General features: G+C 45.3%; 1 protein-coding gene and 1 long non-coding RNA gene across 7 annotated transcripts; both read right to left on the bottom strand.

Moving 5' to 3' along the window:
* Window positions 1-67599: 67599 nt before the first annotated feature.
* Window positions 67600-167409, bottom strand: S1PR2 (sphingosine-1-phosphate receptor 2). 5 transcript variants are annotated; one of them, XM_068274399.1, is made up of 4 exons: window positions 166815-167409; window positions 104704-104842; window positions 88003-88100; window positions 67600-74023 (listed from the first exon to the last, which is right to left on the bottom strand). In XM_068274399.1, the coding sequence occupies exon 4, from the start codon at window positions 73927-73929 to the stop codon at window positions 72886-72888; it is 1044 nt and encodes a 347-aa protein (XP_068130500.1). In that variant the 5' UTR covers window positions 73930-74023; window positions 88003-88100; window positions 104704-104842; window positions 166815-167409; the 3' UTR covers window positions 67600-72885. The 5 variants fall into 5 exon arrangements, with proteins under 5 accessions (XP_068130500.1, XP_068130501.1, XP_068130503.1 ...); XM_068274400.1 differs by lacking the exon at window positions 166815-167409 and adding an exon at window positions 105903-105977; XM_068274402.1 differs by lacking the exon at window positions 104704-104842.
* A 13486-nt stretch (window positions 167410-180895) lies between these two features.
* LOC137562750 (uncharacterized) lies at window positions 180896-205917 on the bottom strand. 2 transcript variants are annotated; one of them, XR_011030182.1, is made up of 3 exons: window positions 205831-205917; window positions 201659-201956; window positions 180896-181432 (listed from the first exon to the last, which is right to left on the bottom strand). It is a non-coding gene; the product is annotated as an uncharacterized lncRNA (long non-coding RNA). The 2 variants fall into 2 exon arrangements; XR_011030183.1 differs by having other exon boundaries at window positions 205827-205911.
* Window positions 205918-288358: the final 82441 nt, after the last annotated feature.

Genomic DNA, 288358 nt, shown 5'->3' with positions numbered 1-288358 from the left:
TAATCTATACTAGGGGGCATATAACTATCTAATCTATACTGGGGGGCATATACCTATCGAACCTATACTGGAGCCATATACCTAGCTAATTTATACTGGGGCATATACCTAGCTAACCTATACTGGGGCATATACCTAGCTAACCTATACTGGGGCATATACCTAGCTAACCTATACTGGGGCATATACCTAGCTAATCTATACTGGGGCATATACCTATCTAACCTATACTGGGGCATATACCTATCTAACCTATACTGGGGCATTTACCTCGCTAACCTATACTGGAGCCATATACCTAGCTAACCTATACTGGAGGCATATACCTAGCTAATCTATACTGGGGCATATACCTATCTAATCTATACTGGGGCATATACCTATCTAATCTATACTGGGGCATATACCTATCTAATCTATACTGGGGCATATACCTATCTAATCTATACTGGGGCATATACCTATATAACCTATACTGGGGGCAACTATATGGGCTACCTATACTCGGCTGGCTACCTATACTGTGGGCACCTATACCTGTCTCCACATTGGGGCACATTTTACGCCCTCGCCCTGGGTGCAATTTAGCCTAGAAACTGCTAGTATTTGGCTCCACGCACATCATGTTTTGGCCACGCCCACATGCCGCTTTCAGGAATCCCCCCCTTGAAAAACCTGGATTTGCCCCTGAGGGGTAGGTACAGGGAGGGTTACTCAGTCACCAACAGGGGGGGTCTTAGGTTTAGGCACCAATAGGGGGGTCTTAGGTTTAGGCACCAATAGGGGGGTCTTAGGTTTAGGCACCAACAGGGGGGTCTAGGGGTTAGGGGTAGGTACAGGGAGGGTTACTTAGGCACCAACAGGGGGGGTCTTAGGTTTAGGCACCAACAGGGGGGTCTTAGGTTTAGGCACCAACAGGGGGGTCTTAGGTTTAGGCACCAACAGGGGGGTCTTAGGTTTAGGCACCACCAGGGGGGTCTTAGGTGTAGGCACCAACAGGGGGGTCTTAGGTTTAGGCACCAACAGGGGGGTCTTAGGTTTAGGCACCAACAGGGGGGTCTAGGGGTTAGGGATAGGTACAGGGAGGGTTCTGTGTAAGAGTAGGCTTAGGTATAGTTTTAGTAAAATTTTAGTAATAATTACTAATGTTTTACAACACTTATTACGAACGTAGTTATATTTATATCATCGTTATAAAGAATATTTTCAGACTTTATTATAAGAACAAACCGTAAATGAAGGTTATTCACAATAATATAGAATTATAACAATTAAACATATATTATTGTTTTTTTAATAAACGTAATTATAAGTTTAACTTTAGAAACAGGGAAGATTAACGTTTTCACAATTTCCGATTTCATAAACATTATTTAATTATTTATAATTTTGTTAAACATTATTTGTAAACGAAATATAGCACACTATTTTTATAAACCCTATTAATGATTAACCACTTCCCAACTGAGGGGTTTTACCCCCTGACCACCAGAGCAATTTTCACCTTTCAGCGCTCCTTCCATTCATTCGTCTATAATTTTATCATTACTTATCGCAATGAAATGAACTATATCTTGTTTTTTTTCGCCACCAATTAGGCTTTCTTTAGGTGGGACATTATGCCAAGAATAATTTTATTCTAAATGTGTTTTAATGGGAAAATAGGAAAAAATGTGGGAAAAAATTTATTGTTTTTCAGTTTTCGCCCTTTATAGTTTTTAAATAATGCATGCTACTGTAATTAAAACCCATTAAATGTATATGCCTATTTATCCCGGTTATAAAACCGTTTAAATTATGTCCCTATCACAATGTTTGCCGCCAATATTTTAGTTGGAAATAAAGGTGCATTTTTTTCAGTTTTGCGTCCATCCCTAATTATAAGCCCATAGTTTATAAAGTAACAGTGTTATACCCTCTTGACATAAATATTTAAAAAGTTCAGTCCCTAAGGTAACTATTTATGTTTTTTTTTATTGTAAATTTTTTATTTTTTTTTTAATTACAAAAAAAAAAAAATTGGGGAGTGTGGGAGGAGTTAATTTTTTGTGTAAAACAAGTTTATTTGTGTGTAGAAAATGGTTAGGGTGTAGTTTTACTATTTGGCCACAAGATGGCAACATTACTAATTTGTTTCATGCTACCTGCAAGCGTCCTTCCGGACTCTTGCAGGAAGTAGAAAGAGGCTGGGACTTTGTTATTTTTTCACAATGATCGCGCTGCTCAGCCGAGCGGCAGCAGGTCATTGCGGGGCTTAGATCAACGAACGGGAATGGATTTTCCCGTTCGTTGATCTCTGGGCGAGCGGGCGGCGGCGTGTTTACTAGCGGCGGGCGGCGTGTTTACGAGCGGGAACGCGGACAGCGGCGGGAGTGCGCAAAGTACGGATTTCTCCGTCCCTGGGGGTGAAAGGATGGAAAAAGGGGCGGAGAAATCCGTACGCGCGGGGGTAAAGTGGTTAATTATTATTTAGAGTTTACACCCCGCGCCCTTTTTGTCCGGGCGCCCTTTTTTGTACGTACGCGATCACAACACACTTTATCATTACTATTTTGGATTTTAGCACCGACATCTTCCACAGTGCTGTACATAGGAGCTCACAATCAAATCCCTACCATAATTATATGTCCATTGTTATCTAGCATACCTCCCAACTTTTTGAGATTAGAAAGAAGCTCTATTTGGACAAATTATTCTCAAAAGAGGTGTCTGCTTCAATGCACAGCCAGTGTTTTTTTTGCATATCAGACTACAGAGTATTTTTCTCTGAAGGCAAAAAAAAAAAGTATGAAAAGCTGTGGTGTCACAGAGACAATTACAAATGTTTACCTCTGCTCTCTTCAGACACTTCAGTCAGAGACACAGGGCACAATGAAATGTATACCTCATTATTTACCAGCACTTCAGGAACTAACTCTCTCAAACCCAGGTTAAAAAAAACATGTTAATCGATAGTTTTCCTTTAAGGTGCCCACAGCTTGAATGTACCCTGAGTCTATATTGTCTCATCAGTTTCTCACTATAATTCCTGGTGAAAGTTAAAGTACTTTGGAGGATATTGTACAGCAGTACAGCAGAATATTTTGTGACACTCATCAGACGTTCATATATGGACTAGTGATGAGCTTCCTAATTTTTGCAGAATTCCAATTTCTGAGTTTTCCATCAGAAATCAGCTTACCAAAATTGGAAATTGGAAATCTGCAGAATACTGTTTTACCGCAACTCATAATCTTTAGGCCAATCAAAAGACTCAATAATATTAGGCCAAACAGAGCATGTGTTAGATAATTGCAGAAATCGTATTACCACGGAAATGTAAGGTGAATCAGAAGACTCAATAATTATGGGCCAATCAGAGAATGCGGTAGTTTTCCGCAGAAATGGGAATACTGCAGAAATTTTAGGCCAATCAAAAGACTCGGAAATAATAGGCCAATCAGAAAATGCCATAGTGTACCGCGGTTACTGATCGGAAATTTGGATTCCGCGTAAAAAAGTAATTTTTTTTTACTTTTTTTTTTTTTTTTTACAATTAACTAACTTTAAAGAGACTCTGTAACATCAAAAACATCCCCTTGGGGGTACTCACCTCGGGTTGGGGAAGCCTCGGGATCGTAATGAGGCTTCCCACGCCGTCCTCTGTCCCACGGGGGTCTCACTGCAGCCCTCCGAACAGCCGGCGACAGACCCGACTGTCAATTCAATATTTACCTTTGCTGGCTCCAGCGGGGGCGCTGTGGCTGCTTTCGGCTCCGAAGTAGATGGAAATAGCCGATCTCAGTCGGGTCCGCTCTACTGCGCAGGCGCCGGAAACTTGCGCCTGCGCAGTATAGCAGACCCGATGGCGATCGGGTATTTCCGCCTACTTCGGAGCCGACAGCCGTCAGAGCGCCTGCGCAGGAGTCGGGAAGGTAAATAATGACGTCATCTTGTACGGAGGGCCGCAGCGAGACCCCTGAGGGACGGAGGACGGCGTGGAAAGCCTCATTAGGATCCTGAGACTTCCCCCACCCGAGGTGAGTACCCCCCAGGGGACGTTTTGACGTTACAGATTCTCTTTAACCACCTGAGCGGTCTGGACGAGCTCAGCTCGTCCAACACCGCCGGAGGCTGCCGCTCAGGCCCTGCTGGGCCGATTTTAATGAAATAAAAAGCAGCACACGCAGCCGGCACTTTGCCAGCCGCGTGTGCTGCCTGATCGCCGCTGCAGCGCGGCGATCCGCCGCGTGCAGTGGCGAAAGAGGGTCCCCCCAGCCGCCCGAGCCCAGCATAGCCGGAACAAACAGTTCCGGCCAGCGCTAAGGGCTGGATCGGAGGCGGCTGACGTCAGGACGTCGGCTGACGTCCATGACGTCACTCCGCTCGTCGCCATGGCGACGAGGTAAGCGAAACACGGAAGGCCGCTCATTGCGGCCTTCCGTTTTACTTCTGGCCGCCGGAGGCGATCGGAAGAACGCCTCCGGAGCGCCCTCTAGTGGGCTTTCATGCAGCCAACTTTCAGTTGGCTGCATGAAATAGTTTTTTTTTTTATTTAAAAAAAACCCTCCCGCAGCCGTCCTGGCGATTTAATCAGAACGCCAGGGTGGTTAAGGAAGCATCTGAGCAGCAAAAAACAAAAAAAATAGCCTTACTTACCCGGGGCTTTCTCCAGCCCCTGGCAGCCTGTGTGTCCCTCGCTACAGCTCTGGTGTCCCAGGATCCCCACCTCTTCAGAAGCCAACCTCGCCAGGGCAGCATTCACTGAGCTTGCGCTGTCAATCACACTCACACAGTCTGGAGTGTTCTGCGCAGGCATAATGAACATAAATATCTTTACAGATCATATTACAGCAGCACTGTGACGTAGTGGTTAGCGCTCTTGCCTTGTAACGCTGGGTCACCAGTTTGAATCCCAGCCAGGGCAACATCTGCAAGGAGTTTGTATGTTGTGTCTGTGTGGGTTTCCCCTGGGCACTCCCACATTCCAAAAACATACAGATAAGTTAATTGGCCCTAGACTATGATACACACACTACATGATACATATACAGACATATGACTATGGTAGGGATTAGATTGTGAGCCCCTCTGAGGGACAGTTAAGTGATGAGACAATATATACTCTGTACAGCGCTGTGGAAGATGTTGGTGCTATATAATAATAATATTAGATTCTGCCTGAACTCTTGCGGAACAATGAAACACATAATCAGCTGTTTTTCTGCCTGGGGCTGCCTTCGTCCTGGTGGTCTGACTGCAAATGATGGTTCCTTGTGCTGATCTGGGTTATGGTATATGTGAGAATGTGAACAGTGATCAACTAGTGGTTGATTTATACGTGAGAGCATTTCACTTATAATTTAGCAATTCCACTAACTGATCTACCACAGCGTGAAGAGAAGATGAATTACCTGCGCTTCGGTATTCAGAACTTCCTGACTTGTGTGGTGAGGTTTATATGTCATCTAGGTCTAGCTGACTAATAACGAGAAATTGCCATTTATTCTCTGTATGCTAATGTTTTATGTGTCACTGCAGGCATTACCTATTTTTGATGATTTTATAGCTCTTTTGTGGTAGTGTACAAAGACCGGGAGAGACAAAACATGAATGTGACAACTACTGACATAAACAATTATCAGAATCAGAATCAGAATCAATTTTATTTCGCCAAGTAAGTTTGCACCTACAAGGAATTTGTCTTGGCAGTTGCTTAACAAACACAAACACAAACAATACAAGGGCAGACAGTGTGTATATTACAAGTCAAGGACATTATAAGTATAGTGGCAGTAAGCAGTGTGAGAATTGTTCATTTACAGTTCTGTGCTGATTACTATCAAGTCCTAGCAGCTCTAACGTGGTTCAGCATTAAGTATGGCTACCGCTTGAGGAAAAAAGCTGTTCTTGTGTCTAGAGGTTTTGGTAGCGATTGACCGGAATCTTACTCCTGAAGGCATGCGCTGGAAGATGGAGTGAGCTGGGTGAGAGGGGTCATAGGCAATTTTGGTTGCTCTTTTTCTGCACCTGCTAGCGTAAAGATCCTGCAGGGGAGGTAAGTTACAGCCAATTATCCTTTCCGCTGTTCGGATGTTGCGCTGCAGCCTCCCCTTTTCTAATGCTGAGCAGGAGCTGAACCATACAGTCAAAGATTATGTTATGGTGGATTCAATAATTGCAGTGTAGAACTGCACCATTAAATTTTGAGGTAGGCCAAACTTTTTCAGCTGCCGTAGATGGTACATCCTCTGTTGCGCTTTTTTGACAATAGTGACCGTATTGTTATCCCATTTTAGGTTGTGTGAGATCGTGGACCCAAGAAACTTGAATGACTCTACCTGGGTTATTGTGGATCCATTTATGGTTAAGGGGAGGTGCTGGGGGAGAGATCTCCTAAAGTCTATTATCATCTCTATGGTTTTGAGAGCGTTTAGTTCCAAGTTGTTGCTGCTGCACCAGGAGGAAAGCTGTCCCACCACATGCCTGTATGCAGATTCCTTCCCGTTTTGTATGAGACCAACTACTGTTGTGTCATCTGCAAACTTCAGAACCTTAACAGATGGATCTGTGGAGATGCAGTCATTGGTGTACAGTGAGTAGAGCAGTGGGGAAAGCACACAGCCCTGGGGTGCACCAGTATTGACGGCCAGAGAGCTTGATGTGTGTTTACCAAGTCTAACACGCTGTCTCCTATCGGTTAGGAAATCGGTTATCCATTTGCAGATGGATTCAGGTATGTGTAGCTGGGAGAGCTTGTTGTGTAGCAGGGATGGCATTATGGTATTAAATGCAGAGCTGTAATCTATAAATAAAATCCTGGTGTAGGTTCCTGAGGTGTCTAGATGCTGTAGTACATAATGCATACACATGTTCACGGCATCATCTGCGGATCTATTAGGCCTGTAGGCAAATTGCAGAGAGTCCAGCAGGGGATCTGTGATCGATTTCAGATAAGCCATTAACAGTTTTTGAATGCTTTCATGACCAATGATGTCAGGGCAACAGGCCTGTAATCATTTAAACATGTAGGTTTTGAATTTTTTGGGATTGGTACAATAGTTGAGCATTTAAAACAGGCCGGAACAATTGAGAGTTCGAGAGATGCTTTGAATATGTCTGTGAATACAGGAGCTAATTGATCGGCACAGAGTTTCAGGCATTTCGCAGAGATAGAGTCTGGCCCCATTGCTTTCCTAGTGTTTTGTCTTTTGAAGAGTCCATTTACATCTGATTGGCATATTGTTAGAGCATGCACATCTGGGGACAGGTCAATAGATTGTGTCTGGCCTCCTGTGTTGTGTAGTTGCTGAGGCACCGCAGGGGGTGGAGACATTGGCTGGCAGGAAGAGTGTTCAGTTTGCCTGCTGCAGAGATGGAAATTATGCGAATTGACTTGGTGTGTTTGGCTTTTGTTGCTAGTGTCAAACCTGCAATAAAATGTATTCAGTTCATTTGCAAGCTGCAGATTGTGTAGTGAGGGCGGAGATTTCTTCCTGTAGCTGGTAATTTCATGCAGAGATTTCCATATTGTGAATGAGTCAGCGTTTGAACATTGTTTCTCAAGTTTTTTAGAATAATCTTTTTTTGCGTCAGTAATGGCTCTCTGCAGTTTGTATTTCGCAGCTTTGTAGAGGACTTTATCTCCTGTACGATATGCCCTTTCTTTATCGAGGCGCAGCTTCCTAAGATGTGATGTAAACCAGAGTTTATCGTTATTGTACATGGTGCACTTTTTTGTGGGGATGCAGGACTCTTCACAAAAGGTAATATATGATGTCACAGCGGCAGTGTATTCATTTAGGTCACTGGTGGATTCTTTAAATATATTCCAACAAAGCACAAAGTAATACAGACAGTCACCAACTTTCAAATGACTTTAGTCACAATGTTTTAGACATACCAACAAAGTTGTCTTTATGCACAAAATATACAGTACTGTTTTTTTTATTACATATTTATGTTTGGTTACTGTTAAGGCTCATACACACGGGGCACAACTGTTGCCACAAACACGTGGCACGCGCATGTCTGGGCGACAATTGCCCCGTGTGTATGAGGCGCGCACCCCGAACGGTCGGCGGAGACAGCAGTTGCCATGCAATTGAAAAGTTCAATCGCCAGGCAACTTCTGTCTCCGCAACTGTCGCTAGTCCACCACACGTATTGCAAGTGTATGTGCGGACTAGCGACAGCTACCCACAGCCAGAAGGGAGCTTCCAGCGGGGGGATGAAACTTTCGGTGACAGCTTCCACCACGTCTCTGCCTGTATGGCAGAGATGTGTAGACAGCTGTCGCTCAGGCGGAGCTGTTGCCGAGCTGTTGTGCACACGTCTCCTGTGTGCTAGCAACAGCAACAACGGTAGCCCAGGTGTATGAAGCTTTACAGTATAGTACAAATTCATAGCTCCCAACTGTCCCTCTTTGTGAACCCTGTCCCTCTGTCCCTCTTCCTTCCTCATTTGTCCCTGTTTTTAGGACTGATGTACAGATCTATGTAAATATATGCAATTTTCTACAGAAATGTGTTTAGTTGACTTTATTGACTATTATTTATTTCCATCCTTTAGTTTCAAAAACGTTTTATTTGGTAGCAAAAGGTTATCAATCAGTACAGCATAATAATAAGCCATAGTTGACTAAGCAGTAACAGGTTTGCAGTAATTAACAGCATAGTTACATAGGGTATTATAACATTATGTTTGATACAGTGATATGGCATTATAAGGAGTATCCTACCAAATTTCTAGAAATAGCTTTGTTAGAATAAAGGAAGAATAAACTGAAAATTGAAAACTCAAAATTTTAAAATGTAGTGGTCGTCTGCACTGCACCCTTAAAAAAGCGGTATAAAACTCTGACATAATATTCAATAAAAACATGTTTTCCTACTATCTATAACCCATACAGTTATCATATTTGCTTTTGTGCATAAGTATTATTATTCATTTAGAAATGACAAGTTCCCGAAGTACACATTTTTTGCTCTGATAGCTGCAATTGCATTTTATTCTTCACTGGTTTACTCATACTGTAATGTGTCCAGAAATGCTTTCTGAGTGTCTGTCTGTGTTCAGGAGTGTCTGCACAGTCAGAAAATTGTTTACATTCCTCACTTGATACAATTAAATAAACACAAGATAAATTTATCTCCAGTTCGGATGCGTCCAGCTTTCCCTGCAGGGAACTTGTAAGTCCTGTGTTTAACTACTGTAGTTGAACGCTGTTCTAGTAAGGAAAAAAAGAATAGTGGTAGTATATAATATGGTGTAAATAATCTTTTAGAGCAAAGAAGAAATGCTGGGTTTCATACCACTTTAAAAATCAGGAATAGAGTATACATAGAATAACCCAAATCAGATATAGATCCTTTCTAAGCGAAATCAGAAAGTCCCAAGAACGTCCTGTATCCTGACAGATGTGGTCTGGATCCGGGGTATCCAAATCTTTTCCAAATGGTCTGTTCTGTCCAGCAAATTTGTCTTTATATTTTCATTAAGAATTGTTGTATGTATCTTAGAGAGAACACAAGAGTATGACAGTGGCGTCCCTACTATAGAGCGGAGGGGGGCGGGGCGCACCGCGTGTCAGACACCCAGGGGGGTGTCGCCACGACCCCTTACAGCAGCACAGCAGGAGGGAGAAGCAGGGCTAGAAGGAGGGGCTGTGGAGGCAGCGGTGGGGAGGGGGGACATATCCCCCCCCTCCCTCACCTGGGACCCCTCCTTCTGCCTCTCTCTCCCCCTCAAGAATAGCGGCGACAAGTGCGGGGCGGCCGGAGGCGTATGGACAATTACTCACCTGATTTCCGCGTTCCAAGCGGAGACGTGTAACGTCATGACGCTGCGCTCCGCAGCGTCATGACGTTACAGGTCTCCGTCTTCAATGCCGCCCACTGTGCTTCCTGATTAGCGGAAGCACAGTGGACAGCATTGGAGGTGGAGACCTGTAACGTCATGACGCTTGGATCGCGGAGATTAGGTAAGTAATTCTCTGTACACCTCTGACCACCCCGCACTTGTCACCGCTATTCTCCCCCAGGTGAGGGCCCCACACTTGTCGCCGCTATTTTCCCCCAGGTGAGGGACCCCTCCACAGCCCCTCCATCTAGCCCTGCTTCCCACTCCTGGGGCACCTACACTGGGGGCAACTATACTAGCTTACTGGGGGCAACTATACTAGCTTACTGGGGGCAACTACTATACTAGCTTACTGGAGGCAACTACTATACTAGCTTACTGGGGGCAACTATACTGGCTTACTGGGGGCAACTATACTGGCTTACTGGGGGCAACTATACTGGCTTACTGGGGGCAACTATACTAGCTTACTGGGGGCAACTATACTGGCTTACTGGGGGCAACTATACATATTGGGGGCAACTATACTAGCTTACTGGGGGCAACTATACTAGATTACTGGGGGCAACTATACATATTGGGGGCAACTATACTAGCTTACTGGGGCAACTATACTAGCTTACTGGGGCAACTATACTAGATTACTGGGGGCAACTATACTAGCTTACTGGGGGCAACTATACTAGCTTACTGGGGGCAACTATACTAGCTTACTGGGGGCAACTATACTAGCCATACTGGGGGCAACTATACTAGCTTACTGGGGGCAACTATACTAGCTTAATGGGGGCAACTATACTAGCCATACTGGGGGCAACTATACTAGCTTACTGGGGGCAACTATACTAGCTATACTGGGGACAACTATACTTACTGGGGGCAACTATATTAGCTATACTGGGGGCAACTAAACTATACTAGCTATACTGGGGGCAACTATACTGGCTGGGGCAACTATACTAGCTATACTGGCTGGGGCAACTATACTAGCTATACTGGCTGGGCACAACTATACTAGCCATACTGTCTGGGGGCAACTATACTGGCTGGGGGCGACCATACTAGCTATACTGGGGCAACTATACTAACTTCATTGGGGGCAACTATACTAGCTCTTCTTGTGTATAGTTTTGGTGTGTATCGTCTGCCCTACGTTTCCTTCCTAGTAAATATATTCAACTATACTAGCTATACTGGGGGCAACTGTACTAGCTATACTGGGGGCAACTATATTACCTACACTAAGGGCAACTATACTAGCTATATTCGCGTGCCACGGGTTATAGCCACACCCATTTTTTTTTCTGGGGGGGGGGGGGGGTGTCTTTTAATACCCAGCACCGGGTGTCAAATGCCCTAGGTACGCCACTGGAGTATGATAATGTAGGTTGCAACCATTGCGAAGCAATGTAAGTTTTGGTAGCATTCATGGTAAACTGAATGAGCTTATGACTTGCATGGGGTCATTTATCTGTCTGCAATCCTAGAAGACAGACTGTTGGGTCAACTCAAAGGTAATATTCCCATCCATTAAATTGGTATATTTCTTATTTTGAAATGTTAATATGAAGGAAAATGAACCAGGATAGAAAGGACCAGTGTGGTTTGAGTTATAAAACAACATGTTTTTCTTGTGAAATATTTATAGTATGTGTGACTAGGGGTGTGGTTAGGGGTAACAGTAAAAAAGGGCGCAGGAGGCTAGTGGACAAATCGGGCGCCGCCATTCACTCCCATAATAAATATCGTTTAATGGGCGCCCGATAGGAAAAAAGGGCGCCGGAGACAAATAACGTTTTAAAAGCGGCGCCCGGAGACTTAATGTTTTATTACTGCTTCTCATGATTACACATTATTGAATGATTTATACATTTTTTCATATTATTTTTAAACGAAAAACAGTACAATATTTTTTTCAAACATTATTTTTAAACGAAAAACAGTACAATTTTTTTTTTTTAACATTATTTTTAAACGAAAAAACCGCACAATATGTTTTTAAAACTTTATTAATGCTTATCACAGGGGGGTCTTAGGTTTAGGCACCAACAGGGGGGTCTTAGGTTTAGGCACCAACAGGGGGGTCTTAGGTTTAGGCACCAACAGGGGGGTCTTAGGTTTAGGCACCACCAGGGGGGTCTTAGGTTTAGGCACCACCAGGGGGGTCTTAGGTTTAGGCACCAACAGGGGGTCTTAGGTTTAGGCACCAACAGGGGGGTCTTAGGTTCAGGCACCAACAGGGGGTCTTAGGTTTAGGCACCAACAGGGGGGTCTTAGGTTTAGGCACCAACAGGGGGGTCTTAGGTTTAGGCATCAACAGGGGGGTCTAGGGGTTAGGGGTAGGTACAGGGAGGGTCACTTAGTAATTTTTTTTAAACGTTATTATACGTTTCACTATTTGAACGAAAGATTAACGGTTTTACAATTTCCCATTTAATGCACATTATTTAATGATTTATAACTTTATAAAACATTAATTTTAAACGAAATACAGTACAATACATTTTTAAACGTTATCCATGCTTATCATTTAAAACCCCGCGCCCTTTTTTCCCAGCGCCCCTTTTTAACGTACGCGTGGTTAGGGGTGTGGTTTAAGTGTCCCTCTTTCTCATCTCAAAAAGTTGGGAGGTGTGCAAATCGTTATGCATAGTTTAAGACACTGTACAAGCACAATGCAAACAGCCAAAAACATAGTTTATACTATACCGTGTTTCTCCGAAAATAAGATGGTGTCTTATTTTTGCTCCAAAAGATGTACTAGGGCTTATTTTCTGGGGATGTCTTATATTTATATGAACATAGAAGTTCCTGTGCTTTGTGTCTTACTGCCTTCCCCACTGTGCCACCTCTTCCTCTGCTGGATCCACCTCGTATTTACAAAATTGAAAAAAAAAATTCCAAATAAAATATACACACCCAAAAGACAAAGAGAAATGAAAAATCTCAAAAACTAAAACTTTAAAGTGGACCTGAACTCTTGCACAGGACAGAAGGAAAGCATAGAGAAATGCACCCTGTATGTACTGTATTTAGAGAGTTTAGCCTGTCTAATTCCCCCTCATCAGTGACTAAAAGCAATTTGATCACTCAGCTGTGTCAGCTGACTGCCACGGCACAGCAGCTAATTGGTGTACACAGGATGTTAACAATATGCCTGCTTCCATGAAAGCAGGAAGTAGACACACTGCAGATTTATTGTAGGATTTGTATCAGCTGTAACAAATATTTTTTTTTCCTTAAAGCGGGCTTGTCACCATAAAAATCAAATTTCAACAGCAACTGCTCGGAGTGTATTAAGTGATAAAGATGTTAATCCTGGATTCAAAACTTTCAAAACTTTTTCTGCTGTTATGGTTTGGAGTTATCACATACCTTAGGAGCACTGGCCCTTTAATTGCCATTGCCAAACAGTTGCATGCTGGGGGGTCTTTTTTTATCTATAATATATTCCTCCTCTTTCCTTTATTTCCCGCTCCTTCTAACGACATAGGACAGTGCACTTCCTAGTATAGACCTCAGTGGGAGTGTCTGAAGACTCTGGGAGGAGGGCAGGTAATGAATTAACAAGAGGAGAAAAGAGTGAGGGAGGAAATGATGTCAGGAGGTCAAAGGTAGCAAAGATGGAAACTGTCCAGAATAGGATTCTCTGCTTTTCCTTTATAAAATTCACAGGAATCATAGCGTAGACAGTGCAATACATCTGTTATGTAGGTAGAACTAGTATTTATCCACTTATATATGTGTTTTTTATTTCTAGGTTAGCACGGGAGTCACTTGTTTTCTAAAGGTTAGTATATTGTTGCTTATCTTTTAGAGCAGAGAGGAAGTTCTGAGTTCAGGTCCACTTTAATTTGTTAATAACTACTCCGCTATTGAGTGATTCCTCTGCTGGGAAGCTGTTATCACATTTATACTGTAAAATATTTATAGTCAGTAATTGCTGGGAGTGCCCTGAGGACGGGACTCTAGTGTTCAGCGATTGTCAGTGGATTGTATATGGCAGACATCACTGTACAATTATATTGTCATGCCGGTGTCAGTGCATTGCAGGTTGCTGTCCCAAACCCAGATAAAATCAGGTAAAACTTGTCTGACCTGAGGCACTGACCTTCACAAAGTGCTGCTGTTCTTCCCATAGAAACACTTGAGGTGTGAGTTCATCAGTAGAGCAGGCAGAGGTAAGATAATACCCGCTGGACTTGGTTCTCACAGACCTGCTTACCTCTACTTCATCACCATGTCTCCTCAGACTTGTATCACTACTGTGTGGAATGCAATGAGAATAATGTACACCTGCTGTATAGCAACCATAGAACATCCCCATTGGTAAAACACAAATGTTATTATGTACTTGTATTTATATAGCAATGCCAACATCTACAGAACTTTATAGGCTCTGCAGTCATGTCACTAACTGTCCCCCAGAGGAAACTCGGGTTCCTTTATTAGTAATTTTTGGGGAGAACCATTTGTAAAGGAACTTTAACCCCAGATTGAACTTCCTTCCTTTACCACCAGAAATCGTTATCTTTTCCCGAATAGCTCATCAGGGACATCTATATGGTTGATATTGTGGTTAAACCACTCCCACAGTGTGATGTCATGACCATGACCCTGACAGTTTCCTGTCTGTGAACCTCCTTGCATTGTGGGAAATAACGGCTGATTCCAACTGCTAAGCAAGTAATATCTCCCTCTGTGCATAGAGCTCTCGTAAACAAACACAACATACTGTGCTCATAATAATTACTTCTATAGATGCTTTGAATAGTGGTAATCATTAACAAACTGTTCCCCATCCCCTTCTTGCACCTCTGACACTGTAGTTGCCATTGGCAGGTTTTGGTGCATCGTATCAATTGTTATGTAGAGAGCACTTGGGGGGCCCCAATGTAAAACTTGCATCGAGGCCCACAGCTCCTTAGCTACGCCACTGCCCAATTGTTTAGGTATCACAGGAAGCAGGTGTCTACACTAAGCTTATCCACAAAGCTAATCTACCTTTGTCAATGTCAAAAGAAGTTTGGCACATTACAAAGATTTTTTCTTATTAATAAAAGTAAACAAAAAAAGCCAGCAAAGGTTAGGGTGGTGTGTAGGTAAAGATGAGCGGACTGTAAATAAAAAGAAATAAACAAAAACTGGCCCGATCCAATTCACTTTTTTCCCTACGTTTCAAGATATTTTCACATTATAAATAAACAGGGCCGGATTTGTACTCTTTACCGCCCAAGGCCGCTGTCACCAGCCCCCCCCCCCAGTATAGGTAGCCAGATGACCCCTTCCCCCTCCAGTATAGGTAGCAAGATGACTCCTCCCTCCTTTCCCTCCAGTATTAGTAGCCAGATGACCCCTCCCCCCTTCCCTCTAGTATAGGTAGCCAGATGACTCTCCCCTTTCCCTCCAGTATAGGTAGCCAGATGACTCCCTTAATCCCTCCTTTTCTCACTTCTCCCCTTTCAGTATAGGTAGCCAGCTCACCTTCACACCGCAGCATCCATCAGTGTCACTCATTTCTCAGCTTGTCTCCAGTGCAGAAGCTTCCTCTTCCCCCTCTGTCTCCTATGCTGCCCAAGTCCATAGCCGCCCACCCCAATGCAAGCATGCACAGAGAGCAAGGTGGCTGCTGGCAGCAGAGTACCGTGGTCAGGCGCTCACCTGATTTCCCTGCATTGCAGCATTCGCAAGTTTGCAAATGCTGCATACGTTCAGCCTGCTGCTTTGGTGCCCTTGCTCCTGTAGTGCCCTAGGGCATGGCCTAGGTGGCCTTGGCCTAAATCCGGCCCTGTAAATAAAATACCTTTTAACCACCAGCAAGAAAGAGGTATCTCAGAATTATCTTGACGGTACTTTTTGGTACTTTTTCAATTGCAGAACGCTGAAAAGTTATTTTAAACAGAAGATTAAAATCATCTCCTAGGAGAAAAAGTGAATTGAATAAGGACTCCTTTATACCAGATATTTCATTTTTTATTTATGTTAGATTTGCTATCAACAATCAAGATCAGATTTACCACCTACAGTAAAGGGGCTTAAAGTTTTTGCAAGAAGGCCTAGAGAAGCAGCTTGCCTGGATACAGTCATGTGACCACTCTGTCCATTTCTCAGTACACCGCTGTCAGCTGATCAACTAATCAAGAAATTCTCTAACGCTTTCAAAAATGTAAAGCCTCCGAAGAGGAAGCTGGTGTCTTTACGGGTTTTAAATTTAGTGCTGAATGCATTAATGGATTAACTCTGTGAGCCTTGGAGGAAATTCCTCCATGTTATCTATATTGGAAATTGTTAATCTTTGTCAGTATAATCTCAGTTAAGAGAGTCAACACTCTCCAGGCCTCCTCAAATAAAGAACCCTATCTCAGATTTCAAAGTCAACTGAAGCCCCTTAAGGCCCATACCCACTTAGTGAATTTCACAAACAATTTTGCACAATATTTTTCACAACATATTGCACAAAATTGTTTAACAAAAAATGTGTCAAATAATGTTTAATGAAGCACATGCGGTGTTCGTTTTTGAACGACCAACATGTCCAATTAAGTTGTTGAGGATCCTCATTGACTTGCCCAGGTTTTACCGCAATCATGTAAACGACCATTTACACAATTGTTCGTTTCTGATTCGGCCAGATGGATCGGGTAAATGATCATTCGTCAGCGGATATCCCCAATCCATCTGGTCGCATCTGCCGGTGGTTACTGTAATACTTTTGCGGCAGAACACCGAGACCCGGGCTGCAGCTCGAATTTCCGAGTCTCGGTGAGCCGCTGACGTCACTGGAGCGCAGGACGGCGCTCAGCTCCCATTGGATAGACGGAGGACATGCTCTCAGTACGCGCTCCACCGATGTAAACAGTAACCACGTGTGTGTGTGTGTGTTGCGTGTCAGCTGATCAGCTGACACACCGGGCTTTCTATTGGTTGTTTTCGATTCTGTTTGTTTCTGATTGGTTAGTCCTTGTATTTAAGCATGGTGAGCGCCCCCAGTCATCGCCAGTGATAGCATTAGCTGTGGCTTGTTGCTGGGTATGCGCTCTCTTCCTGATTGATTCTTGTTGCCAATTACTGCTTGTATCCTGACCTTGATAACCTCAATTGATTCCTGTTGCCAACTATTGCTCGTATCCTGACCACGCTAACCTCTGATTGATTGCTGTTGCCGACTATTGCTTTGTATCCTGACTACGCTAACCTCTGATTTATCCCTGTAGCCGACTACTGCCTGATACCTGGATTACGCTTGAACGCTGCCTGGACCGACTTTGGCTTTCCTCAACTACGCTATCGCCAGAAAAATATATTTGGACTGCCTTGTCATTCTGGGACTCTGTCACTACAGTCACCTGGTTCATTCATCTGGACTGCCTCACCTTCTAGGCCGCAGGTGACTATAAACATATATACTTGTTAATACTGTGCCCATTGCATTCTTGTTTACAGGTTCTGTTGGTGGATAACTATCTGTCAGTTTGTATGCTACATCCACCTGCAGAGTGTATTGTAGTATTGTGCTAGGTAGGAGTTCTTGCAGGTGTTACGGGCTGGGCTATAGGTCAGTCATATGGGCATACAACCTGACCTATAGTCATTGACCAGACAAGCCTGACAGGTATCGGGAGTTGATCCCTTAAATCCTGCATTCTGTTACTTAGCAGGTGAAGCAGGGCCAAGGGCGTGGCACATTATGGAGCAAGCAGGGCAGAGAACAATGTCCTCAGCTAGAGCTTGGCCAAGTGGATCCTCCAGGCTGATCGACCACCGACGTATCAAGGGGTCGTGGGCACATGCTAGATTCTCACCTAAATTAATACCAAAAAATGCAACAGAGACAAATATTAACCAATAATTTTGCCAATTTTCTATCCCAGTCCTATATGTGTATGCTGCCTGCTGCGGCTTTCCTCCTCTTCTGACTCCTAATAATTAACACTGGATCCCCTGCAAAAGCATCTTCATAGCTTCCGCTAGGGCTTCCTATTGGTCAACCTAGTGGACAAATGGGGAGCTATGAAGAAGCTTTTTCCGGGGCTCCAGTGTTCATTATTGGATGTCAGCAATAAAGTAGAGTAGCGGTGGCTGTCCCAGTGGGTCCGGGGGTTTGGCTTAATCCAGCATGGAATGACGGAGCCAGGATGTAGCAGGGAGTATCGAGTGAGTGGCGGGGAGCTTTGTGGCTTTAGTGGTCAGTGCAACGGAAGCGTCAGATCTCCAGGGGGAGCAAGAAAGTGGCGCATTGGTGCTGAAAGATAGCACCACAGCACAAAACGTTGCCCTGCATGTAGAAGCAACTCTCAGGCAAATTGCTATTACCGTATATTCCGGCGTATAAGACGTCTGGGCGTATAAGACGACCCCCCAACTTTTCCAGTTAAAATATAGAGTTTGGGATAAACTCGCCGTATAAGACTACCCCTCTTCCACGCACACCAAATTAAAATTTAAAAAAATCATATAGTGGTGCTATGTATGAACAGATACTGGTGCTGTACTGTATGTGCTACCCAGTATATAACAGTATATAGGCGATTGGATTGGTCAACTCTCTCCCTCTCCATACCATAAGTGGATTGGTCAGCTCTCCTTGTCTACCTGTTTATCAGAGCGGTATTACTAAACAAAAATGTACCCTATTTGAAAGGTGGAATAAAATTTAACTTTTAATAAGATTACATTAAAACATTAACATATTTTCCTATTTGCTAGCCAATAGGTAAACTGTGAACGCAGCGGACTGGAGGAAACAAAGTTTTGGGTCACATGACCATCCTCCTAGTTCACGCTAATGAATACTGTGAACCCTACACCAAAAACTCGACATGTTTCATTTCCTAAATTGGAAACTTCGTCAGGAGTGCTAATATCCTAGTGATAGAGTGATAAAGTGCTATACACAACAATTACAATATACAATTCACATATTTACAAAAGTTAGCAAAGTAGCAGAGTAACGGCCACCTAACCCGGCAGCCTGCTCGGGTTAGGTGGCCGTTACTCTGCTACTTTGCTAACTTTTGTAAATATGTGAATTGTATATTGTAATTGTTGTGTATAGCACTTTATCACTCTATCACTAGGATATTAGCACTCCTGACGAAGTTTCCAATTTAGGAAATGAAACATGTCGAGTTTTTGGTGTAGGGTTCACAGTATTCATTAGCGCGAACTAGGAGGATGGTCATGTGACCCAAAACTTTGTTTCCTCCAGTCCGCTGCGTTCACAGTTTACCTATTGGCTAGCAAATAGGAAAATATGTTAATGTTTTAATGTAATCTTATTAAAAGTTAAATTTTATTCCACCTTTCAAATAGGGTACATTTTTGTTTAGTAATTCTAAATCAGGTGTGTTCTCTTTTGTATCAGAGAGGTATGGAAGAATAGATTGCGCTGTGCATAAAATACGCCTCTTTCACCCGTCTGGCCCACCCTTGTATCCTAGTTACCTCCTTCTCTGCATCTCAGATCTCGCACATGTGTGCCTGCGCTGCTTCACTACAGTCCTCAGCAGCGAGATCTGAGAGGCGGTATCAGGATAGGGCGTATCACCCGGCATCAATGACACCCGGTGTATAAGACGACCCCTGACTTTTCAGATAATTTTCAAGGGTTAAAAAGTAGTCTTATATGCAGGAATATACTGTATATTGAGTGAGGCTCTTCTTGCTGAGGTTAAGCCCCAATGGAATTTGCAGGTAAATCCTGAGCAATGTCAGGTGATAAGAAGAATGCACACTGCAATTTTCTTATCCCTTAGAATTACATAATTAGAAGACGATAAAGCAGGCACTCCATCCAGTTCTGGTTGCTTGATGTAGTGACCAGGCAGTGTCACTGGGATTCATAGCATAGCAGGATAACAGAGACTGGTGTGCTGATGTATCCTGCTATGCTTAAAATTACATAAGTGATATGAAATTCTGTCTCAGAATTATATACCCTTTTTTTTATAGTTGGATTCTGTATGGCGAGCATTGTACAAACAGCACAGGAGATTTGGGTGCAGCAGACGCCACCATAGGCTGTAATAGGAATCACCATGAATGATTTGGCCGCTATCAAAAGACGGACCACTAATTACCCTAAAAACACTGTAATTCGGCCACCAGCAATAGCTGGAAGCCGAACTACGACTTACTATCCCTGGCGGCCAGGAGGAGAAATAGTAGTTAACGCCACTGGGACTTCTGCAGCAGCAGGGTAAGCCTTTTAACGGCTTTATCCTGTGCCCATATCTCCCGACGGCAGTTTCATAGGTATGTTCTTTATGGTTTATTTTCTAAGAATTGCCTCAGTCTAAAAAAGGTTACACCTCTGAGGGCCAGAAGTTTTCCCTTGCGGCCTAGTTCTAGCTTTTGGAAGAGATAGCTCACTTTACCACCGTGGTCACACATCATAAGCATTTCATACCTGCAAATGGCTCATAGACTTTGTATTCTTCAGGCCAGCTGGCGTTTCTTCTTCTTGGTTGTGATCAAAAGTGGCCAATTAACATACGGTGGCTGTCTACAGTCACTCAGAAGAGCATAATGGCATGAAGAGCAGCCAAGTGCTGAACGTTTATTTATCTAATCAGTGATTGGATGTAGACATGACATGGTATATAACTATGTTATTAATCAAGTATCACATTTAAATAAATGTATTATGAAAGCGTTTGATGGAAAGCTATGATTATAACTACCGGTAACTACCTCTCTGATGGAGAATGCTGCGGTGTGACTCACAAGCTGTTACCTTGGGGGCACTGATAAGTCTATTCATTATAGGTGCCATTCTTGTAACTACTTATTAGCATGGGAGTCAGACATTACAGATGCCAGAGAAGAGCTACTCATCTGGATGTGGGTTGTGAGCAGCCTTGGTGGTCTGGCTACAGGCTGTAGCTCTCTTACACCATACACCAGCAAAGCCCATTCATTTAATACTGTGAGTGGTGCAGTTTGTTGCTTCTTGGAGAAATGAGACTGATTCATGTGATTGCATTTGTTCCCTTTCTTTAACCACTTAATCCTATCTAGACAGATATATTCGTCCAGTTAGGCTGCGCTGCTGCCGCTGCACTGCTGCCGTCCAAGCGTGCGCTACCGCCGCCTTCCGTTAGCCCAGAGATCAATGAATGGGAACTAGGTTCCCATTCATTGATCTAAGTCCCCGTATGAAAGACCGACACCGTCAACAAGACGGCTCCGTCTTTTACAAATCCCCTTCTGCCCCATCCATTCATTACTTCTGTTTTGCGGAGGAACTTTCCGCATGCAGAAGTGAGCTGTGAGGGCATCTTGTGGCCAAATAGTAAAATTACATCTGGAAATAAAAATTTCCAGATAATGACATTTTTTTGTCACCTTTATTTCCAAATAAAATATCGGCGCCATACATTTTGATAGGGACACAATTTAAATGGTGTAATAACAGGAAAAAATGGGAAAATAAAATACATGGGTTTTAATTACGGTAGCATGTATTAATTTAAGGGCTTGTTTCCACTGTTGCGACGCGATTTCGCCGGCATTCCGACCCTTGTAAAAACGCATGCGGATGCGTTTCCGCATGCGTTTTTACCCGCGATTTCGCATGCGATTTCGCATGGCAGGGTGCCATGCGAAATTAACCATGACACTGCCAGGGCAAAATAAAATTGAAAAAGGTGCGCGAAATCGCGGGTAAAAACGCATGTAACAAACGCATGCGTTTTTACTATTAAATACATTAGCGGCGATTCGCATGCATTCCACTCGCAGGCGAATTCGTTGGCTCTTTTGTGCGTTTTTTTACCGCTGAAAAAAACGCACCTCAACAACGCTACAGTGGAAACAGGCCCATCCACTTGCATTACATGTGCGAATCTGCATGCGTTGGACGCATGCAGATTCGCGATAGTGGAAACGAGCCCTCAAACTATAAAGGCCGAAAACTGAGAAATAATGCATTTTTCAATTTTTTTTATCTTCCTGTTAAAATGGATTTATAATAAAATAATTCTTAGCAATATGTACTTTAGTGATAAAGTTATTGGCAAATCAATTTGAGGTGAAAGTTACACGGATGCATAAGGTGCAGAGACGAGCTACAAAATTTATACGTGGGATGGAAGGTCTCGCTTACCAAGAAAGGTTAGATAAACTGGGTTTATTTAGTCTAGAGAAAAGACGCCTTAGAGGGGATCTAATTAACATGTATAAATACATCAGAGGGCAATATAATAGCTTGGCGGATGAGCTTTTTTTCCCTAGGCCTTCTCAAAGGACTAGAGGACAAGATCTGCGCATGGAGGAAAAACGTTTTAGCCATTTATTTAGGAAAGGGTTCTTTACAGTAAGAGTGATTAAGATGTGGAATGCATTGCCACAGGAAGTCGTTATGGCAAACTCTATACCTGCATTTAAAGGGGGCTTAGATGCTTTCCTTGCGTTGAAAGACATCCATGGCTACAATTACTAGGTTATGCCTAATGATGTTGATCCAGGGATTTTATCTGATTGCCATCTGGAGTCAGGAAGGAATTTTTCCCTTTTAGGACTAATTGGACCATGCCTTGTGGGTTTTTTTTTTCGCCTTCCTCTGGATCAACAGGGATATGTGAGGGAGCAGGCTGGTGTTGTACTTTGTTTTCTGGTTGAACTCGATGGACGTATGTCTTTTTTCAACCAAAATAACTATGTAACTATGTAACACTGAAGACTGAAGTGGTTAAAGGTAGAAACAAAAATTGCCTTAGCTTGAATTTCACCTTCAAGACCATGAAGTACTTGCTAACTGGCGTAGGCAGAGAAGGGACCCAATTCTAAACCTTAACGTGGGTGAACTGGTCCAGTACAAAATCACTGCTGTCTATTTTGCTACCTAGTTGTTTTCTGTTACTGCTAGAGTTCCTGGCCCATATGCAATTCACATTTTCACCTGAGTTTTCTCCTAGGTGATATTTTTAAATTTGGCAATAAAATGCCTGTTAAGCCACCAGCAAGCAAGAAAATACTCAAAATAATTTTGATAGTACTTTGTACTTACTTCTCAGGACTTTTTTCAGTTAAAAAGTGCTGGAAAGTTATTTTAAATAGAAGATGAAAAATTATCTCTTAGGAGAATACACAGGAGAAGAGTGGAATTGCATATGGACCCCAGAGTGTGTTTTAAGTGCAGAGGGTTAACAATTGATTCTAGTCATCGGCATCACATCTTCCATATAACATGAATGAAAGTGGAACAAGTCCCATTACCAGGACTTTTTTTTGTTACTTTTCACTCCTGAAAGTCTTCAATTTCAGCTGTGTGGCCATGGAATCCAAAGCACTCCAAGACCACTTTGGATGTGATTGGAGCTGTCTGGAAACCTTCCCCTGCCGCATCCCAGTTTGCTGCCCACATTACTTAGCAGCCATTCCTCCTGTCCAATCAGCGGCAACAAAAGTTGGTGAGTGGTTCAAGCACCACATATTTTCCAAAAAGAGGCTCGGCTCGGCTGGTCTACCTCCAGGTGTCAAAAGAAACCCCACGATGCCATTGCTAGAACTTTGGGGCCTCTGAGACCTCCTTTTTGTACCAGTTAGATAAAATTTTGTAAACTCTCTTGTGAAGCAAAAGAAAAGAAGAGGTTTTACATCAGGGTAAATAGCTTGCTCCAATTTTAATGTGAGAATTTACTGCTAAACACTTCCTCCCAAAGACCACAAAAGGTGAGCTCTGCTGGAAAATCTTTCTCTCTCAAAACATTGTATACTGGTGATATAATTTATTTATTTATATAGAGCCAACATATTACGCAGCGCTGTACAGAGTGCATTGTCTTGCACTAACTGTCCCTCAGAGGGGCTCACAATCTAATCCCTATTATAGTCATATGTCTATGTATGCATTGTGCATGTATCGTAGTCTAGGGCCAATTTTTTGGGGGAAGCCAATTAACTTATCTGTATGGTTTTTGGGAATGTGGGAGGAAACCAGAGTGCCCAGAGGAAACCCACACAGTCACAGGGAGAGCATACAAACTCCTTGCAGATGTTGACCTGGCTGGGATACAAACCGGGGACCCAGTGCCTGCAAGGCGAGAGCGCTAAACACTACGCCACCATGCTGGTTAATGTCCTGCTATGCTCATAATTGTTCAAAATTGGTTAAATCCATTTTAAAATGTTCAGTAGGTGAAAGGAAGAAAACATTATATTGCCCCCAGATAAGCCATTTGCTAGCAGTGAAGGAGACATTGTCAGATATGAGTTTAGGCCTGTTGGACCAACTCAAAGAGAGAACCTCATTGCAGGCCAGTTGGGTAAAGTGGATTGTCAAAAATTGGGGTAAGTGGCTAAGGTGTGAGAATATAAGATTTTGGCCTCATATTATTACAGGACAGGTGTAACTATTAAATGTACTTTTTTTTGTTAGGGTTTGGTTGTAAACTGGAGTTAACCCAAGAAATACCTTTTAAACTAAGTGATGAGATGGATTCCTCAAAGTTTCCTTCCTGTTTACTTCAGTTTGCAACCACTCCACTAGTCAACAAGGCAGCTGAGGCAAAGTCATCCTGAGTTTTGGCTCTGGCAAGTGCAACAAATTCTTTTCTGGGATTTTTATTGTTTAATATGTGCTGGAAAGATATAGGATCCAACGTTTTCATAAATGCAGAGCAGAGAGTTCTTGGGGATGATTGTAACATGTATAACAATCTAGGGAGAACGGCCATCTTTAAGATTGTTGCATTTGAAACAAGAAAACATTAACTTGAGACCAGTTTTGGTAGTTTTCAGCAGAAACAGGAGGTAGTTTAGACTGTAAGGGAAGGAAAGGTCCACTGGAATCGAAATACTCAGATAAAATGAACCCGAGGGGAAAGTTAACTGATGAGATAAACATTCTTCGACTCCTAAAAATGACTTCTGTTGGCTCTGCTCAATGTCAGTCTATTAAGTGTACCAGAGCTAAAATACACAAACTATTGACAATTTTCTATCTCTCCCCTGTCCTCAGAAGTTGTATTCTGCCAGGAAAAGTTTTATGACTGTAATTTGCTTATATGTGATGTTCACTATAGTCCTGACAAGGTACTAACAAGACACAAGCTGCCACTTGCATGCCTGAAAATTAACTCTTTCTGGCAGAAAAGTAAAAAAGAAAACATCCTGGGTAAATGTTTTACACTGTACATACTGTACACGTCTATCTCACCATGTCACGTCGCCTCGAGTTCACTTTAAGAATTCAACCTTGTTTTCCACTTAAAGAGAACCAGAGACGAAGCACCCTTATGTATTTTATTACATTTATCAGTGGGAACATGACAGTAAACACCTACCATGCTTTTAGTTTTATTCTTCTCTGCCTAATCTGTCTGTTATCAGCTGTGATAAGAATCCCCAACTGAGCATTCAGTCTAGGTTTGACCTGGAATCATTACAGCTGAGTCAGTCTTTTGTGCAGTCCTTTGAAGCCCAAGCCTGCCCTCTTATGGCTCAGCTTTCCTGCTTTGCATACTTAGAGCTCTGATGACATGGGAGGTGCTGCTGCTGCAGAGAAAGAAGCTCTGAAACAGACAAGTGTTTCTGTGTGCACTGTGCAGCCAGTCATTATTATTATCTACTGTATGCAGTTTAATTTCTATGAGAGACACTTCCTACAGGCAGCCACACAGCATGCCAGAATAATAAAGTTGAAAGCAGACAGATGAAAGCCTGCTGCAGCCCTGCTTGTCTATAGTCTCAGAGGCTAGACAGCACATCCAGAACACCTCATAACCTGGAAGCAGAAGGGATATGAGCCGGCAGCCATATTGGATTTTTCCTGGAGCAACCAGTTCGACGAAGGCTTTTTATAAGTCGAAAGCTCACTGTTTATCTATCTCTAAGTTAGCCAATAAATGGTATCATCCTGATTCAAAACTTCTTGCTTTTACTCATGGCTAAGACGGTACAACACTTTACTGTTCCTGGAGCAATAATGGATAAAAAACACTCAAAAAGGCACACCAGAGTGTCGAGATTATCAGGTAGAGCATTTATTCTTTACAAGCTATCAACTGATATGTTTATTTTGTGTGAATCGTTCATCTCTGGTTCCCTTTAATAGAATAAGAGGAGGAAAGGCTTGTGAGCTACTAATGTGGGATGGCTACATTGAGAACCTCTGATTTAGAACTTTCTCAAGAGGCTACACCTATAAGATTTATATAGAATGATGGAGACTTTCAGCTGGGCAATATACATGAGCATGTCATAATCAGAGAGTTTATGCTGAATTCCACCAGCTTCTATGCCATGTATGGAGGTGTCATGGCTCATAGCAATACCTAGAAGTCCAATGACCGGGGCATAGAGTAGAAGGGGTAATGGTCATCCCTGGCAGGTCTTCTTTTTTATACTGAATGAACCAAACAGGATGCCATAAACTCTAATCCATACATAGTTACATAGTTATTTTGGTTGAAAAAAGACATACGTCCATCGAGTTCAACCAGTACAAAGTACAACTCCAGCCCGTCCCCCACATACCCCTGTTGATCCAGAGGAAGGCGAAAAAACCCCCACAAGGCATGGTCCAATTAGCCCCAAAAGGGAAAAATTCCTTTCTGACTCCAGAAGGCAATCAGATAAAATCCCTGGATCAACATCATTAGGCATAACCTAGTAATTGTAGCCATGGATGTCTTTCAACGCAAGGAAAGCATCTAAGCCCCCTTTAAATGCAGGTATAGAGTTTGCCATAACGACTTCCTGTGGCAATGCATTCCACATCTTATTCACTCTTACTGTAAAGAACCCTTTCCTAAATAAATGGCTAAAACGTTTTTCCTCCATGCGCAGATCATGTCCTCTAGTCCTTTGAGAAGGCCTAGGGACAAAAAGCTCATCCGCCAAGCTATTATATTGCCCTCTGATGTATTTCTACATGTTAATTAGATCTCCTCTAAGGCGTCTTTTCTCTAGACTAAATAAACCCAGTTTATCTAACCTTTCTTGGTAAGCGAGACCTTCCATCCCACGTATCAATTTTGTAGCTCGTCTCTGCACCTGCTCTAAAACTGCAATATCTTTTTTGTAATGTGGTGCCCAGAACTGAATTCCATATTCCAGATATGGCCTTACTAGAGAGTTAAACAGGGGCAATATTATGCTAGCATCTCGAGTTTTTATTTCCCTTTTAATGCATCCCAAAATTTTGTTCGCTTTAGCTGCAGCGGCTTGGCATTGAGTACGATTATTTAACTTGTTGTCGATGAGTACTCCTAAGTCCTTCTCCAAGTTTGATGTTCCCAACTGTATCCCATTTATTTTGTATGGTGCTAGACCATTGGTACGACCAAAATGCATGACTTTACATTTGTCAACATTGAATTTCATCTGCCATGTATGTGCCCATATAGCCATCCTATCCAGATCCTGTTGCAATATGACACTATCTTCCTGAGAGTTGATGATTCTGCACAATTTTGTATCATCTGCAAAAATAGCAACATTGCTCACTACTGCATCTACTAGGTCATTAATAAATAAATTGAAGAGCACTGGACCCAGTACAGACCCCTGTGGGACCCCACTGCTAACAGTCTCCCATTTTGAGTACGATCCATTGACCACAACTCTTTGTTTTCTGTCCATTAGCCAGTTCCCTATCCATGCACACAAACTCTTCCCCAGTCCTTGCATCCTCAACTTTTGCACCAGACTGTCGAAGACCTTTGCAAAGTCCAAGTATATCACATCTACAGCATTCCCAATATCCATATTAGCATTCACTACCTCATAAAAACTGAGCATGTTAGTCAAACAGGACCTGTCTTTAGTAAACCCATGTTGATGCTGAGAAATAAGATTATTTTCTACTATGAAGTCATGTATAGTATCTCTTAGTAACCCCTCAAATAGTTTGCATACAACTGATGTTAAGCTTACAGGTCTATAATTTCCTGGATCAGATTTTTTTGCCCTTCTTAAATAATGGGAAAACGTGGGCTGTACGCCAATCCACTGGGACTCTGCTAGTTGCAAGAGAGTCACAAAAGATAAGATAAAGGGGCTTAGCTATAACTGAACTTAATTCTCTTAGGACCCGAGGATGCATGCCATCCGGGCCAGGTGCCTTGTCTATTTTTAATTTATTTAGTCTTGCCTTTACTTCTTCCTGCGTTAAGTATTTAATATTACAGTTAGAAGATTGAGACTCTTCTGCCTCTGTAATTTGCAACAGTGCTGTGAAGACAGAAGCAAAGAAAGCATTTAATAACTCTGCCTTACCTTGGTCATCCACCATTGAGTTCCCACCCTCATCCTTTAGGATTCCTATACAGTCAACCTTTCTTTTTTTAGAGTTGATGTACTTGTAAAACTTTTTTGGGTTAGATTTGATATCCCTAGCGATTTGATTTTCAGCTTCGATCTTTGCCAGCCTAATTTCTTTTTTACAATTTTTATTGCACTCCTTATAATTGCTTAGTGCAGCTTAGTGCAGCCTCAGTCCCCTCCTTTTTTAGGACCTAGAAGGCATTCTTTTTCCTCTTCATTTTATCCCTAACCTTTCTATTCATCCATAGAGGCCTTTTTTTATTCCTAGACATTTTGTTTCCATATGGGATATACATACTACAATATTGATTGAGAATACGTTTAAAAGCTTGCCATTTCCCTTCAGTGTCCTTCCCTTGTAGTACATTATCCCAGTTCACCAAACTTAGTGCCTGCCTAATTTGATTGAACTTTGCTTTTCTAAAATTCATAGTTTTAGTGGTCCCGCTGCCCCGTGGCCTATCAGTCACCAGATCAAACGTTATCATGTTGTGATCACTATTTCCCAAATGTTCTTGAACCTGCACATTTGATACATTATCTAGTGTATTAGAAATGATCAGATCCAGTAACGCATTCCCCCTAGTTGGCATAGCGCATACATGTTGCGTGGCATAGCGCCATCATCTTGTGCATGAATTTCAGCCTTGATTCAATCTGCCTAAAGTGAAACTAAACTCCGTACTTCCTCTCTGCTCTAAAAGATTAGCCACAGAATGATAACCTTTATGGAAAAAACGTTTTCATAATAATTTATGGAAATCCTAAAAAACCTGATGTTTTACTTGGTTTCATTTTGCAGCAGGCACTAAAAGGGTTCACCTCAGTGTTTGCTACTGTATATGGATAGCTTCCTCCTGCAGTCTATTCACAGATGCTGATAAGAACTAATTAGATTATGTTAATTTGCCTAAACAAACACAGAACACATGGAAGTATGTAGAATAAAGATTTTTCATTGTGTGCTGTGCAAGAGTTCAGGTCTGTTTTAATGGAGGCTTCCAGAAAGCGCCAGTTAACCTTGTTGAACGGTCCCTCAATGTCAACCGATTCCATCTGATGTCCCTGCACATCAGTTACCGTATTGCACGTGCCGCATTGCGTCAGGCACAGTGCGTGTGAGTCACTCACTGGGCTAACTGCAAGCGCCACAAAATGCTGCCTTACATGCCGTTAGCGTAACAAGTACATGGTGGTGATAATGTTTACAATCTTTTGAATGTTTTATTATGTGTAAAAGATTTTAACAGCATGCCCTGAGTCGTGTTATCTCTGCTATTAGGATTTCCATAATTCCACTGAATTCCTGGCTGTAACATTTAATAGCGGATTATCACAGGGAACACGCTATTCTGTCATCGCGCTCATTTTCTCACTTCTCATCGAGTCAGGGTTTACAGATACGGAGCAGAATTCAGCATGTCTGCCTGAGAGACGGAACAACTACAATCTGTGTGCTACAATTTGTTTAGACTTGATAGTGAGTCAGACTCGGGATCACACACGGCTCTCAGATGGGTCTCCTCCAGGGCTTTGCTGTGTGGGAGGGAGAGACAAAGTCAGGTGAAGGCGGTGTTGACTCAGCGCAGATGGTTTGTGCTGCACCAGCACTTTGTAAAATAATAAAGTTATTTGGCACCAGAACAGAACTTGAGTGGGGAAAGATTATCATTGTATAGATCTTGTTTATCCAGATGCATTAATGTGCTCTGTGTTTGGGTGGTTAATTAGTGTGATCAGAGTGCATTGTTGCTCTCACAGCTCGTCATCTGTTGTAGGCAAGGCCGGATTTATAACGTTGTTGTTGCTCCCTATCTGTGTGCAACAGTGCCCCCCCCCCCTTCATTTCATGTGCACCCCCTCTTAAAGTGAACCCAAGGTAACTGATGAGATGCACAATTATATTTATCCTCCTACTCTTAAAAATGACCCTTTTGAGTATCCCGGGGTAATATTTTATATTTAAACATTTACTAAGTAGGTTGAATGTTTTAATGTCTCTAATCAGTGGCGGCTGTAACGATTGGTGCCAGCACACAGAGAGAATCTGATTATTGGTGATCTGCAGTATCACCAACAATACAGATATATACCTGATTATTGATGATCTGCAGAATCACCGATAATACAAGTATAGCTAACCTCTGGACACCTGAATACGTGTAAGTGTTTGGTGCAACAGAATGAGTAGAATCACCTGAGGAGCAGATGACTCTAACCAAGGAGAGTCAGACTCTACTGCAGTCAAAGGACTCCTAGAGGATGAGTCCCTGACTGGTTTGCAGAGAGGTCCCTCTGAGAGACAGGGGGTCCCTGCAGCTGGACTGATCACCCAGGAGGTGGGTGACAGCCAGAAGGGTCGGCCAGATCGGGTCGGCAACACACGAGCAGATAAGGTACAGAGACAGAAGGCTGATTCGGTAACCAGGGACAGGCAGGGTTGGCAACAGGTAATCAGATGTGCGTAGGTACCGAATCAGAAAGCAGAAGGATAGTCAGGAAAGCAATAGGTCATAACAGATATCAAACAAGGCCTAGTCTTGAGTGTGAGGTCCGTGGTCTCAACACCCTGGAACTAGTCTGAATTATAATTTGTCAAATAGTGATGCGCCCTGGATGGTGTGCTGCACGTCCTGTTAAAAGGGATCCCAACCCCTTAAATTGAATTCTAAAATGTACGAACAACAGACTGCGCTAGATTAGCAATTGATATATAATTTTAATAAATAAAAAATGTTGATGCTTCTCCTGAATATTATCCTAAAATTAATAAAACAAATTATATAAAATAGATTGGCTTGATACATTCACTTATTACAGTGAATGTCTGTCAGGGTTATTGATGATTCCCTCCTATGATTACTATCCTAGTGAGGTATAGCACTGGATACTCGCTAAGGTGAAGAGACAGTGCTCCTATATTAGTTGTTGCAGTTCTGCAGGCTTGTATTAATTCAAGTGTCCAATGCTTTTCAAAGTGTGTTGGTGTGATAATTGATGAATTGAAATGCAGATCTGTTGATGTGAAGATACAGTGCTTGTACAGCAGCTGTTAAGATCATGCAGGTTCACTCTAATTAAAGTGTCCAGTGCTTGAAAGTGTTTTGATGCAGCAATTGATGATCAAATATGCAGGTCTTATACAGTAGCTCTCTAAGGTACTTCTCACCCGTCCTGGTTAGATGCTTGTACTTGAACGCTGTGGTGGGGAGCCGCTCTATCTCACCCGCCCCGGCCGGCGGCAGAGTGAGAGAGACTAGACTAGCGCTGCTGTCGGGCTGGTTTGCCCGGCTCCCTGGAGTTCCGGATTCAGGAGATGTTGTGGGCTAATGGAGGATAGCACTTCCGTGTTGTCCAGTGGAGTCGGCAGCTGCGCAGCTTCAGCACGTCTCCTCTCCCCTTCTGTTGTGACGTCACTAGGGCAACCTCGGCTGACGTTTCGGGAGGAACGCCTCCCTTTCTCAAAGCTAGGTTGCATTAGGGGATCAGAGACTTGCTTATATAGCCTTGCCTCCATAGACTTATCATTCAAATGCATGTAAATCCAAATCTTTGTTTAGTCCATGCGGAATTAGGGATCCAAGATTATAGATCCACATAGTTTCTTTCCTTGCCATTTCTAATAAATAAATAATCTCCACCTCTATTTCTAAGAGAGGTGGAGATTATTTATTAGAAATGGCAAGGAAAGAAACTATGTGGATCTATAATCTTGGATCCCTAATTCTGCATGGACTAAACAAAGATTTGGATTTACATGCATTTGAATGATAAGTCTATGGAGGCAAGGCTATATAAGCAAGTCTCTGATCCCCTAATGAAACCTAGCTTTGAGAAAGGGAGGCATTCCTCCCGAAACGTCAGCCGAGGTTGCCCTAGTGACGTCACAACAGAAGGGGAGAGGAGACGTGCTGAAGCTGCGCAGCTGCCGACTCCACTGGACAACACGGAAGTGCTATCCTCCATTAGCCCACAACATCTCCTGAATCCGGAACTCCAGGGAGCCGGGCAAACCAGCCCGACAGCAGCGCTAGTCTAGTCTCTCTCACTCTGCCGCCGGCCGGGGCGGGTGAGATAGAGCGGCTCCCCACCACAGCGTTCAAGTACAAGCATCTAACCAGGACGGGTGAGAAGTACCTTAGAGAGCTACTGTATAAGACCTGCATATTTGATCATCAATTGCTGCATCAAAACACTTTCAAGCACTGGACACTTTAATTAGAGTGAACCTGCATGATCTTAACAGCTGCTGTACAAGCACTGTATCTTCACATCAACAGATCTGCATTTCAATTCATCAATTATCGCACCAACACACTTTGAAAAGCATTGGACACTTGAATTAATACAAGCCTGCAGAACTGCAACAACTAATATAGGAGCACTGTCTCTTCACCTTAGCGAGTATCCAGTGCTATACCTCACTAGGATAGTAATCATAGGAGGGAATCATCAATAACCCTGACAGACATTCACTGTAATAAGTGAATGTATCAAGCCAATCTATTTTATATAATTTGTTTTATTAATTTTAGGATAATATTCAGGAGAAGCATCAACATTTTTTATTTATTAAAATTATATATCAATTGCTAATCTAGCGCAGTCTGTTGTTCGTACATTTTAGTCTGAATTATAACACAATAGTAACACAGTATCCCTAGTCTTGGGTGTGAGGTCCGTGGTCTCAACCAGAGCCGGGACAAGGTCCTCCAGCACCCAAGTCTGAGACACCAAAGTGCGCCCCTCCATCCCTCCCACCCCAGCCGTCACACACTGATTGCTATTAGACTAAGAGGCGCCACAGGGCCCACAACCTCCCCAACACCTTAATATCTAGTTATCTGGCTTGCAGTCACTGCCATGTATCCCCTTTTCTTATTTCTTTGTGCTTCAAACACAATTAGGAATGACAGCTGAATGAATTCTGCGCCCCCTCCTACACTGCGCCCTGAGGCTGGAGCCTCTCCAGCCTATGCCTCGGCCCGGCCCTGGTCTCAACACCCTGGAACTAGTCTGAAGTATAACACAATAGTAACACAGTAATCTGGCTAAGTATGGATTCCCAGGTCCTCCTGGTTCAACCACACTGAAGGATCTGACTATGGTCTTAGTGCTAACACATAAGCATTCTCAACGCCAGACAACTAGCAACTGACAGGCAAGGAGTATATATATCAAAGCGCTCCTCAGCGCCGCCCAGTTCCCTTCAGCCAATCCAGAATCCAGCTGGGATCAGCTGAATGGCCTGATCAGCTGATTCCCCTTCTGCTGGCATAAAGGTCCTGCCTCCTAGCGCACGCGCGCGTAGCTCTCCATCTGTGTGCACTACTAGGCTCAGACAAACCAGACGCATGCTGCTGTGCGGAAACTGCCGGTCTGAACGTGGAAACAGCCGCCCCGCTGTCAGACCGCGCGGCGGTGTCTCCACAATCCATTACAGCGGCCTATTAAGTGTCCCAGAGTAAGAAAAAGGTCAATAGTTCATGTATTTTGTCTCTCCCTGCCCTCAGAAGTTATATTCAGCCAGGAAAACTTTTATGGCTGCAATTTGCTTATCAGTGATGCATACTACATTCCCGACAAGGTGCTGACAAGACAGAAGCTGTCACTTCCATTCCTAGAATTTAGCTCTTTCAGGCAGCAAAATAAAACAAGTAAACCAGCCTGGTTATGAATATGTTTTGTACTGTAGATACACATGTTTATCGCATGATGTCACATATTGCCTCCGGTGCGCTTTAATGAGAAACTAGTGAAAAAAAACCCAAAATGGATAAAATGGCCTTTTTTATTTATTTATTTTTAAATATTATATTATAGATTATTTAGTCAGTGTTTGTCCACTGGAAAATATTTTCTCTCCCTGATTTACATTCTAAAATGTATCACATGTGGCAACACCTTTAGTCCTGGCAGGTGATGTCTTGATGCCTGTGTCTCTCAAATAACAAACATTCCGTAAAGGGAGATACTGTATGCTTGGCAGTTGGAAACAGGCGTTATTTCCCACACTGCAGCGAGGTTCACAGACAGGTAACTGTCAGGACCATGGTCATGACATCACACTGTGGGAGGGGTTTCACCACAATATTAGCCATACAGACATTCCTGATTATCTGTTTGAGAAAATGAAAAGACTTCTTGTGGGAAAGCGGGCATCAGCTACTGATAAGGATGACGTTCAATCCACAGTTAAAATTCCTCTTTAAGTATGGTGTGTGAAATCCATGAACAGCAGCCTCTATCTTTCATGTACAACTCCCTTGAGCAGCATCCCTCCTCTTCCAATTGATTGAACTGACATCCATCCAGCATCGTTGCATCGTTGCATCCTGCCCTGCCCCCAATTGACCTAGATTTTCCTTCCGGATCTCCAGCCCCTCCCCCCGACCTTTCATTTAAACATGAACAGAGGGGCTATGAAGTTACCCCCACCTCTTTCTACAGATCGCCAAGAAGACCATATATAGCTGGTGGATCTAGCCACCCCTTGATTTGGAATCTTAAAGCGGATCCGAGTTGAAAAAGTAACTATAACAAGTAACTTGTGTATATATCTTATCTAAAGTTTAGATAGTTTTACACAGCATATCTAGCTGCAAACAGCTTTAATAGAATATGATTATTTCTTCTTGTGATACATTGACAGCAGCCATGTTGTTTGTAAACATAACACACTGGCAAGCTTATCTGCATCTTCAGCACCTGTAAAAAAAACTAATCCCCCTCCTCCTCCTCCTCCCCTCTGCCTCTGAAATTTCTGGCTAGTAATACCTCCCCCTCCTCCTGCCCAGACTGAGCTCCCATGAGCCCTTGCTACTGTCTGAAAGTGCCTTGGCTCTCTGAAAACCTGTGGGCGTGGCTTGTTTAGTTTATAGGGAATTAGAGTATTAAAACAAAAACAAAAAAGTATTTGGCTTGAGGAATGCCCTATAAACAATATAAAAGGAACACAATTATGCAATGAGTAAAAGTTCATCTCAGAACCACTTTAAAGAGGAATGATTTTAGACAAAATGGAAACTTAATTGCAAAAGTTAAAGTCTACAAAATCTTTCATTTCCACATGGAAGCAGTTAATCCTACGAACATACAATACTTCTGAACTCAAAAAACGAACAGATCATTTCAAAGACACCTCCTGATATGCCATGGCGGAGTTACAAGGAAATCTGGGGTGGTTGCAAGTCTGATGAGATTTAGTTAGGATACGTGGACTGGTGGTGGGAAGGTAGGGAGAGATGGGATTTTGGGGAAGTATGTATACATTGTATTTCCTGAATACCAACTAGTGAAATAAAACTAGTGTTCCTGAGGCTCTGTTCCCACTTGAGGTGAGAATGGACATTTTTTTGTCCGTTCTCTGCTCATTGCTAAACGTACTGAATGGCTCCTATTTTATATAAAGTTGCTGTTCACACTTGTCGGCTTGCAACTGATCTGTGAGATCCGTTATGGTAAGCGGACCGCACTTCTGTGCAGTCCACGATTATCCCAGGCAGGCAGAGGCATGTGCATGGTCAAGAATGTGGATGTGGTCATGGGTGGAGTCAAATGTAAAAATGCTGTTTAGATTGCCAGCTGTACCCCTTCCCCTCTAAAAATAGCGATATGTGCCCCCTTCTTCCCATTTAGATCGCCAAATGTGTCCCCATTCTCTTGTTCAGATAGCCAGATGTGCCACCTATAGACAGCCAGGTGTGCCCCCTTATAGATAGCCAGGTGTGCCCCCTTATAGATAGCCAGGTGTGCCCCTCTTTAGATAGCCAGACGTGCCCCGCTTTTTCTACTGCCGTTAATGCTTCTGCACTCCTTTGCAGAGGGAGGGAGAGAAGCAAGGGCACTTCGGGCAGCCAGCGAGCCGCCTTTCATACATGTGGAGCTGCAGTGGCTGTGCTGAGCCCCCTTACAGTGCTGCACCCAGGGACATGTGTTCCCCATTGCCCACCCATAGCTACGCCTCTGCAGGCAGGCGCATGTATTCACCATATAGCCTATGGTGGTAACGCATCTGCCTCGGTCTCCAGCCGGACCACAGCAGACCATCAGAGGAGCGGACACTACCCTGTCACTGGCTGCACCTGGTCCGCCGGCAGATGGGAACCGAGCCTTACTGAATAGGATTCATAGTAAACAGTGGTGGTTCACTAACTGGATAAAGTTGCACAGATCAGATTATATCATGTTGCCTGAAAAGGAGAGTTTTTAGATTAGGGTTATTTAGTGAATTCAAAGGTTGGCAAAGGTCAAACACATTTAGGAAAGGGGTCCATTTGAGGCTGATATAGGATATCAATATGACAAGCAGCATTATCGTCACCATAGCTGTGATGTCACCTGTACAGGTCAAACATTCAGGCTCCTTTTATCTCCAGAATCTCTTCTATGATGTCGAGTTTACTCGGATATCTGTGCATGGAAACGCGCTACTAAAGTATTGTGATGACATTTGTATCTTTCTTCTGCCTTGACCTTGAGAAGTTTGACCATAACCGTATTAGCTGAATGAATCACTGCCACGTTATTCCCGGCACACGGGGAAGCAGTACGGACAAGGGTCAGCTCATTAACACGGGGCCAAAGGACAGCGGGTTACTTCATGTCTTAAACAAAACATTGTGACATCCGCCTCTGAATAATTAACTTACATGCCCTGTATGCGTAGCTGCTGGCAGCATTATGGAGAAGCATTAGTCTACAAGTCACTCAGTGTGTAAACAAATAGCAGGCCAATGCATTTTCCTACTTAGTGCATTCCCAGATGGGGCAGCATCTGATATTGGTGGACATGACGCAGAGAATTGTGCAAGTTTATTGACTTTGCTCGTTGCCTTCCTGTTTCTCATGTACAGTTCTAGGACAGAACATAAGTGAGCTCTTCTAAATATAGGCAAAAACATTCATTTAGCACTATCTGGACCAGGCACGTGCACAGGGGGGTGCTCTGGGTGCCCAGGTACCCCCCTTTTTAAAAACTTCAAAAAAGGCCCCTCTCGCGCACAAAATAAGCTCCGCCCCCGGTCGCAATAAGCCCCGCCCACCCGTGGGGAGCTCCGCCCCCGCCTGCAATACTTTCAAGTGAAGAGGTCCAGACAGGAATTCTAGTATGGCATACTGACCTCTCCCTCCACCTAGGACCCATATTGAACTCTACCTCCCCCAGCACCCATAGTGACCTCTCCCTCCACCTAGTACCCAGTGACCACTCCCTCCCCTAGCACTCACAGTGACCTCTTCCTCCACCTAGGACGCATACTGACCTCTCCCTACCCAGTACCCACAGTGACCTCTCCCTTCACCTAGCATCCACAGTGACCTCTCCCTTTACCTAGCACCCACAGTGATCTCTCTCTTACCCAGCACCCACAGTGACCTCTCCCTCCCCCAGCACCCAGAGTGACCTCTCCCTCCACCTAGCACTCACAGTGATCTCTCTCTTAACCAGCACACACAGTGACCTCTCCCTCCACCTAGCACCCACAGTGACCTTTCCCTCCACCTGGGACCCATAGTGACCTATCCCTCCCCAGCACCCAGAGTGACCTCTCCCTCCACCTAGCACCCACAGTGACCTCTCCCTCCACCTAGCACCCACAGTGACCTCTCCCTCCACCTAGCACCCACAGTGACCTCTCCCTCCACCTAGCACCCACAGTGACCTCTCCCTCCATTAGCACCCACAGTGACCTCTCTCTTACCCAGCACCCACAGTGACCTCTCCCTCCATCAAGCACCCACAGTGACCTCTCCCTCTACCTAGCACCCACAGTGACCTCTCCCTCCACCTGGGACCCATAGTGACCTCTCCTTCCCCAGCACCCACAGTGACCTCTCCCTTCCCCAGCACCCACAGTGACCTCTCCCTCCCCCAGCACCCACAGTGACCTCTCCCTCCACATAGCACCCACAGTGATCTCTCCCTCCACCTAGGACCCATAGTGACCTCTCCCTCCATCAGCACCCACAATGACCTCTCCCTCCATCTAGCACCCACAGTGACCTCTCCCTCCCCAGCTCTAGCAGTGATCCTGCCTAACCCAGCACCCACACTGACCTATCCCTCCCCCAGCACCCACAGTGATTTTTCCATCCTCCAGTGGCTACCCTCCTGTCCCCTGCAGCACGCACAGGGATCTCCCATCCCAAAAGCAGCACCTGCAGTGACCTCTCCCGTTGCCAGGGCACACAGTGGCTTCTCCCAACACCCAGCATCCACTTCCTCCTCCAGTAACCACACACACTTCTCCCAGCACCCACAGTGGCCTACCCTTCCCCCAGCACCCACACTGACCTCTACCTCCCTTAGCAGCAACTATTTCATTCATAGCAGCACCCATAGTGACCTCCCACCCCCTGCACCCACAATGACCTCTACCTCCCGAGACCCACAGTGATCTCCCCCAAAGGACCCACAGTGACCTCCCTTTCCTCCAGCACCCATACGGACCTCTACTTTCCACAGCACCCACAGTTACTTCTCCCCCCAGCACCCACAGTGACCTACCCTTCCCCCATCAACCACACTGACCTCGCCCACCCCTAGCAGCAACTATGCCATTCATAGCAGTACCCACAGTGGCCTCCTACCCCCTGCACCCACAGCAATCCCACCAATATTCAGCACCCACATTACACTCAACCAGTAACCCCCACTATAGCAAGCACCCAGTACTTGCACCAAGCACCCTGCACCCAATACTCACATCTGGCCTCAATATGGCACTTAGTACTTGCATTAAACAGCCACATGACACCCAATACCTGCACCCCTTCACCCTATAGCTGGCACCCAGCACTCACACCTACATGGCACAGTACTTGCACCCAGCTCTGACATGTCACTCACTACTCACACCTGCACACAGCCTCCACATGGCACCCACTCACATAACCAGTACTAGCACCCGAAGTACCTGCACTCAGAACCCACGTGACACACAACACCAACCCAGAGCTAGCACCCAGTGCAGGCATGGCACCAAGTATTTGCACCTATGTGATACCCAGTGCCTGCACCCAACACCCACATGTTTCATCTACAGTAGTTCCAGTTGCACTAAGCCTCCACTTGATGCCCAGCACCCACACCAAGCACTCACATATGACATCCAGTACATGCACCCATAACTCACAAGGGACTGAGTACCTGCAATCAACACCTACATGATGGTTGATACACACCCATACTGCCAGAATCCACATGACACCCTGTGCCAGCACCCAGAACCCACATGGCTCCCATCATCTGCATTCAGCAGCATAATATCAATACCCCCCTAGCCAGAAACGAGGAAGGGGGGGCATGCGGGGGAAGGCATTGCCAGGCCCCTTTTTTAAATTTGAGCACCCCCTACTTAAGGACCCTCTGCACGGCCCTGATCTGGACCCTTCTTTCCTGATTTTAGGGTCTAAAAGCTGTACAATTTTTTCATGTGCTTTTAGACCCTCAGGCTTTGTTCACATCTAAAATCGAAATCGCAAACGCAAGCGGTTTGCGATTTTGTGCGCAATTTTCCCCCCATCCTGATGCTCCACTGCGCGCTACGATTTTGTGCAAAGCGCTTTTGTAAGCGCTATTGCAGAGCGATTCCGTTTTTTTCACTTCCTGGCGTCAGTGAACTGTTTGACCCGGAAAAGAATAAATACAATGGGCTTGATTCACAAAGCCATGCTAACTGTTAGCACGCTGGTGAAAAGCCCATGATAAAATAAACTCGCGCGCAAAGTGTTGCGCGTAAACTTTTACGCCCGCAAAGTTTACGCGCGCAACGCCATTAAACCCTATGCGACGCTTCGCGCGCACCGAACTTTACGCGCGTAAAACTTTGCGCGCAAGACTTTGCGCGTGTGTTTTTCCCTCAAAGCGGTGCTCACCTACTTAGTGCAATGCTTATCACGCCCAAAAAGTCTTTAGGCGTGCTAACTAGGTTAGCACTGCTTTGTAAAGCAAACCCAATGTATTTATTCTTAAAAACGCAAATGCAATCACTGCACAAAGCGATTTTCTGAGCATTTTGCGTTTTTCCTATACCTTCCCTTGAGGCAAAATCACTTCAAAATGGGTAGAGGCACCATCGGAATCGGAAACAAAATGCTCAGGTGTGAACTCTCTCATAGAGAGTCATCGCACAAGCATTTTTAGGGCAATTTTGAAAATTGTCTGCGCTTGAAAAAATGCTGAAATGCCCTAGATGTGCACGAGCCCGAAAAGCAGGAAAAAGACATACCACAGAGAGATCTGCAGCAGCCCTTGCAAGGCGTACAGCCAATAGAGGCGCAGGGAAAAATGGTGCATGCTGCTGATGCCGTTAATGTTTTATCTTATAACATTATTTATCGCTACTGTTAAAGCGGTAAATACCGTTATCAAAAACATTTTATTACCAGTTGTTCAATTTTTAGCTTAACCACTTTGTCCTCCTTGAAGCGCTCCCACCGCGGATTCGTTAGCTCAGAAAACCTTAAAATGTATTTGCTCATTTTTCCTGGTTATTACACCATTTAAATTATGTCCCTATCACAATGTTTGGCGCCAATATTTTATTTGGAAATAAAGGTGCATTTTTTCCAGTTTTGCATCCATTCCTAATTACAAGCCCACAGTTTATAAAGTAACAGTGTTATACCCTCTTGACATTAATATTTAAAGGGAAGGTTCAGGCAGTTATAAAAAAAAAAAATCCATATCCACTTACCTGGGGCTTCCTCCAGCCCGTGGCGGGCAGGAGGTGCCCTCGCCACCACTCCAGAGGCTCCCGGTCGTCTCCGGTGGCCGACCCGACCTGGCCAGGCCGGCTGCCAGGTCGGGTTCTTCTGCGCTCCAACAACGGGCTCTTCTGCGTCCCATGCGGGCGCGCTGACGTCATCGGACGTCCTCCGGGCTGTACTGCGCAGGCGCAGAACTACTGCGCCTGCGCAGTATAGCCCGGAGGATGTCCGATGACGTCAGCGCGCCCCCGTGAGGCGTAGATTGGAGCGCAGAAGAGCCCGACCTGGCAGCCGGGCCTGGCCAGGTTGGGTCGGCCACCGGAGACGACTGGGAGCCTCTGGAGCGGCGGCGAGGGCACCTCCTGCCTGCCACGGGCTGGAGGAAGCCCCAGGTAAGTGGATATGGATTTTTTTTTTAAACTGCCTGAACCTTCCCTTTAAAGAGTTCAGTCCCTATATTTATGTATTTTTTTTTATTGTAATTTTTTTTTCTTCTTATTACAAAAAAAAAAAAAAATTGTGTGGGAGGTAATGTGTGGGAGGTAATGAGTTAATTTATAATATAACACTATGTATTTATATATGAAAAATGTTTTTGGGTGTAGTTTTACTTTTTGGCCACAAGATGGCCACAGTAATTTTTTGTTCATGCGACCTGTAAGTACGCTTACAGGAAGTGCAATGAGGTAATTTTCACAATGATTGCGAAGCAGCCGATCATTGCTGGGCGGCTTAGATCAACGAACGGGAACGGTTTTTCCTGTTCATTGATCTCTGAGCAAGCGGGTGGCGGCATTCACGAGCGCGGGAGCGTACGCGCGAGCGGGAGCGCGGACAGCGGCGGAGGTGCGTGTATCTACGCCCCTGGTGGGGAAAGGGTGTTAAAAGGGGCGTAGATATACGCACCTGTGGTGGTAAAGTGTTTAAAGAGGAACTCCAGTGAAAATAATGTAATAAAAAAAGTGCTTCATTTTTACAATAATTATATATAAATGATTTAGTAAGTGTTTGCCCATTGTAAAATATTTTAAATCCCTGATTTACATTCTGACATTTATTACATGGTGACATTTTTACTGTTGGCAGGTGATGTAGCTGCTGCATGCTTTTTTGGCAGTTGGAAACAGCTGTAAACAGCTATTTCCCACACTGTAACAAGGTTCACAGACAGGAAACTGCCAGGAGTACCACGGTCCTCAGAGTTTCTTGTGGGAGAAGTTTCACCACAATATCACTCATACAGCACCCCCTGACGGTATGTTTGTGAAAAGGATTAGATTTCTCATGTAAAAGAGGGTATCAGCTACTGATTGGGATAAAGTTCAATTCTTGGTCAGAGTTTCTCTTTAAAGTCAGAGGGAAAAAAGTCTATATTAAAATGTTCTAAAATTACAGATAATGTATCAACATGTATATAAATGTATTCATTTATTTTTTTTATATACAGGATCTTCTCAAAAAATTAGCATATTGTGATAAAGTTCATTATTTTCTGTAATGTACTGATAAACATTAGACTTTCATATATTTTAGATTCAAATACACACAACTGAAGTAGTTCAAGCCTTTTATTGTTTTAATATTGATGATTTTGGCATACAACTCATGAAAACCCAAAATTCCTATCTCACAAAATTAGCATATTTCATCCGACCAATAAAAGAAAAGTGTTTTTAAAACAAAAAAAAAGTCAAACTTCAAATAATTATGTTCAGTTATGCACTCAATACTTGGTCGGGAATCCTTTTGCATAAATGACTGCTTCAATGCAGCGTGGCATGGAGGCAATCAGCCTGTGGCTCAGGTGTTATGGAGGCCCAGGATGCTTCAGTAGCGGCCTTAAGCTCATCCAGAGTGTTGGTTCTTGCGTCTCTCAACTTTCTCTTCACAATATCCCACAGATTCTCTATGGGGTTCAGGTCAGGAGAGTTGGCAGGCTAATTGAGCACAGTAATACCATGGTCAGTAAATCATTTACCAGTGGTTTTGGCACTGTGAGCAGGTGCCAGGTCGTGCTGAAAAATGAAATCATCATCTCCATAAAGCTTTTCAGCAGATGGAAGCATGAAGTGCTCCAAAATCTCCTGATAGCTAGCTGCATTGACCCTGCCCTTGATAAAACACAGTGGACCAACACCAGCAGCTGACATGGCACCCCAGACCATCACTGACTGTGGGTATTTGACACTGGACTTCAGGCATTTTGGCATTTCCCTCTCCCCAGTCTTCCTCCAGACTCTGGCACCTTGATTTCCAAATGACATGTAAAAGTTGCTTTCATCCGAAAAAAGTACTTTGGACCACTGAACAACAGTCCAGTGCTGCTTTTCTGTAGCCCAAGTCAGGCGCTTCTGCCGCTGTTTCTGGTTCAAAAGTGGGTTCATGCTTGCCTTCCATCTGCTGAAAAGCTTTATGGAGATGAAGATTTCATTTTTCAGCACAACCTGGCACCTGCTCACAGTGCCAAAACCACTGGTAAATGGTTTACTGACCATGGTATTACTGTGCTCAATTAGCATGCCAACTCTCCTTACCTGAACCCCATAGAGAATCTGTGGGATATTTTGAAGAGAAAGTTGAGAGACGCAAGACCCAACACTCTGGATGAGCTTAAGGCCGCTATCGAAGCATCCTGGGCCTCCATAGCACCTGAGCAGTGCCACAGGCTGACTGCCTCCATGCCACGCCGCATTGAAGCAGTCATTTCTGCAAAAGGATTCCCGACCAAGTATTGAGTGCATAACTGAACATAATTATTTGAAGGTTGACTTTCTTTGTTTTAAAAACACTTTTCTTTTATTGGTCGGATGAAATATGCTAATTTTTTGAGATAGGAAATTTGGGTTTTCATGAGCTGTATGCCAAAATCATCAATATTAAAACAATAAAAGGCTTGAACTACTTCAGTTGTGTGTATTTGAATCTAAAATATATGAAAGTCTAATGTTTATCAGTACATTACAGAAAATAATGAACTTTATCACAATATGCTAATTTTTTGAGAAGATCCTGTATATGTTCAGATTGTAAGAAACAATTAAAAAAAAATTACGTGACATCCCCCCTCCCGAGCCTCTTTAACCCCGTGTCCCCCATGTAGTCTGGGATAGCTAGAATGTGGAGCCCTGTGGGGCTTCACACCCTGAGCTATACCAGCCCGCATGGTCCATGGTATGGGGGTGCTCCTGGGGGGGGGGGGTGGCCAAGCCTCCCCCTCTCCCCCAGAGCTCTAGTTCAATCCATGGACAAAGGGCTCGTCTCACCTTTCCTATTACTATTGTCATGTGTATGGTGTGTATGGATGAATATTGTAGCTGCATACGTTAAAAAGGGGCGCTGGGAAAAAAGGGAGCGGGGTTTTAAACGATAAACATGGATAACGTTTAAAAATATAATGTACTATATTTCATTTAAAAATAATGTTTTATAAAGTTATAAATCATTAAATAATGCGCATGAAATCGGCAATTGTGAAAACGTTAATCTTCCGTTTAAAAAGTGAAACGTATAATAACGTTTAAATTTTTTTTGAGTAAGTAACCCTCCCTGTACCTACCCCTAACCTCTAGTCCCCCTGGTGGTGCCTAAACCTAAGACCCCCTGGTGGTGCCTAAACCTAAGACCCCCCTGGTGGTGCCTAAACCTAAGACCCCCCTGGTGGTGCCTAAACCTAAGACCCCCCTGGTGGTGCCTAAACCTAAGACCCCCCTGTGATAAGCATTAATAACGCTTCAAAAAAATATTGTGCGGCTTTTCGTTTAAAAATAATATTAAAAAATTTATAAATAATGTGTAATCATGAGAAGCAGTTATAAAACATTAAAAGTCTCCGGGCGCCGCTTTTAAAATGTTATTTTTCTCCGGCGCCCTTTTTTCCTGTTGGGCGCCCATTAAACGATATTTATTATGGGAGTGAATGGCGGCGCCCGATTTGTCCACTAGCCTCCTGCGCCCTTTTTTACTGTTACCATTGTAGCTACCTGTTGGGATTTGTTTGGAGCACTATCTGCCCTTGGATATAATGTTAGGTTATACGCTCCTAATCTTTTGATAGATTGTATACTTGCATGTTGGATTATACATGCTATAGGCCCAGAGTTTATTTAGCCCCCAAATTATCTGCTTCGTGTTTAAAGAGGAACTTTAACTCAGGATCTAACTTCATCCCAATCAGTAGCTGATTCCCCTTTTTCAATGAGAAATCTTTACATTTTAAATAGATCATCAGGGGGCGTCTGTATGGCTGATATTGTGGTGAAACCCCTCCCACAGTGTGATGTCATCACCAGGTCCAACTGCCAAGTAAGCAATACCTCGCTCTGTGCGTAGAACTATCAGTAACGAATGTTCAGTACAGATCACCAGGCAGAACTAAAGATGTTGCCACAAGTGACAAATATCAGAATGGAAATCAGGGAGAGGGAAGATTTTACAATGGGCAAACACTGACTAGATAATCTATCTCACTAATATTATAAATGCAAAGGTTTGGATGTTTGTTACTTAATCACACAACAATGGCTGAACGGATTTGAATTACATTTGGCACACATAGTACATAACCTGGAATAACATATAGGATACTTTTTATCCCCATAACCAAAAAGTGGGCGGAGACAAATACAAATTTCACTGGGAAAATGTAAACTGCAGCCATTCTTACCCTGTTAATGGTAGGGTTCTCAGACTTGGTCACTGGGTGACTGGGATTTATATGCAGAAAAGTGGGTGGAGCCTAGAAAAGCCAATCAAAATCACCTATTGATTTTCAAGGAGAATATTTACTCTATGCCAGTCTTGCACTCTTAATGGCACAAGCCTCAAACCTGGTACAATTGGTCATTGGGTGACTGAGTTTCAAATTCAGAGAAGGAGGTGGAGCCACAGCCAATCAGATTTGTTTCACTTTAATGCCAATTATTGATGCCAAAGACCGTAAAACTCACAAACTAGGTCATTGAGTAATTGTGCGTTAGGGTTAGAAAAAAGTGGGCGGAGCCAACACCAGCCAAATACATACCCGAGCAATGCTGGGCCATCAGTTAGTAAATTCATATTGTAAAAAATAAGCAATTTTATTCATTGTGGTATTTTAACTACAGTTCCCTTGGATGGGATAGCCAAAGTCCTCTGTAGCGCACTGTGATCAGTATACAAGAAATCTGTGGGCACAAAGAGCCCGATCTGCAATTTTTTAAAAGTTATTTTCTGCTCCCATAAAGCTTTTGCCCTTTTCTAGAGCATTCTAAATTTAGCCATCTTTTGGTCCAGATTCTCACAGTACGGAACTCACAGGCATAAGATGACAACTGCCTTATCCAGCTGTTTTAAAGTTCAGTGTGATAAAACCTTATGTCTTTAGCCAGAGGCAAAACAGCAAACTGATTTTAACATATTAGGAAAGCATTCTATTTGCATTTGTTTCCAATAATAATGTAAGCTGGCATGGGGTGTGGATTTAGTGAATGCTTCTTTCTCTTCTCCAGCATCATAAAATGAACCCTTACCCAGCCAAGTGCGTATGTTTCTTATAGTGACACTAAAGCGACAAAAAACTTTTGATATAATGAATTGTATGTGTAGTACAGATAATTAATAGAACATTAGTAGCAAAGAAAAGAGTCTCATATTTTTATTTTGAGTTGTATCGCTTTTTAAAAAAATTTTTTTAACCATTTCAGCCCGCGGGGATTTTTCACCTTATGCATCGGAGCAATTTTCACCTCCCATTTATTCGCTAATAACTTTATCACTACTTATCACAAATTTATTGATCTATATCTTGTTTTTTCCGCCACCAATTAGGCTTTCTGTGGCTGGTACATTTTGCTAAGAGCCACTTTACCGTAAATGCATTTTAACAGGATTAATAAGAAAAAAATGAAAAAAAAATCATTATTTCTCAGTTTTCGGCCATTATAGATTTAAAATAATCCATGCTACCATAATTAAAGCCTATGTATTTTGTTTGCCCGTATGTCTCGGTTATTATACCATTTACATTTTGTCCCTATAACAATGTATGGCGCCAATATTTTATTTGAAAATAAAGGTGCATTGTTTCCGTTTTGCATCCATCACTATTTACAAGCTTATAATTAAAAAAAAATGTTTGTAGTATACCCCCTTCAAATGCATATTTAAAAAGTTCAGACCCTAGGTAACTATTTATGTCTTTTTTTTTTTTCTAATTGTAATTTTTTTTCCATTAAAAATTTTATTTGGGGAATATTTATATTCATAAACATTTAATTGTTAATGTTGCTATATGTGTAAATTGTCATGTAAAAAATGTGTAGATGTAGTTTTACTATTTGGCCACAAGATGGCCACCTTCATTTCTGGTTTCTCTCCTTGTACTTCTCGCTAAGCGGAAGTACAAGGCAGATGCGGAAATTCTTCCGGGCAGAAGAACTGAAGCCTCACGGGTGAGCGCTTCGGTTTTTCTGCAGGGGAAAGGGATCGGTGATCGAGAACCATGTTCCCTTTCACTGATCCCAGGGCTACCGGGGGACACCACGGGGAGGCGGGGGCGCACCCGCGATCGTGCCTAAGCGCGGGCGTGCATCAGAGCAGCCGCCCGGAGTGAGCTTCACGTTCGGGCGGCAGAAATGGTCAAACACTTATGTCAGAATACTTCTCCTTGACTTTAGCTCGGCTTTCAACACCATCTGTCCGCGCATACTTCAAGAAGACCTAGCTGCACTTGGTGTTCACTCAAGCCTACGCCTGTGGATCACGGACTTTCTCACCAGCAGGTCCCAAGTCATCAGGCTAAGCAACATCCGCTCCCAAGCAGTGACAACGAACACAGGGGCACCTCAAGGCTGTGTGCTGTCTCCGCTACAGTTCTCCCTCTACACGAACAATTGCAGATCAGAGGCAGACTCAGTCAAGGTCATCAAGTTCCCATTCATTGATGTAAGTCCCTGTGTCTATGATCGCCGGCATCAAGGAGATGCATGTGGTCATTGTAAATAACAAAATAACACGTCCACGCATTATTTTCTGTTCACGTACCAATAGTACGCTCAGGGAAATAATTAATGAGGACTTATTGTGGCCAAATAGTAAAATTACACCTACATACATTTTCAAAAATAAAAATTGACACATACAGTATACCATTACAATTAGCCTCTTACCTCCCACACGCTCCCATAATTATAAAATATATATGCAAAAAAAAGACAATAAAAAAAATACATAAATAATTACCTTAGGCACTGAACTTTTTAATATGTATGTTAAGAGGGTATATTAATGTTATTTTTGAAATTATGGGCTTGTAATTAATGATGGACGCAAAACTGAAAAAATGCCTTTATTTCAAAATAAAATCAATTAAAGTTTAACTTTTAATCTACACATATATAAAATCGTGTGTGTGTGTGTGTGTGTGTGTGTGTGTGTGTGTGTGTGTGTGTGTGTGTGTGTGTGTGTGTCCCGCGACCACTCGAACACGGCTTCACCGATTTGAACGAAACTTGGTATACAGATCCCTTACTACCTGAAATGATATGTTCTGGGGGTCTCGCGGGCCCCCTGCACACATGGGCGGAGCTACAAACAGCCAATCAGATTTCACCCATTCAAGTCAATGGAAAAAATGTAAAAGGCTGCAATTCTCACAGTCCCCACACTTGGCACAGTTGCTCACTTGGTGACCGAGGTTACAAATCCAGGAAAAGTGGGCGGAGCATAAAACAGCCAATCAAATTTCAGCCATTCATTTTAAATGAGAAAATGTAAGCTGCAGCCATTCTTAGACTGTTAATCGCAGATTTCTCAAACTTGCCACAGTTGGTCTCTGGGTGAATGCAATTAAGATTCAAGAAAGTGGGTGGAGCCTACAACAGCCAATATGTTGCCATTCTTACACTGTTAATGGCAGAGGCTTCAAACTTGCTAGTCGGTCTTTGGGTGACTGGGGACCAAATTCACTAAAGGGGCAGGGCCACAAACAGCCAATCAGATTTCCTTGGTGGATAAATTGCTTCCATTCACACATTTTTTATGCCAGGAACCTGAAAGCTCACAAACTTGGTCATTGAGTGACTGTGTGTCAAGGTTACAAAAAGTGGGCGGAGCCAAAAACAAATTTCACTAGGAAAATATAAACTGTAGCCATTGTTACACTGTTAATGGCAGGGTTCTCAAACTTTGCACAGATGGTCACTGGGTGAATGAGATTAAGAATTTGGAAGGTAGGTGGAGCCCTCAACAGCCAATAAAAATTCACCTTTCGATTTTCAAAGGGAATATTTAAGCTGCTACCATTCTTATACTGTTAATAGCAGATGCCTCAAACCTGGTACAGTTGGTCACTGGGTGATTAGGGTTCAAATTCAGAAAGGGGGTGGAGCCACAAACAGCCAATCAGATTTGTTTATTTTTCAATCATAATATACAAAGTATTGATACAAAGGACCCCAAAGCTGATAAACTTGATAATTGAGTGACTGTATGTCAAGGTTAGAAAAAGTGTGCGGTGCCAACAACTTAATTTTTTACATCGCAGGGTTCCCAAACTTGACACAATTGGCCACTGGGTGACTGGGATTAATATTCAGAAATGTGGGTGGAGCCTAAAAACAGCCAATCAAAATTCACCTATTGATTTTCAAGGGGGAACATTTGCATTGCTACCATTCTTACACTGTTAATGGCAGAGGTCTCAAACCTGATACAGTCAGGTATTGGGTGACTGGGGTCCAAATTCACTAAAGTGGGTGCAGCCACAAACAGCCAATCAGATTTTTTTAGATTGATTTCAGCCATTCTGTTATTGGCAGGGTTCTCAAACTTGACACAGTTGGCCACTGGGTGACTGGGACTAATATTCAGGAAAGTGGGTGGAGCCTACAGCAGCCAATCAAAATTCACCTGTTGATTTTCAAGGTGAATATTTACATTGCTGCCATTCATACACTCTTAATGGCAGAGGCCTCAAATCTGGTACAGTCAGTCACTGGCAGACTGGGGTTTAAATGCTGAAAAGGGAGTGGGCCAAAAACAGCCAATCAGATTTGTTTAATTTCAATGGTAAAATGCAACTTATTGATGCCAAAGACTCCAAAGCTCATAAACTTGGTCATTGAGTGACTGTATGTCAAGGTTAGAAATAGTGGGCAGAGCCAAAAACAACTAACTTTTTACATGGGAAAATATAAATTGCAGCTTTTCTTACACTGTTAATGGCAGGGTTCTCAAACTTGACACAGTTGGTCACTGGGGGACTAGGATTAATATTCGGAAAAGTAGGTGGAGCCTACAAGAGCCAATCAAAATTCACCTATTGATTATCAAGGGGAATATTGAAACTGCTGTGATTCTTACACTGTTAATGGCAGAGGCCTCATACCTGCTACAGTCGGTCATCAGGTGACTGGGGTTCAAATTCACTAAAGGGGTGGAGCCACAAACAGCAAATCAGCTTTGCTTTTCTGGATAAACTGCTTCCATTCACACAATTTTGATGCCAGGAACCCAAAATCTCACAAACTTGGTCATTGAGTAGTGACTGTGTGTCAAGGTTACAAAAAGGTGGGTGGAGACAAAAACAGATTTTTCTGGGAAATTGTAAACTGCAGCCCTTCTTCACTGTTAATGGCAGGGTTCTCAAACTTTGCACGGTTGGTTACTGGGTGACTGGAATTAATATTCAGAAAAGTGGATGGAGCCTAAAAAAGCCAATCAAAATCACGTGTTGATTTTCAAGGGGAATATTAAAATTGCTGCCATTCTTGCACTGTTAATGGCACAAGCCTCAAACCTGGTACAGTTAGTCATTGGGGTTCAAATTCAGAAAAGGGGACAGAGCTACAAACAGTTTAATTTCTTGGGAAAATACAAATTATTGATGCCAAGGACCCCAAAGCTCACAAACTTGGTCATTGAGTGACTGTATGTCCAGGTTACAAAAAGTAGGAGGAGCCAAAACCAAATTTCACAGGGAGAATGTAGACTGCAGGCCTTCTTACACTGTTAATGGCAGGGTTCCCAAACTTTGCCCAGATAGTCACTGGGTGACTGAGATTAATAATCAGGGAAGTGGGTGGAGCCTATAAAAGCCAATCAAAAGTCACCTGTTGATTTTCAAGGGGAATATTTCAATTGCTACAGTTGGTCATTTGGTGACTGGGGTTCAAATGCTGGAGGGGCAGAGCCACAGAGCCACAAACAGCCAATCTGATTTATTTAATTTCTATGGGAATATACAAATTATTGATGCTAAAGACCCCAAAGCTCACAAACTTGGTCATTGAGTGTTTGTGCGTTAGGGTTAGAAAAAGTGGGCGGAACCAACACCAGTCAAATACATACCCGGGCAACGCCGGGTCATCAGTGGGTGGAGACAAATACAAATTTCACTGGGAAAATGTAAAATGCAGCCATTCTTACACTGTTAATGGCAGGGTTCTTAAACTTTGCACAGTTGGTCACTCAGTGAATGGGATTAATATTCAGAAAAGTGGGTGGAGCCTACAACTGTGTGTAAAGCTTCACCTATTGCTTTTCAAGGGAATATGTAATTGCTACCATTCTTGCACTGTTAATGGCACAGGCCTCAAACCTGGTACAGTTGGTCATTGGGTGACGGGTTCAAATTCAGAAAAGGGGGTGGAGCCACACATAAACCCTCAGATTTTTTCATTTCAATGCAGATAATTGATGCCAAAGACCACAAAGCTCAAAAAATTAGTCATTGAGTAATTGTGTGTTAGGGTTAGAAAAAGTGGGTGGGGCCGACACCAGCCAAATACATACCCGGGCAACGCCAGGCAATCAGCTGGTACATACATAAAATAGTTAACTTCTAAGAGAGTGCTAAAGCTGTACAGTACTAATGACTTACAAATGAATAAGCGACAAAGGGAAAGGGGTACAGTTGTCAGATGAAATGGTCCCTATTAGTCCTGTATCTGTTGCAAATCAATCCCCTGTCTCCTCCTCCATCACCAGCATTACCACAAAAAATCCAACATGTTTTGCCTGCCCTAAGTGGGGACTTTGTCAAGGGTGAACTGTGCAAAGTGCAGTAGAAAAAGATATAGATTTAGTCACACATATTGTAGTGTGTCAGCCATCAAAACAGCTAAAAGCTGTGTTTTGGTGCCCTCTTTCTGGTTTATTAATTTGTCAGTCACCAGTACGGTACATCTTCAGCACTCCCTTAGAAGTACTTTATTTATCCATTTTAAAATTTAAGTTGCAGTTGATTCCTTTTGCATGAGGTTATTTTTGATGTGAATGTCTATTGAGTTAGAGTTGTAGTATTTTCAATCAATAGAATTGCTAAATATAGTGAATTGGTGCCCGATAAGACCAAAAAGAAAAAAAGGATAATATTCGAAACACAGATCCCCACATACAAGAAATATGCATGTGGGTAAATATTACAAATTAATTGTAGTATTTTTAGGAGCTTTAACAAACTCTCAGCTATGGTCAGCTCCAGATTTGCTGAAGAAGTAATTTTTCTGCCACATATGTTTCCTCCAAGAAGCTTTGCTCTGCTAAAGTTCATTTTCCCAAGTAACAACTTGAATTAAGTGTTGAAATAATGAATCAAAAGAAACCCATCTATCTTCTTTGTATTTTACGTTTGGTGTGAATGTAAGCCTGTAAATCTTCTGAAAGTTGATCTGTAGTCCCAGAATAACAGGCAGAGTATGCAGTCTACTTCTGATGTATTTGAAGTTTTCTTCCACTTCCTGGACTCCACAAGTCATTTTTTTACTTCTCACATTTTCTGCTGTGAAAGTTCATGTTTTCCTAATTTTCCCCCTTTTATCCTTAGACTGAGCCTTGTTTTCGCCTAATAGTGGTATTTATTTATTTTATGTGTGAACGTAATTTTCCCCGTTCACATTGCACTTTTTTCTCTACCCTGTTGTCGGCGTAAGCAGTGTTTGTTTCCCAACTCCAGAAGTTCCAAACCAGCATGGCATGGTGACATGAGAGCTCGGGCGCAGCTGGAGGAAAGACAGTGCTTGCCGCCTTACCCCACCACTATGCTTTCAGAAGTCCTATATGCCTTTGCAGTTAAAGTAGACTGGTGTCATACTGGCAGTCGAATTGTTAGACTCTGATGATCCAGTATCTGGTCGACTTGCTATCCAACTGATTGCTGTTACTAGTTGCTAGCTAAATATAATTTTGCCTTCTTAAAACAGAAGTATGGAAGAAAAGGGTCCTAGGACTTTAAAGTTGAATAATTCATTGTATACAGTATATGTCTCTGTATGTTACATTCACTTTAGCACAGTTCTGATCCAGTTCTATATGCCTGAAGAAGAAATTTAACAATTTAAAAGCTTGCAATAAACCATGTACAGTTGAAGGTATTACCGGAATCAAGATTTGTTGGTTTCATGTCTGCATTTTTACTCCTCAACTAACACCGGACCATACTTCACTTGCTTAAAGGAAGGATCAGGCAAAATAGAAAAAATTAGATCTACTTACCTGGGGGTTCCTCCAACTCCTGACAGCCGATATGTCTCTCGCTGCAGCTCCGGTGTCCCCTCCGTTGGAGATGCCGACCTTGCACAGGCGCAGTAGATGCCAACCTGGCGAGGTCGGCATCTCCAAAGGAGAGGACCCAAGGACACCGGAGCTGTGGCAAGGGACATATCCGCTGCCAGGGCCTGGAGGAAGCCCCGGGTAAGTAGATCTCATTTTCTCTATTTTGCCTGATGTTTCCTTTAACAGGAATATGTGTTAGTCTATCAGTATAGCCAGAATGGACATCAGGGGCCAATGGACAACATAAAACTATTTTTTTTTTTAATATTCTTATAAAAAAGCGCACACTTACTGTGGAATTGAAGCCACCTAAAGAAACATAGTTACATACTCACTTACGAAGAGAGAAGGCTCTGTATCCTATACAGCCTTCCCAGTCCTTTCTCCTTCTCCTCTTGCCCTCAGTCAACCACCATCTCCCACTTCCCCATTGATGTTATTTGACCAGCTGGTTGAATGCACCTTCAGGACTCCTCGGAAGGCTTCAGAAGCATTTGCGTCCCAGAGTACTCCATGCATGCCCAGTATGGATGCACCCGTCTTCAGTAGCACTCAGGGATGCAAGTGCTTCCGAAGCTTTCCTGGGACTCCTGAAGAAATAGAACTTCAATGGGGGACAGTGGTGGACCAAGGGAATGGAGAGAGGACCGTGAAAGGTCTATGGCACAGGTGTCAAACTCCAGTCCTTCAGGGTCATATCCATTCCAGTGTTTAGAATGAACTGAGAAATGTGTTCTACTTGATGAACCATGCCTTTCCTGATTCAGTCCCATCAATTAATTTCAGCTGTACCAAAAATGTGTGCATATTTGGGGTATTTGCAATTGTGTACATTTTTACACCAAAGCTTTTTTTTTCATACCATTGGTCTGTGATGATACTGGACATTGGATGTGAAAAACAGCTACAGGCTGCCATTTTTTAACCCTCTAGGGACTGCTGACCGTAAATCCGCACTTGTGGCTGCATAACTGTGATGCGGGCTTTTAGCGCTCGGGACGCAATCGCACGCACTTGAGAGGGGAGCTGTCATATGACAACTGACATCTCCCCTCACTCATCAGAAGTCATGGCAATTGGCTTCTAATCACATGATCACTACGATCGACGACCAATCATAGTGATCACTATAAGCAGCGGCAGTAGGGGGGGCAGAAGAGGACCGGGACTCACCTTCCTGACGTTCCCCTGGTGATCGTCGCTCCCCTCCGCTCTGCCCGGCATCCCTACTCGCTCTTACTCTAATGTCGGATCCCAGCTTGATCATAACATCAAGCTGGAACCCGTAACTTAGCAGCAGTGCAAGCGGGGATGCCGGGCAGAGCAGAGGGGACTAGAGCTGCTCATTGCTGGAGCATGGGAGGTGAGTAATGGCTGCTGGCTATAAGGGAGACACCTTCCTATACAGGGGACACCCATACCTAGCTATCTATACTGGGGATACCGCTGCCTTGCTATCCAAATGTGCGCCCCCCCCCATGCACAAAATGCTCTGGTGCTTAAGGGGGTGGAGGCGCCGGTCCCCAGAAAGTTAAACTGCACACTAAAAGCAAACACAACAACTCACATATAACGTGTGGAGGACTGCGCTTTGAAAAGCACCAAAACTGATCATATTTTGACAAGTATGCCTTAGAGTCTATATCAGTTTGCTGTAAGAGCTGGTTCACACTAGGTCCGGAAACGTATCCGTGGCTGCGTTTTTCAAACCTGATGAAAAACGGAGTCCCGGATACTAATGTTTAAAGTAGCAGCCAGCCTCACCCAAGTAAAAAAAAACGGATCAGGACCACGGATACACGCAGGGGTAGTGAAAGCAATGAGAAAACGCATCTCCAGCTCCACAGGCAAAAAACTGATGTGAAAACGGATAGCCTGAGCTTTATGATTGGCCCAAAAAATCCTCCCACTCCTTCCTAATGATAGAGACGTTTTCTGTCAGGGAAAAACCTGAACAGAAACTGATGCAAAACTGATGCACTTTCATCAGTTTGCAGTACGGTGGGTACTTCCCCTAATCTTCCCCGGATCCGGACTGCAGTGTCCGTCCTTCAACTGTGTCTAGTGTGGACCCAGTCTAACAAGGAAATAATTCCTGTTTTCTCATAGCAGTCAGATGTATTTTTAGAAATGTAAACATACCTCTAGATTTTTGTTTCCTTTAAAACGGTTCCGAGATGAAAAACTAACTACAACAAGTAACTTGTCTATATATATTATCTAAAGTTTAGATGGTTTACACAGCAAATATAGCTGCAAACAGTTTTAATAGAATATGATTATTTATTCCTGTGATACAATGACAGTGGCCATGTTGTTTGTAAACATTACACAGAGGCAGGCTTTCTGTATCTTGAGCCATCAGCCTAATCCCCTCTCCTCCTCCCCTCTGCCTCTGAAATCAATGGCAAGTAACACCTCCTCCTCCCCTCTGCCTCTGAAATCAATGGCTAGTAACACCTCCTCCTCCTCCTGCCCAGACTGAGCTCCCATGAGCCCTTGCTACTGCCAAGGCTCTCTGAAAATCTGTGGGTGTGGCTTTTTTAGTTTATAAGGAATTAGAGTATAAAACAAAAACAAAAAGTATTTGGCTTGAGGAATGCCCTATAAACAATAGGAAAGGAACACAATTATGCAATGTGTAAAAGTTCACCTCGGATCCACTTTAAGGAAACCTCCAGCCTCTTGGAAACAAGCTGCTGTGTCTGCTGGAACTCATTCTTGTGACGGACGTTTTCCACATTATCAGAACCCAAAGAGTCTTCTCCACCTTTGGAGGCTCTATTTCTATAAGTGGCAAGGAGAGCACTTCTGTCTTTCGTGAAGAACCCAACATGAAGCTGAAGTTTCCTAATGAACACGCTTCTCAGGAAGTAAATCCTCCATTAGGCCCGGTTCACATTAGCGGTTGTTTGCCAAACGGACCGGATGACCTGACCGGATCCGGACCGGATCCGGATCGGAACCGTACGGTTCTGATCCGGATCCGATCCGGTCAGGTTGCATCAGGTGGCAATCAGGATGCGATCCGGATCCGTTTGGCAAAATATACGTAAAAAAAAAAAAAAATGTTGGGGTCTGGGAGGTCAGCAGAAGGGGGACCTGTGGAATCAGGCCCTCTGCTGTTTAGCACTCACCTCCACCTCCGACATGCTGCCAACATCTCCGGATCCGGATCCAGCTGTGCTGCTCCACTCCAAAATGCTTGCCCATGTGTCCCCAGCCAATATCGCCGCAAAAATCCGCATAGGAAGTGGGGTAGAACATCCGGATTTCTCAGCCAGTGTGTTGTGCGGCCTCCGGTTCCCATTTGTTTGTATTGGCCGGATGGTGCAGTCCGGCTCCGCCCCGGATACGGCTGCCGGAGGGGCCGGATGAAAAAATAGCGCATGTTGGAACGGAGGCCGGAGTCCGGATCCGGCCCGGATCCGGTTCTGCAGAACGGACCCATGTGAACGGACGCATAGGCTTTAATTGCTATGCCGTGCGTCCGTTCCGTCCGTTCTGCAGGCGGTGCGGCTCCGGCACGGCGATTCCGGAGGGCCACCGCAAGTGTGAACCGGGCCTTAGACTCCAGAAGACACTAAAATAATCTGTTAAAGAGGAACTTCAGCCTAAACAAACATACTGTCATTAGGTTACATTAGTTATGTTAATTAAAATAGATAGGTAATATAATCTCATACCCACCCTGTTTTAAAAGAACAGGCAAATGTTTGTGATTTCATGGGGGCAGCCATCTTTTTGGTTGAAAGGAGGTGACAGGGAGCATGAGAAACAGTTCCAACTGTCCTGTGTGCTGATCACCCCTCCCAGTTGCTAGGCAACGTGAATAACAACATAGGAAATCCCATCATGCTTTGCACAGCATCAGGGGAAAAATGTCCGGGCAGTTTTCCTTGATGGGCGGAGCTTCGCTTCTGTGCAGCTAAAAATAAGGCTTATGTAAGAAAAACAAAGTTCTGATGCTGTGAAACTGTTAAAGAAACACCAAGCCTTTTCAGTGCTGCCGAGTAGACTTTTACTCTGGAGGTTCACTTTAAATAATCTCACAATCTCATAAAACAAGTGTGCCCATTGTGATCTTCACACCCATAACAACTGTAGCCACAAAAACACCTGATCGGAAGGATGGGCTCCTTTATTGGAGGAAGGGAAGGTTAGTAGCTGTGCCCCCTTCACAGCTCTGGGCCCCTTTGCAGGTGCTGCTCCCCTGTAGTTATTCCCCTGATCTGTGCATTAGAAATCTTCCTGAAAGAACCTCTCACATCTGCAAACGCTCTACATGAAACTTTTGATGGAAAAGGCTACTTTTATGAACAACTATCAATAATAGACCCATTTTGGTATAGAAGGTCTCTGCCTCTAATACAGGAGGGCATGGTTCGAATCTCATCTCTTCCTGTTCAGTAAGCCAGCACCTATTCAGTAAGGAGTCCTCAGGCTAGACTCCCTAATACTGCTACTGCCTACTGAGTGCGCCCTGTGGCTGCAGCTCTGGCGCTTTGAGTCCGCCAGGAGAAAAGTGGAATATTAATGTTATTTGTCTTGTCTAGGTGGGCTGCGTGCTAAAGTGGCAGAGAGAAAAACAGCTCAAATTGGCAATGAGAGAAAAAAAGTAAGCTCAAAGTGGTGGAGAGAGAAAATAGAGCTTAACTGCTTGCCAATGCGCATCAGCCGATGCGCATGGCCGCCCCAGGACCGCCTAACGCTGATCGGCGTAAAGTCCTGGGGCTTCAGTTTGCAGGACATCGCATGCTTGGTAGGCTCCGCTCCTTCAGTTTCCCAGTGGCGATCGCCGCTCGGAGACTGGTAGAGAGCTTTTTACTTAGTACAGCGCTGTGATCTGCAGCAGTGCTGTACTGGGGACAGCCGTGTTACACGGCTGTCCCCCTGGGGCACAAGAGAGCAATCTTCTCTCATAGGCTGAAGCCTATGACAGCTGACTGCTATGATTGGCTGGCGGGGGGTGGGAGAGAGGCAGAGGGAGGAAAAAAAAAATTAATTAAAAAAAATATACAATAAATATTTGTAAAAAAAAACAACATAAACAACTGGGGAAGGGGGGGGGGGGGGGGGGGGGGAGGGGGGCGATCAGACCCCACCAACAGAAAGCTCTGTTGGTGGGTAGAAAAAGGGGGTGGGGGAGGGGAATCACTAGTGTGCTGTGTTGTGCGACCCTGCAGCTTGGCCTTAAAGCTGCAGTGGCCTATTTTGAAAGAAATAGCCTAGTCTTAAGGGTCCTCAAGAGGTTAAAGTGGTGGAGAGAGAAAATAGAGTGCTCAAACTGGTCGAGAGAGAAAGAGAACTCAAAGTGGTGGAGAGAGAAAGAGAGCTCAAAGTGGTGGAGAGAGAAAGAGAGCTCAAAGTGGTGGAGAGAGAAAGAGAGCTCAAAGTGGTGGAGAGAGAAAGAGAGCTCAAAGTGGTGGAGAGAGAAAGAGAGCTCAAAGTGGTGGAGAGAGAAAGAGAGCTCAAAGTGGTGGAGAGAGAAAGAGAGCTCAAAGTGGTGGAGAGAGAAAGAGAGCTCACACGCTCAAGATAGAGCACTATAGCCCAGAATTGGGCACTTTGGTTTTAGTTTGCATCGCATAAATGGCAAAAGGAATGGGAGCAGTATAATGATGCCATATGTACACTGACATAAAGAAATGAATAGTACAATTACTCACTGATCTGAAGAGCAATGCATTATGGTAGTAACGCTTACAAAGCTCAATACTTAGAAATACTTCCAGCAAAATTGTACTTGTCATAACTTTTTTGACCTTTTTGTTTTCTGCAAAAATTAAGTAGTTGTGATTTTCTGTGCTTTACGTGGATGCTCTATAACACCTCCACCCCACATGTTCTGTCATAAAACCACATATCTGTCCACGATCTTATGGAGAAAACACCTCTGTATATTGGATTATATGGTTTCGTGAAATGATTAGGCTGTAGGCAGCTTCTGGACTGCCCAGCAGATCTCCAAGCTCACTGTCATGTGACCTCAGTGGCCTATCCACAGTGATATAAGGTAGATGTTCATTAGCGAGACACAAGAATGGCCTCTTCACAAATATAATTTGTAGATAAATAATGCTGGATATGCCACATGGAGAAATCATCTATACCAGTGATGGCTAACCTTGGCACTCCAGCTGTGAGAAAACTACAAATCCCATCATGCCTCTGCCTCCTCGAGTTATGCTTAGAGCTGTCAGAGTATTGCAATGCCTCATGGGACTTGTAGTTCCACCACAGCTGGAGTGCCAAGAATAGCCATCACTGATCTATACCATTAAAAGCCCAACTACAGGTGCACTGGAATATCTTCGGCTTGTATGTGTTTAAGATGCGCCTCCCCCACTGAGTCGCATCTGTGGTACCTTTTTTTGATTGGGCAAATTGTAAGATATCAGTCCGACTCCTGACAAATAATAATACTACACAAAGGCCGTACAAAAAAGCACAATGTTTAATATACATTTTTTTCCAGAGGGTTTAATATACATAGGAAATACTGTAACAAACAAAATTGCACCATGAGAACGATATTACATTTATACAATAAAAACATGTAGTGTACATAAGCGAAGGGTTCAAAACACATTTTTTTGAACATATGTGAACTTTTCTGAAATATATACGTATATTTAAGAGCCCTTGGCACAATCGCTTCAGAAAGTTCCTTTATAATAATGCTGTCTATGTATTGTAACCTATCAGTCAGTACACCATACGGTAAGCCTAAAGTACAAAAAGTTGGGAGAAACAAAAATAAGAGGTGCTGCTCATATCAACCAATCAGATGTTTAGTTTCATTGTAAGTTTTGTAAAAGTAATACCTGTTAATGGCTGATAAAGTTAAATTACGCAAGCTTTCAGGGATCTAGTCTACCTACTTAATTTATTTGGCTAACACGGTACAGAAACATTTTTGCTACTATTGTAAGCCCAGTGATGCAGATAAGGCCCCCCCCCCACACACAATTCCCCCGGGTTAAGGTACATCCGATATGATGAAAACATGGCGGATGCCTTCTGAATAAGCTGTAGTACATTTGTGGGTCATTAGCATGATTAGCAAAGTCGGAGGTTTTAAAAAGTGCTGTTGCTCTTAATCAGCCAGGTTCCTGCACACAGCCACGCCCCCTTACAGAAAATGGCTCAGGCCTTTTCTAATTTTGCAAGTGACGTCCTGTATATATATTTTTTTCTATTCTGTTTTAAAGTGGATCTGAACTCTTCCACAGGACAGAAGGAAAACATAAAGAACCCTGTTTGTATTTAGAATGTTTAGCCCGTCTAATTCCCCCTCGTCTGTGACTTATCACAATTGTAATTTGATCTCTCAGCTGTGTCAGCTGGCTGCCTTGGCAGAGCAGCTAATTTTTAAACACATGATGCTAACCCTATGTCTGCTTCCATGAAAGCAGGAAGTAAACACACTGCAGATTTATTGCAAAAAAATGTTTTCTTTAAAGGTTTTTCTGCAGGTGCTTATCTTTTAGAACAGAAAGGAAGTTCTGAGTTCAGGTCCGTTTTAAAAGTATTTTTTGCCAATTCTGTTCGATGTGTAATTGCTGTGAGGAGGGCTGTGTCTATGGCAGGCTACATCTGTATCTTTAGCAGTTGTCTTTAGGACCCAAACACTCTTGCGCATTGTGAAATGCATGCATTATGTGCATTAAATGCAGGTAACAGTGTGTATTCTACAATGCATTGTAATACAAGGCATATAACACTCCAACAACTATAAACACTCAACCTAATTAGAACAAGAAGTTACTGGGAGTCACGCCAGGATGAAAAAGATCCAGTATGGGTTAAATCCACACCAACGTGTGCAACTTGGAACTCAACCTGGATTAATGGGATAGATTTCCTTGCCTTACTGCAGGAGTGCCATTGACAACTGCACAACGTTTTGGTCCAAAGCCCTTTCTCAGGTGCATTGGAGAAAGTTGTTTGGATCTGAATGCTAAGCAGCTGCTTGGGGTACATAATTGTCCCAAACCGTCACTCGAAGGATCAAGTCCCGATCCCGGCCAGGCGACAGGTCTCATAATTGAACGAGGCTGAAGATTGACACCTGATTGGTTTCTATTGGCAGCACCCCTGCCCTAACTAGTAAGGTTGAACATTCTGATGTCATAAAAAAGGGACATGCATTGAGCAGAGTATGTACCTGAAGAACGACAGCTATTCTTCGTACCATTAAAAGAAATAAACAGTGAATAAATCGGAAATGTTTGTACCGTTCAAAGCATATAAAAGGATCCGTCACAATTCATGTACATGAGATGCATTATAAAAAAAGAGACAAAGAAGAAAGCTCTCAAATGGACACAGTTTAAGCAGTCTGTGGAACTGCCTGTCAAGTTCTTACTGTAAAATGTAGATGAAAAAAGAAAAACAGACAACGGTGGCTAAATACAATCACTTGACTGTAAACATTTGGGCCTATTTAATGAAAACCTGTTACCAACTTTTTATTAGTGAGACTCAGGTCTGAGTTTTAAATTGTGCCCGCCCTTTCTCCTTCCCTAATCTGCTCCCACTGGTCAACTGTTAACAGACTGGCGCCCACTAATTCCCTCACCAGTATCATGTGACTAGTGCCCACTAAATCCATCACTAATATTACCAGGGCTGAATTTATACTTTTTCCTCCCCTGTGCAAGGAAGGTTGTGGCTCCCTCTCCATGTGCAGCCCCTCCCTTGGGCATTGGCTTCCCTTTGTCATGTGTTACTCAACCTTTTTAATCTACCTCTTTCTAATGTAACAACCCCAATTTCATGTGCAACCGCCCAAGGCTAAGGCCTTTGTAGCCTTTCCAAGTATCACGTGACTAACAATGGAGACAATGGGAGAAGCATAGTGAAGGATGATGGGGCAGGCGCAATTTTTTTTACTCCGGTCTGAGAGTCACTCCATAAACAGCTGGACACAGATTCACTTTTTTAAATAAGCTAATGCAGTAACAATAGTCACCACCATATTTCTCCTATCGTCAATCTAGAGTGGCTACAACAACAAAAAGATGACCAGATGATTGCTGATTGATTGGTGTGGATTGTACACTTTAGCTACACACCCCAAGGTCTCCACTAATTTCAGTTGCGTGTAGATCATGTTGGGTTGAAATGTCCACCAGTATCTTATTTTTCAGGTAAAATGGTGTCATTTCTCTGCCTGACTGTTGTTGCCAAGAAGCTTCAATGTCAATGTTGGATTTCTTTTTTACTTTGGAGAAAATGCAACAGAAGGAGTGAGACTGCATGATAACAGGTGAAACAGCTAAGATCCAGACTCCTTCCAATGAAAAGTCAGTTTAATAAACGCACTTATAATGGAGAACAATGGGGGACTCTACTGTCATATTATATAATAATGCAATGCGTATAACCTTGGCTTACATGCCAATTGTACACAGCTTGGAAATGGGCCAATGAAATACACTTCCTGCCAATTCTGATTGGTCCACTTTCAAGCTGTATGCCATTTGCTCACAAGTCAGAATTATCGGTATCTCATTGACCATCTCTGCTCCCTATGAAAGCATCCAGGAGATTGCCCTGATACGCCGTAGTAATGTTTGGGAGACTCATAGCAAGAACTGATGCCTTTGGGATGAAAGACACAAATGGAGAGATGATCGAATGCCCTTGATAGAGCAGTATGTTAGCACAACTTGTGTGTCACATAAATATTGTGAAAAGGATACTTACAAAGGTGTGACCACTACCACTAAGGCAACCACTGTAATGGCAGGTGGGGAGATATTTTGCAGGTCTATAAGAGCTTCATCAGGCTATAACAGGAGCAACAGATAAGTCTGAGCCGCTTTGCCATCTCAGACTTTACTTTATACTCTATACTGGTGCCTCTGTTCAAATTATAACCTAATGATGCCTATGGGAAGCTAATGTAATCCCGTTTACAACCGCAACTTTAGGTGATCTGTATAGCAAGAGTTCACATAGTGAGAACAGGAGTCTAATCATCACATTTTTAATCTTTTAGACTTGTTGATTCCAAACACATTGCAAGACTGTCCCAACCAGTTTATCATCCATTCTAGGTTATCTAAGCAACAGCACTGACAGGTCAATAGTTCCAGAGCAAATGAATAGAGCGGATTTACATCAGTAAATACGGCTTCCTCAATAGAATAACAAAAGTTTGCCTTCTTAAAACAGAACCGCTGCTCTATGGGCAGTGTTTCTGGAGGTGTGGCTAGCTTAGGACAAGGGATGATTTGCGTATTCATCAGTGATGCATTGTGGGAGACATAATATGCTCTCTCCAACCTGAATTACCGCAATTACCTTCTGCTTTAAAGAGAACCTGAGCTGGGGTTCTGACAATGAAATTCCGCATACAGAGGCTGGGTTTGCCTATACTGCCCAGCCTCTGTTGCTATTCAGATCCCCCCTAAGCCCCCCCTGCATTCTGCGATCACTCATAAATCACAGCCGTGCTGTGAGGCTGTGTTTACCTCTGTATTGTCAGTGTCGGCTCTCCCCCCGCCTCCTGCATAGCTTCGGTCCCGCCCGTGTCCCTTCCCTCCAATCAGCGGGGAGGGAAGGGACGCGGGCGGGGACCGGAGCTATGCAGGAGGCGGGGGGAGCAGCAGACTGACAGTACAGAGGTAAACACAGCCCGCTGTGACACACTGCGTGCCGGCAGCGTGGCTGTGATTTATGGGGGTAGCAGAGCGCAGGCGGGGCTTAGGGGGGGGGGGTCTGTATAGCAACAGAGGCTGGGCTGTATAGGCAGACCCAGCCTCTATAGGCGGATTTCATTGTCAGAACCCCACCTCGGGTTCTCTTTTGTGAACTGAAGTAAGGGTCAGTTCACACTTGAAAGAGCAAAGTCTGCATGTGATATCCCGCATGCATTCACTTATTAGCCTCTACTATTTTTCTGGTACTTTTCCTATGAAGGTTTGGGCATATTTTAGTTATTTTTGTGCGCTTTTGTTGTTGAATTTTTGGATTGCGATTTTTCCATGCATACCAAAGAAGTGGATTTGCATGGAAATGTATCTAATTACAGTCATTTCAAAATTGTGCATGATTATTTTTGCACAAAATGTGATTTTTTTTAATGTGATCTTTCTGCATTGACATTGACTTGCATTAAACACGAATCACACCTCACGCACAGAAAAATGCCAACGCTGAAATATCTCAAAAAACGCCAACTGCACACGAAGACATAAAAACAGAGATGCAATTGAAATAAATTAGAAGTGCGATGAATGCGATTTCAGAGAATCACTAACGCATTCAAATAAGTGTGAACAGCCCCTTAGGTCTACGTTCAGTGTAGTATTATAACAGGCGTTCTAATGCCTCTGAGGAAGCGACAGCAGTCATGAAACAGCTGTCAGGCTATCTTGTACCCCCTGCGGTATCTGTGTATACCCACATCGCAATATGAGGCTCTTAAAGGAGCGGTGCCCTTGCCGTTCTCTCTTTTTCTTATCAAATAACCTTGAAAGGAGCACGCCCACCTGTGACCATAGAGGACGGTAGTCTCACCTCCCAGCCGCATCTTGGTGCCGGTAACCCAGCTCTTGTACGCAGCCTGCTGTTTTGTAACGCAGCTTGCTGTACTGCACCACTTATATGACATTTGCAGTGCAGCCGGAGTCTTGCGGTATAACAGCATGCTGTGCAGCATCGTCATACGGCAACAGTGACAGTATACAGTGGCATAATTTTCATTGACTGTATGCCCCGCTGTACTTCACTGTAAGCTACAAGACATGCGTATAACGTGAGGACTGCTTTCCCATTGCTGCTGTTACAGGAAATGCCATGCAGCGGCCACTGTGAACCTAGCATTAGTGCTGGATTAAGATGTAATGGGGGCCTAGGCAAGGTAGTAGATTTGGGACCTTCTTGTGGTCTTATTGTAAAGCTGAAGGAGAGAGAGGTCATAGAAGGTGGCTGGTGGGCCCATTGACACCCACTAGTCCCTAGGCACCTGCCTAGTCTGCCTGGTAGATGATCCTGCGGTGGCTCTTTGCACTGCTGTATAAAGCTGGGTGAGCAGCCAGTCAAGGTTACAACATGCAGCAGCGACGGTCCCCAACAGAAGCGGGCCGACTTGTGATAGCTTTCACTACACAGAAAGCAACAGGAATACAACTGGCTGCAAAGGGCAGAAAATAAAAGTATCTGTATATCACCTGTCCCACTGTAAACAAAAGATACACACGCTGGATTTACGAGCATTCGTGAAAATAAAGAATCTGAGCTATCTTGCTTTGGGCAAGATCAGTCACTGGAAAGATATCTGTGTGCGGTCATAAATTACCAGCAGAAAGACATTTCTGACATGTTTTTTTTTTTGGTTCATATTTTCAGCACACAGTAACGCAACTGCTTCATTTGAAAACACATCACAAATACTGCACAGAAGACAGTCATGTCACAAACACTTAGGGCTTGATTCACTAAACCGTGATAAGACAAATATCACACCCTATCAAAGATATCACACGTTATCAAAGTTAACACACCTTATCAGAGTAGCATAGCGAACACTACGAACCCGCAGGGGCTCAGGGCAGGACGAGTGGAGCTTTGATCCTTGCCAATTAGCAGGCATAAGTTTGTAGCGCTCGCTATGCTACTCTGATAAGGCGTGTTAACTTTGATAACGTGTGATAAGGTGTGAGATTTGTCTTATCACGGATTAGTGAATCAAGCCCTTAAAGTGAACCCCGAGGTGAGAGTGATATGGAGGCTGCCATTTTTTTTCCTCTTAAACAATACTAGTTGCCTGTCAGTCCTGCTGATCTATTTGGCTGCAGTAGTGAACTGAATCACACCAGAAACAAGCATGCAGCTAATCTTGTCAGTTTTGACAATATTGTCAGAAACCCCCGACCTGCTGCATGCTTGTTCGGGGTCTGTGGTTGAAAGTATTAGAGGCAGAGGATCAGCACGATAGCCAGGCAACTGGTATTGCTTAAAACAAAATAAATATGGCAGCCTCCATATTATTCTCACCTCCGGTTCCCTTTAAAGGACTACTGAAGAGAGAAGAATATGGAGGCTGCCATGTTTATTTCCTTTTAAACAATACTAGTTGCCCGCCAGCCCTGCTGGTCTATTTGGCTTCAGTAGTGTCTGAATCACACCAGAAACAAGCATGCAGCTAAGCTTGTCAGATCTGCACAATAATGTCAGAAACACCTGATCTGCATATGCTTTTTCATCATCTATGGCTAAAAGTATTAGAGGCAGAGGGTCAGCAGGATAGCCAGGCAACTGGTATTGTTTAAAAGGAAACAAATATGGCAGCCTCTATATATATTTCTCACTTCAGATGTCATTTAAAGTGACTGAATACACGAGTGGAACAGTCTTGCATTCAGTTTGGTCAGACTGATTAAACCATTAGCCTCATAAGGTAGCCATACATTGTACTATTTTTTTGCCCAATTAAACATTCAAATAGACAAAAGGTCCAATCAATCGTAATTGAAGAGGATTTAGACATTTGCAATCGGTAGTACAATTGTTATTAATCTTTAAAGACTAAACCGCAATGTTGGTTTTTAGTCACTCCTAAAATAATACCAACCCTAATGTCAATCAAAATATCGATCGAAAACAAAATCGAATATTGTATAGCCAGCTTTGGACTATTAGGCTAGTTTCCCAGTGTGCATTGCGTTACCAGAGAAAGTAGGAATGCAACGGAATGGGAAAATCACCCGCTCATTATCAATGAAAAGTATGCTTCACTGGTATTGTTAATGCATTTTGCAGTGCGTTGGGATGCCGCATGCTGTTAGACCGCAACGCATACGGTGCATTGTAAACGTGGCATAGGTGGTGCATTGCAGTGCGGAAAGCTGCGTTACAATACAGCCATTATGGCGCACCTCAACACTCCATTGTGAACCCAGCCATTATACATTGTTTTCATTAGTCCTGTCCAGTGCTGCCTGACTCAAATTCCTGCTTGAATACTCTCTAAATTGAACAAGTCAGAGGAACGCTCTCTAGATTCCCCTCTGGGCGTGTCATCTCCAGTAAGGCGTGGTCAATGAGATGCTTGCATGCACATTTCAGGAAAGTTGGAATTGGAACAACCGAAATGGTCAGGAAGTGCGTTTCATTGGCCCAATAACAAGCTGCATACTATTTGCATGCAAGACAAAATGATTAGGATCCTCCAGAGCATTCCCGTCTCTTCCTCCCCCGCAGCCCCTCCGAGCCCCCCCCCCGCTGCTCTTGGGATCTGCTAAGAGTTTGTGGCCTTGTTCCTCTATGTGCATGGATGAGCGGCTCTGGGTGGCCGTACTTGTGCAGGCGCTGTACAGCCGCATTGCTACACGTGGGCAGAGTGGCCACAATAACATATCTGACAAGATCTTGTTGGGTATATTCCGGGTGGTCTGCATGCAGCAATGGTGGGGGCAAGGAGGACACAGGAAGCTTCTGCAGGATCCAGAGGCTCCCCCTTCTTCCTCTAAAGGACCACTCAGGCAAAATAAACTAAGCAATTAAAAGTCTGGCAGAACCGACAGGTTTGGGACAAGTCAATCTCCACATGGGTTTCCTTGGTTTTCAAAAGTGTTTCATGAACGACAGTTTCAAATAGTAAGATTCCAGCAAGTCTTCCTATTCGCTTGCACACTATTTTGTCAGTTACTTAGCAACTGCCATTCAGGAAATGCTTTTCAAAACCTTGAGAATCCCCCATGAGGTTATGGACTTGTTCAAAACCTGTAGTTTCAGTCAGATTTACCTGCTTACTTTTTTCGCTGGAGTGGTCTTTTAGGAGACTGTTGTCTGTAGCGGGCAGTTTTGATTTACAGGTCCTGTTTGGTGGTGGTGGTAGGGGGGGGGGGGGGGTTGGTCTGAGACAGCACGGCTATATGTGTGAGTCTGACACAAATGCTGGAGTGTCATTTTATCTAGGGTTGGATGGATCATGGCCAGATAAATCACATTCTCAGTACAATTAGCTAGGGCAGCCTTCTAGAGTATGGAGATTCTCTGAGACCCAGAGATGGAGGTGCAGGAGGCCACTAGATGGGCCCTGCAGACCACACTCTGGGCTGTCCAGCATCTCCTGCAGAAGGATTTAATGCTATGAGAGTGTTTCTTGTCTCTCTTTCCCTAGAAACAAGGCCTCAGGGATAGGGTCACATTAGAAATATTCACAATAATTCATGGCAACTGTTGTTTTAAGTCTGTTGACACATGGAATCTTGCAGGTCCACATCCTGCTGGGATGAAAACATTCCCACAGGAAGTCAAAAAGAGCGTGGCTCTGTTTTATGTTTGTCCGCAGAAACCGGGTTTTTTTCCCTCCATAATTATCACAAGACTACGAGGAATATTATCTGGTTACAAAAGGGGAATTGTGTGGAGCTTTGTAGCCTTTAGTAAACTGTCCTCCACGTGAGAAATGAAGAATGCCCAAGATCCACGCCACAGTCTAGCCATTGTGAGAAAGGCTTGCTAACAACGTCTTGTTTGCTCGGCAACTGAAGGTGACCAAATAACTGTTATTGTCAGCAATTCATACAGAATTGTATATGGGGAGAAGGCCATACGATAGTTGCAGTTGCAGAGAAAGGCCAGAAACCCACTAGGAGCGATTTCTAATCCCTAGTGATCTGAAAAAAGCTCTTGCTAAAGCAATGCTATGGGGGATTTTTATAAAATCACGTTGCTTAAGTGGGATCACACCCATAGCATTACATTAGCAAGAGTTTTCAAACGGCAAAGTGCTCAGAAAATTGCTAGTGGGTTTCTGGCCAAAGGCTGGGCATTATGGCCCTCATGTCTCTTTTGTCCTCATTTAATATCTGCTGTTAAGCACCACAGAACCTCCTCTCACATCTATGACATATTAAAGCGGACCCAAACCAAACCTTTTTTTGTAATTAAAAATATTTAGTTGCACCACTCTGACACATACAAAGATAAATAAACACTCCTTCAATCCTATGAGCATTTCAGTACATGCTTTTCAGCCTTCTCTTTTAATAACTAGGGTTATACAGGTGGCAGCCATTAGCAATTCCTCCATTGCCGGACACCTCCTACTCCACCAGTCTGCCGGATTCTGTCCCGGCAATTAGAAAGGAAGGGAGGGGTTCCTCCAATAAATGTAAAATATTTTATATTTGTCATCATGCAGCTGAAAAAAGGCTGCTATTTATTATTATAAATTTAGAAAATAGACTTTATTTCTGAAATCTCGTATTTTTAATTTGGGTCCACTTTAAGGTTTAGAACATGTATTGGCTCATATGGGATTCACTTTTTCTCCTAAGTATTCTCTTAGGTGATCATTTTTCATCCTCTCTTCTTAAAATAATTTTTCAACATTTTGCAATTTAAAAAGTGCCAAAGTAATAGAAAAAGTACTAGTACATTGATTTTTGTGTATTTTCTTGCTTGGAGGGCTTAAAAGGAATTTCATTGACAAGGGACCATATGCAACTAAGCTTTCCTCAAGCTTTTTTTTCTAGGAGATAATTTTTAATTTTCGATTTAGAATAACATTTCAGCACTTTGCAATGGAAAAAAGTATCAAAAAGTAGGTGAAAAAGTATTATCAAGATTATTTTGAGTATTTTTTTGCTTGCTGATGGTGTAAAAGGCATTTTATTGACAAGTTTGAAAATATCATCTAAGAGAAAACTCAGTGGAAAAAGTTAACTGCATATAGGACATTGGCCTCAATTCACTAAGCTTATCTCCTGTCTTTAATAACGTTTCTAGAGTTGTCACCATGGTGATGAGGCATGTAGTATTCAGGAAACATTTTATCTCAGGCAAACCTAAAGTTAACTCTTCTGTCTTTAAGTTAACTCTTCAATCCTTAAAATAACTCCACAGTTAAAGACAGGCTGTTTATTAACTGTGTGTGAAAATAACTACAGAGAAGGTAAATTAACTACAGAAGAGGTAACTTAACTACAGAAGAGGTAACTTAAGGACTGAAGAGATAAAATAACTCTCTCACTGTGTGGAGGTAAGTTTTCTCTTGCCTTATCTCCAGCATGATCTTAGTGAATTGAGGCCATTGCCCCTTATTTAATTCACTATTTTTCCTATGTTTTCTGCTAGGTAATATTGCCTTTTAGTACCAGCAAGCAAGAAAATGTCAATAGTACTTTCCCACCTACATTTTGGCAATTTTTCTATTGCAAAATGCTGACCAGTTATTTTAAAGAGAAGATGAAAAATTGTCTTATAGGAGAAAAAGGTAATTGCATATGGGCCTTAGGCCTACTCTATTCACTTTTCCTCCTAGTTGATTTTTTCACATCACCACAAAAATACTCACAGCAATTGTGACAGTACTTTTTCACCTACTTTTTAGTACTTTTTCGATTGTAGAGTGCTGAAAAGTTGTTCTAAACAGAAGAGGAATTACTATCTTCTGGGGGAAAACTTAGGAGAAAAAATGAGTTGAATAAGGGCCATGTTGTAAATCAGCTTTGGAAACTTGTAGTGAGAGAAATATGTAACTGCCATCGTATTCCCATTCTTACAGTACTGTTTTCTTTGTTGTCCATGCTGGTCTTCTGCTGACCAGGTACTCCAAGTGAAGCCAGACACTCAGGCTGCATATTTGTTGCAGGGGAGTAACTCGGCCAATGCTGAAGCTATATGATGTGCGTGCAAATCTGGCAACTGGTGTTTTTTTTTTAAAAAGGGAATAAAGTCTTCAAATTTTTTTCACTGACAGTTTCTTTATGCTCCGGCCACTGGAAGTCAAAGTAGATGACTACATACAACGTAAGTTTGAGTGCTTTATCACAGTATACACAGTCCTGAATGGTGAGGGATCAGGAGCTACTCATCCCAGTCTAGCAGCCAGACTAGAAGTCAGAGCTTCGTATTTTAGCAGTAGAGAAGGTTCTAAACACATTGGCCTCAATTCACTAAGCTTTATCAAACACTTTATCGAACGTTTGATAATTTACCTCATGGGTAAAATCTGATTTTGAATTCACTAAGGTTAGATATACATTTATCAATGTTTTATCGATAAAACGTTCAATAAATCTAACACCTTAGTGAATTCAAAATTAGATTAGAATTGGTCATCTTATAAGGTTTAGCTATCTACGTACTGAAGTTTGCTCACTACTTTTTAAAGTGAACTTGTAGGGGGTAACTGTACTAAATAGTAAGGCTGCAAACTGTACAACCTAACCACCTCAGCAGCACTGGTTGCTGTCAGTGAGCCTTGGCAAGTCCACATTTTTGGATGAAAATCTGAGTCTAATCTACTAAATCCTTAACCCCCGTCCTATGTGACCACTCCCTGGCCTCTACATTGGTATTGAGGCAAGGCCGTGACATGCCCAGTGGGCAGCAGGTCAAGGGTGAACTACAGGTGAAAGTAGGCGTGGCTGGCGTTCTGAACCAGGAAGTCTAGCAAGATTCAGGAAGCTGCCCTGGCTCACTAGAGCCTCGTCCAAGAAATCAGACAGTGCTGTTGTGGAGACGAGGCGGCATAGTATGCATCCTTACCTCCAGTTCAAAATGACGCAATCCTTCACAGGATCACTTTAAGTGCACTGTTTATTAGCAAATGCTATCACAATTGTGTTATAAATACCAAAAGTGCTTCTTGACAACAATGTAGGTCTGATACTACCCGTTGACTAACTGTTCTTGTTTTAGAGAATAACACGTATTACCACATGCATTTATGTGCCAGAAACATGACTACCTTATTTCTTTTACAAAAATCAGATGGGAAAGTTTGTTATTTTTGTACGTTTTGACATTATCTTTTGGGGCTTCCTCATCCCTTGTAATGCCCCAGAGAACATCAATGCATTCTTGTGTTACATTTTACGCAGCAGAGCAGTCATGATACATCTTTCCTTTTAACATATGCATTTATGTTTGGAGTGTAGGGTCCTTTGATTCCACTGGACATAAAATGCCATAGCTGAATAGTGTACTGCTAAAGAGCTCTGCCTCTGACACAGGAGACCAGATTTTGAACCTCGGCTCTTCCTGTTCAATAACCCAGCACCTATTCAGTGAGGAGACCTTGGGCAAGACCTCCCTAACACTGCTACTGCCTATAGAGCGCACCCTAGTGGCTGCAGCTCTGGCACTGAGTTCGCCATGGAGAAAAGTGTGTCTTGTCTAAAATAATTTCCTTTTTTTGGTCTCTGGAGAAAGTGCCTGTGAAGGCTTCACAATATACTAATATATATATTTTTCACATTAGACTGCTGCCACTCCTAACTGTTTTGTCGTAATTATAAAACTAAATCCAGAGTGTAAATACTTTAAGAGAATTTTTCCCTTTAAAGGAAATGACCTTCAGATCTGGCAAGTAGAAGTATAAGGCCAGCCAGAAATATTAAGAAATGTAACTAGACAATGTGGGTATAGCATCCCGGCCTGCTGTTGTGTGATGGGTACCAGTGCCCAAGCACTACTTTCATTAAAGTCACCTCACCACCAATTTTTCTTCAAAATCCTGACGTATTTCCACCCAGAACTCTTTTCAGCTCTTTGTCATCTTTCTCACACAAAAGTATTGCAGTCCTTGATGATGGGGGAAGTAGGGAAATAGTGTTTTTGGGTACAGCGATCCAGAGAGCTGGAGCTACGTAAATTTAACTTAAACCTGTCAGGAGTTTTGTTTTTCCGGAAGCAGTTCCAGCAACAAAGCACCCTCAAAAACTCCTTCCTCATATCCTTGCTCCTCAGAGTGTAGATGATGGGGTTGAGTGCTGAATTCAAGGTGGCTATGCCAAAAAAGTAGTCAGCTTTATAGAGAATTTCGCAAGATTTCACTTTGCAGGACACATCCATAAGGAGAATGATGAAAGCGGGCAGCCAACAGACAATGAATACTCCAAGTACTATCGTAACTGTTTTCAAGAGGGCAAGAGTCTGTGGCGCTGCTATCTCAGCGTGGCTGGATTTGACAATACAGTATATACGAACGTAGAAAATAACAATGGAAACAAGTATGATGGTGAAGATAGTAACTATAAACAGAATGTACTTTTTCGCGTATAAGGGAAAGACGGTGGAACATTCATCTAAGTTTTCAATGCAGTTCCAGCCAATGATAGGGAGGCCTCCAATCACCATTGAGATAACCCAGCATGCTCCAATGAGCAGGATCATCCTACAGTTTCTGTCACTACTGTAGACTTTGACTTTAGTGATGGCTACATGCCTTTCAATGGCTATGGCCAGCAGGCTAAAGACGGAAGCAGCAAGGGTTGTAAAGGCCGTCCCTTCGCGGATAAACCATGCTACGGGAGTCAGTGTGAGGGTAGTTTTGCCAGACAGGACAATGTTGGCAATGTAGGCACATCCCGTGAGGAGGTCAGAGAAGGCCAGATTTCCAATAAAGACGAACATGGCAGAGTGAAACTTCTTGTTGCGCCATACAGAGATGAGAACGAGGATGTTCTCCAGAATAATGATGCAGCAGATGATGATGAAGATGATAGAGATCACTTCACGAGATGAACTCTCGTTTTTTATTCTCTTGGTATAGTTATAATGTTCCGAGATCTTGGATATGTTCAAGTACTGTTTATACATGCTCATCCTGGCTGCTGAGTCTGGTGTATGGGATTACACCATGGAGGAGTCAACACTTCGGCATGGCAGAAATACTCAGTCCATTTCAGTCTTCAAGGGTCTGGAATGAAAAAAAAAAAAAAAAATAGAAAAGATTTAACTGAATAAAAGAACCAGTTGGAAATTAAACATTCACTGAATTTACATGGGGGAATTCACAGAAGAATGTCCAGAGATATCCAAGTATCTCCAGAGGGGATACCATAAATGACACAGCAAATCAGGACTAGATTAGAGGGGGGGGGGGGGGGGGGGTTGTAGCATCCAAAAATGAAAAATTGCCAAAAAAATAGTGCCCTAAAAATATATGTAACCAACCCCTTTTTGTGCTAAAATAGGTCCCTATATGTCCCCCAATTTATTTGTCTTTTAACTGGTGTGGGTGCCTTTGCCTAACTGCAAAATGGTGTAGTGCCAGCAGGATAGTGGGAAGGCTATTTTTTAGCTACAGTAACAAGCTTATCTCAGCATGGAAATAACAGAAAGCTTCATATTTCAGATAAGATAAGGACACTATAACCAGAAGTTAATTCAATCCCCCCCACCCCTCTGAAGAGTTACACGCAAGCCTGTTGTCTAGGTCCTAGGTCCTCAACGTACCCCGGGGGGTACTTCTGATGGTTTCAGGGGGTACTCGGGCTTGCTATACTAAACCAAGAATAACAAATGTAGAGTTTTAGAAAATGATAAAATGATAAATCTTATTTAAACACCACCAAATCAGTATTTTAGAAAAACAATGGTAAATGCTTTGAAATGGTTTAGAACCAATTATCATGTACTACGATAAAATATATATTTGTCAAGGGGTACTTGTGATAATGTTTACTATGCCATGGGGTACTTGGTGAGTACAGGGTTTTTAAAGGGGTACATACCAATAAAATGTTGAGAAACACTGGTCTAGGTGATGTTTGCTGTGGGAGGGACAGTAAGCTGTGGCAGTAGGGAGGGGAAATTAACACTGAGCTGGCTTGAAAAAAAGTAAGGGCAGAAGTGATGTCAATTTTGGCATCATAGAGAAACAGTAAAGATGAATACCAGCAGAAATATTATTTTCTTTTTTTCATATGACATTTCTCCAAAAACTGACAGTGAACATTAAAAACAACAAGATAGGTAAGCTAAATAAGTAATTTATTATTGAACATTTTTTTTCTTTAATACTGGGATTTCATCCCATTGAAAATTGTCTTGTGTTAATTGGTTGGCATTTGCCCACCTCTCACAATGCTGCTCCCATTGGCCAGCTGTCACTATCTCTGCTCACTTGGCATTGGTGACAGGAATGGTGAATACCAGCACTCAGTTATAGTACTATAGCTGTTCTTGTGGGGTACAGAAGACTACACCCATTGCCACATGTGTGGGAAGTATCAATGTTTGCTGCTCATATCAGCTGGTCCTACTTCCAGTTTCATCTAAGAAATGAGAGTTGGAAGCAGGATAAGCAATATAGGGAAACTAATAGTCACTGTGTCGTACAATTAGGAAGCTGTATTGAAAACATTACAGCATTTCCTTCTTATCGCTCTTTATATCTGTACAGGAGTTCATTTTTACAAAGCAAAGCAAATAACATGATCTATGAACGGATGCTTACAGCCACAACTACACACACATCTTACTTATTCTGAATGGTAACTGCTTCCACTGCAGTCTATGAAGAAATCTATTGTGCCCTCACACAGTTCTGCTCCGTCTCCTCACCACCACTGTCTATGGATCCCTGTTATTGTAAATGGCGACAGATAGCGGTGCAGTTTGTCGTCATAAAAGATGTGTGTGTCTACTTATATTGGCTGTGGCCACGCTGTATCAGGTGACGCCGCAGCAGCGCTGCTAGCATGAATGGGCTCTTAGTGTGCAAAGGGTTAATATGAATATGTACTGCTTGATTTGGTCACATCCCTTTAGCACCTCCCCCAATCCTGAAAGAATGAACAGTTTATTTTGTTAATGAGGAAAAGGGGTGCAGGCAAATAAAGACAACATTGCTCCTATCAATGCTTCAAGATAGAAGAATCAGTTTAACTGGCTGGGGACCGCCAATAGTTAGAACTACACCACATTAGTGGCTGCCTAAGCCTGATGCGGCGTAGATTTAACGCCAGCAGCTCCCGTGCACGGGACACAATAGCACCTCCCCGCCGTCTAAAGATAGCGGAGTTACATACAATGAAAACGGCCCCTGATGGCCTGACCACTGTGAGTAACCTACCTAACACTTAGGGCACATCTGCTACCTATACCGGGCCAGGCACAATTTGGGAACAGGGGCCCCACTGTCAAATGTAAGAACCCATTTTGGTCCCTGCATCAAAAAACTTGAAAGCTTTGGTACCACTGGAAGATCTCTGGATAAATACCTGCTACTACCTGTTTTCACGGGAATGAGGGATACACAGTATCTCCAGTGTGAACATAGACCGATAGAGATAAAAACAATTTATGTTCAGTGGGGAGGAATCAAAACTTTCTTTAAATCAAACCCAATTATTGGATCGTCCAAGAATGTTGTATTTGTCAACGACTGTTGCATACAATGTGACAGGAACAGGAAGTTGCTCAGGAACCAAAGATTGGATATAAAAGCCTTCAAATAAGGCATCTGTGCTTTGATAGAGCACTGTGTCTGAGTGATCACCAATCAAGAAACAGAATGATTTATTGCCTAAAAATTTGCCCTTGGATCTGCCGATTTGTAGCAGAGATCTTACCTATGCTTATTTGTAGCCTATGCCTATTTGTAGCAGAGTAGTGAATGACAGTGGCATCTTTGATGGCAAGAAAAACTCGACACAGGTTACAAACCTTCCCACTGTATCCAAAACTAAAAACAGGTTGGCTGCAGTGCTGCTTTAAGTCCAGGCATTGTTGGAGACATTGGCCTCAATTCACTAAGCTTATCTCCTGTCTTTAATAACTCTTCTAGAGTTGTTACCATGGTGATAAGGCATGTAGTATTCAGGAAACATTTTACCTCAGGCAAACCTAAAGTTAACTCTTCTGTCTTTAAGTTAACTCTTTAATTCTTAAAATAACTCCAGAGTTAAAGACAGGCTGTTCATTAACTGCGTGTGAAAATAACTACAGAGGAGGTAACGTAAGGAATGAAGAGTTAAAGAGAACCCGAGGTGTGTTTAAAGAATGTTATCTGCATACAGAGGCTGGATCTGCCTATACAGCCCAGCCTCTGTTGCTATCCCAAACCCCCCTAAGGTCCCCCTGCACTCTGCAATCCCTCATAAATCACAGCCGTGCTGTGAGGCTGTGTTTACATCTGTAGTGTCAGTCTCAGCTGCTCCCCCGCCTCCTGCATAGCTCCGGTCCCTGCCCCCGTCCCTTCCCTCCAATCAGCAGGGAGGGAAGGGATGCAGGCGGGGACTGGAGTTCTGCAGGAGGCGGAGAGAGCAGCAGACTGACACTATAGAGATAAACACAGCCAGCTCTGACAAGCTGTTTGTCAGCAGCGTGGCTGTGATTTATGAGGGATTGCAGAGTGCAGGGGGACCTTAGGGGGGTTTGGGATAGCAACAGAGGTTGGGCTGTATAGGCAGATCCATCCTCTGTATGCAGATAATATTCTTCAAACCCACCTCGGGTTCTCTTTAAGATAACACTTACTCTGTGGAGGTAAGTTTTCTCTTGCCTTATTATCTCCAGCATGATCTTAGTGAATTGAGGCCATTATCATGTTTTGCTATGGTCCACTAACCTAATGGGAGCAAGATAGAGGCTAAGCTGAAGGTGCCTATAGGGATGAGGAGGAAGATAGCAGAGAGGAGAGCTGCACATCCATCCATGCTATGGTCACATTTCAGTCTAATTGTCCGCTTGTTGGATTAGGTAGAGGAAAACGTTTAATCCATGAGCAGCTTCAATAGAGTTATCTCGTTTGAGATAGTGCATTGGTTTTGACCTCAGTCTGCAGAACTAGTTGTGCTGCAAATTCTTGGAATGCTTTGATCTCTCTCTCTAGCAGAGAATATAGAAATATATAGAATATAGAAACTGAAAGCAGAAGTCCTCTATTATTGTCTCACACTGCCCCCTAGTGACAAGTGGCCAAAAATACACATTAGAGCAACACTAATGACAAAAAAAAGGAATAAAAAGTAAGAAATAAAAAAGTTGTGCTAAAATAAATTGGCCTGGAGCACTTGCAAGCCTCTAAATAAATTGGCCGCTAAAGGGTAAGAAAGAGCAACAGTACTTCATTAAACATTGCTCATTCAGTGACAGTTCATATTCATGGATCCACTAAAGGATCTGTATCTCCTCTATCTCCTACTGTCTCCACCCACTACCATCTAGATTGTAAGCGGACAAGGGCAGGGACCTCATTCTAGTGTTTTGTATTCTGACGTAAATTATCATTTGAAAATGCACCAGTATCTCAAACCACACATGAACATTGGCCAAAATTCACTAAGCTTATCTCCTGTCTTTAATAACCATTCTGAGCTGTTTTTACTGTTATCACCATGTTGATTAATCATTTAGTATTCACTAAGCAATTTACCTCATGCAATCTTTAAAATAAGGATACTGTCCTTAAGTAGTGATTCCTAAAGTTAACGAATTAATCCTTACATTACCAACTGAATCCTTAATTTAAAGGAAACATCAGGTAAATAATGTAAAATCAGCTTTACTCACCTGGGGGTTTCTCCAGCCCCTTGCAGCCAACTGTCCCATGCTGATCGTTCTGCTCTCCGCCGCCATCCGGGCTCTCCGCACGCTGTGCTTCATGCAGCCGCAGTAAGGACGACCTAGAGGTCGGCCTGAACAGCGTGCGGGAAGCCCGGGACAGCGGCGGAGAGTGCAGCGATCAGCGTGGGACAGTCAGCTGCAAGGATCTGGAGAAAGCCCCAGGTGAGTAAAGCTGATTTTACATTTTTGCCTGATGTTTCCTTTAATTTAAAGACAGGATGTTAATTCACAGAGAGAAATGCAAGTTATAACATCTGCATAGTGTGTGAGGAATTATCAACAGGCCTCAGCTGTCGTTAAATGGAGTGCTACTAGAGACTGCAATGCAAAATGGAGGTGTAATGATCGCTGCTGCGGCAGCTATTACTGGAAGTAGTAGTGCTGCAGCTCAGGCAGTTCTGATCTATTTCCATGCAAGCTGCATAGCTTTGTCTGTCTTTCCCTGCTGTCAGCTTGTGACTGATTATCATTCACCTGTGTGGGAATCTGCATGTCTGCTCCCATTGGATGACCTCAGTATAAAGATCTGCTTCCTGCAGGGTTTCCTTGGGTTTTCATAGCTTCAGCTTAAGCCTGCCTTGCTGTCGCTTTAGCCCCCGATCGTGTTTCTTGTTATAAAGATACTTTGCTGGTTTTGCATCATATATTGGTTCATTGCCAATATATATGCATACCAGCACGTTTATTATTTTCCTTGTATTTGTGTTACGTTGATACATTAGTGTCGCTGATGTATACGTACACGAACTGTTTATATCCTGTGTGCAGTTAGTCAGCTTTCCAGCACGTTTTGGTAGGTTGCGCGTACCGTGACCACCCGTGCTGAGGTAGTTACCCTGCTCCTGGTTCTGTTTGTGGATTGCGTTCATCTCTGCGAAGAGATAACGCATCCTTCTGAATCCTGTCCTGTTACCGTTTGTGGATTGCGTTCATCTCTGCGAAGAGATAACGAATCCTTCTGAATCCTGTTCTGTTACTGTTTGTGGATTGCGTTCATCTCTGCGAAGAGATAACGAATCCTTCTGAATCCTGTTCTGTTACCGTTTACCGTTTGTGGATTGCGTTCATCTCTGTGAAGAGATAGCGAATCCTTCTGAGTCCTGTTCCCTGTGTTACTCCATTCCTAGTCAGCGTTCCTGCTTATGTCATATATCGGTTCATTGCCGATATATACATATGTTAGTCAGACGTTACAAATAGTTTCATTGATAGCTGTAATTGTAATACGCTAGGAAAACATACTTATTGTATATTTATCTGTGTTACGTTCATCTATCTTAATCCTGCTATTTTCTGACTATCCTGTCCTGTCTTTGTGAGGCACGCCATCGCCGCATCGCATTGGCTGCCTCATTCCAGTCTGTCTGGTTTTGGACGCTTGCTGTCGCTAAGTAGCCGCTAGCTAGCAAGCGTTCATTCTGTCTACCTGTCCTGATCTCCTCAGTTCTGGTTTATGCGCTCAGCGCTACTTTGCGCTGAGACGTTATAACGAAAGCATTGTTTGTGGCTGTCAGATCTGCACCGGCTCTGTGCGCCACAATCTCCTATTGGAGTCAGTCCTCCCCTCCACTATACTAGGGATAGCCTGTTTCCTGGTGCTAGTGTGTGTACCTCCTCCACGCCAGCTCATGCGTTGCATGCTGACTGTGGAGAATACACCACCAAGCCTCACATTATGAAAACCCCATTACCAATCCCCATTGTGGGGGGGATTCCCAGAAAGTATGACACTGTTAATTATGGTTCCTGTTCCTTTAAGAAATTTGAAGAACTTAGCTCTGAAACATAAAAAGAGTTTTTCTCTGAATGTGCCAGGTTCCTGACCAATCCTGATCTCCAAGCGACTCCTGTTTCAACCTGGGCACTCCAACTAAGTTATATTTTGTTTAAAGGGGAATTATTCCAGTGGGCATTTGATGTTCTCAATCATTCCGATTTGAAAGATAGACCGCTGGAATTTCTAGCGTTTGTGATCCATAACTGGTTGCGCATAGATCCATTGCCTTTTCCTCTTAATGAACTCCTGGCAGCAGGCCAATCAGCTGCTCCTTCAATTGCTTGCAAGAATGAGCAGCAAGCAGAAAGTGTTACTGATAATTTTCCTGCAGCTTTGAATAAATCACCAAAAACCGCAAGGTCAAAGGCAAAACGCAAACGTTCTAAGAAACGTGTCCAATCTGCAGAATCGTTATCCTTAGCGACTGAGACCTATAATGAGATTCTGCCATTAACAGATAATGAAATGCAATTGTCTTTCAGGGGAGTTAAATGGACTTATGAAACTACTAATGAACTTTCCTCCCTGGCTAGGGAAAATAAAGATTTTTGTTTAAAAGAATTATCTGAGTATGATTATGATGAGATATTACAGAGTATTGAACAAATCAACTTATTTGTGAACCAAGGGAAGTTTGCATACACTACAGTTCAACACTTGCTACAGGTATTGGAGATTCTTAAGAATAAGGAATCTGCCAATCACCTGCTAATTAACCCTATACATGTGCCTGCCACAATCATATCTGCAGACTGTGATCAGCCTAAATGTTTCGCTGTTAAGTATGCATGGGATCCTCCATTCGAGAGGGGAGAGATGGAAGCCCTGGTCTGTGAATGGAAGAATGATTCAAGTTCATTTTGTCAATTTTACAGTGCAAAAAGTGAAATGGTATTGAACGCATGCATTAAGTCAGCCTATAACCTAATAGAGGCTGGTGTGTGTAGGTATGACTGTGTGGCTCCCTTGATTGATGCGTGGGAACTGATTTTGGATGATTTTTATGTGACTCCGAATTCGCAAATTTGGCGTTCTGACCCGCCTGCTTCAGCACCTTTGGCTGATTCAGCAGGTGATTCGGAGCTCTTTTTGTGTGAAATTGAAGTTCCTGCAATTCCACCCTGTACCATGGATAACTCAGTGTTACTTCCCAGTAAAACAGAAGCCACTGATACATTCTTAACCTTGCCCTGCGCAAATTTCTCAGCAGAGAATCCAGAGGTCCTGCTGACTTCCGAGTCCAGCCTAGCCAGTACTCATGACTCTTTGTTTAGTGAAACAGACACCAGAAAAATCTTGCCTGTCTCTGCAAACACTTCTGCAGAAATTACCTGTGTTAATAAAGTTCAACTCCTGTCTGATCCAGCAGATGCCAATAGATGCACTACATCAGTTTCCGAGTCCCAGCAATCCTGTCTAGTAAACTCAGAACCCCAGCATCTGAATTTTCCAATTTTACAAATGAATGGTGATTCAGATGCGCAAACATTGTGTCTTGATCTTCCTGTTTCTACACCTCGCTCTAGTTTCGTGAATAGCTCAGAGCATCTGCTATGTGAACCTGAAATCGCAGAATTATTACCTTGTTCAGAAAATTTTCCAATAAATTTGCCCTGTACCATGAATTGTGCAGTAGATCTCTCCAATGAAACTCAGGTCACAGAATCATTATGCTGTCCAGCAGGTGCTTCCATGGTTTTGCCCTGCAATATGGACTGTTCAGTGATCCTGTCCAGTGAAGCTGTGGTCGCAGAGTCTTATGCTTCACCCAGTACTTTGGATACTTTAAACCCTCTAGCAGAGGAGGCTGAAGCACTGCTTACCTCAGTTGGTGTTGCAGTAATATTCACTTGTCTAGCAGCTGTTTTGGAATTACAGTCTGCTCTAATAAAACTTGATGAATTTCTGCCCAGCAAAGCAGAAGCCATTGAAATATTGTCCTCGTCAGCAAGCGTGTCAGATACCTTGCCCTGTACACAGTCTGATTTAACCAATGTTGAGTCCCTCTCCAGTGTTGTAACAGCCGAGGAACTCCAGCCCTGTCCTCTGAATGTTTCAGAAGTCTTGCCCTGTAACATGGATAATTCTGATTCTCTGGTCAAAATAATAGAAATCTCAGAATTTCAGTCCGGTCTGATGAGTGTTCCTGAAACCCAGCCCTGTATCCTGAAAGATTCTGGTTCTCTGGCCGCTGTGGCAGAGGTTCCAGAGTCCCCTTCCTGTCCAGGGAATTCCTCAGTTTTGCCTAGTCCAGTGGGGGCTGCTGCAATACTGACTTGTTCTGCAGCGCCTCATGAGCTCCAATCCAGTGTATTAAATGAGTCTCTGCCCAGTCCAGAGGTAGTTGTGGAGTCCCTATCTGGTTCAGTGCATACATCAGAAGATTTGTCCTGTCTTGTTAGTGCCCCTGAATCTGATTTGTTACTGACTTTGCTGGAATCAGCGACATCTAAGTCTGATCCAGCATTCTCGTGTAAAAGTCCAGTAGTTGCGAAGTTTAGTCATGATGATTTTTTTTTGGCCAGTCCTGGTTTTGGTCCTGTCTTGGCTGACCCTGAGGCTCACAGTTCCTTGACATGCCCAGAGGTTTCTCTTGTGCCGGTGTGCCCAGATGTTCTTTGTGTGCCAGAATGCCCAAGTGTGTCTAAGGTGTTAGCGTGCTCTGATGCTTCCTTAGTGGGAACACGTTCTGATGTTGCCAGTCTGCCTGCATGCCCAGAGATGGTTCTGGTCCCTGAAAGCCCTGATATTGATGTTTGTCCTTGTGGCCCTGACTTGGGAATTGCCCTAGGTTCCATAGGGGTTCTTGATAGTTCTCCATGTGAGCCTAAGGGGCATTCTGACCTATGGGGATCTCTTTGGAGCTTCAAGGTGTTCTGGGAGGTCTCTGAGAAAACTTGTCCTGGTGCCTTGGACTGGTTCAACAGTGGGTTTTGTGTTGGTAAAGACAGTACCGGTGGGCATTGCAAAGGCTTTGGCGTTTCTGAACGGTTCCTGGAAGGCGGTGGGTATCGCTCAGGGAATTTCGGAGGGCTTTCTTCTGGAAATCATGGTTCTGATGGGTGTCACATTGGGGCTTGTAGTACTGATGGGCATGGTTCTGTAGGTTCTGGTTCTGATGGGTCCAGTCTTGTGGGGACTGATTCTGGAATTCGGTCTTGCCGGGCTGTCCCGGTCATCATGAATTATCAGTCGGACTGTTTTGTTGGGAATTTCGGTTTTGAAAAGCGTCTGGAATCCGCTTTTAAAGGCGGGGGTACTGTAATGATCGCTGCTGCGGCAGCTATTACTGGAAGTAGTAGTGCTGCAGCTCAGGCAGTTCTGATCTATTTCCATGCAAGCTGCATAGCTTTGTCTGTCTTTCCCTGCTGTCAGCTTGTGACTGATTATCATTCACCTGTGTGGGAATCTGCATGTCTGCTCCCATTGGATGACCTCAGTATAAAGATCTGCTTCCTGCAGGGTTTCCTTGGGTTTTCATAGCTTCAGCTTAAGCCTGCCTTGCTGTCGCTTTAGCCCCCGATCGTGTTTCTTGTTATAAAGATACTTTGCTGGTCTTTGCATCATATATTGGTTCATTGCCAATATATATGCATACCAGCACGTTTATTATTTTCCTTGTATTTGTGTTACGTTGATACATTAGTGTCGCTGATGTATACGTACACGAACTGTTTATATCCTGTGTGCAGTTAGTCAGCTTTCCAGCACGTTTTGGTAGGTTGCGCGTACCGTGACCACCCGTGCTGAGGTAGTTACCCTGCTCCTGGTTCTGTTTGTGGATTGCGTTCATCTCTGCGAAGAGATAACGCATCCTTCTGAATCCTGTCCTGTTACCGTTTGTGGATTGCGTTCATCTCTGCGAAGAGATAACGAATCCTTCTGAATCCTGTTCTGTTACTGTTTGTGGATTGCGTTCATCTCTGCGAAGAGATAACGAATCCTTCTGAATCCTGTTCTGTTACCGTTTGTGGATTGCGTTCATCTCTGTGAAGAGATAGCGAATCCTTCTGAGTCCTGTTCCCTGTGTTACTCCATTCCTAGTCAGCGTTCCTGCTTATGTCATATATCGGTTCATTGCCGATATATACATATGTTAGTCAGACGTTACAAATAGTTTCATTGTTAGCTGTAATTGTAATACGCTAGGAAAACATACTTATTGTATATTTATCTGTGTTACGTTCATCTATCTTAATCCTGCTATTTTCTGACTATCCTGTCCTGTCTTTGTGAGGCACGCCATCGCCGCATCGCATTGGCTGCCTCATTCCAGTCTGTCTGGTTTTGGAAGCTTGCTGTCGCTAAGTAGCCGCTAGCTAGCAAGCGTTCATTCTGTCTACCTGTCCTGATCTCCGTTCTGGTTTATGCGCTCAGCGCTACTTTGCGCTGAGACGTTATAACGAAAGCATTGTTTGTGGCTGTCAGATCTGCACCGGCTCTGTGCGCCACAATCTCCTATTGGAGTCAGTCCTCCCCTCCACTATACTAGGGATAGCCTGTTTCCTGGTGCTAGTGTGTGTACCTCCTCCACGCCAGCTCATGCGTTGCATGCTGACTGTGGAGAATACACCACCAAGCCTCACAGGAGGATTCTGAGCTGTGTGATTTTTTTTTCTTCGTATTTTATGTAAAAAAGGTACTCTATATAGAGAGAAATACACATTAAAGAGAATCTGTATTGTTAAAATCGCACAAAAGTAAACATACCAGTGTGTTAGGGGACCTCGCCTATTCCCCTCTGTCACAATTTCGCCGCTCCTCGCCGCATTAAAAGTGGTTAAAAACAGTTTTAAAAAGTTTGTTTATAAACAAACAAAATGGCCACCAAAACAGGAAGTAGATTGATGTACAGTATGTCCACACATAGAAAATACAATCATACACAAGCAGGCTGTATACACCCTTCCTTTTGAATCTCAAGAGATCATTTGTGTGTTTCTTTCCCCCTGCAGCTATCTTCCACTGAAGTGTCAGGCTGTTTCTTCCTGCAGAGTGCAGACAGCTCTGCCTGTATGTAATTCCTCAGTATGTGAAAGCCCAGCCAGCTCAGATGAGGATTTATCCAGCTTGTAAAAGATAAGAGAGAGGAGAGAAGCTGCCCTAATCTAAATAATACACAGGCAGTGTGCAGAGAGGGGGCTGGAGGGGGGAGATGCATCACAGAACCACAACACTGAAGAACTTGGCAGCCTTCCAGACACAGGCTGACAAGTCTGACAAGAGAGAGATAAGTTGATTTATTACAGAGATGGTGATAGTAGAACGTGCTGCAGTAAGCCAGAACACATTAGAATAGCTTTTGGAACTTGTAGGATGATAAAAAACAGGATGCAATTTTTGTTACGGAGTCTCTTTAAGCACACATGGAGAAAGACATTAAAGTGCATGTATAAATACAGCCAGATACACACACACACACACACACACACACACACACACAACCACAGGGAGACACAGACGCACACAGACATAGTCACACACAAACACATCCACACGGAGGCACAGTCAGTCACTCTCTCCTTCCCTGGCTGCCATGCACAAGCTGCAGGTTGGCTGTAATCTGGCTGGCAGAGGTGGCAACAGGAGGGGTGGAGCTAAATCCTGCCTGAGTGTACTCCTCCCCACCCTATCTACTGCATGTGAAAATAACTACAGAGGCGATGACTTAAGGACTGCAGTGATAAGGCAACACTCCCACTGTCAAAACTTATCACTACATGTTAATAAGGAAAGCTTCTTTAGTGAATTAATACATAAAATACAGATTGTTGTGTGGTAAGTTTTCACTTGCCTTATTGTCACTACCATGATCTTAGTGAATTGTGGACATTATTCTAGGTACACATGATGCAATTTTCTCACATATTTACTGCCAGATCGATTATTTCCAACATGTCCAATCTGCAGATCGATTTTCCATAGGAGTGAAAGGAAAAAAAATGTAGATCTGGCAGTAAATCTGCCAGAAAATCTAATCGTGTGCACCAGGCATTAATGTCTGTATTTGTACTTGTATTGCTGGGTGTCCTGATTGCACAGAATGTAACAGAAATGTGAACTTCTTTTCTATGTATGCTCCCCTCTGTTTTCTACATTGTACAGCACTATGGAAGATGTTGGGGCTATATAAATTCAAAACAATAATAATGTAGCAATATAGGCAAATGCTGTGGGGCAAAAGGAAGTAGTATAAAGCTATTAGTATAGGGGGAGCTGAAATGTAGCAATAGATGTCACAGAGAGGTCACACTGGCTCTCACTGACAGCAGCGCTCACACACAGAGTGACTTACCTATCAGCATTCCTCTCACTAACACTGACAGCAGCTCTCACACACAGAGTGACTTACCTATCAGCATTCCTGTCACTAACACTGACAGCAGCTCTCACACACGAAGTGACTTACCTATCAGCATTCCTCTCACTAACACTGACAGCAGCTCACACACAGAGTGACTTACCTATCAGCATTCCTCTCACTAACACTGACAGCAGCTCTCACACACAGAGTGACTTACCTATCAGCATTCCTGTCACTAACACTGACAGCAGCTCTCACACACGAAGTGACTTACCTATCAGCATTCCTCTCACTAACACTGACAGCAGCTCTCACACACAGAGTGACTTACCTATCAGCATTCCTGTCACTAACACTGACAGCAGCTCTCACACACGAAGTGACTTACCTATCAGCATTCCTCTCACTAACACTGACAGCAGCTCTCACACACAGAGTGACTTACCTATCAGCATTCCTCTCACTAACACTGAAAGCAGCTCTCACACACACGGAGTGACTTACGTATCAGCATTCCTGTCACTAACACTGACAGCAGCTCACACACAGAGTGACTTACCTATCAGCATTCCTCTCACTAACACTGACAGCAGCTCTCACACACAGAGTGACTTACCTATCAGCATTCCTCTCACTAACACTGACAGCAGCTCTCACACACGAAGTGACTTACCTATCAGCATTCCTCTCACTAACACTGACAGCAGCTCACACACAGAGTGACTTACCTATCAGCATTCCTGTCACTAACACTGACAGCAGCTCACACACAGAGTGACTTACCTATCAGCATTCCTGTCACTAACACTGACAGCAGCTCACACACAGAGTGACTTACCTATCAGCATTCCTGTCACTAACACTGACAGCAGCTCTCACACACAGAGTGACTTACCTATCAGCATTCCTCTCACTAACACTGACAGCAGCTCTCACACACGAAGTGACTTACCTATCAGCATTCCTCTCACTAACACTGACAGCAGCTCACACACAGAGTGACTTACCTATCAGCATTCCTCTCACTAACACTGACAGCAGCTCTCTCACACACACAGAGTGACTTACCTATCAGCATTCCTCTCACTAACACTGACAGCAGCTCTCTCACACACACAGAGTGACTTACCTATCAGCATTCCTCTCACTAACACTGACAGCAGCTCTCACACACGAAGTGACTTATCTATCAGCATTCCTCTCACTAACACTGACAGCAGCTCTCACACACGGAGTGACTTACCTGTCAGCGCTCTCCCTTTGCCGTACAATATGAAGCCGCGTTGTGTTCACTGCCTATTTTCTGCTCTCCGTGGGTGTCGAGATATCAGCCTCCGCTACCTGCACAAAAGTGGAAACAGACGCTACATCAGCACTGCCAGACGTGGGGACTTCCTACAGTATCAGGGATATTTCCCTTTCTTCATAACAAAGATTACAATCTGTCATAATCACACGCGCCGGCAATCACGCACGTATGTAACCGTGTGTCATGCTTTTCTTCTAGCTAAAAATTCTGCTTATTTACAGATGCAGAGGCTAGATAGTGTACTGGTGAAAAGTTCTGCCTCTGATACAGGCGAACAGGGTTCAGACCTTGGCTCTTCCTATTCAGTAAGCCTGCACCTATTCAGTAAGGAGTTCTTAGGCAAGCCTCACTAACCTTGCTTATTGAGTGTGCTGTAGTGGCTGCCTTGCAAGTGCTTTGAGTCTGACAGGAGAAAAGTGCTGTACAAATACTGGAATTATTATTATTTAGTTTTGGAACAGCAGAGAGAACAACAAGATAAAATACTGAAATACACATGAATTATGTTACTTTGAAGCCTTATCCCCAAAAAGATTTAAGGGGGTATTTATAAAAGAGACATCAATAATGGCCACATTTATACAGAATGGACAGTTTTATGTGATCACCAGTCTGCTGTTATTTGACAAGAGTCTTGTACCATCTGATATTTTTATGAAGTGGTGATCACAAAATAGGCTACAATAGAGAACAGGCACGGGCGTAACTACAGGGGAACAGCCCATGCAACAGCAGGGGGGCTCAGAGCCGTAAGGGGCCCCCAACTACTACTTCACTCTCTCCGATAAAGGGGTCCATTCTACTGTTCTGGTGTTTTTGTGGCTACTCGTGTTATGGGTGTGAATATTATGATGGCCACACTTGTCTTATGACCCTTGCGAGATGGGTCCCCAGGCTGTGAGGGTCACCAAAAGGGAGGCAAGGGAAAGGGTATAAATATTGGGGGCCCCCATTAAAGTTTTTCTGCCCCCCCCCCCCCCCCAGCCTTGATTTGTAGTTACGCTCATGTACAGAGATGTCGGTTTCAAAACAAATTCCCTATGTGACAGTCCCTGTTCATAATAAAACCCCCTCTATCACTGGGATTGCCCGTCTATAAATAAATGTGCTATTTAAAGTGTGACTTCGTCCAATACTATTTATTTTGATCTTGTAAAGAGCAGAGGAGGGCTACTAGCCCTCTCTGATGTCTATTTCTGTTTTCTGTGGCAGCACTGGTGAGACTTATACTCACTTCCTGCTAAGTAGGTAATTTTTGCGCATGCTCACTGCCGGGCTGCGCCTGACCTGGGCGGCCATCATAGAACATCTTGGCTACAGCAGTGCTGGGGGGAACCCAAAAAATGCCACCGGGGGGAGGCTAGGTTATCAGTAGGGGAATATATTTGTTATATTCTCCTACTTTGCCAAAAGTGGGGAGAGCAATCTCTCAGCTTCTCCCCGTGCCCAGAACAACGCTGCCAGAACAACTTACTCCACTTCCTGTGTTTAGTGTGCTTATTGCCAGGTCAGGAAGAAAGGCAAACATTTCAACAGGGACACAGACTGTGAGAAATACTTCACAGATGTTCTAACCTGCTCTCACACTGCTAAATAAAAAGGGTGTGTCCCCATTAAAGATATTCCATCACACTTCCTGTTGTAAGTGAACCTATCACTGAGGTAGGAGGTGAGTGGAAATTTCTCCACAGGAACCCAGACAGCAAAAAAAAATATATCCTCACAGATTTTATTTTATATCTCCTGCTCCTAAGCTAAAAAATCTGACTAGGGTTCCATTTAACCAGCTCTGAGGGCAGAAGGGCAGAAGGCTAAAGGCTGCATAACTAAATAGCCTAGGGTAATTATCACTGGGAAAGCAGGGTTACATACCAACATATAGCAATATATACATATAAAAAGTGTTTGATGCTGAAATCAGGCTAATTAACATAAAAATTGGATATCCTGAATAATGTAACACGTTATACTTTGTCGATACGGTGCCTGTGCACGCCCCCGTCATGCATCATCACCCCGGCATAAGAGTCCTGCGCATGCACAGTTCTCTAAGACTGAGCATGGGCAGGACTCTTACGCCAACTGGTGTGATGACACAGCTGACGGGCGACTTCAGCCGAAGTCGCCGGATTACCTTGCGGGCTATGGAGGGGCTGGAGGAAGCCCCAGGTAAATCCAAATTTTATTTTTACAAACAAACTTTCCTAGCAACTTCTAAATGGTTGCTTTACTTGTTTTAAGATATAGTGTTTTTTATTTTGTTTTTCTCGTGGTAAACATTTGACACATGGTTTCTGAATTTGTCTTTGTTCTTCATTAGTGATGGCCGTGTCTAGGAGAACTCTTGGAGAAGCATGTGATCAATTTGGTCAGTCAGGTGATAGATATACAAATCTCTGAGTCTCTGAATTGCTAGTCAAGATCATAATCTTCACTATAATCTTCATGATGGAAGGTGTGCTTTATCCAAATATTTGTGCAGTGATGGAATTCTTGTTTCTGCTGTCAGGAAGCCACTCTTATATCCATTGCTAGTTGAGCCAGGATCAGGAAGTAGCAATGGTCATCCTAGGAAACCTCATGGAGAAGTATGTGATTTGTTTGATCAGCTGACAGATTTGCAAAGCTCTGATTTGCTGTGATCACATCCTGGTTTAGCACATGCTCATAGCTAGCAAATCAGAGACTTACATATGTATCACCTGACCAAACCGATCACATACTTTTCCATGAGTTTTCCTAGACATGACTATCATTACTCATGAGGCATTTTACATCTCACACAATTGTTGCACAGGCTGAGGATGCAGCAATAAGGAGCAGTCTTGTATAGTTTAGAAGAGTTCATAATACATGCTGATTATCAATATTGCATATAATTACATTGTAACATATGTTTTTACAAACGTGAGAGTACTGAGTGAGAATTCTGGGAAATGTAGTTCTGAGGCCCTTTACTGACCGGAAAACATGATTATATAACATTACACAGGGACCCTCCCACTGACTGGAAGATTTGATTTAATTGGGAAATGTTTTGCTCTTATTCCAGGATGAAAAGGCAATTAAAATTACCACGTTTCCAGTTTACAGTGTTGGCACTTGGCTCTGCTGCTCCGCATTACTGAAAATGCATGTCTCCAATTCCAGTCTTTACTGAAAACCTCCATAAAAACACATTCAAAAAGACTGCAAAAAAAAAACAAACAAAAAAAAACCACACTACATTTATTACCGACAGTGGCAATCAGAGGCAGTTCACACTAAGCCCGATTCAGCGTCTCAGAAGCAAATGTGTAAATGGATTCTATGTAAAAGGGGACCTGTAACAAAAAAAAAACTACTTACCTCAGGAGGGGGAAGCCTCTGGATCCTAATGAGGGTTCCCCCGTCCTCTTCACCCTCCGGGATCCAGCGCTGGCAGCCCCCTCACCCTCCAGGATCCAGCACTGGCAGCCCCCAAACAGCGGCAATATAAATATTTACCTTTCCGGCTCCAGAGCAGGTGCAGTTGAGGCTTTCCAATGGGCTCCAGTGGAAATAGCCCAGCCTGATTGGGTCCAGTCTACTGCACGGTAGAGCGGCAATTTCTGCCTGCGTTGGAAAGCCTCATCTGCACCTGCTCTGGAGCCGGGAAGGTAAATATTTACATCGCTGGTGTTCGGGGGCTGCCAGCGCTGGATCCCGGAGGGTGAAGAGGATAGAGGAGTCCTCATTAGGATCCAGAGTCTTCCCCCTCCCGAGGTAAGTACCCCGTTTGTTTTTTTGTTACAGATCCATTCATACTTGCCACTTAAAGAGACTCTGTAACGTAAAAAAAAAAACTCTGGTGGATACTTACTGTACCTCGGGAGGGGGAAGTCTCAGCATCCCAATGAAGCTTCCCCCTCCCCTGTAGCTTTAGGGAATCCAGCGCTGGCTCCCCCGAACCCCCCCCCCCAACAAGTTTGACAAGGGTTGATATATTTACCTCTCTGGGATCCAGCGCAGGTGCAGTACCGGCTCTTCGTTCGGGCTGGGCGGAAATAGCCGAGACTGATCGTATACATTTCACCGCAAAGGCACAAAAATACTCACGGCTGCGCAGTAGAGCGGATCGATTGGGTTCGGCTATTTCCGCCTTAACCCGAATGAAGAGCCGCTAGTGCGCCTGAGCAGGATCACGGTAGGTAAATATTTACCTCGCCACACTTCGGGGGACTCGGGCAGGCTAACGGAGGGAGGAACAAGGACGGGGGAAGCCTCGTTAGGATCCACAGTCTTCCCCCCTCCCGAGGTAAGAGGGATCTTTTTTGATTACAGGTTTTCTCTAAAACTGATCCGCACTGGAGCCCGACCTGCACAATTTTTCTGGACACCGGCGATGCGGTGGATGCCCTCAGAGTCAATGCAAGCATATAGGAACGGACAGCGTCCACCGCTTGACAGGAGCCATTTTCATTAAAGCAGACCTGAATTGAGAGGGATATGGAGGCTGACTTTAAATAAAGCAGATTGCCTGGCTGGCCTGCTGATCCTAGGTCTCTAATACTTTTAGCCATAGACCCTGGCAAAGCAAGCAGCAGATCAGGTGTGTCTGACAACATTAGCTGCATGCTTGTTTCTGGTGTGATTCTGACACCACTGCAGCCAAAGAGATCAGCAGGACTGCCAGGTGACTTTTAAAATGAAATCAGTATGGCAGCTTCCATATCCCTCTCAGTTCAGGGATACTGTAAATAATCACTGTTCTGTTCTTCACCTGTCAGTGGTTTGCACCATTCAGTTGATCAGCTGTTTTCCGGCATCAGTACTTGCCTGGTGTGGTATTTAGGACATTTTGCTGATGGGCATAGCGAAGTGAGCTGGTGAAGATGATGTGGGAGGCACTGACCCCGTGAGGTCACTCGCAGATGTCTATCCATGTCTCCTTGAGGCTGCCTAACTGACAGAAATGGCCAAACTATGCGAAGGGTCAAGAGTCGTGATGGTCATGTCTAGGAGAACTCATGGACAAGCATGTGATTTGTTTGATCATTCCCGCTGACAGATTTGCAAAGCTCTGATTTGCTGAGATCACATTCTGCTTCAGCACATGATCATAACTAGCAAATCAGAGACTTACATATCTATCACCTGACCAAACTGATCACATGCTTCTCAATGCGTTTTCCTAGACATGACCATCACTAGCCAGGAGAACTCACGGGGTCAGGGCAAGGATTCCTGGAAACACCAGGCGCCTGTTACACATCTTCCTCCAGACAGTCTCTATGCAAATTATTACACCAGAGCTCTTATCATGAGTTATATTCCTCAGTGTAAAGAATTTAGACTCTCTTTAGGGGAACTTGCTTTCATCACAGACTCAAACTCCGCCCATACATCCTGAAATGTGCTGGACTACGGACAATGTACTGTATTTCATCACTTGTGTGCGATATACTGTATTGCATTTCTGATGAAGTCTTGCTACTCCTATCTTTCCTATTATTATTATTATTCATTTAGTATTTATATAACGCTGACATCTTCCGCAGCGCTGTGCAGAGTATATTATCTTGTCACTTAACTCTCTCTCAGAGAGGGCTCACAATCTAATCCCTACCATAGTCATTTGTCTACATATGTATCATGTAGTGTATGTATCATAGTTTAGGGCCAATTAATGGAGAAGCCAAATAAGTTATCTGTATGTTTTTGGGATTTGGGCAGAAACTAGAGTGCTTGGAGGAAACCCACACAGACAGAACATTCAAACTCCATGCATAGAATGCCCTGGCAGGGATTCAAACCGTAGAGCCAGCCCTTCAAGGCAAGAGTGCTAACCACTACGGCACCGTGCTGCCCATCCTGTCAACTATGCATATTTTCTGTGTTTCTATAAACAACAAGGCTGGGGGACAGAGCCACAGAGGAGACAAAGAGGAACAGAGGGGACAGAGACACAGAGGGGACACAGAGGCACAGAGGGGACAGAGCCACAGAGGAGACAAAGAGGAACAGAGGGGACAGAGACAGAGTGGACAAAGAGGAACAGAGGGGACAGAGCTACAGAGGAGACAAAGAGGAACAGAGGGGACAGAGCTACAGAGGAGACAGAGGAACAGAGGGGACAGAGCTACAGAGGAGACAGAGACACAGAGGAGACAAAGAGAAATGGAGGGGACAGAGACACAAAGGGGACAAAGAGGCATAGAGGAAACAGAGCGGGCAAATGCACAGAGGGGACAGAGAGGCAGAGTAGGGAACAGAGAAGCACAGAAGGGGACAGAAAGGCTCAGAGGGGACAAAAAGGCACAGAGGGCGAAGGTAGAGGGGGACAAAGAGGCACAGAGGGGACAGAGCCACAGAGGGGGACAGAGAGGCACAGAGGGGGAACAAAGGCAATGAAGGGGACAAACAGGCATAGAGGCACAGAAGGGGACAGAGAGGCACAGAGCCACAGAGGGGGATTAAGAGGCACAGAGGGGGACAAAGAGGCACAAAGGGGGACAGACGGGACAAAGAGGCACAGAGGGGACAGAGAGGCACAGAGGTGGGCCAGAGCCACAGAGGGGGACAGAGAGGCGCAGAGGGGGAACAAATCCACTAAAATGGGACAATCAGGCATAGAGGGGGACATAGAGGCACAAAAGGGGACAGAGAGGAACAGTAGGGGAAAGAGAGGCACAGATGGAGACAGCTCTGTGGCTCTGCCCCCCAGCACAGAGGGGGACACTGGAGGCAAAGGGGGGCACATGAGGCACAGGGGATAGCGGTGCAACAGTGTTTCGACGTAAGAACAGATTCAGGTTAAGAATAAACCTACAGTTCCTATCTCGTTCGTTAACTGGAGACTACCTGTATTCTATTAATTATTATTATTGATTTATGAATCATATTTATAATATGATTTGCTAAACAGGCATAAGGCAATGCATGTGCTTCTATCCACACACCAACCCCAGCCTGTCCAACATGACAAAGTGGTGATTTCCCTGCAATCCAGGCAGACAATGCACAGAGATAAACACAGAGATGAGTGTGTGTTACTCACTGTCACTCCGTGTATATGTGATACCTCATGTGGTTCCTCTCAGCAATGAGGCTGCCTGAATGTCACCAGTAGCTGCTGCTTAGTGTCACACTATGTTTCTGCAACTCCCAGTAATTTATGGAGAATGTCTGTACTAGTTATCCAGTTACTGCCCTACAGAAATGTACAGCACAACAGGACACTTCATGGCTGCAGACTGTACAGAAATCAGCCCCGAACTGTCCTCTGAGGAATTCAGTCCCAATCTCTGCGGACAACAGTACTTGCGTACATGTAACACCTCAAAGAGGACCTGTAGTGAAAATAACAATTAATAAAATGGCTTATTGTTTACAATACTCATTTATAGATTATTTAGTCAGTGTTTGCCCATTGTAAAATCTTTCCTCTCCCCGATTCACATTCCGAAACGTATCACTGGTGGTGACACCATACTGGTTGAACTCCATGGACGTATGTCTTTTTTCAACCAAAATAACTATGTAACTATGTAACATCTTAGTCTTGCCAGGAATGTTCGTTACTGAGAGTTCTATGCACAGAGGTAGATGCTGCTTGTTTGGCTTTTGGAAAAAGCCGTTATTTCCCACAATGCAATGAGGTTTCCAGACAGCAAACTGTCAGGACCATGATCATGACATCACACTGTGGGAGGGGCTTCACCACAATATCAGCCATATAGACCCCCTGATGATCGATTTGAGAAAAGGAAAAGATTTCTCATGGGAAAGGGGGTATCAGCTACGGATTTGGATGAAGTTCAGTCCTGGGTTAAAGTTCCTCTTTTAGGCTGGATTTAGAGTGGTCCGTTGCATAATGCATGGGTTATAATGAGTGTGAACTGCAATGGAGACAGGACATAGACTTTAATACAAATCCTTCGTCCACGGCCAGCAAGACGCAATCGAAATTACGATTACGAACGGCAAGGCTAGTTGGAAGCCCATCACTACTGGTGATATCAAACCTCGTTATCAACACGCACCCGATTGCACCAGTAGCAGCCAGTTAGGATAATGAAAAGTTACAACGCAGTACTATGAACAGGCGCATAGAACTGAATGGGCACTTAATATTATACATTATTCTGCTGAACACTGAACTAGCCCTAAACCTTTAACCCTTTCTGCTCATTTGTCGGACTGTGGAGTTTTCCAGCTTGGCTCCAATGTCTAACAGCTGTTGCTAGGTGGTGCTGTTGGCAGATAAAATCCAGCGCAGCATCACTCTCTTCAGATCAAAGTGTCGGACTGGTGAAGAATCTCAGCGGGAAGAGCTCGATTGGGTGCATAGCGGTAACGGGACAATTCACAAGTAGAAACACCAACGTGTCGGCACTAAATGCGCTGGGGGATCTGTAGAGTGATGGCAGACGCACCTGTGGTCTGCTCTCATATATCAACAATTCCAATAAGATAGCAAAGCAGACGAGGCACCATCCACAATGCTTCGGAGGATTTATTATCCAACCATCACCAGCACAGACAAATTACGAGCAGCACAAGTGTGACGGCCTAACAGCCGTTTCGCGGCACTTCTGCTTCCTCAGAGACCAACAGTCCCACTTGTGCGGCTTGTAACTTGTCTGTGCTGGCGATAGTTGGATAATAAATACTCCCAAGCATTGTGGATGGTGCCTCGTCTGCTTCTCTGCTGCCATATCGGTAATGGAGTTTGATATCGCCAGTAGTGATGGACTTGTGAATAGCCGTCATTCATAATCATAATGTTGATTATGTCTTGCTGACCGCGGCAGAGGGGGGGGGGAGGGGTTTAACTTACCCATGTCACCGCCTATAGCTGATGCGGTCCACATGGAATTCCACGTCACTCCAATGCTTCTTCCTAAAGGGTTTAAAGAATTGGAGTAACATGGAACGCTAGTGAACGCAACCTGGACTGCATCAGCTATAGGCGGTGACATGGGTAAGTTAACCCACCTTCTGGCACGGCCAGCAAGACGTAATCAAAATTACGATTATGAATGGCGGGGCTTTTCCGAAGCCCATCACTGGTGTTCCCCCAAGTGCATGTATCCCTCCCGGTGCTATATGTTGAAGAGACTAAGCAGTCCACCAGCATGACTCCTGGCCTCCTCCTGGCCTCCTCCAGTGTCACTACGAGTGCCTCTTCTATGTGACACTGGCTCATGTAGTGACATCACAACATGCACCAAGTCACATGGTACAGAGTGAGGCCAAACACCGAAGGAGGCAAGAAATCGCACCAGCAGAAAGGTGAGCCTTTAAAGAGAAACCGTAACCAAGAATTGAACTTCATCCCAATCAGTAGCTGATACCCCCTTTCACATGAGAAATCTTTTCTCAAATCAATCATCGGGGGCTTCTGTATGGCTGATATTGTGGTGAAACCCCTCCCACAGTGTGATGTCAGGAACATGGTTACAATCTTAAGAAATAGAGGGGAAACAAGAGGTGGGGTAGTATACAATAAACATACCTAGAGGCAGTGTGTTTTTAGGATATTGAGTAGTAATGCAACTTGGCCTTAGGACAAAGGGGGAGTGGCCTAAGGTAGAGCATATGCTTGTCGGAAAAAGTGAGTTTTGAGGGAACATTTAAAAATCTTAGGGCTAGTTTCCACTTGAGCCACACGAGTCTGGAAGACGCGCGGCGGCACTTCCGGATCTGTGGCTACGCAAACAAATCCCATCAGCCGGCCATGTACAGCTATGGGATTCGCAGCTTCGTGCACCATTCCGGATGGCAATGTCGGCTGAATCGCTTGCGCAAGCAATTTTGGCCGGCGGTGCCATTGTACCCTATGGCAGAGTTTCCCCGCACGATTTGCCTGATTGAAACCGCACCAGTGCGGAAACCGCACCAGTGGAAACGGGCCCTTAGAGGTGGAGAGTGACGGATGTGTTGTGGCAGGTGATTCCAGAGGAGGGATAAAGCACATGAGAAATATTGAATACGTGAATGCGAGGAGGTGATTCTAGTGGAGGACAAAAGAAGGTGATGTGCAGATCGGAGACTGCGGTTGGGTTGGTATCTGGAAACTAGTGAGATGTATCTACAGTATAAAACCAGTGTCCTTCTCAATGCCGCCCCATCCCGTGACATGAATGTGCATTATGCTATGTGACATGGAAGCGTCCTTCCCATGTGGCGTCACACGCCGGCCTGTCACTGCGAGTGCTTGTAATACAATAAAACAATTCGCTGCGGATACAGAGGGCACAAAGGGACATTTCCGGCAGCACAACGCAGCGGCCGGATCCCGAGTTTTGTGTCTGTGAATTGTCCGGATGGAGGAAGGGGGTAAGAGAGCAGACATGTCCCCAGTGGGAAGGGACCCTACTGGGGAGAGAGAGGCGTGAGGTCACATCTGCTCTACTGTTCTGATCTTCCGCTGAGGGGAGAACAGGCTATTTTTGTCTCTCTCCCATATCCTCCGCTTCCTCGAGGCTTCCCAAGTAGTTTGCCTCCCAGAGAAAAGACAGTCAGTAGCTGACTTTGTACTGCAAGCTGGATTATCTTGTTTTTCTCTTATCTGACAATTTTACTGCTTTCCTGTTTGATGGCTATTTTACTAAATTGCTGAACAGGAAACATTGTGCAGGCGACACGGAGCCAGTCATACTGTTTGTGTTGCTGCAGTGGGACGGGAGAGGCAGCCCCCCTCCATACCCAATAGTGGTTCAGGCTGGGCAGGTAGGCCAATCCGTATTTAGGATGGTTAATGGTTCAGGCTTCCCTGAGGGAGGACCTAATCTGCAATAAAATGCTTATCTCCAGTTCTGATAACGTTTGAATGAAAAAGGGGCGCGAGGAAAGAAAAGAGCGTTGGGTTTCGTTAATAAAAATATTGTTAGTATCTATTTTTTTAAAATAAAAATACTGTTAATATCTACCAATATTCTTCATTTTTAAAGTGTAGCTGGTGTATATTTTCATAATAATGTTGGCGAATGAAAATTGTTAACGATAATAACAGAAAGAAAATTTTACTACAGCTTAAAGAGAAACTCCGAACAAGAATTGAACTTCCAAATCAGTAGCTGATACCCCCCTTTTACATGAGAAATCTATTCCTTTTCACAAACAGACCATCAGGGGGCACTGTATGACTGATATTGTGGTGAAACCCCTCCCACAAAGAAATTCTGAGTACGTACTCTTGGCAGTTTCCAGTCTGTGAACCCTGTTGCATTGTGGGAAATAGCGGTTTACAGCTGTTTCCAACTGCCAAAAAACATGCAGCAGCTACATCAACTGCCAACAGTAAAAATGGCACCATGTAATAAATGTCAGTATGTAAATCAGGGATTTAAAAGATTTTACAATGGGCCAACACTGACTAAATCCTTTATACATAAATAATGTAAAAATGAAGCATTTTTTATTACATTATTTTCACCGGAGTTCCTCTTTAACCTAACCCTATCTCACACAGATCTCTCCACTACCGATGCCGAACACTAACCCCTCCTGGCGGTGCCTAAGGGCTCGTTCATATCATTGACGCAGACTGGGAGTGTGATCAGCAAGCAACGCGCACAATCACACTCCATCTGCACCGCAGATCCCATTCACTACAGTGAATAGGTCAGCGTTGCGCTTGGCCAAAAAAATGCATGCAGCAGTGAGATAGCGCATTGCACTACTGCGCAGCACAGCGTACATAACTATGCGGTCTATGCACTTCTGCATTTTTGCATGTTGCACAACATACACGCTGCCGAAATGCCCACAGAAGCGCGTGCGTATGATATGAATTAGGCGTAATCCTAAAACTTCCCCTGGTGGTGCCTAACCCTAAACCCCCCATGTTGGTGCCTAACCCTAAAACCCCCCTGGTGGTGCCTAATCCTAAAACCTCTCCTGGTGGTGCCTAACTCAAAGACCCCCCTGGTGGTGCCTAACCCTAATGCTGGGAATACATGATGAGGTTTTTTGGCAGATTTACTTTCCTATCGTTGTTCGGAACGATTTTCCGATTGTTTTTCTGATCGATTTCCATTAAAGTCTGAGAAAATCGGTAAGAAAAACGGTCAAAATCAGATCGGACCTGTCAGCAACTCATGGTGTATTCCCAGCATTAGACCCCCACCCAAATTTCCTGGTAAGATAACTAGAAGGGACACTAGCGGTGCTAGTGGACCCCACATCCAACCTTAGCTCTTTAACTAGTTGCCGACCGCGTCACATCGGTGGTCGTGGCCGCGGCGGCAGCCCCGGGACCGCCTAACGCCAATCGGCGTAAAGTCCTGGGGCTTCGTTTTGCAGGAGATCGCGCGCATCTCCTGCTTGGTAGGCAGAGCTCTGCCTTCAGTCTCCCAGCGGTGATCGCTGCTCGGAGACTGTTAGACGGCGAAATCGCTGTCTAATTAGCATGTATAGCGCTAAAGCCTATGACAGCTGATCACAGGGATTGAGACATTTTATTAAAAAAAAAAAAAAAAAAAAAGATAAATATTTATAAAAAAAACAAACAAAAAAAAAAACTGGGGGAGCGATCAGACCCCACCAGCATAAAGCTCTGCTGGTGGGGAGAAAAGGGGGGCGGGAATCACTTGTGTGCTGTGTTGTGCGGCCCTGCAGCTTGGCCTTAAAACTGCAGTGGCCTATTTTACAAAAAATGGGCTGGTCTTTAGGTTGGTTTAACACTGCAGTCCTCAAGAGGTTAAGATCACTTTGCCAAATTAATGAGGCACTGTAGTGACATACAATAGAAGGATGTAAATTATTCAGGAAACCCACTTTTATGGTCATGTTACTGTTTTCAGCATCAGAAACACTTCCTACATCTATAAATTGCTGTATATTGGTATGTAGCCTCACCCTACCAGTGATGTTTATTATTATTATTATTTATTTATAAAGCGCCAACATATTCCATGGCGCTGTACAATGTAAGAAAACAAACAAGGGATACACAATGATATACATCAAATAGGACCACTGATACAAGATACAGCACTGCTGATTACAATTTGATTTAACATGATGACAAAAATGTATAAATGTCTAACAGAGTGCAAGCAATTAAATTAATAACATTCCATGACACAAAAGGGTGAGAGCCCTGCCCTTGCGAGCTTACAATCTAAAGGAATGGGGTGGAAACAAGAGATGGGGAAGTATACAGTATATGTACAGGCAGTGCGTAATTAGGTTATTTAGTGGGTGCATTGCCTAAGCTAGAGAATATGCTTGTCGGAAAAGGTGGGTTTTGAGGGAGCGTTTAAAGATTTCAAAGGTGGGAGAGTGGCGGATGTGTTGTGGAAGGGCATTCCAGAGGAGGGGTGAGGCACGTGAGAAGTCTTGTACACGTGAATGTGAGGAGGTAATTGTTTAGCCTAGGCTGTTAAGGAATTCTACTTCCAGAACATTCTGAGAGACCAGGTATAGTTTCCACTGGCTGCAGAATGCTCACAAACATTCAGCAGAGAAGTATCTGACAGGAATAAAGATGTCGTCGTCAGCTGTGATAAATTTCAGAATGTAAATCAGGAAAGATGGAAAGTTTTTACAATAGGCAAAGACTGACTAAATAATTTATAAAGTAATGTAAAAATAAGCAAATATATTCATTAATTTATTTTCAGTTAAGTTTCTCTTTAAGAAGTGGTAGTCAAAGTGATGGAATCTACCGGAAAGACTGACTCATGTATGATGATGCCATTTTAGCCTTCAACCAACACGTCACTAACGTAATCCCCAGTAGAACACCTATCACTCTACTAGACAACAAACAGTGACTTAACCCTCACTGAAACAGCTACTATGCCTCTGATGCCAGACACTGACCTAATGCTCACTGGAAAAGCTTCCACTCCTCCAACGCCAAACACTGACCTAACCCTCAATGGAACATATACTGCTTCTCCAATGCCAAATACTGACCTAACCCTCAATGGAACACCTACCGCTTCTCCAATGCCAAACACTGACCTAACCCTCAATGGAACACCTACTGCTTCTCCAAAGCCAAACACTGAGCTAATCCTCAATGGAACAGCTACCACTCCACCGATGCAAGACACTGACCTAATGCTCACCGGAAAAGCTACCATTTCTCCAATGTCAAACATTGACCTAACCCTCAATGGAACACCTACTGCTTCTCCAATGCCAAACACTGACCTAACTCTCAATGGAACACCTACTGCTTCTCCAAACCCAAACACTGAGCTAATCCTTAATGGAACAGCTACCACTCCACCGATGCAAGACACTGACCTAATGCTCACCGGAAAAGCTACCACTCCCCCAATGTCAAACACTCACCTAACCCTCAATGGAACAACTACTGCTTCTCCAATGCCAAACACTGACCCAACCCTCAATGGAACACCTTCTGCCTCTCCAATGCCAAACACTGACCCAACCCTCAATGGTACACCAACTGCTTCTCCAATGTCAAACCCTGACCTAACCCTCAATGGAACTGCTACCACTCCACCGATGCCAGACACTGACCTAATGCTTACTGGAAAAGCTACCACTCCTCCAACGCCAAACACTGACCTAACCCTCAATGGAACAACTACCGCTTCTCCAATGCTTCAATTGTGTCAGAAGTGATACATCTCCTGTAGGTAATATTTGATAATGATAACAATTAGATAAGACTCTTCTTCACCCCCCACATCCAGAACGTTTACAGGTCCTGCTACTTCCTTCTCTACAATGCTAAAATTCGCCCCTACCTAACCCCCGACACCGCCAAACTCCTGGTCCATGCTCTGTTCATCTCCTGTGTGAATTACTGCAAGGTCATCCTTTCCGGACTTCCTGAGACCAGACTCAGACCCCTGTAAGCCATTAAATGCATTGAATCCAGATGCCAGGCTCACTCACTCCTCCCACCGCTCCTCTTCAGCCACCCCTCTATTCAAGTCCTTTCACTGGCTCCCTAGCCCCTCAGAATTACATTTTACCTGCTCTGCCTGGCATAAAAATCCATCCACCATACCCCCCCTTCGTACATTTCAGATCTCATCCACAGATACTCCCCAAGCCGATCTCTCCGCTCCTTCAACACTCTATGGATGTCCACCTCTTGCATCACTTGCTTACCCGTGAGGCTCCAGGACTTCTCCAGAGCATCCCCTACTCTATAGAATTTTCTCCCCTCATCAGGCACACTTCCACCTTCAACTAATTCGAGCAGGCCTTAAAGAGGAGCTGTTAGGTATAAGGTCTCAGAGAAAATAAACACATATATCAGTAGCTAAAGATTGGCTGTACTTACATTACATATGCATTTCACTGTCCACGTTTGGATTTCACAGAATTTGTATATAGTATATGCAGAGATAGATGCTCCTGACAGCTCATGGCAGGCTCCATGTTTTTCTGTCAAATGTGTCGTCATGTCCTGCCTGCTTCCTGATCACAGATAAGCTCCTACTTGAACAATACAGTGTGCAGTGAATATTAACCAGCCTGGCGGTATGGACGAGCTCAGCTCGTCCATCACCGCCAGAGGCTGCCGCTCAGGCCCTGCTGGGCCGATTTGCATGAAATAAAGTGCAGCACACGCAGCCGGCACTTTGCCAGCCGCGTGTGCTGCCTGATCGCCGCCGCTCTGCGGCGATCCGCCGCGAGCAGCGGCGAAAGAGGGTCCCCCCAGCCGCCTGAGCCCAGCGTAGCCGGAACAAAAAGTTCCGGCCAGCGCTAAGGGCTGGATCGGAGGCGGCTGACGTCAGGACGTCGGCTGACGTCGATGACGTCACTCCGCTCGTCGCTATGGCGACGATCTAAGCAAAACAAGGAAGGCCGCTCATTGCGGCCTTCCTTGTTTATTCTGGGCGCCGGAGGCGATCGGAAGAACGCCTCCGGAGCGCCCTCTAGTGGGCTTTCATGCAGCCAACTTTCAGTTGGCTGCATGAAATAGTTTTTTTTTTATTAAAAAAAAACCCTCCCGCAGCCTCCCTGGCGATCTTATCAGAACGCCAGGGTGGTTAATGAGCCATGTGGCTAGGAACAATAGCTGACTCCTGCAGAGTACTCTGCCCCGAGATTTATCAGTGCTACACGCTGGGCTGATTACAAGCTTCTGTAACGTCTCATTAGCAGCCGAGGGGAGGGCCCCAGAATGCTTTGCAGTTTAGTATGCGGCTTGCGTCCTTATGAGTCTATAACAGACTTGCTGATAAGCACACATCAAAGGTAACTGAGATTTTTATCTTCACTAATGGCTTTTGGGCTTCCTTCTAAACTGTTTAACACAGGAGAATAGAGGTTTAAATTAGCTTCTGCAGCCTGACAGTTACTCTTTAAAGATCCATCTATTCACTATTGTTTACCCACCATCTTCATAGCTCCATACCATCCCTTGGACTTACCCCCCCCCCGTGTCCCTCTCCCCCTGCTTGAAATTTGTGCACCTATTTGGCAAGCCCCTCCTCCCTGTGTGCTCTTCTCCACCACCATATGGACTCGGCGACTCGTCTGCTATATTTATCCCTAACATCACTATTTTAGGTACCATTGTTGAACGCTCTAGTGTCCCTGTGTACAATTTTTAATTTTGTAATGTTTCACCTATCTATTGTGCAGTGCTGCATAATAGGAAAGTGCTTAAAGTTTAATATAACAGTAATAAACTTGTAACAAGTGACAACCAGAGTGGCATTATCTTACCTGGAGTGCTGAGTCCAGGGACCCACCCTTTTTTCACAAAGGCACCCTGATGAAGGTGGGCCAGTCTCTTACTGGTTGCTGAATACTTTGCTGCTGAGGACCCCCAGTTTGCAGCCCCCAGGCTCACTTCAACGGTGATCTGTAGGAACAGAAGAAGCTGCAGTGAGGAGATGGCCTTAAAGGACCTCAGGAAGTGAACATAGGCAAGGTGGCAAGAGTCATACAGAGGTCAAGGCAAGTGGCAAGCAGGGATTGCCAGTTTCAGGCCGAGGATGAGGTAGGCCGCAACTAGAGATCAGGTTCAGGCAGAAGCCAGGAAGCAAAGTTTTGGTCAGCAACAGGCAAAAGAAGATAAGGCAGGGCTCAGAGAAAGTAACTGGCAAGAAGACACAGTATCAGCCTCCAGGAGGTATAAATATACGGCTTAACACCAGGGAATGTCATAAAGCACACCAGCGTATGTGCTGCCTTGATTGCACCCAGCCATGCACATGGGCATGCACTGCCAGACACAATGGCTCACAAGCATGTGCACACTCCCAGCCACTAGCTTAACCCTTTATGGACCAGAGCAATTTTCACATTTCAGCGATCCTCCCTTTCATTCACCAATAACTTTATCACTACTTATCACAACAAAATGATCTATAGCTTGTTTTTTTTTCACCACCAAGTTGTATTTTTTCAGTTTTGAGTCCATCACTTATTACAAGCCCTTATTTGCAGTAATATACCCTCATGACATACTATTAAAAAAGTTGAGTCCCTTATGTAACTATTTATGTATTTTTTTAAATGTATTTTTTTTGTATACAAATGTTTTATTTTGGTGACTATAGGAGAGTGGGGGAAGTAAAGGGTTAATTTAAATGGGGGACTTATTTTTTGTAATTTAATTTAATGTATTAGGGTGTATTTTTACTACTTGGCCACTAGATGTCCCCCCCACTTTGTATTCCTGTGTACTGCGAAGAGTACTCAGGAAATAGTTTGTGTATGTTTTTACTTTCATTTTCTCAATGACTACTGGAATGATTGATCACAGTCACTTTGATTGGTGAATTCACAGATCAGTGTACTACTACCCTGCCGCAAGGGGGGAGGGGGTGTTTGCGGGCATCAGTGTGTGCTTTCTTCCCGCGAGACATAGATATACTGCCGCATTACATTAGCTTTTTTCCTATGTTGTTATCACTTACAGTAGGTAGTGATCTGTCAGGTTTTGGACAAATTCATCTCATCATGGGGGATTCTCTGTTATACTGTATCTGTATTTACAAAAAGCACCTATTGAATGGCAGTTTCTCATTCCAACTGCCAAAATAGTGTGCAAATGAGTAGGCAAGCAGATCCTTTCCATGGAGTGCTTTTGTAAAGAATAAAGTAAACTAGCCGACCCGCGGCTTAGCATACGCCGCATAAGAGGGTAGAGGGCAGGAAGGGGGTATTGGGCACAGCGGCTGGGAGGGGGGTTGGACCCCCCCTCAACTGGGTCCCCCATGTGCGCTCCCCCTCCTGCTTAAAGAGAACCCGAGGTGGGTTTGAAGAATATTATCTGCATACAGAGGCTGGATCTGCCTATACAGCCCAGCCTCTGTTGCTATCCCAAACCCCACTAAGGTCCCCCTGCACTCTGCAATCCCTCATAAATCACAGCCACGCTGCTGACAAACAGCTTGTCAGAGCTGGCTGTGTTTATCTCTATAGTGTCAGTCTGCTGCTCTCCCCGCCTCCTGCAGAACTCCAGTCCCCGCCTGCATCCTTTCCCTCCCTGCTGATTGGAGGGAAGGGACGGGGGGAGGGACCGGAGCTATGCAGGAGGCGGGGGAGCAGCTGAGACGGACACTACAGATGTAAACACAGCCTCACAGCACAGCTGTGATTTATGAGGGATTGCAGAGTGCAGGGGGACCTTAGTGGGGTTTGGGATAGCAACAGAGGCTGGGCTGTATAGGCAGATCCAGCCTCTGTATGCAGATAACATTCTTTAAACACACCTCGGGTTCTCTTTAAGCACAGTAGCAGCCGCCACTATTAGTAAGAGGCAGCGGGCGGGGATGACTCACCTCTTCCGTGTTCCATCGTGCGTTCCACTGTCGTCACTTCCTGCAATGCCGCACACTGTATTGGTGTAATTTGCCTTTTTAAAACAGAAGGAAATCTGCAATATTTCAGCTATAAGTGATCATTTGTGGTTACCCACAATGCACTGCTACTAAATATGCAAATTACCCCTTTTCCCCCTTGTTAAGCCAATCATATAGCTTTACATTTTACACAGTCATATCAAATCCACATGTAGTCAGCCTGTTTCAGACTTTTAGTCCTCATTACTACATGACAGGGATTGATACGGCTGTATGAGATAGGGCTTGGACGAGTACAACAGAGTAACCAAGCAGCTCAGGGTGACCCAAACCACTCAAAATGTATAGGTGGATAAAAGGGACCAAAAAGACCTTCTACTAAAAAAAAAAAAATCAAAGCTTGGTGTAATTCGCCTTCTTAAAACAGGAGAAATCTGCAATAATTCAGCTATAAGTGAACATTTGTGATTGCCCACAATGCACCACTACTAAATATGCAAATTATTCCTTTTCAACCTTGGTAAGGCAAGCAAGCCTATAGCTTTCACTTTTACACAGTCATATAAAACCCACATGTGAAAGCCTATTTCAGACGTTTAGTCCTCATCAGTACATAGCAGGGATTGATAAGGCTGTATGAGATAGGGCTTGGACCAGTACAACAGAGTAACCAAGCAGCTCAGGGAGACCCAAACTACTAAGAATGTATAGCAGGATAAAAGAGACCAAAAAGCCCTCCTACTAAAAAAAGCAACGCTTAGTGTAATTTTCCTTCTTAAAACAGAAGCAAATCTGCAATAATTCAGCTATAAGTGAACATTTGTGGTTACCCACAATGCGCTGCTACTGAATATGCAAATTATCCCTCTTTGCCCTTGGTTTGATATGACACTACTTCTTCTTGCTTGGACCTGCCCTGGGGGCTGGGCGCTACTTCTTCTTCTTGCTTGAAGGTTGAGGCACTTACTCTAATATATATATATATATATATATATATATATATATATATATATATATATATATATATATATATATATATATAGATAGATGCTGAGAATCCCCCATGAGGAGATGGTCTAGTCCAAAACCTGTCAGATCTGTCAGATTTTTACTACCTACTGTAAGTGACAGCAATACGGGAGTAAAGTAATTTATAGTGCATTTTACTCTGGGATAAATGAACATTTTATATGCATGTATTTTAGATTTTACAATTTTTCACAATAGTTACCCTTTAAGACTATGGCCAGTGGCATGAAACAGGCACAGCCACCAGAGGCATTATGACAACTTCACAGCGTTTTCTATACAGTTCTTACCCATTCCCAATACCATCTATTAATGAGCACCTGTACAGACACATTTCTGAGCACTGTGGTGTAGTGTTCAAATCCCAGCCAGGGTACTATCTGCAAGGAGTTTGTATGTTTTCCCCGTGTCTGTGTGGGGCGCTGCGTAAGATGTTGGCTCTATATAAATAGTAAATAATAAATATATTTTTTGTTTGTTTCTTGTATCAGCCACACTATGTCATCTGTATTGTTTCCCTGCTGTAAGGGCCCGTTCACACTGCACGCGTTTCCAGCCGCGTTTTGGAAACGCGTGCAGGTGGCCAAAACGCACGACATCAGACATTGCATAGAGTGCAATGTCTGATGTTCACACTGCATGCGTTCCGGACCTGTGCGGTCCGGGAACGCATGCTGCACGCAGATTTTGCAAAAACGCGTGGCTGTCCCATTCACTTTTCAGTGATGGGATCAGCCACGCAACGCACACAAACGCGGATGGTCATGCGTTCGTACGCGTTGCGGTCCGCACGCGTTCCGCACGCATGGCCATCCGCATTTCTGATCTGAACGGGCCCTTAATGTTTTTTCCTTACATGGTGTTTCAGGCATCACGTCATCTGTTTTTGAACAATGTCTGCACAGTGACAGCATTCCTCTAAATACATTCTTCTTCAGACCAGATTACACTTCAGAAACTCCCAGAATACTTCATTCTTTCCGCTGCCCGTTGCTTGTTTACAAAACATTAACTGTGATGCCAGAATTCGCAATTGATACCTTCCACCAATTTTGGGCGGAAATCAACCAAAAGTTTGACCAAGTGGCCATGTTGCAGTATCGATTCTCCTCCAATCTGATAACATTATCGTGTCGACAGGTCAATCGACCTGCAAAATTAAGAGATGTATGGGCAACCTAACCCTAAATTGGCCCTCACAGACTGTACTCCCTATATCCCCATATCAGGTGTGAGGGGTAACGCTTTGGCCCCTATTCAATTCACTTTTTCTCCTAGTAGATAATTTCATCTTCTGTTTAACCACTTTAGGACAAGAGCAATTTTCACATATCAGCACTGCTCCCATTCATTTGTCAATAACTTTATTACTACTAATCACACCTAACTTATCTATACATTGTTTTTTTTCAGGACAAATTAGGCTTTTAGTGTGTGAAATTTTTGTTTAGTAATGACCTAATTTCTATGCATTTAAAGGGAAATTAAGGTAAAAAAAATAGAAAAAATACACTATTATTTCATTTACATCCAATATAGCTTTAAAATAAACAATGCTAAGTATAAGTTAAACTCACACATTGTATTTGCTCATCCATCCTGGTTATTACAACATTTAGATTATGTTCCTAGCACAATGTATGGTGACAGTATTGTACTTGGAAATAAAAGGTGTCTTTTTGCTTTCTCATTGTACACTATTGATGATTATGAGACCTTATTTGCAGAAATAATAGTAATATACCCTCATGGCATACACATTTAAAAAGCCAAGTTCCTAAGGTAACAATATATGTTTTTTCTCTTATATTGTGTCACTTTGTTTTCATTTTACAAGTCTTTTATTTTGGTACAAAATATGCGAAAATCGAATTGCTTTTTTCAGTTTGTGACTAAAAAGAATACACAAGACATGAGCCTCAACCCTAAAACTCTCTAAACGCCATTCTACAACTTATCACGGTTAAAATGTTACTACATATGTCTCTTGTAGTTTTGCTAAGACTGTCCCAAGTTTGATCATATTTTCAAAAATTACTTTATGTTGGATTGAGTTTGTCCCTACCCATTTTTTATGTGACATGACGTGCACCCAAGCTTTAAGACACACTAAAATGTATTCTTCAACTCTTCATGGTTAAAATGATACCACATGTGCCTCATTTAGTAACATGAAAACAGGGGCGCTTAATTTGAATCCTTGTGCAGATTGTTTGATACTCCTCCCTATATTGCCTGATGAAGCGGGGTTGAATCTGCGAAACGCGTTGCATTTCTTTTTGGAGTTCCTAATAAATGTGTTTGACTGTCAGAATCGCAGTCGTTGTTGTGTCTGCTTGAGGGAGGTAAGACCACCACTTCCTCCTTCAAATTTGCCATTTAAGTTGGTTTTTAAGCTCATTTAATCTAATCTTATACTTTTGGCGCCTCTGTTCATTGTATACTCATTTAGTAACAAACTGGTGGTGCACTCTCCACGAATACACTGGACAAATAAATTCATCCAGTTAGGCTTAAGTGGTTAAAATAACTTTTCAGCGCTCTGCAATTGAAAAAGTACAAAAAACGTAAGATAATAATAAGTAACATCAAAATTATTCTATTTTCTTGTTTGCTGGCGGCTTAAAAGGTATTTTATTGATAAGTAAAAATATAACCTAGGAGAAAAAGTGAATTGAGTAAGGGCCTTTACCTCTGCCCCAACATCTCACAGGACTGAACACCTTTACACCAATATCAACTGATCTGGTGCTTTAAAGTGGAACTGTAACCAAGGATTGATCTTCATCCCAATTAATAGAGGATGTCCCTTTTCCCACCAGAAATGTTTACCTTTTCTCAAATAAGACCATCAGGGGGTCTGTATGGCTGATATTGGGGTGAAACCCCTCCCCACAGTGTGATGTCAGGACCTAGATCCTGACATCACACTGTAGGAGCCTTGTTGCATTGTGGGAAATAACGTATGTTTGTTTATCTATAAAAAAACAACAACCTTCAGGCTGGTTTCACAGTGGGACGTTAAAGTCCCATGTTACAGCAGCCTGTAACGCAGCCTAACTCACAGCACTGTAAAAACAATGTGCTGTTCACAGTGCACACGTTGTGTTACATTGTAACGCAGCACGTTCTAAAAACAGTGCTGTATGCTGTACATTATACTGGGCCACGTTAGACTGTTTGCACATGCTTAGTAATGTTGGAGGAGGAGGTCTCCCCTCCTCCTCCACCAGCCACATGGCTAATTAATATTCACTGCACTGTGGTGACTCGTGGTGGGACTGTAGTGTTGTCCGGATCATGAACAAATCCTTCATTTGATCCGGATCTTTTTTGTGAGTCGAATCATCCGGATCATCACAATGAAAGATTCGGTTCACAGTGGATGTCTGTCTGGAAGAAACAGGAACATACAGAATGTACAGTGCAGGGAAAGTCCTGTCCTGCTAGTGATTCCCCAGTCTGCTTCCCTAGTAAAATGATTCAAATGATTCGGTTCAAAGATCCGGATCTTTTCAATGATCCGATTCGAATGATCCGAATCCTTAAAAAGATCTGGACTTCCTATCACTATCCTGGATCGGCTGCTTTGAGAGTCGCATAACGCAGCTCAATCTGACGTCCAACTTCAACACCACCATGCGTTGCATTAGGGGCACGTTATGCGACCATAACGTCCCCTATAACGCAACGTCTTGGTGGGAAAGAGGCCTTAAGCCTGTCGCATTGTTTTCATGTCTGTCAGTAGTAAAGATGATAATGTGCAGGCTCACTGTGGATCAAACAACAGGAACAAATTACATATCGAATATCAATCATTTCTTGATCTCGCTTCTATTTTTAATTTCTCATTTTGCAATGTATTGATTTTTTTCTCCCTTTTCACGAAAGTTCCTGTTTAAGGTGCCCCTTTACCTACCAGCTCACTTACCAGATGGTTAAGTTGGTCAATCGATGGGTGATTGCAGTGGTTACTCCCTTCTGGTATGAACAGACGTTCTAACGGAATGATCTATATTTCACTGCTCACAGAAAACTGGATGTGGTTCAATAGTCAGAACACATATCATGAATTATGGCCTAATCGTAGTCATAGATATTAACTATAAAAGTCCTCTATCTCAGCTGTAGAGCCCATCAGTGCTCAGGTTTGGTTTACACAGGTTGCTGGGCTACAATCAGAGCCATCTAGATACTGTGACATCCTGCTTAGCTACACGGGGTCTGATCTTACTGCATTGAACGTCTGTTTTCTCTTATTATAACTGGACATTTCTGATTTCACTTTATTTCACCACTGACTAATATTTTACAGCCACAAGAAAAAGTATTCTGTTAATTTAGCACTTAATCTTGCGCATACATTAATGTCATGTGCTTATCAAACATACATCATTTCATTTGGTGTTATCAAATGTTTCTATACAGCTTTTCAGCTGTGCCGCCTACGTGTCTTAAAGTGCACCTGAACTCTTGCACGAGACAGAAGGAAAACAGAAAAATGCACCATGTATGTATTTAGAGAGTTTAGTCTAATTCTCCCTCTTCTGTGACTACTCACAACTGTAATTTGATCTCTCAGCTGGCAGCTTTCGCAGAGCAGCTACACAGGATTTTAACGTTATGTCTGCTTTCGTCACCAAAACAAACACAATGGACATGTCAGAACAGACCCTATACTTAGTATCGGATCCATTAACATGTCTGTTGTGATCTGTTGTCCATTCCCCTGTACCTTTTCCCCTGTAGAATAAACATAGCGTAAGAAAAAAAGATTCAGAAGCCTCTGGATCCTTTCGAGGCTTCCCCCGTCCTCCGTCCCACAGTGGTGGCACTTTTATATATTACAGGTTTTCATTAGTATTCCCTTTGCAAAGCATTTCTTCCCCTACTGCTGATGGACATAGCAAGCTGGTAACTAGAACTGAGGGAGACCCTCCACACTTGCGGGTCTATGTTCATGTTTGTTATGTTTATATGTTTTGGGTATATATTCAGCATGTTGGCACACAGAGCTGCCAGTCCTGAGTCATGCTGCCAATCTGAGTCATGCTTCTCCGCCTCACACATCAGTATAATGAATCAGGGCGCAGCAAGCTGTGATAATCATCAGTAATGTACAGTATGTGTTTTCTATTGCAACCTTATGGAACTTTAATGCACCAGGCAACTAAATATGAAAATGCCTGTTATCTACAAGATATTAGAGAAATCAGTGTGAAGGTTTATCAATTAATCGCGCATTGATTCCTGATTTCATTACTTTCCTGAGGAACCATGAGCAATTATCATCAGACATGATGTTGACATTTCGTATATAGCGCAACTTCTGCTTCTGTCATCAGCAGGGAGGTTTGGCCCAATGCATGACAGCAGACTTTGCTGCGAGGGAAACCTGTTGATTGCTGTAGCAATGATGGTGGAAGTGGTGGCACCGTTACCTCAGAGTGCAGAAACTGCTTGTGTGGGGTTATTATGGAAAAATGCCCGGCTCTGAACTCTCCCTTTTTCGGACCGCCCCTCTTTAGGAACCAAATCCCTTTGTCTTTCCAGGGCCGCCATCAGAAATTTGTGGGTCCCATACTGGGCAAACCTACTGGGCCCTCCCTCACTCCTCTCTGCATCCATATGACAAATCCCAATCTTTGAAGACCTGAACACACTAACATCTGTGCATCCGCTTTTCACATGCTCCCATGGCTGGGAGCATTCTGCGTATGTTCAGTCCATGAAGACTGTAATTGCGCTTGCGCAGAACGCTCCCCGCTATGGGAGCACGATGGAGGAGGCGCTTGGCTCAGAATAGTGCATGCACCGTGCCCCAGGACCCAGCTGGATTTTGCAGACGTCACAGGAGCTCAATGGATTGGATGGAAAGGTATCGATGGAGCTGATGGACTAAAGGGGGCTGGAAGGAGCTCCAGGTAACTAAAAATTGTTTTCATCCATTCGTCTCAAGTTTACTTTATTCAATAACTGACTAAGTAACTCCTGGCTGAGTCTCCCGGCACCTCTCACTACATTATTTTGCATCCAGAAGGACAGACACAGACTGCAGCTGGGGCCTGTTTGTAGCACTGCTCGTCGGGCCCTAGATTCACTGGGTCCCATACAGCAGTCCCCCCTGTGATGCCCTGAAGGCGGCCCTGTGTCTTTCTTTCTTCCTCATTTATTCCTCTTTCAAGACTGGTGTACCAATGTTTTTTTCTACTGATAAAATGTGTTTCATTACGCTAAACTTTAATCACGTTCTTTACATTGATATAATTCTTATTTTCAGATGTCAATATGAAGGAAAATATATGATAGAAAGGACCATTGTGGTTGGAATTATTAAAAAGCGTACACGAGGGGAAGCTCAGGTCAAAAGTTAAATACTGAAAGCAAACCTAATAATATAATGAATTGCATGTGTGGTACAGATAATGAATAGAACTTTAGTAGCAAAGAAAAGAGTCTCTTATTTTTTTATTTTTTTTCATTAGTTTGAAAAATGTTAAGAAAATTCAAGAAGGCAAATTTCACCAAGCATTTCACCAGTCGTGCGCACATGAGTGCAGCACAGCCGCACTTGAGCATGAAGGGGAGCGTGGTTGTGATGTGCAGGCGGGTCCCGGGCAGCGACGGCGGACAGCGTGGGAAGCCTCTGGAGGATCCAGAAAATGTTGCGTTCTGCCACAGTAGCTGCACAGGATGATCCGGGCCATGGTAGCGTGACCACAAGCAGCGCATGCGTGCACCTGCGCATGTGTAGAAGCCGCCAGCAGGATCCCCAGCCGCTACAGAGGGGACAGGAGAAGACTGGATGACATGGGAACTGCGGCGAGGTACACAGAGACTTGTAGGAACTGAAAGAAGCCCCAGGTAAGTAAAGCTGCAATACTTTCTCCTCATTGTATCCATTAAACTAGGACTTTTCCTAATGAATTCTTTACTATGCATGACTAGGCGTGTGGTGGGAGGAGGGGTGTCTTAAAGCTTTCCCTCTTTGTTATGTCAAAAAGTTAGAAGAAATGAGAAAGTGTAATCAGTGGTGTAACTACAAGTCACAGGGCCCCCAGCAAAACTTTGATGGGCCCCCCCAATGTTCACACCCTCTCCATTGCCTTCCCCTGATGACCCTCACAACATCAGGCCCATCTCACAAGGGTCATAGAACAAGTGTGGCCATCATAATCTTCACACCCATAACAAGTGTAGCCACAAAAACACCTGATGTGAAGGATGGACCCCTCTATCAGAGGGAGTGAAGTAGTAGTTGGGGGCCCCTTACAGCTCTGGGCCCCCCAGTGGTCTCTAGGGCTGCTCCCCTGTAGTTATACCCCTGAGGGTAATGAGCCAGGTTGTTTTTTCACACTTTTTCACCTGAGTTTTCTCCTAGGTGATATTTTCTAAACTTGTAAATAAAATGCCTTTTACACCAGCAGCAAACAGGGGCGTAACAACAGGGGATGCAGCCACTGCATCCCCTATTGTATAAACAGAAAGTAGCGTCAGACACTAGAGTCGAGGAGCATCCGCTGGGGATCGCAAGGAAGGTAAGTGTATATTCCCGCTGCACTGACACTGATTTAAGCTGGAGGGAAGAGCCCGAGGTGAGGGAGGGCGGAGCCATCCCCACTCCCCGCCGATGTGTGGGCAAGCTCTCTCCTCATGCTGCGACCCCTCCAGCCCCCCAAAACGGCCCCGAGCAGGCCCCAGGGGGCCCGGCAGAATTTCTACAGGGGGGCCTGGTGGGTCATAGTTACGCCCCTGCCAGAAAGCAAACAAATACTCAAAATAATTTGGACAGTACTTTTTCACCCACTTTGTGGCACTTTTTCCATTGCAAAGTGCTAAAAAGTTAATTTGAATCGAAGATGAAAAATTATCTCCTAGGAGAAAACTCAGGAGAAAAAGTGAATTGCATATGGGCCCTTAGTGTTGTATGTCTCCCAATTCTCTCTCTCTCCCTTCTGCATAGAAAACATTACATATGCTTGGCATGGGGCTGGGATGAGGCAGAGGTGAGAGAGGCACCAACATTGAGTCAGTGGTGAGGAGAGGTCTGCTGATCAGAAAGAGTGGCTGGGCCTGACAGGCAACAAATGTACCAGGGCACATCTATCCACTCTGCTCCATCAGTAGCACCATCAAGCTGGTGAACGTGTGGACATGTGATCCTGTGTATGGCTGATCAGGAGGCATCCTTTCCTTGCTTGGCATGTTTGTACAGAAGCAGAGGGAAGATGCTAGTCTTATCATGCTGTACACATCTAACTACCGCCTCACAGTAGCACGTTGGCATTTCTTGGGAGTTCTGTTTTAGCAATCTTATATTGTACTTCAATATTCCTTTGTTTCAAGCCTTGGGCTACGCACCTCTGAGTCACCCACCCCCAGCTTCCCTCTGCCTATTAAACAGATCCTAAGGCATGTTTTCCTCAAGCGTCCAATCATGTGCCACAGAAGCTGCTTGTGTTGCACAAGTTTGGAAGTTTGGAGTGAATACAAGTTAACAGTACTGAGAATGAAAATAGTTCCAGTAGACATCGATCCAGAACCCGAACTATTTCCAGGAACGTCTGCAAAACCTAGGAAAACCTAGCCAGGTACATGGAACTAGGCAAGACAGGTCGTAAACACGTTATCCCTGTTCTGAAGCTGCCCACAGATGGAAGATAATAGTTGGGTTATGCAAAGCTTGATACTTGTATAGGCATGCAGAGTCGCCTGCTTAAATTCAGAGAGTGCAGTGAAGTGTTGTATAAAAACTTTGGGCAGCATGGTGGCATAGTGCATTCCCCTTGCAGCACTGGGTCCCCGGTTTGAATCCCAGCTGGGGTACTCTCTGCATGGAGTTTGTATGTTCTCCACATGTCTGTGTGGGTTTCCTCTGGGTACTCAGATTTCCTCCCACATACCAAATACATAGTGCCTTGGCTGGGATACAAACCGGGGACCCATTGCTGCAAGGCAAGTGTGCTAACCACTACGCCATTAAATATTCTAAAGCTACACACCCATGTAATCAGTGTACTCCCCAGAATTTTTTTCTACAGCCAGGTGGCATCAAAAAGTAGCCCTAGCCGGGTAGCACGAAAAAATAGCCGGGAGGGGCGATGAGTGAAGGCAGGGCCGGTGTTCCGACGTGATAACCTACACGTCGAATTTGCCTACATCCACTATCAAACGTATACCAGGAGGGTTAGGGTTAGGGTTGGGGTAGGGATAGTAAAAGTCTATGGGATGTAGGTTAGTTCGACGTGTAGGATAAAGTGTTGGAGCACTGGCGCAACTCTGTTTACAGCAAAGGATGAGGAGGCAAGCTGATAACAGCCGGGTGCTCACCAAAGCTAGCCGGGTGGAGAACACTGGTAATGATTTTGCAATCTTTTTTTCCTGCGACTGCCAATTGTTTGCTAACAACGTTTTGCAATGTGCGGCGATTATGACCGTCGTGGTGGATTGGACTCCCATGCAAAGTTCCCGTGATCTTCCAGCAGGAAGTACGTCACTAGGCAAGGGGAGGCGATGGGTGTGCCCGGGGGGGGGGGGGGGGGGGAGGGGGGCGGCGATATGCATATGACCCTGTCTGAGCACTCTGCCGCAGGGTCACATTAATCTGCTTTTGTTTCTGTTGCTTTAGCGGCGAATCAGGCACTTGTGGTGAGATGCATCGCATGCACTAGGCATGAAATGACCCATTGACTTTCATTGGCATAGTGTCGGTCTGCTGCCAAATAGGAGAGTGAAAGGGGCCTAAGGGCAAAATGCACTATAAATTACCCTTTTCCTATGTTCCTGTCATTTGCGGTATGCAGTACAAATTTGACAGATCTTGGACTAATCCATCTCCTCACAGGGGATTCTCAGGAACACCTTTATTTTTAAAAGCTCTCACTAGAGCAGTGGCACCCTCCAACTGCCACATTAGTGTGCACAGGGGGAGACTGGTTTTCTAGCACTGTTGTAAAAGTCCTTTCCAGGGAGTGCTTTTACAACCAATAAAGAAACCCCTTAAAATCCCCCATCAGGAGATGGACTAGTCCAAATTCTGTCAACTTTACTCATGGACAAATATACACATTTTTGCAATAGTTGTCCTATAAATACATGACACACGAGTATGATGATGCTTCAGCTTACTAAATTTCATGCAAGCCTTCTCCTGAGAATTAGGTTAGTGGGTGATCTGAGAAGCGGCGCACAGAGCATTTATCTGATCTTTGTTTATCTGCGCCATGTTCCTCTGTGAGGTTCACTGTATACATCCCCCATGTGCTCATACCTGCCATGTATAAGCTGGTGGGTGATGTTTCCCTGTCGTCATGGCGTTTCTGTACACAGCCAGGCCTGACTCACTCAGTTTCAGATCTTCTTCTCGTCTGCTTCTGTCTGTGATGTGGCTTGTCAAGTGCTGTCACTGCCTGTCCCACCATTTTTAGCTTTCAGGCTTCAGCAGAGTTGAGGTTTAATAGGTTTTTTTAGAAGCAGAAGAAGACAAAATTAACCCCCCGCAGATCACGTCTCAATGCGTTACGCTTCTCAACCTACTCACACAGGCAGTGGCGGCCTAACCTGCTGCAAGCACATACAAGTCGCTCTGTGGAAAAGGGAGTCTATCCGGGACGCAGGGCTGTAGGCTAATAACCGGGCAGGTCATCACCAAGCCTGCCTATATTACCACACATTTTTTTAAAGGTATCAGGTTATAAAGTAAATTTGTATATTTATTTCATTTACACACATTTTTATTTGTTTATTTTTTGTAAATCAACTAATATTACAAATACTCTACAGAGGTAAATGTCAGTTGGACTTCACTGAATGTAACTTAATGAATAAAATGTTGTGTATTTAACAATATTCATTTATAAATTTAGCCAATGTTTTTTACATTCTTAGATACCCATGTAGAGGAAAGGCAGCATACCTGTAAAAATGGCGCCTGGAAAAAGGGCGAGAGGAGTTGCCGCTAGTAGATTATCAGTAAAATTACCTATATTCTACTGCTGAATTCCAATAGTAAAATATCTGAAATCTTTACTAATATTTTACAATGTCCTAACCTAAAACTACTCTCACACAGAACCTTCGCTCTACTGATGCCTAATCCTTAACCCTCCCTCTACCGATGGCTAACCCTAAGGCCTCCCTCTACCGATGCCTAACCCTAAGACCTCCCTATACCAAATGCCTAACCCTAAGACCTCACACTACCAATGCCTAACCCTAAGACCTCACACTACCAATGCCTAACCCTAAAGCCTCCCTCTACTAATGCATAACCCTAAGACCTCCCTCTACCAATGCCTAACCGTAAGACCTCCCTCTACCGATGCGTAACCCTAAGACCTCACTTTACCGATGCCTAACCATAAGACCTCCTTCTACCGATGCATAACCCTAAAGCCTCCCTCTACCAATGCCTAACCCTCAGAACTCCCTCTACTGATGCATAATCCTAAGACCTCCCTCTACCAATGCCTAAAGCTAAGACCTCACACTACCAATGCCTAACCCTAAGGCCTCCCTCTACCGATGCCTAACCCAAAGACCTCACACTACCAATGCCTAACCCTAAGGCCTCCCTCTACCAATGCATAACCCTAAGACCTCCCTCTACCGATGCCTAACCCTAAGGCCTCCCTCTACCAATGCATAACCCTAAGACCTCCCTCCACCAATGCCTAACCCCAAGACCTCACACTACCAATGCCTAACCCTAAGACCTCACACTACCAATGACTAACCCTAAAGCCTCCCTCTACCAATGCATAACCCTAAGACCTCCCTCTACCAATGCCTAACCCTAAGAACTCCCTCTACCAATGCCTAACCCTAAGACCTCCCTCTACCAATGCCTAACCCTAAGACCTCCCTCTACCAATGCCTAACCCTAAGACCTCACTTTACCGATGCCTAACCCAAAGACCTCACACTACCAATGCCTAACCCTAAGGTCTCCCTCTACCAATGCATAACCCTAAGACCTCCCTCTACCAATGCCTAACCCTAAGACCTCACACTACCGATGCCTAATCCTAAGGCATCCCTCTACCAATGCATAACCCTAAGACCTCCCTTTACAGATGCCTAACCCTAAGACCTCTCTTTACAGATGCCTAACCCTAAGACCTCCCTCTACCGATGCCTAACCCTAAGACCTCACTTTACCGATGCCAAACCCTAAGACATTCCTCTACCGATGCTTAACCGTAAGACCTCCCCCTACCGATGCTTAACCCTAAGACCTCCATCTACCGATGCCTAACCCTAAGACCTCCTTCTACCTATGCCTTACACTTACCCCACCAACCTACTCTTCCGCAAATCCTCGATTAGCGGCAAAAAAATTAACTTTCAGTGCCCGGGGTATCCAATACAATCGTGGGTGCCGAAGCATGTAGATATGCAAATTGAGGCATTGCATAGCGGGCGCCACCGTGTGTCCAAATTTCCCTTCATTTCTGCAAATCGCAGCTTAAATGAACGCATCAGTAATGCGCATGCACTAGCCTGGACTTGTGCACATCTAGTACGCATCTGCTCCTCTTAAATACTTGGGAACGAATCAACGAAGAGTAAAAAAAAAAAACAGAAAAAGACCCTCCGTGTGAATTAGCCCTTAAGCTTAGTAGCCCCATCGCATTGTGGGTATGGGCCTTTGGAGGCTTGTGCAGTTGTAACAATAAAGCCACGCCCTCTCCTGCTCACAACACGTTACCAGTCACACCACCAAAATAACAATACAATACACGCATTCTAATATGGCTTCCAAAGTGAACAATTAAGAGCAATGGCTTATTTTTGCCGTCTGTTTTTAGTGCTTTCATTCTCACATGTGATATACTAAAGAGATAACATCTGGATAAATTAGGAGGAGCTTCTATGAAATATCAGAATAATGTGTATTTTTTGCAGTGGTCCCGAAAGCTGACCCTCCTCACCTTGCCCTGACCTTTCACATTCCTTACCACTAAAGTAACCTCATCTCCTCTGCCTAATGCGGCCACACACCAAGCCATGTGGTTGGCCGATCAGTCACATTTTTGATGTTTGCATCAGCAGGAGTGTTCTTTTTTTGCCAGCTGAGGATTCAAATACCCTTAATTTTGACAGTTTAAAACAAATGGCATAACTACAAATCATGGGGCCCCAGCAAAACTTTGATGGTGCCCCCTCAATGCTCACATCCCTTCCCCTGCCTCCCCTTGGTGACCCTCACAACCTACCCGGCCCATCTTGTAAGAGTCATAAAACAAGTGTGGCCATCCTGATCTTCACACCCATAACAAGTGTAACCACAAAACATCTGATATGAAGGATGGACCCTTTCATTGGAGAGAGTGAAGTAGTAGTTGGGGCCCCCTTACATCTCTGGGCCCCCCTATGATCACAGGGGCTGCTCCCCTGTAGTCAGGGGCGTAGCAATAGGGGTTGCAGAGGTAGCGACCGCATCGGGGCCCTTGGGCCAGAGGGGCCCCAAAGGGCCCTCCCTCAACTACAGTATTAGCTCTCTATTGGTCCTGTGCTCATAATAATAACTTCAATAGATACTTTGAATAGTGGTAATCCTTAACAAACTGTTTCCCATCCTTTTCTTGCACCTCTGACACTGTAGTTGCCATTAGCAGGTTTTGGTGCGCCGTATCAATTGTTATGTATAGAGTACTTGGGGGGCCCCATTGTAAAACTTGCATCGGGGCCCACCGTTTCTTAGCTACGCCACTGCCTGTAGTTACGCTCCTAGCTTGAAACATCTGCACCTCCTCTTTCCCACTACTGCCTGGGTTCCCCTTCCCCTTGCATGTGGTGCAGCAGTGTTTACAAAAAGTGTTTGGGCACATAGGGCCTGATTCACAAAGCTTTTATGTTACATTATCTCACCTTATTTATTATTAATTCACAATGTATCTCTCCTTAACCTTTTGGGGACCGCAGATGTTGATTCAACATCCAGCAGGTGGTGCTATGGTTCTGACCGGACGTTGATTCAACGTCCGCACTAACAAACCTTCCCGACGCGATCGTGCGCACCGGAGAGGGGAGATTAAGCTGTCTCATGACAGCTGGCATCTCCCCTGAGTGATCAGCAGCCATCGCGTATGGCTGCTGATCACTACGATCGCCGTCGGATCATAGTGATCACTTTGACAGCGGCGGCTGCCTGAGGGAAAAAAAAATAAATCCACTTACCTCCCTGCCGTTCCAGCGACGATCGGCGCCCCCCCCCTCTGCTCTGGCCGGCATCTCTACTCCATCTGACGTCAGAGCCGGGTCCCGGCTTGATGACGTCATCAAGCCGCGACCCGGACCTGAGCGTCATTTGGAGCGGAGATGCCGGCTGAAGAAGAGGTGGCTACTGCGGCTCATCGCTGGAGCCTGGAAGGTGAGTGATGGCTGCCAGCTACAGGGGGGACACCTGCCTCCATGGGGGACACCATGCCCAGCCAGCCACAGACGGGATCCGTCCCCCCCAAACGCGCCCGCCCCTTCTATGCAAATTGCCCTGGTCCTTAAGGGGGGTTAGGTGGCTGGTCCTAAAGTGGTTAAATGGCTTAAAACTCATGACTTAGCTCTCCTGATTTGACATAACTCATGGTTTAGCTCTCCTTATTTTTACATAACTCATGGTTTAGCTCTCCTTATTTGACATAACTCATGGTTTAGCTCTCCTTATTTGACATAACTCATGGTTTAGCTCTCCTTATTTGACATAGCTCATGGTTTAGCTCTCCTTATTTGACATAACTCATGGTTTAGCTCTCCTTATTTGACATAACTCATGGTTTAGCTCTCCTTTTCTATTTATCTCGTGAAATATCTCTCCTTATTTGTTTATCACATGCATTAGCACTCCTTACAGTTAAGGTGAAAAATAAGAAAACCTTTGTGAATCAACCCATTATTGACACAGTGGTAACAAACTCTGTACACATGCTGTACTTACGTTGTTACAGGGAGAGAAGAGGGGTGAGATGGCCAGCAGCAAACAAGCAAACAGCAGCATACAATGGGCAACGCAAGCACGAGCAGAACGGGCTCATTCATTGCTCGTTGCCATGGTGGATTGCTACATGTTGTGGGGCAGTTGTACACATGGAAGATCATCATGGCAACTGGCATTGTTTACAAGGTAATAAATATAACAGCCTTCATATCCCTCTCACCTGGGGCTTCTATCGGCCCCCTGCAGCTGTCATGTCCCACGCCGTCCTCCTATGATCCTCCGTTCCCCACCACCGGTCCAATATTCGTCTAACAAGACGAATAATGCTCGCTCCCACTCGCGTCATCGGGAGCTTAATGTGCAGTTCAAAGTTTTCTTGTACTGCACCGTAAGCTCCCGGTGACGCACGCGCCCCGCAGTCTAATTAGACGTCTGATTAGACCAGGACCGGTGGGGGGGGGGGGGGGGGACGGAGGATCATAGGAGGACGGCGCGGGACATGACAGCTGCAGGGGGCCAATAGAAGCCCCAGGTAAGTGTCAGTTTTTGTTGATTTGAGCAGTCCACAGAACCCCCTTTAATTTAAACAATTTTTATTGTTTTTCTAATTTAACCCATTCAAAACGATTTGATATTGTGGTCCAGCCATCTTTAGACTGGGGAATGCAATTTACAATTAGCTCATCCCTGGAATCTGACAGTGCATGGCTGGGTTTAATGAACTGTAGCACCGTGTGTGATGGATCTGAGCTTTTTTTTCTGACTGTCAATCTCTTTCTCTGTTTACCTCACCCACCGCCTGAGCTCCAAATCCCACTGCTTACATTGCAGTATGTCCAGTGACCCACAGCAGGGAAATTTGAGCCCAGTGGCATCACAGCACTGTGTGTGGTCCCAAAAAGCCCCTCCGCCCTTCCCTACAAGAGGTTAAAGGTGTACCACTTGACAGTCATTCCATTTGCATGAGGTTTGGGCAATGTGAAAAAGATCAGCTCGGCCTAATATGAGGAGAGGAGAGTGGGCGGAGGATGAGCGGACCTAATGGACGTCATTAGCTACAAAACAAAGGCCGATATTGTTCTGTATCCCATGATGAAACAATGGCAGTTTCTGCTCTCTCAGCCCTCCTGTCCCCTGTATGGGAACACAGAGGGGACGTTTCCTGCAGCCCTGTGATATTGTCACACATTGAGGGACTTCAAGAGAAGAGAAGTGAGGGGAGAGGCAGTGCGCAACCATCTGAGGAGAAATGCCAGCAGAAGAGGCGGATTCATTCACAAGAATACTTCAAGGTTCCCGACCTTAATCCCCATCCTGACTGCCTTTGTGACATTGTTCACTTTAATTACCGCTTGCCAGTTAACCGACACCGTTTTGAAATTCATTCCATAGAATGGACCCGGGGCAGTCAGGGTTGGCTTTTGTTGGGACCTCGGTGGAAGCTTTGAAGGATTTCTGTACATCATCTTTGTGAGGTAACGTGGATCTGAACTCATGCACAGGATACGCGGAAAACACAGATTAATCCACCCAGTTTGTGTTTAGAGTGAAAAGCTTGTCTAATTCCCACTCAGCAGTAAGTAGTCACAATTGTAACGCTGGCTGAACCGGCCCGTAGATTGAAGAACAAAACTTATTTAGCAAACTGGGACTGAATTTTTTTTTAAAAAACTGAGTACCAGGGAGGATTTTCATTCGTCCACTACTGAACAAATGAGAATCCCTGGGAGGGGCAATTCCCATTGGTCTATTGCAGGGATGTCAAATCAGTCCTTCGAGGGTCGATTTCCTCACACATTTTTGACGAAGCCCTAATTAATTGATGGGTCTGAATAAGTAAAGGTGTGGTCCATCAGGTAGAACACATTCCTCTCTCTCAGTCCATTCTAACCACCGACATGGATCTGGCCCTCAAGGCCTGGAGTTCCACACCTGTGGTCTATTGCAAATCAATGAGTGCCTGATGGAGCTTGGATCAGTATACGACATTTCTTCCAAGCAGGGACCCAAATGGACAGCAGCATCAGCAGAGGAGGACCAGGAATGGATGGCGGCAGGTGAGTATTCTGCAAAAAAACGTACCCAGCGAGCAGCCTAGTGAGAATGGACACCGTCGGTTCATAGTCTTGCATTCATTGAATTGCTTTATGCTTCGTCCGGCTGATCTGGAAATATCGAGTGGGACCCAATCTTGCGTTCAGCTAGTCGGAAACATATGTTCTGAACGGAGTGATGTTAACAGATCCTACTGCTTTGCATAGGATCAGTCTGAATCAATTCAGATCCGTTCCACTCTGATAAATGGAACGTTTTTATTGGCAGTGTAAAAGGAGCCTTAGGGCCTGTACACACTGAAAATCACAAAGTGCTATCGAAAAGCGATTTTAAAATCGCATACAGTGCACTTTTGCGATGCGTTTGCATTTTTTCTTGTAATTGGTGATTGGCTAAAAGTCTTCCAGCTGCAAGGTCTCCTGGGATTTGACCTCCAAAACATACAATTCTTTTGCATTTTTGTATGCAAGTTTTTCGAATGCAACCCTCAAAAACCGCTTCAGTCGCTGAGATTTTTTAAAATGGCATTACACCACTGTGTACAGTACAGCACGATTTTCATTTTTTTTTTTTTTACAAAGGCTTTGCACTTGAAAATACGCAGCGCAACGCAGCCAGTGAATACAGGCCCTTATACTAGCATGGTATCTATACAATTATATGTGTATCACAACTGCTGTCACTCTGCTGGTTAAAAAGTGATGTAACCACCACACCTGGGGCAGTGAGAGTGAATGAGGAAGAGATGATGAAGTAAGTGGGAAGTAGTCTGACCCAACAGTGATATGACAGTTATTACAAACAGTCCAGGATGAGTTGGCAAACACTCAGCCCGTGCCAGCAGCATACAGAAGCCACACAGACTGCAGGCCACGTGCTGCGTGTTATTATGGCACAACTGTGATGATGTGTGCCTTATCCTACATGCTATCAGTAGCAGAGATATCCTCTGTCCCAGTAGCCTGTCAGCGCTGCAGTGATTCCCAGGCGCCAGCTGAGATTGCAGATCCCTGCCCAGCTCTCCTCAGCATTGTTCTGACCTACAATAACAAACAAGGCTGGGGATGAGAGGGGCTCGGTCTCCTGTAGAGAACTGACCCCGATCGCCATTGTTGTCTGGCCAGCATGCGTCAGACTCGGCTCAGTCACAAGCATAGAGTGTCTACGGCGTTCTAACTGGCAGTGTGACCAAATGCTGTCATTGTGTCACCTAAATGCCACAACAGACACACGGCGCGCGCTCAGATCCTCCAGCCTGATAAGTTATGTGTGACAGGGCAGTACAATCAATCACTGTACAGTAAATATTAACTATATTTTCAGAGGGCCCAGTTTGTCCCCAAACGGCCTCCTGTGACGAGTACATATTGTGGCGCCGCCGCATGACTTGGATGACTGGTGGTGTCACTACCAGGGGCGTTGCTAGGATCCCAGGAGATCCGGGGCACTTTTAGGCACTCCAGCCAGAAAATGGGTGTGGCCATGCACCAGAATGGGTGTGTGGTCGAGGGTGGAGCCAAATTTACTTGAACCTAACAGCGGTCTAAAACAGAGGTCTAAGAAGAACCACAGCTCCCTGCATGCCCCATAAAGGCATCACAGCACCCAGCATGGCACCACAGCAGCCAGTATGGCCACATAGAAGCACCACAGCACCCAACATACCCCCGATTGATGCACCACAGCTCCCAGCATGCCTGCCATTGAGGAACCACAGCTGACTCTGCCTGGGGGACATCCGGGGCACCCCAGAATAGATCCCGGGGCACGTGCCACTGATCTTTGGGGCTAGCACCACAAGAGGCCATGGCCTAGGGCACCACAGGAGGAAGGGCACCAAAGCAGCAGGCTTAACTGGTGCAGTATTTGCAAGCTTGCAAATGCTGCAATGCAGGGAGATCAGGCGAGCGCCTGACCGCAGTACTCTGCTACTAGCTGCCTGTGCAGCAGCCATCTTGCTCTCTGTGCACGTTTGCATTGTGGCCGACAGCTATGGACTTGGGCAGCATTGGAGATGGAAAGAAAGAGGATGCTTCTGTACTGGAAAAGAGTGGAGAAATGAGTGACACAGATGGCTGCTGCGGTGTAAAGGCGAGCTGGCTCCCTATACTGAAAGGGGGGGAAGGGGAGGGGTCATCTGGCTACCTATACTGGAGGGAAAGGGGGAGGAGTCATCTGGCTACATATACTAGAGGGAAGAGGAGGGGTCATCTGGCTACCTATACTGGAGGGAAAGACGGAGGAGTCATCTGGCTACATATACTAGAGGGAAGGGGTCACCTGGCTACCTATACTGAAGGGAAAGGAGGAGGAGTCATCTGGCTACCTATATGGGGGGGGGGGAAATCATCAGGCTACCTATACTAGGGGGAGAGGGTTCATCTCGCTACCTATACTGAAGGAGGGCGGCTGGTGACAGTGGCCTAGGGTGGTAAAGAGTACAAATCCGGTGCTGGTCACTACTAGTAGTAAAATATTGGTAATTTAAATTGCCAATATTTTATGTATTGGCCAACACCCATTCTCACTTGAACCCTAGGCCTTAAATGCCTAGCCCCGCTCCCCTTGCAGGTGCATAATCCTACCCCCCCCCACCACCACCACCACACACACACTTAATGCCTAAGGGCTCTTTCACACCAGAGCCCTTTTCTGCGTTGTAACGCAAAGGCAGTTCTTTGCGATAAACAAGGTAAAATGAAAGTCCATAGACTTTCATTTTACCTTTCACACCCGACGCTGCGTTTCAGTACGCTGTGGTTCCGATGCACCTGGGAGCGTCGATCCGCCAGGAGCTGGCGTTTTCCGTCGGGTTCCATTATTAGCTACCGCCGCTGATTGTGTCGCACCGCAGATATCCGATGACACACCGCAGGCTATCAATGCATGCAGGAGAACGGCTCCTGCACGCCTTCTCTGGTATGAAAGGAGCCTTAGTAGGAATTTCTTCATCTCCAATAAATAATGATCACATTTTGTAAAGGAAGAACTATAGACGTAATCATGTGCAGCTGTCTGCACTTGTACACGATTATTTATCTGCCCTGAATAAAGCAGCGCTTCTTAATTTCACCGTCAGTGGTGAGTCAGTAATGTAATAACATATCTGTACTGAGAATCCAATCAGATGGATTGGTTTTATTCAACCGACTGGATATACTTGGCATTGCTGGTCATTTTTGAAAATCGTTTTTTAATGAATGCCAGGGGCATTGCTAGGCCCAAAGGTCAGTGGCACATGCCCTGGATCTATTGTAGGGTGCCCTGGATGTCTCCCAGGCAGAGTCAGCTGTGGTGCCTCAATAGGGGGCATGCTGGGAGCTGTGATGCACCAGTTGATATGCTGGGTGCTGTGGTGCCTCTATGTGGGCATACTGGGTGCTGTGGTGCCTCTATGTGGGCATACTGGGTGCTGCGGTGCCTCTATGTGGGCATACTGGGTGCTGCGGTGCCTCTATGTGGGCATACTGGGTGCTGTGGTGCCTCTATGTGGGCATACTGGGTGCTGTGGTGCCTCTATGTGGGCATACTGGGTGCTGTGGTGCCTCTATGTGGGCATACTGGGTGCTGTGGTGCCTCTATGTGGGCATACTGGGTGCTGTGGTGCCTCTATGTGGGCATACTGGGTGCTGCGGTGCCTCTATGTGGGCATACTGGGTGCTGCGGTGCCTCTATGTGGGCATACTGGGTGCTGCGGTGCCTCTATGTGGGCATACTGGGTGCTGCGGTGCCTCTATGTGGGCATACTGGGTGCTGTGGTGCCATGCTGGGCACTGGGATGCCTTTTGAGGGCATTCAGGGAGCTGTGGTTCTTGTATGGGGGCATTTTGCTGGGCAGGCCTACTTAGACCGCTGTTAAGTTCATTTAAGTTTGGCTTCACCCATGACTACACCCACATGTTTTTTGCATGGCAATATCCATTTTCTGGCAGAATGCCCATAAAAGAGACAGAAAAGCCCTCCTACTAAAAAGCAATTCATACCTCTCAACATTTTGAGATAAGAAAGAGGGGCACTTGAAGACCCCCCCCAGACACACCTCTAGCCACCCCCCCCCCCCCACACCCTTCATCATGCATATCACAAAAAATTCAGAGGCAAAAGATGTAGTTTTATTATTCAAACCTCACTAGTCCTTTCTATCATCAGTAGTTTTCCTTCATTTTAACAAAATAAATATATAAATTTAAATGATGGGAATAAAGTTTAAAGTTTAAAGTCAGTTAAAGTGGACCTGAACTCTTGCACAGGCCAGAAGGAAAACGCGAAATGCACCCTGTATGTATTTAGAGAGTTTAGCCTAATTCCCCCTCATTTGTGTCTAATCACAAGTGCAATTTGATCTCTCAGCTGAGTCAGCTGGCTGCCTCAGCAGAGCAGCTAATTTGTAAACATGGAATGTTAACCCTATGTCTGCTTCCATGAAAGCATATTTGCTCTAAATGTTGTGCTAGGGCTTATTTTCAGGGGATGTCTTATCTTTCTATGAACACACAAGTTCCTGTGCTAAGTGTCCTCCTGCCTTCCCCACTGTGCCACCTCTTCCTCTTCTGGATCCACCTCTTGTGTCCCCTGTGTCCCCCTTGTTCCTTTAGTATCCTCCTGGTGTCCCTCTCTGTACCCATGTCCTCCTCTATCCCATAAACTCCTGTGCCTCATGTAACCCTATGTCCTCCTGGTATCCCCTGTGTCCCCCTTGTTCCTTTAGTATCCTCCTGGTGTCCCCCTCTGTGCCCATGTCCTCCTCTATCCCATAAACTCCTGTGCCTTATGTAACCCTATGTCCTCCTGGTATCCCCTGTGTCCCCCTTGTACCTTTAGTATCCTCCTGGTGTCCCTCTCTGTACCCATGTCCTCCTCTATCCCATAAACTCATGTGCCTCATGTAACCCTATGTCCTCCTGGTATCCCCTGTGTCCCCCTTGTACCTTTGTATCCTCCTGGTGTCCCCCTCTGTACCCATGTCCTCCCCTATCCCATAAACTCCTGTGCCTCATGTAACCCTATGTCCTCCTGGTATCCCCTGTGTCCCCCTTGTTCCTTTAGTATCCTCCTGGTGTCCCTCTCTGTGCCCATGTCCTCCTCTATCCCATTAACTCATGTGCCTCATGTAACCCTATGTCCTCCTGGTATCCCCTGTGTCCCCCTTGTTCCTTTAGTATCCTCCTGGTATCCCCCTCTGTGCCCATGTCCTCCTCTATCCCATAAACTCCTGTGCCTTATGTAACCCTATGTCCTCCTGGTATCCCCTGTGTCCCCCTTGTTCCTTTAGTATCCTCCTGGTGTCCCTCTCTGTGCCCATGTCCTCCTCTATCCCATAAACTCCTGTGCCTTATGTAACCCTATGTCCTCCTGGTATCCCCTGTGTCCCCCTTGTACCTTTAGTATCCTCCTGGTGTCCCCCTCTGTACCCATGTCCTCCTCTATCCCATAAACTCCTGTGCCCCATGTAACTCTATGTCCTCCTGGTATCCCCTGTGTCCCCCTTGTACCTTTGTATCCTCCTGGTGTCCCCCTCTGTACCCATGTCCTCCCCTATCCCATAAACTCCTGTGCCTCATGTAACCCTATGTCCTCCTGGTATCCCCTGTGTCCCCCTTGTTCCTTTAGTATCCTCCTGGTGTCCCTCTCTGTGCCCATGTCCTCCTCTATCCCATTAACTCATGTGCCTCATGTAACCCTATGTCCTCCTGGTATCCCCTGTGTCCCCCTTGTTCCTTTAGTATCCTCCTGGTGTCCCTCTCTGTGCCCATGTCCTCCTCTATCCCATAAACTCATGTGCCTCATGTAACCCTATGTCCTCCTGGTATCCCCTGTGTCCCCCTTGTACCTTTGTATCCTCCTGGTGTCCCCCTCTGTACCCATGTCCTCCCCTATCCCATAAACTCCTGTGCCTTATGTAACCCTATGTCCTCCTGGTATCCCCTGTGTCCCCCTTGTACCTTTAGTATCCTCCTGGTGTCCCCCTCTGTACCCATGTCCTCCTCTATCCCATAAACTCCTGTGCCCCATGTAACTCTATGTCCTCCTGGTGTCCCCTGTGTCCCCCTTGTTCCTTTAGTATCCTCCTGGTGTCCCCCTCTGTACCCATGTCCTCCTCTATCCCATAAACTCCTGTGCCCCATGTAACTCTATGTCCTCCTGGTGTCCCCTGTGTCCTTCGATGCCCCACCTGCATCCTCCTCTTACCCCTAGCATGTCCTGTGATGTCCCACTAATCCTTTTCTTCCCCCCAGCTCCATGCTGCTGTGTTCTCGATCTTCAGCCTATGGGGAAGAAGTACAGCAACGTGTGTTTCTACAGGAGATGATGATATTGTAGGTGGGACCATGGCTCTGTTATTGAGTCGATCACTGCACTTGCTGAGTAGCAGGGAGTGCAGTGATTGGCCCAATGATGGAGTCTTGGTCCTGCCCGTGAGGCCATCTGCTCCAGTAGAAACACAAGTTGCCATACTTTTTCCCCTTACTGCAGCTAGGGCTTACTTTCGAGGCAGGGCTTATATTTCAAGCATGCTCAAAATTCCAGCTAGGTCTTACTTTCAGAGGATGTTATAATTTCAGGGTATTGCAAACTCTTCCCTGGTTGCCAGTAAAATGGTGAACCCATTTAAGATCTGCCTGCCGACATTCAAGGCTCTAAGCCACATGAGACCCAAATACATAACGGATCTATTGGAACTTTATGCCCCTCCACGCACCCTCCGCTCCGCCAATACGATGAATCTGGTTATTCCCAGGATTCACTTAAAGGACACCCGAGGTGGAAATAAACTTGAGAAAAACAATTTGATTGATCCTCAGTTTCCTAAAAATGACTTTTTAAGATATCCCACAGTTTTATTTTATATACAAATCTAGTTTTTAATGTTTCATTGTCACTGCTCAATAACACCTTCATTGAAGTATGCCAGAGCTCAAATCTATGAATTATTGACCCTTTTTATCTCTCTCCTGCTCTCAGAAGCTATTTACTGACAGGGAAGTATTTTATGGCTGTGATTACTTATTGAGGGTTATGCTATAGTCTGACCCAGTCTGACCCAGGCAGAAACTGTCACTTGCATACCCAATGTTTTTTTTTTTCCTCTGCCTGAAAAAGTTAAAGGAACACAGCCTAGTTATTTGTGTGCTTGGCACTGTACATACACATGTCTATCTTATCCTGTCACATGTCACCTTGGTTGTCGTTTAAAACATTTGGTGCTTGGGCCTTTTCTCATGCAGCCCTTACTCTATGGAGCTCGCTTCCACAGTCAGAGCAAGAGGCTCTTTCTCTGAACAGCTTTAAAGGGATACTGTAGGGGGGTCGGGGGAAAATGAGCTGAACTTACCCGGGGCTTCTAATGGTCCCCCGCAGACATCCTGTGTTGGCGCAGCCACTCACCGATGCTCCGGCCCCGCCTCCAGTTCACTTCTGGAATTTCTGACTTTAAAGTCAGAAAACCACTGCGCCTGCACGCCTGTGTCCTCACTCCCGCTGATGTCACCAGGAGTGTACTGCGCAGACACAGACCATACTGGGCCTGCGCTGTGCGCTCTTGGTGACATCAGCGGGATCGAGGACACGGCAACACAGGTGCAGTGGTTTTCAGACTTTAAAGTCTGAAATTCCAGGAGTTAACCGGAGGCGGGGCCGGAGCATCGGTGAGTGGCTGCGCCAACACAGGATGTCTGCGGGGGACCGTTAGAAGCCCCGGGTAAGTTCAGCTCATTTTCCCCCGACCCCCCTACAGTATCCCTTTAAAGGAATCGTTACTTACCCGGGGCTTCTACCAGCCCCATGCAGCCATCCTGTGCCCTGATAGTCACTCACTGCTGCTCCGGTCCCCCGCTGCCAGCTAGTTTCATTTTTGCCGACCTCAGCGCCGGCGGGCCGCATTGTGTACAAATTTACACATTCCCGCTGGTTCAGGAACATTAACACATACTTTTTACTCGTTAGTGGTGCATGTATTAATGTTCATGCACCAGGGGGAATGCATAAAAATGTACGTAATGCGTCCCGGCAACCCCGAAGGTCAGCAGAAACAAAACTAGCTGGCAGCGGGGGACCAGAGCAGCAGTGAGTGACTGCGAGGGCACAGGATGGCTGCATGGGGCTAGTAGAAGCCCCAAGTAAGTGAAACTCATTTTTTTTTAGCCTGACAATTCCTTTAATGAGAGACTGAAGCGAATTAATTTTGCCCTTTTTACCTTATAATTCGCTTCAGTGCTCTCAGCACAAGTAAACCGCCGTGTCCCCGTCGCTAAACGAGGGCTGCAGAGCCCCCAAATCTCTGGGGGAGGGGCAATCTGGCCGGCATTTCCGCAAAGTTCAACTCTGCCTCTCCTGCTGTAAATCGCGGTGGAACGCCGCCTCTCCCCGCCCCTCTCAGTCTTCCTTCATAGAGAGGGGCGGGGAGAGGCGGAGATCCGTGCGGCGATTGACGTCAGGAAAGGCAGAGCTGCGGCTCATAGCTCTGCCTCTCAGCGCAGCAAAATCCGCGACCAAGTTGGTCGTGGATGTTTGCCCGGCGGTTTGGGGGGTCTAAACTCCTCGTTTTGCTGCGGGGGTGCAACGGTTTACTTGTGCTGAGACTACTGAAGCGAATAATAAGGTAAAAAGGGCGAAATATATTCGCTTCAGCGTCTCTTTAAGAAAACGCTAAAAGCCCACCTCTTTTCCCGAGCCTTTAAAACTGCAGAATGCAGGGTCACAGTGCTTTGAGTCCCCGGGAACAAAAAGGCCTATAAAAATATTATTATTATTATTATTATTATACTACACTGACACCAGTCATTGGGATTCAGTGTTGTCAGTTGGGTAGCAGTTACCAGTCACTACTAGAGATCTTGGCAAAGGTACAAATGTTATGTCTTGTATTCATCAGGCAGTTTTTACAGAAGTTATTTTAACCCCTCTCAGCTGCATTTCTGTCAGGACAGTGTAGTGGGGTGAGGAATCTGCAAACTTTATTTTAAGTTTTAGAGTCGGGCTAATCACAACTGGTTCAGAAATGTGTATGGAGGATTTGCAAAGAAAGCAAACCTCTGAGGAACTCTGTGGTGAGTATGATTGATTTCAGGATACATTGTTGTAGTACGTGGTACTGTGTTAGCTATACTGTAGTGTTCCCAGCAGTTTGCATTTGTAGAAGTATACACAGTTAGCTAATTAAAGATATGGCTTGCGGCACAAGTCTAATTTCCTCTTCTTGTTACAGGAACATGACACAACAGTAAATGGCTGTGGGGGCAGGGAATCTCTCCTCATTGGGGTTCTTTTTTTTCAATTCAAACCAGCCTTTATTTAGAAGTTAAAGGAGTACAGAGGTGCAGGCCCTTTCACACTATGGGCTTGATTCACTAAACCGTGATATGACAAACAGCACACTTTATCAAAGATATCACACATTATCAAAGATAGCACACCTTATCAAAGTTAACACGCCTTATCAGAGTAGCATAGCGAGTGCTACAAACTTATGGCCCATACTCACGAGGGACTTTTGTCGCCTCAACACGCGGCGCGCGCGTGTTGCGGCGACAGGTCGCCCGTGAGTATGGGCCGTCGCACGCCCGCGCGCCCCCGAACTGTCGCCCGTCGCTATGTCGCCATGCGATTGAAACTTTCAATCGCATGGCGACAGTCGCCGCTGCCCCCCCCGCCGCAACTGTCGCTAGTCCGCGTGAGTACGCGGACTAGCGACAGCAACCTCCATTGAGGTTCACAGACCTTCCGGCGGGGGGAGGAGGAACGTCAGCGACAGCTTCCGCCTTGCCGCTGGTCCCTCTTCCGCATGTGTACGCGGAGGGACCTGGCGAGAAGCTGTCGCCGGCCTGTCGCCCACACGCTCACGTGTGCTGGCGACAGGCGAGTTTTGCAGCCCGTGAGTACGGGCCTTTATGCCTGAAAATTGGCAATGGCACTCATCCTGCCCTGAGCCCCTGCGGGTTCATAGTGCTCACTATGCTACTCTGATAAGGCGTGTTAACTTTGATAAGGTGTGATCTCTTTGATAAGGTGTGATATTTGTCATATCACGGTTTAGTGAATCAAGCCCCATGTCCATTGCGCTGCTTCGGACTATATTATCGTGTTGCAATGCGAAGCAGTGATATTTCTATGAGGCTCTCACATCTAGTTCCAATGCAGTAATGCACAGCATGCTTGTATTCAGTATTTGCATATGGCCCTTGATACTTGCATGAATATGCAGATTAAAATGTAAATCTATCAATTTTCCAATGGGCAGCTTAATGCTAGGTACACACAATACAATGTTCAGACAGATTTACTGTCAGATCAATTACTTCCGACAGGTCCAATCTGATGTTCGATCAATTCTCCATTCACTTCTATGGAAAATCAATCGGAGATCAGATCGGACATGTTGGAAATACTGTAATCGATCTGACAGTAAATCTGTATCATGTGTACCTAGCATAAAACCTGAATGGAGACACTGAGGCTGCTAGAATTATTTCCTTTTAAACTATACCAGTTCCCTGGCAGTCCTCCTGAACTGGTTGCAGTGGTGTCTAAATCACACTCCTGAAACAAGCATGTGGTTAATCCAGTCAGACTTATTTATTATCTATTTATTTATTGTATTTATAAAGCGCCAAAATATAATGCAGCGCTGGACATTAGTTACAGACAATATTTAGGGGTGACATACAGCAATTAGACAATACAGGAATACATCACACAGCACAGTATGAGTACAAGGTAATGCTTAGTCACTGGATGGGAGCATGGAGATTAGGCAAGTCAAGCTCACTCAGATCAATAGGATGGGTGTACAGTAATGGAGGTGCATGGTCAGGTAGGAGACACAAGGAGGAGGAGGTCCCTGCCTGAAGGCTTACAATCTAGAGGGAGAGGTGGGGACACGAAAGGTAGGGGACCAGAGTTCAGCTGCGGGTTTAAAGCTCCAGTGAGGGGTGGTAGGCCAGAGTGAAAAGGTGGGTTTTGAGGGCCCACTTGAAGATGTTAAAGGAGGGGGCTGCCCTAATGGGTGGAGGTAGGAAGTTCCAAGAGCAGCTCTTGAGAAGTCCTGGAGGCGTACATGGGACTGGCTGATGCGGGGGCGGTCAGGCGAAGTTCAATGGAGGAGCGGAGTGAGCGGCTAGGTGTGTATCTCTGAGTAAGATCGGAAATATAGGTTGGACAGGTTTTGTGGACAGATTTGTAGGTCAGACGCTGTGGCCTCAATTCACTAAGCTTTATTGAACACTTTATCGAACGTTTGATAATTTACCTCACGAGTAAAATCTAATTGAATTCACTAAGGTGTTATAGATTTTTTTGAATGTTTTATCGATAAAACATTTGATAAATCTAAAACACCTTAGTGAATTCAAAATTAGATTTTACTCACGAGGTAAATTTTCAAACGTTCGATAAAGTGTTTGATAAAGCTTCAGTCAAACATCTAAACAGCATGCTTGTTCAGAGTCTATTGGCCCATACTCACGGGCTACAATTGTCGCCGCAACACGTGGCGCGCGCGTGTTGCGGCAACAGGTCACCTGTGAGTATGAGGCGCAACACGGGCACGCACCCCAAACCGTCGCTCGTGTCGCCAGGCGATTGGCGCGGTCAATCGCCTGGTGACAGTTGCCGCAACTGTCGCTATTCCACGTGGGTATGCGGACTAGCGACAGCAACAAGCAGGGAATACCTTGAGCTTCCGGCGGGGGGAGGAACAACAGCGACAGCTTCCACCGCATCAGTTGCCAGGTCCCTCCGCCCTGTGTATGCTGAGGGACCTGGCGGCGAGCTGTCGCCGGCCTGTCGCGCACACGCTCCCGTGTGCTAGCGACAGGCCACAAATGTAGCCCGTGAGTATGGGCCATATGAGTAAAGGTAATAGAGGCAGAGGATCTGCAGGACAGCCAGGCCATGTGCATTGTTTAGAAGGAAATAAATATATCAGCCTCCATATGCTTTTCACTTCACACCACTTTTTTTTTTTCCTTTAAAAAAATAAAAATAAAAAAAAACTAAAAACTGCGTCTGGTCAACTAATTATAGCAAACTCCCCCCATTTATCATTTCCTGTTAGGAACTCTTTGTGGTGGCTTGTATCAGTCTAGGCCCGACAGAACAGCGTGAGAACTCAGTAATGTTTGCTATCCTTGGATCCTGAGAACACACAGAGCCCACATTGCTTATTTCTTCAGCAAGCTGTAGTTTCCCTTTAACTCTAAAGTCAAGACAGTATAAAAAAATATATCCAGTCATATATTCAATATAAAACAATTGAGGGGGGGGGGGGGGGGGGGGGCTGTGCAGCTGTGATGATGTCTTCTGGATGTTGCTGATATCGAAACTAGCGAAGTTTATGTAGTGGAGTATAATAGAGGCCAACTGCTCTTGTCAGAGGGATTAGGTTGGTGTGTCATTAGCCGAATCCAATGGGTGATGGATGTCTTGTTATTACAGTATTGTTATCTTTTAAACATACTAAGGAGAATAAGCAGTTCTTCCTGTCATACAAGAGTGTCTCAATGTCAGTGAGGAAGTCTGAGGGGATAAAGGTGCGAGAGTAGGTGAAGCCACTGTCTACATGCTTGCACAACCCTAGGCAAAAAAAAAAGCTGTGTAGTTGTGGATAATATATATATATATATATATATATATATATATATATATATATATATATATATATATATATATATAGTATATATATATATATATATATATATATATATATATATATATATATATATATATATATATATATATATATATATATATATATAAAAATAAGACACCCCTTATTTGAAAGTAAACCACTCCAACAGTGACGTAGAGTTGCTGTAGCGTTGCTTATATAAAAGGGACGCTCATCTTCGGTGCAAGAAGATCTGGTGCTAGCATCTCTGAAACAACAACTGTTTGAGGGCGCGTTCACATCTCGGGCGTTTGGCATTTTTTCAAGCGCAGGCGATTTTCAAAATCGTCCTAAAAACGCTTGTGCAATGATTCCCTATGAGAGAGTTCACATCTGTGCGGTTCATTTCCGATCCGCTCAGCAAAGCGATGCATAGACCATTTTTGAGGCAATTTTGCCTCAATGGAAGATATAGAAAAACGCAAAACGCTCACAAAATCGCTTTGTGCAGTTATGGGATTGCGTTCGTGGTTTTAAGAATAAATACATTGTATTTACTCTTTTCCGGGTCAAAGAGTTCACTTCCTGACTTGCGTCAAGGGGTGAATTAAACAATTGCTCTGAAAAAAGCACTTAGAAAAGAGCTTTTAAAAAATAGCAGCGTGCAGTGGAGCAACGGGAGGCGCTAAACAAATTCCGCACAAAATCGCAAAATGCTTGAGTTTGTGATTTCGATTTTAGATGTGACCAAGGCCTTAGGCTTTTCTCACCCAACAGTATCTTGGGTGCTTAGAGAGAGGCAGTTGAGAAAAGAAATTCAGCTGATAAGGACTATTGTGGTCGAAAAAGGCTGGTGAATAACAGAGGAGAAAGGTGAGTAACTTGCATAGTTCACAGCAACAGAAGGACAACAACACAACAAATTACTGCTGAACACAATGCGGCTGCATCACAAAGAGTATCCCAACGCACAACAACAAGGACTTTGCACAGGATGGGCTTTAGCAGCAGAAGACGATCAAGAGTGCCTTTGGACACAAAAATAGGAAAAGACGCTTGTTGTGGGCCCTTGCCACGTGCTTGATCGGTCTTCAAAGCTTGAAACCCCACCATCCAATATGACCCAACTTAATGCTGCCATTATAATAGGGTGTAGAAGATACTGACATTCTTGTACACACAGAATATTATGCCACATGACAAAACCAGCTGCCACAGAATGCAATCTCCAGAATGGTAAAGGTCAATATCCAGTCGTTCCTCCGTACTTGGCAAAATCTTATGACTGCATATAGTCACCATGTGTACGGGAAGACAACAGACTCACAGGTGACCGCCACCGTCCCTGCCATCAGTGCTTTCTGCACTGGTCTGCAAATTTTCCCACTCTCCGGCCCGACTAAAGGTGCTCATTCCTAGTAACCAATCTGAGCAGATCGTTGGGATCAATCTGAAAAATCACAGAGTCCATTAATCTGATCTGATTGGCTAGTGGGAATTCGTCCGTTAATAGGCATCATCAATTACCATTAATAAGCACCTTAACCACTTAATGACAACCAGTCATATTAAAACGTCCTGCTAGAGCCTCTGAACGGCTCCAGGACATTTTTATAAGTCAGACAGTGCTGCTGCCGCTGTGCGCATGCATGGGAGCTCGTGCGTTCCCGCGCGTGTGCACGTGAGATCAGTGCAAAAAAAAAAAAAAAACAGACAAAATACACCTTTATTTCCAAATGATATATTGTCACCATACTTTGTACTAGGGACATAATTAAAATCTTGTAATAACCAGGAAAAATAGGCAGATAAAATGTGTGGGTTTTATGTATAGTAGCAGTGTTTATATTAAAACTATAGGGGATGAAATTGGAGAAATAGTGTATTTTTCATTTTTTTCCTTGTTTTTCCCTTTAAAATGCATAGAAAATAAATTAATTACTGAAAACAAATATCAACCCCAAAAAGCCTAATTGGTGGTGAAAAAAACAAGATATAGACCATTTTATTGTGATTAGTAGTGATTAAGCTACAGTGTTCTCCCCAGAATTATTTTCCAGCCGGGTGGCATGAAATAGTAGCCGGGTGGCATGAAAAAGCAGCCGGGTGGGTAGAGATGAAAATGCAGGGCAACTCTGCTTACAGCATAGGAGGTGGTGAGGAGGTGAGCCAATGACAGCCGGGTGGTCACCAAATCTAGCCGGGTGGAGCACCCGGCTAAAAGAGCCTGGGGAGAACACTGAGCTATTGGCAAAAGAAATCGATGAGCACTGAAAGGTGAAAATTGCTCTTGTCCGTTAGGGTGAAAACCCCTTTGGGGAGAAGTGGTTAAAGGGAATCTGAAGTGAAAATAAACTTATGATATAATGAATTGTATGTGTAATACAGCTAAGAAATAAAACATTAGTAGCACAGATATAAGTCTCATATTGTTTCTAGTACAGGAACAAATAAGAAACTTCAGTTGTTTTCTTTGCAAAAAAAGCTTCTCTGATCTCTCCCACTAATTTAGGGCTGAGACACACCAGAAAAGCTCCCCAAACGCTAGAGGTTTCAAAAGCTCTTCCCAATGTAATGCTATGGGTTTTTTTTTTACAAAACCTCATTGCTCCAGTGTGCACAGACACATAGGATAACATTAGCAGCAGATTTAAAAACTCAAATCGCTCAGAAAAAAACTCCTCTGGTGTGCACCAGGCCTCAGAGAGCAATGCTATTTTCCAAAGCACTTACACATCAAAGAAACAGCGAAAGACAACTTCAGATAAGATTTTACTGCAGAGAAGTTCAAAGGGTCATTAGCTCTGCTCTGTTTCATAGTTTAAAAAGTAGAGTGTAGTGTGCAAACAGAGAATGATGCAATGTTATCATAAAAATTATATAACTGAAAATACTGATGTTCTACTCCAGGGGCCAGGAAACTTTTTGGCTGAGAGAGCCATAAACGTCACATATTTTAAGATGTAATTCCGTGAGAGCCATACAATATGTTTCAAACTGGGGCAGTAGGGCTCACGTCCCTGTTGCCATAGTGATGTGTACACAGTTGATCTGTTGGGCAGCAGAAGTGTCAGACACATCTTCAGCTTCTCTTGGGTTTCAGCAACATCAGCAATATCCCCAAAAGCCAGACAGGAGAAATACTAACTAACAGCTTGTACAATTAGCTAGCTGACTTGGGGGTTGATTCACTTTGCAGGATGAGTCCCCACACTTTGGGGGCCAATAGGCTGCCTGTCAAGTGACAGGCAGCCTATTGGGCCAATCAAAGTGTGGGGATCTCGTGACTCGTCCTACAAAGTCACTGGACCTGACAGGGCCCAGAGTAGGATAACTGGAACAGCCGTTAGTTTTTTGTTAGCACGAGTAAGTTAGCAGTGCGTGCTACAGCAGTAGCGTGCCTACTCTGAAAATTTTACTTGCGCTGACACACTAAGCTGCGCTGCTTGAGCAATGTAGCTTAGTGAATCAAACCCTACGGATTTGTCTGTGAGCCAGATGTAGCCATCAAAAGAGTCACATCTGGCTCCTGAGCCATAGGTGCCCTACCCCTGCTTTATACTAATGTGGCTATTAATGTTCTATTAAATTATCCATACTACACATACAATTCATTATATCATAGAGAGAGAGCAGGCAAGTTTGCATGACTTTGCAGAAAGCACTTTGGAAGTGTGTTTTATTGAAAAGCGGTTTATGCATAAGGGTCCTGATTGCAGGAACACATACACATACATATATATATATATATATATATATATATATATATATATATATATATATATATATATATATATATAAATGCGTATCGTTAGCAGCGTCAGGCAGAGCTAGACAAGATGTTCCTGGTCTGTTCCTGAAAATGAGTACATTGCACAATACTGTAAAGCGTTAATCCGTGCTGTCATGCTGTATGCTACGTGAGTCTGTGCAGAGCAGTCTCTAGGCACATACACACATCCCGCATGTATCTTCCCCTCTACCCCTATCACAGCTCTCTATTACTTCCTGTCATGCAGCTGTCTTATCTGTGTGCAGCCGTCTGCCCTGTAACCTCTTCACTGCCAGGAAACGGGCCTTGTTAGTTTGCATACCGCCAGAAGAAAAAGTACAGAATGTCGTATGGAAACTACATGGAACAGCAAGCGCTACGTTACAGGGCTCAATGGCCCGTCAATGTGTATTAATGTGTGTTATTACAGGGCTGACAGCTCAGTCCTGTAAATCAGAATGCATCGAATTGTCATCCCAAGAAGCCACTAAATTCACTCAATTCGCCAAAATCTGAAGTCTGAACTCCAATATCTTCTGCCTCTCACATAGGAGACCTGGGTTCAAATCGCGTCTCTTTCTATTCAGTAAAGGCCCATTTCCACTGGTGCGGGTAAACTCGGCCATAGGGTATAATGGCGACGCCGGCCGAATCGCTTGCGCTAGCGATTCGCCCGATATTACCATCCAAATTGGTGCGGGAGGCTGCGAATCAGATTCGTCTCAGTATCCGCACACCAGGAAGAGACGCGGCACGTCTCGCAGACGCGTGCGTCACTAGTGGAAACAGGCCCTTAGCCAGCACCTATTCAGTAAGGAGTTGTGGGCATGTGCCTTTAGATATCTATGGCGATAATTACAAGGTAATTCCTGGTGGTGTTGATCCAACCCTATATAGACTTAACCAGGGCTATTGAGTCGGTACAAAAATCATCCAACTCCGACTCCTCGGTTTATGAAACTACCGACTCCGACTCCAGGTACCCAAAATTGCTCCGACTCTGAATTCTTAGTCTAATAGTTACCAGGGCTGTGGAGTTGGTGCAAAAATCATCCGACTCCTCAGTTTATGAAGCTACCGATTGCAGGTACCCAAAATTGCTCTGACTCCTCGACTCCAACTCCAGCTCCACAGCCCTGGAATTAACGGTGCCTTAGTTGTTTCCTCCCCGTCTGCACCATCACGCCCCCCCCCCCCAAAAAAAAATAAAATAAAAAAAAAAAAAAAATCACAAGTAGCGGGCTACTGCGCATGCGTGGGTCGGGCACCGCCTCGTTGCCGGGAGCCTTCTATGCAAGTTGGACCGGTTGGCAAGCTTTGGAGGGGCACAGCAGCACATCAGAGGGGATTGTGAGGAAACCAAAGACCTTTAAGGCTACAGGAAGCTGAAGGAAGCCCCAGGTCAGAAACATTGAACTTTTTCCCCATCTCAGGTACATTTTAAGCCTTGGCGGCTCATTAAAAAAAAAAAAAAAAAAAAAAAAAATCAGACAAAGCCCTTTTGACAGCGACAGAGTCACTAATGATCATCTTCATAGACTTCTGATGGAACATTTAGAATTTCTTATTTGGTGTCCCGCCCCTTCCTTTGAATCTCCGGCCTCTTGATAAAGCTTTTTAGGCCAAGACCCTTTCTGGAAGGACTCTCTATTCAGACACCACGTCTGGGTGTTTCCTCCAAGCTGACAGTTTCCTGAGGCATCATTCCTTACAATGAGCCATTCTTACAGCCGGCCTCACCTATGCTCGTAGTGCGGGCATAAACATAAGCTAAGCGTTTACCCAGCACGTTTCTTGCCAAGCAGCATACATCAGACAGAAATACCCGATGTCAGCATCGTAACCACAACAAAAGTATATTTTCAGCTGAGATGTCAATGTAAACGTTCACAAAAAGGAAATGCACAATTCCTCTTCTCTATGGCAATTCAGAAAACAATACGCACTGCTAAAGGCACCCGTCAGATGGACTAGTAGTGAGGTGGGATTTTGTTTCAGTGCAATGTTCATCTTTTTTGGCAGGTTAATACCTTCCACCCTTAAATTAACAAAGTTTTTGAAGTTGAATTAAACTAAAATGTCATCTATGATCTAAAACATTAAACACAGCATACAACGAATAGCTTAAAACATATGACTGGTTTCCAAGTTACTGGAAAGGGTTAATGCTGATACTTTTCACCGCACTGAGCTGCTAATTGATAAGGTTTCTTTTGCTGTTCAAAATGATCAGATTGTGTTTTACGGCAAGGTTATGAATTAGCGTCAGTGAATTGATAAGGTGGCCATACACCAGGCGATTTGGCAGCCGATATTATGGAAATTGGTGCCACCAAAAGCATGAACGATCGATGATGCAGCATGTCCGATTGTATAAATCGGACATGCTGCAGGATGTCGGGCCCACATGCTCGATCAGGTGCGCGGCAGTAACGCATACGATAATCAAATAACGAATATGACGGAAACCCCCGGCCTCCCTCATGTACATGTAGCCCCCCGGTGCCCCTGCATTAATGCTTCACCTCTCCGTGGCCCGCTGCTGTCTCCAGACTCCTCTACCGTATTTGTGCCCCATGTGGTTGGCGGCGCAAGGGACCGGCAGCCCCGTGGTGTGACGGCAATATGCGCCAGCAACCACATGGGGTGCAAAGTCAGAAGAGGAGTCCGAGCTCAGCGGTGGAGAGGTAAAGTATAGTATTAATACGGGGACACTGAGGGTACATGTACACTGCGGGGGACACAAAGGCAACGTCACAAGGCCGATTCCTGATTTCATGCTGAAATCTCTCGGGAATCGGTCTGCTGGGGTATGGGCAAGCAATAGAGCTCTCTCCAATCAGATTCAATCAGAGAGAGATCTGTCTCTTGGTCGATCTGCAGTGCCCATACATTGAAATCGGCTCCCAACTGTCTCACAGAGTAGCCTTCAGTGACGGGTGAGCTGCATGAACGGCGAGAGCGGTGGGTCAGTGCGGCGAGACATCAGTAAGCCTTAGTTATTGGTACCAGCAGTCTCTGGTCTTAAAGAGAACCTGTAACAAAAAAAGTTCCCCTGGGGGGGGTACTCACCTCGGGAGGGGGAAGCCTCAGGGTCCCAATAAGGCTTCCCCCTCCGCTGTAGCTGCAGGCAGTCTAGCGCTGGCTCCCCTGAAGTGTCCCGGAATCCTCCCTCGACAAGGCTGACAAGCACTTCCTGGCTCCAGCGGGAGCGCTGTTGCGGCTCTCCGTACGGAGATAGGTGAAAATAGCCGATCTCTGTTGGGTCCGCTCTACTACGCTGGAGACTTGCGCCTGTGCAGTAGAGCGGGCAGACAGTGATCGGCTATGTCCGCCTATCTCCGAGGCGGAGAGCCGATACTGCGCCTGCGCTGGAGCCGGGAGGTAAATATTTACATCCCCGCCATTCCAGGAGAATTTTCTCCGCCGCTGTGGGACAGAGGAGGGCGGGGGAAGCTTTAATAGGATCCGGAGACTTCCCCCACCTGAGGTGAGGACCCCCCAGGGAAGGTTTTTCTCGTTACAGGTTTTCTTTAAAGTGTACCTGAGATAAGGCCCCTTAAGAAACATATACATACCTGGGGCTTCCTCCAGCCCCCTCCGGCCTGATCGCTCCCTCATCGTCCTCAGTCGCCTTCTCTTTTGCCCGCAACTGGCCCCCTAAAAAGTCTCAATTCGGGGCCTGTATGCGCATGTGCAGTCCAGCCAGGCGTACTCCTCCTCCTTGCTCCCGTCGCCAGGAGCATTTTGTGCCTACACAGTATTACAGCGCAGGCACAGAACGATACAGGTGACGTGAACGCAGCGGGAGCGCACATGTGCAGCTGGCCCCGGAATGGAAAAACTTTCCGGACCAATTGCGGAAGAATGGGGAGTCAGAAGAGGATGGTGTGAGAGCGATCAGGCCGGAGGGGGCTGGAGGAAGCCCCAGGTATGTATATTTTATTGCTGTGGCCCCATCTCAGGGTCACTTTAAGGGGACAGAGACTGCTGGTACACAAGTGGTTAAAGGTTATTATACTGTTGCATATCTTTTAGAGCAGAGAGGAAGTTCTGAGTTCAGCTCCGCTTTAAGAAACAACTTCTGCCAGAGCCGATTTACATTTTTCAAAGTAGAAGTTGCCGGTGATGTGTTGAGCAGACTAGCAGCAGCAGGGCGTGCGACGGCCTCTGTGACGGCTGCATCTGAACCTCCTCCAGCTGTGGAACAAATCTGTTATTCTCCCCAGACACATTCTGCTGAAATGTTTCTAATCAGAATGAATAACACATTCTTAAGTGTATCAAGTCTTGCCAGTGTGGGCACGGGAGGAAATTAGTGGCCGGCTATGAGGTAGTGAACTCGTGTGGAAGCCAAGCCCGCTAGGGTTCCATGCTATCATGCAGCTGTCCGCTAGACCTCCAGCCTGTGTTATTTTCCGATAAATAGGAGACATTGGAAACAGACGCTCTGTTCCGCGGGCGCTATGGATCGCATTAACCTCGCTGTGATCCCTCTGGGACTTTTTAGGGGTGTTTTTTTTGTAATCAATCTAGAAAGTGCCTGAGTAAAGTGAAACCATATCCCACTTTACTGACTGACAGTGGCGTAGAAATAGGGGTTGCAGAGGTTTCGACCGCACCGGGGCCCTTGGGCCAGAGGGGGCCCCGTAGGGCCCTCCCTAAACTGCAGTATTAGCTCTTTATTGGTCCTGTGCTTGTAATGATCACTTCTATAAAGGCTTTGAATGATAATAATCATTAACAAGCTGTTCCCCATCCCCTTCTTGCACCTCCAGGTTTTGGTGTGCGGTATCAATTGTTATGTATAGAGTGTGTGGGGGGGCTCCATGTAAAACTCGCACAGGGGCCTATAGATCCTTAGCTACGCCATCTTTGGTTCTCAACATGTGGCACGTCGTGTACTGGGGGGACTTCATAGGCAAGCGTAGGGGGGGGGGGGGGGGGATTACAGCTGCCCAGAATCCCCCCTCAGACCACGGCTACAGCTGACTTCGGATGGAGCAGCAGCTTGTGTACAGCGCATGGAGCAGCAACGTGTGTACAGCGCATGGAGCAGCAACGTGTGTACAGCGCATGGAGCAGCAACGTGTGTACAGCGCATGGAGCAGCAACGTGTGTACAGCGCATGGAGCAGCAACGTGTGTACAGCGCATGGAGCAGCAACGTGTGTACAGCGCATGGAGCAGCAACGTGTGTACAGCGCATGGAGCAGCAACGTGTGTACAGCGCATGGAGCAGCAACGTGTGTACAGCGCATGGAGCAGCAACGTGTGTACAGCGCATGGAGCAGCAACGTGTGTACAGCGCATGGAGCAGCAACGTGTGTACAGCGCATGGAGCAGCAACGTGTGTACAGCGCATGGAGCAGCAACGTGTGTACAGCGCATGGAGCAGCAACGTGTGTACAGCGCATGGAGCAGCAACGTGTGTACAGCGCATGGAGCAGCAACGTGTGTACAGCGCATGGAGCAGCAACGTGTGTACAGCGCATGGAGCAGCAGCGTGTGTACAGCGCATGGAGCAGCAGCGTGTGTACAGCGCATGGAGCAGCAGCGTGTGTACAGCGCATGGAGCAGCAGCGTGTGTACAGAGCATGGAGCAGCAGCGTGTGTACAGAGCATGGAGCAGCAGCGTGTGTACAGAGCATGGAGCAGCAGCGTGTGTACAGAGCATGGAGCAGCAGCGTGTGTACAGAGCATGGAGCAGCAGCGTGTGTACAGAGCATGGAGCAGCAGCGTGTGTACAGAGCATGGAGCAGCAGCGTGTGTACAGAGCATGGAGCAGCAGCGTGTGTAGAGCATGGAGCAGCAGCGTGTGTACAGAGCATGGAGCAGCAGCGTGTGTACAGAGCATGGAGCAGCAGCGTGTGTACAAAGCATGGAGCAGCAGCGTGTGTACAGAGCATGGAGCAGCAGCGTGTGTACAGAGCATGGAGCAGCAGCGTGTGTACAGAGCATGGAGCAGCAATGTGTGTACAGAGCATGGAGCAGCAGTGTGTGTACAGAGCATGGAGCAGCAGCGTGTGTACAGAGCATGGAGCAGCAGCGTGTGTACAGAGCATGGAGCAGCAGCGTGTGTACAAAGCATGGAGCAGCAGCGTGTGTACAGAGCATGGAGCAGCAGCGTGTGTACAGAGCATGGAGCAGCAGTGTGTGTACAGAGCATGGAGCAGCAGCGTGTGTACAGAGCATGGAGCAGCAGCGTGTGTACAGAGTATGGCGCAGTGTGTGTAAAGAGCATGGAGGAGCAGCAGCGTGTGTACACAGCATGGAGCAGCAGTGTGTGTATACAGAGCATGGAGCAGTGTGTGTGTACAGAGAATGGAGCGGTGCAGCGTGTGTACAGAGCATGGAGCAGCAGCGTGTGTACAGAGCATGGAGCAGCAGCGTGTGTACAGAGCATGGAGCAGCAGCGTGTGTACAGAGCATGGAGCAGCTCTGGGAAACTAAAGGTGCGTACACACATGCGACTATAGTCGTTTGTAACGATCGTTCCCCGATCTTTACCAACGACGATCGTTACAAAAAACGAACCAACGACTATTAAGGCAAACGACAAACGAGGCAAATCGCTACAAAACAAAGTTCTGTCTTGGCGGATTTTTACCACCGACGATCGTTAGCAAAAGTGGTACATCGTTGGAAACGATCGTTCGTACCAGGCTGGACATGCGCATTTCACTTTTTCTCCAAGGAACTTTACAATTTTATGCGCAGGCGCATTAAGTGCTTTTACGTGGTGTAACGTTCGTTCTAACGATGTGATCGTTACACACTTTTTACAACTAACTTTACTTCGGTCGTTCTTTCGTCAATTAAAAGATCGTTCGTCGTTCACAACGAACGATCGTTGTCGCATGTGTGTACGTAGCATTAGAGTCAGATATGAGCACAACCCTTTGCCCTGCTCTGTGAATGCTTCACTTTCTCCTTCATCAGCAATGTCGGCTGTCCTCATTATCTGTATCCAAACTGCTCCTGATCAATCCCATTGTCTATCGGGAGCAGATCGGACATTTAGGAAATAATTGTCAGATTCTGTCAGTCGGACAGGAAATTGCATTATGTGTACCCAGCATGCTGTCCTACCATATTATTATACTGTATTGTGTGTGGCTGAAGGAGACCTTTCAAGATTTCCCACTGCTTCCTCCATTCTCCTTCGCTCTCCTCCGTTAACTCTTAAAGTCCCCCCGAAGCTACATTCGCCTTGCCCAGGTTAGTAAGTAGTGTGCAGGCGCTGGACCATTGACAAACATCCTTGATTGCACGCCCATGGCCAGGAGCACTCTGCGCATGCACACTACTCACCAACCTGGCCGACCCGAATGTAGCTTTTGGGGGGCTTTTAGAAAATAACGGAGGGGGGCAGAGGAGACCGGAGGGAGCAGGGGGCATGAGGACTGCTTCCTATACATGCGGTTACCCAGCAGTAATGTCGTGTGTAAGGGCTCGTTCCCACTAGGAGCGATTAGCCGAATTTGCCCGCATGTGAATTCGAATGGGGAAACAAAAAATCCCATCCGGCATAGAGGGATCCGGTTGCGTTCTTGCATCACAGCAACTGCCAGTCTCGGAGACGCACGCTGACTACAGTAAAAACGGGCCCTAAGTGTGGCTGTGCTCATATGTGACTCGGGGCAGTGGCTGCCTTTCCCCAGAGCCGAATACCGAAGACCATACAGGGCCCCAAGCAGAGCAAGCTTAGTATTGATAAGTTTCAGCGTTACTCAAATCATGCTTCAAATCAAACTGCAAGGCCTGTACTGCTGGTGGATGCAGGTCAAGGTTATGGACCATCGATCCCCCATCGCTCCTGTACTGCCTCCATCCCACAGAGATAAACAGCACAAAACCCACTGAAAGTCAATTGATTGGATATGCATGTGCAACAGATTACTGGCAGATTCAATCAGTGATCAAAATGGATGTGTGTAAAGCCAGCTTTAAATATGTTTTGCCAACTGGTGTGATAAAATGAAGGCTAAGTTTAGCAGTGACCACAACCAACTGTGAACATCACAAACAGAACTCATAGGCTTTTGAGCAGAGCAGGAGTGGGAGTAACACTGTGTGTGCCTGTGTGCAGGGCCGGATTACCAACCAGGCAACAAAAGCAGTTGCTTGGGGCCCCATTCTGAGTCAAAGGGGCCCCATCAGCACCTAAACCAGCCCTCGCCATCCTGTCAGCAGTGGCTGGATGGTATAATGGTTAAAGGGACTCTGAGCAGTGCAGTAACTATGGAAAGATGCATATCATTTTAAAGCTCTCTTTCTCCTCTTTCCAATGATATATAAACGGTCGCCCTATGCCTTTTAGTTTTCGCTATTTTCGCGATTGAAATTTCGGCCACAGGATGACTTTTCTCCAAAGTCGGCAGCTCGATTCAGCACAATGCAATGAAATATAAGGAACCCAGGGGGGTATAATTACAAACATCATGCTGGTAGGTGTGAGGATGTAATTAATTAGTTGTGGGTATGCTTAAAGGCATACCCACAGGCACTGCTCGGAGTCCCTTTAAGGGCTCTGCCTCTGACACAGGAGACCAAGGTTCGAATCTCGGCTCTGCCTGTTCAGTAAGCCAGCACCTATTCAGTAGGAGACCTTAGGCAAGTCTTTCTAACACTGCTACTGCCTATAGGGCGCGTCCTAGTGGCTGCAGCTCTGGCGCTTTGAGTCCGCCAGGAGAAAAGCACGATATAAATGTTATTTGTCTTGTCTTGTCAAATGATGCCGTGCGCTGCTGATTGTCTTCAGAGCCAGGCTCTCCTCCTAGGTCCCCCTCCTGCTACTGTGCGCTCTGCCGCTGCCCACTCCTCCCTCCCTTCCCACAGAGAACCACAGCTGCAGCAAGAATGATAGCAACAGATGGCAAATGCTCACTCACCTATCCATGATCCAAGCGATAGAGATCCCGTCATCTGAAACCCATCTGTCTCTTCTACAGTGCAGCCGCTCGCTCTGAACTTCCTGATTCTCAGATCAGACAGGAAGTAGTAATAGTAGTAGTAACAGAGCGGCAGCACTCTAGAGGAGACAGATGGGCTCCGGATGACGGGACCTCTATTGCTTGGATCGCAATAGGTGAATGTGAGTCATCTGGTGCTGTCCTTCTCCCCCGCTGCGGCTGCCTTCTCTGCTGGACTATCGTATTCACTGGGATGGAGGCTGCATGGTGGCTGTCTAGTTTGGGAGGAAATCGGTTGTTCGGTGGTGGGGGTGGTTATGTAATTCTGTCTGGGGAACGGCTTCCGGTTTGGCGGTGTCCAGAGCTTTCTGCTATTGCCAGGCTGGAGATGCAGGGGGAAAGTGCAGCTGCTGTGATATCTGGCGCCCTCTTCACAGGGGTGCCCCAGTCCCTGAGTGCAAATGTCCCAGCCATTTATCTCTCACTCTGCATTTTGCCACTGCTATTCCCTGCATTGTGCACCCACAGAGGAAAGCGGGCTGTTGCCCATAGCAACCAGTAGCTCGGCTGCCCCGGTGTGTGCAGCATGTTGCTGTGCAGCTGCATCTTCTGATTCTATTACGACATGATGGGGGGCCCAAATCAGTTACTTTGCTTAGGGCCCCATTTAGCCTTAATCCGGCTCTGCCTGTGTGTATCATTTCTTATCTCTGAATTAGAGCATTGCTGCGAAGATCTTGTTTTTTTCAGACTGCAAAAGGTACTTAGGAAGTATATGAGCAAAAGAAATAAATCTTTAGGGGGCCTCGTTGACGTCCTATGGCCCCAATCAATTGATTTGGTTGCCTGTTCGGTAATCCGGCACTGCCATTCCACTGTTCATGTCGAGCACTAGCAGGTGCCCAGATGCTGCACAGGAGCAGCTGACAGCCAATGGATTCACCGCCCTCAGCCTCCTGTGTGAAAGAGGCCTTAGCCACATTTATAAATCTCTGACTGAGCGTGATTTTCTGTCATTTCTGCTTCCTGTTTGATCCTACACTGTCATCTCTAGAGCCCACCCGTCTGTGAATTCCTATAAATAGGGCAACTCATGTTTTAAGGTAGAGAAATTCTAGAGAAAGGGAACATGAAGTAAGAGGGACATGGAGGCTGAAGAATTTATTAAAGGAGTCATCAGGGAAAACAGTGTCGTCCCCCCCCCCCTTTACTTACCCGGGGTTTCCTCCAGCCCCTTGCAGCGGACACGTCCCACACCGTAGCTCCACTCTCAGTCGTCATCCCGGGGTCCCCGCTGGTGAAGAGGGCGACATCCAGCAATGCGCCTTCGCGAGCGCTGCTGTCAATGAAGTACAGTAGTTCTGCACCTGTGCAGTTCACCGTGGACAACATGGGCTTGATTGACAGTGCCGCTTGCGCAGACGCAGTAGAGGACAACCTCGACCCCAGGTCAATGGCAGAGAGCGGAGCTGCGGCGTAGGACGTGCCAGCTGCAAGAGGCTGGAGGAAGCCCCGGGTGAGTAGATGGGGGGGGGGGTGTTGAGCTGATTTTCCCCGATGGCTCCTTTACATATTAAACTGATCCTCTACCTCTAATACTTTTGCTGACTGGATTTGCGGCTTATTTCAGGTGTGTGATTGAGACACTACTAATACATGAACGGTCAGAAGGATAGCCAGGCAACTGGTATTGTTTAAAAGGAAATACATATGGCAGCCTCCATATGCTTCTCAGTCCAGGTTGCCTTTAATGGGAAATAACTTGAACTGAAGAACTGAACAGCGTATCAGATAAACCTAAAGGGACTCCTTCCTGGATTTCATTGCACAGTAAGGTGATGGAAGAGGTTTCCCAGGATCCTTTGCATTTAGCTTGGTCATTATGGAGGCCAGGAGACTGATGAACATTTCCCGCAGTGGTGGTTATGTCAGAGGGAGGGTGTAAGTGGATAGGGTTAAGCAGCAGTAAGTGGTGTGTGAGAAAAACCCCAGACCACTCGGTGCCTCTTGTGATAGAGAACATCTGTGCAGAAAGCCTATGCAGGCTCAGGAGATGGAACATGTGGGCTGCGATGTCACATCTTGCTGTAACCCCTATGTTCACAAATAGCTGGACAGGGGCCAAACAAGCAATCTAGGGGGTGGAAGGCTAAGCGGGTGTCTCCTGGGTTGAAAGGGTAAATGATTTTTTCAAGGAGTTTAAGAATAAGCGGTCTAGCAGAGATGTAGCAATCGCCAAGCAATATGTGGAATATACAGGGATCAGAGTGGTGCTCGAAGAGTCAATACATTTAAAGGAGGAACTCTAGTGAAAAGAACATCCTATATAATAATGAGCATGTGTCTCTGCGTCCCTGTGTGTGTGTCCATGCGTTGCGGTACTGCGCATGTGCCGCAGGGACAGGAGCAGGACGGGCCAAGGGTCTGGCCGGGTGCATGGCGCACGCATGTGGCGGCGATGACAGACCTAGAGCCCGTTTTTAAACGAACTAAGGTCACTATTAATGAATAAAACTGCTTATTGTTTACAATGTTTATTTATAGATGATTTAGTCAGTGTTTGCACATTGTAAAATCTTTACTCAACTTGATTTACATTCTGAAACATATCACTGGAGGTGACATCTTTAGTTCTGCCAGATAAGCTGTACAGAATGTTCGTTTACTGAAAGTTCTATGCACAGAGGGAGATATTGCTTGCTTGGCAGTTGGAAAAAGCCATTATTTCCCACAAGGCAGTGAGGTTCACAGACAGCAAACTGTCAGGACCATGGTCATGACATCACACTGTGGGAGGGGTTTCACCACAATATCAGCCATACAGACCCCCAATGCTCTATAAAGTGAAGCGTGAACCAGGGCTGTGGAGTCGGAGCAATTTTGGGCTCCTGGAGTCGGTGGTTTCATTAACTTGAGGGGTTGGAGTTGGAGAATTTTTGTATTAACTCCACAGCTCTGGTAAGTATTATTACACTAAGGAGTCGGAGTCGAGAAGTTGAAGCAAATTTGGGTACCTGGAGTCGGAGTTGGTGGTTCCATAGACTGAGGAGTCGGATGATTTCTGTACTGACTCCACAGCCCTGGTGTGAACTGCACTGAATCCCCTTACTTGTGTCAGTGGACTGTCCTAGGTACAATAGAGAGCAGGCGGTTACTGCATCACAGAGAAGCTGAACTTGTGTACGACAACCATAAACGTTGCCATGGTTATGAGGAAACCACAACATTATTTCATATTGCGCCTTTGTGTTTTCTGTGCAATGCCCTTCCACTTCCCTAGAAGTCTCACCATGGCAGTGAGAGCTCCATGCTGCCGGGTCTGAAAACACACTAATTGGCAGAACAAATTGTGTAAATGTGTACTTTTGACAAATCGTATATTGTCAGATCTCCTCTATGACATAAAGCCCCGTACACACGCTAGATGAAACTCGCCAAGATCAACCACTTCTGCCAAGAATCGTCAGTGCGCACAGCAGCAGAGCGATGGCGGCATATTTCTCCTCACTCACCCATCTCCCACGTGATGTCACACTAATGCCACTATCTCAGCCCTCCCCCCTGCAGAGCAACAGGACATGCTGCTAGACTCCAGGCTAGCAATGCATCTGTACAGCCTCCGCCTTGCAATGTTGCCTGAGAGATTGTGTCCCATTCCCCGCTGAGCGACATGCCTCGTACATGTGAACAAGGCATAACATTGGAGCGCACCTCACTTGTGTTCTGTGGAGTGAAAACCTTTTGTCATACTCAAAAAAGTCAGTGTGATGTCCGCTCAACCTTGATGTCTAGGAACAGAGCTGGAACCAGGTAACTCATCCCCAAACATCGACAGTAAAACAGGTGAAGTTCCACTCAATGGTCCAAAGATGTGAAAAATCTTTATTGAAACAGGTTACATAGCTTGAAAATTGGCTTTTGTCATTCTCAGTGGATACCAATAGACGTATCACTTGCTGTATGGCCAGATCAACAATTAGATAGAGCCCTCTCTGACTGAATCTAATTAGAGAGGGATCTATTGCCCGCCCACACACTGCACAGCAATTTGCAATAAATTTCACCATGAAATCTATTGAAAATCCTCCTAGCGCTGCCACCTACCAGACTGCCCTCCCTCCAACAATATAAGTGTTGTGTCCATCCTTCCCCCGTGCTCAGTCAAGGCTCACCTCTCCACCGGCATTACTACTGGCCACCTCTGGCGTTCTGTGTCACTGCTAGAGTCTGTATCATGTACTCGGCGCATGGAGTCATCACATAACATGCACCACGATCACATGGCACAGGTGATCCTGGTGGCCAGAGGAGGTCTGGAGTCACACCATTAGAGAGGTGAGCTCTTACTGAGCACAGGCACGAGGAGTGTGTGTGTGTGTGTGTGTGTGTGTGTGTGTGTGTGTGTGTGTGTGTGTGTGTGTGTGTGTGTGTGTGTGTGTGTGTGTGTGTGTGGTGTGTGTGTGTGTGTGTGTGTGTGTGTGTGTGTGTGTGTGTCTGGGTGTGTGTGTGTGTGTGTGTGTGTGTGTGTGTGTGTGTGTGTACTTATACACTTGGTGGGGACATCACAATTGGTTGTTGCGATACTGAATGCCATTACTGCTGCGTACCCAATTGAGCTATTGTGACCGACATTTTGGCATCCTTGCAATCAAATCTTTTGGCACTATACCCGTCCTGACACACATTCAGCTGCTCCTTGTTGTACTTTGCCTGAGGAAGCGGGCGACAGACCCGCGAAACGCGTTGCAGATGTTATTGGAGTAAGAAATAAATGTTGAATATGTTTTAAAGATACGTTATTGTTGTGTCATCTATGAGGAGGTAAGTCCGCCAGTACCCCCCGTTTTAAACTGATTTTAATATATTTAATACTTTTTGGCACCTCTGTATACACAAAACTTTTGCTTGAAAGATTGAGGAGGTGGCCATGCTGCGGCACTGATTCTCCTCCGATTCCATAAAATCATGGAATCGGTAGGTCGAATGGGTCGCAAAATTGAGCAATGCACGAGCACCATTACGTCTGATCCTATAGGCACACCAGATATTGAAAGCAAGTCCTATCTGAGGTTACATATGTGTGACGCACAAGACACATACAATGTTCCAGACAGTACTTCACATAGATATCATCATGTACTGTATGTTAAGATAAAGCTGTCTGATCTGATATTACCCTGAGACTGATAAGGAAACCAGAGAACCCCATGAGGGTAGACTGCAGGCCCCCAGCAAACGCCCACACATTGCCATAACCCACTCCGAATTTCAAAGCAGAACTCAAAAATGTAAAGCGGACCTGAAATCAGAACTTCCTCAATGCTCTAAATGATAAGCAACAGCTTAATTAGCTTTAAAGAAAAATATTTCTTTACAAATCCTGCAATAAATATGCAGTATGTCTACTTCCTGCTTACATGGAAGCAGACGTAGGGTTAACAAATTAGCTGCTCTGCCGAGGAAGCCAGCTGACGCAACTGAGAGATCAAATTAACGTTGTGATTAGTCACAGATGAAGGGGAATTAGACAGGCTAAAGCTCGAAATACATACAGGGTGGATTTCTCTCTGTTTTCCTTCTGTCCAGTGCAAGATTTCAGTTTCACTTTAAATGAATGTCAGTGCAGTGCCCTTGTGTTGGGAATCGCAGCGGCAGTCATTAGTAATCGCGAATGACCATTTCCATTCCTGCCTTTTGATTTTTACAGAAATGCAAACGCATCCTTGCGCAATTCTGATTGCCATTGCGCTTATTGTTGAAGATACAAATGCATGATTGCCTGCCGGAAATGTACGAAAAATCGCATTGCATCACATGTGGAAAAGGGCTTTGAGTCCAAAAAAAATCCAATAATAATAAAAAAAAAAATTTACACACGGCAGTCAACCTCTTTTTTTTTGTACTGTATAAAGCTTGCTTCACTTCCATGCCCCAAGCTTTTTTATTTGTTTTAAAAAGGAACGTTAACTAAGGATTGAACTTCATCTCAATAAGTAACTGATACTCCCTTTCCCATGAGAAATCTTTACCTTTTCTTAAAGAGATCATCAGGGGGGTCTGTATGGCTGATATTGTGGTAAAACCCCTCCCATAGTATGATGTCATGACCATCGTCTTAACAGGTTGCTGTCTATAAACCTCATTGCATTGTGGGAAATAATGGCTTTTTCCAACTGCCAAGCAACCAGTATCTCCCTCTGCGCACAGAACTCTCAGTAATGAACATTCCGTACAGATCACCTGGCAGAACTAAAGAGGTCAGCACCAGTGATACATTTCAGAATGTAAATCAGGGAAAGGAAAGATTTTACAATGGACAAAAACACTGACTAAATAATCTAGAAATAAATATTGTAAAAAAATAAGCAATTTTATTTATGATGTTATGTTCCTTACAGTTCCTCTTTAGGTTTGGGCTCATATACTGTATTCATGCAGTCTAGTTGTATGCTGTAGCCAATGTTTGGGATCCTAGACCATCACACCCTATTTTTTTGTTTCAAATTATACACCGGCAATCCATAAATTCTGGCCGAATGAATGATATGTAGTGTTAACTTTCCACATGACCTTTCCTCACAGCATCTCCTCTTACATCATAAACCCGGCCTTGTAATTCCTTCTATTACCCTGTCTAACTGCTTCTGCTCCTCCTATTACACCATCTCTCTATGTCTCCCCATAGTGCTTCCTATGGCTGGTTCCTTCTGTGCCAGAGTATACATTAGCGGTTATTATTGTATTATCATTAGTATTGTGTATTTATATATCCCTGACAATCTTACACAGCACTTCACAGAATTCATAGCCAAGCCGCTAAATCATGTGAAAAACTACATCATGTGACTTGGTGGCCGACCGACCATCTGATTACATTAATCGGATTGGATAAAAATTGGTGCCACCAAGAGCATACCCAATCAACGATGTGGGTTGACATTGGTCGCATGTATCGATTGGACTTGCTGCAAGATGTAGGGCTGACATGCTCGATCGGTTACATGAGCTTCGTGCAATAACAGGACGTGCAACAGAACCCCTGGCGCTGTCCCGCTTAGTGTAAATTGTCGTTCTCCCCGCGCAGTATACTTTATCTTTCGGTGTCCTCCACTGGCTTCATCCTCCATCCACCTACATGCGGCCCCTGTGGTTGCCAGAGTATATGTGGGCGTTACGCTGGCAACAACCGTCAGGTAAAGTATACTGCACAGGGTACCGGGAGGGGGGACAGTGCCGGGGCGGCGAGGCGGCAGATGCAGCATCACAAGGCTTATTCCCAAGAGATTTCATACTGAAATCGATTGGGAATGGGCCTGCAGTGTACCAACAGATCTCTCTCTGATCAGAGAAATATCTTGGTTGATCTGCCCATTATTGTCAGATGTATGGCCACCTTAATTGTCCCTCAGAGGAACTCCGTCTAATCGCTATTATAGACTTATAGATAGTCCAATGTTGTTGGCGAGCCAATCAGAGCAACCCCAAAGCAAGAATAAAAAAAAAAAAAAAAAAAAAAAAAGACTTAGATCTTCACCTTCAGAACAAAAGTCGTCCGGTTCCTCTCTCCATGTCATCTTTTCAGCACTGTCTCCCCGGTGAAATGATCCAGCCTACAGGTGGAATACATCTTCAGCTCTTCTTGGGCAGCCTCCACAAGTACTTATGTCCCCGAGTACTTCTGAAGATGGGTGGACCAGTACTGCTTACAAGCAAGCATTTGTGCATGAGAAGTACAGATGTGCCCGTCTTCCGAAGCACTCATGGGCACCAATTTTGAATGGGGGACAGAGGACTGGGAAGACTCTGAGTTTTCCCTCTATTTAGGTGAGTACTAAGACTTTTTTTTCCAGGTTGCTTCAGTGGCTTTTCACACTGGCGCGATGCACTGTGGCAAATTGCCGCACGGCTACCGCAGCCTAATGAAAGACTATGGGGAAGTTCATACTTCCCACGTTGCGGGACGCTGCACCGAAGGGGGCCAAATTAACGCTAGCGCAGGACTACGTTACCATGCAGGATCCGCAGTGATTTGTATCAGGTTGGAACTCATGTTAGTCTATGGACGCACAGGGTCCTTCAACGACGTTGGCGTTGCGATAGCGTATTTTTACAATACACTTCCACATACCACACTCAGGGTTGCAGTATGTTTTTTAGTATGTGGGAGAAAACGCAAACACAGAGCGAACATAGAAAACCCCATGAAGATAGTGTGCTGCAACAGATTTGAACCAGGGACCCTAGCACTTGTAAGAGAAGAATGCTATACACTAAGGCCTGGTGCACACCAAAAACCGCTAGCAGATCCGCAAAATGCGAGCAGATTTTGAAACGCTTTTTCTTCTTTTTCTGCAGCGTTTCAGCTAGCGTTTTGCGGTTCTGGGAAGCGTTTTTGGTGTAGTAGATTTCATGTATTGTTACAGTAAAGCTGTTACTGAACAGCTACCGCTCTGAAGTGCCGTTTTTCAGAGCGGTTTGCGTTTTTCCTATACTTAACATTGAGGCAGAAACGCATCCGCAATCCAAAATCTGCAGCAGCCCGGGAGTATGCGTTTCTGCAAAACGTCTCCCGCTCTGGTGTGCACCAGCCCATTGAAATACATTACCCAAGCGTATCCGCAGCCGCAAGCGGAGAGCAAACCGCAGCAGAACCGCTCTGGTGTGCACTAGGCCTATGTCAAGCTTGCTGCAGTAGATACAGGGCGTCTAATGTGCAATCCTAACATCACAAAAAAGTCACACATTACATGCCAAGTTGCACATCGCTACTCTTTCCCTTGTAAGCCAACCACGACTGTAATGTTTGTGAGTCTAAAAAGCAGCATTTCCAGTAATTACTGGCTTCAGGGCTCCCATACCAAGTTTTCCAGGATAGCAGAATATTCTGATTCAGATAAGGTGCCTTGCTAGGTCATTGTTAAGGTAACTACAGACACAAGATGACAGCTGCCTAATCTGATCTCTTTCAGGCATCAATCTCAGGTCTACAGATTCCCTGCAGAGCCTGCTGACTGAGTTCTGCAGAAGAACCTTGTCTAACCACTCTCATAAGACAGTGCCAGAGGTGTCTGTGCACGGCTCCCCCGCTTCCTACTGTAGTGGTTGGAATGTTCAACCAAACCAGCAGAAACCCAACACTTCCTGTGCCATGAGGGCCGCTGAACGGTGTCTGCATCAAGTTGACACATTTTATTTTACTTACTTGGATTACAGAAAATAAAATCATTTTGTTGATCATTTTGCAGCGCTATGAGAGTTGGACATAAGGGTGTTCTAAAGTGTTGCATTTCACCAAACATGGACCATACAGTTTGGAGCTATACTAGAAACAAGGGAAGCATATTTTCTATTAACGACCTCTAACGTTTGCCTATTCACAAATTCAAAAAGAGTTTCTAACCCCTTTCCATGTTGTTCTGAGTTGTGATCATGGAGGGAGACTTGGTCCTGAGTTGCGGTCATGGAGTGAGACTTGGGTCTGAGTTGTGATCATGGAGGAAGAGTTGGTAGTGAGTTGTGATCATGTAGTGAGACTTGGGCTTGAGTTGTGATAAGGGACGGAGACTTGGGCCTGAGTTGTGATCATGGACAGAGACTTGGGCCAAAATTGTTATCATTTATCAGTAAGAAGCCTCTGGGTAGTCCAAAGGCTTTCCAGATCCTCCTACACAAACCACCGTTCCAGCACAGGGTCCCTCTTTACCTTTTCAACCAAATTTGGCAAATAGGATTCTTTTGGCCACCTACACAGTCATGCTCGAGCGCATCACAACAGAAGCTAGCACAAGTGGCTACCTTCTACTGGACATGCATGAACCTTAATCTTACATGACCAGCCCAGATGCACTTGACCATGGCTAACAGCAAGGCCAGAAGATGAAGAGGAACCTGAAGTAAAGTCTTTCTTACTCCCCACTTGAAAAACAGTTTTTTTTTTTTTTTTTTTTAAGAGACTGCAGGACTTCCGTTCCCCGGCTCTTTCTTTCCCAAGGAAAATGAATGTGGCCTCTCCCCTCCAAAATACCTTCCCTGCCCTCAGGTTGCTGCAGAGGGAAAGCAGGGTGGATTTGTACTTTACAGTGCAAAGGCCCACTGTCACCCACTGTCACCAGGACAGCCATCAGGGGGGGGGGGGGGGGGGGCGCGACGACTGACGCTGCAGACCCCCCCCCAAAGTGCTAGAAGGGCCGTGTGTGCTGGTTGCACGGGCCTGTGGCTCACTAACCAGCACACCACGTTCCAGCACGCCACCTATACCTAGCTACCTATACTGGGGCATCACCTATACCTGGCATTTGTTAACTGGGGACTACCTGTATTTTGCTAGTATTTGGCTCCACCCACAACATGCCATGGTCACGCCCACTTTTTACCACATCACACTGTGCATGCCGCTTTCTTCAGTGTTGGAGCCATGCACATTTTTCACCGCAGGGAGTGGGGTGGCTAGTGACCAGTGAGTGGGCCCAGGGAGGGGGAGGGCCCAGGCCTGATAATGTGTGAGGGGCCCCAAAATTTCTGATGGTGGCCCTGACTGTCACCAATTGCCATCCCCCCTTCCTTACAGTATGGATCAAAGAAGCAGTGCATGCTCTGTCCACTCCGCTTCCTGTAATTTTGCACTCCTGCCCTGATGTGCACAGCAGCCCATAGTGTTCTGGGCATGCATACTTCAGAAATGATGCTCGTGTATAAACAGCACTTGTCAAGGAGAGATGAGGACAGTGAGGGATGATTTATTTTGACATGTGACCTCTTATCTCTCCAAGTCCTGCCACCCTTCTGCTTTTACCACCCAATGCCATGGCCTTTGTGGCATTCCCAGAAATGTCCCTTAGTAGAAGCCCAGGTTCAGCCTGCCATACTGGGCTATACATATACAAGCTGCCTGCAATTAAATATGGAGGTCACCATTGCTGACCTTCAGAAAAATGCGAATTTTCTTATGGTAATGTTGATCCCCTGGCAATGATGTTTTCTAAATGACTCATCCAAAATAAATACGCAACTCAAGTTTTCCGACACTGCAGATCTGTATCAATGTGTTCAAGGTGAGAGTTATACCCAGAGGATGAGCATTATAGCCACACAGCTGGCATTTTAAAGAGTTTAGCAATGGCAGCCTACAGTGCACAAGCAGCAGGTTTGGATGGTGGTGGTGGGGACACCGTGGTACTCCGAAGAACCAGAAACTGGCCATTCATAGACCACCAATCTTGCAAACGTAATGGTGCTGGGCGCAGTGTTGCCGCTTCAATTCCAGGGCGGCATTAAAGAGTCTGAAGCCACCAAAATTTGTGCTGTACCTCTGCCTCCTGTCCATTCAATCTCCGCCTATCCCCCGCCCCTCTCAGTCTTCTTTCACTGAGAGGGGCGGGGAGAGGCGAAGATCTGCGCAGATTGACGTCAGCAGAGGCAGAGCTACAGCCCAAAGCTCTGCCTCTTCCAGGAAGTTGCCCCGAAATTTGCCCCAGGGATTTTGAGGGTATTAATTGAGCGTTCAGCCGCGGGGAGTCAGCGTTTCAGCTTTGGCACGAATGCTGAAGAGGACTGTCAAGTAAAAACAGATATTTTTGGAGGCTTCAGACTCTCTTTAAAGAGAGTCTGAAGCGACTTTAAAAACAGCTTTTAGCTTATATTCTACATGGGCATGTTTGCCCGATAAAATGCTGCTCTCCCGCGGCTGAACGAGGGGTCTTTACCCCCCAAATCCCCTCCGTGGTGTCCGGGGATCGCTTCCTGTTGAGGCAGGGCTAATGGCCGCAGCTCTGCCTCTCAGCGCGTCTATCAGCGCTGATCGCCGCCTCTCCCCCGCCCCTCTGAGTCTTCCATCACTGAGAGGGGCGGGGGAGACGCGGAGATCCGCCGCTGACTCGCATGGAGGCGGAGCTACAGCCATTAGCCCTGCCTCCAGGAAGAGCAAAATCTACAACCAAGCTGGTTGTGGATTTTGCAGGGGGGGGGGGGAGAATTTGGGGGGGTAAAGACCCCTCGTTCAGCCGCGGGATAGCAGCGTTTTAGCAGGGGCAAACATGCCCATGTAGAATATAAGCTAAAAAGCTGTTTTTAAAGTCGCTTCAGAGTCTCTTTAAATACTATTCCCCCTGAGCCGTAGCAACTCAGAGGGAAAAGTCATTTGGGTTGCGGATCCCCGTGTTACCCTTGTGCGGGGCGCGTATTATAGCACTAGCGCTAAAGTGGCGCCCAGTTTCGGTACTTGGCGCTGAGGGTCGTGCACGGATACCACCTTCTTTGCCAAGCTCTTGCTTCTACACACGCACATGATGACTATAAAAAGCGAGCAGAGAAGATAAAATATTATATTAACGTCAACAGCTATGAAACAGGTTTTTCTCTTCTACATCATTAAACCTCATTATGGTCTTTCCTTACTTTTCCTCGCTGCTGCCCTGGCTTGCTTTGATCCTGCGTGCGATGAGTATATGCCTGTCTCAGTCTAGGCCGGGGGCTTCACTCCTCAGTCTCTTCTGTCCTCTGCATCTCATCCAGTCCATATTACACATCGGAAGCTCTTCCAAAGTCTATCGTACCACAGCCATCTCTACCTCCCACCTCTTGCCTAATGTTTATCCACACACACCTTTCTTGTGGCCGTGCTGCCTCTGCATAGGTTGGTTAAAGCAGACCTGAACTCAGAACTTCCTCTCTGCTCTAAAAGATAAGCAACAGCATAATAACCTTTAAAGAAAAACATTTCTTTGTTACAGCTGATACAAATCCTGCAATAAATCTGCAGTGTGTCTACTTCCTGCTTTCATGAATGCAGACATAGGGCTTGATTCACAAAGACGTGATAACTGTTATCACGGCTGTGAAAAAGTGCTTTGCGTGCATTTTAGCGTGTTTTCAGCCAAAAACCGGTTATCGCGCGAACGTGAATGCACGCAAAGCACTTTTCCACAGCCGTGATAACAGTTATAACTGTGATAACTGAATTTTTATGCGATAACGCAAACTTATTGCAAGAACGCGGATGGCTAACGCGTGAAAAATTTGCGTTATCGCGCAAACGCAAATTTTTCTGCTCGATAAACTTTTTCACTCTACATTTTGTGCAATGCAATTTGACAACGTGATAACTTATCACTACTTTGTGGATCAAGGCCCTAGTGTTACATCCTGTGTTTACAAATTAGCTGCACTGCCGCAGCCAGCTGACACAGCTGAGAGATCAAATTACAGTTGTGATTAGTCACAGATGAGGGGGAATTAGACAGGCTCCTCTCTCTAAATACATACAGGGTGCATTTCTCTATGTTTTCTTTCTGTCCTGTACAAGATATCTCACATACAGATTTGTAGCTCTTTGTACGTGACGTGCTTGTGCATGGCTGCAATCCTACAGTATCATCCATACTGCACAGAAATGGGGACAGAGGAGCACACTATAAGTACTATACGCTGCATGGACTGTATGGACTATATAATATCAGGCATATTCAGAAGTGCTTCTGGGCTTAAGCCCCATCTACACAATACGATTCTTTGTACGATCCGATTACGATTCTATTTACGATCCGATTAAATCCGACATGTCCGATCAGGATTCAATTCAATTCGACTTGCCATTGTTTTGCAATGGCAAATCGAATTGATTCAAATCGAATCCCGATCAGACATGTCGGATTTAATCGGATCGTAAATAGAATCGTAATCGAATCGTACAAAGAATCGCATCGTATAGATTGGGCTTAAGCCCAGAAGCACTTCTGAATATGCCTGATATTATATAGTCCATACAGTCCATGCAGCGTACAGTACTTATAGTGTGCTCCTCTGTCCCCATTTCTGGCAGTATGGATGGTACTGTAGGATTGCAGCCATGCACAAGCACGTCACGTACCCTCAAGAATCAGGCAGCAGCTTACACAGGAAGCTTAGCTGGTGCTTTTGAGGTAATCCACACAGGCCCAAAGTAGGGGGCAGATAGCGAGCAAGCCACAAGTGACTGCCACCAGCTCACCGACCACGGAACATGGGTCTCCAACTGATGTATGACGCAGGCGCCTGCCCACTTTCCACTACAGCCGGATACAAAATACTGCAGGGGCCAGAAAACAGATTTACTATGCCCGATACAATTGGCGGATCAACTCACACAACTGTTGGGCTGATACTGTGCAGTTGGTTGCCTGAGTAAAAGTCGTTTGAACGATTTTTACTTATTTTGAATGCAGCCATATCGTGCAGTCTGTCAATCCACTTGCGTGCGCAGTATGCAAATGAATTGGTCTTTTAGTTGGTTGGTGCGTGGAAAATACAAGACGTGCAATCGCTTGGTCATGCGTTCGATCAAGTCGTCGGGTTGGTCGTGCGCTTTTGTTGGACGTGTGTACAAGCCTTAAGCAAGTGCTTATCTAGTGTGTGTAACAAACTGCGTTATATTTACGAGTGGATTTGTATTGTTCTTCCTGTGCGTTAAGCCCTGTATACATGCTAGATAATATATGTCCCAGCAGATCACTAAACAATGAGCTACAAATGCGCTCATTGTTCTTGTACTTTCCTAAAGAAGATTGTGCACACGCCTCCCTCACATGCTGCTCAACTACAGCCAAACAGCATGTCTGTACAGGACTCACCCTACTGATCATTAAAGACGAGCTATATCCAGCGTGTGTACGGGGCATTGGTGTCTCTTCAGTCTGAGATCCATTACAGCTGACTGTAACCAACCCTTGAGCCAGGCGCAGCTATAAGGAGTAGTCTGGGGTGTATTTTATTTTGGAGCTGTGTTATTTCTGAGCAGCAGAGAGGGAAAGCTCTGCACGGTTACAGTAAACCTGTCTCATAAAATCTCTCCCTGCTCCCACTCTGCACTCCTCGCTGCACAGCAAGTCTGATAAACCTCCACAATCCTCCCCGGTGGTTGGCTATCTGTGTGCCACGACTTGTTGCAGGGAATATTACTGGAGGAAGCCTGTATTACCTGGCGTAACGTGTTTATAACAACTTTACATCCTATATAATGAAGGGGTGTGTGCAGCTCTAGTCATATGCCACCAATCCAGGTGCCATATGATTTCGTAGATAGGTTAGAGTTACAGCAAGGCAAGGCTACACGTGGTTGCGCCACTTTCGTGAAGCAAGCTGCAGCAGCAATGCTGGGTTTAGTAGTCCTGCATCCAGAGGGCAGTCCTTAGAATGCCCATTCTCTTTCTAGTCTTTTTAGAGACCTTGTTAGCAGTCGTTAAGCTTGGGCAGAGAATTGTTCTCTGAGACAGAAGCTGTAGGACTCAAAGCAGAAGATATTTCTTGCACACTCCAACGCTCAAGTAAACTCACCCTCTACCCCATTATCGCCCCTCAATGATGTCCAACATGAACTGAAGGCTTCACAGGGGCATTTGCTGCCTGCCTCAGACTTACAGCAATGACTATACCTACTTCATTGTTTCCCATCAAAAATTAATTTTATCTAAAATGATTCTATAACTCGCGAGCAGTTTAGAGGACGCCTCTCCATCGTCCAGGTACATTGCTTATGCTACGTACACACATGCGACAACGATCGTTCGTTGAGGACGACGAACGAACTTTTAATTGACGAAAGAACGACCGAAGTAAAGTTAGTTGTAAAAAGTGTGTAACGATCACATCGTTAGAACGAACGTTACACCACGTAAAAGCACTTAATGCGCCTGCGCATAAAATTGTAAAGTTCCTTGGAGAAAAAGTGAAATACGCATGTCCAGCCTGGTACGAACGATCGTTTCCAACGATGTACCACTTTTGCTAACGATCGTCGGTGGTAAAAATCCGCCAAGACAGAACTTTGTTTTGTAGCGATTTGCCTCGTTCGTCGTTTGCCTTAATAGTCGTTGGTTCGTTTTTTGTAACGATCGTCGTTGGTAAAGATCGGGGAACGATCGTTACAAACGACTATAGTCGCATGTGTGTACGCACCTTTAGGTGGCCTCACTAACGATACAATTTGCCGAACGATCATTTACAAATTATTCTTTGTAGGAACGATCGGAACTGATCGTTTGGGACCACTAATGGACAAAAATCTCCTAACGGATACAATCAGAGATGCGATTGGTCTCAGAATGATCATTTCCAATCTTTCCTACAAAGAATCGTTCGTAAACAATTGCAAATTGCATCATTATTGGCCACCATTAGATTTATCTCGGGGATATAATACCAACCCTTTCATTATTGAGCGTGCATCACTGCATAGCACTTTATCAATAATAGATGATGATAATAATACACTCAGCAGTATACACACAACTCATCGGTTAATAAATGATGGACTTGTCAGGATCTCCGAGTCCAAAATGTTATTCTTGACCTAGTTCTGGGATCCCTCAATATGCGACTACCAGCAGGATGAATCATACATCTAGAAGACCCAAAACACCTTCAGGAGTCCACATAATCTCCCCCCCCCCCCCCCAGAAGACCCAAAATACCTCCTGAAGTCCAAGTAATCTCCCCTAGACGACCCGAAATACCTTCAGGAGTCCACGTAATCCCCCCTAGAAGACCCAAAACACCTTCAGGGGTCCACATAATCCCCCTAGAAGATCCAAAATACCTTCTGGGGTCCACGTAATCCCCCCCCCCCAGAAGACCCAAAACACCTTTCGGAGTCCACGTAATCCTCCCCAGCTGCACACCAGGCAACTGGGACAAGCCAGCCCTCACCACAGCTCATAGCCATAGCAATATTACGGTCTACTAACCTTAGTTTCTGAACTTCAGCTGTCATTCAGAAGACAGCAGCGGTGAGATATCCGATCCTGGAAGCCAAAGTCCAGGAGAAGTCCACACTTGTAAATTCCACAGCCGAACAGCCTTGCCAAAAGCTGCTTCAACCCGAGCACATGATCCAGTTTAAGGAGAGACCTGCAGCCGGACCGTACGAAGACAGGTTCTCTTTCCCACTGCGCTGTACTGTGTCCTGATCTGCTCCAAGCCAGCATCCTAAGAGCGTCAACCATCCCTCTCCCACTTCACACTTGCCAAAGTAGGGGGTTTTTGGGGTGTGCTCACTACACCCATGATTCCCTCTCTTGCTCTCTCTTCTCTCAATCCTTCCCCCTCTCTTTCTCGAAAAAAACAAAATCCAGATGTTTTCCTCCTTGGCTCTGGGACTCTTCTGGGAGAGGAGAAGGGGGGCTGAGGGGCTGCACTTAGAAAAAGGAGGGAGTGGGAAAAAGTAAGAGAGAGAGAGTTACAAAAAATGCAACAAGCAGTGGAATAAGGCAAAAGTGTCTTTTTTGGTCAATAGCTGAGAGTTAGACAGGAGGACAGCATTGAGAACTCCCTCTGCTGTCTCTCCCTGTCTGTCCCCTCCTCCTCCTCTCAGCTTCGGTCCCTGCCTCCCTTTGTAGACACACAGCCACTATTCTTCGCTATCTAACTAATTATGGAAACTGCAATTTCAAGCAGCTGCTATGAAGGTGGGGGATGGTCTCAGACCCTTTTTTTCTCTTATGTTCTGGGATCTGAGTTTTTTCCTGAGGTTTACTTTGGGGAAGGAAAACTTGCTGTGTTTTAGATCAGCTAACATGCAAGGCTGCGCTCAGCCACAAGGTGACATGCTGACAGGGACAAGATTAGGAGGTAAAAGGTCAGAGCTGTTAGGCAGTACAAGGTCTTCTCAGCTCAGCATTGTGTATTGCAGCCAGTCTGCTGTGGGGGAACTACAAGTCACAGCTAGCTTATATAATAGTGTGGAACATCTATTATTAATAATTTAGAAAGTAGCAACATATTCTGAGGTGCTGTACAAAGTATTATTTTTTATTATTATTTAGTATTTATATAGCACCGACATCTTCCGCAGCAATGTACAGAGTATATTGTCTTGTCACTTGACCGAGGAGCTCACAATCTAATCCCTACCATAGTCATATATCTGTGTATGATCGTGTAGTGTATGTATCGTAGTCTAGGGCCAATTTAGGGGAGAAGCCTATTAACTTATCTCTATGTTTAACAACTATACAAAAATTATTTTGGGAAAAATACGCATTTAAAAACACATGAAAAACGCATACCATTGCGTTTCCATTGACTTTCATAATATGCGTTTTTGATGCATCTACGAATATTATGCAACAAAACCAATGTTTTTAAAAACGCAGGTTTAAAAACGCATATAATTGTTTTTTATATGTGTTTTTTTTCCTGCAGCCGTTAGACTTTCATTAGCGGCAAAAACGCAGCGTTTTACACAACGCTAGCGTTTCTGCTACGTGTGCACCCAGCCTAAGACCCAGTTCACATCTAAAATCGCAAAACGCTAGCAATTACCGCTAGCGTTTTGCAGGAGTGATTTATCCGTAATTAACAGGGAAAAAAAAAATCACTGGACAAAGTAGCATTTCAGGAGCGATCGCGATTAGCGTTGCTATACATGCTAATCCCAATCACTCCAGAATCGCCGCCAAAACGCTGCAGGTAACGTGTTTGGGATTACCGCTAATTGCAAAATGCCCGCGATCGTGGCAGTGAGAACACTGCCTGAGGCAGAGATAATCAATGATATGCAAATAGTTACAAATTCGTACATATTTTATGATAATTTTGTGCAAATGAATCTGGACAAATTAAATCTAACCACTACAGCTCTCCATTGGTCCATTTTCAATGAAGGAATCATAAGACTGTCAGACAGCTAAATACAAACACAATATACTGTGTACTGTATGTGAAGTCTTACCTGACAGCTGATCTTCATCTAATCCAGACAGTTCTATGATTCAGCTCAGCTATAAAATCAGCCTCTGTGTGCCCCGCCCTTTCTTCCATCTGTAAGTGAGAAAGCAGCAGTAGGGGCTAAGCTCCTCCCCCAGCCTCCTGGTTGGACAGGGCAGAGCGGCAGCTAAGTGATGAGCTCATCTTTCTGTTCCTCTTTCCCCTGTAATCAAGCACGGGACTCTGATTGGTGCACGGTGCAGTCCCCGCCCCTTCTAGAGTGTAGCATCAGTGTTGTATATGCTGCACTTTGCTGGGAATCAGGTACAGTACTTTTATATTGGCTGCCTGTAAAATGCATTTCATCATTCTTTGTTATGCACATTATTGTCTTGATTTATTTTTATATTCTTAGCTGGAGGACAGTTTTGACACCAAAGGAAGAAATACTTAGTATATTGTATATTTTCAGACCTTGAACTGCCTATAGGTGCCCATACACTCGTCAGATTGGCAGCAGATAGATAAGAAATGCATCTGATGATCTATCTGATGCGTTTTTAGAACATTTTTTACCAGGATAGAATTCCAATAGATTTCAGTTTGAAATCTATTGAAATTCGATCTGATGGCATTTTTTTGCCATCAGATTTCCATTAAGGCCAATGCAAACTGATAAGCAATCTCATCAGATCGACCTAAATTTTCCACCCTGCAAGTTCGATGGAAATCCATCGAAATCGATCGAAATCGGCCGTCGATCGGTCGATTGGCCAACCGATTTGCAATCGATCTATCGATCGATCGATCGGGATCGATCGGTCGGCCAGAAAATCGGCTGAGTGTATGGGCTGCTTTAGGAAAGTAAGACTCAATGTTATTTGCCACAGCGCTTGTTTGTTTGCAGTGCTGCGATGTAAGCCAAACGCTACAAGATTTTTTGCTTGATTGGTTGACCAATTGCTATCTTCCTAAAGGCCTGTACTCACCTGGAGATGGATTGGGGAACTCACAGTGATGCAACCCGCCGAATGAGCAATACCTGCTCCATCTTCCTAGCCATGGGAGCATGCGACTGTACATGGTGGGCGCGAATGAGACTGCAGATGATCGCAGCACGTTGGACTGGAGTGGTTGTGGATCTTAAAGGTATGATTCGCTGAGACGGTCGTAATCGCCTCTCGTCGCAAAATGTTGTTCATGTAATCGCGCACATGCAAATACCAAAATCTGGAGATCAATGAAACAATTGCTCACTGCACACACAAAAAAAAATCCCTTGAAAAATTGTTCATAAAATCACAACGTGGGTACATAGCTTAATACGATTGGCATTTTGGATGGCACTCTTGCCATACAGTGCAATAGTCCCTAGAGTTTGTATGTTTTCCCCTTTGTGTGGGTTTCCCCCAGTTCCTTCGATTTCCTCTGACATCCCAAAAATATACAGATTGATTGGTTAAACTACAATAAGAATTAAGTTGTACTTGAGATAGGGCCAAAGGAAAAATGTATACATACCTGGGGCTTCCTCCGGCCTGATCGCTCCGTTGTCGACGCGTGTGCTAACCCGTCGTGCTCCCATGGCCAGGAGTGTTCTGTGCCTGCCCACTAGTAGTAGTTGTAGTTCCACGCTCACACACTATACCCACAATGCAACGAGGTTCACAGACAGCAAACTGTCAGGACCATGGTCATGACAGATCTGAAAATCCATCCTGGTGGATCTGATCTACAGATGAATGTCTGTTAAACAAGGTGTGTATGATGATCTGCAGATCTCATAGACTATGAATGCATTTTGCAGGAACAGATCTTTTGCAGGAACAGATCTTTTGCAGATACTGATCTTTTGATGTGTACAGCATCTTTGTGTGCAGCATCTTGCAAAGATTTCTATCTGATGGTGAGTTCAGCTCAATAGAATAGACTGTGTAGGTATGGCTCTCATACTACATGGAAAGGGGTAAAATTGGTCTGTGATCTTTCATTTTCCAAAGACTATGGTCTGATGTGTGTATGCACCCTAAGCATACCTTAGGGCTGCATAGCCAGGCTGGACATGTTGCTGGTACCTGAGTGGCTCTGATACCTATGCAGGTGGGACTTATAGCACGTGTCCTGCAAAACTTTCTGCTCACACTTGAGCCAATCATGAAGCCACTCTTCAAAATGCATAGTGCCACTGGCATAGTAGCAGCTGCTAATCAGTGGCTGCTACTGCTACAGTGGCGGCTGATAACCTACAGGCAAGCAAAGGGGATGGCAGAGTGGTGATACAAGGTTTCCCCTGCATGTGACACTTCAGCTACAGCCTGCAGGCCTCATGAAATTGAATGACGACTAAAGTGGGAGGTATATGGAGGCTGCGGTATTTATTTCCTTTTAAGCAATACCAGTTGCCTGGCAGTCCTGCTGATCCTCTGACTATGATACTTTTAGCCATAGACCCTGAACAAGCATGCAGCATATCAGGTGTTTCTGACATTATTGTCAGATCTGACAAGATTATCTGCATGCTTGTTTTTGGTGTTACAGTATTCAGACATTACTGCAGCCACAGAGATCAGCAGGGCTGCCAGGCAACTGGTATTCTTTAAAGGGAAATAAATATGGCAGCCCCCAAATCCCTCTCACTTTAATTTAACAAATCTAGACCGCTTCAGGGACCACCAGAGAAGGCTTTGTGGGCTGCATTTGGCCCCCGGGCCAGACTTTGGACATGCCTGAATTACGGTATACTCTGTACTGTATGCCACAGTAGCAGGAACTTAGAACTAACTGCGTAGTGTTGTATTGCAGCCAGTGACACTCCTCTGTCACTACGTTGCTGGGGTAACGTGGCCCTATCTTTGGATTTCGATAGCATTTCTGAAGAATAATTTAATTCTCGAATAATGCCAGAGAACATGTTGTCTCTGTGACAAGAGTAGACGCATGTCTGTCACACTTGTGTCAATGCTTCGTGCTTGTCACAGCTACTGTGAAACCTCAGCACAGGAAGTGTGTGTGACGTCTCAGGCAGCTCCAGGGCACTCTGGCCATCACATGGTGTGTTGTTGACCTGCTGTGGTCAGTGTACAACATTCCTGCCCCAGAAAAGTAATTACATCATGTCATTTGTTTATGGCTTGGCTTCTCCCGCCTTATCTTCATTCTGTAATGGTTTGCTAATCATTAGCTAAGTAGCAATTCATTAAAGAGTACCTAGCCGGTGCAATTCTAATTTAATTTGGAAAGCCTTAAGGTAGCCATACACTGGTCGATTTGCCATCAGATTCGACCAACAGATAGATCCCTCTCTGATCGAATCTGATCAGAGAGGGATCGTATGGCTGCCTTTACTGCAAACAGATTGTGAATCGATTTCAGCCTGAAACCGATCACAATCTGTGGTGGTGGTGCTGCGCCCCCCCCCCCCCGCATACATTACCTGCTCTGCCGGCGCGACTCCCCAGGTCTCCGCTGTCTTCTTCTCCGCTCTGGTCTGGTCTCCTGGTACGGCAGGCTTCACTTCTTCCTGTCTGGGGGAAGTTTAAACAGTAGAGCGCCCTCTACTGTTTAAACTTCCTGCCGGGACAGGAAGAGGTGAAGCCTGCTGGATCCGGAGCCCAGCGCGGAGACGGAGCAGCGGTGACCGGGGGGATACGCGCCGGCCGGATCAGGTAATGTATTGCAGCTGTATTGCGTCGGTCGTCGGGCACTCGAACGCCGCTAGCGACGCGCTCCCTACCCGCAGGCGATCGACGGTAATTTCCCGCACAGAGCGATCGACGGGATCGATCTATTTCGGGACGAAATAAATCGAAATTTAGCGTTAACGTAAACGATTTGACAGCAGATTCGATCCCAGTGATCAAATCTGCTGTCGATCGGCGGGGAATCGGCCTAGTGTATGGCCAGCTTTACGGTGGCTATACAGTTATAGATTTGCAGTGGATTCGACCATCAGATAGATTTCTGGCAGATGCCTGTCAAGTCGAATCTGACAGGAATCTATCTGATGTGTGCCACACGCTAGGAACAGATTTCCAATAGATTTCAGAATGAAATTTATTGGACATCGATCTAAATGCATTATTGGACCATTAGATCCAATGCAACTCTATGGGCCATCGATCTGCTGCCAGCAGCAGATCAACCTAGATTTTGCATCCTGTCAGATCAAATCGATCAAAATCAGCCGCAAATCGATCTATTCGCTAATTTGATAGAGTTGTTTTTTGATCGATCGATTTCTATCGAATCGATCGATTGATGGCTGAAATCGACCAGTGTATGGGCCCCTTTTCCACTGTACCTAGTCCAATCCGCATAGAAAAAAATGCTTGTGAATTCACATGTGTATGCAAGTTTTTTTTCTATTTTCGCATCACCATTCATCAATATAGACATTTGCAGGCAAAACGCATAACATCCCTGTGTGAAAACGTGTAAATAGTGCGGAAAATTGTAACAAAGGTAGTCACTTTGTTTGCCTGTGGGGGAAGCGAATTTTGCCTGTAATGGAAACAGGCCCATTGAAATGCATTGCGTATGCGACTTTGCGTGCGGCTAATGCCCACGAATTCGCCATAGTGGAAATGGGAACTAAAGCTACATACGCACTGTTTAGTATTACCTCAGTGGAAATTATTGTATGTCATTCACTAAGCTGGAAATATAGAGCATGTCCAGGTGTTTGACAGTTGCATAAAGGGATCACGTGACTGAGGATATGGTATAATGCACACAGGCTAGGTGAAAGTCTCCATCTGCCGTGTGTACAACAGGACCCGCCCACCCTCGGTGGCACTGCCAGTGATCAGCCTGATAGTTAGGTTTGGCCGAGCACTGGCTGAGGGCATTGTCCTCCTCACTCACTCCTCCTACCTTGTGACGCTTCTGGTGTGCCGCTCTGTAGTCTCCTGTAGCCTACCAACGAGTCTGTACAGCCTCAGCCCTGCAGTGTCGCCCAAAGGATTGAAACCCAATCCCTGCCAGGTGACATGCCTCTTACATATTTACAAAGTTTAAAGGATAACCAAGGCGAAGAACATTGTTAGAACCTCCATTCTCTCGTAACAGCAATCAGAAGCTGCTTCTGGGTCTGCAGCAAGGCGCGAGCGCTAGGCCCGGCGGCGCGCATTCTTGATCACACTCCTGGGCATTAGAGTACGATCAATGACATGTGCTGCTGGGTCAAGTGCTTGCCGACTGATGCTGACCGGACCGGCCGGGAAGCCGCTTCTGATTGCTGTTGGAGAGGAATGGAGGGGGACAGAGGTGAACGGGAGTAGTGGGCATGAGGACTGCTCCCTATACATGCCTTCTCCCCCTGTTCTAGCAATCTTCTGCGCCTTGCTTATCCTTTTAAGTGTACCTGAAAAATGGATACCTAAGTAGAAGGAAGTCGCTGCATCCTGTAGAGGTTTACCACGTCCTTCTGGCCCCCACTCATAGACCCCTGAAAAAAATCCATCAAGAGCTTGTTGGGTTTTATATCTGGGCTGCACCCCTCACCATGCATGAGCGGCTCTGTGTTACTCCAAAGGCGCAGTCGTACTTACGTGGGTGCAGCATAGCTGGGGTTGTGCATGAGGAGGAGCAGGCCCACATCTTCCAGATCCAAAGGCTCTTTTCAGGTAAGTATCTGAATATTGACTTGAGGTTCACCTCAGGTTTACTTTACTTCAAGAATCTTTACTGTATCAAAAGCACACACATGGGCTTACTGTTAAAACTGTTATCTCATAAAAAACAAAACAAAAAGTTTATCCAGCAGGGTGGAGGACTTTCTCAAGGCCAGCTCACAATCTCAGAAAGCATACACTTATCCCTTCCTCTGTTGGTTGTGGAGCAACAATCACTATGGGCTTGATTCACTAAGCCCATCGCGCTGTAACAGCACGAGGTAAATCTTATTACGCTTGTTATTCAAACTAGCGGCACTTCCCGATAGCGCGGGCACGTGACGCGTGCTAGTGGCAACGTAGCATGCCCTCCTTAATAATGGTTGCTCCTTCCCATATGCTACGTAATAGTGACATATATATGTTGTCACTTGCACACGTAGCTTGTCTGCGCTATCGGGAAGCAATTTTTTTATGCTTTAGGTTATCTAGTAAGGAGTACCACTTGGCCAGAGGAAGAAGGGGGAATGGCCTAAGGTAGAGCATATGCTTGTCGGGAAAAGTGAGGTATTAGGTTGTGTTTAAAGATAACAAAGGTTGGAAAGTGACGGATGTGTTGTGGAAGAGCATTCCAGAGGAGGGATGAAGCATGTGAGAAATTTTGTATCCCTCTACTGAAGTAACTGAAGTAAGTATCTAGGTTTATATTACTTTGCTTACTTCCTATGTTACTTACCTGTGAGAAAAACTCACGAGAAGTGTTTACTGAATCAGGGCCCAGGTGTGGGAAGTGGCCGTGTCTCCTTAACAAATAACTTGGGCTGCCCACAGACTGGTGAAAACAGTTACTCGAGACTCGAGTTTAAAAGTGTTGCCATAAATATAAAAGACTTTGTTCATAGATAGAAATCACCGTAGTAATGCAGACATTATTAAACATTCTCATCACAGAGTCCACCTCCATTGATTCATGATGCTTCTGTTTAACTGTTTTGGAAAGTTTGGGGAGTTTTTCTGTTTAATAGAAGACGATTGTTAATGATCTGTGACGGATTACATAAATATGAGAATTGGAGAGGTTCCTAGTTAGGAATTTCTCTTCTCACATTATCAAGCGATAGCAGAAAACGTCATCAGGTATATATATATATATATATATATATATATATATATATATATATATATATATATATATATATATATACCAGTACCTATCAAAATCTGTAAACTGTGCTACCTAAACCTTGCTCAAATGAGTCCCATTCAGTGTATCGTCACTAGCTAGAGGTAGTAGTCAGTGAGAAGAGAATCATTTCAGCTAGCATACAAGTTTAAAGGGACATTGTAGGGGGGTCAGGGGTAAATGAGTTGAAGTTACCCGGGGCTTCTAATGGTCCCCCACAGACATCCTGTGCCTACGCAGCTACTCACTGATGCTCCGGCCCCACCTCCGATTCACTTCTGGAATTTCAGACTTGAAAGTCTGAAAACCACTGCACCGGCGTTGCCGTGTCCTCGCTCCCGCTGATGTCACCAGGAACATACTGCGTAGGCCCAGTATGGTCTGTGCCTGCGGCCATGAGCTCCTGGTGAGATCAGAGGAAGCGAGGACACGGCAATGCAGGCGCACTGGTTTTCAGACTTTAAAGTCTGAAATTCCAGAAGTGAACCGGAGGTGGGGCCAGAGCATTGGGGAGTGGCTGCGCGGGCACAGGATGTCTGCGGGGACCATTAGAAGCCCCGGGTAACTTCAACTCATTTTCCCCCAACCCCGCTACAGTATCCCTTTAAAGTAAACCTGAAACGAAAGCTGGTCAGGAGTGTTCTGCTCATTTAACTGAGCATGCGCAGAATGTTTTCCACTACTTAGGGAAGCGTCTCACTTTTTTATGTCACTTCAGATTTCTTAGTTGAAATCTACGTCCTGTATTTGTCCACTTATCCCTGCCAGGGCGTAGACTTTAACTTCCACATTCGCGCTCACATGCGGCTCCTGTCGTTTGCACCAATACTGCGACATTGTAACCCGCTCACTCTGCTTTCAGGCTGATAGCAGAGCTCCCTATTTCGGTCAGGGGCCAATTTCATTGACTCCAAGCATCGTGATCACTGTGAGCCAATCACACACCTCGTTTCCTAGAAAAAAACAGTCTGATTGGATATGTATCGAATCGTCCGATTCGATAATTATTGTCAAAACGGATGAAAATCGGTGCTGCCAAGTGCACGCCCCATCAATGATGCGACCAATTTCAGGGCCAAGCATGTCGATCGGGCATGCTGCAAGATGTTGGGCTGTCGTGGTCGTTCGGGTGTGCAGCGGTAACGATGATCGATACTGGGACGAGCGACGAACGCAACAAAACCCCCAGCGCTGTTTCCCCAGTGTATAAATGTACATGTACGTGTGCATTTCTGCAATACCTGTCCAGTGTTGCAGTGCCCATCCGTCTTCCGAATCCGCCGCAGTTCTATTAGAGGTATACACGCCGCCAGCACATAGCACGCAGCACGTGTGTGGCGTCAGTATAGGGCAGCGGATCCGGAAGACGGATGGGCACCGCAGGACAGGTAATGTATAAACACACACATACGTGTACATTTATACACTAGTGGAACAGCGGCGGACTCGGACGATTCCCGAGAAATTTCATGCTAAAATCGGGAATCGCCCTGCGGTGTATGGGCAGCTGAAAGATCTCTCTCCGATCAGAGAGAGATCTGTCTCTTGGTCGATCTGCCCATCATTGCTAGATGTATGGGCACCTTCACCGGAAGCACCCAATAATAAGGGGTGAAGAGAGGAGCCAGGCAGCAGTCAGAGCCCCATACTCCTCAGTGCAGGCATCAGGCTCGCTCCGCCCATGATGCTAAGTGAGGCGACTTCCTCAGGCGGCAGAAGTCTGAGGACAGCACCAGGCAGGAACAGGAATTGGAGAGTGCCTGGCCAACCTATACTGGGGGCAACTGTACTTAGCTACCAATACTGGAGGCACCTATACTGAGGTTTTTTTGGGGGGAGCTTACCGCAGCTATAACGTGCGGTGCAAATTGTTGGGTGCTGTGCGATCATTACAGTTCAGGGGAGTGTGTGTGGGGGGGGGGGCACATCCTCACAAGTTTGCCTCAGGCAGGGAAAAGTCTAGGACAGGCCCTGGCAGGCATGCACACTTCAGTCGCTCTGATCTTATAAGGGGATGTCTCTCTCTTTGTACAGACGTATACAGCAGACAAGGATGTGGTGTATTAGCATGTCTGTGGCTGTGACATTGATGTATCTGTCACAGCAGAGCTTAATGATTAACAGATACTAAAAACACGACAAGCTGATAAGATTATCGCACCGCTGCCTGGCCTTGAGAATAGCACGATATGTGGTTAGCTTTTCATAGAATTGATATTAAACATACCAATAATACAAATTATTGTTATCGTATGATCAGGTGTAATACTTTTTCTTCTAAGGGCTGCTTCAGTCGGGCAGAAAAGCATTCATCTGCTTTTAGCGGCGCTGCTCGGCATGCTGTGTTTTTCATCCCTGAGGCAGGGTGACAAAGAAGCGAGGCGTTAAACGAACGCTTTCAGGATCGACTAAGCGTCGGGCAGGCAATGGCAAAAAGTCGGGAACAAAATGCGACGTTTGCGTAAATGCTAGTTAGCGTTCGTACCGACGGCTGTCCATTCATCTGACAGCGTTAAACGACGAGCGCTTGAGGCTGTCAATTAGCGTCACATAACCAGCCCTGACTCTTTCTCGCTGCTATAGGAATTTGCATGCACCTTACGGCCAAAGGTGAGACACTTTGTTCCCTTTTCTGTGTTGCATTCTCTTTTTACATCCTGCTTGGTGGGGGGATGATTTAGCATTAGGCACACTAGGCCCAAGCCTAGAGGCACCAGTGTGCCTCTGCCCTTGCGTACATATATATGCGTTGTTATTATGAGTGGGCGGAGGCGTACATGCGTATGATTGGTCGCAAGGGCAGATAAGACAGGAAGTTGTAGGCGAAGATAGTCACGCCCCTTGAGGAAGCCGGCGAAATGTCGGGGAAACTACCCGCCTGCATGGGACGCCACGCCGTCCCGCCATCCGCTCAGGCACCTTAGTGAGGCAATTACCAGCAGCTTCCTCCAGCCATATTGCCTGGCACCTGGGTCAGGGACAGCGCTGAGCTCCGAGATCCTTGGAGATCCCACTGCCATTTGTACCTGCTTGCAAAAAGGAGGTACAAAGACTATGGACCATATGTTATTACTAAACTCGCCAGCGATAAGCATCGCCTAATGGCCCTAATCCTATTACATTTAACTGCCCCTCCCCCGGGCCATAAAGAACTCGCTTGGGTGATAATAAAATGAAATTAAAAACACCTCACCTTGCAACTAGCTACTGGCTGAACTCTCTGTATTGTATTTATTTATGTTTCATGTGGAGATTGGGGATCTCCATTGCTGTGCACATACATTGCATGTATGCAAGGGCAGCACGGTGGTGTAGTGGTTAGCGCTCTCGCCTTGCAGCACTGGATTCCCAGTTCGAATCCTAGCCAGATCAACATCTGCAAGGAGTTTGTATGTTCTCCCTGTGTCTGTGTGGGTTTCCTCCAGGCACTCCAGTTTCCTCCCACATCCCAAAATCATACAGATAAGTCAATTGGCTTCCCCGTAAAATTGCTCCTAGACTAGGATACCTGCACTACATGTTATAGACATAGGACTATGGTCGGGACTAGATTGTGAGCCCCTTTGAGTGACAAGACAATATACTTTGTACAGCGCTGTGTAATGTCAGTCCTGTATAAATACTAAAAGAAATAAATAAAAATTGCATGAAATTTGGTTTGTGCCGCTTACCCAGCAGCATTTTCCTTGGGGTGCATCCCCACAAGCTTGCTTCAGGTCTAGAATATAGAAAAGTCTAGAATCCCTCCTGCCGATTGTGCTTGAATTTTTCCGCCTAGGCCCGAGCCGATCTGTGCTACTTTGCAGGTGCAGTGCTGCCACGCCCATTCTTGTACGACTGCGAGCTTCAGGAGAACAACACAGTGCTGGAGCGGCAAGGTGGAGGGAGGCGGGTGTAAGCAAAGGGAAAGAAATGGTTTGTCATTGAGGTACAGAAATATAAGCATATCGGTGGAGGCGTCCAAATAGAAGTAGCTGTTCTATGTTTTGTTCTATGCACCCCTGCACTGCAAGGCTGTTAGCAAAGGTTATCTGTCTTATTGACCTGAGGAAGCGGGCTGAGTCCAGTGAAACGCCATGTCTACAGTATAACCATTTTCTCCTTTAACCCTCCTGGCGGTTTGTCAAAATCCGCCAGGGGGCAGCAAATACGTTTAAAAAAAAAAAAAAAAATTTCATGTAGCGAGACGAGGTCTCGGTACATGATAGCCGCTGCTCAGCGGCATCCCCCCAGCCCCTCCGACCGCCGCCGGCTTCCCCCGTCGCCATGGCGACGGGGCGGATTGACGTGGTGACGTCAAAGGGGACTCCGATCCACCCCACAGCGCTGCCTGGCACTGATTGGCCAGTCAACGCACGGGGTCGGGGGGGGGGGCGGCTGCGGCGACGCGTATAGTGGCGGATCGGCGGGTAGCGGCGGCGATCGGGCACTGCACGCAGCTAGCAAAGTGCTAGCTGCGTGCAGCAAAACAAAATTATGCAAATCGGACCAGCGGGGCCTGAGCGGTGCCTCCCGGCGGCATAGCCCGTGCTCAGCACGGGCTTACCGCCAGGGAGGTTAATAAAGACTCCTTTTTCCACCTGTGTGAGTCTTCTTTGAAGGTAAGAGACCTCCTTTACTATTACTATGATAATAATAATACTTATATTTGGGCGCCTCCACCGACGTGCTTATACTTCTGTACCCCACACCTCTCTGAGAGGCTTTGACCACCAGTGGATAGGACTACAGGAGGAGAGCGGCCACCCAGTTCCAGAGGGTTCCTGGATACAGAGCGGAAACTGTCTTTTTTCTGCATGCACTTGTGGTGGTTGCAGAATTGCAACCCACCTTTGTGAGTATACATTACCCACAATTACTGTCCTCATATATATTCTAATGACACTGCACCATAAGGGCTCCCGGTCTCGCTTTCTCTACAGGCCAAAGACGATCCTCTCCTGTGTGAAGAGATTGCGGGTAACCTACACAGACCCACTGTCATTGAGGCGGTCCTCACCACTACAGTTCCAATAAAGAGCCAATGCGGTAAATGCAGGGGAAACCCATGTGGACGTCTCAGATCCAGAGGCTCCAGTGCGCTGGCACTTTCAGCATCGCCTATCACTGTGTGAGAGAGAGTCTGTGTATCTCTTGCATCTCTTCCTGCTCAGTAAGCCAGCACCTATTCAGTAAAGAGTCCTTGGGCCAGACTCCCTAACACTGCTACTGCCTGTCCTAGTGGCTGCAGCTCTGGCACTTTGAGTCCGCCAGGAGAAAAGCACAATATAAATGTTATTTGTCTTGTCTATTCTGCTTCATAGAAACATCCAATAAGCATTAAAAATTCATTGTTATTTTAATTTATTCATTCAGCATATGCCATCCACTGATGCTACTTCAGCATGGAGTGAGTAATGTCCCTGCTTTTAAGGGACAACACTAATGTATACCTGTCTGTTGCTTTCACCGTTTAGGATGATTTTCAGAGGTGCTCATTAGTGATTATTCTCATTTTTTCGGCATGGCATGTGACATATGGTAAGTGCGGCATTTAAGAGATTAGCGGTAGTGTGAGGCAGTCCTTCACCTTCATGCTGTGTGCCGGGTCCGGCCCCCTTCCTTTGCTTCTGGTCAGGGCACATCATGTGGAAGTAACATGTCCTGACAATGCCCCAGTTCCCATAATGAAGCCTATTGGATTTCCAGGGAAAGGAAGCACTTGTTGTGTGTTCTCTCTGCAAAATGCCGTACAGTAAATTGCCAGCGATGTATTCCTTCCATCATGGAAACACATTACTAAATTCAGAATGCCGCTTCTGAACTTCTGCCTCTGGCCAATACAACTCGGCTACTCCGACCTCATGCACACCGCTGTGCAAACCTGCAGTGAAAATAAAACTTATGATATAATGAATTGTACGTGTAGTACGGATAATGAATAGAACATGATTATCAGCAAAGAAGAGTCTCCTTTTTATTTTCAGTTATATAGCTTTATTTTTTTTAATTTTTTTTATAACATTGTATTATTCTGTCACAGTTGCCGTTTTAAAACCACACTCTGTCTTTTAAGTTATAAAACAAAGCAGAAATAATGACCCTTTGAACTTCCCTGCAGTAAAACCTTATTTCAAGCTGTCTCTCACTGTTTCTTGGATGTTTAGGTGCTTCAGAAAACACGACTGTATTCCACCCAGTGGGTCGAATTGCTCAGAGAAGCTCTATTGCATAGATAACCGAAGTTTTTTTTAACTCTTCCTGTACTGGAAACAATACAAGTCTCATATCTATGCTACTAATGTTCTATTTCTTCTGCTGCAGCCAAACAGATCAGCAGGGCTACCAGGCAACTGGTATTGTTTAACCTCCTTGGCGGTAACCCCGAACTACGTTCGGGGTAAGCCGCGCAGGAGGTTTTCTCCGGCCGTGCTGGGCCGATTTGTTTAATTTTTTTTTTTTGCTGGACGCAGCTAGCTAGCTGCGTCAGCACACCGATCGCCGCCGCCCCGCGCTCGATCGCCGCTATCCGTTGCGCCGCGCGCCCCCCCCAGACCCCGTGCGCTGCCTGGCCAATCAGTGCCAGGCAGCGCTGAGGGGTGGTTCGGGACTCCCAATGACATCCCGACGTCAGTGACGTCATCCCGCCCCGTCGCCATGGCGACGGGGGAAGCCCTCCAGGAAATCCCGTTCTTTGAACGGGATTTCCTGATCGAAGCGGGCGGGGGGATGCCGCTGAGCAGCGGCTATCATGTAGCGAGCCCTGGGCTCGCTACATGATATAAGAAAAAAAAAGAAAAAAAAACTGCTGCGCTCCCTCCTGGCGGAATTTTTTATACCGCCAGGGGGGTTAAAATGAAATACATAGGACAGCCTCCATATCCCTCTCACTTCAGTTGTCCTCTAAAGATTGGATTAACATCTGTACGTGAGAGGGTAGCATTAGTTTGCATGGAATGTTTTACGATACATTTAGCAGACTAGAAGCTCTGCTCTCTGATTGGCTGCTGAGGGGAGATGCGCGCCATTGCTCTCCCCACCTATTAAATAAGCCCCAAGACAACTTTATGTGCCTTTCTGGCATCTTGCTTTGACAGTTATTGAGCCCAGCGCTGGCTTCCCTACATCTGTTATTGACTTTACTGCTCGATTGGGGTCACTTCTTCATCCATAATTTAGGGCATAATAAAAGCCAGCTGGGTAGATCTCCGGCTCCTAGAGGAACATATTCAGCCCGTCTGACACCAGAGGCAGGAGAATGAAAGCGCTTCATACACAGACTGACAACAGCGATCACTTTCCTCATCACTCACTCCTGTATCAGGGAGCTATTGGCTGAGGTACCTGGGAGTTCTCAGCTCCCCTGCAGTTATGTATGGATGACATGCTGCAAAACAAATCAAGCCCAACAGTTTCAAACAGAATATTTCATTTTAAATGTGAGTTATATATATCTTAATACAGAAATTTAAAGTTGACCTGAACTCTTGCACAGGATGGAAAGAAAACCTAGAGAATTGCACCCCGTATGTATTTAGAGAGATTAGTCTATTTCCCCCTCATCTGTGACTAATTACCACTGTAATTTGATCTCAGCTGTGTCAGCTCAGGAATCTCCTCTGCCACAGTAGAGCAGCTAATTTGTAAACAGGATGTTTAAGTGGACCTGAATTCTTAAGGTGCCCATACACTCGTCAGATTGGCAGCAGATAGATAAGAAATGCATCTGATGATCTATCTGATGCGTTTTTAGAACATTTTTTACCAGGATAGAATTCCAATAGATTTCAGTTTGAAATCTATTGAAATTCGATCTGATGGCATTTTTTTGCCATCAGATTTCCATTAAGGCCAATGCAAAATGATAAGCAATCTCATCAGATCGACCTAAATTTTCCATCCTGCACGTTCGACAGAAATCCATCGAAATCGGCCATCGATCGGTCGATTGGCCAAACGATTTTCAATCGATCTGGATCGATCGTTCGGCCAGAAAATCGGCTCAGTGTATGGGCCCCTTTACACAGGGTACAAGGAAAACCTAACAGTATTGCACCCTGTGTGTATTTAAAGAGTTTAGCCGGTGTAATTCCCCCTCATTTGTGTCTAATCAATAGTTGCAATTTGATCCTCCCCTGTGTCACATGACTGCCTATGGCACATAAGCAGATAAGCCCATTTGTAAGCACAGGCTGTAAATAATAGGTCTGCTTCCATGAATCAGGAAGTAGAAACTGTAAAGCTTTATTTTGGGATTTGTATCAGCTGTAACAAAGAAATGTGTTTTGTTGAAAGGTTATTATGCTGTTGTGTATCTTTTAGAGCAGAGAGGAGTTCTGAGTTCAGGTCTGCTTTATCACTGTCTGATTCCATGAGAGCAGGAAGTAAACACACTGCAGACTTATTTCAGGATTTGTATCAGCTGTAACAAAGAAATGTTTTTCTTTAAAGGTTATCATGCTGTTGCTTATCTTTTAGAGCAGAGAGGAAGTTCAGAGTTCAGGTGCGCTTTAAGAGGGCTTCCTACAATGAAGTCAGGGAACGTACTTTACTGCCACTGTTAAGATCCCATGTCTGGACTATTTCCGAAATTGCATATTTTAGTGCTTTGATTTATTTCCTGGTTTTGCTTATTCCAGTCAGTAAACTGCTTGTTCAGTGTTTTCTTGTATGCATGCCATAAATCTAGAAAACGGCATAAAATCCAAATCCCAGGAGCCCGTCTGGTAGGAAGATATAGGGCTACACTGTGAGGTTGGTGTAGTCATTACAGAGTGGCTCTATAAGCCTGTGCCTTCTGGCTTTGCCCTTAAAGGGGAACTGAAGTAAGAGATATACGGAGGCTGCCATATTTATTTCCTTTTAATCAATACCAGTTGCCTGGCAGCACTGCTGGTCTATTTCTCTGCAGTAGTATCTGAATAACACCAGAAACAAGCATGCAGCTAGTCATGTCAGATCTGACTTTAAAGTCTGAAACACCTGATCTGCTGCATGCTTGTTCAGGGGCTATGGCTAATAGTATTAGAGGCAGAGGATCAGCAGGGCTGCCAGGCAACTGGTGTTGCTTAAAAGGAAATAAATATGGCAGCCTCCGTATACCTCTCTCTTCAGTTCCCCTTTAACCATTTGCTTACAGGTGGTCCATTACTTTTTATTATTGTTATTTATTTACAATATATAGTGCCAACATCTTCTGTAGCGCTGTACATAGTGCAAAATAAAAGAGGGGAGCATAGATTCATGAGACATTCAAAACTGCAATCCAAACATCCAGCAATACAAATACAGACCTAGTTGATATGTGGTTTGAGACATCACCAATACTGGTTCATGTTCATATGATATATTAACCACTTGAGGAGCACAGGCTTACACCCCCCTAGTGACCAGGTGATTTTTTTTTTTTACAATTCTGCACTCTGCAGCTTTAACAGTTTGTAGCACAGCCATACAACTTAGACCCAAAATTAATCTTGCCTCCTTTTCTGCCCACCAAGAGAGCTTTCTGTTGGTGGGATCTTATTGCTACTGTGATTTTTTTTTTTTCATTAATTATTGTATTTTTTTTAAATAAAAATGTGAATTTTTAATTTATTCTGCCTCCCTCGAGATCCAGTCCATGTGATCGCCTCTCATAGGCATCAGCCTATGAGAGGGATCAGATTGCGAGCCTCTCCTGGGGACAGCTCAGTGACAGAGCTGTCCCCGTACAGCGCTGAACTAGATTGCAGCACTGTACAAGTAATTGAGGGCCTTTTTTCTTGTATTTACAGCCTGCCTGCTCTGATCGCAACTGGCAGGCTGTTTACGGAGAGGAGCTCCGTAACTTAGCAGGGATGCGCGATCCCAGCTAATCTCCGCTTACAGGACCTGACGCCAGTCGGTAGGCGTTAGGCGGTCTTGTAGGTGCCACCCTCCCACCGCCAGTGGACGTTAGGCGGTAAGGAGGAGGTTAAAGCTGAATAAATAAAACTACGAGGTGGTCCCTGCCCTTGCTTATAGACATGTTTTGTTACGGGAGATTGTACGTTGAATTTATTTGTAAGTTGAGTCCTGTGTTATACATGGTGAAATGTGGATAAACTAATGACAACAGTTTATACAATACTGTAACATTTAAAGGAAACCTGAGACGACTAAGTATAAAAGTTTTTTATACATATATGGGGCTTCCTCCGCACCGATCACTCGTATGCCGTCTTCCTCCGCCTGCTCCTTCTCTTGGTAGAAGCCCCGTAGGTTTAGCCATTCGGGGCGCACTAAGTATGCGCTGACTGGCCAAACTTACGGGACTTCTACCGAAAAGTGGAGGCAGAGGAAGACGGCGTGAGAGCGATCAGTGCAGAGAAAGCCCCAGGTATGAGTATATAATATAATCGTGTGTGTGTGTGTGTGTGTGTATATGTATGTGTATATGTGTGTATATATATATATATATATATATATATATATATATATATATATATATATATATATATATATATATATATATATATATATATATATATATATATATATATATATATATATATATATATATATATATTCTCTTTTATACATAGTCGTCTCTGGTACACTTTAACAATAAAAGAAAGTTATAAAAACAATTACTGTATTTCTGTACATGAAGAGAACTGGTCAGTCTGCCAAAATATTGTGGTGCATGCAATAAACTGCGTTAAAGGACATCCGATGTGAAAAAAAAAAAGTGATGAGAAAAACAATTGTATCTATACTCATTCTCCTAAAAATGACTTTTTTAGATATCCCACAGTTTTATTTTATATTTCAATCTAGATTTACTTAGTTTTTAATGTTTCCTTGTCTCTGCTCAATGACTCCATCATTGAAGTATGCCAGAGCTCAAACTATGAATTATTGACCATTTTTATCTCTTTCCTGCTCTCAGAAGCCATTTACTAACAGGAATGTGTTTTATGGCTGTAATTACTTATTAGTGAGGGCTATGCTATAGTATGGCCCAGTCTGACCCGGTCCCAACCCAGGCACTTGCATGCCTGATGTTTAACGCTTTCAGGCAGAGAAAGGGAAAAAAGGAACAAAGCATAGTTACTTGTGTGCTTGGCACTGTACATACACATGTCTATCTCATCATGTTACATGTCACCTCGGGTATCCTTTAAGCAGAATTAGGTGTGTAAAGCTTTACCGCATGACGAGTAGAGCACAGTGCATTGTTTGCATAGTGGGGCCAGGTGTCACCATGGAAGGACTGACACTTGGGCAGAAGCGAATGAGGCTCCAGACATTATTCCTCCCTCTCTCTCTCCATGGGCCCCCTCTGTGTCCCCCTGCAGAGTAGAGTGCAGCAGTACAGCTGCCGAGAAGAATGGACACATCAGAATCATGTGAGATTCACTACCACTAGACTACCAGGAAATCTATATGGTGTGGTGGGGGGAACCACTAGCATACCTCCCAACTTTTTAAGATAAGAAAGAGGGGCACTTAAGCCACGCCCCTGACACCCCCCCCAACACAGCCATAGTCACGCATACCAAGAATTCATAAGAAAAATATGTTGTTTTATAATTCAAACCACACTGGTCTTTTCTATCCTGGTTCATTTTCCTTCATATTAACACATGAAAATAAGAAATATATCAATTTAAAGGACGGGAATAAAGTTTAGAGTCAGTTAAACCTATTTTTCGGTAGAAAAAGATATATATTTACATAGATCTGTAAATCAGTCCTGAAAGAGGGACAAATGAGGAGGAAAGAGGGACAGGGGTCCCATAGAGGGACTGTCCCTCCAAAAGAGGGACAGTTGGGAGCTATGCACTAGTGTGCCACCCACCTAAAAATACCTAGGTACGCCACTACCTGGCCTGCCTCACATAATGGGCCATACAAAGCTTTTTTGTATCCAAAACTCTCACTCTTCTGGCTGATCAGTGGATGCCTTGCCTGTCCCACACTGGACAACTTCTGCCCAGAAGCCAGGATCAGTAGCAGTGATGTTACAGGCTGCCGTATAAAAGGTGACATGAGAGCAGGAGTCTAAGTTTAGCGCACTTGCAGCATTTCTCCGATAACAGTAACAGCAAACTGATAGAGCGTTTTCTTGCTGGATGAAGTTACTCTTTCAGCAGATCAAAGCCATGGCCACACTGACAGGAGTAGGCAGAATAAAGCTAACAGCAAACATATTATGCATTAGATTGTGACCAAACATTGCCGCTTGCCAGATAAGGGTGGAAATATTTTATCTCTTGGTACTTCTGCCAGATTAATGCCATCCATAAGCAGGAATGTTGGATCTTTCCCAGGCTTATAAAGTGTGTCGGAGAGGCTGTTAACCGTCTGATATGTTGCTGCCTACTACCAACTGAGAGGAACATGATACTCCATGGACAGTATACCCCTTATACAGCCCCCTATACCCTCCCCAACCCTATTGACTGTATACTTCTATGCTGCCCCCTATACTATCTTCACCTCTATGGACTGTATACCCCATATACTGCCCCTATACCCTCCCACTCCATGGACTGTATACTCATATACTGCCCCTATACCCTCCCCACCCCATGGACTGTATACTCATATACTGCCCCTATACCCTCCCCAACCCTATTCACTGTATACTTCTATGCTGCCCCCTATACCATCCTCACCTCTATGGACTATATACCCCATATACTGCCCCTATACCCTCCTCACCCCTATGGACTGTATACCCATATACTGCCCCCTATACCCTTCCTACCCCTATGGACAGTATACCCATATACTGCCCCTATACCCTCCTCACCTCTATGGACTGTATACCCATATACTGCCCCCTATACCCTTCCTACTCCTATGGACAGTATACCCATATACTGCCCCTATACCCTCCTCACCCCTATGGACTATATACCCCATATACTGCCCCTATACCCTCCTCACCCCTATGGACTGTATACCCATATATTGCCCCCTATACACTCCTAACCCTTATGGACTGTATACCCATATACTGCCCCTATACCCTCCCCACCCCTATTGACTTTATACCCATATACTGCCCCTATACCCTCCTCACCCCTATGGACTGTATACCCATATACTGCCCCTATACCCTCCCCACTCCTATGACTGTATTCCCATATACTGCCCCTATACCCTCCCCACCCCTATGACTGTATTCCCATATACTGCCCCTATACCCTCCCCACCCCTATGACTGTATTCCCATATACTGCCCCTATACCCTCCCCACCCCTATGACTGTATTCCCAATAATATGTTTATCAACTAGGCTGCGCTGTCCGCAATATATTACATATATACACTGTCCTCCAAGGTTGAAGTCAAAATTAGAATTGTCCACAAAGTTTCCACACACTCCAATGGGATCGCTGTCACACTTTTCCAGATAGAAATTACAATACGTTTTAACAGTAATTATAACTGAGTTTTAACAGTATTACACTATTGTGTTCTTATGTGTTTTTATTGGAGGAAATTTTACATTAAAGAAAAGGTGAAGATTTGAGAAAGTGCCTTGTGGAATATATTTAAACGCTAGATCAACCTGCTTTCTGAGGTGGTAAAAATCCGGCGAGCAGAATCAGAGATGGAGTGTGTGGTCACGTGTGTCGCACTTTTGATCACTGAAACACGGGTGGTGTGTGAATGAATGCATACAGAGTTACGCTATGTGCAATCTTGTATTGTTATAGGAAGTGGAGAGCGCAGTCCAGCAATCGTATTGTATGACTGTATTCCCATATACTGCCCCTATACCCTCCCCACCCCTATGGACTGTATACCCCATATACTGCCCCATACCCTCCTCACCCCTATGGACTATATACCCCATATACTGCCCCTATACCCTCCCCACCCCTATGGACTGTATACTTCTATGCTGCCCCCTATACCATCCTCACCTCTATGGACTATATACCCCATATACTGCCCCTATATCCTACTCACCCCTGTGGACTATATATCCCAAATACTGCCCCTATACCCTCCCCACCCCTGTGGATTGTATACCCATATACTGCCCCCTATACCCTCCCCACCCCTGTGGACTGTATACCCATATACTGCCCCTATACCCTCCTAACCCCTATGGACTGTATACCCATATACTGCCCCCTATACCCTCCCTACCCCTATGGACTGTATACCCATATACTGCCCCCTATACACTCCTAACCCCTATGGACTGTATACCCATATACTGCCCCTATACCCTCCCCACCCCTATGGACTTTATACCCATATATTGCCCCTATACCCTCCCCACCCCTATGACTGTATTCCCATATACTGCTCCTATACCCTCCCCACCCCTATGACTGTATTCCCATATACTGCCCCTGTACCCTCCCCACCCCTATGGACTATATACCCCATATACTGCCCCTATACCCTCCCCACCCCTATGAACTGTATACTTCTATGCTGCCCCCTATACCATCCTCACCTCTATGGACTATATACCCCATATACTGCCCCTATACCCTCCCCACCCCTATGGACTATATACCTCATACACTTCCCCTATACCCTCCCCAACCCTATTGACTGTATACTTCTATGCTGCCCCTATACCCTCCCCACCCCTGTGGACTGTATACCCATATACTGCCCCTATACCCCCCCCACACCCCTATGGACTATATACCCATATACTGCCCCTACAACTCCCCACCCCTATGGACTATATACCCATATACTGCCCCTATACCCTCCACACCCCTATGGACTTTATACCCATATACTGCCCCTATACCCTCCCCACCCCTATGGACTATATACCCATATACTGCCCCTATACCCTCCTCACCTCTATGGACTATATACCCCATATACTGCCCCTATACCCTCCACACTCATATGGACTGTATACCCATATACTGCCCCCTATACCCTCCACACCCCTATGGACTATATACCCCATATACTGCCCCTATACCCTCCGCTCCCCTATGGACTGTATACCCATATACTGCCTCCTATACCCTGCCGCCGCCGTAGAGATATGTAGAGGGTGCACTTTTCTTGCGTCAGACTGGCCGCGATTGGCTGAAGTTACGGAACCCGGTGCAGAAGAGGGAGAAGACTGAGGACGGCAGCGTGAGAACGATCCGTGCGGATGGGGCTGGAGGAAGTGCCAGGTATGTATAACACTTTTTTTTTTTATTTTATCAGCTCTGGTTTCCTTTTACCACTTGAGGACCGTAGGCTTACACCCCCCTAGTGACCAAGCTATTTTTTACAATTTAGGCCACTGTTAGCTTTTAATGCTGGGCATACAAGGCTTGATTTTGCTGCTCGTTTCTCCTGCTCGATCGATTCCCCGCTCTATTCTGCAGGCGATTCTCTTATCTTCCGCTTCTTTTTCTTATCTTTTTGCATTGTCTTCAATGCGGAATCGAGCTGCAAAACGATCGGGCCGGAGACCGGACATGTCGGAAATGATCTATCCAGCCATCTAAATGGCTCAGAATCGAGCTGTGTATTCCCAGCTTTAGCCCTCGCTGCAGGGCCATACAACCTAGCACACTAGTGATTTGATGCAGGCAATGTGGGCGTCCGCTAGTGGTGGTAGTTTTGGCGCTGCAATAGGCGCCTATTGAAATATTAGCATTGAGATGTAATTTGGGCAGCACCTAAGAAATTAAGTTTTTTTTCCCTTGCAGGTGGGACATTAATGCAGAGGGAGTTTTAGGGTTAGGCATCAGGTAGGATGTTTGTGCAGAGGGAGTTTTAGGGTTAGGCATCAGGTAGGAAGTTTGTGGGGGGGAGGGTTAGGGCTCGGGGGGAGGGAGGATTCTGTGTGAGAGTAGGCTTAGGTTTAGCAATGGTAAAATATCAGTATTAAATACCGATATTTTACTATTGGGATTACTGCTTGCCAGGGCCGGCCCGCTCATGAGGCAGGGTGAAACTTTTGCCTCAGGCAGCAACATTTCTAGGGGCGGCATCCGCCCGTCGGTGGGTGTCTGGAGCCGGCCGCCGAGCTGGAGGGGTAGCGGGCAGGACGGGGGTATCGGGCCTAGTGGCGGGGAGGGGGTCGGACCCCCCCCCCCTCCCTCGCCTGGGTCCCCCGATCTGCGCTCCCCTCCAGCCTTAAATAGATCAGAAGCAGCCGCTACTCGTAAGAGGCACGGGCGGGGAGGACTCACCTCTTCCTCGTTCCAGCGTGCGCTCCACTGACGTCATTTCTTGCAACACCGTCCACTTACAATACAGTGGGCGGCGTTGAAGGAAGTGACGTCAGTGGAGCGCACGCTGGCCTGGAACGAGGAAGAGGTGAGTCCTCCCCGCCCGTGCCTCTTACGAGTAGCGGCTGCTTCTGATCTATTTAAGGCTGGAGGGGAGCGCAGATCGGGGGACCCAGGTGAGGGAGGGGGGGTCCGACTCCCTCCCCGCCGCTAGGCCCAATACCCCCGTCCTGCCCGCCACCCCTCCAGCTCGGCGGCGGCGCCCCCCCCCCCTCCCCACGGGGGGGGGGGACGGGGGAATAGCAATAATTTTTTCAAAATTTGCCTCAGGCGGCAAAAAGTCTAGGGCCGGCCCTGCTGCTTGCCTAAATTTCCATGTGCCTTTTTTGATGTACGCCCTGCTTACCACCTTGGCAAACACACACAGTTACACATATATACACACACACATATACATATATATACACACACACACACACACACACACACACACACACACACACACATATATATATATACACACCCGCAGATATACACACACATGCATATACATACACACACAGATATATATACACATGCACACGCACACACACACTGTCGCTACAGTTTGCATTCTTGCTACTACATTTTATGCCACCGCAGGCAAGACTACACACAGCATACAGTGCCAGAGTACGTTGTGCCAGCTGCCTTTCAGTTCTGAAAACACAGCACAGCAGATGTCACCGTGAAGTCCCCAAAGTGCCACTCCTGTTGTTCTGACACCGATAATTATCCACCTGTTGTGTTCGGGTCACATGATCTGCAGGTTTCATTGTGAAGAAGCTCATTATTGATATAAAATAATCAGGATGGACGTGAGGCGAGATGACGCACAATGCCACAAACGCCAAGCTGGAGGAGTCCTGAGAACTGGGGGGGTAGTAATAAGCTAGCCCTGAAGGGGTTACTCGCCGCATGCGGGCGTGTCCTATAAAAATACATTCGTTGCTCGTGGGCTAACGATCAGCTTTAATTACAAATGAAGGAGTCTATTTTTCTGTGGTAGTTTAGGAAACTCCCTTGTTTAATAATGGCATCAAAGCAATGAATTCACGAAGACTGTTGAATTTTACATGCTGTGTATAACGTGATCTACCCCACAGGGACCAACACTTACTAATACAGTTGGTGTAATCACTTATTCCTAACGCTGTATTTGCTCAGAATTCCCCTCCCTCCACCCCAGCACTGTCCATTTCAGTTAAAGGAACACTATCAATGCCCAAGTGTTCTAAAATGACAATGTACAAATAATGTCTAAGTAGCTGTGTAAACATTTTCCTACTTTTCATGTTAAATATCAGAGGCAAAATCTTTAATTTGAGTGTAAGATTTAGCTATATTGGGACAAATCAATTGCAGAAGGGGTGTCTGCTTCAATGCACAGCCAGTGTTGCATATCAGACTACAGAGTATTTTTCTCTGAAAGCAAAAGCAGTATAAAAAGCTGTGACAATTACAAATGTTCATAACAAGTTTCCTCTGCTCTCTTTGGACACCTCAGTCAGAAACACAGGACACAGAAACTGCAGCTGTTGGGAGCTTTCTCTCACATACTCAGAGTTACACACAGGGTTAACTGATCAAGTGTGAGGGGAATTTCCCCTCTCCTTGTTGCTCATTCTGCAGTTTTGGCGGCAGTAAAGTTTGAAAGTATTTTGATAACAGTAAACTAAGAGGTTGCCAGTGAAATCTATACACCAGTACGTAGCAGCACGTCCCAAACAATTCCTATCTCAATTGAAAAAAATATGTAAATCGATAGTGTTCCTTTAACTTTTATATGAACAAACGCTAGAATTGGATTATTCTACACTTACAAATAGCAGTCATGTGACTGCACTGGTCCAAGCGAGGGTTGTAAGCTTTTGCCACCTTAAAGTGACAGTGAAGCAAAAAAAAAAATTATGATATAATGAATTGTATGTGTAGTACAGATAATTAATATAATATTAGCAGCAAAGAAAAAGAGTCTCATAGTTTTATTTTCAGTTATATAGCTTTTATTTTTTTCTATAAAACAATGTCAAACATATGACTCTACGGCAGAGTGCGCCGACTTATCATATGCATAGCGCTGCCCCCCGCTCAGTGACGTACTTCCTGCCGTGCAGGAAGTATGTCACTGGGATTCCTGTCAGTTCGCCCATGGGTGCCGCGACGCACCACACTCCCGTCAATGAAATTCCTTTGTTCCCCATTGACTCCAATGACTTTGCCGCTGCACTGCTAAGGAAGTCATACGGTAACACGCTGCTGACTTTGTGGCGTTTTCGAAAACTTCCAACTCAACGCGGTAAGTGTGCTAGGCTTTACCCTGCGGAAGGCAATGCACACACTTGCAATGCAAGTGTAAAAGGGGCCTCATATACACTCAGGACATAAATAAGAAAATTATCATTATTTAAGAATGTTAATGCAATTGTTAATAGACCCCGTTGTTATAACATAGTCAATGATGAATATTGTATTCAGCTTGGAATTGGACCAATCATATGTACTTCCTGTCATTTTTGATTGGTCCAACTCCAACCTGGGTATGTTTGTAAGTTTGCATGAAAGTAGCAAGAGCGTTCATGCATCATAGCTGCATTATTGAGGCTTGGTGCATTCATGCTTTAAATTTGTTTTATACTTAAAAATAAACAACAAAAACGAAATTTCATCTGAGCTAATGTGAAATATGAATATTTATATTTGTCCCCTTATAATGTAATTTTAGAAAACGATCTTCAGTCTTCAATCCCCGGTGATATGCTGTAACTGTCAGAGTAACTTTCAAATCTCGCCGTTGTTAGATTATTAACAGACTGCAGCGTTATCAGGATTTCCCGGAATTCCCCGCACCTGTAATTGGCTCGTTTCCTCTCTCAGCAAACAGCCTGAGGTCAGATCATGTACAGCCTGCATCAGAATGGAATATGGCATCCAGCGCATCTCTCACATGTGCGTTACAAGCATCAGAGAGGGAAAACATTCTCCTAATCTCCCACAGTCACAGGACTGCTGGCTGCTTGTGTACTGGCCTGCCATGCAGACTACTGGCACAGTGCAGAGTGTGGCAATAGAGAAGCAGCTCATTTTTAAAGGGGAACCATAATGAGATATGCAGGGCTGGATTTACCATAAGGTACTGTAGGCACATGCCTACAAGCGCCTGATGATGGAAAGGCGTGGTCACTTCCCTTCCTGAGTGCCTCCCTCCCTCCTTCCCTATGCAGAGTCCTGAGTGGAGTGTAAATGAGAGGTTATTCACCAGGGTCTTGGCATTCCACTGACCAGATACCCTTCAAGTCAGGAGCACCTCTTGCTACCTAATTCTTGGGGGGCACCTCTAGCTGCTTAATACTGAGGGTACCTCTGGCTACCTAATACCAAGGGGCACCTGTAGCTACCTATGACAGGTAAGGGAGACCTGACAGTTAGACCTTGTGGTGCGGTTAGGCAGATGTTTGTAGGTTCGTGGAGAGCAAAGTCTGGGGTGTCAGGACATCTGTGCCTATAGGCTCCTGTGATGTAAATCTGGACCTGGAGGTATGGTAGAATATTATACATAATTCAGGATTCCAAATTTTACGTTAAAGCAAACCTGAACTGAAAATTAAAAGTCAAATTAAACATACACACATCATACTCACCTCCCATGTAGTCTACTCATCGATCTCTTTCTCCTCCCCTGCATCCTGTTTGTCCACTGTGATCCATGGAATTCTCCATCTCCATTTTGAAAATGGCCACCACCACATAAGTTTATTGGTCAGCACACAGTTAAACTGTAATACTGTAATATTGCTTGAGCCATAGGGAAACATTGGCATTACCTTGCTCATCAGTTGTCCGTTCAGTTATAACTAACAGCAAATGAAAATGATGAACTTCTGAGAGGAACTGACAGTGAGGTTAGTTTGTAGTATTCATTTGCAGGTACATCATGTATTTATTTTGTATTTATTTTAAATATTTTTACTCATTTCAGGTTCACCTTAATTATCCTGACTTCAGCATCAGAAACAATGGGGGGAAAGAGGCGCCCAAAAAGGTATAAAACAAGGTTAATAAAAACCCCAATAAAATATAGAATAGGATGTGGCTTAAAGTGGATCCAAATAAAAAATACAAGATTTCAGAAATAAAATCTATTTTCTAAATTATAATAATAAATAGCAGCCTTTTTTCAGCTGCATGACGACAAATATAAAATATTTTACATTTATTGGAGGAACTTCTCCCTTCCTTTCATATTGCCGGGAAATAATCTGGCAAACTGGTGGAGTAGATGGTGTCCGGCAATGGAGGAATTGCTAATGGCTGCCCCCTGTGTAACCCTAGTTATGAAAAGAGAAGGGTGAAAAGCATGCACTGAAATGCTCATAGGCTTGAAGGAGTGTTTATTTATATTTGTATGTGTGACAGCGGTGCAACTAAATATTTTGAATTAAAAAAAAATGTTTGGTTTGGATCCGCTTTAACTCAAAATGACACCATGTGTAAAAGTAACCATACAAGTTAAAATTTTCTTTATTTTTATTCAATTCGAACAATTTTTCGGTTGATCGAAAGTTGTAAAGAAATTGTTCGATTTAACAAACATGTTTGTTCCAGATTGCCACCATTTTGGGAAAAAAGATTGTAAATGTCAAAAAGTGGTCGGTTAGAAAACCCTCCTGCATGGCGACCTTTCACTCAATCAATTTTTGATGATTTTGCATTTTCATAGAAGTACATTTTCCACAGTGACACTTATCATCATATTCCATCTCTGTACATTTATCAATATCTCATGTGATCATCATTTTAGTGTTACCATTACAATTACCACTGATCACCACAGTGCTACTTACAACTCACACTTTATTTTGCTACATTTTGCTGTTTACTAATTTCTGTATTTTTTGGACTATAAGACTCACTTTTTCTCCACCAAAAGTGGGGGGAAAAAGTCACTGCATCTTATAGTCCAAATGCAGGGAGTTCCTGTCTTGTAAACACCTGCCAATACAAACCTCCAACCTGCCGCAATGTTGGGGACTTCCTGTACTGTGCCCATGCAGAGGAGGACGCAGGGGGCAGAAAAGGACACATAGGGACACAAGGGGCATAGAGGAGGACACAAGGGGCATAGAGGAGGACACAAGGGGCATAGAGGAGGACACAAGGGGCATAGAGGAGGACACAAGGGGCATAGAGGAGGACACAAGGGGCATAGAGGAGGACACAAAGGTGCATAGAGGAGGACACAAGGGACATAGAGGAGGACACAAGGGACATAGAGGAGGACACAAGGGGACAGAGGAGGACACAAGGGGACAGAGGAGGACACATGGGGATACAGGCGGACACAAGAGGGACAGAGGAGGACACGGGGAGGTACAAGGGGGCATGAGGTATAACTGGGCATAATCCACAAGAGACCCCTTCACCATGGATGCACCAGGTTTAGTATATATTTTTTCCCCCTGGTTTTTTCCTCTAAACCCAGGTCTGTCTTATGGTCAGGAGCGTCTTATAGTCCGAAAAATACGCTACATAAATAAACCAAGTACAATACAATACAGCTACATATTATGATAATTCTACAGAAAGAAAAGCGCTATTCCATATATATTATTTTTACATTACATACCATTTTCATCTTTTCATGATATACAGTATATACAGTACATGTACTCTTTCATAATTCCATCCTTTTTTTGTTTATACAAATCAAATTTGGTATGCACTGAATATACAATTTATTCTGGTTAATTGGTTGAATACAATATGACAATCCATCGCACACCATACAATTCTCAGTAAAGTTGGTGTGAATTTTCCAACATGTCCTACCTAAAAAAAAAAATTAAATAAATTAAAAAAAAAAAAAAACTAGAAATTTGATCAGATTTCTCAATCAAAAAAAAAATCCTGTTTCTGGTACAACTCATCGTAATGGGGTAAAACCGAACAGAAAAATAGCAATGTGTGTGGCCATCTTACTGTTAAGAAAGTTTTTGGAGTAGATGACTCTATGAGTCCAAATTGTTCGATGTTTTTTATTGTGTTTTTCCTGTTCCCGCGCCTGCATGTGTGGCGGAGTAGGCTGCTTGTTTATGCTTGTATTAAAACATCAATAAAAAGAATTTAAAAAAAAGAAAGTTTTCATTTACACAATGGCTGTAGACAGTGGCGCCGTGGCCTGAGATGGAGCGTAGCTCAACGAGAGCTGTAGCCGTGTGTGGCCTCTGGTCAACTATCACCGGGGAGATCACCTTGCTAGATGGCAGCATGAACTGGATGGAGTGCATCAGCAGTGTCACCCAGTAGTGTACATGCAAGTATCATCAAAGAAGTACGGCTACTAAAAGGTGGTGCCAGCAGCAGCAGGAAGAGGTGGTGGTGACTGCTGGTGCAACGCTATATAACATGTCAGTGTCTTAAACAGTGAAATAAATGTACAATTTTCTTTGCAGTACCTATACAGTATGATCAATGCTACAGCAAATGTACAGTGTGTCTTAAAGGGATACTGTAGGGGGGTCGGGGGAAAATGAGCTGATCTTACCCGTGGCTTCTAATGGTCCCCCGCAGACATCCTGTGCCCGCGCAGCCGCTCACCGATGCTCCGGCCCCGCCTCCGGTTCACTTCTGGAATTTCTGACTTTAAAGTCAGAAAACCACTGCGCCTGCGTTGCCGTGTCCTCAATCCCGCTGATGTCATCAAGAGCGCACAGCGCAGACCCAGTATGGTCTGTGTCTGCGCAGTACACTCCTGGTGACATCAGCGGGAGCGAGGACACGGCAACGCAGGCGCAGTGGTTTTCTGACTTTAAAGTCAGAAATTCCAGAAGTGAACCGGAGGCGGGGCCGGAGCATTGGGGAGTGGCTGCGCCAACACAGGATGTCTGCGGGGGACCATTAGAAGCCCTGGGTAAGTTCAGCTCATTTTCCCCTGACCCCCCTACAGTATCCCTTTAAACAGGGAAACAAATGAAAGCATATTTTTTTTCAACATGTGTAATGTTTTTGCTTAAAGGGAACCAGAGACGGAAGTATTATGAAAAAAAGATGTTATACATACCTGGGGCTTCCTCCAGCCCCATAAGCTTGAATCGCTCCCTTGCCGCTGTTCTCTGCTGCCTCTATCGCTGGTACCGGGTCCCCTCACTTCCGCCGGACATGGCCAGTCTTCCGCATGCACAGGGGCTCCCTCCGGCTCTTTACGCATGCGCCTGTGCAGTACAGAGGGAGCGCACTGCGCTTGCGTTGACTGGCCGAAATGACGGGACCCGCTACCTGCGGACAGAGGCAGTGGAGAAAGGCGGCATGGGAGCGATCCAGGCTGGAGGAAGCCCCAGGTATGTATAAATATGTTATTTTATTCGTCTCTGGTTCTCTTTAAAGCTGCAATATGTAACAGACAGTTAACCCTGTGTGAAAATGGCCTCAATTCACTAAGCTTCCTGTATCTCCTGTCTTTAATAACATTTCCGAGCTGTTCCTAGAGTTATCACCACGGTGATAAGGCATGTAGTAAACTTAATTCTTCTATCTTTAAGTTAAGGAGTGATCTCTAACGTTAACATTTCAATCCTTAAAATAACTACAGAATTCTAAAGTTAAAGACAGGCTGTTAATTATCTGCATGTGACAATAACTACAGAGGAGGTAACTTAAGGACAGCTATGATAAAGATAACTCTCTCATTGTGAAAACTTATCTCTATGCCTTAATAAGGCAAAATCGATGTGTGGTGGTAAGTTTTCTCTTGCCTTATCTCCAGCATGATCCTAATGAATTGAGGACAAATGGCCTCAATTCACTAAGCTTATCTCCTGTCTTTAAAAACTCTTCTGAGCTGTTTCTACAGTTATCACCATGGTGATATAATTGTGATAACTCTTCTGAGCTGTTTCTACAGTTATCACCATGGTGATATAATTGTGATAACTCTTCTGAGCTGTTTCTACAGTTATCACCATGGTGATATAATTGTGATAACTCTTCTGAGCTGTTTCTACAGTTATCACCATGGTGATATAATTGTGATAACTCTTCTGAGCTGTTTCTACAGTTATTAAAGACAGGAGATAAGCTAAGTGAATTGAGGCCAATGTCAGAATGAATTGAAATGAAGATCATTTTTATTGGGGTGGGCAACAGATACAGTATGACACAACTCCTATGTGTTGGATTTGTACTAAAGCAGCATACAATAACTCCTAGGCAGAGCAGGATCATCCACTAGGCAACCTAAGCAGATGCTTGGGGCCTAGTGGGTGTCAAGGCGCCCATCTGCAACCTTCTTTGACCTCTCTCCACTTCAGCTTACCAAAAGGACCACAAGGGGGGGCCCAAATCTCCTATCTTGCCTAAGGCCTCGTTACATTTTAATCCATCTCTGCTCTTAGGGATGACAGTTCTCTATGCTGCTAGTGAAAACCCCCTTGCTCCACCCCCTTTATGTCTGCCTGTGGTGGGATCTGTTCACATTGGCTGCAGTGCATCCTGGGAGCAAATTATTTGCTCAACAAAAGCCCATTCTGTGCTTAATGTGGGAAAAGCGCGATTCACCGCAAGATCGAACTTACTCGTTGCTCATCCCTACAAACAACATTCCACAGTGATGCACCTGCCAGCTGTAAAGATGTCACCACCTGTGATAAATTTAAAAATGTAAATCAGGGAGTGGAAAGATTTTACAGTGGGGAAACACTGACTAAATAATTCATAATGAGTATTGTAAAATAAAAGCAATTGTAATCCTTCAATTACATTCAGTAAAGTTCAGCATTTCCCAAGTGGCCACGGCTCTACCGCTTACTAACCCCCTTCCTTTATAATAAAGCCATTGCAAAGCGTTCATGGAAAAGGAAAACTCCCTGCTGTGTGTTTGGAGCTACAGGATTAACCTGAACTCTTGCCCAATCATTCCATATCTGCATTGGCAGCCGTTTATCAGAGACTTGAATACCGCACCGGGCATATTGATAAGGAAAGATGAGAGCTACTTCAGGAAACGAAATACCTTCTTAAGTGTTATTACACCAGGGTAAGGTTCATCAGCAGAGCTGCAGGGACTGCTATAGCGACTTCTATGGTACCTATCTGTTCATCCTTGCTTCTGCTCTATCACCCCATTCCGCTTTCCTGTTTATGTGGGATACCAGATTTTGGACCGACCATATTTTTTTAGACTGTAAGATGCTCCTGACCATTGGACACACCTAGGTTTAGAGGACAAAAACCAGGGGAATAAAATATATACTAAACCTGCTGTGAATAGGCATCTTGTTTATTATGCCCCCTTTGTACCTCATGCCCCTTGTAACTCGTGTCTCCCTGTGTCCTTCCCTGTCCCCCATGTGTCTGCTTCTGTCCCCCTTGTGTCCTCTATGCCCCTTTGTCCCCCTGTGTCCTCCTCTGCATGGGCACAGTACAGGGAGTCCATGACATTGTGGTGGGTTGGAGGTCCGTATTTGCAGGCGTTCAGAAGTCAGGAACTCCCTGCATTTGCACTGTAAGACGCAGTGACTTTTTTTCCCCCACTTTTGGGGGAGAAAAAGTGAGTCTTATAGTTAAAAAAAATACCATAATTTGATCATTTGCTGTTACCTACACATTATTTTTGAATAAAGCTGTTTTTGGAAAAAATAAGGTGAGAGGAGCATTGTCAAAATTAAGCTAAACAGGAACAACTTATTATAAGAGGATTTTTTTTTGAGGGGAAAGTGCTGAAAAGTCATTTTATAGATACGATGTGAAATAGGTAAACAGATAATTAATTCACAACAAGTTTTGGGAATCGGCTCCTATGTCACATGGCTCCTCTTGATTGTGTCACCCTGTATAGGGACAGATATGTAAGTCACATTATCACAGATGTACAGTGCTAATACCTTATTGAAAATGAGCAGAGAGACAGAATAATCCCATTCGCCATCTGGAAAACATACACGTCACCTCCCAGCGATCTGAAGTCTAAAGTATCGTGTAAACTTGGCCTTTTCTCCAGAAATTACAGCAGCTTTTATTCTTGCAAGTAAATCTAGTCTTGGAATATCTGCCATGAATGCGCCGGTTTATTTCAAAACACTTGCCAGATTCACGGAGTGCTGCCAAACTATGAATATATTCATCAGCGTGTATGTAGGTGGTAAATGGAAAATCCAGTCTGGCCAAGGATCAGGCTAGTTCCTGGATGAGAGGGGAAAACTTTGCTTTACAAATTGAAACACATGAGGCTCTATGCTGAAGCCTAGTTTTGTTATTCTGGCTTCATCAAAGGTCAGAGCTAGCTACACAGCTAAATACAGAGTCTATACAGGACTAACTATACTGGCTACCTATACTGGGGGCAACTATACTAGCTGCCTATACTGGGGGCAACTATACTAGCTACCTGTACTACGGCAACTATACTGGCTACCTTTACTGAGGGCAACTATACTGGCTACCTTTACTAGGGGCAACTATACTGGCTACCTATACTTGGGGAAACTATACTGGCTACCTATACTGGGGGCAACAATACTTGGCTACCTATACTGGGGGCAACTATATTTGGCTACCTATACTGGGGGCAACTGTGCCTGGCTACCTATACTTGGGGTAGCTATGCCTGGCTACCTATACTGGGGGCACCTATGCCTGGCTACCTATACTGGGGGCACCTATACCTGGCTAACCTATACTGGGGGAACCTATACCTGGCTAAGCTGTAACGGGGGCAGCTATGCCTGGCTACCTATAATGGGGGCAGCTATGCCTGGCTACCTACTGTATAATGGGGCAGCTACAGTGGTGTGAAAAACTATTTGCCCCCTTTCTGATTTCTTATTCTTTTGCATGTTTGTCACACTTAAATGTTTCTGCTCATCAAAAACCGTTAACTATTAGTCAAAGATAACATAATCAAACACAAAATGCAGTTTTAAATGATGGTTTTAAATATTTAGTGAGAAAAAAAACTCAAAAACCTACATGGCCCTGTGTGAAAAAGAAATTGCCCCCTGAACCTAATAACTGGTTGGGCCACCCTTAGCAGCAATAACTGCAATCAAGCGTTTGCGATAACTTGCAACGAGTCTTTTACAGCGCTCTGGGGGAATTTTGTCCCACTCATGTTTGCAGAATTGTTGTAATTCAGCTTTATTTGAGGGTTTTCTAGCATGAACCGCCTTTTTAAGGTCATGCCTCAACATCTCAATAGGATTCAGGTCAGAACTTTGACTAGGCCACAACAAAGTCTTCATTTTGTTTTTCTTCAGCCATTCAGAGGTGGATTTGCTGGTGTGTTTTGGGTCATTGTCCTGCTGCAGCACCCAAGATCGCTTCAGCTTGAGTTGACAAACAGATGGCTGGACATTCTCCTTCAGGATTTTTTGGTAGACAGTAGAATTCATGGTTCCATCTATCACAGCAAGCCTTCCAGATCCTGAAGCAACAAAACAACCCCAGACCACCACACTACCACCACCATATTTTACTGTTGGTATGATGTTCTTTTGCTAAAATGCTGTGTTACTTCTACGCCAGATGTAACGGGACACACACCTTCCAAAAAGATCAACTTTTCTCTCGTCGGTCCACAAGGTATTTTCCCAAAAGTCTTGGCAATCATTGAGATGCTTTTTTTTTAGCAAAATTGAGACGAGCCTTAATGTTCTTTTTGCTTAAAAGTGGTTTGCGCCTTGGATATCTGCCATGCAGGCCATTTTTTGCCCAGTCTCTTTCTTATGGTGGAGTCATGAACACTGACCTTAATTGAGGCAAGTGAGGCCTGCAGTTCTTTAGATGTTGTCCTGGGGTCTTTTGTAGCCTCTCGGATGAGTTTTCTCTGCGCTCTTGGGGTAATTTTGGTCGGCCGGCCACTCCTGGGAAGGTTTATCACTGTTCCGTGTTTTTGCCATTTGTGGGTAATGGCTCTCACTGTGGTTCGCTGGAGTCCCAAAGCTTTAGAAATGGCTTTATAACCTTTACCAGACTAATAGATCTCAATTACAGTACTTTTGTTCTCATTTGTTCCTGAATTTCTTTGGATCTTGGCATGATGTCTAGCTTTTGAGGTGCTTTTGGTCTACTTCTCTGTGTCAGATAGCTCCTATTTAAGTGATTTCTTGATTGAAATAGGTGTGGCAGTGATCAGGCCTGGAGGTGACTACAGAAACTGAACTCAGGTGTGATGAACCACAATTAAGTTATTTTTTAACAAGGGGTGGCAATCACTTTTTCACACAGGGCCATGTAGATTTGGAGTTTTTTTTTCTCACTAAATAATAAAAACCTTCATTTAAACCTGCATTTTGTGTTCAATTATGTTATCTTTGACTAATAGTTAACGGTTTTTGATGAGCAGAAACATTTAAGTTTGACAAACATGCAAAAGAATAAGAAATCAGGAAGGGGGCAAATAGTTTTTCACACCACTGTATGCCTGGCTACCTATAATGGGGGCAGCTATGCCTGGCTACCTACTGTATAATGGGGCAGCTATGCCTGGCTACCAATACTGGGGCAGCTATGCCTGGCTACCAATACTGGGGCAGCTATGCCTGGCTACCTATACTGGGGGCAGCTATGCCTGGCTACCTATAATGGGGACAAGTATACCTGGATAACCTATACTGAGTTTGTTTGTTTTTTTGCACTGCAGCTATAACGTGTGGTGCAAATTGTCGGGTGCTGTGCGAATCCTCACAAGTTTGCCTCAGGCAGCAAAAATTCTAGAACTGGCCCTGGGTTCAAGTGTCTCTAACAACATGCAAATAATTACTGTGCATGAATCAGTATTTACCGAATACCTTAGACTACCTTAGCGAATGGTTACCAAACAATTTTAGACCTATTTTACCAAATGTCACCCACATTTGTAAAATATTTAGTGAATTTAAAAAGAAGAACTGAAATACCAAATGAGGTATTTTACCAAACCGTTTTGATTTACAGAACTGCCATAAGTGAATTGAGGCCATTGCTGTCACTTGGCTGTTTGCCTCCATAGGAGGAAATAGGACTGTCTGGCACGATGCACCTAGGTGGAGTTAGCTGCATCTATTTTGGTGTTGTAATGACCAAACAGGCAAAAAAAACATTGTGACCATCATCTCAGAGTTTCTCATTGTGAGAAACTGACACGGGGACAACCATCTAAACGCTGGCAGATTCATGATATCTGCTAAAAGGCAGGTCAAGTGAGCATTTGACTCATCACACAGACAAAAGCTCTGCTCTTTAAAAAAGTATCTATGAGCCATTTTCCACTGGCTGTATGGCCTGGTGCACACCAAAAACCGCTAGCAGATCCGCCAAATGCTAGCAGATTTTGAAACGCTTTTTCTTCTTTTTCTGCAGCGTTTCAGCTAGCGTTTTGTGTAGCGGTTTTGGTGTAGTAGATTTCATGTATTGTTACAGTAAAGCTGTTACTGAACAGCTACTGTAACAAAAAACGCCTGTAAAACCGCTCTGAAGTGCCGTTTTTCAGAGCGGTTTGCGGTTTTCCTATACTTAACATTGAGGCAGAAACGCATCCGCAATCCAAAATCTGCAGCAGCCCGGGAGTATGCGTTTCTGCAAAACGCCTCCCGCTCTGGTGTGCACCAGCCCATTGAAATACATTACCCTAGCGGATCCGCACCCGCAAGCAGACCGCAAAACGCAGCGGAAACGCTCCGGTGTGCACTAGGCCTATTTGCTTTTTTGGCCAATTGCTAATGCCCTGCATGCTGCATTTTCTGTGTGATTGTGATTGCCCTGTATTAGGCTTTAAAATACTCGCTGCGAATTGCCGCTAAAAACACAACACAAACACATTTTATGGTGAAAATCACAATTGGCATCACAGGGTGTTTGCGATGCTGAACGTGATGATTGGTGGAAAAGGGCTCCTTTTACACTTAATCAGTTGCTCTCAGTTTCAACTGAAAGAAAACTGATTTTCAAAGTAATGCCCATGTTTTCCTATGGCACAGTTCCCACTTAAAGAGGAACTCCAGCCTAAACAAACATACTGTCATTAAGTTACATTAGTTATGTTAATTAAAATAGATAGGTAATATAATCTCTTACCCACCCTGTTTTAAAAGAACAGGCAAATGTTTGCTTTCATGATGGCAGCCATCTTTTTGGTTGAAAGGAGGTGACAGGGAGAATGAGACACTTCCAACTGTCCTGTGTGCTGATCACCCTTCCCAGTTGCTAGGCAACGTGTATAACAACATAGGAAATCCCATCATGCTTTGCACAGCATCAGGGAAAAATTGCCCGGCAGTTTTCTTTGATGGGTGGAGCTTAGCTAAAAATAAGGCTTATGTAAGAAAAACAAAGTTCTGATGCTGTGAAACTGTTAAAGAAACACCAAGCCTTTTCAGTGCTGCTGAGTAGATTTTTAGTCCGGAGGTTCACTTTAACGCGTTTTAACTGAAATCTTTTTCACAATGCACTGCTATGGAAAAAACGAATACCAATGAATACTAACGCACACTAACGCATACCAACGCATTAAGTGTAAAAGGGCCCTTAATCACTTAGGGCCCGTTTCCACTAGAGCGAATCCGCATGCGTTCTCTGCATGCGGATTCGCACAACCTATATAAGTGGATGGCCCTGTTTCCACTTGTCAGTTTTTTTCCAGCGTTTTTCTGTGCAGGATTTTTCTGCACGGTAGGGCCTGCAGAATTCGCCTGCGTGAGGAATGCAGGCGATTCGCAGGCTATGTATTTAATAGGGAAAACGCACATGCGTTTTTTGCCGCGAATTCGCATGAAAACGAATGCAAATTGAACCAGGCAGTGACATGGTTAAATTCGCATATACCCTGCCTATGCGAAATCGTATGCGAAATCGCGGCAAAAAACGCACGCGGAATCGCATCCGCATGCGATTTCGTCAGCGGTGGAATCCCGGTGATTCGCACCGCACTAGTGGAAACGGGCCCTAACTGTTACACCCAGACAGGACATAAAAAATGTAAAATGAAGAGAGGGTATGTTACTTAATTTTTAATTTGAGCATTTCAGAGATGTCAGAGATTCATTTTAACAAATAATAAGTAAAAAAAAATAGTAAAAAAAAATCTATTACAATTTATTGATGCCAAAGACCACAAAGCTCACAAACTTGGTCATTGAGTAATTGTGTGTTAGGGGAAGTGGGCGGAGCCAACACCAGCCAAATACATACAAGGGCAACGCCAGGTCATCAGTGGGCGGAGACAAATACAAATTTCACTGGGAAAATGTAAACTGCAGCCATTCTCACACTGTTAATGGAAGGGTTCTCAAACTTTGCACAGTTGGTGACTGGGATTAATATTCAGAAATGTGGGTGGAGCCTACAAAAGCCAATCACAATTCACCTATTGATTTTCAAGGGGAATATTTAATTGCTGCCATTCTTGCACTGTTAATGGCACAAGTGTCAAACCTGGTACATTGGGTGACTGGGGTTCAAATTCAGAAAAGGGGGTGAAGCCACAGACAATCAGATTTGTTTTATTTCCATGCAAATTATTGATGCCAAAGACCGCAAAGCTCACAAACTCGGTCATTGAGTAATTGTGTTAGGGTTAGAAAAAGTGGGCGGAGCCAACACCAGCTAAATACATACATAAAAATATACTATAAAACACACCTGAGCAGCGGCAGTAAAAACAATAAAGCTTACAAAAGAAAGATACTTAAAGGACACGCGAGGCAAAAATAAACTAATTAAATAAATGATTGTATCTATCTTCCTTCTCCTAAAAAATGACTTTTTAAGATATCCCACAGTTTTATTTTATATTTAAATCTAGTTTTTAAGTTGTTACAGTTTTATTGTTTTTGCTCAATGACACCTTCATTGAAGTATGCCAAGGTTAAAAATCTATGAACTATTGACCCTTTTGATGTCTTTCCTGCTTTCAGAAGCCATTTTCTGCTAGGAAAGTGTTTATAGTTGGAATTTCTTATCAGTGAGGGTCACACTCTAGTCACTTCCTGTCTGAGTCAGGACTGAGTCAGCCACTTACATACCTAATATTTAACTCTTTCAGGCAGAGAAAGAAAAAAAGGAACACAGCATAGTTATTTGTGTGCTAGGCACTGTACATGCCCATGTCTATCTCATCATGTCACATGTCACCTTAGGTATTCTTTAAATTAGTGTCCACCTAGTCTTTGCAACAGTTCGGAGTTTGGATCATTTGAAGATGAAGTCCAATCTGATGTTGTAAGAGTCACTGGATATTGATAAAATGACTCTCAGCAATCCTCTGTACCCTATTGGTAAAAGGAGAGCCCAGAATTCTGATTGTACAGACTTTTTGCCTCTTCGAGGGAGGGTGCTATAGTATTCCTCCACCCAATCATAGGGTCTGAGAAGCGTCTTGTAGTTGTGCTGAAGGAATTTATGAATCCCAGCAAGTACCTCTGACCTGTTTTATTATTAGTGCTGTGACTGTCCATCACCATCACAGCACCATCCTCCCCCCTCCAGTGCCCCTGAAGCCCCTGTTCTGCTCAATCGTAATACTCAGCTGAGTAGAACGTTGAATATGAGTGGGGAGGAAGTGGCAGTTCCTGTCCATAATTCTGCCCCCTCCACTAGCCGTTATCGTTCCACATATGATTCATTGCACACAGCGCCCAGGGGAGCTGCGCTGTGTGAGGGCGTGTGTTAGTTGAGGTACGGTAGATATCCTTCCAACCTCAATTACCACAAGCCCGCACACATCGCAGCTCCCCTGTGCGCTGTGTGCAATGAATCATATGTAGAACTATAACGGCTAGTGGAGGGGGCAGGACTAATGAAGGGCAGAGGGGAGGAAGAACTGCCACTTCCTCCCCGCCCATATTTGACAGCAGAATGGGGGCCACAGGGACCCTGGAGGCGGAGGATGGTGCTGTGTGCTAGTCACAGCACCAGTAATAAAACAATATTAAAAGATTTGGGGGGGGGGGGTGGACCAGGTCAGGGGTACTTTAATGACAACAATCCTGTATTTCTATAGACAAAGGCTTCATAATTAACAGTAAATATGTATTAGGATGATATTATGAGTCTTATTCCACGATTGACTATTTCACGTTTTCGCCCAAACAATCCCAAATGGGGAAAATAGTCGGTTTTACAAAAATTTGAGTGATTGCCTAATCATTATTTATTTTGGTGTCAAACCAACTGCTGTGAATAGGCCAGGCCAGTTTTTTTTTCTTTTTTAGCACAAAACAATTATTTTCACATTTTTGAAATGGAAAATGAACCAAAGCATGAGTATAATAAAAGTGGCATTCAGTCAGAATAGATGGGGAAACCATGAGGTTGTTAGGACTGCATAGAGTTTGTATGTTCTCCCCATTTCTGGTTGGTTGCAGCACCATGCTGTAAAGGCAGACACCTTTGGTGCACTTTTAAGCTAGCTGTCTAGCAGGGCTGTCTAGTCTGGCTCATAGTCGTTCATTCTAGCCTCCCACGGCTCATGCAGATGTGGTGGGTCTGTACGTGTCTCTCCTTGTTTGGGCTCCAGGGCTGGGCACTCAGCCTGCACTGCTAACATGTGCCAACCAATTCAACTGTGCTGCAGCTGGAGTCTCTACTCTCTATCAGGTATATTTCTCTGGCATTCCTGCCTAGAGAGAAAATTGAGACAATCAAGGCTATCCTGTGAACAGATTGGGCTTGATTCACTAAGACAAATGGCATACCTTATCAGAGTTAACACGCCTTAAAGGATACTGCAGCCCACAGGCTTTGGAGAGATGAAACCTGCAATGTGTAGGGAAAGAAAAGGACATACTCACCGCTCCCCTTGCTCCCTGCCGTCTGGTCCCGCTCGTCAGCCACAGCTCCCGGTACTGGCCGACTCTCCTGACCCCTGACCCGGACATACTGCGCCGCGCATGCGCAGTATGTCCTGTAATCTTCGCTTCTGGCATCGCATCATGACGCCAGAAGTACGGACTCTCCCCCGCCTCCTGCGTGTGCGCTCCAGCGGCACCACTATAAAGCTAGCATAGTGGAGCCGCTGGAGAGCACACGCAGGAGACGGGGGAGTGTCCGTACTTCTGGCGTCATGATGCGACGCCAGAAGCGAAGATTACAGGACATACTGCGCATGCGCGGCGCAGTATGTCCGGGTCAGGGGTCAGGAGAGTCGGCCAGTACCGGGAGCTGTGGCTGACGAGTGGGACCAGACGGCAGGGAGCGAGGGGAGCGGTGAGTATGTCCTTTTCTTTCCCTACACATTGCAGGTTTCATCTCTCCGAAGACTGTGGACTGCAGTATCCTTTAAAGCGGAACTGTAAATACAATATAAGCACAGTGTTTCACTTACCTGGGGCTTCCCCAAGCCCCCAGTAGCCGCCCTGTCCCGCGCCGGTTCTGCCCGAGCCGCCGTTCCCCCGCCGCCGCTCCGTTCCGATCCTCGACTTCAAAGTTGACGCCAGCGCAGCCCTGCCAAACGTATCTTTTCTTCGCATTCCCCTCTGCAATAGCAGGGGACGCAAAGAAAGGATACGCGTGGCCAGAGCCGCACAGGCGCAGTGGCCCGGCGGCAAAACCGTAACTAGCTGGCGGCGGGAGAACGGCGGCTCGGGCAGAACCGGCGCGGGACAGGGCGGCTGCTGGGGGCTTGGGGAAGCCCCAGGTAAGTGAAACAGTGTGCTTATATTGTATTTACAGTTCCGCTTTAATCGGGTTAACATGCCTTATCAGAATTAACATGCCTTATCAGAGTAGCATAACGAGCGCTATGAACTTATGACTGCTAATTGGCAAGGACCAGAGCTCCACCCTTCCTGCCCTGACCCCCCTGCGGGTCCAATCACTTTAAAGGACATTATCACCGCACTTTGATTGGCCCAATAGGCTGCCTGTGACAGGCAGCCTTTTGGGCCAAACAAAGTGCGGGGATGATGTCCTTTTTAAAGTGATTGGACCTGAAGGGGGCTCAGGGCAGGAAGAGTGGAGCTCTGGTCCTTGCCAATTAGCAGGCCTAAGTTTGTAGCGCTCCCTATGCTACTCTGATAAGGCATGTTAACTATGTTAGCTGTGTTAACTCTGATAAGGTGTGTTTACTCTGATAAGGCATGCTATTTGTCTTAAGGTGGCCATACACTGGTCGATTTGCCATCAGATCGACCAGCAGATAGATCCCTCTCTGATCGAATCTGATGGGATCAGAGAGATCCCTCTCTGATCGTATGGCTGCCTGCAAACAGATTGTGAATCGATTTCAGCATGAAATTGATTCACCATCTGTGGAGCTGCCGCTCTGTTTAAACTTTCTGCCGGGACAGGAGGAAGTGAAGCCTGCCGGACTCGGAGCCCAGTGTGGAGACGGAGAAGCGGTGACCTTATATTTAATCATATATTTGCATAAACTCAAAGTATTTGCATCTCTTTCATCATCTCTACTAAGGAGCTTGGGGCCCCAATGCGAGTTTATCATGGGGTCCCAAGCCCTTTATTGATATGGAGCCCCAAAACTTAACAAGGACAGCTGAGGTGTGTAACAGAGGAAACTGTTTGTTAAAGTGAACCTCCAGACTAAAAATCTACTCAGCATAACTGAAAAGGCTTGGTGTTTCTTTAACAGTTTCACAGCATCAGAACTTTGTTTTTCTTACCAAAGCCTCATTTTTAGCTGCACAGAAGAAAACTGCCCGGGCATTTTCCCCCCAACGCTGTGCAAAGCATGATGGGATTTCTGATGTTTTTGTTCTCGTTCTGCTGTTTTGGTGAAATTTTTTTTTTTTTTGAATTTGAGATTTGAAGCTTGGTGCGTGCAGCTGGGAGGGTTGATCAGGACACAGGACAGTTGGAGCTGTCTCATGTTCCATGTCATCTCCTTTCTAACAAAAGATGGCTGCCCCCATGAAATCACAAACATTTGCCTGTTCTTTTAACACAGGGTGGGTAAGAGATTATATTACCTATCTATTTTAATTAACATAACTAATGTAACTTAATGACATTAGGTTTGTTTATGCTGAAGTTCCTCTTTAAAGGGAACCTTAACTGAGAGGGATATGGATGTTTCCTTTTAAACAATACCAGTTGCCTGGCAGTCCTGCTGATCTCTTTGGATGCAGTAGTGGTTGAATCACAGACCTGAAACAAGCATGCAGCTAATCCAGTCTGACTTCAGTCAGAGCACCTGATCTGCATGCTTGTTCAGGGGCTGTGGCTGAAAGTATTAAAAACACAGGATCAGCAGGAGAGTCAGGCAACTGGCATTATTTTCAGAATCAGAATCAGAATCATTTATTTCGCCAAGTACAATGGTGGTTGTACCCGGAATTATTTTTGGCACATACAGGGTCGGCGGTGGTGCAGTAACAGCAAAATTTTTGACATATACACATAGTTGCAGAGATTATAATACATTGCATGTTGCACATTACACAATACATTTGACTAGATGGGTCTGTCTCAGTGCTATGTCGAGCAGAGCTGCCTGCTTCACTCTGTGCGGCGCTCAACTGCTCTGCAGCACATTACAGACCCCCCACCGCATGTCTTGGAAAATGCAGGAGGAGAGAGAAGAAGACAAAAAAAAAAGAAAGAGCGATAGGCAGGGCCGGCCCTAAACTTTTTGCCGCCTGAGGCAAATTTTTAAAAAATTGCCACCGCCGCCTCTGGGGGGCCGCCGAGCTGGAGGGGTAGCTGGCAGGACGGGGGTATTGGGCCAGCGGCGGGGAGGGGGGTCGGACCCCCCCCTCCCTCGCCTGGGTCCCCCGTCCTCCGCTCCCCTCCAGCCTAAATAGACGCAGCCGTATGTGTAAGAGGAACGGGCGGGGAGGACACTCACCTCTTCCCAGCATGCGCTCCACTGACATCACTTCCTGCAGCGTTGCAGGAAGTGATGTCAGTGGAGCGCACGCTGGATCGAGGAAGAGGTGAGTCCTCCCCGCCCGTGCCTCTTACACATACGGCTGCGTCTATTTAGGCTGGAGGGGAGCGAAGGACGGGGGACCCAGGCGAGGGAGGGGGGGTCCGACCCCCCTCCCCGCCGCTGGCCCAATACCCCCGTCCTGCCAGCTACCCCTCCAGCTCGGCGGGCCGGCTCCCCGCACCCACGGACGGGCGGGTGCCGCCCCTGGAAATTTGCCGCCTGAGGCAAAAGTTTCACCCCGCCTCATGAGCGGGCCGGCCCTGGCGATAGGAGATAGAGAGTCCGAGGGTCCCCATTGGTGGAGAATAACCGTCCAGGCCATGCTTGCAGAAATTTAGTCCCTAGGCTTACAACCTTGTCCGGTGCATCATGGTGGAAAGCGACAAGCCTGGCCGTGCCTTTTTCCCCATGGCCATAAATGCAAAGATTAGGCTCAGGTGGTCCGAGATGGGAATAGCTGGCTGGCTGGCTGTAGTGCAGTGCATCTAGGGAGTGAGGGAGGGCTGCAATGGCCTTGCAGCCTGCAGTGGTGGCCTGAGATACAATGTCCTGGATCTTGGTTCGCCTGAGGCCTCTGTCTGCTGCTCGGCTGGTCTCATGGCAGGGCAGCTGCATGCTGTTATAAGGGCTGCAGGCCAGGACTGGAGCGGTGGCTTGGCTTGTGCATAGTGGCCAGCGTGTTGAGTGATGGTGCTGATCCCCCCCCGCGTGTCCGCAATAATAACTGACCTGTCCAGAGATACTGTCCTGCACACGTGCACATTGGCAGCGGTTGAAGCTAGCCCGTCCTGAATGGTGACCTGACCTGAATGGCAGTGGGGCTAAGAGGCATGCCCAGCGGCAGGCAGAGAGACCACACCACCTCTGATGGAGTGGGAGCCGGAGGGAGCTCCCGTCATGGCGACTGATACAGCTGCTCCTGCAGTGCTGGCGGCGTCCCGGTCTCCTCAGCAGCGGCGGTACAGTAGGCCACGTGATCCGCAACACGTGGACGCTGAGCTCAGGGACGGCTGCTCTCCCGGGTGTCTGCCACGGTGTGATGGGGAGGTGCTGCCGATGGTCTTGTCTGGGTCGAGGGACCTGGAGAGCCGGGCCTCAGCGGCGACGCAGCTGGAGTGGAGTCTGGATCCACTGCGGCTCCAGCGTCAGCGGCCATCACGTGGGGTGATCAGCTGTGTCTCCTTCCAAATGGCGAGCAGGTCCTCAGAGCGAGCACTGGGGAGCCAGCGCACCGCTCACTGCACTGATGGAGTGGGGGAGCTGGAAGAAGCTCTTGCAGTGTACCATGGCCAGGAGGGGACCCGAGGTAAGAGAAGAAAAAAGCGGTTACAGCCGGAGCCCTGTGGCCGTGGCTACCTATCCTGGCGCCATCTTGTTTCTAGATTTTGAAAGGAAAAATCCATATCCTTCTCAGTTTAGGTTCCCTTTAAGGATTACTACTCTTCAATGCACATATAGAAGTTTTCATTACCAGCATAGCACCAATAAAAAGCTAATACGATGAATGATGGAGGGCCCCTTGCGGTCTCCACTGGTCCAGGAGCCTTGATGTGGTCACAGCCTCTGCATCCCCAATTGCTACTCCACTAGCGCAGGTTGCCCCCTATGGTAGCACCGCCCCTGCTTTGTATTGAATTAGGGAGTGCAAAACTAGCAAATCCGGGGGTGAGATTGATATTAAACATGAATTTCTGCTGAAGTCTTGTCTATTGGTGCAAAGTGGGAAATCAAGTATATGCTCATTACCTGAAAGATATTGATCTTTTACCTGATCTGCCATCAGTTGTGTCGTGTATCCCTGCTTTTACAAAGCATCCATTAAAAGGACAACTGAAGTGCAAGGTATATGGAGGCTGCCATATTTATTTCTTTTTGAAGAGAGTCTGTAGTAATAAAAAAAAAAATTCCCCTGGGGGGTACTCACCTCGGTAGGGGGAAGCCTCTGGATCCTAATGAGGCTTCCCCAGTCCTCCTCCGTCCCACGACGGTCTTGCTGCAGCCCACTAAATGAATGCAGACGAAAGCCGACGATTGGTCAGGCTGTGCAATATGTACCTTTCCCTGATCCAGCGGCTCTCCACTCGGAAATAGTTTTTTTTTTGTCAGGTCCGCTATACTGCGCGGGCGTAGGAGACTTGCGCCTACGCAGTAGAGTAGACCCGACTGGGATCGGCTATTTCCGAGCGGAGAGTCGTTACTGTGCCTGCGCTGGAGCCGGGAAGGTAAATATTTACAGTGGACTGCAGCGAGACCACAGTGGGACACAGGAGGACTTGGGAATCCTCTATAGCATCCAGAGGATTCCCCCTACCGAGGTGTGTACCCCCCAGGGGACGTTTTTAAATTACAGATCCTCTTTAAACAATACCAGTTGCCTGGCAGTCCTGCTGATCTATTTGGCTGCAGTAGTGTCTGAATCACACCAGAAACAAGCATGCAGCTAATCTTGTCAGATCTGACAGTAATATCAGAAACACCTGATCTGCTGCATGCTTGTTCAGGGTCTATGGCTAAATGTTTTATTAGAGGCAGAGGATCAGCAGGACAGCCAGGCAACTGGTATTGCTTAAAAGGAAATAAATATGGTGGCCTCCATATTCCTCTCACTTCAGTTGCCCTTTAAGGAAAACTGAGCTGCAGTTGGACTGCAGAGAGACTGTGATTTATAACGCTGGGTTATTAGAGCAAACCCGAGGCAAAAACTGAGATCCTCTGCAGACTTCCCGTGTTCTCCTTGAGACCATCACTGGTGCCCAGGACCCTAGTGAAGTTTGCGTCCAAGCTTCCCGCTGTGTATGAGTGCACAGGCCCCCCTGTCCAGTCGCATGGACCCGCTTGTGGGTGAGTAGCTCCAGCTTATTGCGCATGCGTGGCAATACTCATGCAGGCACAGCATGGCCAACAGGAACAGCAGGATAGCCATCAAAACTGGTATATTAAAAGGAAATAAATATGGTGGCCTCCATATACCTTTCACTTGAGTTGAAGTCCAGTTGAAGTCTGCACCTCCAACTCCTCATTGCTACTTTTTTATATATAATATACTGTATGTTTTAAATATCAATAAAAACTTATTGAAAAGGAAAAAAAGACACGGAGAGCCAGGGCCACTGGGATTTTTGTGGTAGGCCAGCCCCCCAAAAAATGCAATAAGTTAGAAGGAATGTTGACAGAACTGCGGTAGGTTCAGAGGTCTCTGGTTACGTAACTGGAAACCACGCTAGTTATTTGCTGAGGAAGAGGAGGTGTGAAGAAGAAACAAGAATGAAAGTCGTGGAGGAGTACGGAGGAGAATAGAGAAGGTGGCCTTGTGGGTGACAAAGATCTTACAAATACGCAAGATAACCATTTTAATTACCAGATAAGAAAAGTGCTGAGGCAGAGAGTCTTCCTGGTAAAGCAGCTGCAGAGCGTGACACCTGACACTGCAGGACACCAGGGACAGGGTGACAAGAGTCATAACAGAGAGAGATGTACAGCTGGGACACCCACCAATCTGTGGAAATCTCAGTATTTCCCCTCCAGCTTTTTACAAATATCACGTCACCTCACCCAGGTTGAGCCAGCTCTTCAGGTACATTGCTGGCATTCTTCTGATAGCTAGGAGAGGAGTCACTGGCAATGCGGCTTACCTGTCTGTCCTCCCAGCCCACATGGGAACAAAAACTCCTTTAACCCTTAGTAATGCTTTCTCTTATGCACAGCACTCAAGTACACAACAGTTAATCCTGGTACACTTCCAGCTGATACACATCTCTAGCTTTGATTGGTCAATCACGCATCAGTTCTACCACCTCCATAAAAGGAAGGCTCTGCCAAGCCCTCTCACTGCTCAGAAGCTCTGCAGCTGTGGGGGGGGGGGGGGGTGTTGAGAGGTGCAGACGGTCCCCACCGAGCATGGCCACCACCAGGGAGATCGATTTTGCAGTTGACAGTTTGGGAGATTGTACAGCTAATGGGCACCTTTAAAGGGAACCAGAGACGAAGCACCCTTGTGTATTTTACCATATATATCAGTAAGAACATTAGAGAAAACACTTACCATGCTCTCTGTTTCATCCTCACTGCTAGAAGTGTCTGTTATCAGCTGTGATAAGAATCCCGGACTGAGCATTCAGTCTGGCTTTGCAGGGAATAATTATAGCTGAGTCATTATAGCAGAGCCACAAGGGGGCAGGCTTGGGCTTGAAAAGACACCAGAGAAGACAGACTCAGCTATAATCATTCCGTAGCAAAGCTAGACTGAGTGCTCAGTCGGGGATTCTTATCAGAGGTAATAACATTCAGATTAAATAGAGAACAATAAAATAAAAAGCAGATTAGGTGTTTACTGTCATGTTCCCACTGATTTATAAGATAAAATACAAGAGGGTGCCTTAACTCTTGTTCTCTTTAAAGAGGAGCTGTTAGGTATAAGGTCTCAGAGAAAATAAACACATATATCAGTAGCTAAAGATTGGCTGTACTTACATTACATATGCATTTCACTGTCCACGTTTGGATTTCACAGAATTTTTATATAGTATATGCAGAGATTGATGCTCCTGACAGCTCATGGCAGGCTCCATGTTTTTCTGTCAAATGTGTCGTCATGTCCTGCCTGCTTCCTGATCACAGATAAGCTCCTACTTGAACAACACAGTGTGCAGTGAATATTAATGAGCTATGTGGCTAGGAACAATAGCTGACTCCTGCAGTGTACTCTGCCCGCGGAGATTTATCAGTGCTACGCGCTGGACTGATTAGAAGCTCCTGTAACGTCTCATTAGCAGCCGAGGGGAGGGCCCCAGAATGCTTTGCAGTTTAGTATGCGGCTTGCGTCCTTATGGGTCTATAACAGCCTTTAAGATAAGCACACATCAAAGGTAACTGAGATTTTTATCTTCACTAATGGCTTTTGGGCTTCCTTCTAAACTGTTTAACACAGGAGAATAGAGGTTTAAATTAGCTTCTGCAGCCTGACAGTTACTCTTTAAGGACAAGCTTGCTTTAAACATTGTTACTACTGTACTTTGACTTGGTTATACATTGAGCTGTGTTCCTTATTTGTCCTTAATTCAGCATTTAAATAAAGGTAATTTCTTCTTGGCCATTGGCCCTTCCAAGAATGAGGTAAGCCGAATCTTCTGGCCACCCTTCAAGCTCCTGTTATCCCCCCCCCCCCTCCCCTCCACCCCACTTTCCCCTCCTGGTCTCTGTCATTGTTGAGTAGCAGCTGTTGGTAAGTCAATAGTTTTCTGGAAAATCCATTACGTCATTCCAGGGCAGAACCTTATGACGGCACAGAATTTATCCTTCAAAACATCTAGAACGTTGCTTAGTTTCAGGACTGCACCCAAGAATGCTGCCAGATCTGCTTTATCTTGCTAACTTTTTAGTCCCTTATTGTGTGCGTATACATTTACATACCTTTACATTTTCTCAGAGGGACACCATTCAACACACAAAGTTGGGCAAAAGCCATGCAACCCATCACATCTCCAGCCACACAGCCATGAAGGGTTAATGAGAACACCTTTTCATTTTTTTAAACCACTGGATCATCTTTTCACTTCCTTTCTATTGTCATCTAAATCAGGTACACACAGTGGATGACAATCAGCTCAGCCCCCCAATCAGATCCGGATTTAAATCACAGGAGCCTATAGGCACAGATGTCCTGGCACCCTAAACTTCAACCTCCATGAACCTACAACCTCCCCCCCAAACCGCACCGCAAGTGTGCTAGCTGGCCCAGCTATCACTTCTCCATTACTTTCCTTGCCCGTCATAGGTAGCTACAGGTGCCCCTTAGCATTAGGTAGCCAGAGGTACCCTTAGTATTAAGTAGCTAGAGGTGCCCCAAGTATTCGATAGATAGAGGAACCTCAATATTAAGTAGCTAGTGGTGACTCGGACTGAATGGAGATCTTGTCAGTGGAATGCCGAGAGCTGGGTGAGTAACCTCTCATTTATGATCTGCTTGGGACTCTGCATATGGAAGGAGGGAGGAATGCACTAGAGGAGGGGAGTGAGCCGCCTTTCCATAATTAGGTGCCTGTAGGCACATGCCTACAGTGCCTTATGGTAAATCCAGCTATGCCCCCAATGCTGGATCTTGAAGGACAAGGACGCTTGATTAACCCCCAAACACATTTTCCCCTCCTCACTGTGCCTGCCAGGAGCCGCTTAATTTTGCACTACACGTTGTCCCTCTTCTGAGTACATACAGTTGTGCTCATAAGTTTACATACCCTGGCAGAATTTATGATTTAATATGAATATGAATGATAACACAAAAACGTTTCTTTGACTTATGGTTAGTGATTGGCTGGATGCATTGATTGTCAGACAACTGTGTTTACTCTTTATAAATCGTAATCACTACACAAACTACCCAACTGACCCTTATCAAAAGTTGTGAAGGAGTCTCTTTATCTTCTCAGATGGTAAAGCTGACCATTCTTTCTGGTAAAAAGCCTACACATCCCGTAAATTCTAGCATGAATTGCACATTTAAGGTCTCAGCTGAGACTGAGATGGCCACTCCAGAACCTTCACTTTATTTTGCCGTAGCCAATGACAGGTCAACCTGGTCTTGTGTTTTGGATCATTATCATGTTGACATGACCAAGTATGTCCCATGCTTAGCTTCCTAGCTGATGAGTGCACATTTCCTTCCAGTGTGTGTTAACTTTCTGCATTCATATTGCCATCCATTCTGACCCAATTTCCTTTGTCTTGGTAGCTAAAACATCAGCGATCCACCACCATGTTTCACTGTTGGAATGGTGTACTTTTCATTATAGGCCTTGTTGACTCCTCTCCAAATGTAGCATTTATGGTTGTGGGCAAAAAGGTACATTTTAGTCTCATCACTCCAAATTATTTTGTGCCAGAAGGTTTGAGGCTTGTCTCTGTGCTGTTTGGCATATTGTAAGTGGGATACTTTGTGGCATTTGCATATTAATGGCTTTCTTCTAGCAACTTGACCATGCAGCCCATTTTTCTTCAAGTGCCTCCTTATTGTACATCTTGAAATTTCCACACCATATTTTTTTTAGAGAGTTCTATATTTCACGTGACGTTATTTGTGGGTTTTTCCTTGCATCCCAAACAATTTTTCTGGCAGTTTGGGCTGAAATATTAGTTGATCTACTTGATTGTGGTTTGGTTTCAACAGAACCCATAATTTTCCACTTCTTAAAGGAATACTTAAGTCTAAAATAAAAAATGATCTTTACTCACCCGGGGCATCCCTCAGCCCCCCGAAGCTGGATGGTGCCCTCGCAGCCCCGCTCCGATCGTCCTGTCCCCGCCGACGGCTACTTCCGGGTTTGGCGACAGCCGCCGACAGGCTGGGAACGCGGCTGATTTTCAGCGTTCCCAGCCGCTATATCAGCCTCTATGTTGCTATAGCATATATGTTATACGCTATAGCAGCATAGAGGGTGATGTAGCGGCTGGGAACGCGGAGAATCAGTCGCATTCCCAGCCTGTCGGCGGCTGTTGCAGAACCCGGAAGTAGCCGTCGGCGGGGACAGGACTATTGGAGCGGGGCTGCGAGGGCACCATCCAGCTTCGGGGGGCTAAGGGATGCCCCGGGTGAGTAAAGATCATTTTTTATTTTAGACTTAAGTTTTCCTTTAATTAGAGTTTGAACACAACTACCCCACGCCCCCATATTTCTGTGTGCCTTTTTGTATGTACAATACCGGTAGCGTAGCCCTCACCTTTCCTGATATCAAAGTGCATGTGTCAACCTCTAGAAAGAAGCCACAAATGAAATCTACATTAGAGATTTGCTAAGAGGAAACCTTTACCGTCCAAAAAGAAGATCTGAACATACTAAAAACACCTTGGCAAAGACTAGTACTTTTGGAACAAAGTGCTCTGGACGAACAAGGGAAAGTTAGAGCTATTTGGCCTCAGTACCAGAAGCCACTTTCGGTGAAGACCAAATACAGTATTTCATCAGTAAACCCTGATGCAGACTATAGAACACGATAGTGGAAATTTTATTATTAGAGACCGCTTTGTTGTATCTGAGCCTGGGCAGCTCACCAACATATAATGCACTATGAATTATTTTTTGTACTAGAGGATGCTTCATGATAGCGGTAAACCATCTGACAGTACAGTATTGAAGCTTAACTAAAAGTGGGCCTAGCAATTGTCAACGACCCTTAAAAGACAACTGTAGCAAAAAGGGAGGGATATGGAGGCTGCCATATTTAATTCCTTTTAAGCAATACCAGTTGTATGGCTGTCCTGCCGATCCTCTGCTGCTAATACTTTTAGCCATAGACCCTGAACAAGCATGCAGCAGATCAAGTGTTTCTGAAAATATTGCTTGTCAGAACTGACAAGATTAGCTGCATTCTTGTTTCTGGTGTTATTCAGACACTACTGCAGCCAAATAGATCAGCAGGGCTGCCAGGCAACTGGTATTGTTTAAAAGAAAATAAATATGGAAGCCTCCATAGCCCTCTCGCTTCAGTTGTCCTTTAACCAAAAGTGGGCCTACCAATTGTTAACGAACCTTAAAGAAATACTGTAGGGGGGTCGGGGAAAATGAGTTGAACTTATCCGGGGCTTCTAATGGTCCCACGCAGACATCCTGTGCCCGCGCAGCCACTCACCGATGCTCTGGCCCCGCCACCGGGTCACTTCTGGAATTTCAGACTTTACAGTCTGAAAACCAATGCGCCTGCGTTGCCGTGTCCTCGCTTCTGCTGATGTCACCAGGAGTGTATTGCGCAGGTCCAATATGGTCTGTGCCTGCGCAGTACACTCCTGATGACATCAGCGGGAGCGAGGACACGGCAACACAGACGCAGTGGTTTTCAGACTTTAAAGTCTGAAATTCCAGAAGTGAACCGGAGGCAGGGCCGGAGCATCGGTGAGTGGCTGGGCGGGCACAGGATGTCTGCGTGGGACCATTAGAAGCCCCGGATAAGTTCAACTCATTTTCCCCCGACCCCCTACAGTATTCCTTTAACATTCCAGCAAATCCACCAAGTTACTGCTGAAAGCACTCTTACATTCGCAAGTATAAGACATGAAAAAACAACATACAGGGCTGGTGAACACCAGAGCGTTTCTGGAGCGTTTTTAAAACGCTTGCAGGGGGACAACCGCTTGGTTAATGAAAGTGAATGGGATGGTGCACACCAGAGCAGTTCGTTTTTTCCACAAATGCAAACTCGTGGGCTGCAGCATTTTTTAGATTTCTGAGGCGTTTCTGCCTCAATGCTAAAGTATACGAAAGTGGAAAACCGCTCTGAAAAATGCTAGGTCAGAGCGGTTTTCCAGGCGCTTTTGTTATAGAAGCTGTTCAGTAACAGCTTTACTGTAACAATATTTGTAATCTGCTACACAAAAACGCTCCAAAAACTGCTAGGCATATTTAGAAAACGTCTCTAAACATGCCTAGAATCGCTCTGAAATCTGCTCCAAAAACCTCCAGCATTTTGTAGATCTGCTAGAGGCTTTTGGTGTGCACTGGTCCACATATCACACTTTCTGCTGGCAGACTGAAAGCACTTGAGCTGCAGCCACTAGGGTACACTCAGTAGGCAGAAGCAATATCAGTGAGCCTTGCCCAAGCACTCTTTACTGAAAAGGTGCTGGCTTACTGAACAGGAAAAGCCAATATTCAAACCCAGGTCGCCTGTGTCAGAGTCATAGCCCTTAACCAGTACACTATCCAGCTTCTAATCATTGTAAAGCTATGTTCTAAGCTCCATTGAGATGTGATTTGAAATGACTGTGCTTGGAAGAATCCCTTCAAACAGCACAGCTGAAAATTTCTGCATGGAGTAACAAGAATGAAATTTCCCAGTCAATGGCAGGCACTGGAAGACAGTTATAGGAAACTCCTACTTGAGGCTGCTTCTGCCAAAGTGAACAATAAAAAGGATTAGATGGTGTACTGACATTTTCACTGAAATAAATACGGTATCTGTCTGTTTTTCCATGCAAAAGTGATTGTAAAGTAATTTTTTTCCCCGTTCAGTCACATCACCTTAAAGTGGTACTAAACTCAGCATTTATTCTTTGCTCTAAAAGATTATATACAGCATAAAACATACTAGCACAAAAAAATTTTTAAGCACAGCAGCATTCAAACAATTAAACACAGCTCTTCTGTGGAAATTAAACACAGCTGTGCTTCAGTGGAAATCTCCCTGCCACATCCAAACTGGTGATAAAATGATCTTTTGTTTACATTCCTTTGTTAGTTAAAATTAGTATACAGCAAGCACTGAAACTGACTGCACACGTTGTAGAAGCAGAGAGAGCTGAGAAGTGATAATCACTGAATACATTATAATATATAAATATGCTTTATGTGAAAAATAATTTAGGACACGCCCACTGGGACTGTGACAAGCCTGCGGTTCTGCAGAGCTTGGAAGTGGACAGGGTCAGTGAGATACTAAGAATTTTAAGTTGGTACAAGTTTTGTGTACTGTATATGCTATGCAAATATATGCAGCATGTAATAACTGGACCATTTAAATGTGATATCTGATGCAGGGACATAACTACACCTGACAGGGCCCCCTGCAAAACTTTTAGCCCCCCCCCCTCCTAGAGCCAGGCCCCACTTCCCCCATGCCGAGTGGGGTTGTGGGGCCCGAACTTCTTCCTCCACCAGGGGCCGCCCTTTTGTGACCTCTTCCTCTGTCGGGTCTCTCTGGTGCCTTGCTGCAGCCACTTGGTGTCACTGTCCTCTCTGCATTCCTCTTGGTCTGAGGCACATCATGTAATGTGCAGAGAAATTCGGACTGAGAGAAAAGCAGATAGCAGAGAGGACAGTGACACCTAGTGGCGGCAGTGGGAGCACCAGAGAGACCCAACGGGGAAGAGGTAAGCTCCGACACTGCCACCATCTGATCTATAGGTCTTGAGCAACAAAAAAACACCTCTACCGAGTTGCAAAATGAACATTTCCCTTCATTTTTAGATGTCTGTAATGATCAGCAAAAACTGTATTAATAAAAAGCAGAGCAATATTTCAGAGGCTGGACACAAGTCCACAACTGAATTCAGGTTAGGCTGGGATTCCCTGTCAGGGACAGCTTTCTGTAAAGGCCACAAAGGCCTGGGCCTTGGGAGGCAGCTGGTCAAGGGGCGGCTGGACATTAAAGAAGGGTTGCTGCATATGGAAGAAGAGGCTACAAATTGAAAGGACAAGATGAAAATGGAAAACACAAGGAAATTGGATGTTGCTCCTCAAGAGAGCTGTATACGAAAGAAGGAGGCTGCTGTGAATGGCTGTTACATAAGGAAGAGGGGCTGCACATGAAATGGGGGAGATGCTGCTGCTCTTGGAAGGAGAGCAACAAGAAAGTTGGCCTAGTGACGCTTTAAGTATAAGTCTGGCCTTGTTTCCCATCCAAATTCGCAAGAGGGGAATTGGTCCGAATTGCCCCTAGTGAAAACGAGCCCTAAATCACGAAAGGTTCAATTTGTTAGCAACTATCACTATTCAAAGCAAATATAGAAGTGATAATTACTTGGCATAGCACCACCTCTCTGGTCCATGGGCCCTGGATGTGATCACAACCTCTGCATCTCCTATTGCTATGCCATTGATGCTGACCTTTGTGCTACATGCATGATAGCAATTCTTCACTGAAACTATATATGAGCTAGTAAGAACAAGGAAGGACTGCTTCTAATCACTTCTCCATTATGGCAACTTCCAAAGAGGAAGATGGAGTGCTTGTGTTTTTGTTGTTGCCTAATAAACACAGGATCCATTAAACAATGCAGCCAATAGCCACTGCAGCACTCGCAGCTCCGGCCACCATCCATAAATAGAATGTAGAACTAATCATATGACTGTATCTTTGTCTGGTCTTTGAATCTGATGGCAGATCCTCCTTTAGCACGTTACTCAGAATTCTTGTTAAGCACGTATTGTCTTTTTTTGTAACACGTTCTTCAGTTCACGGAATTTTCTGTTCCGGAACTAATTGTTCATAATCTCTGTTGCAGATTCAGATGCCACAGATGCTTTGTGACTCAAAATGGTCAAAATAAGACATCAGCCTAATTCCTGCTTTCTGCCCGAATAGTGGAGGCCTAGTGCTGCGACTTCACAGGGGTCTCCACAACAACTAGACAAATAGTTTGCCAAATCCACCACAAAATACCCTTAAATGTGTCCTTTTTGAAAACATGTATTTGCCCCCTCCCTGACCAAGGACACATTGTTGAGACAATAGCCCAGCAAAGTACTTGTAGATGAGAATGATAGAAGTGCTTAATAATAGTCACAGTAATAGCAGCCAAAGGTTTCCAATCCACAATGGACAGTAGACACGGTAATGTATATTTTTTGGCGCTGTAACTTTAAGGGCCTCTCCTCTATGCATCCTGCTACCACCCAGTGCTCAAACAGCATGGATATGTGGCCACCACCAGGGTATAAAACCACAGTAAGGCTGATTATCTTTCACAGGGGAGTAAAGTTTATTGGTAGTCTCACATAAAACAGATTAAAACTACAGCTTACATTGAGGATCCATGCATACTTGGACCCTGTTGCATAAAACCGCCTATAAGGTATTGAACTATCTCATACGTTAAGTGCACCTTAAGTCATAAAACCATAACTGGTGCCCATTCTCTCCCAACCAGGTTTTGACTTTCTGTCGTCATTGTGATGATTTGCTCAGCTGCCTGTGCAGGCAGCCAGCCTTTTGACCATTGTGTAGGTTTGCATGCTGCATGACTCTGGAAAGAACAGCTTCTGTCAGTTTTGCAGCTTGTGCTTGCAGAGGAATTTGCATACGTTGTCATGCAAATTGCCTGGCCACATTCATTGGAGGCGTGTACTATAAGTACTATGTCTTTCCCACAATGCTTCGCTGTTCATAAGGATTTCGTCCTATGTAACACTCCTGGTGGGGTGTCAGCCTTGCTCTCTGTTTGAACATCAGCTTAGAGTAATTCCTAAATCTGCGCTAGGCAGATTTCCCTAGTGCTGTTAGGATTGTATTATCTGTATTGCCTGTTCTGTCTTGTCTTGCCTGTTTGCCATTGTCCTGTCCCTATGGTGGTTGACAGGAAATGGTTCTGATCTCTGTTCTTGGAGTATAGCTGGTGCAGCGGTTGCTACCAGCTATCTCTTCTGTTCTGTCTCCTGGGATCGCACTAGCTACTTTTTGCTAGCGCTGGGGATCCTTTTGTTCTGTCTTCTGGGATCGCGCTGGCCACTTTTCGCTGGCGCTGGGGATCCTTCTGTTCTGCTACTCTGTACTTGGATCGCTCTAGCCACTTTTCGCTAGTGCTGTGGATCCTATCTCTCGCTTGTCCCTGTTTTCGTGTGTCTGTCTGCTACGCTTGCTGGAGGCTCGGTGAGGTAACCGTTAAGCAAGCGCCTGCGTTCTCTGTTTCATGTTTGTCTGTTAATGGTTAGTTAGGCGTGCTTGTCTCTATTGTGCTTATCACGTGGAGACCGCGCATAACCGCGTGCACTGTTGCGAATGAGTGCGTTGTTCGCGGTTAGCTAGCATTTGTTATTTTCCGTATCTCCTCATTGTATTATTTGCTGTGCCTTTGCTAACCTCGTATTCTGTTCTGATCTGCCTTGTGTCTCGTCTGGCGATCGCACCTCTCGCGATCGCGTTCCTATTTCATATCTGCTGTTGTGTGTGTGCGGTTGCGGGGTGGCGACTGGATTGGCCCAACACATACAACCTGTCCCTTTGCTCATTCTCATTCGCAATCGCCTCTCTTGCGATTGTGTTCTGCATTTTGTACAATTCCTGTCTGGCATTTGTGGAGGTACAGAGGATTGGTTCCTCTGCACTCCCCAGCGCCATCTGCCGACAGGAATTTCCCTCTACGGGTGCGTAGCACCTTTTGCTCGGTTCCTGCAAATTATACGCTTGTGGAGGATTTCCGCCGTGTCAGCGCACGCGTTGTGCGCTGATCACGGGGAAAGTTCCACAATCGTTACAGTCATCAAGGGATGAAATGTAAAACCTGGTCAGGTGAAGAGAACGGGCAATCTTCTGATGTACCAGTGATGGTTTTATGACGTAAGGTGCACTTTACAATAGTCCAGCAAAGGCAGAACTGAAGGCCCAGGGCCGAGGGGCACCTCAAATTCTTACCCTCTCTCTTTCTACTGTGCAGAGCAGGTGTTGCTGTGTATACACTTATTGTAGAAGGCCACACCTCCTACCCATAGCAGACACCATTATGAAAAGGGTTTTCAACACAGAAAATCCACCAAGTTTCAGCAGTAAACTTGGTGGATTTGCTGGAATGTTAAGGGTCGTTGACAGTTGCAAGGCCCACTTGTGGGTATGCTTCAATCTACTGTCAGATGGTCATCAAATATTTGCTGAGGTCCCCATTATTTGTAGTCAACCTCCAATTTTAACTAAGCTTTATAAAACTCACTCATAATTGGACCATAGACAGTGAAAGATGGCTCTAATTAAATAAACTGACCAAAGTTACCATAGTCACCTATATATATATTGTACCCGAGGCAACCCTGGGGTCCAAAGTCAAATACTTACCTAAGAAGAGTGAAGCCTGTGGATCCTGTAGATGCTTCCCATGCCATCCTCCAGTTCACCGTTGCCGAGTACAGACCACCTCAAAGGAGCTTGTTGGAGCCGAATCTTGTGACCGAGCTCCACTTCAAGCGCCATATAAGGAGTATTTAATTTGCCTCAAACCCCAGCTTATTTGATAACTTTTGTAGGATCAGTTATGACCTGGAGTGTCCCACCTATGAAGGCTCTACCATTACATGACTGTAGCCACTGCTGGCTGGTTTATTTGGGCGAGTTATTTATTGCTGCCTGTGGCATCTATTGCAAATTACTATTATGGAACTCAAGTTACTTTGAAGGCCTATCATTACAGCCCAGCTAAACCTAAAACTGAGCAAGGCATTCTTATAGCTATCAGGTTGGATATAATCAGTCAGTGTATGAAAGCAAAGTGGAGGATAGAATGCATATTTTATGAGTCAGATGTGCTTGTCAGTGCAATACAGCCTATTCCTGCCCTCTACAGATTCAGCTGGTGATGGAACAATCAGGAGTGACCACATGCCTTCCAAAGAACAGAGAACAATAAAGGCCAGATTAATTTTCCCAGCATTACAGCAGAAAATATGTGACTGAAGGTGTTCCAAAGAGTGGTGATGGAAGCAGTGACAAGGGTGGAGCATGGAAATAGTTTTCTCATTTGTTTCTTTAGAAGCACAGCTCACCACTTTCGTAATCCATGTTCAGCTCTGCAGACAAGGGATGGGGAAGCCAGTGTCATATGCTGGAAAAGAAGAGAGGGGCGCACTAAGTCCTTTGCCGAGCCGGGGACTGAGCTCAGGCGCAGGGCGGAGGTGACGTCACACCCTCCAGGAAGTGAAGAGTCCGTTGCCCAGTAACGCCAGATGCACCAACTTGATAAAGCGGAGACTGTATCTCCGCGAAACGCGTTGTTTTTGATAAAAACTTTATAATTTTATAGTATATATGCCTTATCCATGTCCCCCGATGGAGCCTTGCAGCATTATTGTCCAGTGACACGCAGCGCCAGCGACTCTGTATAGAGCGTTCTGGCGTTACTGGGCAACGGACTCTTCACTTCCTGGAGGGTGTGATGTCACCTCCGCCCTGCGCCTGAGCTCAGTCCCCGGCTCGGCTAAGAGGGACCAAGTGAACCCGGGCTGTGTGCACGCTGTGCCGGCCGCTCTTCAAACAGGTGAGACCTGTCCTACTGTACTACATCTACACCACGCAAAGGACTTAGTACGCCCCTCTCTTCTTTTCCATTCTTTCTTAGTGACTTTCTGGGAGCAGCCTGGTCCTGGACATAGAGGCCTGATCGCATCTAGAGGGATCTACACTATCCCCACCCACACCACTTTTAGTGTCATATGCTGGCACAGCCTGCTGTAAAGGCATAGTTCCCTTTCAGGAAACCAGGAAACTTAAGGAGTCTTCCATCTACAGTATAATCTCGTTATAATAAACTCGGGTATAGTAAACATTTGGGTATAGTAAACTACCTCTCTAGGTCCCGGCCAATCTCCGTTGTAAGTAGTGATGATCACCGGATGAAATCCAAATAGGTTTTATTCTAATTTTCATCCAGGTAATTTAAAGCACCTTTGCAGGTGGACAGGGGGTTAAACTTACCCAGCAGGCGTCTTCTTTAATCCGTCCCACGGCGCCTCCCACGATGCGTTCCAAGCATGTCACATGACTACAAACCCTTCAACCCAGAAGGAGGAAGTGTTTGTAATCAAGTGACTGTGACTTGGAACGCATCGTGGGAGGCGCCATGGGACGGATAAAGAAGACGCCTGCTGGGTAAGTTTAACACCCCCCCCCCCTCCTTGCCCACCCACACAGGTGCTTTAATTACCTGGATGAAAATTAGAATACAACCTATTCGTATTTCATCCGGTGATCATCACTAATTATACGTCTATGGGAGCAACAATCTGATATAGCAAACCTGGATATAATAAAGCTTTCTGTTATAGTAAACATGTTTTTTGGCTCCTATGTGACGCTGACTCTGGATATAGTAAACAGTGGGCAGTGCATGCATCATATGTTAGTGTGAAACAATGGTCAGCAGCTCTCTTCAGGCTGGTGCTATAAGTCCCGCCCGCAGAGGTATCGGAGCCACTCACAGAAAGCGAGTGGCTGCCTCTATTCAGTGAAGGCTGCAATTTTTAAGGAGCCATAGATACTGTACCAGCAATTTGTCCAGCCTAGCCTGGCTATGCAGCCATAGGTATACTTAACCATGTAGTCCACCAAGGGCTTGATTCACGAACCGGCGCTAAGCCGGTTAGTGTGCCTTATCACTTAGTGGGCACAAACTACAGCGTAACCTTATCTGAGGTTAGTGTGCCTTATCTGAGGTTAGTGTGCCTTATCTGCAGTTTGCGATGTAGCTTTGTCCATCTTTTAGTGTGCACAAATCTACTTAAGGCACACTAACTCAGAAAGGCACACTAACCTCAGATAAGGCACACTAACCGGCTTAGCGCTGGAAAACTCTTTTTTACTCCAGCGCTAACACTTAGTGCCGGTTAGTGAATCAAGCCCCAAATGTGCAAGTGCTTGTACTATACCTCCAATGGGAGGACAGAGTTGGTCCTTCGCAGCAGAGAATGTACCAGGGCATTTATAGGGCAATTTCTGATCTAGTAAACTTCTGATAACTTTTAACTTCTTTTCGAGATCCCTTGGAATTTACTAAAACAAGATCGTATTGCATTTGCATAGATGTGCAGCTACAGGCAAGCACAGCTATAAAACTTAAAGTCAAAAACGTATTTTAAATTGGATAATGCAGTGCCAAAAGTAATACGTATAATTTACACTAAAGAACATGTGTTTTCAGAATTTAACACATTCAATTTTGGTTGGGCTTTAAGTGTCATCACAGTTCATTTTTTTTCCCTTACTTCTGCACATTTAGTGCAACCTCGATACGTGTTTATATCTTCAGTCTTTCTTGGCAGCAAAGGAGACATTTGTTTTATCTGTTACCATCTCTAAATTTCTGCCACAGCAGCCATGTAAAATATTTTGGCCCAGACCTATTAGCACACCTGCTAGCCTGTAATCTCATGCTTTATTTGTTATGTGGCTCCATCTTGGCGATAAGACAGGACTCGTCAATAGCCATCCATCTCTGGTGAAGCCCTTTCCAGCTAGAACAAAAGGTATAGCCTACGCTAAAAATACATGATTGGCATCCCCTAAGAGATATCACCTTACATTCTGCACACAGGCTGCTTGTTTGAATATGTGTTGTATGGGCCTACCATTTATCATGTCATAATCAATAGCTTGTGTGACGCTAAGTGGTCCATGACGGTCACATTCCAGATATCTGTAACTGAAGTCTTGGTGACCACTTTAGCAACAACCACTAGACAGAAGTTATTCCCAGGGTCATCCTGGAGTCCTGTTGGAGGGCTGAACAAATTCCAGAAGCCAGTATAATTTCCTGAAAAAAAAGATCTGCGAGATCTTCCTCTCAGCATATATTTTCAGATACTCCATAAAAAGGTTGTACCAACTCTGGTGGACTTGTTGTTAATTGACCAAAACACTTACACCATCTAATACTGTTGTAGGTCTCCCATTGCACTTACAAGACCTCTGAAGGTGCTTTGTGGTATTTGGCATGAAGTTGTTAGAAGGAGATCCTTAAAGTCCTGTAAGTTGCGAAGTGAGGTGCTCATGGATTGGACATGTTCTTTGTATCTAAAGACTGCAATGATCTGGAGGTAGGTGGTATGTATCAAAGGAACATCATTATAATTTAAAAGAGTGATTTTTTTTAGACTAGGTTGCCTTCTTTCATTGTAAATAAAAATAAATTTCAGCAAGTGGGTCACAATGGTGGTAAGCAATACAAAAGTTTATCATTTTCAAAAAGACTACTCAAACATTTCTGTGTTGACCAAACGTACCACAGGTGGCTACAAATTACCCAACACCCAAAAGCCTGAAATTGACGGTTAAGCATTATAGCTCCTGCCAGCTGCAAATCAGTATATCTTCGTGTCAAACCCAGGATGCAATGAATGAGGAATAACAAACAGCAGTTCATGAATTGGTAACCTGAAAGGTTCCTCCACAAAGATAACATGAGACTCAGCCACAAAGGCAGGTGATTAGATCTCCTCCAATCCACTGATGTCGCAATAATTTAAAGAGAACCCGAGGTGTGTTTAAAGAATGTTATCTGCATACAGAGGCTGGATCTGCCTATACAGCCCAGCCTCTGTTGCTATCCCAAACCCCACGAAGGTCCCCCTGCACTCTGCAATCCCTCATAAATCACAGCCGTGCTGTGAGGCTGTGTTTACATCTGTAGTGTCAGTCTCAGCTGCTCCCCCGCCTCCTGCATAGCTCCAGTCCCTGCCCCTGTCCCTTCCCTCCAATCAGCAGGGAGGGAAGGGATGCAGGCGGGGACTGGAGTTCTGCAGGAGGCGGGGAGAGCAGCAGACTGACACTATAGAGATAAACACAGCCAGCTCTGACAAGCTGTTTGTCAGCAGCGTGGCTGTGATTTATGAGGGATTGCAGAGTGCAGGGGGACCTTAGGGGGGTTTGGGATAGCAACAGAGGCTGGGCTGTATAGGCAGATCCAGCCTCTGTATGCAGATAATATTCTTCAAACCCACCTCGGGTTCTCTTTAAGGGAAAGTAGTCCACCTCATTAGGTAGATGACTCCACAGCAGACCGATCACCTTATGCTCGTATGCAAACCATAGGTGTACCGCTACATACCATAGCTGACTGCGTACATTTGAAATCGGCGCCGGTAGACTTGGGCGCAGGATACAGCGTTATATAGCTGATCCTGCTTCTGCACAAGTCCGGGCCGATTTAATTACTATTCCCCCTCCAGGCCGACATGGATAGTAGGGGAATGAAATAATTTGGCTTTCAGCGATTGCTGGAGGCCGAATTATTATGTTTTTAAGCAACTTCGGCTCTGTCTTCTGACGGAGCCGACGTTACTCACTGAGCACTTCAATAGGAATGATTCCTATTGAAGTCTATGGAGGCGCCGGCTGCGCCCAAATCTAGCAGCGCTGAAAGGCACTGCTCCGTAGCTGACTAACCTCGGGGAAGTTCAGCAGAATGCCCGTAACACGTGGTGTTGGAGACGCTGATCCCCCGAGAGGCTGGCAGTTCCTAGGCATCCGCCCACTGGCATGTCTTGGACCCAACTGGATGCTTCATCAGGGTGTGTGTCTTCTTTCAAGGCCCCATGATCCAGTTCTTGCTCTTTAGTAGGTGGTCAGGGGACAGTATGGGCACTCTGACTGGTCTGTAGCTTTACAACCCCGTATGGAGCAAGCTGCAATGTATGGTGTGTTCTGACTCCTTTCTCTTATGTCCAGCATTATGGGGTGTTTTTTTTGTTTTTTTTTACCAATTTTGAAATTGAACAAGGTGAAGTAGCTTTCTCTCCCCATTCACATCAATGAACCGTGTCATGATATTGCAGCTAGTTATGATGTTAGGATAATACAGAAGCCATATTTTCCCATTTTTATGTCTGCTGTGTATTATGTCAGGTGTGTATGTTGGCTAAAGCCAGTCTGGCTTTGGGGGAAGCTGTGATTGTCTGTATGACAGGATGAAGTACTTTGAGTCTGTATTCAGTCCTCTGGAAGTTGGAAGCTGCTAATTGGATCTCCTGTAGTACATTTGCATCTGAAGATGAACTCTTGTGACCAATAGAGCAGAAACTGCTAAATTGACTTGCTAGCTTCGGGCAAGGAAATGGCTCATTAGGCCACTAGCCAGTCACCTTTGATCTGCTGTGAAATACTGTCTCAGATGTACTATTGTCACTTGGCTCAAATAAGCTGCTACTGTGATTGTTTGTATGTCAATGAAACTACATTTGCATTTGCTTCCTCTGGATACAGGTAATTGGGTAACAACCCTCTATTCTGTCCTGGATCTTGCATTGCTTCGAACTTTGTGTATATGTAAACAAGCCACTATACAATCCAGCCTAAATGAGTCTGGACAGTTGGAAGCTAACACAGGAACGTTTGAAGTTTACATATCACAGCCTGCTGGAAGTGTGTGAAGTGTTTTGAAATCTCTGAAAGATCAAAAGTGGGACAGGAAAAACCTTGGAAGTTTGCATATCACAGGATATAACAAGCATTCTGTGCAAACCTTTGGATGCTGTTGGACTTGTACCCCCAGGCCCCAAATGGGCCTGTAAGAACCCGCACAGGTCCTTCACAACTGGTAGCTCCTCAGAGATAGCAAAGACGCTAGAGCTGCCTCGACTACTGGCCGGAAGCTGCGTTCTCCCGCAAACAACACTCTGTATACGCTGGTAACGTTTATTTCCCTTTTATTTCTGCAACCTGTCTTGTGTGTACCTTTGTAACTTTTATTTTGTAATTTTTCCTTTTGTTTTTGTAAATCTTTTGTATATATTATTTTCTGCATTGCTGCACTTTTTTTTCTGGAATATTAAATCGTTATTTAATAAGTTTGACTTCTGCTGTACTAAGCTAACGCTCATAGCCTAGAAGAGACTGCAGTGTAACTTGCGTTACAAAGTCAGTGCCTGATTGTGCCTTGCTACTACGATTGTACTGTGTGTGTGTGTGTGTGGCGTTCCCGTATTCGGCCTAAAGCGCAAAGCTGACCTGAATACGAAAACGCGGATTGCGTGCAGATCACTCGACAGCAGAGTGGAAGTGTCTAGCAACAGCTAGTGGAGGCAGTGAGAAGTGTTCTGAGGGGTCACAGCCTTGTGTTAGCTCGACTAAGGCTCCTTCCCCTCTTGATCTGGTCAAACCCGCAGTCAGGAACCGTATGTGCAGGCTTGCCACGGGGCCGGTTCCTGACAAGCCTTTTACCAGTTCAATGACTATCCTTCCTTGAACTGTCATTGGTATGTATTAACCATTGCATACTGAGATGCCCCACAAATGCTGCTGTTTTGAGAAAGTAAAAAAGGTTGTGGTACGTACTGTATCGCTATGTTATAATTGATCTAAAAAAAAGTATATCAGAGGTGGATAGCATGTCTGATGGTTTTGAGGCCTTATGGAATCAACTATATTATTATTATTATTATTGATTTATAAAGCGCCAACATATTCTGTGGAGCTGTACAAAGTAAGAAACGAACATGAGGTACATAATAATACAGACAATGGTGTACACTAATATACAAGATACATAATTGGAGACAAAATACAAAAACGATACAAAATACAAAATACAGAATTAGTAATGACAGTGATAAAAGTAACATGATGAATAAAATGTATAATAATTTTCAAGGCAGAATAGGGGGAGAGAGCCATGCCCTTGCGAGCTTACAATCTAAAGGGAGTGGGGGGAGACAAGGGAGGAGGGGTAGTATACGATAAAATATATAAAGGCAGTGTGTTTTAAGATACCTAGTAGGAGTGCAATTTGGTCTTAGGACAAAGGGAAGTGGACTAAGGTAGCGCATATGCTTGCCGGAACAAGTGAGTTTTTGGAGAGCGTTTAAAAGTAACAAAGGTTGGTGAATGACGGATGTGTTGTGGGAGGGGATTCCAGAGGAGGCGTGAAGCGCGTACAAAATCTTGTAAACGTGAATGTGAGGAGGTAATTCTAGAGGAGGACAACAGAAGATCATGTACAGATCTGAGATTGCGATTGGGTTGGTATCTGGAAATTAGTCTGGATATGTACCGAGGAGAGAGATTGTGGAGAGCTTTGTAGGTTAGAGTCAGGAGTTTGAACTGGATTCTCTGGTTAATTGGCAGCTAGTGAAGAGCTTGACAGAGAGGGTCAGCAGAGTAAGATCGAGAAGAAAGATGAATGAGACGAGCAGCTGAGTTCAGTACTGACTGGAGCGGGGCCAGTCTGTTAGAAGGTAGTCCACAAAGTAGTAAGTTACAGTAGTCCAGACGAGATATTATAAGAGCATTTATTAACATTTTAGTTGTGTCTTGAGTGAGAAAGGGACGGATGCGAGACATGCTTTGAGTTTCACTAAGTGAAATAGGCTGCAGCTCACTAATATTTCTAAAGAGTATAGATGGTCAATGAGTTGGTATTAATTCCAGATTGTATGCAGATTTAGTGCAAATGCATGCAGCTATGAATTGGGCCAGTCTAAATCGGCAGGAACAGCATTTGATTGGGTCAATGTCAAGCTTCATACAATCTACATAAAATTTGCATGCAAGCCAGAAATATTAGCATATTATCGATCATCTGTCTTGAAGAGGTTAGAATCGGCTCTCGGCACAACTTAATAGAGCTGGCACACTTAAAATAACAGTATTTTTTAATAATGCTAAAAGTGACTGAGGTAAATGCCAATGAAGAAGGCAGACAGTTTATAAAATAACTAACGTAACTGCCAGACAGCTTTATGGAGCAGTTTATGGATGCCTCATCTGAAAAGCACGCTCTGTTGAATGTGTTAATTTCAAACAAGGCTTATTAAGAATGCTCTTATTAGGGAAAGTTTTGGAAATCGTAGTCATAACATGATCTCATTTAACTTTAGCTATAATAAATAGGAACGTGATGGAAGGACAAAAACTCTTAATTTAGGAGAGTTAATTTAGCCCTTCTCTCGGCTGGATTCCAACCCACAGAATGAAGACAAAGATTTAAAAATGGGCGTTTCTTCAATTCCACTTTATGTAAAGAGATCAGTAAGTTTATCCAAATGTCAAAATTGCAACAATATTTAAAGGACTTACGAGCCCAAATAAAAAAAAAAAGGTCTGTACCTGCATGAATTTTGAAGGCACGGAGGACGCCGTCCGCACCCTCTGTGCAGTTCCGCCAGGTCCCTGCTGCTTATTCTCCCCCCGGGCGGATCCCAACGCCACAGCCCGGGTTGGGCTCTCCGGCCTCTTCAAATATGGCCGCCGGAGGAGGCTGCGGCTGCACAGTCCGCACAGACGCGAGTGTGGCTGCGCAGCTCTAGGGCCTCCCTCCCCGATCCACGCCTCCTGTCTCCTGTAGCGTGGATTGGGGGGGGGGGGGGCGGTGGCCCTAGAGCTGTGCAGCCGCACTTGCAGCAGGGACTTGGCGGAACTGCACGGAGGGCGCGGATGGCATCCTCCGTGCCTTCAAAATTCATGCAGGTACAGATCTTCTTTTTTTTTTTTTTAATTTGGGCTCCTAAGTCCTCTAACTCTTCACACCTTCTTGTATCGTTAAAGGACACATCTGAGCACCTTAAAAATTTTTAAAAAATCCACTTACCTGAAAATTCCTCCAGCCCCTGCCAGCCGTCCTGTGCCCACGCTGCAGCACTGCTCCCCTCCGGCGCAAGATGCCCACTGGCGCCTGCGCGAGCTGCTCTCAGAGTTGCGCTGACGTCATCCGGACTGTACTGCGCAGGCGCAGTAGTTCTGCGCCTGAGCAGTACAGTCCAGATGACATCAGTGCGGCTCAGTGAGCCACACGCTGGAGCGCAAGCAGCACCGGGAGCCACCGAAGCTGTGGTGAGGGCACAGGATGGCTGCAAGCGGCTGGAGGAAGCCTGAGGTAAGTGGATGTTTTATTTATATTGTGACCTTCCCTTTAAAACATAACATTTTTTTAGTCATAATTATCATTATTTAGTACTTGCTGATGGCCCGGCGTTGCCTGGGTATGCATTTGGCTGGCGTTGGCTCCGCCCACTTTTTCTAACCCTAACACACAATTAATCAATTACCTAGTTTGTGAGCTTTGCTGTCTTTGGTATCAATAATTTGCATTGAAATGAAACAAATCTGATTGGCTGTGGCCCCACTCCTTTTCTGAATTTGAACCGCAGTCACCCAATGACCAACTGTACCCGGGTTGAGGCTTGCACCATTAACAGTGCAAGAAATATTCCCCTTGGAAATCAATAGGTGAATTTTGATTGGCTGCTATAGGCTCCACCCACCTTTCTGAATATTAATCCCAGTCACCCAGTGACCAACTGTGCAAAGTTTGAGATCCCTGACATTAACAGCGTAAGAATGGCTGCAGTTCTTATTTTCATAGTGAAATTTGTATTTGTTTCCACCAACTTTTTGGTTATGGAGATAAAAAATATTCTATATGTTATTTCAGGTAATGTGCCATGTGTGAGCCAAATTTCATTCAATTTTATTCATCCATTGTTGTGTGAATGAGTAACAAACATCCAAACTTTCATATTTATTATATTAGTAAGATTTATATAGATTTATATAGTGCTGACATATTATGCTGCGCTGTACAGAGTATATATTGTCTTGTCACTTAACTGTCCCTCAGAGGGACTCACAATCTAATCCCTGCCATAGTCATGTGTCTGTGTCGTACCCTATTTTAGTGGCAACAGGTATAAAAGCAACTATAAAAAAACATTAAAAATTGTAAATCTGTAGGTGTCTTTTTATCATTTAATTAAGATTAATTAAGATAATGCAACAAAAAACTTGGCCCTTATTCAATTTTTTTCTCCTAGGTTTTCTCCTTTGAGACAATTTTTTATCTTCTGTGTAAAATATATTTTCAGCACTTTGCAACTGAAAAAGTACCAAAGTGAGAGAAAAAATACTGTTAAAATTATTTAGAGCATTTTCTTGCTTGCTGGTGGCTTAAAAGGCATTTTATTGATGAGGTGTAAAAATATCACCTACGGTAGGAGAAAACAGGTGAAAAAGTGAATTGAATAATGGCCCATATGCAATTCATTTTTTCACCTGAGTTTTCACCTTGGTGACATTTTTAAACTTTTCAATAAAATGACTTTAGGCCTCTTTCACAGTGCGACTGCGACGTTAAAGTCGCAAGTTAGAAAATGTTTTAATGTGGACTAACGCAGAGCAATACAAAGTCTGTGCAACATTCACAGTGCACACGTTGCGTTTGTGTGTAACGTGTAGCGTTATTAGAAAGTGCTGCATGCTGTGCGTTATACACGTTATTAACTACGTTGGACTGTTTGCACATACTCAGTAATGACCTGGAAGCATACTTTTCATTGCCTGTATGCCCTGCTGTATGCGACGATAACAGGGCATAAAGTTGTGTTGTAATAATTTTGGGACATTGCGTTGTTAGTTTGCGTTGCGACTTTAACGTCGCATCAAACCGCAACGTCCACTGTGAAAGTAGCCTCAAGCCACCAACAAGCAAGAAAATAATCAACAAGTTTGTTTTGTTTTTAAATCTTTTTAGTGTGTTAAGATAGAAAACCAGCCTGTTACAAGATCACATCTTTACAAGTTTGATATTACTCTTTTGCCATTTTTTGGTACATTTTCAATTTGCAGAATGCTGTAATGTTATTTTAAAGTGAAAAATAATTATCTCCTAAAAGAAAACTCAGGAAAAAAGTTAATTTCATATGGCCCTGCAGAATGGCAAAAGTTCACAAAGCAGTGTAGAGGTCTGTATAGGTTTGTTTTTTTACTGCATCTATGAAGTGGAAAAAAAGTTCAATTTTTTATTTTTTTGAAGATACACCTTAAAGCTGTATAAAACCCTGACATAATATTCAATTAAAACATGTTTTCTACTTTTTATATGCCATACGGTTATCATATTTGCTTTTGTGCATAAGTATTATTATTCATTTAGAAACTTATACATTCCCAAAGTACACTTTTTTGCTCTGAGAGCTGACTTTGCATTTTATTTATAACTGCTTTATTCATCTTCTAACTTAAGATGAAATGCTTTCTGACTGTCTGACTTTGTTCAGCAGAGCCTGCAGTGTCAGAGAAGGGTTCGTTTACATTCCTCACTTGATACAATTAAATACAAGATAATATTATCTAAAGTTTGGATGCGTCCAGCTTTGCTGGCAGGGAAGCTTCTAAGTTCTGTGTGTAACCCTTTGAATGCTGTTCTAGTAAAAAAAAAAATGCTGGTTGCATATAATATGCTGTAAATCTATTAGCAAAGAAGAAATGCTGGGTTTCCTCCCGCTTTAAGTGAGAGGGATATGGAGGCTGACATATGTATTTAATTTTAAACAATTCCTATTGCCTGCCTGTCCTGCTGATCCTCTACCCCTAAGGGCTGGTGCACACCAAGAGCAGTTCTGAGCGTTTTTTAAAAGCTTGTGGGCTGAAAAGCAATTAGTAAACAATTAAAATCAATATTAAAAATGGCCAAAGGTGACAGCAGCGGTGTACATGATTAATAATAACTACATAAATCACAATGCCTCACAACCATCCCAATAAAAATGCCATGAAAATAACAGACAAAAATACAAATTTCATATATAGTAAGCCAAAGGGGAGCACATACCAAATAACCTGTATTATAAGAATCATGGGTGCACACAATATGATAGCTAGTGCAAACACGATTGTCACATAAGGTGCATAAATAGTGAAAAATCCGTGTATATGTAAGACGAAATACAATAAAAAACAATTCAGGAGGGTATTAAATAATGAAGTGTCCAATAGGACAGTACCTAATGTGAATAAACACAAGGGAGACGATAGAAATCTCAGGTAGATAATGGGGTACTTGAAAAACAATAAAACACAGAAGAACTGTGCAAAAAGTACAGTGTGAAAACGTGGGGAAGCTCACGACTTACATGGCAGAGGAGGAGGACCTGTAGACACCGCCGCACGCCTTAATGCATCGCGCGGGCTCTACCCGCTTCATTGTGATTTATGTATTTATTATTAATCATGTACACCGCTGCTATCACCTTTGGTGATTTTTAATATTGATTTTAATTGTTTACTATTTACCAATAAATGCTTGGAAGAACAAAGAGAAATCGAGAGCCCAATATGGTGTAGTATTGTTAAGTTGGTTGTGGTTGTGGTTAAAAGTAAAATATTTAGATATACTCACAAACATGGGTTACCCATAGGCAACCACTTCAAGTGCAGGTGGGGAGTATTAGAACCTGACCCCACTCAGGTTTTTAAGATGTCGCTCTCTGTAGATAGGAAACGGGGTAGCACCCCTCCACCGAGGGTGGACTCAAGATTTCAGCAAGGCTTGGTGTACAGAGGCGCCAGAGTAGAATAAAAACGTTTAAAAACCGTCTAAAAGAGGGGGATGTTCAGGTGGACTTACCTCCCTCGAAAATATAAAACTCAATTGAGTCACAATATATTAATACAACAATTTTTTATTATTTATTATAATTTAATAAATAATAAGTGGAGTTCAATAAAAAATTGTTGTATTGATATATTGTGACTCAATTGAGTTTTATATTTTTGAGGGAGGTAAGTCCACCTGAACGTCCCCGTCAGCATATTACGCAGCGTTGGACATCAGTTTAGGTTACAGACAATATTTAGGGGTGACATACAGCAATATGACAATACAGGAATACAAGAAAGACCAGATCATGCAGCACAGTATGAGTACAAGGTAATGCTTAGTCAGTCACTGGATGGGAGCATGGCCTTGTAATAACTACAGTAGTCACTTATGAGGTTCTGCATTGCTGAAGCACTGTGCATCTATCTGAATGTATTATACATGCATCGTATACCTAGAAAGCCCCGCTGTGATCTGTCACTTTGGCAGGTAAGAGCAGAGATAAAGCTCTTGACACAGCACAGGAATTCCCCCATCAGACAAAAGACAGGAGGCAAAGGTTTCCTGCCTTATTTGGTGTCGTGTCACAGAGGACATTAAACAGGGTCATTGATCCAAGAGAGTAAAGTGACCTCACTATGGACACATATGCTCCCGGTCAGCCACACTGGATATTACTATCTGCAATGGGTGCACCCAGAATCATAGTCACTTTAAAGCGGGAGTGTCACCATAAAAATCAAATTTCTACAGCAACTGGTCTGAGTGTATTAAGTGATAAAGATGCAAATCCTGCATTGGAGGAGATTGGAGGAGAAAAGAAAAAAAAGTAAAGGGCAGAAATGACATCAGGATTTAGCATAAACTGTGGGCAAAAGACATGGCCCCCACCAGGAACAGAATTCTCTTCATTTACTATATATCATTCACTGAAATCAAAACATGGACAGTACTATACATGTGTTATGTAAGAAGATAAAGTATTTATCTACCTATATATGTGTTTTTTCCCCTGCCATAGTATGGCTAATCCTACTGCTTTTAAGTAAACCTGAAGTAAAAATACACTGAGGAATCAGTAGTCCCATATTGTTATTTGGGTTGTAAGAGTTAAAAATCTAAGTTTTAAGATGTAACTGTCTCCCTGGCACATTGTATGTATTGTATGCTGTATCACATTGTATTTGTGCAGCTCCCATGCAGAGTAATGATGACCTACTGGCATTTTTATCTCCTTCCTTTTGTCAGGAATGTTTGTATTGGCACACAGTATTATGACCATTTATCAGGTATTAAAGGACAACTGTAGTGAGAGGGATATGAAGGCTGACATATTTATTTCCCTTTAAACAATACCAGTTGCCTGGCAGCCCTGCTGATCTATTTGGCTGCAGTAGTGTCTGAATCACACCAGAAACAAGCTTGCAGCTAATCTTGTCAGATCTGGCAATAATGTCAGAAACACCTGATCTGCTGCATGCTTGTTCTGGACTGCAGAGAGACTTTGATTTATAACGCTGGTTATTAGAGCAAACCCGAGGCAAAAACTGAGATCCTCTGCATGCTTCCCGTGTTCTCCTTGAGACCATCACTGGTGCCCAGGACCCTAGTGAAGTTTGCGTCCAAGCTTCCAGCTGTGTATGAGTGCCAGGCCCCCCCTGCGCAGTAGCATGGTCCCGCTTGTGGGTGAGTAGCTCCAGCTTATTGCGCATGTGTGGCAATACTCATGCAGGCACAGCATGGCCATGCCGCTTCAACCCTTGATGGGGCTCTGGGGGAAAAGTAAAATGGGCCTCCGCAGCAAATTCAGCCCCCAAGGTCCCTGAGCAGGGTGCTGCCCCTAACCACACTTGATCATCCCCTCAACTCTTCTGTGCTCCCCGGGGCCCCTGAACGATATCAGCATTGTATCTCACCTGTCCCAGCTTCCAACTGCCGGCCCCTTGTGACCCAGCGCATGTTATGCATAAGTGTAATGAAATGCGCGGGGTCACAAGAGGCAGGTAGTGGGATGAAGTCGGGGAGCAGGATGTTGTCGGGAGAGGTGAGCAAAGGAGAGTTAAGGGGGAGGTCGGGGCCTTGGGGCAATTGCCTCTCTTGCCTTACCGGAAGCAACGGCCCTGCAGCAGGGAGTGCGGCCAAGATAACATGTCCAAAAAGTTTTAAGCTTTATGGCAACGGTGGGGGCCAGAGGACGTGGAAAGCCACTGGAGGATCCAGAGGCTACCCTCTTTGTAGTTTATAAACAAGAAAAGAATAAAGGTGCTCACAGCTATAGTGTAGCTATGGTGTAGGGCCCTATCCAGGGCAGGTCTCACCTCCTTAGGATGTGGCTGTGTTTGGGTTATCCAAGCACAGCCACATCCTTTATAGTGGAAAAAGGGAAGCACTCTCGCCTTGCAATGCTGTGTCCCTGATTCCAATCCCAGCCACGTCAACATCTGCAAGGAGTTTGTATGTTCTCCCCGTGTCTGTGTGGGTTTCCTCTGGTACCTGGCTTCCTCACACATCCCAAAAACATACAGATAAGTTAATTGGCTACCCCCTAAAAAATTGGCCCTCTAGATTATGATACATGCACTACATGATAGACTTACTGTATGACTATGGTAGGGATTAGATTGTGAGCCCCTCTGAGGGACAGTTAGTGCCAAGACAATATAGTCTGTACAGTGCTGCATAATATGTCAGTGCTATATAGATAAATAAAATAAAAGTTTTAAAGTGAACCTTTACAGTGAGGGAAAAAAAAGTTTCACTTACCTGGGGCTTCCACCAGCCCCCTGGAGACATCCTGTTCCCGCGCCATCTCTGAACGATCCTCCAGTCCCCCGCTGCTAGCGAGCTTTGTTTTTGGTGACTGGCCAGAGAGGGGTCCACCCGGGGCCAGATTTCTGGGAAGGCCACAAAGGCCCAGGCCTTGGGCGGCTGCAGCTCAAGGGGGGCAGCTGGACATAGTAGAGGTGTAGCTAGACATGGGCTGCTGCATATGGAGAAGGAGCACATGGAAGAGGTGTGCTCCTGCCCAAGGACAGCTGTACATGAAAGAGAAGGTCTTCTGTTACATATGGATGAAGGGGCTGCACATGGAATGTGGGGAGGCTTCTGCACATGGAAGGGGAGCAACAAGAAAGTTGGTCTAGGGACACTAAGAGTATAAATCTGGCCTTGGGTTCACCAGAGGCGTCCCTGTCCTCCTGCATTAGCCCGTTCCAGCGCTACATCTTCTGAAACACTGTTGACAAAGGCTTGTTGACAGCTCACATGTGCAGTAGCACAGACCCAATCGGGCTCAGAGTGTTTTCCATGGGCACTGTGCAGTTCTGGGGTCTCAGCGCAGGAACGGCCGGCAGAGGAGGGTGGGGAAGCCTCTGGAGGTCCCCTTCCCTAGGTGCAGGGCCGGTTCAAGTAACAATTGGGCCTTAGGGCAAAATTAGCCTGGGAGCCCCCCAACAGACACACCCCGAACCAAAAAGCGTCATTAGAGGCCCTTTGTTGCAGCCAAATTTCCCTCCTGGGCCCCTGAGCTGGCTGCTGACCCTCCCCCAATCACCTCCCAACTTAACAGACTCTGCAGAGTCCCTGGGGAGCAACAGTTAAGATGAGGAGGGACAACTTGGGGGCCCCTACAGGCTCTGGGGTCCTTGGGCAATTGCCCATTTTTTCCTATGGTAGCTCCGGCCCTGCCTAGGTGAGTATCTAAATTGTGGAATTGCAAACCTGACAGGTTTACTTTAAATAGTTTTTTTTTTATTGATAAGTGGACACCTCTGTCCACCAGGCTAACCTGTTGTATTCCTTATATTCAAATACTACTATGAAGGAAAACTAGTGAAGGCATAAAGGAACCAGGGTAGTGTAAATAATGAAAGCATGTCATGAATTTTTTTTTATAGTATGCATGACTTGGGGTGTGGCAAAGGCCTGACTAGAAACTTAAATATGTCCCTCTTTCTTACTGAAGGTAGTGAAGGTATGCACTAATCCCGCAGGTACAGTCAGGTTCTTAGAACATCCTTTTCATTGCCTCATTTTTCCAATAACTTGTTGAAAAGCAGCATTTCCCTGCCTGTATTCTCCAATGCGCGTTAACCCCTCTGCCAATCACATGTCATTGGTGCTGTCAGATCATCAAAGATGAAGCTTCTACAGGGGAAACTTGAAAAATGTAAATGTTGTGCAAAAGTCCATTTATTCCAGTAATTCAAATTAAAAGGTGAAACTAATATATGAAATTGGAACCCTTTGCAGGTGTTTTGATGAATTAGCTGATTAGAGTGACACTGAGCCTAGAATACTGAACATTTACACAACATTCTAATGGTCTGAGGTTTTGATTTTGGGGTTCTCATAAGCTGTAAGCCATCATCATCAACATTATAACAAATAAAGGCTTGAAATATCTCGCTGTGCATGTCATGAGTCTATTTGATATATTAGTTTCACCTTTTAACCACTTACAGGGAAGGTTCAGGGAGGGGTTGGAAAAATAAAAATACATATCCACTTACCCGGGGCTTCCTCCAGCCCGTGGAAGGCAGGAGGTGCCCTTGCCGCCGCTCCGGAGGCTCCCGGTGGCCGACTCGACCTGGCCAGGCCGGCTGCCAGGTCGGGCTCTTCTGCGCTCCAACGACGGGCTCTTCTGCGTTCCACGCGAGCGTGCTGACGTCATCGGACATCCTCCGGGCTGTACTGCGCAAGCGCAGAACTACTGCGCCTGCGCAGTACAGCCCGGAGGACGTCCGATGACGTCAGCGCGCCCCCGTGAGGCGCAGATTGGAGCGCAGAAGAGCCCGACCTGGCAGCAAGGCCTGGCCAGGTCGGGTCGGCCACCAGAGACGACCGTGAGCCTCCGGAGCGGCGGCGAGGGCACTTCCTGCCTGCCACGGGCTGGAGGAAGCCCCAGGTAAGTGGATATGTATTTTTTTATTTTTTTCAACCCCTCCCTGAACCTTCCCTTTAATGACATTGTAGCGTATTAAAACGTCCTGTTTGAGGCTGTTAACGGCAACAGCACGTTTTAATACGTCACCCGCTCCTGCCGCTGCTCCACATTGTGATAGGGACATTATTTAAGATGAAATGGGGCCCCAGGCAAGATGGCAGTTTTTGCCCACAGTTGATGGTCACCTGGCTTTGTTAGTAATATTTGGTGGGAGCTAGCATCCAACAGGCCCCTACAAGCTCTCCAGGCTCTAGGCAACTGCCTAGATTTGCCTTGTGGATGATCCAGCTCTGTACAGCGTTCTATGTTAGTACAGGATCTTACTGCCTACACTCTGTGATTTTCGTACGGAGTGACAGCCAAGTCTTATGACGGCCACCGAGCTCAGCAGTCATGCAGTGATTCATTTACGAGAGCCATCGTGTCGATAATTTCCTGTGATTATCACAAGATAATGAGGAAATAAGCTGCAAAGATGTAAGGCTGAGTAGGAAATGATGCCAGTGACAAGAAACAAACTCATCAATGCTCTGATGTCCCAGGAAGACTGAATAATTAACCTGTGCTGTGACTGTCCTGCCACTCCAGTGTGGTTGACGGCTAAATAGGCCACTTAAAAAGAGTCTGAAGCGAGAATAAATCTCGCTTCAGACCTCAGAGTTAGCAGGGGCATGTGTGCCCCTGCTAAACCGCCGCTATCCTGCGGCTTAACGGGGGTCCCTGATCTAGTGTTGGGCGAACATCTAGATGTTCGGGTTCGGGCCGAACAGGCCGAACATGGCCGCGATGTTCGGGTGTTCGACCCGAACTCCGAACATAATGGAAGTCAATGGGGACCCGAACTTTTGTGGTTTGTAAAGCCTCCTTACATGCTACATACCCCAAATTTACAGGGTATGTGCACCTTGGGAGTGGGTACAAGAGGAAAAAAAAATTAGCAAAAAGAGCTTATAGTTTTTGAGAAAATCGATTTTAAAGTTTCAAAGGGAAAACTGTCTTTTAAATGCGGGAAATGTCTGTTTTCTTTGCACAGGTAACATGTTTTTTGTCGGCATGCAGTCATAAATGTAATACATATAAGAGGTTCCAGGAAAAGGGACCGGTAACGCTAACCCAGCAGCAGCACACGTGATGGAACAGGAGGAGGCGCAGGAGGAGAAGGCCACGCTTTGTGAGACACAACAACCCAGGCCTTGCATGAGGGCAAGAAGCGTGCGGATAGCATGCTTTGTACCGCCATGCAGTCATAAATGTAATAAAGATAAGTGGTTCAATAAACAGGGACCACGCGGCAAGGCTAACCCAGCAGCAGCAGACGTGATGGAACAGGAGCAGGCGCAGGAGGAGAAGGCCACGCTTTGTGAGACACAACAACCCAGGCCTTGCATGAGGGCAAGAAGCGTGCGGATAGCATGCTTTGTACCGCCATGCAGTCATAAATGTAATAAAGATAAGTGGTTCAATAAACAGGGACCACGCGGCAACGCTAACCCAGCAGCAGCAGACGTGATGGAACAGGAGCAGGCGCAGGAGGAGAAGGCCACGCTTTGTGAGACACAACAACCCAGGCCTTGCATGAGGGCAAGAAGCGTGCGGATAGCATGCTTTGTACCGCCATGCAGTCATAAATGTAATAAAGATAAGTGGTTCAATAAACAGGGACCACGCGGCAACGCTAACCCAGAAGCAGCAGACGTGATGGAACAGGAGCAGGCGCAGGAGGAGAAGGCCACGGTTTTTGAGACACAACAACCTAGGCCTTGCATGAGGACAAAAAGCGTGCGGATATAGCAGCAATGCTTTTTGCCGCCATGCAGTCATAAATGTAATACAGATGAGAGTTTCAATAAACAGGGACCGGAAATGCTACACCATCCCAGATGTTCATTGGTCATGTTACTTGGTTGGGGTCCTGGAGTGTTGCGTAGTCATTTCCAATCCAGGATTGATTCATTTTAATTTGAGTCAGACGGTCTGCATTTTCTGTGGAGAGGCGGATACGCCGATCTGTGATGATGCCTCCGGCAGCACTGAAACAACGTTCCGACATAACGCTGGCTGCCGGGCAAGCCAGCACCTCTATTGCGTACATTGCCAGTTCGTGCCAGGTGTCTAGCTTCGATACCCAATAGTTGAAGGGTGCAGATGGATTGTTCGACACAGCTACGTCATCTGACATGTAGTCCTTGACCATCTTCTCCAGGCGATCGGTGTTGGAGGTGGATCTGCACGCTTGCTGTTCAGTGGGCTGCTGCTGCATGGGTGTCAGAAAATTTTCCCACTCCAAGGACACTGCCGATACCATTCCCTTTTGGGCACTAGCTGCGGCTTGCGTTGTTTGCTGCCCTCCTGGTCGTCCTGGGTTTGCGGAAGTCAGTCTGTCTGCGTACAACTGGCTAGAGGAGGGGGAGGAAGTCAATCTCCTCTCTAAAGTCTCCACAAGGGCCTGCTGGTATTCTTCCATTTTGACCTGTCTGACTCTTTCTTCAAGCAGTTTTGGAACATTGTGTTTGTACCGTGGATCCAGAAGGGTATAAACCCAGTAATTGGTGTTGTCCAGAATGCGCACAATGCGTGGGTCACGTTCAATGCAGTCTAGCATGAATTGAGCCATGTGTGCCAGAGTCCTACCAGAATCCTCATCATCCTCTTGTGAGCGTTGTGATAGTTGTTGTGATGCATCATAGTCGTCACCTTCCTCCTGGTCTGCTTCTGCTGACCATTCGCGTTGAATTGTGGAAGTCCAACGTGCACCGCTCTGGCCCTCGTCAGTGGTGGCATGAAATTCCTGCTCCAACTCCAGCTGTTCCTCCTCCTCTTCTTCGTCATAGCTGCTGGGGCCAGCGTTCCCTGAGGCGGATGGCCTGATGTTGGTACCATCACGCTGATCGTTTTCTCCTTCAGATTCCCCCAGTTGCATCATGACAGCTGTTTCCTTGATTTTCAACATTGACCTCTTCAGTAAACACAGCAGTGGTATGGTAATGCTGACTGAAGAGTTGTCACTGCTCACAAGCAACGTGGATTGCTCAAAATTTTGGAGGACTTGGCAGAGGTCCAACATGTTGGCCCAATCGGATCCACAGAAGCTTGGCAGCTGTCCGGATGCGCCTCGGTACTGCGCCGTCATGTACTGGACCACTGCACTCTTCTGCTCACAAAAGCGTGCTAGCATGTGCAGCGTAGAATTCCAGCGCGTAGGGACATCACACAGCAAGCGATGGTGGGGGAGATTGAAGCGCTCCTGCATCTTGGCGAGTGCCCCCGAAGCAGTACTGGAATTTCTACAATGTTTGGCCACTCGACGCACCTTCAACAGAAGATCGGCCACGCCTGGGTATGTCCTCAGGAACCGCTGAACTACTAGGTTCATCACGTGCGCCAGGCAAGGGATGTGTGTCAGCTTAGCCAACCTTAAAGCGCGAATGAGATTACTCCCATTATCACACACAACCATGCCCGGTTTCAAGTCCAGCGGTGCCAGCTACAAATCCGTCTGTTCCTTTATTCCCTTCCAAATTTCCTCCCCTGTGTGCTGCTTATCCCCAAGGCAGATCAGCTTCAGCAACGCTTGCTGACGCATGCCAACAGCTGTGCTGCACTGCTTCCACGATCCTACTGCTGCTGGGTTAGCGTTTCCGGATGAGGTACAGCTTTGAGATGCGTTGGAGGAGAAGGAGTCAGAGAGGTAGGTGCTGCTGTTGTTATCCAGTGGGAGGGACGGCGGTGCAGCTGTTTGCGGCGTGGGCAACACCCGCGCCGTAGCAGGTGAGGAATCGCTGCCAGGCTCCACAAGGTTCACCCAGTGCGCGGTAAGGGAGATGTATCGACCCTGGCCGAACGCACTCGTCCAAGTGTCAGTGGTGAGGTGAACCTTGCAGGCAACGGCATTCTTCAAGCTTCGGGTTATTTTGCTGACCACGTGCTCATGCAACTCAGGCACTGCAGAGCGCGCAAAGTGGTAGCGGCTGGGAACCACGTAACGTGGGATGGCCACTGACATCATGCCCTTGAAGCTGTTTGTCTCCACCACTCGATATGGCAGCATTTCGCAGGCCAGAAGCTTGGCTATGCTGGCTGTTACTGCCACGGCCCGGGGGTCATTTGCTGGCAATTTCCTCTTGCGCTCAAACATCTCCGACACAGACAACTGAACCGTAGCGCTGCACACGGAAGGGCTGTTGGTTGTTGTGTTTGATGAACACTGGGAGACCTCAAGAGCACTACTCCGGAAAGTGACAGTGTCAGCGTCGTCTGATGTTTGTGAATGTTGTGAACCACGCAATGGCTGGGCTACTGCTGCTGCTGAGGCGGGTCTGGTGGTGAGTCTGGTGAACCCAAGGGAGGCAGTGTTGCTGGTACCCTGTCCTGCCGCGTTTGCCCACAGAGTGGGATGTTTGGATAGCATGTGGCGGCTCATGCTGGTGGTGGAGAGGTTGTTAATACTTTTCCCCCTGCTCAGGCGAGTCTTGCACACCTTGCAAATCGCCATGGTAACATCCTCAGTGCAGTCTTCAAAGAAAGCCCAGACTTTGGAGCACCTGCCTCCTTGCTGGCGATTTCTGTTTCCTCCTCTTTTGCCTCTCACTCTAACTTCCACGCTTGTGGTGCCTGAAATTGCGCGCCGCCTACCTTGTGGCACAAGGCGAACTCGTGCAGCAGTGGGTTCTTCAACAGACTCATCTGTGCTGCTGCTACGACGGCGATGTTCTCGTTCACAAATAAAATCTGGGTCTCTGTCCACATTGTCCATACCCTCCTCTTCCATCTCCTCAAACTCGTCATATGTCATTGTGGGGGGCCGCCGCCGTGGAGTAGAGCTCCCCAGAACAACCTCTGCGCAGCTCACTCCAACGTCGTCTTCCAGATCTTGTCGGCCGACCTCCTGCAATTGCAACCCCTCCTGCCCAACTTGCTCTGGGATTTGGGTTTCCGAGTCCTCCTCGGACTCGCCTTGTATTTCAGTGCGCGGTGCATTTCCCACAGTTAATGGTTGTGAATCCGGGCACAACATTTCTGGCTGTTCCTCCATTGACCTTTCATAGGTGGAAGTTTGTTGGGCTGGGAATAGCTCCTGCGAATACCCCATTGTGTCCTGAGGTAATTCATAGGACTGGTTATCTGGCAGTTGTGTGCGTGGTGTCGCTGCCGGTTGTGTCAGCTTTGTGCCCACTGGCTCCTTGTAACTGGCTGAGGACTCGGACCTCGTGCGTGATGTGCTGGTGCTGCTTAACCCACTGCTGGACGCTTGAGAGGTCATCCAAGTAATTATCTGGTCCTGTTCTTTTGGATTTGTGAGGGTTGTTGTCCTGGACAACATGGGCGGTATTGAGTGGGTTTTCTTGGGTGCTCCCCTGTGGCCTGTACGTGAACCGTCAGGGGAAACACCTCTTCCCTTGCCCCTTCCTCTTTCACCGGATTTCTTCCTCATTTCACTTATCCTTACAGTACACGCTGACTGGCAGCAGTACAGTGGCAGTACAGAAATGCTATACAGTACCACTATTCCCAGCAGCGACACAGAGCACAATGCTATACAGTGGCGGGTGAGCGGTGTACTACTGTTCCCAGGCCCAGCAGACACAGAGTGGAAGTAAACACAATGCTATATAGTCTGGCTGAGCGGTGTACACAGAGTGGCAGTACACACAATGCTATGTAGTCTGGCTAAGCCGTGTACACAGAGTGTCAGAAAACACAATGCTATATATAGCGTGGCTGAGCGAGGTGCACAGTGGCAGTACACACAATGCTATATTAGTCAGGCTAAGCCGTGTACACAGAGTGTCAGAAAGCACAATGCTATATATAGCGTGGCTGAGCGAGGTGCACAGTGGCAGTACACACAATGCTATATAGTCAGGCTAAGCCGTGTACACAGAGTGTCAGAAAACACAATGCTATATATAGCGTGGCTGAGCGAGGTGCACAGTGGCAGTACACACAATGCTTTATAGTCAGGCTGAGCCGTGTACACAGAGTGTCAGTAAACAACGGTATATAGTCTGGCTGAGCGGTGTACACAGAGTGGCAGTAAACACAATGCTATATATAGCGTGGCTGAGCGAGGTGCACAGTGGCATTACACACAATGCTATATTAGTCAGGCTAAGCCGTGTACACAGAGTGTCAGAAAACACAATGCTATATATAGCGTGGCTGAGCGAGGTGCACAGTGGCAGTACACACAATGCTATATAGTCAGGCTAAGCCGTGTACACAGAGTGTCAGAAAACACAATGCTATATATAGCGTGACTGAGCGAGGTGCACAGTGGCAGTACACACAATGCTATATTAGTCAGGCTAAGCCGTGTACACAGAGTGTCAGAAAACACAATGCTATATATATAGCGTGGCTGAGCGAGGTGCACAGTGGCAGTACACACAATGCTATATATAGCGTGGCTGAGCGAGGTGCACAGTGGCAGTACACACAATGCTATATATAGTGTGGCTGAGCGAGGTGCACAGTGGCAGTACACACAATGCTATATATAGCGTGGCTGAGCGAGGTGCACAGTGGCAGTACACACAATGCTATATTAGTCAGGCTAAGCCGTGTACACAGAGTGTCAGAAAACACAATGCTATATATATAGCGTGGCTGAGCGAGGTGCACAGTGGCAGTACACACAATGCTATATATAGCGTGGCTGAGCGAGGTGCACAGTGGCAGTACACACAATGCTATATATAGCGTGGCTGAGCGAGGTGCACAGTGGCAGTACACACAATGCTATATATAGCGTGGCTGAGCGAGGTGCACAGTGGCAGTACACACAATGCTATATTAGTCAGGCTAAGCCGTGTACACAGAGTGTCAGAAAACACAATGCTATATATATAGCGTGGCTGAGCGAGGTGCACAGTGGCAGTACACACAATGCTATATATAGCGTGGCTGAGCGAGGTGCACAGTGGCAGTACACACAATGCTATATATAGCGTGGCTGAGCGAGGTGCACAGTGGCAGTACACACAATGCTATATTAGTCAGGCTAAGCCGTGTACACAGAGTGTCAGAAAACACAATGCTATATATATAGCGTGGCTGAGCGAGGTACACAGTGGCAGTAAACAATGCTATATATAGTGTGGCTGAGCGAGCGGTGTACTACTGTTCCCAGCAGCGACACACAATGACTGGGGGGGACCCTGGCTAGCGTGGCTGGAGAGCGAACTACCCTGCCTGCCTACCCAAAGCTAAACCCACAGACAAATGGCGGAGATATGACGTGGTTCGGGTATTTATTTACCCGAACCACGTGACCGTTCGGCCAATCAGAGCGCGTTCGGGCCCGAACCACGTGACCCGTTCGGCCAATCACAGCGCTAGCCGAACGTTCGGGGAACGTTCGGCCATGCGCTCTTAGTTCGGCCATGTGGCCGAACGGTTTGGCCGAGCACCGTCAGGTGTTCGGCCGAACTCGAACATCACCCGAACAGGGTGATGTTCTGCAGAACCCGAACAGTGGCGAACACTGTTCGCCCAACACTACCCTGATCCCCCAAATCTCCTCCGTACAGCGGGGGAGCGTTTCCTGGTTGGGGCAGGGCTAACCGCCGCAGCCCTGCCCCACGCGCGTCTGTCAGCGCGTATCTCCGCCTCTCCCCCGCCCCTCTCAGTCTTCCTTCACTGAGAGGGGCGGGGGAGAGGCGGTGATGCGCCGCTGATAGACGCGACTGGAGGCAGGGCTGCAGCCGTTAGCCCTGCCTCCAGGAGCGACCAAGTCTGCGACCAAGTGTTGCAGTGGGGGGTTCGGGGGTGAAGGGACCCCCGTTAAGCCGCGGGATAGCGGCGGTTTAGCAGGGGCACACATGCCCCTGCTAACTCTGAGCTCTGAAGCTAGATTTATTCTCGCTTCAGAGTCTCTTTAACTGCCCAGTAGCAGACATCAGAGCTGCCAACACAAACCTTTTTAAACAAGCATAGACTGTAACTTAGGCCATTCCTCCTTCAACTTCTGGCCAAGTTGTTCCCCTTACTAGATAACCTAAAAAACACACTGCCTCTAGGTATGAATGCTGTATACTACCCCACCTATTATTATTATTATTTTATTATTATTTATTGTATTTATAAAGCGCCAACATATTACGCAGCGCTAATATTCCTTTAGATTGTAAGCTCACAAGGGAAGGATTCTTTCATCCATCTTTGTCTTAAAATTTGCTATGTATTTTGTTCATTGTGTTCCTCAAACCACCATTTTGAGATAAGAAAGAGGATCACTTGAAGGGAGCTGGGAAAAAAGGGCGCATGCCGCTAGTGGACAAAAAGGGCGCCGCCATTCACTCCCATAATAAATAGAGTTTAATGGGCGCCGAGTAGGAAAAAAGGGCGCCGGAGCTAAATAAAGTTTATAAACGGCGCCAGGAGCTAAATAAAGTTTACAAACGGCGCCCGGCGATGTTTAATGATTTATAACTGAACTTGTGGTGATTTACGTTTATAAAATGCACCCGTGCCGAATAACGTTTATGAAAATACTAAACATATTTATCTTATTTAAATAATTAAAACATTATTTAAAGTTTTATCCCTTACTGTTTGTAAAACATTATTATTCACAAAATAAAGCGATCAGTACGTAACATAAATTGCAAAATATTTTTTGAATCCACAATTAGTAAAACATTATTATCCACATAATAAAGGGGGGTCTTAGGTTTAGGCACCAACAGGGGGGTCTTAGGTTTAGGCATTAACAGGGGGGTCTTAGGTTTAGGCACCAACAGGGGGGTCTTAGGTTTAGGCACCAAGAGGGGGGTCTAGGGGTTAGGGGTAGGTACAGGGAGGGTTACTTAGGCACCAACAGGGGGGGGTCTTAGGTTTAGGCACCAACAGGGGGGTCTTAGGTTAGGTTTAGGCACCAACAGGGGGGTCTTAGGTTTAGGCATTAACAGGGGGGTCTTAGGTTTAGGCACCAACAGGGGGGTCTTAGGTTTAGGCACCAAGAGGGGGGTCTAGGGGTTAGGGGTAGGTACAGGGAGGGTTACTTAGGCACCAACAGGGGGGGGTCTTAGGTTTAGGCACCAACAGGGGGGTCTTAGGTTTAGGCACCAACAGGGGGGTCTTAGGTTTAGGCACCAACAGGGGGGTCTTAGGTTTAGGCACCAATAGGGGGGTCTTAGGTTTAGGCACCAACAGGGGAGTCTAGGGGTTAGGGATAGGTACAGGTAGGGTTCTATGTAAGAGTAGGCTTAGGTATAGTTTTAGTAAAATTTTAGTAATAATTACTAATGTATTACAACACTTATTACGAACGTAGTTATATTTATATCATCTTTATAAACAATATTTTCAGATTTTATTATAAGAACAAACCATAAATGACGGTTATTCACAATAATATACAATTATAACAATTAAACATATATTATTGGTTTTTTTATAAACGTAATTATAAGTTTAACTTTTGAAACAGGGAAGATTAACGTTTTCACAATTTCCGATTTAATAAACATTATTTAATGATTTATAATTTTGTTAAACATTATTTGTAAACGAAATATAGCACACTATATTTATAAACCCTATTAATGATTAATTATTATTTAGAGTTTACACCCCGCGCCCTTTTTGTCCAGGCGCCCTTTTTGTACGTACGCCACTTGAAGACCTTCCAATGCCACACCTTTAACCACACCCCCAACATGCCCCTCCTCATGCATATCACAAAAAATTCAGAAACAAAAGATGTAGTTTTAGCATTCAAACCACACTGGTACCTTCTATCATCATTAGTTTTATGTCATAATAACATTTTAAAACACAAGATAAAATATCAATTTAAATGATGGGAATATAATTGAGAGTAAGTTAAACACATTTTTCAGTAGAAAAATAAATATATTTACACAGATCTGTACATCAGTCCTGGGATAGGGACGAACAAGGAAGAAAGAGGGACAGAGGGATTTAGTTCACAAAGAGGGGCTGTCCATAGTTAAAAGCTGATGATAACAACTAACTAGACACTTTGGTCAACTAAACAATCAAAGAACAAAGAGCAATGGATTTCTTCAGCAACTACATGTGGAAGAAAAGACTTTTCATTGTATGCTGTGCGAGAGTTTAGTTCTGCTTTATGTCAGTACCTTACATTTTTGCATGGGTGGCGCTACACTGGAGCACACTGGGGAATTGCCCTCTACCTCCTTTTTTTGTATTTCTAATATTGTCAGTCAACAGGAGTCCGAAGAAGGCGCAAAAGTTGAAAGCTTACTGTTTTCTTTTAAATTAGCTAATAAACTGGAGCTTGAATTTTACAGACAGGAAGTTTTGAATCAGGATTAATAAAGAAGTACAACTGTAGCTAACTTTTCTTCAATAATAGCACCATGATTTGGACAATCTACGCTGCTCAAAAGCCTCTGAGTTTTGTTTGTGACGGTTACGTTTGATTCCTATCATTGCTGAACTAATTAGCCTTAATTTTCTCAACTGAGTTAGGCAAAAAATATCTAAAGCTTGCCATACAAACATTGATTTTGATCACCCAAAATAGGCCTCACTAGCCAGTCATCGTGTCCCCTTTGTACCCCCTCAAAAATTTGAAGCTGGAGCCATCAATGCATTTATGGACATTATATTTAATCTGCCATTCACCAGTCTATTCAATTTGTAAAGATCTTTCTGTAGTATGTCACTTTTCTGATGTCTCACAATAAAACTACTGTGATAGTAATAGATTATGTGTTTATATGTCCCAGAGCAAAGGAATCCACACCAGGATTTAGCTGTTTCTCCGGAGAGGATTACTCAGCTGGGAAATAAAAGCTCAATCAACCCTGCACAGTGAAGCTTGATCTGGGAACACACATAGGCTGTAGCTGCTAGGCTGAAAAAAATGTATTGGGATTCGCGCTGAAAAAGGCATGGAGTTTGTATGGTCCAAGACAAGTATTAGACTTATCTTGTATAAAGAGGATTTAAGTTTAGTTAGTAGGCTACCCAGTGGCAAAGTTTGGGCTATGTTTATTTCTTGTATAATATTGTAAATAGATGTTGTTAGTTTGCACAGCACAAAGTTGGTGAACCACAAGGACAGTCTCTGTAGACTTGCTTCCATCTTTACCTGTCCAAAGCACCCACTACCTACCCTCCGAGATACACTACATAGTTTTGTATCATGTAAAAAAATAGCAACTCATTTTGTATTTCATCTACTGGTCATTAATATTTCAAAGAGAAGTGGGCCAAGTACTGACCCTTGTGGGAGCCAACTGCTAACATTGGTTCATTGTTTTATCTAATTAATACCAATCATTGTCTTCATATCTTTAGCAACTTCCTCATGTACACACAACCTCCCCTAGTCCCTGTACTTTGCCTCTGTACCACACCATTTTCTGCTCTCAGTTTCACTGTTCACACTTTATTACAAAAAAAGGCAAAAAGTGTTTTTTTTTTTTATCTTACACCATCTTTCACCACAAAGTTTATTTTAGAACATCAGTAATGCAATCTGAACAGCTTGGAACTGCTGTTGTGGCTACTGATGCATTAAAAGAGGAACTTTTGCACAAGGCTTGCTTATTAATAGCTAAAGAAAGTTACATCATTGAAGAAGATGGTTCATTCTCCATTTTAGCCATTTTATCATCAGTTTTCAAATACCTCCAAAGGTCTTGTTTTGAGTTTTCTCCTAAAATGAAACAGCCATGCAAAGGCGTAACCACCTGTGAAAATCTCATGGTTCCCCCCTCCATACCCCCCCCCCCCCCCCACCTTCACCCACAACACATGCAGACACAATTCCATAACAAGTAAGTGATGTCACCTCATCCCCGCCCAATAACATGTGCTCATCAAAACTCCCCCCCCCCAAAGAAAAAAAGACAGAGCACAAAAACCCCTCAAATCCCACCCCCAGTCCTTTGCAAGTGTGGGCAGTGTAGCACCCATTTCCACCCCCAGGCATAAACATCATCCCTTTATATGACTGGCAGCATAGTTTTACTTGGTCAGCAGACTCTGTGGACATCACACTAAGGCTCATTCCTGCCAGTACCATGTAATGCAGCATAGCAGAAACATACCTCACAACTTTTTGAGATGAGAAAGAGGGATACTTCAAAATACGCCCCTGACACACCCCTAACCACGCCCCCACCACACCTCTCGCCACGAATACCACTAGAAATGCATAAGCAAGAGATGTAATTTTAGAATTCAAAACATGCTGGTCTGGTTGTTGTTTTTCTAGTTTCTGGCTATAGCAATTTTTGTTGCCAAGAGGATGTTTGCAGTTATATTTCTATATGGTTCAGGGATTTGATCAATATCTAAGTTACATAGTGCTAGGGCTGGATTTGGATTTATTCTGTAGGTTGTAATTTGGGAGATATATGCAAAACAGTGATTCCATAGGCTTTTGATGTATGGGCATTCCCACCATATATGAAAGATTGAGCCATTATTTTGGCAGTTTCTACAACATCTGTCTGATAGGTTAATGTTCATCAATTTTTTTTATCTTACACCATCTTTCACCACAAAGTTTATTTTAGAACATCGAATCTCGGCTCTGCCTGTTCAGTAAGCCAGCACCTATTCAGTAGGAGACCTTTGGCAAGTCTCCCTAACACTGCTACTGCCATCAGAGCGCGTCCTTGTGGCTGCAGCTCTGGCGCTTTGAGTCCGCCAGGAGAAAAGCGCGATATAAATGTTATGTGTTCTGTGTCTGTGTGATCAACGCTAATGGCCTGAATTCATAGAAATAGTACAAACTGTGAAAACCAACGCCGAATAATACCATCAATCGTTCATTTTGTTTTTTACTGATAAGAATATGGATATCACTACCTAATAAGGCTTAAAGAGACACTGAAGCGAAAAAAATATATATGATATAATGAATTGGTTGTGTACTATGAATAATTACTAGAAGATTAGCAGTAAAGACAATATTCTCATATTTTTATTTTCAGGTATATAGTGTGTTTTCTAACATTGCACATTGCATCATTCTCTAATATGTGCAGATTACACACTACTCAGCATTCAAAATGATTCTTTCAGAGCAGTCTGTGAACTAATGACCTCTCCTCTGGCAGAGAAAAAGTAAATAGTTAACTAACAGTTGAGATAATAAAAGTCAGAAAACAGCCCTCTCCACGACTTTGAAAGTCGTGGAGCTTAATGACTTTTTTGTATAGAGATAACAACTGGAGTTTCTTAACCTCCCTGGCGGTTTATTAAAATCCGCCAGGGGGCAGCAAATACATCTTCGGCGATCGGAGATCAAGAGATCCCGTTCAAAGAACGGGATCTCTTGGAGGGCTTCCCCTGTCGCCATGGCGACGGGGCGGTATGACGTCACCGACGTCATCGACGTCGTGACGTCAAAGGGGAATCCGATCCACCCCACGGCGCTGCCTGGCACTGATTGGCCAGGCAGCGCACGGGGTCGGCGGGGGGGGGCGGCTGCGGCGACGCGTATAGCGGCGGATCGGCGGGTAGCGGCGGCGATCGGAGGTTACACACAGCTAGCAAAGTGCTAGCTGCGTGTAACAAAAAAAAAATTATGCAAATCGGCCCAGCGGGGCCTGAGCGGTGCCTCCCGGCGGCATAGCCCGAACTCAGTTCGGGCTTACCGCCAGGGAGGTTAAAGGAATTCTATGAAAGTTGTACTATTTTCTGGCACCAGCATGAATCAATATGGCAAAAACAGTATGAATGGTTGCAGCATATGTTTTTACTGTGCAGTGCTGTTTTTTTTTAATTTACCTTCCTGACGCCGTCCCCTTAAGAAACTGACGGCGACGGATCATGGGCGAGTTCATTATTTGAGGTGATTCCTCTTTTTTAGTGAGGCAGTGAAATCACCAGAGCGCGTTATACAGCGCGTGTCCCTCCGAACTAATAAGTTGCTATGAGGAGCTCTCGCTCTTAATCCTTGTTGTGAAAGGAACTTCTGTGTGCCGCTGCTTCATTGGTTAAGCAACGGCAAACGAATGAGCTGGAGGTGGGCGCGTTATTGCTCCGAATGGAGCAGAATGAAGCAGCGGGCCAGCGGCACACAGAAGTTCCTTTCACAACAAGGATTAAGAGCGAGAGCTCCTCATAGCAACTTATGTTCGGAGGGACACGCGCTGTATAACGCGCTCTGGTGATTTCACTGCCTCACTAAAAAAGAGGAATCACCTCAAATAATGAACTCGCCCGTGCTCCGTCGCCGTCAGCTTCTTAAGGGGATGGCGTCAGGAAGGTAGATTAAAAAAAAAACAGCACTGCACAGTAAAAACATATACCGTATTTTTCGGACCATAAGACGCACTTTTTCTCCCCCCAAGATGGGGGGAAAAAGTCACTGCGTCTTATGGTCCGAATGCAACAATTTTGGCTGCGTGTCTGCCCCATTCTAAGTCTCCGCCCTATGTCCCCGTCTTCTTTCCCATTTGCCCCATCTGCTGTGTGAGTCCATGTGTATTCAGGTGACCCCTGTCTTCTGTCCTGTGTCCGCCCTGCCTCGTGTCCTGGTGCGTCCCCCGTCAGATGTCCTGTGTCCGCCGTCCCCTCCGCTTTCCCCGTGTGGGTCGCTAGGCAACTGGTCAGGCTGTAGCTTACCACATAACGGGGCCACAATGCAGCGATGAGTAGCGGTGAACCTTCATAGGGAAGCCGCTCGGGGGTCCGTGCACGCAAGCCGAAGTCTCTCTGCCTTCACTTCCGCGTACGTCACTAACGCGGAAGTGAAGGCAGAGAGACTTCGGCTTGCGTGCACGGACCCCCGAGCGGCTTCCCTATGAAGGTTCACCGCTACTCATGGCCCCGTTATGTGGTAAGCTACAGCCTGACCAGTTGCCTAGCGACCCACGCTGGGAAAGTGGAGGGGACGGCGGACACAGGACAGAAGAGGGGACGCACCAGGACACGGGACAGCTGACGGGGGACGCACCAGGACACAAGGCAGCTGGCGGTGGACACAGGACAGAAGACAATGAAGGTTCACCGCTACTCATCACTGCAATGTGGCCCGTTATGTGCTATGCTACCGCCTGTAGGTCCGATGGGACTCGCTGGGATACTCTGCAACTTTCTCCCAATCGGTGCGGGCTGTGCTTCAGTATGGGCTGCGATCGCTGCAGCTGTGGGGATCCGGATGGCTTCTCCCTCCTTCCAGCTCCCAGGTACAATCTTTCCCTCACTCCTGAAGGTTACCCCAGCGGCCATAGGTTTGCACTTGACGACAGGACAATGACGTGCTGGGGGGACAGGGGAGGAGTGTCATGGGCAGGGAGAGGGCAGCATCACATGGTGAGGGGACCAGGGACAGACACAGGACAGGGGTGTCATGTGCTGTTTGGGGGGCAGAGTCTCATGCACTGGGGAGGCATATCATGGGGTGAGGGGATGAGGGACATACAGGGCAGGGGTGTCGTTCGCTGTGTGTGTGTGTGTGTGTGGGGGGGGGGGGTAGGGTGTCATGATGGGGGACAGGGTTGTCATGAGCTAGAGGGACAGGGGTACCATGTGCTGGGAGGACATGGTGTTGTGTGCTGGAGGTGCCAAGGGACATGTGTGTCATGTGCTGGGGGGGCAGGGTGTTATGTGTTGGGATGGACAGAGATGTCATATGCTGTGGGAACAGGGGTGTCATGTGCTGAGGGTATAGGGGTGTGTCGTGCTAAGAGGACAGATGCTGTATTTACAGGGAAAGAGAACGTGTGTACCATTTCAGTGTTTGATGCCACTACACACAGGACTCAAGAAAGGAGACTGGGGGCGTATATGAGGACACAAGGGGCTCATATAAGGACACAAGGGAGGCACAAAAGTTATAAGGGGGACACAGGGACATAATAATTGGGGGGGAGAAGATGCTCAAGATGCCCCTGCACCATGGACGCACCAGGTTTAGTATATTATTTTTTTTCCCTGGTTTTTGTCCTTTAAACCTAGGTGCGTCTTATGGTCCGGAGCGTCTTATGGTCCGAAAACTACGGTACTGCAACCATTCATACTGTTTTTGCCATATTGATTCATGCTGGTGCCAGAAAATAGTACAACTTTCATAGAATTCTTTTAAATCTTCCTGTACTGGAAACAATTAGACTGATGTATCTGATCTTAATGTTTTATTTCTTAGCTGTACTACACATACAAATCATAATATCATCATTTTTTTTCGCTTCAGTGTCTCTTTAAAAGCCAGATTATTATTCTAGCATCTATTTAGCTTACAATGTAGAGACAAATTCTTTCTTTCTTTGTTTCTGTTTTTGTTATGTTGTTATATTAGTCCATTAATGGACTATGTTGTTGTTATTCTATCAAAGTCAAAGATGTGGTATTATTCCTCCAATTTGTAATATGATTTATTGCAATGATATGATCAATGCCACAATAAAATATTTTGAAAGTAAAACACACTGGTCCTTTCTATCATTACTAGTTTTACTTCATATTAACATTTGAAAATAAGAAATACAGTATATTCTGGCGTATAAGACTCCTTTTTAACCCTTGAAAATCTTCTGGGAAAGTCAGGGGTCGTCTTATACGCCGGGTGTCATTGATGCCGAGTGATATGCGATGCTGATGTGCGTACGCGACATGCTGATGTTTAATTACCGGGTGCTGGAGATTCGGCGGTCATATAATGGGGGGGGGGGGAGCTCACTGCTCGCGCTGCAAGGTCTGAGAGGCCCAGGGTATGGAAGAAAGAGATGGCGCTGTGCCCATAAAACACGCCTCTTCCACCCGTCTGGCCCGCCCTATCCTGTTACCGCCTTTCAGATCTCGCTGCTGAAGACTGTAGTGAAGCAGCGCAGGCGCACATGGGGGTAATCTGAGGTTGGATCTATACAATATAATAACATTTCTATAGCGCTTTTCTCCCATAGGACGCAAAGTGCTTAGGCTCTCTCAGATTGAGTAGTTGATAGTAGGATGAAGTATTCACACAACAAAAGTTATATTTCTGCAAATGCCAAACTGAACAGGTGGGTTTTCAGTCTGGATTTAAACATGTCCAGGGTTGGAGCTGTCCTGATCTGTTGAGGTAAGGAGTTCCAGAACGTAGGAGCAGCATGACAGAAGGCTCTGGGACCAAAAGTTTCCAAGTGGACTCTGGGTATGACTAGATTATTAGAACCTGTGGATCTGAGAATGCAGGGATTACTACGCAGCTGTAACATTTCTTTCATGTATCCAGGGCCCAGATTATTTAGTGATTTCATTGTCAGTAGGCTGATCTTGAATAGGACCCTCCATTCTATAGGTAGCCAGTGAAGGGAGTGCAGGACTGGCGTTATGTGGCAGTGACGGGGGTTGGTTGGTTAACAGTCTGGCAGCAATATCCTGTATCAGCTGTAGGCGGTAAAAGTCCTTTTTTGGAAGGCCAGTGTAGAGAGCATTGCAGTAGTCCAGTCGGGATCTGGGTCTGACTACTGTATCTTAGCGCTTTACATTTCCCCTCTCTAGAGCTGTGTATAGGATACCTGCAAACTGCATGCATAGACTGCAGGCAGTGGTCAGAAGAGCTTGCATTAGCTGACCGCCTTTCAACTCCCACTGAATGATGTAAAAGCAAGGCATCGGTCTTGTGCAAGACAAGAAAAGAAGAACTAAACTTGCAAGGAGACAAGAATCCCGACCACAAGCTACAGCCACTGATAAAATGAGGTCACTTTCCAGAATAAGCTGGCCAATCGTAATGGTGCAGCATTGAGCAGAAAATACGACAAATATGCAAATATTCACCCATCAGTAATCTATGGCTAAATTTAGAGCTCCTAATCAATGAATTGCATGGCTTTCGTCCCTCCTGGCGTTCGTTCATGCATTCTCATTTCTGTCTCCTTTTGAATAAAAAAAATACATATTTTAAGCAGTAAGTTTGCCAACTCGATTGGCAAGGCTGGATTTATGCGTTTTCCACCCCTAGGCCAAGTATGTTGGGCTCCACTTCCATGTGCAGCAGCATTCCTCCCATTCCATGTGTAACATCCATGTACTGCCGACCCTCCCATTCTATGTGTAACATCCCTGTACTGCAGACCCTCCCATTCTATGTGTAACATCCATGTACTGCTGCCCCTCTCTTCCATTCACAGCTTTCTTGGATATCAGCTTTCCATTTCATGTGTTGCTCCCCATTTGCAGCCTTTTCTTTCATATGTAGCAACCTCTATCTCACATCCAGATGCCCTCTTGGGCTGCAGCCGCCCAAGGCCCTGGCCTTTGTGGCATTTCCAGAAATCTCTCCCTGACGATTGGTCCACAGGGATCACGGGGCCAGGAGCCAATGAAATCAGAGGGGTGCAAATGGCAAGAGTGACGGGTCATACAACCTCTGGTGTATGTACAAAAAAAAATTTGTTGAATTACCACTGTTGCACAAAAAAAAAAAAAAATGTGAATGCACATATACACATACATATAAATAGTACATTTCTCCCAGAGTAAATTAAGCTTTACATTATTTTTCTGCTTTGTTACTGTCATTACTACAGTAGGTAGTTAGACAGTAGGTAGTCTGACAGGTTCTGGACTAGGCCATCTTTTTATGGGGGATTCTCTTTTTCTTCCTTCTTTACAAAAGCACTTTCTGGAAAGGCTCTATACAAATATGTTAGCCTCACTACCATTGGCGTAACTAGAACTGGGCCCCCTGCAAACATTTGGATGGGCCCCCTCTGGGGCCCACTCAGGGCCAATTTGGGGGGCAGGAGGGGTCGCAACATGAGGGGAAAGCATGGCCACACATTGGCGTCCTCCCTCCCTCACCTTGGGCTCTGCCCTCAGCGCACTCCCCTCCTGCATTAATCATCAGTGGCAGCAGGCGGCGGGCAGGAACACATACCTCCATCCGCTGCGGACGTCCATCTCTAAGTGCCTCACACTACTTCCTGTTTAAACAGGAAATAGTATCAGACACTTAGAGATCGGAACCTACGACGTGTGGATGGAGGTATGTGTTCCTGCCGCCTGCTGCCACTGATGATTGATGCAGGAGGGGAGTGCGCTGAGGGGAGAGTCCGAGGTGAGGGAGGGGGAGCTTGCCCCCCCTCCCCCCGCCGATGTGTGGCCATGTTTTCCCCTCATGTTGCGACCCCTCCTGCCCCCCAAAATGGCCCTGAGCAGGCCCCAGAGGAACCCCGGGCCCCCCTGCGGTTGCAGGGGCTGCATCCTATATTGTTATGCCAGTGCTTACTACTAGTTTTGCTGATTATTTTGGCAGTTGGACTATAATATGACAAAGTATAACATTAATCTTATATCAAGAGACAGTATCTTATCTATAGTCCAAACTCTCATTTACATCAGAGAGACAGGATGTTGTTAAACACAGAACATCAGAAGGTACAGAGATCTTATAGTTTGCAAAAAGGACAAGGGAGCCTTAAAGAGAACCTGTACTGAGTAAAAATATTTAAAATAAACACATGAGGTAACTTCAAATGAACATTACATAGTTACCTTGCAATCAGTTCCTTTCAGAAGCTCACCATTTTCTTTTGACAATAATTCCTTCCAGTTCTGACAATATTTTGTCAGATCTGAAATATATCAGTTGCTGTCAGTAAAATATCAGTTGCTGTCAGTTATAGCTGAGAGGAAAACTGATGTACCAGGTAATGTCCATATTTCCCTATGGCTCAAGTGGGCGATGTTACAGTTTAACTGTGTGCTGACCAGAAAGCTGTTATGGGTAATGGCCATTTTCAAAATGGAGGACGGAAAATTCCCTTGATCACAGTGAACAAACAGGACGCGGGACAGGAGAAAGACACTGAGGAGTAGACTACATGGAAGGTAAGTATGACTTGTGTATGCTTATTTTGACTTTTAATGTTCAGTTCAGGTTTTCTTTAAGGACAACAATCATGAAAAATTGTAAAGGTTTAAATACAAACATATAAAATGTAAATTCCCTGAGTAAAATGGACCTTAAATCACCTTTTTCTCATGTAAATGTCACACTGGGTAGTACAAATCTGACAGATATGACTTAGGACTGATTTAGGACTAGTCCATCTCCTAATGGGGGTTGATAGTATTTATTTTATTCTTTACAAAAGGACTTGCTGGAAAGGATCTATACAAAGATGCTGCCCGGCCTCCCTACAGTGGCGTAGCAATATGGGGTGCTGAGGCTGAGACCGCACCGGGGCCAGATAGGCCCTCCTTCAACCGCAGTAGTAGCTCTTTATTAGTCCTGTGCTGGTAACAATCGCTTCTATAGATAGTAGTGATCATTAACAAACTGTTCCCCATCCCCTTCTTGCACCTCTGACTCTGTGGCTTTCATTGGCAGGTTTTGGTGCACCGTATCAATTGTTATCAATAGAGTGCTTGGGGTGCCCAGGGTAAAACTTGCCCTGGGGCCCATAGCTCCTTAGCTACGCCACTGCCTCCCTACTTGCTTCCAGGTTATTTTGGCAGTTGGACTGAACAACTGCCATTCAGTAAGTGCTCATAAAAATAAAGAAAACACTGAGAATTCCCCATGAGGAGATCAACTAGTCCATAACCTATTAGAGTTTTCTGTCAGAGTTTTACTACCCACTGTAAGTGACATCGAATTAGAAAAAATCAAATGTATAGGGCATTTAATTTTGGGACTTATGTACATCTTCTATGTATGTATTTTAAATGTTAACAGTTTATCCACTTAATGCATCGGCTACAGTATATCTACACCGATGAAGACTTCATCTTAGCTCCAGGGGCGTAGATATGCTTACCTCGCTGTGATTGCACGTTGCCGCCCGTTAGTAGGCTGATCGGTGAATAGGAACGCATGTTCCCATTCACTGATCACTGATCACCAGCATCAGTGAGATGACGGTGGTCTTTGAGAAACTGAAAGTAAAAACATACACTAAGTATTTCACACAGGATTAAAAGAGGGGGCATCTAGTGGCCAAATAGTAAAACTACACCCTAGTACATTAAGTTCACTAAAAAGAAATGAATCCCCAATTAAAATTATCCCTTACTTCCCCACTCTCCCATAATTACCAAAATAAATCATTTGTGTATATTTAAAAAAATTACATTTAAAAAAAAAACAAAAAACAAATATTTACCTTAGGCACTCAACTTCTTTAATATGTATGTAATGAGGGTATACTACTGTTATTTTTGCAGATAAGGGCTTGTAGTTAGTGATGGACAAATACAATATTTATATTATATATTTTGTATTAAATAAAATATCCCCATATATTGTACTAGGGTTATATTTTAAACGTAATAACCAGGACAAATAAGCAAATAGAATGTGTGCGTTTTTTGTCCACAGTAGCACATTTTATTTTAAAACTATAATGGCTGAAAACTGAGATATAATAGTATTACTGTTAAAATGCATTTAGAATAAAAGAATTCTTAGCAAAATCTACCACCCAAAGAAAGCCTAATTGGCGGCATAAAAACCAAGATATAGATCCTTTTACTGTGATAAATAGTGATAATGGAATTAATGGAAGGTGCGCTGACAGGTGAAAATTGCTCTGGTCCATAAGGGGAAAAAACCCTCAGTGTGATTGTAAAGTCTTCCGAAGCCTCTTGCGGTGGCACAAAAGCAATATTGGACCGGTTGAATACTGTTACCAGGGGTGACAGCACTGGAACGCAGGGATCATGAGAAGGACGGGAAGGCTCTATAGGACCCAGAGCCTTCCCTCTTCTTAGGTAAGTATCTGTTTGTTTTTTTAGATTGCCATTAGCTTTAATAAAGAGCATTATCCATTTCTCGGGGTTGTAAAAATCCCTAGCAACATAAATACATAAATAACCATGCTTGGAGTCAATGCTGAAAAACAAATGACTCATTTGTACCATTGTTGATACTTAGCTTGTGTGAATACTATTGCTATGGCATTAATGCATGTGATACACAACTTCTGCTAATAGATATATAGAATGTGAGGTTTCTCTTTACCTGTTCACGCTGTCACTCACTGCACTTCCTGTACCGGCTCACTACACTTCCTGTACAGGAGCTATAAAGCAGTCAGTGCCTAAATATCGACTGCACAGTATCATCCTGTGTTGGCAGATGAAGCTACTGCTATGAGTGTGATGCAGAACAAAGGACAACGCCATCTATAAATAACCATGTGGCCTACAGCTTTCTGAAGTGTTATAAAGAGACATACAGCAAGAAAGAAAAAAAAAATAAATTAATACATATGCCCTTACCACATTTCAGGACATGTACGCCATAGAGAGCTACCAGGAAACCTGAGATTCTCAAAAGACTTGCACACGCAGCACGTACACTACACTGCTGCACTAAACTGCTGCCCACAACTTCTGCCTCGCACTAACCCTTTGCCCAACCGCATACAACTGCAATGTCCCTTTGTACAGCGCCACGGAATATGTTGGCGCTTTTTTAAATCAATAATAATAATAATGTCCACACCATCTGCCACCCACAGGTCATCCTTGCATGCTTAAGTATGCACGGATGCAGGGCAGGGATGAGCAGAAACTACGACAGTGCGAATTTACGCATCTTAGTTCGCATCTACGTATCATAGTTCGTAGGCAAAATTTCTAAACTATGCTTACGAATTTATGCGTAGCGAAGTACCGCTATGCGTAGTTGACATATGTATTGCAAACATAAACATTTGATATACCCTATTAGAAAAGTTATAAAACTTAACTTTTTTTCAAGTTACATTAAAAAGGAGATCCAATTTGCTGACTATATGGTAAATAGCGAACAAGTGGACAGGAAGTAGAAGGTTTAGGGTCAAAGGACCATCCTCCTAGTTCACACTAGTATTCATTAACAACCCTACACCAAACTCAACATGTTTCATTTCCTCAATTGGAAACTTCGTCAGGAGAGATACGTGCTCTAGTGATAGAGTAACAAAGTGCTCAACATAATAAATACATTATATAAGTCACATATTTACAGTAGGTTAGCAAAAAAAAATATAACAGAGTGACGGCCACTCTGCTGTAAAAACTTAAAAACTAAATATAAAAATAAAACTGTGAGATATCTAAAAAAAAGTTATTTTTGGGAGAAGGGGGACAGATGCAATTATTTTTCTCCTCAGTTTATTTTCACCTTGGATGTCCTTTAAGAGTGTGAAGATGACGATGTCCACCCTTGCTTTATGACTCTTGCAAGATGGGCTTTCAGGCTGTGAGGATCACCAGGGTAGGCAAGGGAAAGCATGTGAACATTGGGGGGTCCCATCAAAGTTTTACTGGGGGTCCCATGAGTTGTAGTTCCGCTCCTGCATGGATGCACCTGCAGCTGTGCACACACCACAGCCACACAAATCCTCTGCCCACATGTGCGCCGCTCACACTAAGCCAATGCAGCACTAAGCTGCCACCCACAACTGGGCCACCCACACTAAGCCACCGCCCACTCTAAGCCACCACCCACAGGTGCGTCCTTTGCATGCTTAAGTATGCATGGATGCAGCTGCGCATGCACACCACCACACCGCACTAAGCCTCTGCCCACACTAAACCACCGCCCACAACTTCACTGCCCTCACTAAGCTGCTGCCTACAGGTGCTCCTGGATCTCTGCATATTTACAACTTTTGCTTAATATATAGAATAGTTAGGCACATTGATAGTGGTGGAGATTCAGGGTGAATCTCAGCAATGCTGCCAAGTTCCTTCTATGGGACTAAGTACTGTATATACTCGCATATAAGCCGACCTGCATTTACGCAAAGGAACCTACTTTTCCCTCAGAAACCAGGAAAAAGTGATTAATTCGAGTATAAGCCCCCTCCCCAGTATAGTCCCTCCACAGTAGCCAGATGTGCCCCAAGGATGATACAGCTGTGTCTCAAAAAGCCACTAGATGGCGTCCTAGATATGAGACACAGCCATCGCCACACAGGAAGAATCCCCGATCATTGCACAGCTAACACTTTACTTGCATGCTCTTCTCCACAAGCGAGGGGACACAGGTAGTCTTGAGCAGAGCACTCTGCACACCATGTTGCAGTGGATGGGGGGCACGAACACAGCAGGGAGACAGCTGGCAAGAGCAGGATCACTAGTGCAGTATCCTCTGCCAGTAACAAAACCTGCTCCACCATCCATTCTATTTCACTGACTCGTATATAAGCCGAGGGGGGTCACTTTTTAGCATATTTTTTGTGCTGAAAAATGAGGTTTATATATAAGGTAGTTCCGCTCAGAATCGCCTACATGTGGGGTGGATGGAGAGTGGCAGTGGAATCAGCCGCACATCGAGGCTGTCTATAGTAACAGTCCTGGATGATATGGATGGGGGTATGTGTGTCTTTGGCATGTCCTTTATCTAAATGTTTTGGCATTAAAAGGTTTCCCAATTTCTCTTCTCATAAAGTCGGGAGTTATGCTGAGCACTCAGTGGGCGTAAGTCTTGTGCTGATCTCGCTGTCTCGTATGAGAAGCCTTATCTCATTTCTGAGGGTGTAGGACATTTTTTTCATTGATCAAAAAATAAATGCTGGAGATTCTTGTGTCCTGTTAATACAAAGTTCTTATTATACTGTGCAGCTGCCTTAGTGCCAAATGTGAACTATATAAAAAGCGTTAAAAGAATGTCTTACATTTGGGCCAGGCAGTAGATACCATGTCTAGGGTGTGGCCTGTGGCTGTCTGCTGCCTCTGCTGTGTCTGCCTAAACAGAAGGGCAGATTTATAGCTTCTGCTTTTTATTGGATTATTCTATACAAAAAAAAAGGATTGTTCCCTAAATAGTAGCAGCATTTGCTTTCCAGATATTGTATTCTTTGGACTATAAAACTCACGTTTTCTCCCTCAAAAGTGGGGGAAAAAATCACTGTGTCTTATAGTCCAAATGCAGGGAGTTCCTGACTTGTGAATCCCTGCCAATATGAACCTCCAACCCGCCACAATGTCATGGACTACCTGTACTGTGCCCACGCAGAGGAGGACACAGGGGGACACAATGGGGCATTGGAGGAGGTCACTAGGGGGACACAAAAGGGCATAGAGGAGGGCACAAGGATGACAGAGGCAGACACATGGGGGACACAGGAGGACATAAGGGGGACAGAGGAGGACACAAGGATGACAGAGGCAGACACATGGGGGACACAGGAGGACATAAGGGGGACAGAGGAGGACACAAGGATGACAGAGGCAGACACATGGGGGACACAGGAGGACATAAGGGGGACAGAGGAGGACACAAGGATGACAGAGGCAGACACATGGGGGACACAGGTGGACATAAGGGGGACAGAGGAGGACACGGATACACAAGAGGTACAAAGGGGGCATAATTCATAAGATGCCCCTTCACCATGGATGCACCAGGTTTAGTATATATTTTTTCCCTTTGGTTTTTGCCCTCTAAACGTAGGTGCGTCTTATGGTCAGGAAAGATACGGTCTGAAAAAATTGTTATTGAAAAATTCAAATTTGTACATAAAGACATGGCAAGTATAGTCTCAAAATGACATATGGAAAAAGACTCAGCCAGGAAAGAATCAACAAATCCAATCAGTGATAACATGTACCCAAACTCAATATATTGCAGAGCGTAAATAAGTTATGTACCCATCATATCTATTGCAAAGTGGCTGTTGAACAAAGGATTTTTTAACAGTTAAATCCCCCTAGGACAAGGTACACATAAAATCAGGAATACAGGCCTAATACGAGGCTTGAGGGTTGTAACCACCAGCAGAACCCCCCAAGCCAGGGCGCAAGATATTTCACAGTTGCTCAGCAGACCAAGCTGCCCTGTCATGCGGTATGTTGAGACAAACATGTGAACATATAGTATCAATCCTACATAGAAATTTGGGTACCCATTAATCCCAATAGTAATATATCGGTATTAACACTTGGCGGTATGATTCTTTCCGGATACGTAGGGTCTAAAAGCGGTACAATTCTTTTGCACTTTTTCAGACCCTAAAACCAGGAAAAAATCATGCAGCTAGGGAGGTCTGCAGCAGTTCCAGCAATCACTCCCCTCCCTGGGATCCAGTGCTGCAGTGCTCCCTTTGTCCTCCGGGTCATGCTGTAACCCTATAGTGAGATTGCCGGCTGTCATCAGACGGTGATCTCACCAGGGGGTTTCCGAGCCTCGGAGGAGAGGAAGAAGAATGGTGGCCGATGTCGGGATCCCCCAGGAGGTGAGTGAAAAATGCCTGCTGCGCGCATTGCTCTGCATAGACCTCCGGCGGCTACCCCGACTTCAGCTCAGGGCTACCACTCCTGGCACCTTTTTTCCACTCTGAACTGAACTCGTGATTACCGCTAAGGAGGTTAAATACCAATATTTTACTATAGCTAAACCTAACCCTACTCTCAGACAGAATACTCCCCCCTGATGCCTAACCCTAACCATTCCTCCCGCATCCAAATCTTACCTTATGTCTAACCTTAAAGAGAAACTCCGACCAAGAATTGAACTTTATCCCAATCAGTAGCTGATATCCCCTTTTACATGAGAAATCTATTCCTTTTCACAAACAGGCCATCAGGGGGCGCTGTATGACTGATATTGTGGTGAAACCCCTCCCACAAGACGCTCTGAGGACCATGGTACCCCTGGCAGTTTCCGGTCTGTGAACCTTGTTGCATTGTGGGGAATAGCTTTTTACAGCTGTTTCCAACTGCCAAAAAAGCACGCACAGGGGCGTAGCAATAGGTGGTGCAGAGGTAGCAACCGCATCGGGGCCCTTGGGCCTGAGGGGCCCCGAAGGGCTCTCCCTCAACTACAGTATTAGCTGTCTATTCGTCCTGTGCTCATAAAAATCACTTCTATAGATACGTTGAATAGTGGTAATCATTAACACCCTGTTCCCCATCCCCTTCTTGCACCTCTGAGACTTTAGTTGCCGTTGGCAGGTTTTGGTGCGCCGTATCAATTGTTATATACAGAGAGCTTGGGGGGCCCCATTGTAAAACATGCATCAGGGCACACAGCTCCTTAGCTACGCCACTGAGCACGCAGCAGCTACATCCCCTGCCAACAGTAAAAATGTCACCATGTAATAAATGTCAGAATGTAAATCAGGGATTTAAAATATTTTACAATGGGCAAACACTGACTAAATCATTTATACATAATTATTGTAAAATTGAAGCACTTTTTTTATTACATTATTTTCACTGGAGTTCCTCTTTAAACCCCCTTCGCACAAACCCCCTTCCTGATGCGTAACCCTAACAGCCCCCCCTTCACAAACACCCAGGGGTCGAGTCCTGCGTGAACGCGGGGGGACGGCGTCCACTTACTTTTTTTGGACAGTGAACGCCGTCCCCCCTAGCACCCTGGAGGGGAGCAGCGCAGCAGAGAGGAGCATTGTGCGCAGCGTGGGGAAGGGCGGACGTTCCTCCCCCCCCCCATCCCTCACCTTGGGGCTCCTCTCCCTGGCTCTCCCCTCCATAAAGATGCGGTGGCTGGCGGCGGTGACTGGCAGCGGCATCGGTGGGCGGGACTTACCTCCTCCAGTGTTCCGGGTGGACGCTGTGTGCGTGCCGCTGCTCTGGTCTAGTGAAGACCAGAGCAGCGGCACGCACAGCGTCCACCCGGAACACTGGAGGAGGTAAGTCCTGCTCACCGATGCCGCTGCCAGTCACCGCCGCATCTTTATGGAGGGGAGAGCCAGGGAGAGGAGCCCCAAGGTGAGGGATGGGGGGGGGGGGGGGAAACGTCCGCCCTTCCCCACGCTGCGCACAATGCTCCTCTCTGCTGCGCTGCTCCCCTCCAGCCGGGGGGACAACTGGCTACATATACTGGGGGCCACTATACACCTAGCTACATATACTGGGGGCCACTATATACCTGGCTACATATACTGGGGGCCACTAAACACCTGGCTACATATACTGGGGGCCACTATACACCTGGCTACATATACTGGGGGCCACTATACACCTGGCTACATATACTGGGGGCCACTATACACCTGGCTACATATACTGGGGGCCACTAAACACCTGGCTACATATACTGGGGGCCACTATACACCTGGCTACATATACTGGGGGCCACTAAACACCTGGCTACATATACTGGGGGCCACTAAACACCTGGCTACATATACTGGGGGCCACTATACACCTGGCTACATATACTGGGGGCCACTAAACACCTGGCTACATATACTGGGGGCCACTATACACCTGGCTACATATACTGGGGGCCACTAAACACCTGGCTACATATACTGGGGGCTATTAAACACCTGGCTACATATACTGGGGGCCACTAAACACCTGGCTACATATACTGGGGGCTACTATACACCTGGCTACATATACTGGGGGCCACTATACACCTGGCTACATATACTGGGGGCCACTATACACCTGGATACATATACTGGGGGCCACTATACGCCTGGCTACATATACTAGTGGCCACTAAACACCTGGCTACATATACTGGGGGCCACTATACACCTGGCTACATAAAGTGGGCACATATACCCCTGGCTACATATACTGGGCACATATACACCTGGCTACATATACTGGGGACACCTATACACCTGGCTACATACACTGCGGACACCTACACACCTGGCTATACTGGGAACACCTATACACCTGGCTATACTGGAGGCACCTATACACCTGGCTATACTGGGGACACCTGAACACCTGGTTAGATATACTGGGGACACCTGGCTATACTGGGGACACCTATAGACCTGGCTACCTATTCTGGGGACATCTATACACTTAGCCACCTTTTCTGGGAATATCTTTACACCTGACCACCTATTCTAAGGACATCTATACACCTGGCTACCTATTCTGGTGACATCTCTACATCTGGCCACCTATTCTGGGGACAACTATACACATGGCTACTTATACTGGGGACACATATAGACCTGGCTAGCTATACTGGGGGTACCTATTTTGGGAGAACTGCTGTCAGATCTGTATTTCTGGGGAACCGCTGATGCCAGATTACGTGTATTTTGGGGAACCGCTGCCAGATTGTGTATGTTGGGGACCACTACTGCCAGATTACATGTATTTTGGGTGTTACATGTATTTTGGGTGATCCACTACCAGGTTTCACGTATTTGGGGGAACTGCTTCCAGATTATGTGTATGTTGGGGGAACTGCTGCTGCCAGATTGTCTATTTTGGGGGAACCACTGCCATATTATCTGTATTTTGGAGGAACCTCTGCCAGATTGTGTATTTTTGGTGAAATGCTGTCAGATTACATCTACTTTTTGGGGATACTCTACGACAGAGCTCAAACTTCCCCTGGCAGACCTTTTATACCACTGCTAAGGCCATGTATATTTGGCCCCACCCATGACCACGCTCCCACGCTATGCTTAACCACGCCCATTTTTGGGCGCGCCGCAGAGGTTTTTAGGGTGAGTCCACTCACTTCTTTTTCCAGGACTAGACCCCTGCAAACACCCTTCCTGATGCCTATTACTAACTGCCCCACCTCACACAAACACCCTTCCTGATGCTTAACCCTAACCCGTCCTCGTACAAACAACCATCCTACCACCTAACCACCCCCCCCCCCCCCCCAGCACAAACACCCTTTCTGATTTCTAAACATAACCACCCCCTGCACAAATACACTTCCTGATGCCTAGCCCTAACCATCCCCTCCAGCACAAACACCCTTCCTGACACCAACCCTTACCACTCCCCCACACAAAAACCCTTCTTGATGCATAACCCTACCGTCCCCACCGCACAAACACCACTCCTGATGCCTAGCCGTCACCGATACACAAACATCCTTCCTTTTTCTGGGAATATCCCTGGGTAGTGTCTAAAGGCCCATACTCACGGGGGACGGCCATCGCCGCAACCGCGTGGCACGCGCGTGTTGCGGCGACAGTTCCCCCGTGTGTATGATGCGCGCGCCCCGAACCGTCGCCCGTCGGAGCTGTCGCCAGGCAATTGACATGTTCAATCGCCGGCTACAGTCGTCGCCGCAACCTCGCCGGAACTGTCGCTAGCCCCGCATGTGTATGCGGGCTAGCGACAGCTACCCACACACACCACACGGAGCTTCCGGCGGGGGGGAGGAAACTCGGCGACAGCTTCCGCCGCATCGCTAATCCCTCTGCTGCCGTGTGGATGCAGAGGGATTTGGCGACGAGCTGTCGCCGAACTGCCGCCGAACTGTCGCGCACACGCTCCCGTGTGCAGCGACAGCTACAATTGTACCCCAGTGGGTACTTAGCTTTATAGGTGGTTGCAGCTGTATCCAGTGCTGTATTTAGATTGCCATAGTCCTGTTGTGTATATTTGGTTTGGAAGCACCTCTGGCTCATGGACTAATTACTCTGTAAGACAATCTTCAGCTGTGGTGAGCAGAACTGAATGCTACTTTCTGTTTCCTCAATGGGGAGGAAGTGAGTCTTTGGTTTTAATTAAAACAAAGCAAAATCAAAGAACTAGATGTGCTAAAGACAGAGCAGCATCTCTAAAGGTGGCCATATTCTCTCACTGTCTCTGATCAAATCTGATCGGAGAGAGATCTGTTGGCCGCCATAAACTGCAGGCTGATTCCCGATCGGTTTCAGCATGAAATCTAATGGGAATCGGCCTTGCCAACTCCGGCCATTGTCCCCTTAATGATTTATTCCTTCCACCCTGTAAAGTTTGCAGTTATACTTAACCTGTCCCCTGTCCTTCCTGAGTGTCTGCATTGTACTTCCGCATTTGCGCCCCTACGTGGTTGCCGGCATTATACCATGTGGGGCACGTGTGTGACTTCACACACGCGCCACGCTTGCCATATGTTGGTAGTCACGTGGGGCCTGGTTGAAGAAATAGAGCACGGACACTCAGTGTGAACAGGTAAAGTATAACTGCACAGGGACGAGGGGAAGGGGGATGGGGACAGGACATAAAACATTAAGGGGTGACAGAGGCTGGGGATTTCCATTGCGCTGGTCTTTTGCGATTATCTCACACTGCTTCCAATGCACACCTGATCAAGCATGTCAGCCTGAGATTTTCCAGCATGCCCGATCGATACTTGTGACCAATATCAGACTGAAATTGGTCAAACTATTGATCAGGCATGCTCTTGGCGGCACCAAGTTTCATCAGCGTTGATATGGTCCTTTTGGTAAGCTGAAGTGAAGAGAGGTCCAGGAAGGTGGCAGGTGGGACCCCTAACACCCACTGGACCCCTGGCACTTGCTTAGGTTGCCTGGTGGATGAACCTACTCTGCAGCTGACACGTCTCACCTGCTTCAAGATCCAAAAAAACGGGACAAGCCTGTTACAGATGATGAATGTTGCAGGTATTGTAGTGCAATGACACCATGTGACATGGTTGCCTTCTTGTCCTGCTTCAGAGTTCAGATATGGAAGTGACCTCCTGATTCAGGACGCTGAAGTCCGCAAGGCACCATTATCATCAGAATTCTAACCAACAAACGCTGATTCTGGTGATACCTTCAATGACTAACGGTTGTACGGTTCTGATCCAGTTCTGTATAATGCCTGAGGAAGAAACTTAACGTTTCGAAAGCTTGCAATAAACCCTGTACAGTTACTCATTAAGGGCCCTTTTCCACTAGCAATCGCTAGCGTTCACGCTGAACGCTAGCGATTGCTGAATCGCAATTACCGGCGATTCTCCGACGTTCGCGGCCGCGATTTTGCTATGCTATGCACTGCATAGCAAAATCGCGGCAAATATCGCTCCGCCGCGCGTTCGCGTTCCCGGCAAAAACGAATCGCGGTAGTGGAAATGACCTACCGCGATTCCTATGTTAAAAAGCAAACCGTAGCGATTGTAAAATCGCTAGCGGTTTGCGTTTTTGCGATTCAGCCAGCACAAACGCGCTGGTGGAAAAGGGCCCTTAGGCTACTTACACACCAAGACGTTGCGTTTTAGGGGACGTTATGGTCGCATAACGTGCCCCTAACGCAACGCATGGTGGTGTTGAATTTGGACGTCAGATTGAGCTGCGTTATGCAGCTCTCAAAGCAGCCGCTCCAGGTTAGTGATAGGAAGTCCGGATCTTTTTAAGGATTCGGATCATTTGAATCGGATCATTGAAAAGATCCGGATCTTTGAACCGAATCATTTTAATCATTTTACTAGGGAAGCAGACTGGGTGAAATGATTAGCAGGACAGGACTTTCCCTGCACTGTACATTCTGTATGTTCCTGTTTCTTCCAGACAGACATCCTGTGAACCGAATCTTTCATTGTGATGATCCGGATGATTCGACTCACAAAAAAGATCCGGATCAAGTGAACGATTCGTTCATGATCCGGACAACACTACAGTCCCACCACGAGTCTCTGCAGTGCAGTGAATATTAATTAGCCATGTGGCTGGCGGAGGAGGAGGAGGAGGAGGAGGGGAGACCCAACATTACTGAGCATGTGCAAACAGTCTAACATGGCTTAGCTCAGTATAACGTACAGCATGCAGCACTTTGTTTAAACGTGCTGCGTTACTATGTAACGCAACGTGGGCACTGTGAACAGCACAATTGATTTTACAGTGCTGTGAGTTAGGCTGCGTTACTGGCTGCTGTAACGTGGGACTTTAACGTCCCACTGTGAAACCAGCCTAAGGCTAGATTCACAGTGGTCAGTTGCATAATGCATGTGTTAAAATGTGTGTGAACTGCAATGGAGACTGGATATAGACTTTAATGCAAAGCCTGCATGCAGCAAGTTACAACAATGCGATCAGTTACTGTGAACAGGCCCATAGAATTTTATGGGCAGTAAGTTGACATGCAGAATTTTTCTGCAACGCAACTGAGCACTGTGAACCTGGCCTCAAGGGATCACCGGAATCAACGTTTGTTGGTGTGATGTCTGCATTTCTGCTCCTCGACTAACACCGGACCACACTTCACTTTCTTCATCAGAATTCTACTAATACATCTCGTGGGAAATTGCGCTCTTGCTCTAAAATAAAATCTAAAACATAAAAAAAAGTGTTAAATATTTTCTTCAGCATAAAACAGGAATCAAAAAAAGAGAACTGGAGATAATAAAAAGCTGCTTCTTCTTTGAATGGTGTTGCAAACATAAAATGAAGGAACCAAACAAAGCATGCATTGGTGACCAGGATTTCCAGGCTTATTTAAAGTGGTCTTAAAGGGAATAATACAGTTTGAAAGAATGCAAGAAGCGCCCTGTTGAAAAGGATGACCACTATAATAGAGGGCACAGGGGCTTCTCGCTATTCGAACTGCAGCTGCAAATAGGTTAGGCACCAGGCAGTGTTTATTTCTTTATTTAGTATTTATATAGAGCCAACATATTACGCAGTGCTGTACATAGTATATTGTCTTGTCACTAACTGTCCCTGAGAGGGGCTCACAATCTAGTCTCTACCATTGTCATATGTCTATGTACGTATAGTGTAGTATCATAGTCTACAGCCGATTTAGGGGGAAGCCAAGTAACTTCTCTGTATGTTTTTGGGATGTGGAAGGAAACCGGAGTGCCCAGAGGAAACCCACACAGACACGGGGAGAACATACAAACTCCTTGCAGATGTTGACTTGGCTGGGATTCAAACCACTATGCTGCCACGCTTCCCAGGTTAGGTGCTTGGAGGGGGGGGGGGGGGGTGTCAAGGTTTGTTTTTTGCATTCCTCTGGTTCAAGTGGGATATGTGCAGGTTCAGGATAGTGTTTTATTTTTTTTTATTTATTATTATTATTATTATTATTTTCTGGTTGGACTTGATAGACAAATGTCTCTTTTTAACCAAACTAACTACTGTATATACTCGAATACAAGTGGACCTCGTGTATAAGTTGACTCCGATATTCAACCCTCTTAAGCTGGATTTTTTTATTGACTCAAGTATAAGTCTACCCAGGAAATTTAATAGCTGCACTTGGAACCCAGTAGGGGTTAATAACTGCTCTGCATACAGTATTGCAATCATTAACCCCTCCTGTCCTTTAAGTGCAGCCAATACCTCCTCCAGGCCCCCAAGTGCTGCAATTATTCAATCCCTTTTATGCAGCCCAGTATTTCCCCGGCCCCTTTCCTTGTTAATTGTTGTGGCCAGGACTTTCAGACCTGTGTTTTCTTGGCATTTCCTTTTCTCAAAGTATCATTTGCCATTAGGTACATTGCTGCAGATGGGAATGTCACTATTAGTACACACATTACTCTGTGTGCTCAGTGTTGCCCGTGACTCGGTCTAGGTTTCCACTTTTGCGTTTTGTGTCAGATTTTTCTCTCGGAAAATTCACATTGATTTTGCAACTAATGTTAGTGAATGGGACTGTTTCCATTCAATGCAAATTTTTATACGCGTTCGTATGCATGAAGAAATCTGAGGTCCCGTATCATTTTTTCGGACATCGCGCACGATTCGTGCACAATGCTTTGTATAGGTAATGCGAATTTTTGCGTTATTTGCACGAAAATTTGCATTAGATCCATGGTTAAAGGAAGTTGTCAGCAGTCATGACTAAGCTGTTACTAGGCAGATTATGTTATATTTAACTAATGCGAATTTTCGCGTACAAAAATTCACATAAAAACGCGTAAAAATTTACATCATTTACAATCAGAAAAATCTTATACGATTTTTTGCAGGCGAAAATGTCACGCTACAGTGGAAACATAGCCTAAGTCGACCCCTATACTTTTATGAAGTAAATCAGACCTAAATTTCTAGACTTATACTCATGTATTACTTATATAATTATACTCATAGGGCCTGATTCACAAAGCGGTGCAAACTTTTCCGCAGACTTTTGCGCGCGCAAAGTGCCGCGATTCGCGCGATCGCGGAGTTTTGCGCGCGCAAAAGTCAGCGATCGCGCGAATCGCGGCACTTTGCGCGCGCAAAAGTCCGCGGAAAAGTTTGCACCGCTTTGTGAATCAGGCCCATAGTATTTAACTATGTAACTATATAACCTCAAGTGTAAAACCGGCCTGCAATAATATCAGTTGTCTGGCAGCCCTGCTGGTCATTCTGGCATCAGTTGTGTCTAAATCACACACCTGAAACAAAATTGCAGCTAATCTTGCCAGACTTCAGTCCGAAACATCTGATCTGCTGCATGCTCTTGACCCTGCAGCGTTCACTTTACTCCCTATCCCCTCTAACTACCAAACTCCCCCCCCCCTCTCCTACTGCTGCGGCCAATATCCCCAATATTCCAACAACCTTACTTGACACTATATAAACGATGCTTACTACTTCTTGTTGGAATGATACAATATTTATTGTAACGGCCACAGCTCCTTTCAATAGAAAAATAGATATAAAACATGTAATAAAACTTTATAACAATAACTTAACATCATCTTAAAATCATCAAACAATTGTAAACAAATGAGATAAACAAGTAAACAGCAAAATACAGTAATCTTCATCCCCTTGCTAGCAACTGGAAGAGGGGCCCCCAACCAAGCTCTCTCTGCATGAAACTAATAACCCCCAGCCGCACCATGGGCTCGGGGGTCTTCCGGGCTAACATGCCTCACCATTGCCATAGCTGTCCGCAAGCTTATGGCCTCCACCAATCCTCCGGTTGCCCCTCACTCCTTCTTAACCACCACAGCTAGCAAAGGGGACCACCGCCACCAACAGGGCTGCAGTGATTCCTTACTGCAGACCTGTCCGCCACAACTCCACTGCAAATTCCATCTTATCCTGCAACAGCAGGTTAAACAGGTCGGTCCCGACCTCGTTTAGATGGACACCATCCCTCCTGAAATACATTCTTTTACCTTCCAGGGTCAAGTGCCTGGCAACAAGGCCGCCCTGCGAGCGCACAGATTTTGAGATTGCCCTGTTAACCTTGATCCGCACTTTGTCGATCGCCCGGTGATCTCTCGCATGTCTCCAATGAAACCGAGGGATGATTTCCGACCATATGATTCGCACACCCGGGCTCGCTAGTATCATTGCTGACAAATCCGAGATCATAGATTTGATCAGCCGTCGCATGGGGGTGACTCCTAAGTCATTCCCTCCCGCGTGAATAACAATAACGCCCGGCGCCTCTTCAGCCTGCATTTTCCGATAGAATAGGGCCAGAAAATCGTCCCATTCTAGTCCACGCACCCCAGCCCACCTCAACTTCACCTGATTCTCCGGGAAGCTTAACTGGACACCGCTGTGCCGGACAGCAGCCCTCCTCTCGGCCCAGTACAGAAATGAACGGCCTAATAGCCATACCACACACCGGGAAGCCGCTGAAATAAACCAAAATCGGCAATTACCATTAATCCAACACCACCTAAATTATAAATCTCAATAACATTTTTTTTTTTTTAATACAAGCTGCTGCGCCATATGTGGGCGCACATAAAGCAGGAAGCGGTTGGATTTCCAGCGCCCAATTCATTTTACCATCTCCCTGAACAGTCCGAAACGCACCGCTTCGGTCGCCGCACCAATTCTAAAGGAATGGGACCCATATTCACTCTGCTGGAAACCCAACCCCGCCAAAGCCTTTTTTAACACCGCTTGAAACTGAAATCGTGATAACGGCACCCCATCCTCATGCACCAGCAACTTGCTCCCCCCAGCTGGCCGCACCTTCATGTACCCCTCCCACACTCTCACTGGACATGTAACACAACCCGGTAAAGGGGACAGTTCCAACACCGCCCCCCTACCCCTCTGATCAGTTTTTTAATGTCTGACCACCACTGCCAACACACCATCATGCAGGTAAACATCCCCCAAATCGAGGCCCCCTGTGCCTTGCTTATTCTGACTCACCAGTTCACCTATTCGCAACGCCGCATAAAAGGCCAACAAAAATGCTAACTTAAAAAGGACCACCTCAAATTGTGAACTGCAAATACCGCCCAATAAGCTAAAAAGCCCCACCTGAATTTCCCACGTAATGGGGCGCCTGCTATCCTGACGCTTCTGTCCCCTCCTTCAGCCCTTAAGTGCTTGCCGCACAGCAAAGTTTTTCGTGAAATCCCCCCACCCCATCAACTTACCTAAAAACAACAATACAACCATTTTCTTGTCAATCACTACGGGTGACTCCTGGTTTTTAAAACACTGACCCACTAACCAGAACAACAGCTCATTCCTACCTTTTAAAGAATCCTCAAAACCCAGCTCCTCCCGCCACTGGAACCACCACCTCCATACCTTGTTATAGTTCCGCCATGTGGTTGGCGCCACCGACTGCTGAATCCATTCCCACAAACCTCCTAATGAATCCTCCAAAGATGTCCCGGGCATCTCTCTCCATCTTCCTTGGCTCCCGGTGCCAGCTCCCTGAAACGCAGCCACTGAAAACGAGCTATCTCGTTATTCTTCCGCGGGATGTGTACTGACCGAAAAGTGATATTCAAACGCAAACACAGTAACACAAAATGCCTTAACAACTTAATAACCGGCATAGATGAGGAAGACAAGGAATTAATAGCTGCCACCACCGCCATGTTGTCAGAGCAGAACAGGACTGACCGATTCCTCAACTGCACCCCCCAAATTTCCACAGCTACCACCACCGGAAACAGTTCCAGGAAAGCCAAATTCCCCATAAAATCCCTACCTAACCAGTCCCCTGGCCAAGCTTCCGCACACCATTCCCCTTCAAAGTAAGCCCCAAAACCCAATGAACCTGAGGCGTCAGTAAGTAACTGCAAAAACTCCCCATCCCCTGAAACTTCTTGCCAATAGGCTAACCCATTAAAATCCTCCAAAAATTCCTCCCAAACCTCTAAATCTGCTCTATGTTCGGTGGTAATTCTAATGTGATGGTGCGGGGCAGTGACCCCAGCAGTGGCCATGGACAGGCGCCTCGAGAAGACCCTGCCCATAGGAATTACCCTACAAGCAAAGTTAAGCTTCCCCAGCAGAGACTGCAAATCTACTAGCGTGACTTTCCTAGCCCTCCTTGCTAACCTGACGTTTTGCAATAAATCCTCTAACTTGTCAGCGGGTAGCCGACAGACCCGCTGTACCGAGTCAATCTCAATACCTAAAAACTTTAAAACTGTCGATGGCCCTTCCGTCTTATCAGCAGCAATTGGTACCCCAAACTCCCTAAAAATCCTACTCACCTCCACCAATAACAGATCACACCAACGAGATCTCGCCGCCGACACCCAGAAAAAATCAGCTAAGTAAATGGCTTGAAATCCCGTATTATCCCGCACTACCCACTCCAAAAAGGTGCTAAAAGCCTCGAAGAGAGCACATGAAATTGAACACCCCATGGGCAAAGCTCGATCCACATAAGCCCCCCCCCCCTCGAAATAGCAGCCCAATAACCTCATGCTCTCCGGATGAACCGGAATCAGTCGAAAGGCAGACTTTATGTCAGTTTTCGCCATGAGGGCACCTGTCCCTGCCGCTCTGACCATTCCCAGAGCTTTGTCAAAAGGCGCATAATTTACAGACGCCAATTCCTTCACTATGCCATCATTAACCGACCCCCCTTTGGGAAAGGAGAGGTGGAGTCTCTGGCAGACTTCAAATTCTTTTTTGGGGACGACCTGAACTTCACTTCCGACGGGATTCGAAAACCCTCCCGGAAACCATCACAGAGCAACTTTGCACCCTGAACGTTCTCATAACGTTCGAGCCAAGGCAGCATCGCCTCTAGGCTCACTGGCGACATCCCTTTTTCCAGAACCCTCCCCTTGTCTCCGGAAGCTGCCACTCTTTCCTTTACGGAAACATTTCGAGGCCGGGTGACTCCCCCCGCATGAATTGCATTCATGCTTAAACTTGCAGGTTGTTCCAAATTTACAGTAGGAATCATTAAAAGCCCAACATGTGCCTTTTCGCCCCCCTCCCGTCGCCCCCGTTGCCTGAAGGGGCTGCGCTGCTCGGAAACGACGACTGGGAACCCGGCGTAGAGTACACACCCCCCTTCGTATTCATCACCCTCAGCCATATCCCAATGTCCCTATGATGCCAGTCCAGGTCTTGCTGGACTGACATCCTTTGACGAAATTGTTCGTCGTACCGAAGCCAAGCCATTCCCCCATACATCCGATGCGCTTCCCATATAGCATCAAGGTAACAGAAAAGAGGAGTGCATTTTTCAGGAGTCTTCTCCCCTATCACGCTGCCTAACATTGTAAAGGCCTGTAACCAATTTCCGAATGTGCGGGGAATTAAACGAAAACGACGTCTATCCTCCTCCTCTTTTCTGTGCTCCTTGCCCTTTATCCATCGCTCAATGTTAAAACGTCCGAGGGGGAGCAGTGTGAAAATGTCCACGTACTCCCTCTTCCAGATCTTCTCCTTGACCTCCATCTTTAAATGTGCACCCAGGGGACCTTCATAACACGTGTATGAATGCCCCTTTGCAAAATCCGATATAGGCACCCTCTTCTCCTTGTCCCCCGCCCCTTCAACCACCGCCCCCTCTCGCTCTTCGCTCACCACCGGGACCTCCGCCACGCTGTGAGAGCTGACACTTACCCCGGATAGCTCCCCGGAAGAACTACCACCCCAAACTCCACCCACATTCATGACCGGGCCACTATTGCTCCCGATTGTGACCGCTGGCTCAAGCCTATCCAAAAGAGAACGTACCCCATCGATGAACCCCCTCAGCGTAGATCCACTACTATTAAAATCTAACGGTATTACCGCTTGTGGCATATGTGAAATTGTCTCACCTGAAAGATGCGCAGGTGTATCACTCCTGCCATCTGGGGCTCGACCTCCCAGCATACTTGCTGCCTCTGCGTCCATCCGACGTCCAGGCCCGGACGGGGTTACCAGCGGGTTGAGGTGTCCCACCGATCCCGCTCCGGCCGCATCCATCTGAGAAGACAAAGCATGGGCCCGAGACAACGGGGCTGGACCCCATGCCCCCCCTACCTGACTAATTTGCCCTCCACCCGGCTGCCCTACACCTCCGCCCGCCCTAATGACTGCCACTGGTAATTAGGCCCTGAAATGGCCGGGCCCCCCCCACCCAGCTACCTCCCTGCCAGACCCCCTGCGCCCCCCCGTACGGGGGCTGAAAATTGCTTCCCCCCCTGCCAGCCAGCCAGCCTGTCCACCTCCAGCGTCTTGCCCAAAAATCGACTGCAACCCCCCTGCTGGTACCGCTGCATGGAGAAATCCTGTGTGACCTGAACTGGGCCCCGCTCCCCCTCCCCCGCCATCCCTCTGACTTGCTGCATTGACCCCTGCACCACTGCTGTACTCGTCCCCGGGTGTGTCCCCCCCCCCTGCTTGGGCCGACCTCCCCCCCCCCCCCCCCGCCCTGGCCTGCTGCACAAAAACCTGAACACTCTGTGCCAGTGCCTCAGAGGGCCCGGAGGCCGCATCAGGCAACATGGGGGCTGAGGATGCCTCAGGCCTCCTCTCCTCCCTTCTTCCCCCCTGCTTCTGCCTACATTCACTTTCCCCTTCTTGGGCCCTTTCCCTTTTCCTTTCTTCCCCCTGCCGCCTCTCCCAGCTGCCAGCCCAGCACGAAACCCAGAGCCTCTCCCCTGTGCACTTACCCCACCGCTGCTTGTGCCGGCCCCGGCAGACGTCCTGCCCCCGCTGGCCACACGTGTTCTAGCGGCGGGTGGAGAAGGGGAGAGCCGGTCCGTGGGCCTCCTGTGTGTCTGGGCCTGTCCTCCACTGCCTGCCCTGGAACCCCCGCACTGCTGGTCGCCGGGATGGCTGCGATCAGCTGCTGCAGCCATCCGTCTCCTCTCCTCGCGCTCTCCTCCTGGAGGTAGCGCGCTAGCTCCGCTGTGCCCCTGTCTGCCATGGCTCCCTGCTCTGCAGCTATAGTGAACGTCCGTTCACTTTCGCTGCCTAATGGAGGATAACGGCCGTTATCCTCCAGCCCTCCTAGACTTCCTGGCGCTAACCCCGCCCCCCAGCCAATCCCCTTAAGCTTCTCCCAGCCCCAACCCCTCCCATGCAAAATTTAACCCTGTCGGGTTCGCAAGGAACCCGCAGAGGTCATGGTGCTGCTGTGATTAGACACAGCGCACCTCTGATCTGCTCTATGGCTGAAAGTATTAGCGGCAGAGGCTCAGCAGGACAGCCAGGCAACTGGTATTGTTACATCCCTGGGGGAGAGTATCTAATGGCGGATAAAGGAGTAAACAATAATCGTGGACCACAGCATGCGGGTCACAGAGGGCTCAGATAGAGAGAGGAAGAGAGAGAAGTGGAAACTAGATGTAGAAAACACAGAACAGAAATAGAAAGGAAGGAGTACAGGCTGTGCTGCTCACACCAAGACAGGGTCAGAAACAGATCACTGAACAGTCATACTCTTCCTCAGAATCCTCTGTACACTGGTGAGCGATAATCAGTTCCCATGGGTCGCTGTCCTGTGATAATCCTCTGAAACCAGTTTAGGAGAAAGATATCAAACAGTAACCCCATCTCTGGGTCACCATATTTTGGGAATTGCTATTATCAGTAATAGAGAATCTCTAGTTACAGCAGCTATTAATCTTATGTTTATTGCCCATAATCAGAGATAAAACACTATAGCATTTTGAAAATACTTCTTTGAATATATTTTTTCTTGAATTTCCATATATTTTACACCTCTGATGAAGCCGGTTCATGGCGACACGCGTCAGGTGATGGGGGCGGGGCTTGTTTGATGTATGGAAGTCCCTCCTCCTCTGGTAAGCTGTTCACTTTCTCATTGTTGCACCGCATCTCCAATCATTTCCCAAAACAATCCTACATAATTTCAGCCAACTGAGTGACGTCTGTACAGGCCTCCGCTGTCTTCTGCTCATAGCAGAACAAGAGTAAATAAATGTTCATGATGTCAAAATGCACAGCAGGAAATCTCCTGCTTCTTTCTGCTCTCCATAGGACAGTCTGTGCAACTTAGTAGAGCCTAGATGGAGGATTACATACAGGTGAAACTCTAAGGCCCCGTTCACATCTAAAATCGCAAAGCTCTAGCACTTAGCGCTAGTGTTTTGCTCAAGTGATTTTAGCGCGATTAGCACGGTAAAAATCACTGGACACTTCTGCGATTTCAGGGCAATCTCAGTCAGCGCTTTATAAGCACTGTACCGCGGTCACTCCAGAATCGCTCCAAAAATGCTGCAGGTAATGCGTTTGCGAATGTCACTAATCACAATACGCCCGCGATTGGCGCCAATCACAGCAGTGAGAGCATTGCCATAGGGGAGAATAGTACTAGGGCCTTTAAAAAGCGCTAGCGCTATGGCAATTAGCGGGAATCGCCCTAGTTTGAAAGGGCCCTAAAAATTAGAAAATTGTGCAAAAGTTCATTTAGTTCAGTAATTTAACTTAAAAGGTGAAACTAATATATGAAATAGGAACCCTTTGCAGGTGTTTTGGATTAATAAGCTGATTAGAGTCTGACACTTTCAGCCTAGAATATTGAAACTTTTCATAGTATTCCAACGGACTGAGATTTTGATTTTGGGGTTCTCATAAGCTGTAAGCCATAATCATCAACATGATAACAAATAAAGGCTTAAAATATCTTGCTTTGCATGTAACAAGTCTATTACATAGATTAGTTTCACCTTTTAAAGGGATACTTAAGTCTGATAAAAAAATGACTTTTACTCACCCGGGGCTCCCCTCAGCCCCCTGCAGCTGAACTGTGCCCTCGCCGTGTCCCTCCGATGCACCTGGTCTCGCCGGCGGCCACTTCCGGTTTGGCCGTCACCGGCCGACAAGCTAGGAACGTGGCTGATTACCCGCGTTCCCGGCCGCAATAGCGCCCTCTATAATGCTATTGCGGCCGGGAACGCGGGTAATCAACCGCGTTCCCAGCCTGTCGGCCGGTGACGGCCAAACCGGTAGTGGCCGCCGGCGAGATCAGGTGCATCGGAGGGACACGGCGAGGGCACCGTTCAGCTGCAAGGGGCTGAGGGGAGCCCCGGGTGAGTAAAAGTCATTTTTTTTATCAGCTTTAAGGTTCCCTTTAAGTTGAATTACTGAAATTAATGGACTTTTGCACAATATTCAAATTTTTCACCTGTACAGTCATCTCACCCATCTGAAGTCTTTTGTGGATACGTGGTCTTAATCCACTGGGAGTGGGAGGCATACATAGGAAAAGGGCGTCAGGAAATATGGACGCCACTAGTAAAATATTGGCAATACTGCTAACGCTTTACCAAACTTACCTCCTACACAAACCCTCCTCCCACTTACCCGTAACACTAAATATCCCCTCACTATACCTAAAACTAACCCTCCTGCTACCCTACCCTAACACTAACCATTCCTCTGCTACCGGTTATAAGTGCAGCACCAAAATTACAAACTGGTCGTGCCTATAGCTGATATTAACATTGAGGTCAAATTACCAAGCGCCATTCAGTTCCCAAATTACCTGTCT

Source organism: Hyperolius riggenbachi, chromosome 3 (assembly GCF_040937935.1).
Source record: "Hyperolius riggenbachi isolate aHypRig1 chromosome 3, aHypRig1.pri, whole genome shotgun sequence".
Lineage (NCBI taxonomy): Eukaryota > Metazoa > Chordata > Amphibia > Anura > Hyperoliidae > Hyperolius > Hyperolius riggenbachi.
Note: the sequence above shows the minus strand (reverse complement) of the source record. Positions and strands in the feature narration are given on the sequence as shown.

What these genes read in the sequence shown, in the direction of transcription:
- S1PR2 (XM_068274399.1), bottom strand. Translation starts at nt 73,929, where the DNA reads ATGAGCATGTATAAACAGTACTTGAACATATCCAAGATCTCGGAACAT.